This window comes from Argiope bruennichi, chromosome 8 (assembly GCF_947563725.1).
Source record: "Argiope bruennichi chromosome 8, qqArgBrue1.1, whole genome shotgun sequence".
Classification (NCBI taxonomy): Eukaryota; Metazoa; Arthropoda; class Arachnida; order Araneae; family Araneidae; genus Argiope; species Argiope bruennichi.
Window position 1 is genome coordinate 17,853,952 of NC_079158.1, and position 288,358 is coordinate 18,142,309.

General features: G+C 28.6%; 1 protein-coding gene across 1 annotated transcript; it reads right to left on the reverse strand.

Moving 5' to 3' along the window:
* Positions 1 to 87,527: 87,527 nt before the first annotated feature.
* On the reverse strand, positions 87,528 to 208,641 carry LOC129981979 (uncharacterized). The gene is made up of 8 exons (XM_056093055.1): positions 208,535 to 208,641; positions 133,634 to 133,931; positions 127,685 to 127,870; positions 101,354 to 101,591; positions 99,359 to 99,564; positions 94,722 to 94,990; positions 93,282 to 93,516; positions 87,528 to 88,109 (listed from the first exon to the last, which is right to left on the reverse strand). The coding sequence occupies exons 1-8, from the start codon at positions 208,538 to 208,540 to the stop codon at positions 88,084 to 88,086; spliced, it is 1,464 nt and encodes a 487-aa protein (XP_055949030.1). The 5' UTR covers positions 208,541 to 208,641; the 3' UTR covers positions 87,528 to 88,083.
* Positions 208,642 to 288,358: the final 79,717 nt, after the last annotated feature.

Sequence of the window (288,358 nt, forward strand, 5' to 3'; positions counted from 1 at the left end):
GAATATTTAAGACATATTTACTGAATGTATAAAAAAGATGTAACATTATATGGCTCTCAAGCTAAAAGATATGATAAAAATGTTCTTTACTATATATACTTAATATTGGAAAAGTATTAAATATTGTGAAATGTAAATATGTGTATAGAAGGCTTCAGCGGGTGACATGAGCCTATGTATTCAAGAGCCCACGCATTTAATTTTATTTGTTTGAATTTCAGTTTAAGCTGGATAGGAATTTTCATTTCAAAAAAATATTTTTCTTTGTGTTCAGTCTTAATGCATCTTTCAGAAGAGTTTATTACTTTACTTTAAATATTTTTGGGCTAAATTAAATTTAGAAAATCTCAAATAACTATTAAAATTCAAGTTGGCATGAGACATATTCATAAAGCTTTTTAATGCATCATTTTTCAGAAAAAAAAGTTGTCACTTAGCAATTTAGTTAAATTTGTCGATTCTGTTTGGTGATATGCGTAAATTCAGCATTTTGATAAAATTATTCATTATTCAAATTAACTTTTCATTTGTCCCTGTAAATTATATGTAAGCGAGACAGATTAACTTGCTTTTTGTTTTTCTTTTCCAAGCAGTTAGATGCAATAAGAAACAATTTACTTTCGTACATTTTGAATCATAAAGCTTGTTACATTTTTGAAATAATTAGGATGGATTTCTTTCCTTGGTTTCTATTAGATGACTTTAACACTTTTAGAGATAAATTACTTATACATTGTATACTTCTGTTGAAATATGAAAAGCAAGTTAATACTAGAAAAATTATTCGAAACATGTAAAAATAAATTCGAGTGTTTGCATTTAATTTAGGAAACAGTCTTAAACAAGGATTTAAAAAAAACAGGTTTTGGGTGAATTACAATAGTCACTGCGTTTAGCTTCAGGAATCGACTATGTTTTAATGATATTTGTTATTAAACCACAGACTTTTAAGGCTTGAAAAAGTACAAACTTTTGACTGGACTATACCTAATTAAAAAGCAATCCTTGTTAATATCTCCTTAGAGCTCAATAATTTTTCGTTTCAGAAGAATTAGTTCAGTGCTGTTTGATTATGTCTGCAACATAATACAATTTTCCATTCTCGAAAAAGAGCATGAAAATTTACGATCGTTTTTGTTACTTAACGTTCTTTATTTTGCATTCATTTTACAGCTTAACGCTTAGAGATTCAAGCTTTAAATTTCCATTTCCATTTTTAATATTCACTAACTGGATATCTATAAATTACTTATATTTAGAACAATACATTAATATGAAAAAATACTTAGATTAATTCATAGCTTTGCTACTCAAAAGTATTTTTATTTTCATAGCTCTGCTATTCAACAGTATTTTTATTTAAAGATTCCATATATAATATAATCACTAGTCTTGAAAATATTAAATTCCTAAATGCATAAAGGCTTTGAAAAATTCTGGAAAACTTTTTCCTGCATTCATTATCTAAGTATAAAATATATATATATATATATATATATAATGGTTTCTGATCTATTGTGCCTGCCGGATAAATAGTCTTACAAAAAAAAATCCTTGGCATTTGTAGATGACTGATTTGCTTCTATTTTCGAACAGATTTGGCTTGAAATCAAGATTCTTCTTTCGAAAAGTCTACCTTGATAGTGTTTACAAAGATCAAGTAACCGCGAATGCAGAAATGTTTTGCTTTTAAATTTGCTTCAATTTCTTTGTTTAAATTGACCCTTTCTAACATAGATGTTATAATCGAATCCGTGCATACATCTAGTTACAAAACAAATAGCGCACGAAGGTTTTATAAATATTCTCTAATTAAATAAAATAATTAAAATTTATTAAATTGTGATATTAAATATTGATAGTGGTGTTAAAACTTAATCATGTAAATCAATAACTTAGATAAGTTTTTAACAGTATATGTAACGTGTATACTTTTTATTTGCATTCTTAATTAAAATGCATCGTACAACCATCTTTATATTATTAAACAAATCATTTTAAATATAATTTTATGCATAACAAAAAGTATACACACTCTAGGAACCGCAATTAATATAAAACTTGTCTGCTGCTTTGGTTTGTCTAGTTGTGTTCTAAATACGTGATGCAGTCAAATACTTTTCAGTTAACAGAACAATTGCCACCAAGCTGAAATTTTTAGCAGCAGAAACGAAAACATTTGTAAAAGAAAAAAAAGTAGAGTACTAGTTTAAAATTCTCAGTATTATTTCAAAATTATAAATCGGTCAAAATTCCCATTGTTTCAATACTTGAATTCTAAGTAAAAAAAAAAAATAATAATAATAATAACTTAGAATTATTTTCACGATGTCATATCATGCTCATAGATTAAAAATATCTTTTTTTCCATTTTTAATAATTAAATTCTGTCTCTAATCTCTGACAGTTTCGGAGATAAATGGTTTTTCAGATCATACTGAATTAAGGACTGTGCGATGAAGATTCTCCAAAGTTAAAGGGAGGTCCATATGATAATCAAAAAAATGAATTTATTTGATTATATAATTTCATAATCTTATTTTTAAGCAAAAAACTTGGATTTAATCATGCATTCCAACAACAGGGAGTATTAGTAAAAAGAAAAGAAAAAAAAACCCTTCAAATCTGCTTATTCAATTACCAATCTCTCTGTTAATAACACTAAAAAATATTAGAGAAAAATTCTTATTTTCTTAATAAATGTAGTAGATTAGTTTGCCGGCGACCAGGCCAAGGGACAGCGCGTCTTCCTCGTAATCTGGGTGTTCCGGGTTTGAGTCCTGGTTCGGGCATGGTTGTTCTCTACCCTGTGTTCTGTCTGCGAGGTGTGTGAATGAGTTCCCCTGTAAAAAGGGGTTGTGCAAGCGAATGTGTGTGTTACGATCTGTGGATGAATGAATGAAATGTATGAATGAAGGGTTGTGACGCATGAGTAGTTAAGACGTACTCTTGGCTCTAGATGGCGCTACTGAAAACAAGAGACGCTCTCTCGGCTTAAAATCGCTGACTTCGGAAACGGGCTTGTCTATGACAAGTGCCATAAGAAACAACAACAACAAGAGTAGATTAGTTTGACAATGGCTAACAAACACATATGTTTTAGAATCTCTCGTATGTAAGGTCAGATTACATAGGCTTATGTTCAAAACGAAATATGTTTAATTTGCCTAGTTTTTATTGCAGATGTAATATTCCTTGTACGTGTGTATTTTTTTATCAACGGTTCAATTGATTGTATTGATGTACTGAGCTATATAGATTTCGATGTGTATATCAAATTTATAAAGAACTATAATACTTCTCCAAATATATATTCTAAATTTTATAATTTACATTGTATACATTTTATGACTTTTAACAGGATTTCTAGTGAGCTTGACATTCATCCTGTGGCTCCTAGCATTTTTATAAGTGTGTTGTTCTCCAATTTTAACTTCATGACTTTCTTTATTTATTGATTTAACTACATTATTCTTTTATGCTTGATTACGCGTTATCTTTGTAAAAACATATTAAAAAGTTTATGCCAGTTCATGTTTCTGTTGATATTAATGTGTGTTTTAATTTTCGACCCTTGATTTTTTTTAATGGTTTTTTAATTTGATTTAGTATTTTGTATTTAGATATTTGAATAATACAAAGGATATCTATCTACGTTTCATTTATTTTTAAGGAAATATTAGAAATTTAATTTTTTTTAAGTTTTGAATCTCATGATTACTGGAGATGCTTCTAAAGTAATAAATTTATGATTTAGAAAAAGAAATACATGAATAAAAATTATATCCAAGTAGAAATATGAAAATTTTATTAGGGAAATATTCCACAATTTCATATTTAGATATTTAAATTCATTTTCTAAAGTTATCATTTTAAAGATTGTTCCTGATGTTTTTCTTCTGTCTAGGATTTCATCATAAATAGATATTTTTGGCTTTGCATAGTATATATTGCATACAATTTTAATAGAATTAATTTCTATATACTTGATAAAAGATTAAAAGGGAATAAAAATAATGGTATAAATTGCTATAAAGCAGCAAGTTTCGCAAGGAATGAATATACAGTCTAGTACAGTATCTTTGTTTAAATAAGCCGGCTTTCAAAAATAACAAATTCATTTTATAGAGTTTTTGAGAAAATTTTGAATAAATTCACGAAAACATTTAAAATATATTAGTTGTAAGGATAAGTAGTATGTATAATCCAATACGATTTTTTTATATATTTCTGTTTGTATTTTTATCACAATATCTATAAGTATGTATGACGTCGTGTAATAACTGCATAACTTCATATTACAACTCTCCATATACATTGAGTCGTATTCCGAAAGAAGAATTATAAATATGGCACCGAGGCAGATAGCAAATAGAATAGCGAAGAATTATTATTGTCGCCTCTAATGAAATGTACAAGATTTCTTTCTTCATCATATTATAATATAAAAATAAGAATTGAGATTTTGAAGAAATTCTGTGTTTCAATCTGAGAAATACTTTAGAAATTATATAACACACGAATGCCATGAGAAATTTTAGATAGGAAATGAAACCACGTATGGTTTGGTAGAAAAATGGTAGAAATATATTAAATTTTGGATGTTTGAATTGGGATCTTAAACATAAGACGAAGCTAAACAGGAAGGTTCCATAGTTTAGAAGTATAAAACAAAAACAGATAATCTTCCTCGTATTTTTCTTATAAAATTCTTTCATCATATTAATTAAATTAACGAATTTTTTATAATAAAACAATGCAAAAAAGATAATTGAATTTTACCAAAATTTTGCTGGTTATATTAAATTTAACATAAAAGTTTGGGCACAGTTATATTTGAATCGATCTGCTTGGCAGTTATGTTCTTTTTAAAATATATTTTGGATTTCTAAAACTTTTTTCCAGAAATTCACTTCTTGAAAACATTGGCCATTTTCGTTTCAACGAAAGACTTTTTTTTTTACTTATCCATTTCCATTCTCGCCAGTAGTCGTTTGAGATACATGAAGTAGTATTTTGAGTTATTATAATATGTTTGGAGCCATTCAGGCGTAAGTAGATTACATAAAAATGAAAATTATTGATGGGAAAATTGAATCATTATCCATGTAAGTTTGGTTTACCATCTTAACTGCGTGGTTGTCTGTTTCAAACAAGATTGCTTTCAAATAAATAATAATTATAATTATGTCCTATGTGAAAATTCATTTTTTTCTTAATGAGCACTAAATCCTATAAAATGAATTTCTTTATCTGAATATTGGTTTTAGAAATTATTTGCTTTCTTCGTAAACATAGTTTAATATTTTAACTTTTATCTCTGTTATAATGCATACTTGTTATTTATTTTTTTGAGAAAGGTTGCAAATTAACTTCAAAAATATATAAGCAATAATTGAATGCAAAAATGCACGCAAGGATTCAAATACAAATAATATTTTGTTATACAATTTGGAAAAATATTATAAAAATATTGCATTTGTTTCAAAATTGAATATTGCATTACATCAGTAATCTGCTATGCATTATAATGAGGTTTGTTTTATTTCGATGACAGAATTAGCCAATTATAAGCTTCGATTGAGTAACCCCTACACCGATGATGATTCTGTCTCTCGAGTGAAGGATAGGCGTATGGGATGTGCCGTATAAAAGGGCATTTTTCTGTTTAATGTTTGCCTTCTCAATATATATGAATTTTTTATAAACAAGTATCCTTAGATCGAATAAAAGATCCAAATTTTAAAGAACATTATTACTTCATCTGAAGCGTCCCCGGTAGGATAGAAGTAAGAAAAGTAGTAAGTGAGAAGTAATTGTTTAAATAGGCCGACTCTCGCTTGTCTGGTGAGTACAATAATGATATAAGATTAAGTGACCCCTACTCCAATGATGATACCATGTCTCGAGTGAAGAATGGGCGTACGGGATGTGACGTATTGATGGCCATTTTGCGCTTACCTTAGTATTCGTTTTAATTGTCGTGGTAGTCCAGACATTGAAATCACAAATCAGAGTTAACTAGCTGTTTTGTGGTTTATACCATATGTTGAAGAAGTTTGAACAGTGGGCTATCGATTTAAATGGTGTTCTAGATATATAAAAAAAGTTTCATTGCTATTAAAAAGGAATGACTGAATTATAATGACTACTTCGAAGGGGAATGTAGAGCTTCAGGATCACGCTGACCCGGTATTGGGATTATTGGATCGCGCATTCCACCAATGATTCAAAGAATATGTAAATCTTTTACTGTTTAAATTCGGCGGTGTTGGATGCCTTTCCAGTGATGTATTGCAGAAGCCTTGAAATATATATGGACCGCGATGGCCTGGTGATAAGATCTCAGGTTTGAGGACGAAGATTTCTTTGTTTGAGGTCTGTTTCCATCAAAGGTAAAAGTCTAGTGCACACTATATCCGCTGGGGCCAAATGTTCTGCCACTGATGTGGCCAAGAAGTATGAAGAGAAGGTGACAGCTCAGGTGTCGTCCTTGTCATCTGACATCGAGTTAAAATTGCAAGGTCCTTCCCGAAATAGCCCTAGGGCTCTTTTAAAACGGAAAATTAATATAACTGAATTAAATTAAAATAAACTAATTGGAAATATATGTGCCATCTCAAGTATCATTGTCATCATCTGCTTATGATTGTGAATCTTAAGATTGATTTTAGTATTGCCCTGATATAGCTTAAAACAAATACTGAATTTAATTAACTAGAAATTTTATATATTCAAAATGATTTGGTAAACTGGAAGATCAGACTTTTTAGATCTGAATAAAATCTCTGAACTTGGATGTCTCTTTAAAGATGCCGCTATAGACAGTGCCGTAAATCGAATTTTTCCTGATTTCGATAATAAGTGATAAAAATCGTTAGCATAACATTATTCATATTTCACATAAAAATATTTTGTATTAAAACGTTCGCTTTTTATTTAATAATTATAATTCAAAAGCCTTCAGTTTTGAAGGTTAAAGAGAAAGTATATTTTCTTTAGTACATTTTCCCCATGTCTCTCGATATTGGAAGCAATTAAGCGTTTCAGTCATAAAAATTGTTAGCAAAAATCGAAACGTCTGGAAGAGTAGCGAAGATGAGACATATTTTAATAGTTTGTTGAACTTCCCTGGCACAAGCATGTTCAATTTTGCAGCAAATTACTCCCTTTCAGTGACTGAATTATTCATGAATCGATGCAGCCAACTTTTTATTTTATAAAAAAATACCTCATTAATAAAGTTGAAGGTTTTTATCAAAGTGTGAGTAAGAAAGTAAGAAAATTTTAATATTCATTTCTTCAAGTAATCAATAAAATTTCACGAGATTTCAGTACAAGAGATCATTAAAAATCATTCTTATTATAGTTATAATTTTCTGCTAAAATTAAATAAAAAGGCATTATCTAGGATACTGCAAGAATTGCTTTGCAATATTTTGCTGTTTTATTCAGAAAAAAAAATATGTTGCTATTTTCTGTCCAACTGTCTGCCTACATTTGACAAAAATGGTAATTCTTTTTTTCCATTTTTTTCCCTCGAGAATTCTGATTTTAGAATGATGTATATATTCTTGCGTCGTCTTCATGGAATTATTATTTAATAATAATTATGTACGTATAGATCTTCAAATACAGTAAAACACCGTTCAAATGACTTTCAAGGAACTAGATGATGTAAAAATAAGCGGTAAAAAGAGGTAAAAATATAATAAGTTATAATAGAAGTTTAATTAATACTGTTCATTCCCAGAAATGGAAAACCTTGACTGAAACTTTTATATAACGCATTATTGTACAATTAGTCTTTCAAGTTTATTATTTATGTTGAACAGAATAGAAATAGAAATGAGGAATTTTTTTAATTGATTAAAATAACTTGATTTAATTAATAATTAAAGATTTCTAACTATAACCTTCATTTGAAATATATGCTTACTATCAGAACTACGCTCTTTTTTGAATACCGTCAGAAAAAATAAATCCGTCATATTACCAGATATGACCCTGATTTAAATGGTACATTTAACCTTCTGTAAATAAAGGATTAAACAACGTAGAGGTAAATGAAAAATTTATTTCCTATCAAGCAATACATTGCGGCATAACAGAAGTACCGGAGAAATGGAAGTTGCAGAAAATTAAACAGCGGGAATTATCTCTTCAAAACTTTCTTGCTACTCTGTAATAAAAAAATTATCATCCCAGATAAAACGTTGTATAGCATTGGAGTATGTAGATAGGAAATATTAATCTTTACCTTGAATTTGGCTATTTTACTGAATATATCATATGATCCTTGACGAGCTTTCTTATCGATTAATTCGCGGTATGTAGTTAATAGTGTCCGAAAATCCAATTTGTGTTTTAGACGCAATTTTCCTATCCGATTGAAACAAAAATTCGACATACAATTATACTAGTAGTTTCAAAACCACATATCCTTTTGTTATAATAAGTCACTGCTTTATAAATTATCGCGTTTACATGCTTCTGAGGGTACAGACAGACAGAGATCAACTCTAGATGAATTTCATTCAACATTTTATAGATATCTAGACTGTGGATATTTTGTCTTTTAAAATTAATTGCAGCTATTATATAGATATTTAATTGATTTTACTTTTATTAAAGATAGTTTAAATTCCAATATAAAAAAATTCTTAAAATTAGCAAAAGAATTTGAAATTATATAAAGTCTAATCATTTTTTTTTGTTGTTGTAGTTTTAAATTCATTTGCTCAGTTATAATAATTTAAATAGTTCATTAAGCTTTCGAGCATGTTTTTTAAAAATATATTTCCATATTTGCTAATAATTTATAAAATTTTAATTTTTTTTTAAATTTTAAATTCTTAAGTTTGGACATGTACTGCCAATGAGTACTCAATAATACAATAAACAGTTTTACAATAAATTTTTATTCAATGAGTATAAAAACATCGTATTGCTTTTTAATATTTATTAAAATTAATTCTTTTTATATTCTAATTTGCAATGTATATTTAAAAACAAAACCTTATCTACAAGCCCATGTCTTGCAACTTATTATTAATGCTGTTTTATTCTGTAAAAATTATAAAAAATATAATCTCTCACTGAAGCTGGATATAAAAAATAGAGCATTTAAAAGAAACTAAAAAAAATTATAATTTTTTTAAAATTGGTTACTTTTCTATTTGTACTCTAAATATAAACCCCAGTTCTTTAAATGCAAACTAAACTAAATAAAAATAAAATTAAATATAAACTAAATATAAACCCAAATTCTTTAGGGGAGGGAACATAGATATTAGAATATCTTTCCTCGTTATTGATAAGGAAATAGGAATAAAAAAATTTCTAAACTCTTTCTTGAATAAATTGCTTCTTCGTTTGTGCTCTAAGAGTACTTACAGACAACGAAAGAGAATGGGGGGGGGGGTAACTAGAACTAGGAATGAGTATTTACAGAAACGAGAACCAAAGACAACGAAAAATATCTCAACACGAAGAGACGGCGATTTTCCCAGAGAAAGTGTATTTCTTTTAGTCTACAACCTTTTGATACTTTGTTTCGTTTATGCGTTTCTTTGAAACATTTTGAAAGATCGAGAAATACATAGTATTTTTGTCTTCAAATGAAATTTTATTAAGTACTTATATTTTTCTCAAAGAAGTAAAATAATTTTTAAAAAATGAACTCTGGATTTTTTTAATGATGGCAACTGAAAAAAGAACCGAATATGTATTTTATTCATTAAAGTTAAATATTATGCAAAGCGTTGTAACTATGAAAGTATATGTTATTGACATGATTAAAAACATGACATATACAAGGTGATTATAATTAAAGTTACGATTTGAAAAATCGATAATTTTAAAATTACTGGTCAGAATGATTTGATATTTTAGCAGAACAATTGTGAGGCAAAGGAATTTTGTTTGGCGGAGGAAAAAATAAAAATAGTTCATAAATAAAATGAGGTTATAGATGGCGCTGTAAGGTTTACAATGTCTGAAGATATGCGAATTACTTATACGTAGCACCGCAGACATAGCTGCCATAAAAATGCAGAGTACTAGTTCTTTGCCTGAATGACTCTGACTATGAAGGATCGCCCTCTCCACTTGAAGCTTTTTTATAAGAACGATATATGTGCCCTTACAGTTATCAGGAAGTTTCGGACATTAAAATACATAAAATCGGGTCCAATAACCACAAATGGTATTCGAAAAACGATGGCTAAATTCGAAGAGACTGGTTCATTTGACGTGAAACGGAGTAGAGAAAGGAAACCAGTTTCGGCTGAGGCAGTGGAAGATGTGGCTGCGGCATTACAAGAATAGACTAATAGCGATGCTGGAATCAGCAATGCAAGGGGAGTTGGCGGAATGCTGAATATGACGACCAGCACGGATGGCCATGGAATATTCTGTGGTTTGACGAAACCCACTTCCATTTGTGGGCGACCGAGAATTCATTCCAGCTCTTCAGTCTGAAAAGGTCACTGCGTGGTGCGAAAAAACGGCACCGTATATCGTCGATCTGTTTTCTTCTGCTGGTCGCGTTACTTGCACCGTTACTGACAAGCGATACGAAGCACTTTTGCGTAACCATGTCCTTCCGGCACTTCAGCAGCGTCAGTGTGTGGATCGCACAATATTCATGCAAGATGGCGCTCCTCCGCACATTGCTACTCCTATGAAGCAGCTGCTGAGTGCTCATTTTGGAGATGATAGGATCATAAGCCAACAACTTGGCCACTACGTTCCCCAGACTTAAACCAGTGTGATTTCTGGCTTTGTGGGTGCCTGAAGAATTGTTGATACAGTGGTAGGATTGAGATATGTTGTTTACAGTGGTCGGATTAAGAATCTAGCAGACTTGCAGGCAAACATCATACACCATATCCATTGTATTTGCACATACTCTCCGATCTGTTGTGGAGCATGCCGTTTTGCGCTTCCTATTCGAAGCGGAACAAGGCGGACGGTATATCGAACAACTTATGCCTTAACCACCCATCAGGTGTTTGTTAAATGAAGCCTTTTTGTCATTATCACTACTGTCGCTATAAACATGTATTCTTGTCTTATCGCTAATAAATGTTTAGTAAAACCCTGAACTCTATTATTTCCTTTTGGCTAACAATATTCCTATATTCAACGAATCTATTTTTGATCTTACCCCTAACGACGCTATCCTAATATTTTGGAACTATTTTCCCCCCTTCACCAAACAAAATTCTATTGCCTCACGATTGTTCTACTAAAATTTTTCTGATCAGTTATTTTACAATTATCGATTTTAAAAATGGTATATTTGATTATAATCATGATTCGTATTTTTTGACGATTACAGTACTTCGAATACGAGAAAATAAACCCATTCTGGATCGTTTTTTGATCTTGATTATTAGGTGGTTGTTTATGGTGCGAGTAAGCTGTTATATATATCAGGAATGTAACAGACACCAGAGGGAACCAAAATAATCAACTAAAAAAGGGAGAAAGGGGAGTTTATCTTTATTTTTTCAGCCATATGTGCTTTGTGCTTCATTTGTTGATATCTGTAAAAAGAAAGAATTCATCAAGGAGTATTTCATAAAAAAATAAAATCAGTGAATCATTTTTTAGGTCATAGTTGAATTCTTCCTCCAATGATATGCAAGACATTATTCTTCTTGTTGCCGCCGTGTGACCAGTGAAATAAAAAATAAGTGTGGGGGGGGGGAGAGAGAGGGCCAATTAGATTGGGCCGAAAGCATGCAGAACAACCCTGGTCACATCTTCAGCTTTCTCGGAATAAAGAATATCCCTGGTGCACTGAATGTTTGTTTAGAAGAGGGCTGAAATAATAGAACGGCAGCTAAAAATATGCTACGAATCCAGCTGCACGTCTTGATAGAGTCTGCATTCTCCTTAAGTCTGGAGCCTTCGGACATGCTCCTCATGCCCCTCAGGTGTCCTGTTTTGAGTCTTGCAATTGCGGTTGTCATGTCTCTTTTATAATTTAGATTTGTCAGGGAGAATTTCTTGCGAGTGGTACCGAGCCTCTGTCTTGCCATGGCATGATCACGGTACATTGCACTTGCAATAGGAATTGCCATTACCTCTAAGAGGTTGGACTTCTACCTGTTGGTACGCGAGAGGTATTTTATTTCCCTCCTACCACCCAATGGAAGAACCAAAGGAGGCATTCCCCGATCCGCCACCTGGAGACGCGCTCTCTAGGAGGGTACAGGTTCCCCCGAGGGAAGACATTCTTCTTGCATGGGGTAACATCTTTGTTAGAGAGTGTGCGAGAAAGTTTTGGGAGATCGCTCCCTCTGGTTTCTTGGTATAATCACCGATTTTATTGGTTCCAAACAAACATTAAATACCAATGATGAGCTGATAACTATTTGTTACATTTTGTTTTGACCAACTGCTAAATTAAATCTTAACTTAATATTCGAATGGCAAGAAATTAGCCATAGTTTGTCTTGGTGATAGCAAATTTCATTTAAATTTGATTATTTCATTTGCTATATCGAATTCGCACGGTATAAACTGTGCAAAATATTCGAAACATCAGTACTGAAATTACTATATGCTTTGATGTACTTGATACTCTATTCTAAAAGGTTTACATTCAAATGTGATCAATTTCAGTTTACTTATTATTTCAAACAACGATGTACAATTTACGCATTAAAAATTCTGATTTTATGCATAATGCCATATGATGTTGAATATGAAATTGAGCCAGCAAAATTTCACAAAATTTCATTTTGACTTCGGAAATACTGCGATTCATTGAGCTTAAACGATATCACAAATTTTCCAAGAATTACATGTCTTTATTTACATGTTTCCCCGTAACAATTCCTTTTGATTTTTCTCCCTTACAGGGATTTACGATTCATCAAGGTGGGTAAAATATTTATTTCCTTTTTATCAAATACACTTTTCTAATGATTCCACACTCTCACACACATGCGATACAGATACATTGAATGTTAATCAGTAATCACAGTGGAAAACTACACTGTGAATGATTAATTTCTCATTTGTTTATAAAATATTATGAAAGAACTTGATAAACACTTCATGCTATGTGAGGTTAAATACTTTTTATGAATAAAGCAGCACTTATTTCGTCAATTTAGAAACAACCGAATTTAGAAGTGTTCGATATTTCTTCGCAGTGGGATCAACTTCCTGATTAATTTGTAGATGTAGTGATGCCAACTTTTGAATAATAACTTTTCAAAATTGCCCAAGAAAAGCTCGTTAATCTTGGGAGTTTGGCAGTGCAAACTCATTGATCTACATCCACGATGAGAAAATAAATTTTAGTGGTAACTGTGACTTTTGTAGATTGTTCACTAACTTTCTACGTGTACAGTGCTATATTTCAATTAACAGAGAGAAACGGAGTTATTTTTTTAAATTTTAAAATCTGAAATCATAATTGGAATAATATGTAGACCGAGTCCTGATACATTTGATAGATTTTTTTTATATAATCTAGTTCAAAACAACACAGATTATTTCATTATTCACTTGTATTTATAATTTAGGAATCGGGAGATTGTTATTTCAGTACAAGGGTCATGTTTGTATTTCTTTAATTAAAATTAAAAATGTTTTATTAAATAAAAAAAACTAATTAAAATATAAATTGCAAAAGAAGCGCTATAATGTAACTTCATTTTCCTTAATTGTTAGTTTTGTCAGTAACAGCCAGTTAATTTTGTTATCTTATTAACACATTTTGATATCGGTCCAACTTAATTAAAACCTTTTCTAAGTCTTTTGACTCAAGTTTCCTGTGTTGAGATGATCTGACCTTGAAAGGAAAGAAGTCTCTTGTTATTCATAAGTCTGAAGAGTATATTGGAAATAGTTTATGCCTTTGTAAGGCATTTGTAGCTACATAGTATCTTATGGCATTTTCGCATAATAAATTAACTAATGACAAGTGTAATGAGAAGACAACCCAACCAGGTAATATTTAAGGCAAGAAAACAATGAACCATATTTTATGTTGCTATTAACACTGATAAGATACTCACATCTGCAGATAGTAAGAAAAGAGCTACCTATATTGCCCCAATCTCATAAAAGGAAACTATTTCCTTTTACAGTGTAGCTAGCAGTGTCATGTACATTCCTATAAATGAATTAATTAGACAAACATCCATTGAGTTGAGAGTGGATAGCTATCATTGTAAATTATAAGCATTTTGTCGAGCATTCCTTTAGCAATTGTCAAAACGTAGTAAACAACCAATATAATCGGTAACAATTATTGTAGTGTCGAACTACTTCAAGTAGCGGAACAATGAGTTAAATGCAAACAAAATGCGTTGAAATGCATTCTTAGAATGAATCTTTTATGATCGAAAGAACTTCATTCGACTACCAAATTTTTGATGAATCAATGAAATGTTCTATATAGGAAATTCTTTTAAGCAATACATTGTTGATTTATTCTGTGAGAATAAATTGTACAGGATAATAAAGAAAAATGTGTATTCAACCTGTACTACCTTCACTATTCTATTCTTCATGTAAATCGCATAATACATAACATTCTTCTTTCTTAGCTTTCAACAAAGAATTACAATAAATATTTCCAATGAGAACAATAAAAATCGTTCCAGGGTATACACCCCAAAGTATTGGATTTCTAAATTTGGTAACTCTGGTATATAAAACGCCAACATGAACACAAAAACATCTTAATTATTATTAGAGTTAATAAGCTTTAAAAATTTTAATAAATTAATTAAAAATAAGCAAAAAATGTGCAATAAATTAATTTAATAGAAAAGATACTTTTCTTTGAGATTTACGATGATGTAAAAATTATTTTTGTTTTTTTAACATTTCTAGAAATTATCGCAGAAAAACACTCAAATTCTGCTTGATTTATAATTAATTGTAACTACACATTTCGGTAGCTGTAGGCAGAACGACACATGCACACACATTTTTATTATTGGTAGAGATGAGCATGTTGAGCTTTAACAAAAAAAAGTTATTGTATTAGTTGAAATTTATAATTTCTGTTTCAAATAATAATTCAAATTTTAGGGGAATGGAATGACAATAAAAAAAATGCTTAGGATATTAAACAAGACAATGTATAAAGTTTTTAAAAAAATTACGAATTAATTTGAAGAGAACATTGTTCAGGAAGTCATTAACTGTCAGAATTAACTGCATAAAAATATTTGAATTTTAGTAATCGCGGCGCACCAGCTTGTCGCTAAAAGTGGCTAGTTATAAAACTATCTCCAGATATTAAATCTTATATTTCAATGATATTAAAATGACGAAAAATCATTGGGAGTGAAATCCTCTCGAATAATCTCCAGTAATTTTTTTAATTCCCCTCCCTCCAAATAAAATTGCGGACTATAGGTAAGACCATGAATAAATTGCATGACATTGGTGAATGGCAGTTACAATATATAGATCTTTGGCGTGAATCTAGCATTTTTACTAAATCTGTCATGAGATTATGTATTTTGGACGGCTTTTTCTTGATGGAATAATACCAAAATTTGGCACGAAGATGCAGTTATAGCTATAAGATAACGTACTGAATTTCTTTGATACAAAATATTGCATTCACATACATATGAAATTACCGATAAATAGATGATGTTGTGTCCACGTGACAACGGAAAGAGGAGTGCAGTAGCTTCTGAGGGTGAAAAACCCCTGAGGACACGAGGGCAGAAGTCTGACTTTATCTCATATTGCCGCATTGAAAAGCAGTCGACTCTCCATGGCCGAATGGTCATAGCACTGGTCTCTTAATCAAGAGACCGTAAGTTCGAATCCCGCTAGAGACGATGCGATTCACAATCTGTGTAAAGGTTTAATTCCTTGATTTTATGTTTCCCTTTATTTCATGTTCCAGAAAATTCTGGACCTTTCTTTAGTTTACCAGACAAGTGTTCTGGACTTTTCTTACTGTCTCCAGAAAAGTATTTTGGTACTTTCCCTGCTAGTATAAAAGCAGAAGATCTGTCAGTCACTGTGTTCTCAGTTCAGAGTTGAGTTCATAAATTGGTTTAGTTCTACTTCTTGTGTGTGTCATTGAGTTCCACACTAAAGTACCTACATGACAATATGAAGATGGCACTCACGCACTCGCTTGCTCAACCCCTTTTTACAGGGAGGGAGAGGGGCTCTTTCACACCCCTTACAGATAGAACACAGGGTAAAGAAAAACCATGACAGAACCAGGACTCGAACCCAAGACGCCCAGAACACGGGGAAGACGCGGACCCCTAGGCCAGGACGCCGGCCAACAAACAAATGGTACTATGATTTAAAACATTGCATCCATGAATTATTGTACTCACATGTAAACAGATGGGTAGGCGTTTGCAGATTCGATACTACATTTGATGGTAGTCTATATTTTCGGTGTTAAATATTTACACCAAATTTTATCTACTTAGCTGTTTTTGTTTCATAATTATAGAGTTCATTTGTACTCGAGTAGCTCGATGGACATTTTCTAAATGTTTTTCGTTCAAAAATTGTTATAAATCCACAAATTTGGTTCTTAATTTCATATATCGAGTTTCACTCTTCTATTTCAAAGCGTTTTTCAATTACCGTGTCCATAATCAGACAAACGGAGAAGAAAAGAGATTTAAGCCCCAAAATATGATTTTTGGATTCAAGGAGATATGAAACATGGAGATTCTTCTATATCTAGCTTTCGAATTGTTTGACTATTACGATGATACTTCTATTCTTTCTATACAAGAAACTAAAAATAAATTTAAACTTTTTAATAAACAAGTTAACTTAACTAAAAATTGACAAGTTCAGATTTGTTTAAAAAATTATATATGTCTCCTCTTTTCTTTTCAACCCTGAAATATTAAAACAAATTTTTTATTCTCATGAAATCTTAAGATTCGTAGTTTGATTTATTGTTAAAGATAATAAACGGAGGTAATTGCATTAGAAGAATAGTTTTTAATAAAAAATGGCATGTATTTCAAGAAAATATTTGTTCCCTTTTACCATCCTTCTTCGTTGTTACTCTTCTATAAATAGTTTTATATCTGATTTAATCTTCCACTATCATCTTTGCTAAATTGCTTTTACTTTCAAAGAAAAGATCATATATTTACAGTCTTTATACAAACAATTTTAGTTTCATTAAATAAAGAGAATCGCACTCTGGGAAAATCCTTTTATGTTTGCTTGAATAAACAAAGCTTTTCCAAATGAAAGACAATCAAGAAACTTATATAAAATGTCACAGATTGATACGAAACTACTGGAGTCAAGTTTTTTCTTTTTTTTATTTCTTGAAAAAGAAATAATAAATTATCAGTATTATAAAAGAAAAAAACGTTACTTGTCTGCCTTTTCACCAGTTGTCCAGAAGCACTTTAAAAGAAGGCGATGGAATTTCCTTTATGTATTCTAAATGAAATCGAAACGATGTAAGAGCGTTTAATAAATGCTTTTATCTAATATTTTTGACATGTCAAAATCAGTTCATTTCGAAAATTAAATTATTTTTCAGATACTTATATTAACTATTAATATTTAAGATTAAGAGCATGTCCTCCATTTAAAACACTCTTCTGAAAAGTATTTGGCACTTTTCAAACAGAATTAAGAAATTAACTAATCTTTAACAAGCATCTTATTATTATTAAAAGGCATCTTATTATCTTATTATTAACAAGCATCTTTCAAGTAATAAGCATCTTATTGATTTAACAGTGATTTCAAAAGAAGAATTGTTTTGATCTAATATTAAAAGAATTTTTTTTGATCATTATATTGTCACTTGAAAGCATTTAGGATAACTTGAAAGAACAACTGAATATTTAATTTATATATATATACAGCGTTAAAAAATATTTTTATTCAATTTCATAGTGTTCTATCTAATTATTCTCATACTAATTTGATAAAATTAGTGTCGAAGTATAGTAAAATTTTAATTCCATTAATACTGAAAAGTCCAAAATGTCCGTTTAATGAAACTACGACTAGAGCCCGATTCGCCTGTTTGCGAAATTCCTGCCCTTTTCATTAAGTGTGATGGTATAAGTACTCGATAGGCTTGCTTTGTGTATTAGAGAGACACTTCCAGTTAGGTTATGGGTGATAGGGAAATTTTCTGAAAGTTCTCAAAAATTAATCGAATATGCATTTATTGAATAGCCGTCTGCTAAATGAAGTGCACTTTGATGTATTAATTCTTTAAGAAGACGGGCTAACATTGGAGTTTTTTTTTTTTTTTTATGAGGATAGGCTTATATTGAAACTTGAACTTTTCAGTGCTCTGAGGTACCTGAATTCAAATTATCGTAGGAATGAAAGGTTAAATTATAATTTCTCTTAAACTGCAATATTTTATGCAAATATATTATTTTCCTTCTGCATTTAACTAAAACTGGAATTTGTTAGAATAATCATTGTCTCATTGTTTGACAATGCATTTGATGCTATGTTATCCATAGCGAATATTGGAAGAGACTAATGGTTACAATACTTCATTTGGCATACTTAATAATGATTGTCATATATTTCAGCTTGAATTAAAATATTTTAAGTGTTTCAAACATCTGTTTTAAAATACTTTCAAAGTATCTCTATATTTATTCAGCATTTAGAATCTTGTATTGAAATGTATGTTTTAATTTGCAGAATAATATGCATAGCATCGGTCATTGTATAATAGAAGTATGTACAATAAACATATATGAATAGATGTATCATTATTTCTCCTGAGATATTTTAATCAATTCCATCAAAATGAAGAAAACAGTTTGCAAATATGATTACTTCCTATTCAAAGAAGTATTGACATTTTAAGTACGAATATTGTAAATGAAGACTTGAGAATCACTTAAAGTATCCTAAGGCATCAAGCAAAACTTTGTGCTAAAACTGGGTAAGACAAAAGATGAACAATGGGATTCACAGTTTTTGTATACGAAGAATAAAACCTGAACAATGAGAAAAAGTACATTTTAGAAAGTTCAGAAGTGCGTCTAGTTTTCTTATACTTTTCTTCTATCTTTTTCTTTTTTTTATGTGCAACACTTTTCGCATTTGCAATTCAATAATGAAGAAAGTCTGAATATTTCTAAATGGTATAGTCTTTTTATTTTTTTTCCACTCGTTCTGGAAAGAAAGCAATGATATGTTATGAAGAAAAGAATGAGAACATCTATTTAAAAGATTTCTAGTCATATTAAGTAGGGGAGCTTGATGTTAATAGTTACAAGTTTTGGAAAAAAATGTTTTACTTTTCTATGTGTTCATGATTTTTTGAATATAATTTCTTTTTACTTTCTCGTATACGAAATATAAAGTCAAAAACTTTGATCACGAAATATAGAAATTTTACCTTTTGAATCTCCCTTAGTTCGATTTATACATTTTTAGCCTTATATCTCATCGTCTGTCTCTCTGTGATAAAAAAATAACTCAAATATTTAGATGATATTTGTGGTATGGTGTTTACATTTAATTTATAGATTTCCATGAAATTTTGAACAAAATCTATTCAGAGTTAGTCTGTCTATCCGGCTGTTCAAATATATGTCAACACAACTACAAAACGAAGAGAACTAAATACATGATATTTGTTGCGCAAATTTAACATTTATACTGTCATCGTTTGAGCCAAATCTAATAAAGACCTCAATGTTTGAAGATTTGTACTTTCAGAAACATGCAAGCGCGATAACTAGTAAATTTGAATTGTGATTTATTTGTCTGCCGTTGTAGTTCTATGTTAAATTTTAGTTTCAATCATCTGGGAAACATCATGTCTAAAACACAAATTCTCATTTATTAAAGAATAAGAAATAAAGTTTTGCTGAAACCACTTTCACTGGTTTTAATATTATAACTATTCACTCATTACACGCACTATAGAAATACCTAATTTAATTATGGTCCCATTAATATTTTTTTTCAAATCTAGTCGTCCGTAATAATTTACAGTGGATATGGGGTTAAGTTGTAATAAACGATTACGTTTATAACAAATAAAATTTTTTATTACATTAAAAATAGTATTATTTACGCAAATAGTAATAAAAATGACAATTTTTAAAAATACTCTTTATTAATAAAAGAACAAAAGGCATTTAATAATTATTATTACTTGGCAAAATTCTAATTAATTGTATCAAATACCATGCAGTAAAATAAAGATAAAATTATTTATTCTGTCAATATAAAACTCAATCTTCCTCTGAATAGGAGTTCAAACAAATAAATGATAATTTTTCTTGAACGTGCCTCTTAACGTTTTTTTTTTTCCCCTTTTTCTTTTATAATAATTCTTGTTCTTACTAATTACGTTTTTCCTATTTTGAGGTGTACCAATTAAAATTGCTTAATGTAGTTTTATTTGCATCCATTTTCGAATTAATACTTGGTTTATTTCGGGATGAATCACGTAATTATGAGCTATCATCAGATAACACGCCTAAGCTAGCACCTATTCTCTAAACTTCTAATCTGCGCTGTCGGAAGGAAAATTTGGTTCTCACTGAGTTAGCATAAGCTTGACCCTCTGAAAAAGCAAATCTTCGGTGTAAACGGATTTCGAACTGACGGCTGTATTAACAGAGCATTGGAAGTCCAGTTAAAACGGTCAATTTTGTGTTGACCTCTGTAAAAGTCTTCCTTGAAATTTTTGGCAGTGATCCAATATTTGAAAGTGTATGTTAATATTTAAAGCAGAAAGTTTAAGAATACGCGAGTAACAAGTTGCAATTACTTGCCCCTTTCATAGTTTCAGGCATTTAAAAATATTGCCTTTAGTAAGAACCTTGAAGCAATGTTTTAGAACTTAGTGCATAAACAAAAAAATGTCTTTTAAAATGTGTTAATGTTCTACATGAAATAAAAATGTGATAAATATTTTCTTTCGTCAGAATGACGTATTATCCATTTCGATTGTGCACTCCCTGTACTGATATAAATAAGTCTGGGTAATAAGGGTAAAAGCGTACATTTGGCGAAAACTCCGATTAAAAGTTTTTAAAACATTATAAAACACGACGCATAGCATTCGAAAATGTCTAGATATTCATTCAAAATATTTTTTGATTTATATAATTTAAGACATATCCCGTATTTATTTATTAATATAAAATAATTTTACATGTTTAGTAAATTATCTTTAAAAGTTTTAGATTATTGTGTAAAATCGACTTATTATTGTGTAAAATATTGTGTTAATAATTTTTTTCTTTCGCCATGATAGCCTCCAAAAAAAAAAAACTCATCATAATATTAAAAATTTGGAAGAAATCTATACGGACTTTTGAAACACTTTAGAGAACAAATAATAAATAAAAGTATATTTATGACGTACAATCAAAGATTAGAATAGAGAAGATATATAGAAGAAAGTAGCAAAACAAAAATTGTAGAAAAACAGTGTATGTAAAATGAGCATATTATTTGAGTAATCGACCAACCTAACAAAAGGTGAATCAGCCAGAAAAATATTTAGTTTTCAAAATATAATGAAACGAGATTTGTTATACTGTAACTGCAAACTTTGTAATAATAATGAATTAATATGAGAAAAAATGTAGACTATACCCGGTATTAAATATTTGGTTCAGAATAAAATTTATTCTAATCACCCAAAAACAAATTAATATAGCTTTCTCTTGCTTTCAATATCTTTTGAAATATAACGAATGATACAACGAATGTATGTGTATGTAATGTTCACAACGAATGATATTTCATAAACATTAATGAGTTTAAAATTTTCTCATTTTCACGTTAACACTGTCCCAGGCCATTGTCTGAAAAAAAACAAGTGAAACATTTTAATTTTATTTATTTTAAATTATATTAATATTTAAATAAAATTTTAAAATTGGCAAATGATCTATATTTTCCCCATTAATAACTTGCAGAATATATATACAAATCTTTCTTTAAATGAATAATTTTTAACTAGAAAACTTATTAATGGTACAAATAGAATTGAAAATTTCCTCTATTATTGCATCTCAAATTAGAAACAGTAAAATATATTTTCAGTATCATATATGCGTTCCTGATGGATGATAGTTGGAGGAAGGGAAAAAAAAACGATCCCATTCCCGTGCAGAAATATTTAAACATTTATTTATTTCTAATTAAATTTTTGTTTCCATTGCATGCAAAATGATTTTTTCAAAAATCAGTTTGCATATCTTTATTTTGAATGCATTGAATAAATTCTGTAGACATTGCTATGTAATCATTTGTTGCACTGTTGTGTTTGAGAAGATGTCCTAACAACATTTTATCTTTCAGAATAAAGTTGTTAGAACATCTTTTAATAAATAAATACATCACTAAAGGACTAATCTAGAATTAATTGGGTGATTTTCGAATGGAAAAATGCTTATTTGGAAAGACTGAGAAATCACCAGAAATGGAACAATGGCACGCGAAAAATGTAAAGATACATCATATATGCACACCACTCGATGAGAGATATTAGGAAAATGAATATGGTACAGTTTGTCCCATCACCTCCATAATTGATCAACCATTGATAATAAAACTGGTACAATATTGTGGAGCTTTGATTAGAAGATAATTAACTTATATAACAAGTTGGTAACACGTATGAACAGTGTTTGTCATTCAATCTAGGATCATAATTCCTTCTTAGAGCCAGAAACTCAAAACGAAAAGAAAAACTGCTGCTTAAAAAGATCTAGCTATTATGATGATGGCTCCTTCATTCACCATACTGAGTGAATGAAAGCGCCTTTACTATCATAATGAAATCAAATTTCTAAATGTGGAATATTAAAGTCGTCATTTGAACGTTATTGAAGGAGATTGAGATTCAAAGAGTTTGAGTACATTTAATCTCAACTATCTCTTCTGTAAGTGAAACGACGACAGCACACTCTTTTCAAATCTTTACTGTTTATAAGAGTCGGAAGCTGCTAGTTCGTAACTTCCGTAGAATGGGAAATTTCATAGATGGAAAATGCCTTCTTTCAGCATGTTTAACCAGGACTTTTGTTTCCGACTAGCACATTGTCCACTACACGTATGCTGCATGAGTTATTGCATATGTTTTCTTGACTTGAGACTTTTTATGTCCTTCAATCAAGAACATGCATAGCAATGAATACATATGACATCTGTGCTTGATTTTTAATTATTTACTCCTTTTAAAATTTATCAACCCACAGGAGTGGCATTTCCTTCTTTCTGTTAATTTTGGTTGATTTCAACGTTTTTTATTATGCACCCATTTTCTGCATGTTTTCTTATTACTTTTCTTTATCTTATGTATGAAAATACCCCAATTCAAGGGAACACTATCAGACACATCGGCGAGGGGGGGGCGAAATCAATGGAAGTAAATAAATATTCAAATGGTTAATAAGAAAATTTTTGAAATCAGGCACAAAGAATGCCACAAATAAAATAATTATAAAATATTGGATTCTCAATATTAAAAACTATAAAGAACCAATATGTTAAGCTAAAAACTGTTAAAGCATACACTATTCAGGTTCCAGCTAATTTATACTAAATTCTGTAATACTTTCTCTCTTGCACATAATGTTAAAAAGTGACAGCCGAAAAAGATATGATAGCCCCGAATTTTTTTATAATTTTTTGATATACATTATTTAGTCTATTACAACGTGGATATTTCTCTCTTAACTGATAAAAGTAATTGAAAGTGGTTTTTGTATCAAATTTCAAATCGTATGATCGTATTTCAACGTGCATTTTGTAATACTATAAATGTAATTTGATCAAATCAAAATATTGAATTGTTTTCATTAATATTTTTGCTTTTAATTTCAAGTGTTATGAAATATATTTATCAAAATTTATTCATTAGAGAGTTTGAAACAAAAGAAATAAATATTGTGTATCAATGACATTTGAGTTTGTATAAGAAAATACAAAGTTCTAAGTACAGATATGATGTGTGATTTTTTTTTAGTTAAAATTTATTATGAGATATTATTTGTGAAAAGAAATTTAAGAATTGAATGTAGTTTATTTTTAAGCAAAGGGGCACACTTTTACCCTGGCATTTTAAACAGTTGTCTTATAAAAAGAATATATTAATTCCCTATTTCTTTTTGCTCATAAATAACTTATTTCAGAAATCTTTATCGTGCACTTTAAATAATTCCTTGAAAAACTCGAAAACAATTTAATTTAAATGAATATCTTTATGAAATAACTCCAATACAAAGACTGTAATATAGGAAATAATGCCTGCAATTTATTCGCAGAAATTTGGGACGGAAAACATAAAATTTGAATAAAAGTTTAACTAAATAATATAAATTACAAAGATTTTTTTATATGAACTTGAGCTGCATTGGTTACTGAATCGTTGCCTTCTAGGAAATAGAAACTCTTTTTCACATTTTATATATATATATATATGATCCAAGAAAATGCATCGGTATATTCTCCCACCCCTATCAAACATTATTCTTGAAAGACTTGAATTTTAACTAGTTTCATAATTGGGCTTTTATATAGCATTGTAGGTGCTTTAACAGTTGCCACTCGTACAACACTTCCTTTTCCTAGTTTAAACCTTTCCTAAGAGCTAGGGAATACATAACCCTTCTGCAATAGAACCAAGTGTCCAACACTCAAGTTAATCTGAGTGGTTCGCTTCTTCGTCCCTAGGCTCTTGAATATGGAACATTATGACTGGAATTTTGCTAATGACCTTCCATCCGTAGAGTACCCCATTAATCAATTAATGGATTTTAAGGGAGCGGTAGACTTTAAGAATTCGTCCTTCCTTTATTCGAAAAGGCTTTAAGTTTATTTATAAAAGCTTTTTAGAACAATCTTAACTATTTTTTCTGATAGAAATTCTGTTTTTTCGAATATATAAGAAACGGACTCTTGACATTTGATTTGGTTTGAATTATCGATAATTTAACTAACTGTAGCTTATAACTTAGCTAACTTTAAGTTACAATAAGTTAAGTTATCTTTTTTAGATTTCTTACAATTACTTATAAATCAAAGTTGATGAGTTACAGTGTTTACTGTCTGAGAAAAGAATGAAGACTTAACATATAAATCACTAATAAAGTTAACACTTTGAGCAAAATTTTATTTTGAATTTTATCATGAAAACTCTCGAAGATATGTTAAAGCAAAGTTGGTGAAGGGTCAATCATAAATTAAAATGCAAATGCTTACAGCTTCAGTGCAGATGACGCGACGCAGGAATGCATCCTAAGGGAGAAAAATTAAGCTTCATATCTTTAGTTTTAAATAAAAATTTTAAAATCTATGCTTCTGGAAAAATACTTTGAAATTGTATATCATGAATTGCAGAATATAATTTAAAAATAGCGCAGTCAATGAACTTGTGAAAAAAACTTGTTATCTTTCCTTTAAGTAATCTTTCGTTTAAGTTATTATTTCTACACATTTTTAATACTTTTGAACCAATAAATATCAAGATTATTATTTATTTATTCAATCATTACTTTCTTTGTTAATTTGTGTACGATCCCTAAAACACGAACATCCGACATTATTTTTTCTCTTTGGGAACTTATATCAAGGCATCGAAAAGTGGTTTAAATCGGTATTTATGTAGTTTCATATCTTTGAAACTTGTTGCGCCAAAAACCCAACCAACCAACCAATTATTCGAATTTGCAATAATACCTGTAAAAATATTTTATTTCCTTTTTTTTAAGCATGAAGAATAAAGGAAAAATCGTATTTAGCTGTGGGAAGTACTGAAATACAATTATTCTTAAAATATTTATCACTATTATATGACGAATATATTGTAAGAAAGTGCGTAGACATGAAAAATATATATTATCTAAAAAATAGCTAAAATTTATTTCAATCTAACAATCCTATTATGTGATATTATTAAAAAACTATTTACATACTTTTTCTATGACAAATTATATTTGAAATAAGAATTTTATTTCAAAATTTATATTCTATAAAGAATGTACATTCACTAACTCAATTATGCTTTCTTTAGCTCAAATATTTAGTGAATCTAATTGTGTTATATTTTATACGAGGAATAAAAGCTGATTGGATTGTATGACTCAGTTTATTATTGCATATAAAAGGTCGTTATTTATATTTATGCTTTCATGCAACATTAGAATATCATTAAATTATTTGGGAGATTTTTATTATACTTGAATATAAAAATACGAAAAACATTAAAATAATATTTTAATTGAAAAAGCATCCCTATTAACTTTTCTATTTAGTTTAAAAATAGTACTTGAAATATATTTTACTTTAAAATGTAGCTTAAAACTTCTTTGTTAATGTCAGTTTCACTTTAAGATATGTGGAAATTTAAATTTCAAAAGAATTTATGAATTTTCCATTACTAAAATATAAAAATTTGCAAAAAAAAAAAAAAAAGTTATATCTAAAAATTTATTCTGTAATAAATTGCATTTTGCCGAATTAGGATACAGACAAATTAGTAAAGGTAATTTATTTAATTACTTTATTAATTATAAATTTAAATGAAAGTAGTAATTTTTATTAAAAAAACTTTAACTTATTATTAGTATTCAAATTAAGATTCAGTATCCTGTAAAAACTCGTTCTAAACAACAAGATTTTTTTAATTATCTCAAGATTTTTGAAACATATAGAAATCATCTGAAACTTTGTTCATACAGTTTTTATCAGTAGATTTAAATTAAACAATTAATTATATTGCCATTAATAGTCATTGATATACGTAAATGGTAGTTTTTCTTATATATTCATAGGCTTTCAGGACTGCAATTTCTGGAAATCATTTCTCATGCCAATAATTCTGTGTTGCTAATGGTTGAATGAACTCTTAAGGATGTATTTTGCATAAGGAAAACGTAAGTACACTTTTATATAAACATATGTAGATTACAATAACTGTTGAAACTCTAAACTTCCAGATCTTCTGTTCCTTGAAGGAATAAATCTGTGTGCTCTGATTATCCTATCAAATGTTTTATCCCTCTGTTTCACCCAACGGGTTCTTGCAGATGCATTAAAATAAGAAACTAGTATAAGTATCTAGATACTAGTTTCAAAATAAAATACAGAATGTGTACTTAAATGACCTGAAATAAGGTTAAATATTTTTCTGTTTCTCCCACAGAATTTACTCATTTACTGGGTCCTGCTGGCAGAGAATTCTGTTAAATACCTGATATAGACATGTTTTACACAAAAAAAGTTTTTTTTAAAGATATAAGTCAGTAGATAATTAAAATTTTGTGAGACTGAAAATACTAAAATAGAAACCCTTTTGTTTTGAATATTAAGACACAAATCAATTTCACAATTGAAATGAAATTAGTATAGTATTTTTGAATCTATCTCCATTCAAAGTATGCACAATTCTTTAGTAGCAAAAGAAAATTAACAAGACAGAAAAAACAATTTCGGAAATAGAAAGAAAGATTTTACAATGCTTTCATTTTTTGACTACGTATATATATATTTTTTTATCTGATTTGAGATTACAGTCCAATAAGATATATTTTATAGAGAACTAAATTTTTAAAAATTGAATTTTTTTTTCTAACTTCAAATTGAAAAAAAAAATGGAACGAAAAGAATGCTGAAAATAAATGCCTTATTTCAGCTAATATTAATAACCAATAATGCTTCCAACCTCCATATTAATTTTAGAACAATATATCGAAGTAATGTAATAATCCTTTCCTAGATGAATTCGTGTTACAGTTTTAATAATTAATACCATATATCTGGAAAGTGTGTAATAGCTGTAGAACTTTAGTGCAATGTAGTATCATTTATTATGAATATTTTCTTTTGATAATGATAACTTCAAAATTTTTATTCATTATTTCAATTTTTTTTTCTCACAATGTCTATAAATAAAACCATTTTTCATAAATAATTCAACCACATTGTAGATGCAGTCTGTTTCCATGAATAAGATAGGTCATTTTATTTAACATGGCATAAAATGTATTTTAGAAAACTAATGCCGATTTGAGTCACGAAATACTTGACTGCAAACTCCTGATCTCCGGGAATAACATGGTGTGATTTTAAAATTAAATTTACTTAAGAGATCAATGGTAAAAAAGCAGAGAGTAATTTCGATGGAATAGAAGGATTGATTGCGTTTTTTTTTTTTTTGGATGTAATTTTTAATCGTTTTGCACAAAAGATTGTAAGATTTTGAACCAACGTAATAGAAAAGAGGTGAATAAGTTTCCTGCATTAAGAGTACATTACTTTATCCCTATTCTCTTACAATATATATTCAAACTTTATCTCATGCGTTCCCCTCTTTCAGCATATTCGTTATAATGATATCATTGAAATTATTTGTATTTATTTTTTCAGTAATCACAATTGGAATTTTAATATAACTGGAACTATTTTTTTCTAATTATTTGGTTCGAAAATTAATTTTAGAGCTTCAACTTTTATTTTCTGGTGAACGTATGTCCCGCTATATTTACTAATGAATAAACTTTTTTTAAATAAGAAGTAAGAAGATACTAAAAGTGAATGAATAAAATAAGTTGAGCAATATTTCATGCAGAATTGTCGGAATCCTCAAAATTCACAATTAAAAAAAAAGAAAAAGGAATCGATGTTTGAGAGCATTCAACGCTTGTTACAATTTAAATCATAAATTTTCTTCAGATTTAAAACAATCAAACATCACGCAAAATTATTTCACTTACTAAAAAAAATTATTTACAAATTTATTATCTTTTATGTTTCATTACATAATCTGTTGTTTTTTCTTCTTCTGATAAAAGGATTGGCAATCTTTTAGTAATTAGTTTCTCATGATTGTTTTATTCGCTCTTTTTTTCTTGATCTATCTTAATCCTTTACATTGAAATGATTTATAACTTTGTATTCATTCCAAAAATCTCCCCTCTCTCCTCCTTTCTGCTTAGGGTCCATATGTTTCTCGTTTTTGTTTTTAAACAAAACTGAAATATTCTCAAAAATCTGTCTGTGAACTCTTGCAGTAAATGGAGAATAAAGCAAAACGAATGAAAGATTTTTATACCCACAATGCACTAAAAATCATATAAAATAGTATATGGTACTTTTCCTTACTAACTTTTTTAAAGAACACCAATTCTATAGATGGGTCCGTCCCATTTTTTAAAATCCTTATTATAAATGCAATAAAATGCATTTTGCTTTGAGCTATGTGAAGGACTCTCTTTTCAAGAATCCATCTACTATATTTTGTATCTCGCACTTTAGCGCAATCTATTTTTATCTTTCTTATTTTCGATTCATCATACATCAGGGCACATTTACCATCACAGGGTAAATTTGCTGAAACCGGGCAATTAACATTTTTGGATAATTATAGATTATTGATATGTATTATAATTCATTGGAGATTAGAGTTTAAATAAATATTTATTTTGAATTTTTATAGAAAGCAAATAATAAAATTTTATTGAATTAAAGTTTTATTATTTCTTATTTAAAATTAAATTTCATATTTTAGATAAAATAACCGAAAATCAAAGAGATATGTAGTATACAATGAAGATTTGTAATAGTACGAGTAGTTCGAATGCACAATTATCAAAAATGGTATGAATTTCATGATTAACAGAATTCGAAGTTTCAAAATACTTCATTCGGAAAGTCATTAAGACTAGGTTATGTATAAGAGATTCAGATGAAAGTCTCAGTAATCAATAGCTCTTGCAAATCAGTTGGTCATCAAAACCTGCTTGTAATTTATCAAATAACACTAAAGAGCTTATACAGTTTTTTTTAATTTATTTTTGATAAGTGTAGAAGAAACAGATAGTCTATTCTATAACAATACATTTCAATTAGCTCAAACATTATGAATATTTCTTCTTCTGAAGTTTATTTTTTTTTTTAAAAAATTTAGCTGAATTTTCATGAGTGATGGGTTTTTATATCATAAAATATGCAGGATATTTAGCATGCTTTTTAAAAATCAACAATAGTTAAAAGAAAATATATTTGTACTAACGTAATATTTTATTTCACAATAACTTTGAACATTTCTTATTTTATAAAAAAATAAATGAATAACAGTATAATGAAAATTCTAACATTTACAACATAAAACAAGTCATTATTTAAGTATGTAAATTTCATTTGCCCACCAATATCACATTATAAATAGAAAAAGTAATTTTAAAAATATGATGAATTGAAAATTGAATATGATGAATTGAAATTTAAAAATATATATGAATCTGAAAATATTTAAATAGCAAGATAAATTCTTTTTTATTTATCCATGTCTAACAATTGTTTTATTTTAAATAAGAATAGGTAAAACATCCCCTCAATTTAGATAAAATTTGATGTCATTCCTAATTATATAATAAAACTTTTGTGCAATGCAAAACGTGCAAACATCTTTTTTCTGTTGAAATTATAAACATTTTTTTAAAACTTCGATTAGTTTTAACACAATTAACAAAGTTGCCCCTTTTATAGCATAATTTTGTCAAACTCTGTTTATTATTTACTATATAAATTTTTACAAAAATCACCAGGTATCGATAAAATGCAATTCTAGACTAAAAGTTTACGATTGTTTTGAAGCGTTTTCATTTTTTGCATTGATAGTTAACAAGGAAGTTGAAAGAAGTGAAGAAAGTGGTAAATTAATTCCAATGTACGATATTCAAAGATATAAATAATATTTATATATTCTAAATGTTTAATTTATAATGACTGAACATGTAAGTAAAAATATCAAATATCAAAACTCGATTGCAGAAAATATCAGAAAACACAACAGCATTGCTGTGAATGCAGATGATTTGCATCTTTAGAATTAAACATTTTTTTTTCAATTATCACATTGAATGACATCTTTCAACTACGACATTAATTGGGTACAAGAAATTTAAACTTATGTTCAGGTATTCCTACAAACAGAAAGAAGTAATCATCATTTTCTTAAGTTATAACTAAAAATATGCATAATTGAAAAGAATTTAGTGTACATTGTACTCTGTGATGCCAATTCAAAGGCAAATCGTGCTCTTGTAAATGCCACGGTTGATGTATTCACATCTTTTTTTTATTGCTGTCCAGCCTCGTCATTTTAGCATTAAAAATACTTTCAGTCCCCATTTATTTCTGCAGTAATCATTTTTATTTTGAGAAAAGTAAGTGCTACTCTATGAAAATTTCGTAATTATATCACTTTAATCGGACAATATGCTATTCATAGATCATATATAGGTAAATAATTTTTTTGCAGCTACAATCACCTTGTATTTATTCATATGCAAATTGATATCAGATAAAGTTGTCGCATATTTATTTAATTTTTTTTATCTAGAAGGAATTTAAGATAATCTTGAATTCATTTATATTTTAAAATATTATATTTTAAAATTGCTCTTAGCCTGATAATATGAGTGAAATATTTTCTTTTTGAATAGCAATGTCATTAAAAGCTTAGCTACGATATATACATGGATATTAAAATATGCAGATACATTTTTCCAGTCTTGAGAAATAATCTGCATAGAACTTTTTGCTTTCTAAGAAGAATTACTTCAGATGAAGTAACAGGAAGAGAGTTTTAAAAACTTAAAAACCTTGAAATATACTCTATTATATCTTGATTATCAATTAAATCGGCTTTCTTTAAAAGAATTTTAAGTGAAAATTTAGAATTCTTCTTTGAATATCATTCGTGGATTCTGTAAGTTATTAAGAATTATTTTCTAGAAGATATTAAATATGGTTCTACTCTGTAATAATTAAAAGCTTACTTTAAAACTTGTATTCAAAAGGACATATTTTTTTTTCCATCTTATGGAAAATGCAAATTTAATGTATCGATTCTTGATGCCAGAACGAATAAATGAATTTGCTTACCTATTACAAATTTTCGAAACAGCAAGATTTCATTAATTTTGTAACACATACCTTGCATTATATTGCGATTCTTTTTCTTTGTTTTGGTTTGCAGAGAAGTGTTATCTCAATGCATAGCCTTTCTCGTGTTAATCTACGCGTGATTATAAAAAATCATTTGCCTCTTCACTTCTTCTAATGAGCGAATGCCGTACTAGTGAGAATAATTCACTATTAACATGTATAATAAATAAAATAATCAACAATGCTTTCTTCTAATTCGTCCTATGTTTCCGTCCTATGTTTTTCTGATTTGATCAATTTCGTCTACTCGAAGAAGACAATTTTTTAAATAACAGCTACTACTACTAACTACTATGAAGTTTACTTAAGCAATTAAGCTTTGCATACAAGGAAGCGATCAAATAAAGCAATTAAATAGAAGTAATAAGAAATTAAACGACAGCTAATTATTCCTCACATTCTTATTTAAAAGTCGAATTCCCAGTGAAAAAGCATTTTGACCTCGCTTCTAAATAATAAAAAAATATATATTCTTCCTCTTACTATCAGTATTTTTCAGGAGGAAGTTTTGCAAAAACTGAGGAAATTCCCGACATTATTCTAGTTTTATTCAATTTCATTTTATTGATTATAGTTCGGTGGGACAAAATTTTACTACAGGGCGTTGCACGTTATATATTTTAAATCGGTACGCAAGCGAAATAGATTGGCGAGTATATCTCGGAAATATTTTTCTGGTAGAGCTTTTTGGATTTTTAAAGCTCTAAAGGAGGACAGTGACCCATTAGTGCATATGAAGAAAACATCGTTCTTTTGCAGTATTTTTCAGAAAACTATATTTCTTATTTTGTGTAAACTCAGTTTGATGTTTGTGAATATGTTAATTATAGAAATTTCAATTTTGTATTATACAATCATCTAAATTAAAATTAAGTATTTAAATTGAAAATTAAAAACTTGTGTTATTTTTTTCTATTTGCATTAAATAGAAATCTTGTTTAATAGTCGTTTGAAAAATATAATTGGGCAAGAGATATATTTACTTCTTTATTCAAATCAAAAATTCAGTATGTAAAACTTACATTGTATGTTTAATTTACATATGTATTTTGCTACATGTTATATTATTAGCTTGGCTTCATAATATAACTTATACACATAAATTTCGTAAAGACTATTAAAAAAATCTATGTTTACGATTTCGGTATTGTTTACAAATAATAATTTCAAATGTTAGAATTTATCAACTTAAAAGTTTAATACAAAACAAAATATTGAAATAGCAATTAAATAGTTTAAATTCAGAAAATAATGATACCAACACATATAAATAAATTACATAATAATACTTTTTAACTAACATTCGAGTTATGCCTTTCATAAATTGAATGATGAGGATGTATAAAAAGATTTCTTTAACTATATTTAAGAGTGATTAAACATTGATATAAAATACATCAATTACAAAAATTCTTCAATACTCTAATTTCAAAAATTGTTATTTAAATTATTTATCTCAAATAATCAATTAAGAGAGTTACAATAAAAATATAAAATAATAATATAAACCTATAAAAGTCAGTAATAATTGTTGTTGTTTTGAAATATATGAAATACGTAATCAAACTCAGTTATTCGGAAATTTCCTGGAATTGGATTTGCAAGTTTTCTAAACTAGAAAAGTTTGTATATTTTGAAATAAAAAGTAAAAATTGATGTTTGTCCGATTCTAGAATATTCCATCTAACTACATTTCCATCTGAAAATTGTTGCAATTTTCGATATACTGTAGAAAAATGTCTTTCTGCGATAGATTGAGAGAACAGTTTCTGCCATTTATTTAGAAAGGAAGTGTTACTCGTTTTAAAGTTTTGGAATTAGCAAAACTTTTTTGAAAACAGTTAACAATGTAGCAAAAAGAAATGGTTTAGCATACCCGTAATATTAAGTTGTCCGACTTACTTTTGCAAATAAATATTTCTACACTCAAAATTTATGTAAGAAAATTAAACTTGACTAGATAGATAATTAACACCTTCAATTATATATATTTACTGCGTCTTTTGGGAAAACTAAAAGTACCCATAAAACTATTTGATAAATAACTAAGTGTCCCTCTTGCATAAAGCTTATTTTCATTCTTATTATACCCTCCCGGCTATTAATTCTCACATACGTTTATTCACTTATATAATATTTAGTTTAATAAGTGGGACAAAATACGACAGAATGATAATTAAAAACTATCATTTATAGAATATTTCTCAAGCTCATAAAGCAGGTCATAAATTATTCCTTGATGACATACTGTCAGCAAGGTTAAATATTATTCAGATAAGAATAGCATTAGCATTGCAAGAAACAAACATTACTTTTCTTGAAATGGCATCGTAAATTTTGTTGCTCCACTCTCTATTATATTGGCAACACCAGCGAGGCAGGAGAGCATTACTAATCACGGTGAAATGAAAAATGAAGCGACGTCTTCCCGGAGTTGAAGACAAATGTTCTAGGGAAAAACAGAACAAGAGAAGAATAATTTTTGGGAGGAAAAAGATGTCATGTTTCGATCACATTCATTATCTAAAACCTTTCAAACATCAGTAAAATACTCTGATACTCATCAGTAAAATACTGTATAACTTCAGAGTTTTTTTCTTGCTGACAACCTCTCGAAGTTGAAGATGAAAGCACTCGTGTTTGTTTGGATTTTTCTGGCACAAGAGCCATGGTTTTGACTAAAAAAAGCACTCATGAAGTTTATTTGCGAACTCGCGGAGGCCCCCCGCAGCGACCTCAAGCTCTTAAGTCACTTTCTACAACTGGACTATCACTTTCATTAAACCTGTTGGAGTGGTCTTCCTAAAATTTTCTCGTATACTGTTTAATAAAGGTATTATTCTCGAGGAAACCTTGCATGGCATTGGCGTACAATAGTCAAGAAATATTAACCTCTGAAGTGAAATTAAAATTATTACTGAATCTGTCGTGTGATCCTTGGCGAGTTTTTTGGCATAGTATCCGAAAATCGAATTGTGTTTTAGACACATTTTCCATAACTGATTGAAACAAAAATTAGACACATAAATATATTTGTAGTCGCTAAATTATATAACAAATATGATATATTTCATTCATCACGTTTTGAGCTATCGCGATTGCATGTTTCTCTAAGTACAGACTGGCAGATGATCAATTTCGTGTTGGATTTGGCTCAAACATTGGCAGGTTTCTATACTTCACATGTTAATTATGTGTACTGAATTTAATCAATCTAGCTCTTTTCATTTTGTATTTATCATGTTAACTTACATCCGAACTGTCAGATAAACCGATTTTCTCTGAACGTTTTATGATCAAAATTTGATCGATATCGACAATTTTTGTGTAAAAATCGCATCCAAAATTTATGTACTATCTGGCTTGAAGGTTTTTTGAGTTATCTTTGTCACAGACGAACGGACTGAGAGAGACATACAGGTATAATGTCAAAAATCTGCTTTTTGAATTTGAGAAGTTCTAAAACGTGGAGTTTTGCCAAAATCTCAACTTTCTTCATATTTTGTATACGAGAAAACAAAAATAATTCTAAAAAAATCATTTGATCCCTTTACTAGAAACTCAGTAATAATTTCTGTGACTATCTCATTTACGAAAGACTATATAATTTTTTTTATAGATTTAGTTAATATTTTCAACAATGACGACATTTTGTATTTCCGTTTACATATTTGAAATTTCCATATAGAATCTTTCTAGGTCGCTTTATTATCACTTACTAACGATATTACTCCGCAAATGGATAATACATAAAAAGTGCCATGTTATCGGAATTTTTGCTAGGCCTTGACATTGAATTCCGTTCCATTAGACGCATTTTCTTTCATTTCAACCCTATTTTGGTGAAATAAACAGCTACTGCTCAGGCGCAAAAGCGGGAAGGATTTTTGTATCTGAGCTCTGACAGTATTTCAGTTATTTTATTTTTATATTTTCTTTTGCTCTTTGTTTTGTCCGTTCTTAGCTTCTGTTTTTTTATCTATATTTGTGATTATAATCTTAACATTTATTTTATTGGGTTCTTTCTGTAACGTTTGATCTTTCGTCTTGTACATTTTTATTTGTTGCAAACCCATAATGCAATCACGATTTTGTGTCTTTATTTTCCTACAATGCATCTTTCTCTAATACTATATCAAAAAAGCACGATTCACTTTTCCCTTCTATCTATCCATTATTGATTCAGAATTTCCACGATTTTAGGTGCAGAGGCGTAAAATGGTGCTAAAGACATTAAAAAAATTACTATAACTTTCATGATAGTTTAAAGTAATCATGAATTTACAATGAATAACATTAATTAATTAATCATATTTAAGCATTGGTTTGTGAACACCCTTCAATAAGCATGCATATGCTATTTCTTAATGAATATTGGCTTTGCAATGATATTTCGAATACTTAATTTTTCGGGAAGTTTCATCATTCTTAACTGATTTTCTTGAGCTTACTTAGTGTAGTAATATGTTAATATCTTGTGTCACACGATTTGAATTTATCGCTAAAAAAGAGCAGTGAATGGAAATTGCGAACACATTCCTTCCTTCTAATGTCTTTAAAACTGCTCATAAAGTTGATTTTAGTTCTTTTCTTACATTAATCTTTACATGTCATTTAAATAAAAAAGTTTATTCAACTTGACCAGAATCTGACTCGCAAGATTTGTTCTTCAACCATTTTAATTCGCAGAAGATATACCGTACATCCAGACTTATTGCAAGATATGTTGGTCCTCATCAGAGACTCAGGTTAGAGATTAAGTAATACATAGAATTATATTGTTGTCACATAAATAAAATAAAAACATCTGCAAAACAAAAAAAGTGTACAGTCAGGAAATAAAATCACGGCTTAAATTATATATTTGAGGTATGTAAGGGATAAAACAAGATAGTTAAAAATAAAATCTATCAAATTATTAAGGATTATTTTTTAAATATTTCATTCCAAAATTAGAATTCAGTCTTAATCAAGTGTGAAACCTTTTTATTCAGACAAAAATGACCAATTTATTTGTTTTCAAAATCTTTGAATATTGAAATCATTAATTAACTATCAAAAATGGGAAGGGAGAATAAAAATGGCGGATGCACAAATTAATTATCCAAATACGTATCTAGCTATTTCATGATAGTCCATTTTCAGTTGCATCCACAAAAATTTTGCGATCTGTTTATCTTTTACAGATTTAAATCATGGCATATCACCATGGCGTAGTATATAATAATAAATTCGCTTTGTTTTTAAAAATATTATTTAAACGTGTTAATAAAGGTTGCATCTAAACAGTTTTTTTAAAGTTCAAAAAGAGGATCAAGGCATTCTTTTACCCAAGAGTGAGACATTTTTTGAGATAATAATATTAGCTTATATCTTAATCTTAATATCTAAATAAATATTAGCTTTTAAATCTTAGCTTAGAAGGACATTGACTTCTTCAGACTGACTGTGAATCACCTTGCCTCACCAACAGAAGTTAAAGTTATAAAGAGTAGCAGCAACGAATCATTTCATTTCTAAGTATTGAACCACTTTACGCAGGTTGATAGCATTTCATTCATTTTCCAAGCTTAATAAAACCGACGTTATTGGATTTTCTCAGCTGTAAAATGCGTAGAGATTTCAGACGAACTTGGTACAAAAATAAAAGTGACATTCTTAATTTACACTCGAGTTTCATTGCATCAAATATTTGCTTAGCAGCAAAATTAGAAATTTAATGCTATATATAGCGAGCAAATAGAATTCTTAGGCCAAAATAATCTTTTGTCTTAAAACTGAGTCTTAGAAATAACTTCTGATTTGACAGTGCATAAAATTTAAAGATGAAAAGTTGAACATTAAAATTTAAAGTTGAGAAACATAAGACATTTATGTCGTTGTGTATGGGATTGTAAGTGTGACTTATGCCACTTTACAATCCCGCTGACAGTTATATGTTAGCGATTTAAACCGAGTGAGCGTCTCTTGTTTTTTTAGTAGCGCCAACTAGGGCCAAAAGTACGATTTAGCTACTTCATGCATCACATTCGCTTGCACAACCCCTTTTTACATTATATTATGTGGGAACAGCAATGCTTTCTTGATGTTAGTAAATATTTGATTCAGTTAAAAATAATACGAAATAAACAAATAATAATTGTTACTAGATGAATATATCATCATGTTTAATTCATTACGCGAAATTTTGGTTGTTACATTCAACCCCTTCCGGTAAAATGACGAGTATAGCTATCTCGTCATTGGTTTTTCATACCGTATAGCACAATGACTAGCTATACTCATCATGCGACTAAGGTTACTGTTAAGTATAATACTAAATTTGATTTAAAATTTCTAGTGTACTGAATCCGGCAGCACTTATATTACTTATGCTAATATTATAGATCACTATCCCTTATTGTTTACCTTTAGACTGTTTTGGTACAAGTTATAAACAAATTGTTGTTAGTCAGTGGATTTCATTCTTCCAAACATTTTGCGTGAACATCTGTCTTATTAAAATAAAAACAGGTAGTGAAATATACAACGTAATGAATAAGAGCAGTGAAGACTATGAAGTTCAAGGTGCTTGGAGTGATTCAGAAAAATCAGAAGAAATAAACATACATTTACCTGATATTGATAATGAATTTAATGATAGTGAAATATTAACAAGAATACTAAAACGTGCTAAGCGACTAATAAGTGATTTTAGTGAATACTCTAGAAGTCGTAGACATATCATCAATATGGATTTGATAATGTACCTCAAATAAGATAAAGAAATTATGTGAGTGCCTGGCGTAAATGCGAAAACTAGGGGCCAATCCGAAGTCATTAGAACATTTTGAAGACGTATTGAATATGAACATACAAATTACAATTATATCCATGCCAATAATATAATTTTAATTAACAACATGCAAGAATTATAAAATAAACTAAGTTTTCTTTAATAAAAATTAAATGATTTCATGAACAATGTTTCATTATTAAATCTTACTGGAAGGGGTTAAACTTAACAACCAAGATAAAAAAGCTGCTTATATAAAGATGCATATCATCATAAATGTATAGTTGTACGAAACATTAATAGAATTACAAATCCGATATACTTTACATGAATAAAATACAGAACTTTCACATTAGATATCCCTTTAAGCAAGTAATTGCTACATGATACGATTATTCTATAATCCTCTGCGTTACTTTAACATATTTCGATATTTCTCATAAAGCTTCTGTTCAGTATCGCATTCTAAACGACGTTTTCACTCTTAGATTATTCGCAAATTAGATTATACATCCCATTCTAGCATGATTTTACTCCAGTGCGGTTCCAAAATTAGAACAGATTTTCGTACAGTGCATAAACCGTATAAAATAATTTCATGCATGACTTAGAAAATGAGTTCATCCGTTCGAAGAACTAGGAAGGCAAGATTTTAATAATAAAATATATTTCGTTAGAATTAAGTCTACATGAAGGACAGATTCAAAGTAAGAAAATTCAAATGTAACATCAATAAAATATTAATATCTGAAAAGTATAAAGAACTAAATAGACAAAAATAAATAATTGGATCTGCATTTATTAATTTCATTCTTTTTCACTGAAATTAGAGCAAAAGTAAATTTGCGTGTAAGTAAGTAAGCAAAGTATTCATTTGCGTGTGAGTAAGTAAGTTCGCGGCATTAGTTTATGAAAAGGTTATATTCTATTATAACACTGAAGAAAATTTAGAGAATGCGGATATATTAAAAGAAAGAATTTTCTCATTTATGATGCTTGAAAAGGATCACAGGAGAATGAATAACAATTTGAATTGAGAAATTTTTATCCATTTTAATTGTTTAGGTTACAGTAATTGAAAATGAACACATCTGATATCAATGGCACATTCCTGTTGAAAATTACTTTTAATTTATTATTTTTTATTATTTAATTTTTGATCGAGCACTTTTTTAAAACATTTTTATCCAACTTTTCGTATTTCATATTTGTATGAATATAATTTTATAATCGATTTTTTAGTCACTTTCTCGTAGATCTGAAATTATGTATAACTTTTGGTTCCCAATGAATATAAAATATTTAAAACCTTTTCGGACGTTAATTATCAAAACAATTTATTAATTTGGCAAAAATACTTTTTTTGGAAATTACAGTATAATTTTTAGATTCTATAATTACATTTAAAATAAAATTTAATAGTAGTTTTTTCAATTCCATATTATTTTTAAAAATGAGTTATGAAATATATTAAATATGTAAAAGTAAACAAAAAATATTTAAAATGCTTTAAGCACCGTTTTATTAGCATATTAGAAAAAGGGAAATAATATTATATACTGAAAACTATGTAATAATATACAGATATTACAAAATGCAGTCATAAGAAATAGAATCTTGAAAATTCATTATAATTTAAAATTTACTGTAAATATTTTTTAAAATTTTAAATTACCTAGAGTATTTCTATCAATTGTTTGACATCCATTATTTGATAAAGACTGAAGTAAGAAGATTGAAAATTTAGTCTCAGAATAGAAAATTACTATTACGAATTAAAATATTTATGTTCTGGTGCAATATTAAATGTACTATGGGCAAATGCATTTTGTTCCACTTAATATATTATGTATTAAATGTACTATTCATTAAAAAAAACAGGTAAATTATAGAAAATTTTCTTCATGATGAAATTGTCTGACTACTTAAAATATGGACGTAGAGTTTAAAAAATTCGTGCAATTTAGTATAAATGTTCGACTTTGAAGCTTATTCCCAGATAAGTCGCAAGCTGCTTTAAAAAACCACAGTAGTTATCAGCAACAAAAAAAAAATAGAAATTAATAAAAATAAATCAATTTGAACGAAAACTTTCGTTAATGCATTCAATAGGAATTATTTTATTAAGTTCGGAAGGTGAAAAATAAAATCGTAAAAGTGTATCTCGCAGGAATCGATAGAAGAATGTAAAGTTACAGAGGGTAACATTAGAAAAAAATAACGAATATTCAATATATAAAATTTATAATATACTCTATATGTGATTGCAATTTTAATTTACTGAAAAACTTTTCTATCTGCATCCTAAGATATTACAGTTTTTCTATTTATCATTAGATTTTTGATGATAAAAATATTTTTCATTTTTAAAACGCTAACAGAGAAAGATTTTATATTCATTATTCTTGTACTTTTCCTTTATGAGTCCCGCAACCGTATTATAATGAAAATATCTATAAATATTGTAATTTGAATATTTAAAATTTCGATCTTATTGTAAGTTAGAAAAAGTTTGATGACATGAATACTAAACCAAGTTTTTATTTTGAATATCGTAATTGAATTTTTCTAAATTCTAAATATAATTCTTGATTGAAATTTCTTTATTTTGTTTCCTTCAGTTAGGTCATCGCTTTTTGGTTCTGTTAGATTTTTTGTGAGTAATGAAATCATGGAGTATAGTCTCCTGAAACTTTCTTATATACTTATTAACCTCTAAAAAACAGAAAAAAATAACAAATGTTGTTACGAAAGAGTATTAGTAAGTGATCTTTTACAATTTTCTTTTTGATACTTCATTCACTGCTTATTTTAGTTGTCGTATTTATATACTAGTGAAATTACAAATCGCCAGACGTCAATCCTTTTAGGAATTTAGTTCTAAGCTTGACACTTGTCAATATTTTAAATGTTCAATCTGTGTACCAAAGTTTATCCATCTAGATCTCTTCGTTTTTTTTCATGGTGGCTTATATTCGGACTGCCGAGCAGATTGACTTTTCTAAATGGATTAATTAAAAAATTTAATGAAATTTGCAAATTTCATATAAAGACTATGTACTGAATTTCATCTATCTAGCTCAAAATGTTTTTAAGCTATTGAGTTCACAGTGGCAAATAGAGCTATGGGCAGGAATTATTCCAATAAGGTTTTTTTTCCTATTGGGGGGGGGGGCTGTCTAAAACGTAGTGTTTCATCAAAATCAAAAGTTGAAATTCAAACAGGTCAGGAAAAGAATTTTTAAAGCGTGACTTATAATCAGAGCAGGTTAAAACTTCAGATTTAGTTCGTCGATTTTATTTCTCAAACTGGCTACCTTTGGAGAATTCTAGTTTTCGCCTGTAGTATTGTTTGTTTTTAATTTCAATTGTATCTGTAAAGCATTATATCTGCTGTCAATTGTATTTGCTCAAGTTTCCCTCTACAATTAATTTTAATAACCTGCACAATTGTATGATAAAGTTGCATTACTTTATTAGCCTTTCATCTATTTTGTTTATTTTATGCATGGACCTAAAAATGAAGTAAAATCTCCTGGCATTATAAGATTAATAAAATTGTGATTGTTCTACCTGCTAGATGCATATAATCTTTTGCTTTCTGTAACTTCACTTTCTAACTCTTTATATTAATTACTCTGTAATAAATATAATATTTTTCAGCTTTTGAAAGCACATTTTACGATTATTATTTAATGATAATTGGTTTGAACAGCAATGTTACAATATAAGCTATTACTGAAAATTATACAAAAATTAGTTTTATAAAAAAATGTCAACATTAAGATAAATTCTGCAAACAAACCAAATTCTTATAATTAAAAATATAATTTTTTGAATTTATATATTTCTGTAAACAAAATTTTATTCCAATATCATTTTTAAAAGTAATTATGGGTAAAAAACAAAATTGTAATTAATTTGTAATTTGGACTCCAATTTAATAGAATCATGCCAAGACTCACATTCCCATTCTCCGAAGAATGTTTGAGCCAAATTTGCTGGCTCCACGTTAAGTGATCTAACCTGTAAAATGCTAAGACACGCGCACATGTACCTTTATTATTCGTAGACATTTACTCTGAATTACATATCAACGATAGCAACACACACACACAAAAAAAAAAAAAATGCTTTCAATATTTTCACAAAATACAAATTTAGAGAATGAAAAAACTCTTAAGTATTCTTATAGAATATGCTTAAAATATTGTAAAATTTATTAAAATTACAATTTTATTTTTTAAAAAAAGCAAAAGTGGTATCGAGAGAGTTAGAAAAAGAGTGAAATGTCTAATTTTTTCTTATAAAGGACTATGATAGATGTTTTTGGGCAGTTAAATACATTAGAGTTACTGAGGGAAAATATTAACATTTTAATTAATTTTTAATTAAACATTTCATAAAAATTTTGTAACTCCTTTTTATAGTGACCCAAGAAGAAACTATCAGATTTGGAAATCTGGGTCTAATGATATACCCTATAGAGCGTTTTAGGTGATTTTTAACTTCTATTACGTGTGTCCCATTGTTCTTTTCAGATATAAACGTCAACGTATTAACAATTCCTATCAATAAGTATACTTTAAATGAGAAATTTCGTGTTTAAAAATCAATTTAAATAAGAAATATTATTCATTTTTTTTCAATTTAAAAATTATCTTCTATTTCTTTTCTGAACGAATATCTTGTTATAGAAATTTGATACTTCATGAGTAAATGAGAAAATCTGAAATGAAAAATTTAATTTTATCAATTTAATGTGCATGATTGTGTGGGATAAAATATTTCATTTATTCTTTTCAGTTTACCTTCTGTGGAAGTATAGCATTCTAAAATAATTTAATTTAAAGCAATTGTTCTTTAACTGTTCCCTTTTGCGCAAGCATGTGTGATTAAAGTGTGGAATTTTTTTATAATTAATTTATACAATAATTTAATGGAATAAGTCATGCATAAATTGCAGAAGCGAAATTCAATTTTTTTCGGTACATATGTAAATATTTCTTTTAAAAAATAACGCTCTCATTATACAAAATAAATGACAAAAATATCTCTCTTTTTCAAACATTTATATCAAAGCTAAGATTAGCATTCCTCGAAATGTAAAGAGGAATTAAATGCAATAAGTAAAAACAAAATTACTTTCTAAAAATGTGACCAGAATGCAATTTTTAATTCTAAATTCTTCATTAAAAAACAGCATTGTTAGAAAGAATTACGAAAGCTTCAACAAATGATTCATTTTTTTCATTTTTATTTATTCGATTTTCTTATTTATATGGAGTTATTTAAATATTTCTAATAAAAAATATTCTTTTTTAAAGTGGCATTATTAAAAAGAAAATTTCACACATGCATAACTCGTTTAAAACAAACACATAAATTATTTTTAATCAAATATTTGTTTCTGAAATTAAAATGAGAAACTAAATATTTTTGTAATTTTCACTCTGGCCCTTTGCACACGATGAAAATATTTTAAATTACATTCAGAATGTAATTGCAGAAGATAAAAAAATTTTTCACCACTCTGTTTTAATTTTTCCCTCCATGCTTGCTGATATCAAGATTATATACGAAGTATAATCTTTCTTTCTATGTTTTCATTTCATTAACATTTTAATTATATTTGTTAGAAAGGGGGAAAAAGCATAACAGAAAATCCAAATGCCTTTAAAACGTATATATATGTACACGAAGAAAAGTCAAAGTAAAGGGGCATTTGAGAAATGTTGCATTCTTTCTAATGATAGAAAACTGAAATATGCATTTTTCCTACATTACCACCCTGGATTTCAACGAACTTTACCCAACGTTTGACAGGGTTTTTTTTTTGTTCCATCGAAAAAAAAGGTTTTAGGTTGTATTTCTAATCAATTATCGCATAGCATCTATGTTTCTTCATCGGCTGCAAATCTTCTTTTCCTTAGCGCTTTCTTCAATGATCCATGAAACATATGAAAATAGCTTGGAGCCAGGCCAGGCCTGGGCTGTATGGCGGGTGTTCCAGCATTTCAAATCCCAACTTCATCACATAAAGAAGTTCTTCACTGTTTGAAGCGCTTTATCTATTCGAAGATCTTGCTTCGCGATAAACAACTGTCACTATACTGCGTTTGTATTAGATGAATAATTTCCGCAGGTTCAACATCTTCCGCAAACAAAAAGCGAATCAATGCCTTCTTCCCCTCCTTGTGGCAGATCGACAATGGAGTTTCCATATTTAACGGTCTGCTACACACCAACGACTAACACGTTAGTAAGAATAACACGTTGCTTAGAGGTATTATTGACTATACTAATTCAGCGATGGATACTATCATTGTTACCAAACATTGCAAAGAGAAATTGCAAAAATCCCTTTACTTTTTTAACTTTCCCTCGAAATTTATCTTTACCTTCTCTTATAAGAAGCATGCAAAGTTTGGTTATTCTAATTTTTAAAAAAATGATTCACATTTTACTAATGAAAGGACACTAAACACTAACTTTTTGATTTAGGATTTGGGGCAGGGTTTTTTTCCTATTTGCTACAGAGACTAATTATTGAGAGTATTAAATTTTCCAGAACAAGAACAAGCTTCATGTAACTATAGAAAGTAAATTTTAAAGGATGTAAAGCTAGTATTCTTAAAAAATTGAAAGGTTTGCTGCAAAAAGAATGTAGCTCCAACCTAGAGGAATTTGGAGTTACGTATACTATCTATCTTGTGGTAAAATAAAAACTTGTTCGTTTGGTGCCAGAAATCATTAGTTCTCGCATTACTCAAGCGATGGAGCTGTTTGTCACATTAGTTTGTTGCAATATACAGGCAGCTCCTGGTGCTACCGCCATTTTCCCCCACCGATCGTCCTTCGGAAACTCTGAAAAACGTACGAGGGAAATAGAGTTTTTCTACCATATGAGTATACTGGAATCAGAGAGAAGAGAAGAAAAGAGAAGAGAAAAGTTTGATGTTACCAAAGTTACCTAAGGAATGATTTTCAACTTCCTTGACCTATTAAAAGGTTTCTTCCTGAAAACACCTTACATCATTCCTAATGGTAACAAAAGTATTTTATAAAGAAATATAGAGTTTTTACTTATTGAAAATCCCAAATTGATACAGGAAACATATTATGAAAGAGTGTTGGACTACTCTGTAACAACACAGTAAGAATATTCAACATCCAAAACATGACTCCATTAATGTTAAACAAGATTCAGCCATCTTATTCCCACTCCCTTCCACTTAAGAGCCCAAAATATAAAGATGTAATGGAACCAGCTCGCAAATAATTCCCACAATATGATATGTAGTTCTACGATGGCATACAATCCGACGACGCAGCAAATGAGTCCAACGTTATGGGGGAGGGGGAGTGAGATGATTAATAGGAATACAATTTTTGGTTTTTAAAGACAGTTGTATATATATTTTGTTAGTTTACTTAAAATAAAATAGTATTATAGTAAACTGTATTTTTATTGTAAAATATTTTGCATAGAGATAGACAAACTATCTATTTGATTGCAAGAAAGAGGTAACTCCAGCTCTCCAACATGTGACACGTCATCTGAAAAATATATTTTTGAGTGAAAATATCGTCATAATATGTAGGAACAATTAAGAAGATTGATCAAAAGGAAAACTCTTCGCACAATTTAGAATTCCGAATATTCAACCGTGTTTTGCAGCTTTCTGCAAACTTGAATAACTGAAGCTACCTCCTTTAAACGGCAAATCCTTCAATTGATTTACAGAACTCTGCTTGGCTGATAGCAATTAGAAGGATTTCTGAAAGGAAATAGATTTAACTCTGCTGATCTTCAAGGTGAGGACTTTAACGAATAATGAATGTAACTCGGATATTCAATGGATTGCGCTCAATGAAGGGGGTAGGGATAAAAAGGTATAAGACTATTTGGGCGGTTTTTGTACTTTGCTTGAAAGGGCTTTTAGATCTCCTCAGTATTGAAAATGTTAACAGTTCAACAACAGCGTACTGAATTATTAACGCTGTTTTTTTACAAGTGTTAAATTGACAAGAACCATTCTGTACCCAGAAATGGTTCTTCTCTTCAAAAAATCCAATTTTACTGCTGTCTGTTTCAGTATAAACGTTAACTTACGATCCAGTTTAGAGATAAGAGGATCCTAACTATACAAGCATTTAATTTCTTAAAATATATCGCGAAATTTCCGAGTCAATTGGAGGTACTGCTAAGTTGAGACTATATAGAGTAAGCAATATATAGCGTACTAGAAGCAAGAAGTGCAGATGAATCGAATTTTATAAGAAACCCGCATCGAGACTGATTCCAGTACATTATCAGTGTTTCAGTGTTTTCGTCCGAAATGAGAAATAAAAATAAAACTAAATAGATGATCAAAAAATTTATTGAAATCTTCAGCTGTCTTACAAAAGTATTTTTAAATTAAATAATAGGGCGATTTATATTTTAAAGAAAATTGGATTCTTATCAATTTATAAAGAGTGATTTAATGTAAACTATTATTCATTTGTTGGAAATGCCATATACACTAAATGAAACTGTTTATAATTGTATATAGATTGATGAAAGAACATCACTTTTTGATGTTTTAAATCAATGAGAAAAAGTACAAAATTCCTATATGTTGTTGTTGCTTATCCTCAAAAGATGTGACATATGTCAGATCAGCTCCAGCAGGTTGTTGACCGTCAAAAAATGTATAATAATAAGAGGATCGGATGTTAAGGCTCCGTTAGGAAGTCCGATGCAACCCAGAATGTGATTCGGGGAAGCTGGATGGTCATTGCATTATTTACAAGTGGGATGCATTTTTCCAACACTTTAAAAGGGATGATAATCAAGGTGGCCACTTTTTAGTCTAGCCAGAACAGTCTGGGAGTCACGGTCACATTTGATATCCAGCTGAGTGCCAGGTGATGTTGCTGTGTACCATTGGTGCATAGGCTGAATGCGCCATATTAAATTGAGTTTAGATCTTTCATTTGAGTATAGTTCATGATAAGTAAGCGAAAAACCAGTGGCCATTTCATTCTCACTACCCTCTTTGGCCAATCTATCAGCGATCTCATACGACTGATGTTTAAATGTGATGGGATCCATTGGAGGTGGACGTCGTGGTTCTGAGAGATCTTCCTCAATTTGAGCAGAATAGATACTCTGGTTTCCTCGTTTACATATATTATATATATAAACATAATTTTGAAACTGATTGAAATTTATTTTATTATATTGTATACAAGGGAGAAGCAATAAGACAATGCATTAATTTCCGTTGTGGCACAAACACAAAATCGAGTATAATTTGTTTCTTCACTGATTTTGCTATGAGACTCTGATAGGGATTTCTTTGTTACGTATCGATTTAAGTAACGAAACCTTTAATATCATTGAAAGAAATTTTTTATACATTCTCTCTTGGAGCGGGAGAAAAGGCAATAGTCATCAGTTTTCTAGAGAGCGTGTCAGAAATAATTAAATAATGTAATACTAGATCAGGAAGTAAGGGAAATTTTTAAAATAAAATTGGCATGGGCTGATTTTTGATTAAAATTAGGAAATTAACTAGGATTTAAATGAATGGCTCAATGAATTTGTAACATATTGTGATACAACATAACTTTTTACATATACTGCTCAATTTCTATAAGTCTTTAATAATTTCAGTGGTGTAATCGCCTTTTTCCTTAATTTTTGGAAACGAGAGTTGCATAAATAAAACAAATTATTTCATTATTAAAATAAATGGCAAGAATTTATCTTCCATTTTTATAAAGTTCTTTCTACATTCAAATTTGCTACATTCAAAGTGCTTCATTTTATATCTATAAATTCCAGACTGGCTGTAGAGTCCCTTAAGACTGAAAGAACTTATCTTCATTAATTACTTCTCATTCATATTCAGAATCTAATTCTTTAATGATGTAGTTACTTAATAAGGATATCATTTCTCATGTTCAGGTATAAAAAGAATTATAACTATTACAAGATCTCATTAAGTATATTATTAACTAAAGGTATCTTTAAATTTTCCAAGATTAGGGGCTTAGGGAGCAAGAATAAAAACATTGAGTAATTACAAGACAATTTTATCCGACAGGAATTTCAGATGAATGCATTTAATTTGTCACTTAGGGATTTTAGAAAAGTTTTTAAAACTATACCAATTAAAAGATGACGAAAAAAAATAGAAATCGTGTTGATTCATTCTTATAGAACAAAATAATTTTTCTCAAAATGGCAAGAATTTTAAGAAATTGAAATATTGTTTATCCTTCGTTTCAAATAAATTAAAATATATTAATAGAAAAACAAATATAATAATAAAAATGAAACTGTGCTCATAGCATTTCTAATCATGAATTAATTATTAGACTAAACTTGCAAACAAATAAAATATAAAGAACGAATAATATTAAAAGAGAAATAATATAATTGAGTAAAAGAATAATATTAGAACCATAAAATAAATAAACAAGAATAGAATTGATTTTTTTTTGTTATAAAAGTATAAATTGTATTTTTATCTTCAAATGTTGGTTACAAAGTATTTTTTTTTCCTTGAAAAGTGAAAGTATTCAAATAATAAAATGACGGATACAGTAAAAAAAAAAAAATCCTTATTTTCGACAATCATGATTTTACACCACATTTTATATATTTAATATTTAAAAAAGAATGAATAAAAATAATTAAAAAATATTGATTTATTAAATAAAATTAAATACATTATCTTTTTTTTCGCCCGTTACAGATCTCAAGCGTACATTATCACCAATAATAAATGTGTAATGATATTCTGAAAAAGTCTTAATTAACAAAAGTTATAATTTTATTGTACATAATTAGCTTAAGCATTAATCTTATTGTTTAATCTTCATCAGATAACTTCAAAGAATCTTAACCAATTATTCCAAAGAATTTCTCAGTAAAATACAAGCTTATATTGTATTATTTATGTATAAAGAATTCTTTATATTTAATTCTTTCTCTTTATGTATAAAGAGAAAGAATTATATATAAGGAATTATTTATATATAATTCTTTCTCGTTATGTATAAAAAAATAATTATGTATAAAGAATTCTTCAGTGAAATACAAGCTTATATTGTATTATTTATGTATAAAGAGAAAATATTGATATATCTAATTGCAGCAATATTTTTAAAAGAACATTTTTCATTTCAATATGCTTTTAATTCCTGAAGCTCGATCAATAATGTTGATATAAATAACTTCATAAAATTAGGGGGTTTTTTTTGTTGGAAATTTTTTGCATATTTCAACATTATTTAAAATGTAATGTTGCAGTTTTTCATTTTTTTATTATTATTATTTGGAATAGTTAAAAAAACATCTTAATAAAAAACTTTTTTTTAAATAAAATTTTTAATTTGGTCTCTAAAAATGATATTCTTTTGTTAGTATTGATTTCTTTGATGTTTAATTAAATCATTGAAATATTAATTTATGTTTCTGAAAATTTCATATGTTTTTCAACTTTTCAATTACATTTTTTTATATTATTAATATTTTATGTAGCATAGATGTATTTTATTTATTGGTCGTTGAATTGCTGAGTTCACTTTAATCATAACCTTAGAGTTAAAAAACAAGCTATATCTCCGATATATGGTTTAATTTATATATTTTCTCAATATATTTACCGTCTAGAAATTTTTTAAATTTAACGTTTTGCTTGTTATTGACTGAACGTTGCACAATAAACTAAATAAAAAACATTTTTCAAACACACACTTTTTGCCATTTTATAGAAAGAAAAGTTGCAATAGCTTTTTTTACTGTTTAGTTGCCATTAAATATTTTTTTAATTGTAAGTATTATGATATCTTGAAATTATCTTTTTCCACATTTTCATGATAGTAGGTAAGCTTCATAGTTATTCTTGTTTGATAATTAAGCTATGAAATTTTAAAATGGTGTAGTGTATTTCAGAAAGAAAAATGTAAAAAGTGCTAAGCTCTAATATGTAAAGATCATCTAATTAAAATATATATGTCGGTAACTGGTGTTTTTTTCCTCATTCAATCAAATTTAAAAGAACTAAAAGATTTAGTAGCAAACTTTTCTATCTATAATGTTTATAACAAATTAAGAATTGTCATTTTAAAATAATTTACAGTTTTATCTACATACGTTTTTCTTTTATGTTCTTTAACTGCTATTAATAATAATCTGATACTGAATGAAATCTGGTATAGAAGAAAGCAAGAAAATTGACATCAAAAAAAAAGAAAAGAAAATGATGCTGTTAGAGGAATCTGAAAATGTGGATTTTGATTCTTTTTAATAAGAAACGGAAATTGTACTGATATAAGAAGTGATATCTCGAATAATTTATATTTGAAATTTCAACAAATATGTATATAACGATGTTGAAAGTACTAGAATGAAGGCCCCTTCTTTGTAAGCCTGAAATATCAATGAAGTTCACGATCGTCATCTGAATTTGACAGGATTGAAGAGCTTCAGTTTGATTAAATTAAAGTTTACTTTAGTGATTAATACTTGTTTGTAATTTCCAAAAATGAGATAAAAATTATTTTATAGATTTTATCGCTAAAGTAAATTTCAAATAGCTTAAATATCAGAGTCTAATGAGTTGAATAGAATACTGAATATTCCATATTTGAAGTGAGATCTATATTTTGTACCCTTAAATTGAATTAATATTTCTTACAAATTTTAGAGCGTGTTTCTGAGTTTTTGTCTCTATATACCTTTCTCGTAAAATTTAGTCATTACTGTTTTTATAAAGTTCTAACTGAATTGGGATTAGAATGATAATAAACTATTCCAAAATGAGAATATGTAATATTTATAATAGTTTATATGCGGTATTATATGAGCTAAAATATTTTTATTAAAAAAAACAATAAAAAAAGCACAAGGATTTGTATCTAAAGCAAAAAAAAAAAAAAAAAAAAAAAAGGTTAATTATTTCAAATACATTTCTCTTCAAATCAGTCTGCCATCGGGGTCAGAAGCCAAAATAGGTATTCCTTATGGCTTAGAACATACAGGGGTAGTTATAAACGTCGCTGTAAATGAGATTATTAATAAATTAATGTAAAAACTCTCTTTTAAATTAGCCCTCTTAAACATTATAACCCTGTTACCAAAATATATTGTACGTAATCTCCACGAAATAATTCAGTATTCTGAATCCTGGCCAAAATTGTGAAAGATATCGTTCTGGACATTTTGTGGTAATAGGGAATGCACTCATATAAATCATAGAGCTGTTTTATTTCACAAATGATAACTTCGAGAATCATACGAAAGTCTGAAAAACCTGTTCCAAATTTCTCTAACAGATCTAATATTCGTTATTTTTGAAAAAAATGAGTATAAGTATAGCACATATCAAATTTAAGCCATTGATAGAAGTTGCAAATTATTATTCTCTTACTTACTCTTTACTTTACTTTTACTTGTTAAGTCGAAGCACTGTTCTTCTAAATACTCTCGTAACCAAATATTAGAAGTAAAATGTCAGTACCTATATATAAAGTATATTCTTTATATCATTAAAGAGTATTTCTTCTTATCTTTACAGAGAATTTCGAAAAAATCTGTAATTTCGTAAGTGTATGATTATAGAGTCTATCAATTGTTCAGTGGAAACAATATCGCTTTCGTTTAATCTGTATTCATAACATTCAAACGGCATTATTCTCATTTAATGTTATGTATTCCTTTAACCTATTAATATATGTATATTACTCGCTTCTACCTCTATGATTCCGTCAAATTTATTCATTGTCTGATATGTAAATATTAGCCCAAATTAAAAGAAAGATTAAGTTTGGTTGTTTTCTTTCTTATGCGTTTCTTATTTTCTTTGTATTATGTATGCTTAAATTTCATGACTGCAATGTAAGTGTTATAATAGTTGTTGTTTGAAATATGTTTACACTTTTCGCTCAATATATTAACAAAGTTATGCTAGTAATTGTTATTTCATTTTTATATGAAATGAAACCGAAGTAATTACTAAGGTGACTTTAGAAGGGAGTAATTTTATCTACATGAAAATAACAGCTTGGGCATCAGTCTCCTCCCACCCCATTTGCACCTCTTAGTTTATTTTTTTTCAACTTTTGATGTTAATTGTTTAATTTTTGTTTTCATTTTTGATTTAGTTTTTTAGCTGTATACTTTGTTGCATTTTGAACATATGTTCTTTTAGAATTGGGTGAAGATTGCTATTCACCACTACCTTTACTTTTTTTCACTACTTGCAATGTTTCCTTACAATTTTCAAATATGAACTTTCTATCCCAATATTCGGATATATTCATTTAATTTTCATCTTCCTATATAAAAATTCCTCTTTTTATGAAGTCAATTTAATTGAATTTTCTTTTATTGAAAAATAGAAAATGTAATACATGATAAAATTAAGCACTCATTCTTGTTATTATTTCATTAGGGTATGTTTCGAATTTCAAAGATAATTGTATACTAAAGTAAAACTATTTATTAGAGAAATGGCTTAACTTTGTGAGATATTGAATAGATTCAATGGTTAAAAGAATATTTCTTTTTCTTCACCAATAATTTTCTTTTGGCGAATTCGCATAGTAGCACCAATAATATATAAATTTGTATTAACCAATGAATCGTATATATTTTATTTAATGTTATATTTTAAATCCATTTATTCATCTATAAAATATTTTATGTGTTTAAGTCTTTCTCGTAATGAAATCAAGATTTCTAGAATTACATCTATATATCGATTGACAACAATTTCTCATTAATAGCGCTAACAATTCAAGTACATTTAAATCTGGCAACTTATTGTTACAAACTATTTTAGAAATCTACCGAATTGATTCGTTTAGTATCATTTTACTGTAGAAACCAAACTCATTTACCCGAACACCACAATCAGCTGTTTAAATGGCGTATCCCTTGCTAACCAAACGTTCAAATCAATTCGAAGTGTTCTGCATCCAATTTCCTCGTTTCAAAAAGGAAGTAAATACCAATCTCCTTCGATTCGCCTTCAATTTACAGGATTCGATATTTTCAATTGCACCACACTTTTCGACTGTATATCTAGTCGAGATAAGTAGAGTAATATGTTTGGAGTAAAAGTTTCGATAGATTGCTTGCTTTACATCGGATATTAGAGAATGTTTACTACATCGACCTGATGCAGTTTAATTTGAACAGCCTTCCTAATGACTACCTTCGTTACCTTTAATATTATGTTACAAATATCAACCAGCGGAAGTGGTCTTCCTAAAACTTTCTTGCTTACTCTCTGATAAAGGTGAATTTGTGATTTAGTTGTGTTTTTCCCCAACAGGTTGAAACCAAAATTGGACACAGAACTACAATTGCAATCACTATATTTAGGGGCAATCCGTTTTTGAATTATTGTTTTTACATATTTCGGAAAGTACAGATCGATAGACGGCAACCCCTTTTTGGATTTTGCTCAAAATTGGATGAGAGTCTGTCTACCTATAGAAGTTAAACCAAATTTTAACTATGGCTATATTCGCTTTGTTATCATTCTAACTTACACACGAAAGGACATATAGACAGGTTTAATTTAAATAGAGTTTGCTCGAAATATGATAGAAATCTGCAAATTTGGTATGAAATTTTTATACCAAATTTCATCCATCTGGCGCAAAGCATTTTTAAGTTATCTTTGTTGCAGACAGACAGACTTTTCCCAAAAATGTATTTTTCGAACTCTGGGAGATCTGAAACGTAAAAATTCATCAAAATCTGAAATTCGATTTTTTTTTGGCAATTGCATTACTTTCTTTATAGTTTGTATGAGTGAAAGTAAAAAGTGTAAGCAGCTGGAGTTTCTAAGGAAATTCGAAAAATGAAAATTTTCCTTCGTTATAAATAAATAATACAATTAAAAGAGAAATTTACCAAAATAATCATCGATAAGGGGCTTACATCCTTCTGAAGGTTGTAATCAGGCAACTGTTGTGTGGTGTCAAATTTTGGCTTTCCTATTTTCTGTGCCAATCAAGTCAGTTAGTTTACCATAAATCTTCGGACTGGATAAGGATTTTTTTATGGTTACGTTAAAACAACAAAACATGTTTGAAAGCTTAGATAGAGTACTTGCTGTACATATTTGGACAATTGTAATTTAGCATTCCGTCCACTGCATGCTCATTTTGGCTCTACGCTTCCGGAAATCATTATCATTCAATCTTTGTTGTTATTGTCGGAGGCAGTTTTGTGAGATTATTTTTAGAAATGCTTTGATGCTGTTAATGAGAAACTTATTTTTTCAGTTTATGCCTAGTTCTAATTTTTGCGCCTCGACGAGTTACTTGTTTGCAATAATTTTATACAAAAATGAAATTGTAGGTTGATTTGTACGTTTGTAATACTTTGATTCAGAACTCCTGGACTGCGTTGTTCTTTCAATTATAGTAATTCATTTAAAATTTATTGGTGAAACCCCATTCTATTAACAGAAAGATCCGCGCACTTGTGATTTAAAATACAGTGAGTTACTGCTCCCTGTATATAGTAAAAATAAAAATTAATATAATAACGATAATATATACTTATATAAAGCTCAATGTGTGTGTGTGTGTTGGCGCTCTACAGGCCAGACCATTTGGCCTACAGCTACCAAATTTGGTACATCTATACCTTGGAGGTCCGGAATGTGCACCTGAGGTCCCTTTTTTTAAATTTTTAATTAGTTTTTAATTAATAATTAAAATTCTAACTTTCCCGCCAAAAAAATCTCTTCATTTTCCCCACCTCCAAATGAGTAAAGCTTCAGTTTTTTTTTCCAACTCTGAGGCTAGGGTTAGCATTTTTCGGCCGATTATTTCAAACGATTCTGTTTATTTTCTTCATGTTGGATGTATTTAAAATTAAAAATTATTAATTAATCGATCTTTCAGATTCATTCTGAAGTACTTTTGAATTAAAATAAAACAGAATAAAGGAAATTAAAAATGTCTAATCTGCATAGCGATAACCCAACTGGCGTAGAAAAATTCATTACCATTACCATTTGCGTTACCATAACTGGCGTTGAAAATTTACGCATGCGCGTTCTGTTCTGATTGTTTACATCTACTTTCAACGGAAGCGGAATTATTTTTAGTTTAGTTGCATGCTTTTGTAATTAAATTGTATTTATGTTCGTTTAAGTTCATCGTTTTTTAAGTAATTTTTTTTCCTGTTTTCGACCGATAATTTTAAACGACTCTGTTTAATTTCTTAGTGTTTGATACATTTAAAATTAAATATTGTTAATTAATAGACCTGAGCATGATGAATCCGAAAAAAAAAAATGTTGACAAATTCTTGAGATATTACATAAATTAAGAAAGATATTCTTTAGTGCCCATAAGGTTTAAATGCTATTGATTCTGTTTTCAGTAAACGTATTACAAAAAAAAAAAATGCTTTGTTTCAGTAAAAAATATTATTACATTAATTGCAGATTAATCCTTTCCACTTTAATTTAAAGCATAAATTCTACAGGAGCTAACAGAAAATTAGAGAGATACAGATTACGTTATGACTGAAGGCATTTATAATATTATAAGGGAATTGAAATTTGAAGTTTTAAAATATTTTAATGAAGAAGCTATTAAAGCAGGAATTACATAAAATATTTAATTATTAAAATTTATCGAGCATTAAGTTTGGCGAACCGGCTGGTCGCCAAAGGCGGCTAGTTTCTAATACAACAAGAAAAAGTAATATCTGAAGAATAAGGGAAGCAAACATATTTCCGGAAAATCTCGATTATTTACCAAAATTATTAATCCTGTAGTTAATTATAAGATTAAAATCCCGTTGCTGCGGTTTAGACAGAAATTGTCGTTGCCAGTTTCTAAGAAATATAAAATTGTACAGTACATTTCTCAGAACTTTTCGAGTTACTGGCAAAGGAATTAAGAATAAAACTGAAGCCGAAATGGAAAGATAACAGCATTTTAGAACTTACCACACATACACATAAGGTATTTAGCGAGGATGTGTAATAATGCTATTCCAGAAAAGGTAATTATAGACCGATTATGTATTTTTAGGAGGGAAAGTACAACGCTGAATATATATATATATATATTCAGCGTTGTACTTTCTCTCTTTCAATCTTCCTGAATTAATATAATATCTATTCCTTGTTCCGAAATTCTACTGTTTATCGTTAAATTCAACTGTTTACGGAATGCTCTAATATTAAAGTATTGAATTTCTCGCTTGTCTATAAATATTAATTTTGGGTTTCTGAATTTCGAATTTATAGAACTAAATTTAATGCAATGCTTTACAGGATGCATTTGAAAAATTGAAATAAATATTTTAATTTTTGCTACTTTTTTGTATAAAGGTATTATAAATGATTCACATCAATTTCGAAATTACTGTTATTTTACAATTCATAACCTGAAAAAGATTATTGGAAAAAATATCAAAATAAATAAAATATAGTGAATCCTTTAAATCTTTACTGCAATATTTTTTTTTTTTTTTTTTTTTTCATAAGCACACCCATAAAACTTTAATAATGATTCTAATCAAACAGAAGTATAAGCTAATCTGCTTTAAACAAAATCCAAACATTTTAATATTAATTTATTTCTAATAGTTTAAGCTATCAAAATAATTTGATTTACATTGGCCATAAAATGCTTTAATCACCAAGAAGCTAAAATTGCATTCAAAATACTAATTAAGAGCTCCACTTTGACTATAATTCATTTAAATTATATTAAGTATCGCTATGTCGGAAGACTATAGCAATGAGTGCATCAGATGAATAAAATTGTCTTTATGATTTCCTCTTACTATTTACTTGACATTTAATAACTCCCAATTTTGCATGAATTAAATCTTTTGAAGGCACAATTTTCACTTAATTTCCTTTATCTTCGATGCTCTTTCTAAAATGAATCTTATTTTCACTGTAAATAATTGTTAAATTATTAAAGAAACAAATGCGTACTTACTGAATTCTCAAACATGTATTTCAAATAAAAATGCACTTTTTTCAAAGGTTGTTTCACACATTCAAATATATTTTGTTATTATTTTGTAGCTTTAACCCATTGAGCGCCGGCTGTCTAGCTTAAGAATGTTCTTAAAACGGCGGCAGTCAAAATAATGGATGAACACAATTTACTAGAAAAGAAATTGGCAGAACGTTCGTAAACCGGCCTGGTATGTTTTTACTTTCCCCCGACCATTAACAGCAGGGTGTAAACTTTCCCGCTTCTCGACTATCACGTCCCCCTAAACATCGGGGATTTTGAATAGTACTGACCGATTAATCAAGTAATAAATCTGTCAACGCAGGGCAATTGCCATGCGGTTTTTCAACTCAGAATTTGGTTTTCGCTCTGAAGACTAAGAACTTCTCTTTTAATCTGCAATATTTGCAAAAAATAGAATTTGTTCAAAAATAAATTCCGCATAAATTCACAAATAAATAAAAAATTCCGCAATATGATTTTATAATTTTTTTTAAGTAATAGAAAAATTTATTTAATAAATGATTTAGAGGAATTACCATTTATCAAATTGCATTACGAATATAATATATTCTTTTTACTGACATTCAGAGAATTTTACTTAAGTTTCATCTAATTTTTAGTTTTAAGCATTTTACTCGTATATTTGGTATACGAAAAGAAAATAGCATTGCATATATATATATATATATATATATATATATATATATATATATATATATATATATATATATATATATATAATATTGTTTTCTGATTAAAACAGATTGTAAAAAATTTATTTTTAATGATTTAATAATACGTAATAGTAAAAATACTACGTTCATTTCGGAAAATATAATCTGTTATTGAAAATTTTTAAATAAAAATTTGCATGATTTTTTTTTGTTTTAGATTTTTGTTTCCTATTCCATTGTTTTATTATTTTCAGAACTTAAAAAAATCTTTGGTCAATATATAGTAGGTGAATATTTTATTGATAATATGTTTATGAAAATATTATTAACTTGAATATTTTTGACATATTATCTTATTTTGAAATAATTAAAGCAATAAGGTAAGATGATACGTTTTTAAAGATAATTTTAATGCTGAAATATGAAAACTTATTAATGCATCCATTTACTCACGAGGTTTATATCTGATAAAAATTATCATTTCATTCATATTTTTAGTAGGTGAATATTTTGAATGGCAATTTCTTATATCATTCCTAATCTTGTCACAAATCTTGATAAAAAGGACTCAAAGTCAGCGCAAAAATAATTTCCTAAATCCATGCATTTCTCTGCCGCCAAATATTGGAAAGAAACCTTTCCTTCATTTAACTCCATCAATGAACTCAAAATTTAAATTGTACCCATTTTATTAAGTTACAACATCATGATTTTTTGTGAAAATTCGTAAATTATGAAATCTCGCAGATAAAAATGAGACTTAGCTGCATATATCGAATAATTAAGAATTACCCCTTTCAGACCGGTACTTCCATGCTCTTCATGTCTGAACAATTCAAACGAATTTCATTGGCAACATTTATAATATATTTCACTTCATGTGAATTTCAAAAAACGGATGCACAATAAAATAAAAGAAAAACAATCTAGAGTAGGTAATCATAACTTCAGCGAAGTTTAAAAACCCGTGAGTGAAAAATAAGGTTTTTATTTCATTTCAACAATAAAAGTACTTGCTATAAATTTTGGCACATTAATTAAAATAAAACAAATTATAGATATTAATGAATCTGTAATAGTTTTGCCAGTTTGTGGAGGAAGGACAGAGTTCTTCATTTAAAGGATCTTATCCTCCGGTCACAAAAATTGGATGGAAGAAAAGTGGCTTAACAATGACATTACATATTAAGAAGATTGCGCTAAATCAGAAATAGTATATATAAGTTATTTTATATATATAAGAAAAATAGAGAGAAGCGTGAATTTTAACGTCATAGAATTAATTAGCAAAGACTGGGTCGGAGAATCATGTTGGTGTGGTAAAGCAACAAGTTATTGGTGGTCTAGTCACAGATGACTCATTGGGGTCACATGATGTTAAAATCTTATTATCTGTAACTATTTTTTATCAAAGCAAAAGGTAAGATTCACACATAGCTTTTAAAAAATTCAAAAGCTAATATTTTCGTAAATTATTAATTTTTAAAGCATGACAAAAATTTTAATTAGAATTTTCCCGGGGTAATTCAAAGAAAAAAAATTAATTATTTTGAAATTTGTATATCAATTTATCGAATTTATGTATATTTTACATCAGTATATTTCATTATGAAAGGAAAGAAATTATGGAAGTGAAATTAAATTGTCTTTATTGTTGCTTCTATTGTTGATATCAAGATATGATTCAACTTATTCTTTAATGTTGAGTATGTTTCAGTGGTATGCTTTTGTTAAAAAAATTGTTATACTTTAGATAAAGTTCAAATGCAAAATCAAGCATTGGTGAAAAAATTTTAGCTCATTTTTAAAAATTGCTATTAGGACCGGCCTTAGGAGGTGCATTAGAAATAAATTTCCTAAAGGAAGCAATTTTTCTATTGAAAACAATCTTTACTAGTGTCTGATCAATAGCCGAATTTCAACCAAAATATAAACCAATTTAGTAATAAAATCCATTTGCATTATATTAGTGAACAGAGAAATCGATTTTTTTTATTTTACTTGTTAGTTATTAATTATTATTAAATATATTAAGAAGTACGTCTTTAAATGTTCTATGAAAAAAACTTTAATAAATATGAAAATCAAAAATGATAGAGCACACAATTTTTTGAACCAAAATTTGAACTTGAATAAAGAGCAAAACTTTAAAACTTTTTTCATAGATTATTGCCATAATACCGACGTTAATTTTATAAAAAGAACAGTGCTTTCAAGAGTGATGAATAAATCTTTTGAATCCAAGACTCATAAATTTCAAGAATGGTAAAGATTAAAAGAAATACTCGTAACATCCTTCAAGAATTCTTTCGTGTCTTGCTGAATGCCTAGCAAGGGAAAATATCCTCCCTTTCAATGCAAAATTAGTACTTCTATTGTACAATTTGCCTGGAGCATGTTTTATATAACCCTGTTTTGAGACACAAATGTTTCTTCAATAGGCTATTGTCGCCAGATATAACGCTTCTCTTTGTAACGTAACTCGGGTAACTGTTAGCACTAAACCTACTGACATTTTACTGCTTGATTTGATCGTAAAACTTCTATTAACAATACGGACAAGCCGAAAAACTACTTTCACATAGAGAAACACTTGCACTTTCTTACGGAATACTAACAATTGAACAGAACCGAAATCCATAGAAATAATAATAATAAAAAAAATATTCTTGAGATAATCTGTGAGAAGTTTCTCTTAAAACACATTGCACAGTAAAACGATAAATGAACCATGGTGGTAATAAAACAGAATATTATGCATTTACACCACATCGGTCCAACTCTTCGACATTGTTCCAAGCAAATAGGAATGGTTCCATTATGTCTTCATTGAGAGTAGACAGTAGATAGTAAAAATGTTGCTGACTGTTATCAATTGACGGGTTGCATATTCTCTACAAAATGTCATCCAAGAAATCTGAAAAATCGAAGCAGCATTAAAAAAAAAAAAAAATCCTTTTAGATGAGGGGAAGGGGCTCTCTAAATAAATCCTTTATCACTTTTTATTGCCTCTGCTTTCTTATTGGCCACATGTTCAAATTCTAATTTCTTATTGGTATTTTCTTCATAACAGCTTGACTTATATAGGCATTCACCAGGATTCTTATTCTTAGATTTTAAATCCAAAGGCTCTTAAGTTTTGCTGGCTATAGTTTTCTGTTTGAAAGGTCTAGCAACTCGAGGGAAGTGCACTGCGCAGGGAACTTGAGTAGACCTTATTAATATTTATTTAATTAAATAAATGTTGATTGCTTTAATGAAAGATTTTATCATCCAGTTTCTTTAATATGTTATTGAAATTTGCAATTGAATTCCTGCAGTCAAAGTAATTAATATAATATTTATGAGAAAATTGATGAGCTTAATATGGATTCAAATTCTGACTGTGATGAATTAATGTTATCGTCTGAAGATGAATACTCTGAAAGTGAGTCTGACGATGATACTTTAAATGCGGCTCGCTGTTGGTGTCCTATTGACTTGCAAGCACTTTCACCTGCTCCTCCAAATTTTCAATTTACTTCGACTCCTGGTATCAGTTCAGCGGCAAAAAATTTCCTTGGGGACTCAGATGATCCGATGATGTTTTTCAGCATATTTTTTGATAATGCAGTGATGAGTTTCATTATGGAAGAAACAAATAGATACGCCGAAGACTTTTTCAACAAAACCGATTTGACACCATCATCAAGAGCATTAAATTGGAAAAATACGGATATAAAAGAGTTACATCTATTTTTTGGTTTACTTTTACTTCAAGGAATAATGCCAAAATCTGTGGAAGCAACGTACTGGAGCATAAGACCCATTTTAAACACTCCTTTCTTTGGACAAATCATGAGTGAGAAAAGATTCAGTTTGCTAATGAAATTTCTTCATTTTGAGAATTCAGATGAATTCAATAAAAATACGCATCCAAATGCAAAGTTAAGAAAAATTTTTGATATCCATAACATGCTGGTTGAGAGATTTAAATCTGCTTATACACCCAATCAATCTGTAACAATAGACGAGTCTTTGCTTGCTTTCAAGGGTTTACTTGCATGGAAGCAATACATTCCAACTAAAAGAGCTAGATTCGGAATTAAATTTTTCCAACTCTGTGAATCAGAAAGCGGTTACATTTGGAATTCTATTATCTATACCGGTAAAGGAATCCTTTTCATGGAAGAATACGAACAATTTGGATTATCTACAAAATGTGTACTGACTTTAATCCATGAACTTAAAAATAAAGGATATCAGCTAACAACAGACAATTTTTATACTTCTCCGGAAGTGGCCGAAATTCTTCTTCAATATAAAACTGATTTGATAGGAACTGTTAGAGGAAACAGAAAAGGGTTACCGGTGGAATTTAAGAACACAAAATTGAAAAAGCATGAATTGAGAGCATTTCAAAAGGGAAAAATTATGGTACTACAGTGGAAAGACAAGAAGGTTCTAACAATGCTAAGTACCATTCATAATGCTGCATTAGTTAGTGTTGAATCAAAAATATCCACTACAATCAAACAAAAGCCTAAGGTGGTAGTCGATTATAATAGATCTATGGGAGGAGTTGATAAGTCGGATCAGTGCTTAGCATACTATTCTTCACCCAGAAGCCGACAAAGGAAATATTACAAAAAAATATTTCGACATCTACTTGACCAGGCTGTGTGGAATGCTTTTCTGCTTTATAAAAAAATGGAGGAAGTGTAAATCATCTGGAATTTAGAATGCGATTGATAGAGAGATTATGTGAGGAAGGAAGAGGATTACCATCGTCTAAAGTCCCAAAGAGTATTGAAAATGTGGGAAGATTGACGGGCAGACATTTTCCGTCTTTAGTTGCTCCAACAGAAAACAAAAAATACTCTGCTAGGAGATGTGTCGTGTGTTGCTCAAAAACAAATGCAAATGGTAAAAGAGTGAGAAGAGAAACACGTTTTGAATGTGTAATCTGCAAAGTGGGTTTATGCGCTGCTCCATGTTTTGAGATATATCACACTCAATCTGTTTTTTAAATTTCCTTACATGTAATTGCAGTGGATGAAATATTGTAAAACTTGCTCATGATCACATTTATCTTTCAAATATTGAATTATGCCTTTTTATAAATTTCATCTAAAAATTTTGCTGTATTTTAAGTTCGTATTTTTTTTTTTTTTTCAGTATTTATAGCTTCATGTTAATATTCTCACTTTTAAGAATTCTGTAATGATACGTGGAATTTGGCAGTTATTTTCTAATTTTGTCACTTTTCAAAGAAAGTATACAAACTATTTCTGATGAAAAACTTTTAATAATCGCTTAATTATTTTTTAAAAAATATTTCTAGTAAAAAATAAACAGATTTTATGCAGCACTGTTTGTGTTATATTTATTAATCTTAGAAATTTTATTATATTTAAAATTTCTTCTAGAAGACATTTTAAAATATTTATATTCTACAGATTATCAGCAGCTTTGTTGCAGATATATATAAAAAAATGTATCATCTGTTAGGTAGTAACTTTTATTTATAATTGCATTCATTTACTTTTATTTTTAAGTTTGCATGTAAATCAGTATTCATTATTAAGTTCTGAATCCACAGCCTTGGGATACGTTCAAACAGCTAGAAATCGTATCAGCCTTTAATGCATTTGTTTAATTTCATTAAATAGCTAATACTGTTTTAATGCAAAGCAATAATTATAATCACACAGATACAATTTATTCTTTCCATTTTTCAAAGCAATATCTATTAAATTCACTCATCATCGAATTTTGTTGAATATAAATAAATATTTCTATAATAGTTCCCCATTTATTAAATATATTTTCTTTCTTTCATATAATAAACTTTTTTTAATAGTCCTTATTATTTCTATGTTATTATTTTTTTTTCATTTATACTTTTCGCAGCCCGTCACAAGACACAAAACTTCTTCCCATTTCAATGTGGTTTTTTTATAGAGATTTTAAATATATATTTATAATATAATTATATATTTTAAAAATATAATTTCTAATTGTTTTTTTTTTAAATATTTATAAAAGAAACGTTTTTTCCCTTCCCGAGCCCCTTTCCCGAAAAAAAGACAAATATGATTTGCAAAAAGCAGTAAACAGCGCTTGTATTAAAATAGTGAACTAAAAAATAATATTAAGCAGTAAAAAGAATAATAGTAACAACATTTATTAAGATAATTTAAATAAAAACGTTTATAAAAATAATTAAAAACACTTTTACTATAGTTCACTCTAAACTATAAAAAATAAATATATAATTAGATCCAAAAGTTTTCAAATGTGCCTTTCATTACGTATTAAATACTTCGCCAAAATCTATATACAAAGCCTAAGCAATAATTAAAATTACATTTATAAATAAATATTTGTCTCGATTAATAAGTGAAATGAAAATAAATTTTAAAAAATTATATAAGGATTTTTTTTATATTTTACTGCGTTTTAAAAAATGTATTATTAAAAGTTCAAACGTATTTTTTTAATATTTCATCAACCAAGTACTGAAAATTCAAATCTGTTTTTGCGAGCTAATCACAGTCATTAACTGTTATACATGATTATGACATGTAAATATGAGGGATTCCCTACCTTTAATAAGTATGATAGTTTTCACCTGTATATTAAATTTGCTGTGAAATAATGAAATATTCAAATCAATAATGAAGTATACAGCTCATATCACCAATCGATCCTGCAATCGTGAATTCTTGCGAAGAACGTTATTTCCACTTCTCGTGAGTTCATTCCCCTAATTGGAGGGACCACCCAAATTCTAACTGTCAGCGAAAACCACAAAATGACCTTAACAAGCAGATGACCCACCTCGTTTATTGCCTTTAAGGGGGAAAGCATTGACGACTTTCTACGTTGGAGCCAGGATTCAAACAGTTTGCGGAAAGCAACTTCCTACGTTCCAGCCGGGATTCGAACGACACGTTGGAGCGACTTCCTACGTTCCAGCCGGGATTCGAAAGATACGTTGGAGCGACTTTCTACGTTCCAGCCGGTTGAAGAGTTAAGGGGATCAGAAACGCAATTAAAACTACTTTTCGTTTCTGGTGTCTAAAACTAATAAGAACATGTAGTGAATAGCTTATAAGCCAGTTAACAACTACGCTGTACGAGCAATTGCTTTTGTATCATGACCATGTTACTGGACTGCGAACCACAAGGTCCTAGGCTCTATCCTCGCGCATTCCAATCCGCCACAAACATTTCATTTCTAGCTAAAAATACTCTTTTTTTCATTTGAACTGTCAGCAAATGAAAAAAAAAAAAAAACCATAATCTGTTCCAGCTGTGTGTCCTTAATCGGTTGAAGGAATAAAGTAACTTGCAGACTAAGAGAATTTTCTATGCAATTACTATCCAATTCGTGGGATGATGAGATTTTGCTTATTCACATTTATGGACACTTTCCTAAAGATAAATATAAGCAAGAAAGTACAAATACTTTTTCATGAGAGTATATTAATGTTAACTTATTAGTGCTTTTTGTGAAAAGAGTATTATTGCCAATAAATTTAATAATCCAAATATCGTTTGATATTTTAAAATGAGATTTTTCTGAAAAAAAATGTGTTATTTGCAATAAAATATTTCTCATATACCACGAAGAAAAGAATATGTATACCATTTTTTATAAAACTACTATTCCTGGAAAAAATGAAATGAAATGCAAATTGACGAAATCTTCCAATCTCAGTTTTGTTGTTATATGAATTAGATTGCATGAAGAAGTATGCGAATATCTTGTGTATCTCCTAGAATATATTTTAGAGAAGAGGAAAATCCTTAACTGTATCAATGAATTTATAAAATGGAATATACTTGGAAGGTTTTCATCTATAAAAATTGATATTTTGCTGAATTATTTTCTTCCATAAAATATAAATGAGTTGCATTATTGATTTCAGAATTCTAAGCTGTGCGACTAAGAAATCTTGATTAACCAACCTACAAGAATTTCGAAAACTAAAGTATCAATTGGCAATGTCTAGATAAATTTGCAACTATATTGCCATTCAGAGAATTACCTAAAAAAGTGTATAGACATTTTAAGTTTTTAATAATTAAATGATATTTGTCATCTTTCTGAAAAAAATAGCATTAGACTTTTGACCAATACTCTTGTGTGTAAACTATGAGAATAGGGTTTCTTAGTTTAAAACATAATTTTAATCTTAGTGCATCAAAGCTTTAAATAAAAATAAATATTTTCTATAATAAATTTTATCTAACCATTTAATTAATTAAAAAATGCAACAATAATTCTATAAATTTGCAGTTCATGAATTAAAAACTAGAAATGGGAAAAATCAAATGAAAACATGAGCATAAGTTATTTTGTTCAATTCCGAAAGCTTTGGAAGAGATATATTTGATTTTTATAAGATCCTAAGCTATTGTTACCTAAGGGAGTTGTAATCTGGAAGCGTCGCTTGCCTGTTGTAAATAAGAATTCTATATGTAAGTGTATAAAATGGCAGAATCGGCATCCGAAAAAACTAAAAAAGGTGCGAATTTGGAATTGAAAACTTGTAATATGGTTACAACGAATACATACCTCTATTCTTTTCTTTCCTCTATTCATTCTATTCTATTTACTCTTAGAAATCAGATATTCACATTACTGTGAGCACTTCCGCTATATATTCTTTTAATCCAATCATGGAGTGTTAATATTGTTACGAAATTTCCGGGGGTTCGTTTGGATAATGGGTGTTATATGGTGTGGAGAACGCTCAATCAGCAGGCGGCAGTAAAACAAAAAACAATGACGTTTATTTACACGAAGACACTCAGGACAGCACAAAGACGACAACTATATACAGCACAGAAGACGATTATCTTCAGCCGAGAGGTGCAGCATGCAACAACATACACAGCAACATACAACAGCAGCTCGACTCCTCCGCTCCGATCTGGTTCGCGACGAAACGATGGAGTAGTTTAAGGAGAGCCCGCTTCCGTAGAAGCTATCTCCTGTAGATGGCAGGAAGTTGGTGAAAATTAGCTTGGCGTTACTTGAATGCCATGGACTTTCAGTGACATCAGCGTGAGGTGACTGGGCTGGGAATGGCGCTACTCTGCGAAGCAGAGTAGTCCCCTGATGGAGAGGGAGAGGAAGGTGGAACGCCGTCCAATAGGAAGTCAGCAGCGGTGGGGAAGGTGCGTTGGGTTGCAGTGCGGATCGGAGTGTGTAGCCGGGAGAGAAAGTTGTTTACAGATTGAGTTAAGCTATTGTTCGTTCAGAGCCAATCAGCATGCGTTTACATAGGTTGGAGTTAAGTTTGGTTTGACATGGTGGTTGATATTGTTATGAAACAGTATTTTTAAATGAGTAGAACATTCCTAGGTCTATTGATATTAGGTAGGGGAATTGCGGCAACTTCCTTTTATAGGTCTCAGAGGGCGGGGCTAGGAGTCTCTCAACCAATCAGGAACGTTCGAGGCGTATCTCGGCTCCTACTGGACGGTTCGGGAAAATTCTCGATGTTTCGGGTATAATCTATTTTGGCGCCAAAGTCGCCAAATTCGTCGCCAAGTCGCCAAAAAGTCGCCAAGTTTTTCGCCTAGCTCCCGGACCTCCTATGGAACCAACTATGCTGGGAAGCCGCATCACAGATTCGTAACAATATTATTTTATTCAAGAATATTAGCTTAATAGCGGTTAAAAGTATCCCATATTTTCACTTTAAAGAGAAATACATTAAAAGCATATTAAAAAAATAAAAAAAAATAATTATCAAGGTACCATTTTAAAATAACTTTTGCTTTTTTTAAAGAAATAATTATCAAAGGATAGCAAGTTACCTCCCTTCTTTGATGGCGGGTTGAATTTTTAATAAATATTAGAGTAATACATATATTGTAAAAGACCATAAAAAAGTCATCACTTTTCAGTGGAATTCATTTCTATAAGGAAACAAATTCGAAAAGTGAAAGTCAGGTTGAATGATTTTGATAAACGTTAGTTTTGAAGAATATTTTGAAATAATTTTTCGTAGAAGAGGAAGTGACTAGAAATGGAAATCTTGTTGAGTGATGCTTCCTCGAATCAAACGTGCGTTTATTTAATGAAAACCTAAATTCCTATTTATTATGATATATTAGAAATATTTTTTTTTCGTTTTTAATTGAAAAAATGAAGCAATCTTTAAAAAAATTCTAAAACTAAGAAGTTGTGACGAGAAAAATAACTAAAATATTTACCATTCTAGGAAATACATAATAAGCAGAGAAATAAATGTGAAATGTGTACTTCAATCCAATAAACAAATGTAAAGATTTTTCCGCCGGCGTCCTGGCATAGGGGTAGCGCGTCTGCTCCGTGATCTGGGCGTCCTAGATTCCAGGTTTGGGCATGGTTGTTCTTCATCTGTTCTATCTGTGAGATGTGTGAATGTGCTCTTCCCCCCCCCCCTATAAAATGGAGTTGAGCAAGCGAATGTGATGCGTGAGTAGCTAAGACGTACTCTTGTCCCTAGTTGGCGCTACTAAAACACGAGACGTTCCCTTGGCTTAAAATCGCTGACATCGTCAGAGAGCTTGTCCATGGAAAGTGCCATTATAAACAATAACAAAGATTTTTCCACTATTATAGCATTCTGAATGCATAAGTATACCTTGACTCATTATTTTTAACGCAGAAAAGAACATTTCAGAAATAATAACATAACAGAAACATAGAAATAAATAATTGCAATTTGAAGAAAATGAGCATTATTTTCTCTTTTTTGTTGGTATATATTGGATTCAATGAAATTTTCCTGCTTTTCGATGCCACTATGATTTTTTATGACATTTCTATTTTCATGAAATATAGTTTATGTTCATTCATGAAGACAACTCCTTAATTGTAGAGGACAAGATTTTAAATTTATTTTTAAGGTAACAGGAACTCTTATTTCATCAGATCAATTTGATATCTGTTTTATTATAAATTTATACCATTAACTCAATTTTATACTTACATAAATATTTGTGTATATAAAATTTCACATAGAATTCAGAACCAACGGAAAGAAAATTAAACAAAATATTTGAATTGCTTCAAAGAAAGATGATAAATAATGCACTAAAAATTTAAATTCCAGCTTCCAGAAAACATTATATAGCTGTAAAAATTTTCGAAAAAAGCCACGCAATAATTTTAATTCATATTTTATAAACGCAGAATGCACCGTATGTATGTATGCATGCATGTACTGAGATTAACCTTCTTTATTCATTCATTATTTATTTCACACAGAATTCAGGTTGGCTAAAAGAAAAAGAAAAAGAGACAAAGTATTTCAATTGCTAAAAAGAAAAGTGATGAATAGTTTGCTAAAAGAAAATTTTACATTTCATGAAAACCAATTTCGACATCTAAACTTGGAGTAGATTTCAGCGTTAAATAATGTGAGAGAGAATAATTACATTTAAGTACGTTTTCTATCCTACATTTTGATTAATTTACTTTGCAATTTCTCTTTCCAATGTAATAAATTTTTAATTTGGAAAGCATTAAAAATCTAAATGTATTATCATTAATATATATAAAGCACTTAATAGTATTTTTATATTACAAAACTCACTAGTTGTGACTGTTAACTTTTATCTTTTGTGAATATTTCAAAGGTCTCTCCTGAAAAAATGTCCGTTCCTTTCAATTTTATTTTTATTATATGAGCGCATTTTTATTCATTTTCTTTAGTTAGAAAGAAATATTTTTGTGTTTCAAATAGGTTTTGATTAGGCATATTTCTTACACAACGAAACAACTGTCTTTTTCAATTAAACTTGATTCAAATAAATCTTCATTAAGAGTTTTAGTGAGTTTGGCATCATAAGAAGGAAAAAATAACAAACCGAATAGAGAATATAAAGATTGTGGGTATATTTCCTGGAGAGGTGCTGGCTTTTTCTGGAATTGGGAAATGTGATTTTTTTTAATAAAAATTATATTTAAAACTTCGGGACAGTTGCTAATTTTAATATGATCGTATGAGGGCATTTTCTTAATCTAAAGTAGCTAATTGACTTGATTTATTTAGAAAAAATATTTCCATTTAGAGAAATTAAACATTGTTTTAAGAAATACTGTTGCCGGTAGATACCGCTGGTGCATGTATAAATCTGTCGTGAAAACAAAGATTGGAGGTAATAATCAGAGGTGATCGTTCTCTAATTCAGACCTAAATTTTGGTCTGTGGATGAGTGAATGAAATGCATGATGTCCGTCCCGTGAGAAACTCTGTGACGTATGAGTAACTAAGATGTATCCTTGGCCCTAGATGGCGCTACTGAAACAAGAAACGCTAAAACTCGGCTGAAAATTGCTGACTTCGTCAGCGAGCGTGTTTCTGATAAGTGCCATAAGCAACAACAACAACAAGAATTAATGTAAAAAAAAATATTCACATAATTACCTCTGCCCTTTGGACACTTTTATTTTTCTATGAAATTAGCATTAGTTATATCAACAACTTGCCATCAATATTGCCCTTGACATCTCTTTATTTCATTTAATTCATATAATCTGGAAAGTCTTGCAAAATGAACTGAAATTTTTCTACGTAAAATGAAGAAAAAATGTACAAGTCTAAAATTTTCTTACCAGCTATATAAATGTATGGTATTCAATTATTTGGTAATTGTATTTCATCCCTGATTCCATTTTAATCAAATATTAATAATTACTTATATAACTAAATTAATAAATATTAATAATTTGAAGAAAGATTGATGGTAATTTAAGTACAGTGGAACTTTGCTTAACAAGCATAATCCATTCCCAAATCTTATTCATAACGCAAGACACTTGTTAATCGAAACAAACTTTTCTATTGGAATTAATGTAAAATAAGACAATGTGGTCCTTTCCGAAAAAAAAAAATACACACAGAAATTTATAATATTTTAATTTATTGATTGCAGTACATCTTTTTTTAGCAAGTAATTTTCTAAAAACATTTAATCAGTAGCTAAATATGGCGTAAATGAAACACAGCCAAGTTAGTAAATTAATTTTAGAACGCTTAGATATTGCCTGATTAAGATGGCATTTCCGAAAGTACGATGCCATAATTACCTATGCTTTCAGTATCTCCCTCATTTCATTGGAATGTTGTTGCTCTGCTAAAGTGATTATTTCCTCCTCTCTTAACCGTAACTCATTTGCAATTTGTTTGTTTTGATAGGGAATGCAGGTCCGTAAGCTTTTCAGCTGGATAGGTTTTTCCGCCAGTTCATTTATCCCGTTGTTATCATAAGACTCAGCCTTGTCGATTTAGGTTTTATAGGCACTTGCTCACATCTCTATGAGCCGCGTTCGACAAAGCTGTCCCCCAAAGGCTTCTACTATTTAGAAATATGGATAATCTTCTAAACACTGAATAATACTCAGGAGACAGATCAATCTTGCATATGACATTTCGATGTCTTCTCGCCACTCGTTCTGCGAAACGTCGCTCACTAAGCGAGTCACTTTTTTTTACATTTTGTTTCACTAATTATGTAAATCATTAATGATACAAGGTGCTGGGTAAGTGAGTTTTAACTGCAATAATATTTAGCGAATCTACAAACCAAAGAACAAGAAATTCCCAAAAATGACAATGAGACATTTCTTTTTCAAATCAAAACTACATAAAAATTTTAATCTGAAATTGTATTTCAGTACAGCTAATTTTTTTTACCCGTATCAGAAGACATTCGTTATTTTTCGACACTTCGTAAAACCTTAATGAGTCCTTGTTAATATTGCTTTTGCATGAAATGAAAGGACATTCCTCCATGCTCTTTCGTAATACAATTATTTTTATTTCTTAATTATCAGATTTTAGATCCGCATATATATATATATATATATATATATATATATATATATATAATTTGTCGTAATTAGGGTTGCGTGTAATTTGTTGTGACTCCAATTATTGCATTGTTTTAGAAAAATAATTTTATTTACAATTTAACTAAGGAAATTAAGCTTTTGATTTTTACTACGAACTTCACTAAGGCAGTGTGCGCGAGACAGTTCCGAAGTGAAGGAGAGAGAATAGCTTTTTTAGAAGCATACCCGGATGATGAGCGGCACAGCAATTACGTCACATACAGCCTCGATGGAGCGTATAGTTTACAGATATCTGATATGATTTATGATATTCATTGACTACAATTTATAGATAGATTTTCGGTAATGTTTCGTTCCAATTAACAATAAAATGAGGGAATTGTTAGAAACGGTACATTAATATTTGCAGAAAATAATAGAATTATCAATGTAATATCTTCTTTAATAATCAGAACTATCCATTTATTCAGAATTAATTGTTTATTGTATTAACATTTTCTTAAACAAATATCTTTCTTTACAATAAACCAATTTTGGAAGAACTGTCCTTGCTAAAAGGTTTTCAATGCATAAGGATTAGCGGTAAAAAAAAAAAGAAAGGAATTGGCTATTTCGGCAATTTAGAAAAGCTACTTCCAATCACACTCCAAGTGTTCCTCTGAGCCACGGTTTTCGATCTGGTAAAGTCTCTGCGCCATTTTTCTGATTGCAATCAATATATATTTTTTTCTTTTTTCTATCGGTAAGTACAAATAAAAGAATCTTTCGAAAATGAGAATTGCTTAGGAAATGGAAATTTGGTTTTTAATTAGTGGCATTCATATTTTTTTAAATCATTGTATTTAAAATGCTTTAGAGATAATACATTTTTCTATGTTTGTATTAAGTTTGAATTTCAGGGTAAATTTCTTCAGAATAAATATGCCGTTTTTAAAACTAATTACCTTATCTAAATTTAGATTATATGCCGGATGATAAATCATCACACCCCCAGAAAAAAACGATAGTTTCTCTACGAAATTTATACCTTGGAACGCTGATTATAGTTTAGATGTCGGAAAATGGTAATAAAAGAGCCACAAATTACAGCACATTTTCCCTTAAAATAAACCAGCAATAAATGATTGCTTATTTTAAGGTAAATTAGTCCTTATTTGGGGCTGGAGAAAAGAAAACAGAATAAATCTTGAAGACAATTAACAAAAATTAAAATTCCCAGTCTAATTGTTCATTGCGTTTTAGAATAAACAAAAAAAAAAAAAGGGGGAAGACTACCGTTTGCGTCTTGAACTGCGATAATCCTTCTTTTTCTTCATTTGTCTAAAAAGCAAATTCATTATTAAAAAAATAGCCATTAATTTGTTTTAAAAAATTAAAGATATTCTCTTGAATGTTCAGCATCCCTTAGGTTTTTATTGAAGTAATATACTACAAATACTTTTTTATACGGACATGCTATTAGAAATAAATTCTAATATCTTCATTTTAAATGAAAATGAACTGATTTTTATTGTTCTTATTGGAAGTAAAACCATCAGTTTTTAATCTTTCTTTCCGTAATTTAAATAAATTTCAGCTGATAATAGGATTGCATTATTTTCTAATATTTATGACACTTAAAAATACTGTGTCTTCAATCAAAGATTTATTTTCCAAAATGTAATTTCTCCAAATGAAATTGTGGCATAAATTGTGCACTAAATTATTACTGTAATAATCGTTTCTATAATATTAGAAAGTGATTGTACATCTATATAATGCAGAAACAATATTTAGTCAAATTTCACAAATACCGAAAACAAAAAACACAATTATGAAATTTTAAAAAAAATTATAATTTTATTCTTTTTTTATTTCCTACTATGTGATAACTATATATATTTTTTCAGTGAAAATTTATAACTTGTCATCTTTTATATATAACAAACTGTTGTAAGGAAAAACTTATCATATGCCATGTAACTGATATTTTTCACTTCTGGGAAATTCACATGATAATATCGATTGTGAATTATAAAATAAGAGCATTTGAATGACTTGTGGAAATGCTTGGAAGTTGTAACTTTAAGCAGCTGTAGGAATGAGAATTTGATGATGTATTGTACAGTAAAATGTTTACACAGAAAACGGTCTTAATCAGTATTTTCTAACATTTTATTTTTTAAATATAAATCTGTAGAATAAATTTTCATCTATATTTCATTGTTTCATGTAATCTTTATTATTTTTCTGTATCCATAATTCCAAATCTTGTATAAAGAAAACGAGCTTTCAAATTCTTTAAAAAATATTTGAAATATTGAATTAAAATTATGGGGATAAATTAAAGAAAAAGATAGTGATAAAATAAAATCGATTTTCAATTTCAGAGAATTTTTCCATAAATCTATGAGATTCTGCTAGTTCAAATCGTAAGTTGTATCGCTCTGAACCAGAAAGAAAGTTGAACATAGGACTGTTCTGTAAGATGGACGAAAACCAGATGGTTATTGAATGACTTTAAAACCACATCATAAAAGATGAAATATCAAAAAACCCATTTTGTTGATTGCAGGAAAATATTTCTCATTGACTCGGGTTCAATCTAGTAGATTCAAAGAATATCTAAAAAAGATTCTTATCCATGTAGCTCGTTGATATTTTTTTATTAAATATCTTGTTTTTATCTGTTAACAAGACAACAAATAATTCTTATTACCATATCGATTGTCTGACATGGAAAGTTTCTTTCACATAATTCTGACATCTATTTATAATTTCTCATGGAATATTAAGAGCATATTTATATAGAAAAAATATGGTCTCGCAAAAAATGATACAAGGATTAACTGGTTGTGTTTTTTTATAAAGTATCATATAAGTACACAAAAGAAATGTATGCACTTTAAAAAATATTTTCATAGATAAAGTTTTCTCAAAGAATTAAATGGAAAAAGATAGAGATTAGCATAAAAGCGATCATATTTTTTTTCCGTGTTCTCATGACATTGTCAAACATGAATCATTTATTTAATCCTTCATCATAAAAAAATGAATAGCAAGCATTGACAAACATTTAGCTTATTTAAATAATACAAGCTATGCCATTATCTATTATTTTGGTATATTTTTCCGATAGTTTTCACGTAGGGTATTCAGAAACAGTTTTGTAAATGGAGGTTCTCACTACTTATATTACAAAGTTACACTTATCAATGCTTTAGGAGTTTAAATTTTTTCAAAACTGTTTACAAATTTATGAAAAAAAATCGATACAGAATTATTTTCCTATTAACAAGAATTAAATAATTTAAACGTAGAAAGATTATTTTATTTTTTGATGATAATAATGACCCAAACTAGATATGCACTATAAAAATAAGTAATTTAATCAATATAATAGTATTTTAGTCTTATTACTTTTTATAGGGCATTTTAATACTAGCAGGAAAATGAATGTAGGAAATTCTTCTCACAAAAGTAAAATCATAGTCAGTTTTTTTTTTGATTTAAAAGAATATAATTAAATATGTTATGTCTCTGTAAGTCATAAAATATACGTACGCTTCTTTACCAAATTTCTTTACTATAGGATTCCTAAATTATACTACATCATATATTTTTAAAATTGTAATTTTTAGTACACTATTTTGATCTTTCCATTGTTCGAACTGAGTGTTCAATTTCCTGCAGTCAAATTTTTGCATTTCGTTTTTCAGAGAATACTAATACACAAATTTAAAATGGAAATGTAAAAAGAGCAAATAGCAAATTTTTGGAAGGATTTTTTTTTAATTTTAAAGAAATGTCTTTTTTCTATTTTTTTTTTTTTTTTTTTTTTGTTTAGACATAAAATCTTTCTTGGATCATGTATATTAGAGCACTGATTGGATCCTTCCATGGTTAACATTGAAGAATTTTAGAACACTGAATCCTTCTTACTTAAATTCTTATGGGTAAATTCTTACTAAGTTAAGATATTTATATTACTCATATTTCTATCAGAGTAATGGAAAGCATATACTTAGGAAACGAAGCATAATAAATTAAAATCTCAAGAGAAATGTATCTGAGAGATATCAACTGAGGTTTCGAAGTTAATGCGTGAATTATTACTGATGGATTGCTGGGTTGAATTGAGGATATCAGGTGCTGACAAGATATATGATTTAACTGCTGTGATAACTCCAAATTAATCATAATTATCAAAGGCTGTTGTAACCTCACAGTCACGCAAGTTTGCCCTTCTGGTGAGGTCAGAATATTAAACAGAAATAGCATTCAATATGAAACGATTTTCATCTAGGGCAAGATTTCAAAAGAAAAAACATATTTATAAAGTACAATTTGATAAAAAAAAAGTATAACTGGTATGTAAATGTATATTTAATGTCTCATTCATTTCAAAACTAATCCCCTTCAAACATTGATTATAATGGGTTTCAATTCATTTAATTGCATATTAAAAACTAAAATCTTAGTGTAAAATCAAAAATTTCCTCGATTTAGCGGGCTATATTTTTTATGAATTAATATTTAAGATAAATAATTTTTGGCTTTGTATCTGAACCGGATTATAGACCATTTCCTCTAATTAGTATTCAAGGTCCACTTTCTTTTTTTTTTAATTTCATCGCGTCCCTGCTCTGTAATTGTCGAAGTTTGAGTCTTCAAATGCAAATTGAAGTAAAATATATTTTAATACCAAGCACTAGGAATGAATTTTTAAATACAAATGAGATTATCCTTCAATTTTTTATAAAATAATGGTGTATTTTTATTACACCAAAATGAAAGATTTCCATTTTAAAGAAAGGAAGATTGTTCATGTCATGCTTTTTCAAGTATTGTCCCACTTTGAGATCTAGAAAGTAATATATTATGAATGCCAGATATTTTTGTTTAGTTCTTTTGTTGTTCTGGGGAATGAATTGTAGACGGTGCCAATCGTCCACCCATTCTTTTCACATGTTATTACTTATGTTTTGAACTCAATCTTTTAAAACACTTTATTGCTGATTTTTCTTAAAGTAGCGTTTTCCTGAACATATGCGTTATAGAGCCGTCGATCGACTGGAAGTAAAGTAATGCTATTCTGCCTTTGAAAGATGTTGACCAATTGACTTCATTGTTGACCCATTCATATAATTCGTATTCCCTTTGAATCCAATTGTAGGGAGACGCGTTCGAATTCAGTAGATAAACATCAAAACTAAATTGAAAATCAATGGAGGTCCCTTCTGCTCACTGATAAGAAAAATGGTATTTAAATATGGATAGAATTAAACATTCGCTGTCTTCTGTCTAATATATAGATTAGGGCGTATAATATTAATATTCTTATATGAGAAGAAATGTCTTTAGGTGGACGCATAGACCTATATTTTTTCCGCTAGGAACTTTCAAAGTATAAAGATGCAGAACGATTTTCCCATTAATCATATCCCACCATGGAGCACCTCAGACAAGGGGATGAGAAGTTTCCAGAATAGTGCTTGGTTCTCGCTTCTCTAAGGATCATAAAAATGATGTGCTGTCAATTACTTCCTACCAATCACGGGACATACTTCCAATGAGAAGAGTTGTAAATTGATCCCTGGTGTCTCTTAGGACTTCAACTTTAGTTCCTGACAATACTGTTGTGCTGTTTCTTTCATTCAAATTTTTCCTTGTACTTTCAGGTTGATATGATTTCGGCATTTGTACTCGGGTACAATTGGCAATGCCTTTTTTTAAAAAGTAAATGATGACCTCTCATTACCGCCTCATTCGCCAATTTCTCAAAGAAATAATTAGGTTGAAGTAGAGTTGTTTTTCCGACTTCAATGGAGCATATTTGATAAATGACAGTTAGTATTATACAACTATTCGTGAATATTATAAGTAGTATGAGACACTGGTGTGAGGCTTTTTTTATTTATCTGGATGATTATAATAATTATTTAAACAGTTTTCACTCTATTAAATTTGTATTCTCGAAATTGAGACATTTTAGTTCCTGTGGATATCGCAAAATGTATAATACTATGAATAACATTTTCTTCTACTTTAATGGTTTATATTATTAATATTAAATTAGATCAAATTTTCTTGCCTTATGTTATCATCAGTTTTTAGTTTGTCGCTTACCTGCAACTACTGTTAATTTTTGGTTCTCAGTTTCGCATCAATTGCTATGATAACTAACCAATTGATAAAATAATTAGTAGAAAACTGAGAAACGATCAAAATATTTTCTTCAAATGAGCAAAAAAAAAAAAAAGCTTTAGCGTTTTGTCAAATGATAATAAGGTTATAACGTATCATTATTGTGCAATCCAAGGGATTCGAAATTTCCTGCACTGACTTTAATGTAATGAATTGCAGAAAACTTATTATATCCTCTTGTCAGGCTGTATACAATGACATTTTCAGGTTTATTTATGTATATGTGTGTTTGCAAATATAATGAACAGCAATTCTTTCAAAAATATTTTACAAAAAAATCTTCGTACAGAGAATTTTAAACAAAAGAAATCTCACACAGAACTTTAATCCTTGAACGACCCTATCAGTTAATATCTGTGTAAAAACGCATTAGAATTAAGAGTACAAAACATTCTAGAAATTGAAAAACATACAACTACAGCAACCATTAAAAATAACTCAAACATGATCTTAAAATATCGATCCTTTTATGTATTAGAAATTAAATGTATAATTGCTTTTTCCAGAAAGTATAATATTAATATGAACAGCGCAAGTTCAAATCTCAGGAAAAAAAACCAATTTTGTTCAACCATTCAGATCATCTTTATCTATAAATTTATAATTTCAGTTTAAATAGAATAAATCTCCTGCAATGCGAATTCATTGGTAAAAGCTGAGGGGTTGAAATAAATGTAATTTTCACTTTAATATAATCATCACTTTGATTGAAAAACTTTGTGCAACTTTGGGAAAATGATTATAAGTACATAAAAGGTATCATGTACCAAAATAAAGCTCTTTGCATTATACTGTTGATGTTCAACTTTAAAATAATGTATTAGAAATAAAAGCATCAGAACATGCCGACTATTACCTTGTAACTAATTTAAATACATTGTATAATATTAACTTTTAAAATATACTTAGTTTCCAGCGGTAATTATAAAACAAAATATTTGAAACTTTACTAAAAGAAATTTCTTTGCTTTATATAGATTTGTGCTTACTTCAACATTGCGTAATGTTGAATCTGTCTAGAAAATGTTACGTCAAAGTAATTTTCATTTTTATGCACCCTATATGTAATTAGCTAAGTATTTTTAGCCATAATTGGCTCGGTTATTAAATTTTAAAACTCATGTTTTAATTATAATGAGTGCTTAATTACAAAGGCAGATTCATAATGTAGGAAAGGCATTAATTCCATTAATGACTTTTACATTTTCCTTAATTACTCATAAATAAAATTTTCAAATACAAAGAAAAAGCATAATGTAAGAAATAAATTAATGCCATTTTACATCTTTCGTAATTACTCGTAAATGCAATTAAAATAAAAACTTTTTAAATAAACTTTACACCACATTATAATAAAACAGAGATGAAAAAACGTTTTATTAAATTGCGAGTTACATTTTCTACATAATTAAGTCAAATTCGCTAAAAAAATATTTAAGTGAAAGAAAGTATCAACATAAAATGTACCATGATATTTACACTCATAAGTATCAACATCAATATTCCTATTGGATATGAATGATTTTAAATAGCATTTAAATTTATATTGTAAAATATAATTTGATAAATATACGTACATAATTACATATTTTGTATTCGATATTATTTAATTTTTCGAATTTGTGATCAAATCGGCCAATTTGGAAGAATTTACTGATCAGAGACATCCAAAAACTACAGTTTTAATTCAATATTACCCTTTCTTTTTTTTTTAATTATTCTATCTCGTCAATTTGAAATTGCTTATTCTCCTTACAGCTAGTGAAAATAAAGGTTTAATTAAGAAAATGGCATGCGAGTTAATTTCAAAATGTCTAAGGCTTAGTTTAGAGCAGAATAAGCAATTAGGAAAATTTATTTAATTAAGAGATTTTATTTCAATTATGGGTAATAAAGAATAATGGAACCTGAAAAAATGGGTGTTTTTTATGCATTATTTACTTAATTATTTTAAAAGAACAGAAAGAAACTTTTCACTACAACAATTGATTCTTTTATAATTTATTTAATTAATATTTCTTTTTATTTCGTCATCAGAATAAAGTCCATATAGAATTATTATTGAAGGATGCTACAAGATAAATTCGAAAATAAATAAATAATGTGGCAGCATTTAATTGAATTCGCCATGTGATTAAGAAAACTAAAAGTATGTTAATTGCTCAAAAGCACTATTTCAATGAAAATAATTTTCAAGATTTTATTTAATTGATCACAATTAATAATCTATGTTCAGCGTATTCAAGAACTATAAGAATTCTGATTTTCTAAAATTACGACAATATGGAACCTGTATGAAATTTCAGATTACTTAGCATCCGACAAAATATGTATTTAAATGAAATTTTAGAAAACAAAATCTTACTTTTCTCAGAAAGCTTGCGTAGTGGAAATATCCAAATTATAGAAACATTGGTAATAAAAAGAATTAACATATTATACAAAGAGATTCCTTTGATAGAAATAACAGTTTCAAAACCGAATTAATACTAATTAATGTGAATTTTAATATTTATTCGAAAAATGTTGAGATGTTTAAACACTGGAAAGGATAAAAAAATCAATTCCTAATCAGTTTTATATCCAAAGAAAACTGAAAACATCTCAATGTATTTAATTAGTTCTTTTTTCTCTTTTTCTGTTACAAGTTAAAATATTTGCAATTTCTTAGCTATTGAATGAGGAAACATCAAATTCATTTGACTGTGCATTAACATCTGATATATATGCATATTAAATTTATTAAATATTCTTTAATACTGAGTTTGTTGCTATCATTTAAATTGAATAAAAACTATTTCATTGTAAGCTAAAGTTATATTTGGATTAATTCTAATTTCACTGGATTATTTACTGAAGTATTCATAAAGTCATAATAAAGGCATACTTAAACAATGAACTTGTTTTTCGTAAATGTATAAAATAATAGCATTTACGGAGCATTTAACTTTGAAAAACGATATATTTTTTTTAAAATTATAAATTACTTATTTGGAATTTTAAGATCACCTTTTTACGATTTTTTTTTTCTCTTAAGAGTCTATTTCTTAATTAATTATATGTTTTTATTTCTGTCGGAGGTCAAATTATATTTCTGTTTCATTCGTAGAAATTAACAATATATCTGAAAAATTTGTCTTGAATATATACAAACACTTTTCAGCAATAATATATATAACTTATAATTCTTTAATCTACAGTTATAATAATAATTTTTCTGGATTTTCAAAAAAATTTAATTATAGATCAAAAGTACATCGAATAAATATTTAGAAGCATTCATTAAAATCAAATTTGTTTCGATAGGGTATCAATTATCAGTTATATTCATTTTGATACATTTTTTTCCACTTTATATTTTTTTTAAAAAAATATTACATCTCATGACTGGCTGTTGCACTTGTGACTCTGCTCGGCCCGTGTTTATATTTCAAAAGCAAATTTTTATTCTAGATATAAAACCCTTTTAAAAAACATTTGTAAAAAAATGCTTTTGTGTCGTTAAGTTATATTGCCCAGTTTCCAAGTTTTTATTTGAACTCCTTAAGAGCTTTTAGGCCTTCTTTCTTAATAAATAATAACTAATTAATTTTTACTCTAAAATTTTCAGTTAAACAACATTTTTATACCCTCGGTTAGGACTGCATACAAGCGTGAAGATTATTTGGAGTCCCAATCTCAGGAATTCATTTTTGACCGGGGGGGGGGGGGAGTGGATCCTGAAATATTTAAAAGTTTGCCTTTCAGGTTCATTAATCGTTACTGCAAAAAAAAAAAAAAAGAATTGGCGATAGACCTTTTAAAATTCAATGGCGTATTTTTTTGATATAGAGGATACTGAGAATTAAAATGTTCACACTTTTATGCCTGTAAAGACAATTGTCCTTTTACATCAGCTATAAGCTTTTTGCTCGTTCATAAATCGCTTCGTTTCATTTGTTCATTTCCTATCAATTCATAATTTTAGTGGACCTAAAGTCTTAAATAGCATAATAGCAGTACCGATATTTAGGTTCAATATATAGTGTAGCAATCTATGCGCATTCAAAGAATAAAAAATAATCTGTATCATAGTAAGTAACGTGATATTTATCCATTTTAGACGATATTGCTCTAAAGTATTCTGAAGATTGTGAAATTTAATCCTGAAACTTCCTTCAAAATAGTGATATTCAAAGTTCCATACATCAGTCAATTTCTATTGTAGAAACTATATTTTTGGTTTTATTCTTTAGGGCTATTTTGGTTAAAAAATTGTCCCTCTTTTTATGCATGGATAGGTTATATTTTAATCCACATCGAAAAGTTGAAGTTGTCTGTAGTTATACATTTTAATCCATTTAATGTTTTTTCATTCAATTAGCAATACTATGCGCCAACGATAAATGCGTGTATAAGTGAAAAAAATAATAAAAATTAAAATCCATCAGTAAGTTTGTATGCTGCTGCAATTAAAGTTGGTGCATTGTGTGATGTAATACATTTTTGTCCTTCATAACAGTATGTGATGTGTTCTAATGTTATGTGTCGTTTTATTATGAGTGAATAAACTGTTTTACACTAATTTTGAAGCATTATGTAGTCTGATTGTATTTGCTCCATTCTGTAAAAAAATGACTTTTTTTTTCTTAATCTGATTAATGTTTTATTTTAAATAATTAAAACGGATATGCCCTTTTTCTGGAGAACTAGGGTTTATATTTTCTTCAAAATTGAGAGTTCTCAAAGAGTTAAAACGTTTCTATATCAAGAATAATTTATTGCATATGACTAATAGAGCCGCGGAAATAACGTCACATATATTTAAAAATTCTTTACTTTTATTTCAGCATTACATTTTTTTAACTCTGAAATAACTCAAATTAAAACTTTTTTTTCTAATTGGAAGTATATAACTACCTTTAATAGTTAGTTACACGCTCTAAACATTCTATGATGATTATTCAGATGGACAGTTCAAAATTCACTTTTAACAAAGATGACACATTTTCACAGAGTTATCAGATTTTAGCATTTGAGTTGTTGAATTTTGTTTTTTATTGGCTCAAAAGTGCCATATTTGATTCTACTGCGGAGAAAAAGAGCCATATTTGACTATGCTGTGCCAATTCATTGTTTGGAAAATCGAATTTTTATCAATTTTTATGTAATAATTATACAACATTTTTAATATCTCAAGCACATTCTTTGTATAAATTTATTCACTTTATTATTCAGATAATCATATTTATTTCATTTCTCGGTGTTTACGTTCGGCACAACTCATTATTTTATAAAATTCAGCTATTTTTTATTAAAAATCTGTATTATGTTTCTTTAAAGAAATTCTCAAATGCTATTTAATGAATCATTTTCTTATCCTTGCAAAGACTATGTAATAAATTAAATAATTAAATCTTCCTTTTTTTATAGCTTTCTATAACTAATCATTTTCAAATAGTAGAATTTTAAAACATTTTCATTACAAGTAACAGAATATTTTGAAGCTACTATTGTTACAAAACAATAGTATAATATTAGTAATAAAAATATTTTAGAGGAATGTCTCAATTTTCCCTGATTTTTATTATTTCTAAATAAAGAAAACACGAAAATTAAATTTTATTTATATTCTGTAAGATAATTCCTGATTGGGTCATAACTGGCTTTTAACGTCATTTTAAACTCAAATATTTCACTCTGTGCACATGAATTAATAAATTGAAACCAATGAGATGACACTTGTGATGTGATAAACTTTATTCGCATAAACTAAAATCAAGCAAAATCCAAATGTACATGGGAAGTATTTTACAATGCATTTATTTTCTTTTGATTGTATTTATTAAGCAGTGGAGATAATTTATATCACATAAAATTTGTATGATTAATTTATCTTACAGTGAGTTTATATTAATTTACAGAGATATACAGGGTCATGAAAAAAAGAATCAACATTTTCAATACTTTATCTAATAAAATGTACTTTAAAAAATTCATTAAAATAAATAGATTATATAAATTTTTAAGTCATTATTGATTAAAACATGTTAAATATTAACTTATTATTAAAAGATAAGTTTTCTTCTTCTATTTAAATGTTATATTTAATTCATTAAAGGCATATTATTCTTTTGAAAACTATAAAAATTTTAATCTTCGCTTTAAAAATAAATTATATGATCTTTCTTTAAAAACTAAGTAATAAAATGAATTACACATTTCGGAATTATAAATAATTCAAAAAATACAGTAAGAAGTTGCAAGTATGATGTTGAAACTATGCAGCTTCATTTAAACCATTTTGATAAAGTAAGATGAGTATAATAATAAACTAAATCTTTAAGAATAAAAAACTGACATTCATATAAAGAATTAATTTTGTTTTATAGAAGCTAATTTGTTTCTGCAAAAATAATTAAATTATTTTTTTAAAAATTAAATTAGCTTCAACGTTATTTAATAATAAAGTTTAACTTTAATACCGTGATGAAAAAATATGTAATCATGAGAACTTTTAATATTTATTTAAAATTGAAGTCTAAACATTTAATACAATAGTAAAGTTTAAAGATAATGGCATTTTTTACTCTTTGAAACTATTGCAGAAATGAAACAATTCTATACAATTATAGGAAACATAATTTTTTTTCAAAAAGCAATGATATAATGCTTAAGCAATGAATTTTAAAATGAGATTAAAAATAAGTAAAAGTTCTTAGAAATTTAAAATAAGATTTACTTGTTATCTTGATATAAATGAGAAACATGCTAGATTAAAAAAAAATTTGATCTACGTTTTATTTGGGAATAAAATATCTATGCTACATTGCAGGCAAATATTGTTTATATAATTTGAAATCTTAGGTTATAATTTATACAACAAGAGCGAGTTTTGCAATTTTTTCATTATCACCAACTGATGAAAAATGAACGAAAGTATTCGTATCATTAACAGTCATTATTTTTATAATTTTAAAAACATTTTTTCAATGACACATATGTAACAATATAAAATCAATCAATTATGTTCCTTTAATAAGTTAGTTATTTCTATATATTAATTTAAATTATCAGAAACATAGATTTAAGAAACGTTTAGTATTTTATGACACTTATAATAATATTTTAAAGAAATGTTATGTTTTCTAACATAAAACATATTTTGAAGAACCAGTGTTATAAAGATGATTTTAAGAACATTAGTTTTGTAAAAGAAACATAATGTATCATCATGATACGTGATAGCGTGAGTGAAAATCAGAGATATCTTTTTCGAATATGGAATCTTAGATTCCATATAAATATTATTTCCGAAAAGAAAGTGATAATAAAATTAAAAGCAAATAATTTTTAGAATCAGTTATTCACTACTTACGAATTCACGACTTCTTGAAGTTTATCAAATATAAGATTTTATACATATAAATATATATATATATATATTGCAATTACTAAGACAAATTATTTCTCATGCCCCCAAATGAAAACTGATTTTTCTCCTCAAAGGCAACAAATTAATTAAAAAAATAATTTAATAAATTCAGTAAAGAAAATTCAATCTCTGATATTCACCTAATTTAAATATTAATCTTCGGAGATTAGCATTAACTAATAAGATATCAAAGGTAAACCATTGCTTTGTTTTGTATACTTGAGTGAAAGTATATTTGATCAATGAGTAATAAATTTCTATAAAAATATTAAAGAAATTTAAAAAAACAGAACTTTCTTCAAGCTCTTAGATCTTTTTAAGCAGAATCATTTCAAACCTAGATACACCTATACTATTATTAGAAATTTTGCAATATTTTAAATAATTAATGTCAAGGCATTAGCAAAGCACCTCATTATTCTGAAGAAAGTTCTTAAAATAATACAGAAAAAAATTCATGATTTAAACAAAAAAAGAAAAAAGCTTATGCGCAGCATACAAAATATATACGCAATTCATAAATATTCTACATCTAAAAACATAATTCTACTTTCCTTTGTGTCAAATAGTACATGGCAAACTACTACAAATATAGAAATGACATTACAAAAAAAGAAGAGCACCATTTCCTGAAAATAACAATCATTTGTTTCCGGAATACAAACCAGCTGTTCCTGAATTTGTTCTTAGAATAGAAAGAATGTTGTTTTCTTTTTTCTTTTCTTTCAAAATCACTCATTCCTCATCGGAAATAGCGAATTATTCTAATTTAATCTTTTTTTTTTCCTTTCATTTCTTTTATATTTTTCCTTTAGCACATACATTCGATTGTAGGAGAAAACATCGAACATTCACTTTATTTGAAATAGCTTAGAAAGAAAAGTTGCATAAGTTAGTTGGCAAAATTTGAAACTCTTGGTAAATATTTATTCAATCCAGCTTTGAAATATACAATTTAAACTTTTGTCTCTGACATTTGCAGTTCACTTAAAAAATTAATTAAATATATTTTATATTGTGATTGGATTTAAGTACTTTTCATACTGGTCACAGTCACTATAATATATTTTTTTAAATTTTAGATTTTATATTTGTACAATATTTTTCAGTTTTAACCATTGAGATTAAAAAAGTAATTTAGATAGCGTGTTTCAGCTTTCTTTCGTTATAAAATATCCGTTTCGTTACTTTAGAAATACTTTTAAAAATAATCCTATCTTTTGCAAAAAAAAAAAAAAAAAAAAAAAAAAAAATTGTAGCTATCAAGAACGGATTTTGCAAATAAAGCAATATTTTCTTGAGATTTTTTTTTTAAAAACAATCTTTAAAATTCAATACATTTTATATTTTTTTCTCGTAATATCTTAAAATCGGTTAAGTGGAAAAACGGTTTAAATCATATTCTGAATAAAGCAAAATTTACTCTAAATAGTTCCAATATTGTATTTTATAAATCGAAAATAATCAGTTTTTTACTATAACCTGGAGCCTCTATATTTTGAACTTTAAATTTATGGATACAAGTTTAAAAACTGCAGGAAGTAATTAAATAAAAATGATAAGCAGTAAGTGATGTACAAATAATTAGTACATTTTGATGGGAATTTTTTAAATATTTGATGCACAAAAAACGTTTTATTTTAATAGGATTTACAACTATATGCTCTAAAATGTGTTCATTCTTCTCTAAATATTGATACTATCAATATCATTTGAAACCGGCTTTTATTGGAATATAAACGAAACTTTATTGATATCCGACATTGGCAAAAGGCTCGGTCGTACTGAAAAAAGTCAAGAGACTTTACCTAATGGCATAAAATAATAAAATATATTATATCAAAGCAATATTATGAAAAAGGTTTCTAAGCCTGTTATCATCGTCATAACCATGATGAAATGCTTTAGGAGAAAATGTATTTCTGAGAATATTATTCTCAAAATTTCAGCGAATAGATCCAAGTTTTACTACGTATAAACAAGTGAACCATTCTTGACGTCCAATTGCCGACCAGCAAATCTTCGTAGAGAATCCGGTAGACATAAAATTTATTGATGAATAAATAAAACAAAGTAGTGAGAAAAAAAGTTTTCCACAGAAGAGTTCATCAACGATGCAGACACATTGCTGCTGAAAGTCTTAGACTCTGACTGTTAAAATTCTTCTTCTTCAACAAATCCAGAGTCATATTTTTTTTTCAAGAAGTAGTTCAATTATGTCGGCAAAACTTCAAGGTAACCTGAAAAGAATTTTAAAATGATATATTTCAGGAAATAGAAACAATAAGATCTCTTTATTTTGTAATTTGAAATTCGAATGAAAAAGAAAAATTCGATATATATATATATATATATATATATATATATATATATATATATAATTCATCATTTTCATACTGAAAGTTTAATTGTGAAGTTAATTTTTAATGGTAAAGGGATTTTATGCTGTATATCTTTGATAGTTTGGTAAATTAATAAATTTACTAAAGATACAAATATCTATATAATGAAAAAAATTACTTAAAAAGTACTAATACACTTTTATCCGTATAAAAAAATGGAACCAACATTTTAAACAGTACATAAGGCATTAAATTTCCTTCTACTAATGTCCAGGCAACTGGCAACATAAAGAAGACTGTTCGTTTTATCAGAAAGTTTTGAGAAGTGGGCAACTGTTATACATGATTTTTTGTTGAAATAGTAAACTTCAAATAATTTCATATCTTCAAACAATTCTTTAGTTTTTACAATTTTTTTTATTAATAACATGAAGTCGATTCTTATTACGTTTTCTTCCAAAACATTTATTTTTTAAAGTTGGAATTTTACTGAACAAACATAAGGCATCAATATGTTCTATCATAATAATAATAATAAAAACCTCATGATCTCAAATTATTTTTAAATAGTTTTCAGAAACTTTTTTTCTATTGAAACGCACAAGAAATTCAGTCAATTTTAAATTTCTTGAATTTGCATAGTATTTAGAATTTATCAAGCCATCCAAGCCATGGGAGGTTTCGGAAATGCTATTGATGTTATTTATTTTTGCTGAACTTGTTCTGTTGGTCTCCTCTGGGGCTTTACTTTCACTCCCCTTAAGTATCGAATGAATCTAAATAAAGACCTTAGAGATCTCTTAAAAGTATTCAGAAGTATAAATGGAGTGTGCAAGAAATATCATTGATACCAAAATACGCCATTACTCAATGGTGTATTTTGGTATTGACTTGTTTAGATTGATATTTTAAGTTGGAAAAATTTTGTATATTTCATGTGATAAATAAATATTAGTTCAATGAATTATTTTAACTTTTTCCTTTGTTTACAATATATTTTCTAAACAAATAAATAAATGAAAACAGAAAAATCTGTAAAATGTAAGGAAATAATCATACTTCCGTAATAAGTAAAACGATTTTAATTCACTCTTGGAATAACATGAAAGTATCCGAATGAAGCATAAAATTCGGGTTTTTTATATATTGATATAAGCAAAGCTGTATTTTTAAATTGTCTCTCTTCCACTGAAATCTCTTTCTAAATAAGGTGAAAATTAGAAAAGATTACCAAAATAAGTGATTTATTAGTATTGAGAAGACAGCAGTTCTTGAATCAGAGTATAAATCTATTTTTTACATTTGAAATGTCATTCTTCAATGCAAAAAATGTATGATTCTATAAAATCTCGTCTTGATTTTTCGTCTTGGATACTTTTCGATATTTGCTATTTATTGAAATGAATAGAATATGAAGAAATTTTTACTTCTTCATAAAAATCTCTTAAAATGAAATAGAATAATATCTTATCCAAAGTATTGAAGAATGAGTTAAGATTGAAGATTATTGCGCATTAAGAAATAGAAACAAAATAGGGATAAAAATGCAAAAATAGAAAATAAATTATTAGTCTAAAGATTTTATCATGGATCACCTCCAAACAGGAATTCAAACCAAGGATATTTTTTTTCTATGAAAAAAATCTGATTTTCATTCAAAAATTAACTCCTCGTGATTCGAAAATCTCAAAGTTTTGGACGGAAGGGAAATCCCTCAAAGAAAAAAATCCTTTGTTTGAATCCCTGCTTGGAGGTAACCCTTCATAAAGTCTTCAGACTGCATTCATTGATTTTATATTTTTCTGTTATTTTTGCAATTGTATTTATATTTCTTAATGCGCAATGATCCTCAATCTTAATTAATATTTTGCAACGATGGATAATTTCATTTCAGATTAACAAATTTACTTCAGCATTAGCGCATTCAAAATGGATTGTTTATCCTCAAACATTATTTAATAATTTTAATTTTCTGAATATGTTATTTTCATAACTATTCGAAGTTAAATTGTTTTTACATATTCTTTTCCAAAATCTACTGGTACAGGAAAGAAATATTTGTTTAAGAAAAGTTTCAAATCAATAATTTAAATAAATATTGGGAAATCTGAAAATGGTTATCCTTGCTAAACATTGAAGTAATTGAATTTCATAAGTAAATAAGGGATGATTGAAAAAAATTAACATTAAATAATAAACATCACATTAAAGAGGGAAAAAATCCAAATATTTTGTTATTTGGATAAATTTCAAATGCCTGAAGAAATAATACAACCTCAAAACTAAAAAAAAAAAAAAATCTTGATCATAGTAGTAGGAACTTAGTTCATTTTATGAACTCATTTGGAACATGAATTATTTGCAGATGGGTGCATTAGTTTGTAGTTATCATGCTGTTTTTATTTTACTTTTCTTTCATCAAGTATTGATGAGAAATAATTCATGTAGAACTGGGACCAACATATTTTCTATTTCAATGAAGCTTATATGGAAATATACATATTGAATGGGACAAAAAGAACAGCTTAGTACGAATTCTGTAACTGATTCATTTAGTCGAAATAATTTTTTTTCTGAAATTACAATTATATGTTCATTATTGCTAAACTAAAACTTATTTCTTGATGGAAGTTTGAAGTTACCTTTGCTTGGTAGCCGCAAAGTTTTCAGTATCGTCTTTGAAGCTCGGATTAAAAAATTTACCCTAAAATAAGTTCATTTATTTTCTCTATAATTGCAATAGTTTACATTTATTCAATTCAAATATTGATTTAAAAATTCAATCGCATCTCATTTTTTTTAAAAAAATATACTTTATGTAAAGCAAATTTAAAAAATTAAATACCTAAAGTGGAGAGAATCGTAATTCACCATATTCTATGTTTTTTTAATAAAATATCTGCCACAATTTTACTTATTATTTTCATATTAATGAATCCTTGATTTTTAGCTATAAATAAATAGAGTATGGAATATTTTCGAAAGTCATAAAGAAAAAAATCCAACTCAATTAGTTTTTATTTACATATTCGATCTGAGATTATATAAGAAGTACTTAAGAACTTTTTTCCGGGTTTCTTCCGAAAAGATAGAACAATATTCATCTTTATATAAAAATATACTTGATTTTAATTTAAAGATTCAGTGGCAGACCTGATAGATTTTGGTCCACTTATTTCAGAGAAAGAAGGTAATAATTTGAAATATGAAAGGAGGGCTTTATTTGCTTTTAAAAATACTTCTTTACTTATATTATAATAATAGAAATCACATTCGTAAAAATATAAATGATATTTCTTTAAAAAATCCTAACATTTTCCACAAGTTGGAAGACTTATGAAATGCAGAGTTTTTAATTGAATTATACCAAACTTTCGTAATAAATGGCGTTTTCGGCAATCAGCTTGCTCGCCTAGATTTTTGGCATTTTATGCTGTTAAATATTAATATGGAATGCATATGTTTTTTAGAAAAATTCCATCTTGTTATTTGAGAAGACTGAAGCACGAAAAGTACGAATTTAATTGAATAAGTCAAAACAAATTGTACAGTGTGCAACTTAAGAAACGTATGTACTGCATTACTTCGTAAATAATGTCGAAAGAAAGCATTTTTTAATCTTAATTTTAACATAAGAAAAAGCACGCGATTGAATGTTTTGATGGACAAGCTTAAATTTCGTAACACGAAAAATTATTTCTAATTGTGTATTATATTTCAAAAAATGTATTGAAAGTAAAGAAAATATTATATTGACGTGACATTGATGTAATTAAAAAGATGATTTGAATTTTAAGGTAATGCAAAAATCATTTTTTGGAGATAAGAATTTTGGAAGAAATGGTCATCAATTTCTGTTAAGTCATGGCGATGATCCATATGACAATGCTTAAAGTGTACGACACACTTGAAGATTTTTTTTTTTAATTTTAACTTTAATAGTCCAGTTTTTTTACAGTAGGTCATTAATATATGTTTAAACTCATTTCAGTGAGAAAAAAAACCATATTATACAAATTATTAATTAAATAAATAATATTTAATGAGCTAATTAGCCTATTTTTTGAAATATGATATCTTATATTATAATTTGCTCAGACACATAATTCTAGTTGGAAATTATGAATAATATTAGTCTTCATGTTGTTTGCCTCAATCAAGTTATAAAAATAGATAGTTTTTTCAAAGCAATTTTTTCATCAACAATGAATAGAAAAGGCGAGATTTTTTCTGTAATTTTAAGTTTTAAATAGCTATAAAAAATTTATTTCTATAAATATAACTTTGATTGAAGCACTAAACATCCGCTATTTCATACAGATTATTTTGATATATAAATAATCATATTTGGTTCATTTCTTGTTGAGTTATGATTGTTTGAATGAAGCAACATAGTGGAAAAATGCCATTCTTCATAAAATGAGTTTTCAAAACACAATAACTAGAGTTTTTAATGAAAGCTCCTCAAGAAAAATAATTATAACTCAAGAAATATTTTGAATATTGTCAACATTGTGGTATCGTTTGAAAGCTAAAGGATCAGACAACATTATTAATCAATAAAAAAATATTCGATATTTTGAACGATTTTCGAAGTTTCAAGTGTGTACATACACCCTATTTTCGTATTCGATTAAACTTTATTTGATGTCGTTTTTGTATTTCTTTTGCATTTCATTTACTCTGAGAGAACAATTTTTGGTGAGCCCTATTCAGAGCACTGCTAATAATAGTTTGCAGCTTCATTAATTGACGAAGCATTGGACTAAACGTAAATGTAAAAAAGTTATATGAAGCTGTCTGAAATATTCGTATAATGACTTGCTTACATTTGCCTGTTGCCATTTGACAAAAAAAAATAACAGTGATTTCTGAGTCATGTACGTAAATCCGAATATGTCAGGATACTTTTGATCTCAAAGTGCACTTTTTTTGTTTTTGAAATATCAAGATGGAAAAGAATAGGAGGGAGGGATGGGGGGTAGGCTGAGCACAGATCACGTGTACCGACTCACTGTGTGCGTCCTTGTCAAACGACGACACACGTCGGCCGTTTTCGGGGGGCTTTACCTTCGGGCTCAGATGTCGAGGTCGTTCTACTCTTGGCCGGACTTGGGACAGGTGTGGCGGATGCCTCGATGACCTTGGACTCGCTTGGGTCCACTTCCACATAGCAGCATTCATCACTGCTATCACCAGAGCAAGCCTCCACCCGCACACTGCGCACTTCAGGGATGGAACACGCACCCATAATGCGCGTGTGTTTCGTTCGGACGCATCCATCTTTGCCCACGTCCGCCGTTACCTACAGAATAATAAAATAAAATAAATGTTTTATTTATTTTAATTATTATTTTTTGGTATTTTGGAAAGAAGTCATTATTATAAATATGAAGTCTTACACATCACAATTTCTCTCAAATTCACTACCAGGAGATAAAACTAGTACCGATAAAAAATTTAATCAAATAATCAGTTAAACAACAATTAAAATCTGAAGATATTAAAATAGAGTATTGCCATAAAAAATATTTAAATTTACAACATTAGCAGAAAACGAATGTAAAATTGGTTTCGTCAATAAATATAGAGAACTATTCAAATAACATTAAAAGAAAATATCAGATTACACCAAAAAAATGAATATCATTATAGAATTCATTTTTTTCATTCTACCTTTAACTATAAAATCACGTGAAAAGTGAACAGTATTCAGACAAATCCATCGTATTAACATCGCAAATAACCGCACATAAGTGCTTAAATACCACCAGTGTTTTGGATGATTTTTAGAAAATATTTACTACTGATAATATTATTTTTAATGATTACAGGAAAAAAGATTATGTGTTTTACGTCAGACAGAGCAAACAAATTTTTAAGTTATTCTAATTTAGTAAATTTGGTACAATTTGAGAAATTTTTAAAAAATATATCATTTTTTTTAAATTTGTAAAAACTGAAATCAAATCTGACATTATTTATTTATTTATTTATTATTTTTTTTTTTTGAAATTGAGATAATTTCTCGAATACTTAAAACAAGGATTTTCAAATATAATTTAATAATATTCAAAACAAGGATGATCAAAATTCATCAATTCATTGATTTTTAATTATATTTTTCCTTATAAACTCAAAATTTTTCTTCGCGATTGGCAGATAATCTGCTGGGAGAAATTTTACTTTTTCACTGCTTTGGCAAAAAGCCAAGATTATCTCCGAATACACTGGAGAGCTTACATCGACATTGGGAAAAGCTTAATTTCATTGATACAAATGTTTTTTTTTTGTTATCAAAGGGCCACATTTGAAAAGTAAGAATCGTGAAAAATGTTATTCAATTTAAAGACCATTTATTAATTCAATAGCTATTTGCTTTTTCCTTCAGCGCGTTTTTATTCTCAATTATATGTTTATTATTAATATTTGTACATTATTTACATTATTTTTGTACATTATTTGATTTCAATTTTGTTAATATTCATCCTTTCAAAGTTTAATGCTTACCGTTTTTTTCGAGATTATACTAGGACTCTTCCCTGCGTTCACTTTTTCCGACTGCGGGGAAGAATCTTCGAAGCAGGGCACGATGTAGTTTATTTGAGGTTCATCGTCTTCTTTATCATTAGGATCCTTCTTAGGTGATCGACCGACTTCCGAAACACTGAACGGTCGGTTTAAGTCCGACAGGGCCTTTTTGCTGGGTCCCGGGCTTGTATAGCGCTGCTGCCAACAATGGGGAAAGGCCAGGCTAGGAGTGCATGGTGCCGATCGACCTGAAAAATGTCGAAATTTGGTTATTATAAGATGAAATTAACGTTTTAATCCTACATTGCATCGTGAACCATTTGGGTACATATATTTATTCCCATTTATAAAATTCACATGACCGTTTCAATGGGCAACATTGAGTGAATGGAAATCCTTCATCAAATGCGTTTTGATAAACATTTGCAGAAAAGACAGGTATAACGCAAGAGCGGAGCTAGAATTATATTTGAACCTGGAACATAGAAGAATTTAAAAAAAATGGCTGTTTCATGAACAATTCTACCATTGAAAATAGCTATCAATATATTTTATTCCCATTTTAAAAAATGTGTTGTTAGAAAGGGACTTTTATATTGCAGAATTTTTATAACGTGATTTATCTCTGGAATATTGTTTAATTCAATATGTAGCCAATTGGTATATTTTAATTGTTTTGTTAAAATTGCATCAGAAAAAATGCGCTAAGATTTTTAAAAAATAATTTTCTTAAATTATATGTAGGGATTCAAAACACATGTATTTCATATGTAAAAAATAAAAATAAAAAGTCATGTATTTAGGGTTAAAAAGAAAATTGATCCTCAAGTACGTGATCCTTATTATTTATATTCAAAAATTAACTCCGAAATTGCCTTAAATTATATTTTAAATATTTGTTAGATTGTTGGATTCCTTGTTTCTTATGACTAAAATAATATATTTGATTTCACAATAAAAATTAACGTATTAAATACGAAAAAATTTTGGAACATCATTTTTTTGTCCAAAAATTGAAAGATCCAGTTTCTATTTAATATATAAAATCGATAAAACGTTTGTAGTTTCAATTTTTTTTTAAAGTCTTCAAAGAGAAATTAAAACCAACTAAATTTTAATGCCCATCGCACTTTTATTATCTCACATCTTTTATCAGTATATTTTAATAATATTATACTATCTTTCAATAGTTAAAATTTATTCATTTAATAGTAAAAACTCTTCAAACAAACAATGTAGTATTTTAAAGAAGGCATGAGGCATTTTATTTCGTTTAGAATTAGACTAATTTTAATTTTGAAATCACACGAGCATTTTAAACCCAGTATTATAAAATGTTATATCGAGACTTTTATCAATAAAATATAATTTGAATATATATCAATGTTCTGTAATTCACTTAGAGCGAATTAGCAATTAAATATAAAGGAATAACATGCTTTGACCGAAACAAAAATCACCCAAAAATACATTTTTTGAGATAATAAATAATTCATATTTTCAAAAGAGTAATTAGAACGCAATCAGAGAAATGTAACTATTTGTCCTCATTTATCAGATTGTTGAAATTTTGCTTAGGTAATAACTATATTAATATCATTTAATCTATTTTAGATTTCCAAATGAAAAGCTTTATTGTACTTTAGAACAGCACAAATTCTATTCTTAATTCATTGTTTAGTTTAGTTATATTAACTCCCCGCTTTAAAGAAACACTAGGACTATTTACGGGTGGACCTCAAAATTTTGAACCGCGAGGATGACGAGGGATCAGATGTCGAGAACGACACTTGAGCTTCCACACCACACCAGCGGGAGGACGTTTGGCCCCGATGGATGTAGCGTGCTCCATACCCGCTTACATGACGGTTCTTCGGTGAAATCGGGTCTCAAACCTGGAGCCTTTCGTTCCGAAGCCGAGACCCTACCACCAGGCCACCGCGATCCCAATTCTTTATTCCTAAGAATTATCTTTGGAAAATCACTTGTATACCGTCCACGGTGGGATGAAATTTTAAAACAATATTAATTTAAGTGATCAACTGCCAGGTTAATAAAATGTAAAATCGGTATTATTTAATTCGAGGAAAAAAACCATTTTATTTCATTAAGTATTCCAGAGTTTAACCAAATTTTTACTGTCTTATAAAACTGAAATTCAGAATATGCTGCAACTTTTTATCTCCGGAATTATTTTATCACATCTTCTAAAACTTATTTTATTCCATTCTGCATTTATGGGGAATAATACACTGTTGCATGAGATATTATAATGTAATCAACATATATTTCTATTAATGCTAAACATTTTTGTCAGATAAAATATTTAAAAAAAAAGGGAATAAATTAAACCATTATTAATTTAATGCCATTTTTTGCAGAAATATTTTAATCGAAATACTTTTATATAAAATTCTTTACAGAAATATGTCATTTTTATCGATTGTTTCCCTGAAAAAAATGATACAATTTCACAAATATTCATTCATTTTTAATGTTCCTTTTGTGAAATTTTTCCAACAGAAGTAACCCAAACTTTTCCAAATATATTGACAATAAACATTTTTAGTTTCCAGGGTGTTCTTTGCAATCATAAAAAAACTCATAAAATGCGTTTTTCGAAATAAATACTTTTGGTAAAGATATTTCTAATAATTTATGTAGCATAAAATGAAAACTTTTTAAAATATATGTGACATGAGAGTAAAAATATAAATTTTTGTAACAACCCATATACTAGTTTTTATACATTTCTTTTTGCAAATATTTAGCTTCTGAAATAAATTCTTTCGTTTACAAATGTTTTAATGTTAATTTTAATAGCATGCCATTCCGTAACTATTCAAAAACCGAGTGTGTTATCTCGGAGACAATAATTCATGTTTTTTTATATCCTGATCAATGATTTTATTTAATATTGTTCTGTACACTCTTTTTTTAAAAAAATTATTCAGATTTTCACTTGCATATTTCAATTTTAAATATGGAGAAATGTTTTGAAATTTTGATTTGTTTTTTTATTGCATGCATATTTACATCTAGATTATGGATATAATAATTTCTTCTTAAAAAGTGAAGTATCAAAAATAATTTGAAAAGTATTGGCTTTAGAATTTTAAGATGTTAAAGCAAGTTTGTGAAATAAAAAAAATGTGAAAATGAACTTCAAATACAAATTAAGAATTTCCAATTCACGAATTATACTTTGCTTAATATTAATTTCTATAGGAATATCGAATCTTTCTTAAATTTTCTAATTCTAGAGTTACATTTCAATTTAACTAAAGCATTCAAACACCATACTAAGCTCATAATTTTTTTTTAAGATTTCAAGATTTATTGTCTTTATTTTTAGTGTCTTTCCAGTTTGATGGTGCAAGATGGTGCACCTCAGAACGGTATAGATAAAATGTTTTCGCATACTTTATCTTATTTCCCATTTTCAAGCTAACGTATAATTTTGTAATATAATTTTCGCTCACTTCATTATGTATCAGAGTTTTATAACTTCGAATATCGCACAAGTTTTATAGGGCTTGCTCATGAATACGCGATAAGTTTATCTTTTTAACTATCCAGCACATATAATGTTAAAACATTATCTACAACATATGTGTTACTGTGTAAAATGATATTTTAATGACTTTACATATAATTATTATAATTAAATCCTCACAGCAATTATTGTGGAATCGGGTGTTCACGAATGCGATAATTCACAATCTATTTTAATATTTTTGGAATTTAATTATTAGAAATATGTTTAAGGTAGGTGAAAACGTTAAAAAAAATCAATTTTTTGCGAAATTATGATTTTTTTATTTAATATTCTCAATGTTTGAACAGGTTTCTTTATAAAACTGGTAGAATTTTATTTCTAAGTCTATTATTTTGAAGAAGTTACATTGATTTTTATAATTATATTTACAAACGTTTTAATGCTATTTTACAAATTTAGATTCCATTTTCTCAAATAACAATCTTTAATAAAATTTTCTTACGAAAAATCTCATAAATAATGCACATTTTTTACTCAAATTTGGTATAATGATTTTTCAATATATTATTCAGTTCTTGAATTAGAAAATAAGTATTCCATTCATTTAGATACAATTTATAATGGTTTTATTGCTTCACAATGTGAAAAAAGTTAAAAATTTCGTATTATTTATCAATCGTACCTCAATACTTAAAGAAGGAATAAAAACGCAGTTTATCTTTTAATTCAGGAACTAGATAATATATTTCTTAAGCTATCTTCAAAATTTTAACTAAATCATTACATAAACCTGTAAATTAAAAGTATTTGGCTTTATGTCACTTTTTAGTAAAAAAAAACTTTTATTTTTAAAACGCTTTCGCCATTTAACTAATATATTTTGGTTTCATAAATGTTTTTTTTTTCAATCTTTTTAAAGCAAATTTTCAAAAATATAACTATTTTCGAAACATTTTTCAAAAAATTAATTCTGAATGTAATTACATACCTAAATTTTGAACCTGAACCGTGGTACCATACATTAGTGAAAATGAGAAAAATTTTCAGTAGGGTTCTTTAAGAAAAGTGTCATTTAAATAAATGTGTTTAACTGCTTTAAAAAGTATGCCTTACTGACCAGTGAAATGATTCCACGACCTTCCTCTCGATTGGCATCCTTTAGAGGGTGAATTTCGGAAGATGTCGTGCTTTGCAGACGACTGCTGGATGGAGAGGACGGCTTTTCTTGCAGACCACAACTCTACGATCCCCTTCAGTTCTCGGATAATCTCTGCTCCTTTCTGCGTCCGGAATTGGAAGATTCCTTCTCCCGTCGCAGAACGTCTTTGGAAAAAAAAATTGCAAAAGAATTAGAATGAATTACTGTTTTTATAAAAAAAATAAATTTTCCAACCCTCTGGCTATTGATACGTCTCAACCGGCCTCGCAAATTCTATATGGTTTCTGTTTCAAACGAGGGCTGAAAGATTTGAAATGAGCTATCACCAAAGATGCACTCTCCTTGCATTCTGAATCTATCGATTGAAACAGAAACTGGCAAACCAGTATAGAATTTGCAAGGCTTGTTGGGACGGGTTAGTAATGAAAAGGTTAAAAAGCAGCTGAAAAGCCCATCAGATATATTAATGCTAGCAGCTTTATACAGCGAAATATGACATGTACCCTACTTTTTTACTATTTCGATTCAACCTATATATTTTAGCAACATATATGTTTTGTGTCATTTTTGTTTTACTTATATATAGCTATATTCTTTATGATATTTTGCCGTAATGGCGATGTAGTTTTTATCAAATTCGATTTGTATTTGATGCGTCTGTAATTAATTATTTGGTTACAGAAGTTCAATACTTGACTATTTTTTAATTATTTCATGTTTAAAAGAAGTAATAATAATAAAGTTATAATTTAAACGAATAAAAATAATCATATCATAAAATGCTATCAATGCCATCATACTAAATCGTAAATATGATATATTTAAACAAATTTAAAATGATATTAATGAAAGGTTACATTAATACAAGCGTACTTACGCAAGTAATTGTAAACCATAAATGCATAATACAAATAAACCTATGCATCTTAAATTTTAAATTATTTCCTTAGTCTAAACGTAACTCACCCAGTTGATTCTCCTTAAAGTGCAATTACAAATGCATCTAACTTAAATCACACGGGTTTTAATCTAATAGATCTCTTTTATATTTCAATGCACGGATAGCACTTTACAATTGGAAAAATATAATTCCTTTTCTTATCCCAAAGCAGCAGATAAAGAATTTTATTAATAATAGTTTTTAGAGACAATGCATTTATGTATATTTTAAACTTGTCAATAATTTTGAAGCAGCTAAATTAAAAACTGTCTATTTTGTAAGCGGGTGCTAAAACTTATTTTTTCACATACAATTTATTGAGCATAAAATTTATCTATAGCACAATAGTTACTTCCAACTTCACTTTGTATTTCATCATATAAGAAAAACAATGAATTTAGCGATGATTTTAAGCAACATTATTTGTATCTCGTAGTATAGTAGACATAATTTTCTACATGAGCATAGCTTCCTCTAAGCTTATGAGATCTATCTTAGCTATAGGATGATTACAGTTATCGTCAATAAAGTGATGTAAAGGTATAATAAGACTCTGTCCTACGCTGTGTTATTAATTTGCATCAGAAAAGAAAATTGTCATACGCCCACACTACGCATAAAAATAGGGAGTGCTGCAATTTGAACTTAATAACTATTTATTTATCAGTTAGAGTTTCGTTTCAATTGCAGTTTTAATGATCTAAATCGTTAGATTCTCCTTGTGAAGGTATTTTTATTCTTTTGATATTATTAGGAATAAAATTATATCGTGATTTCTTTCAAGTGAAGCCGCGATGTGTACCACTTTCCAGATTCCTTCTTATTAAGACAATAGTTTAGCTTTTTTTGTATTCACAGACATTCTTCACTAAAAACAATTATAATTAACGCCGAATGTCTAATGCAGCATTCCATTATATTCCCATATATTATTCGAGAAAATGTCGGATAAGTGTACAAACCACGGAATAACCGAGAAAAAGAATATTTTGATTCATCATTGATGCACTTACCTCCCCACTTCAAGGGAAACGATAGTTGTTTTGGTCCTTCCCGTCGAGCTGGTAGACTCGTGAAGGTATTGACGTATGTACGCAACTGGCCATACCACGAAACAAGAAGCCATTCCCGGCTTGGCCAAGCCCACTCCATGGCTGAAGATAGCCAACTGCAGATCACCACTCATGCCCAACCTCTGGGAATCTTCGGTGGGATTGACAGAAACTTGGAAGATTTCACGAGCGAACGACACTATAAAGGGTGTGACAATTGAAATTAATAGTTCTTTAATGTGGCAAACATCTCTTGCAGTGCACCAAAATGCATGACAATATAGGAAATCGTAAAATATAATTATTAAAAATATAAAAGCGCATTCAATAAAATTCGAAAATAAAATATCTCCTAAAAATTTGTAATTACAATAAATCTAAAGTTGATATGAAGTGATTAATATCGTTTGATTGTTTAATTTTGAAAACGATAGCATTTCAATACAGCAAAAGAATAGATTTTAATTCTGCGAAATCAAAAATTTAATCTACATATAACTCAATTCTAAAATCTTTAAGAACTAATTGATATCTATTTTGAACTACTTTTAAATGGTTGGAAACAGAGCACAGCCTACATAAAGATTGTTAATATCTTCATTTAAATTTTACTTCAAGTAATTGGATTTATCATCTAAAAACACATCATTTTAGGGATTTTTAAATAAAAAGATATCATGTGTAATTGCATTTTAGTACATATTTTAAAGAAAATGAAAATAAAAAATGAATGCTTCAGAACATTTATACCTGAAACTAAAATTAAATTTTTGAATATTATTTTGGTTAAATGTCACATTTAGTTAATATGTTTGTTATGATTTACATTTTTATATCACAGCAAACATCTTTATAATCATATCAATAAAATTCATCCTCAAAATCTGAAAAGAAAAAAGGCAAGCATGAAATGTGTGACGATGTATTTTTCCTATTTCATCTGCTTTTTCATGCAATGACTTAAATTTAATTGTATGTTTCTTATATGTATGCTCGCGAATATTTACGCTTTAAGATTCTAATAACTTGCAGATATATATCACAACACTCAAATTACAGAGTACTTATTTCATTAGATGTCTCATGGGAAGATCTCAAATCGATTGTTTTTATGTATGCTTTTGAATATTACTGTCTTAACTTCTCAGTATGATTCCAAGAGTTTGAAAATGAGAATCACAGCACGGAGATCACAAAGCCTTACTCAATGTCTTCGATTGTTAACATATATGTGTTCAGAACTTTGATTTTTGTCATTTTTTAAAAAAAAAATATACGAAAGCCGAGTTCACAAACCCTAACTACAGGTTTTTCGTTATTTCATTTGAAAACTCTTGACATCTAAATATGTTATCGATAATCGCCTATCTTCCTCTCACAGTTTCAAGAGAAATCTCAAAAACTTCACTCTTTATTCTCTACGACAAAAATTTTGGCGGAAACCGCTATCCAAAACTAATGTACTGATTTCGCCAGTATTTTATATGAAAACCCCATAATTTTTAGATCCATCATCAATATTCCACTACCAAAAACAACTCTCCATTTTCGAAAGATGTGGCAAAACAGCTTTGACATGCATTTCATTCTTGTAAGATTTAAAATGCAAAAAAATACTTTACTTCTATTTTAATGTTATTACAAATATTGATTTTAATTAAAAGCAAAAAGATTACTGAAAATTCCTCTTCGAAATACGTATGCTTTAAACTGAATAAAATAAGCTATTTTCGAAAATTAAAAAAGAAATTTTCAGTATAATTCAAATCTTAACAGCAATGGTTTTGCTCAGCGCACAACTTGGGAAGGCAAATTTTTGTCAAAAGATAGTTTTAAGACTATCTCATATCCCTCCGCTTATGCCTCGTAACATTTTTAAAAATTCCAAAACATCCATTCCTCATCCTCTTTCCATAATAAACTTTCCATAAAAACTCTGTCAAACATTCTCCGAGTTGAAGAAAAGTCGATAGATAATCAGCGTAATTAAATTTATTTGCATTGCTTATTCCGAAATTTTTTTCCTACATTTAAATACCTTGATTTATATGCATAACATATTCAATCATTTTTTACTTTATAAAAACCCCATCATACAATCTGTTCTCCCCTAACAAGAGGCATGAGGAAAACAAGACCTTGAAATCTGCATATGCAATTACCAACTTTTAGTAGTTTCAAACATAGAATTTTTCTTAATGCATATACCTAATTTTTTCTCTAAAAAACTTATAGATAAATTAATATATAATTAAAATATTAATTATAATGTCTTAAAAATTATAACTCTCATATTATGATACATCACACAAAATATCAGTTTTAATTTTTTAATTAAAATTTTATTCTTATATTTTATGAAATTGATATGAAGATTAATATTCATCTAAAAATACGACTTCTTAATCCTCATAAGGCACATCTGCTCTATGCTTTATATTAATCATGGTGATTTCTCAGATAAAATTTCTCTTGGATACCATCAGTGAATTATTTGATACAAAAGTCGTTAAATATATACTATACTGGACATGACATTGGGCCTAGATCTACCAAATTTGACTCTTTGTCACTTATATATCTGATTTCTTTAATATGAAAGTATACTTTGAGTCTCCAATGACTAACGCAGTTCGAAAGTGAAACTAAGTGTCGATCACTGGTGACTGACATGGCGCTTAACGTGTTAACATTGTGATTGCATAGATTTTAGATAGCGTAGATAGAAAATTAGTATAATCTGAAGTGAAACCTGTTCAAAATATTGTAGCGTGATACTGTTTTAAGTTTAATTCATCTTCCTTTATAATAGCATTTTTGAATATTAATCTTTACTTATTTAGCCAGAATAATGTGACAGAAAAAAATGTATTTAGTATCGTTAGCATACTCGAATAAATAAACTCAATTACTGAAACAATGAAAATTACTGTTGCACACTGTATTTAAACTATTTTTAACATTTACTTAAAATTATGAAATAACTATGAAAAAATAAAATTAGTATCACTGAAAAGAAGTGCAACATAAAATAAGTAAAGGAGGGTGTTATGGAATTGTAAGATGCAAATTAATATTTTTCTAGTTAATTTTTATCAAAAATGAATCTGACTTGAATGAAGTTAGAATTTTCAACATTTTTATGCAATGAATTTTTGCATCACCTCAACCGCTCATGTTACAATATGAAAATACAAAATACATAGAGTAACCTTTGGCAAAATGTTGCGATATAAAATCATGGATTTTCAGCTTCTTTGTTTGATAATTTCTATTACTGAATAATTGAAATTAATTATTGTTGGATTACAAGAAACCATTTTCTCCTCATAAGGAGAACAATTACACCCATTCTGTTTTGCCCCATTTCGAAATGAAAACCTCGTATTAAATTCGAAATCAAAATAAATGGCAAGATGGTTTTTTTAATTACGAATATTCTCTTTTTGTCTTTTCAGCATATGTATGTACATAATGCCGCACATTTTTACTAAGCCAGCGTTACACAAAGCTATGAACAATTTTGAGCATAGGATAGTGTATAGTTTATTGCGACGTGTTGCAAGAAATCGATCTACAAGCTTCTAATGTCAAGAATCGAACATTCGTAATGGAAAATCTTCTGAAAATTATCGGTTTTTTTACACCGGAGTCGAGTATAGAACTTTCTAACCGATCCATTCATTTACATAAGGACACAGCAATAAGGCGCTAGACATTTTGCCTGCGGTAGTGAAAGAAATATGCGTTATTTTGTACGTTTTCTGTTTCTGAACAGGACAATACCATCATTGAAATAATAAGAGCTTCTTCCCCAACAACTGGCTTACCCAAACACTGGATCAAGTTTAATGGGATCACATGTTCATCAGACCATATAACATAATTGGTTACTTGACTCTAAAGTTGGTGTTTTCTCAAAACGCTTGAGTTAAAGTTTGAAGCATCATGTAGCGCCAATTTAAGATTCGTCCTGAGATGTGGGGAACTTCTGACTTGCCCGGCGATAAATTCGTTTTGGGTTTGATGAAATCCGGAAAAATAATTCTCTCACGTAAAAATATATTGTCTTTTTAGAGAAAATAACAGTCTCATTCTACAAAACCCATAACATACATAAAAGTGAGCTTTATTTCAAAGAATAGTATGTACCGAATAAGAAAAAAATTGAAGCACTTCCAGAGTACTAGTTTTCAAATTAATTCGATTTCGAAACAGCAACTTTAACATTTTTTTCCTTAAGTTATGCTTTCTATTTTTTTTGGCAGTAATTTATTCGTATTGAGTTTTCAGTAAGTCCAATTTAGAGACAAATTTCTAAAGCTTGTGAAAAAGAAGATCCAATATTTTGATCTGGTAACATATCTGGTGTAAAATCCGATCTAATCTAATGTAACATAACAAAATCTGATATAACATGTAATTTCCTCATACCATTTCTAGCAATACTTGAGAGGTTATTTCAATAGTTTGGAGAGAAGAAAGAGGTATTCGTAAGAGATTCGTTTATGGATAGTGATGTATACAAAAATAACTTTTGTAGTAAAGGTTTGAATAGAAAGCATACGATTAGAGATTTTGCTTTCAAAGGTAATTTGGTTTATTAAACTGAAAATGTAAACATGAATAACTTGAAAGGAAATTACCCTCTCAAAACTCTGATATGCTCAATTAACCCTTTCTAGGGCCGTGGGAAGTATGCTTCCCACTAAATTTATCAATCTTTGTATGAAATTATGTAGGTTGGCATAAGTTCTGACAAATTTTTTTTAGTAAATCAGGACTTAGATGCTTCAATTCTTTATCTCAGATAAAATGATGTGTCTTGATTTGTTACTTAATTATTAATTAACCTAATTAATTAATTAATTAATCAAAATTAAATTTATATAATAAGCTAAATGAATCCCTTTTCTTATTCTAACTTCAAGCCTAAAAATATTTTAACATAATATGAGTAGACAAAACTGGCCATTTAAAGAGTTAAACGGGAAATATCATATATGAAACGGGCTCATTTTAAACAGAAATGGTTCATATGAATCATAATATAATGGAAAAAAGTCAGTTACATTTTTAAAAGTTTCCCATTAAGAAATTTTATGCAAAATTAAACACGGATTTAAAATTTTAACGTATTAATAACATGCTTACATAGTTTGGCAATCAGCAAAGACTCATAAGAGTACGGAACCGGATTTGTGGATGTATATTACACATTTTATGTATATTTAACCTACACGGGAATAAACACTTGTTTTATAAAATATCTCTTTAATTTAAGCTAGTCAGTATTTTCGAATTAATTAAAAAAATAAAGATAACAAAGAAATTATTTTCTTGCAAGTTAATTATAATGTTCTTGAGAATGCTGATTTATAAATTAGTATGTAATTCCAAAATTATTTATTTTTAGATATTTGATTAATTTCAGTAGTTGTTTCATTTGAAATATTTAAAATGAGACAAACAATGGTAAATAAAAAATATTTTTTTATTTCTACCTGACAAATAATCATGCATATCGAACACATGCAAATCAAATAGTCTTGCATGGCATTTAAAAAGTCAAAAATTGATAATATATATTTACTGAAATTTAATGATTATTAACAGAAATTTTTTTCAGACATTGTTTTTAAAATTTATTGTATGTAATATGGAGAATTTTGCTTTTTTCATTTGTCAGTCGGTATTAATTCTCACAGTTTCATTTAATCTGATTTGTTTAATATGTTTAAAGATGAGTTTTACAATCAATTTTTCACTCACTTTCTGGTGGGCTAGATTTTCTCAATTATAGCACGTTTTATTTTTTCTATTGCTTAATCTTCAGTTAACTGATTAAAATAAATTTTTATTCTTTATGAGCTAGAGATTCTTCTGGACTATAAATTACATTTTCTTTTTTCATTTTTGCATTGCTTAATCTTTAATTAAACGTACAGATTAAATTTTAATTTTATGTTGGAAGCAGGGCAAACTGTTAATGAATATTAATAAATTGGTTTCAAAATTCAATGATATTTATAATGATGTATAATAAATTAAAAATTAAAAGCAGAAAATAATTAAATTCTACATTAATTTTTTGTTACATAATAAAAACTTATATTTAAAAGCAGTATTAAATTTATTTTTTACTGACATTATAATCCCTGTTAAATAGTAAGGAAAATCCATTGATCCATTCTTAATGATAAAAGAATTTTTCAATAAAGTAAGTGTCAAAAGAGTTACTATTACATAACAGAAAACTCGTATTGTTTGCTTTAGTGGAGAAAATATTTCATTCATCTTCAGAAATTAGAAAAAAAATCCCGCTTAAAACTTTTTCTTCTGAAATATTTAAGGCGAGTACAATTTTATTTTCGTCATTTTCGCACAACCAAACAAAAAGAATCGAAATAATGAACTAAAAGGGATAAGAGTTCCGCTGCCTCTATTCGGGGGATTGCTGTCTTTTGATTCCGGATATTACTTTCCATAACACAGAAAAAGCTCCCGAGAGATTTGTGAGGAAATAGAATTACTGAATGAAAAAATTATTATTTGTGCTACTATATGAGTTTCTTTCCTTAAATTGATTTTTTGTGATACATTGGCCTTTCACGAGGGAACTATTCCGAAGACAATCTGTGTTCCAATGATTTGTAAGAAAATTTTTCTAAAGTTAATTAGTCTTGAGATGTTAAGTAATTAAACGTGAGATGTAGTTGTTCTATTCGTAATTTTACTATTGATGATCTCTTTGCCTTTAATATTTAAATCTTTCATTTATATAATTAAATATAATAATACGTATGTACAATATATAATAAATATGTGAAAAAAATATACAGGGTGATTCCAAGTTAACGGTACAGTCTTGAAGAGGAAATAGAGAACAAGGCTACGAATAACATTCATATAAGAAACCCGGGCAGAAATTCATTTCTTTAGATATAAAAACAGTGTGTCTCGATTCAATTGAAGCAAGATGTTTTATTTCTAATTTCTATACCATTGAAGATATTTTAATGAATATTTCAACAATGGTGCATTTATTTAAAACAATCATTTATTGTGCAGGAATGTATGGGGGAAATTGATGCAAATAAAAACAAAATTTTTGTCGGTGTCATTGACAAATACTATGCCTACAAGATCTGTTCAAAATTGCGAGCACCAACATCGATATATGCTTGACTGCGTCGTTAGGGTGATTGGAGTAAATTGCCAAAAATATCAGAGTGCAGCAGTTCATGATATGCGTGCAACGAGATCATCAACTGGAAATCCATAAACAAGATTTGAGATGCCCTAAAAAATGTAATCAGTGCTCGATAAATCGGGAGATCAAGCTGTTTAAGGGACCAATTACTCATATACTCGCATTACAATAAATGATTGTTTTAAATAAATATACCTCTGTTATAAATATATTTAAAATGTCTTCACTAGTATGGAAGTTCAAAACTATACCTCTAATTTCAGTTGAATTGCAACACCCTGTACTAATGATTAAAGAAATGCATTAGACTTGGGTATCCTATGTGAATATTATTCATATTCTTGTTCTCTATCCACCCTCCACGTTTATATCATGAATTTGGAATTATACTTATTTTATTACATTTTATTTCCACAATACTGCAAGCATTCCAGCAATTTTTATAAATCGTTGTTCAATCCAGGAAAATTTATATTTTAGACGTCGTCATAAAATTAGGAAGACAAAAAAATGTAATTATTTGTTTCTTTTATTTTCGATACCAATATACAGTTTTTAAATGTTGTATTAAAAAATTACATTAGGTATACATTAAGGTATTACATTAGGTATACAACAAAAAAATATAAAGAAAGTAAACTAAAATATACAATTTTGAATGAAATGTTCCGAGAGATCAGAATGAGTTTTGGGTTTTTAGCAATGGGTACGTGAAACCAAAACTTTATTACTCTTCGAACCTCGAAGGTTTATGCAGATATTTAAATGAACCGAAACTATTTTTAACTCATTTCACGGAGAAAAACAAACTATACCAAAGCAATCTGAAATAGACCAAGCCAGACGGAGGTTATTTGACTCAACCTAACATTTATTTCTTCGAATTTCGGAAATAAATTTATTCAAGAAAATAAACGATGCAAGTTTCAAGAAATTTTCTTAAATTTGTAGGATAGTATTTTAAACGAAATAGGTAGCATTACTATGAACAGTTTCTGTTCCTCAAAGTTTCGAATATTATTTTACCTGACTTCACAATCTTTGTATAAAATGAAGTTTGAAATTTCGTTATGCCTCCTATAAATGAAACACTCTAATTTCTTCAATTTATCTCATCTATATATACTTATTGTCGAATACTTTTTCTATACATATGCTTTGATTCCTAAATATTTATTCAACTATAATATTTTTTATCTTTGATTTCAAATATCAGAAATGCCTTAACATAGTTTAGCACATTTTATAATATATGGTTTTTTTCTTCGATAATTTATGTATAATATTGTGTAAATGGGATTAATTAATCATTATATTTTAGAGTAACTATTTTGGTACATAAATATTTATTTTTGAAGTTTTTTAAAAAATAATTTTAATTTAGCTTCATGTTTTTAATATTTATAAAAAGTAATGAGGTTGGCTGATAATTAAGTTGCTTTTTTTTCAAATTATATCATAAGAACTTTTTATAAATTAAAATAAGAAAAGTTTTAAAGTTTAGACGCTTACAAGAAGAATTGATTTATTACCAAGGAAATCTTCTATAAAAATTTTTTTTTAAATCTTTAATATGAAAATATAGAAATTTTTATTATGTAAACATCTTTTTAATTAAAATTTCAATTAATTGAAAAATAGAATACATTTTGTGGCTTTCTTACAATAACTTCCAAAATTAATAATACACAAATATAAATTTTAAAATAAAAAGATAAAAAATTTGCAATTAATTGATATCAATTTAATAAGCATGTGGAGTTTTGCTGAATTTTGACGATTTTTTAAAAAAAAACTTAACTTCTGACAATAGATTCAATTGTTGTTCTGAAATTCAAACCGTTGTCATTGTGTCATCAAATAATTAATCATGTGATTTTCTGCAGTTGTTTAAAGTAAAAAAAATTATAATTCTTTTTAATATATGTTTAATTTACAAGAGGAATAAAAAAAATACAGTTATAATGTTGCGAAATATAGTCGATAGATTTATCTGACATTTTCTTTTTAATAATGCTATGATAACAGGAGACTAGTCTGAATTAGAAGAATATGTACGCAATAAGCAGATCATGTGTAAGACAATTAAAATATATATCTTAAATTTGTTTAAATAATGGATATTAAATTTCTCTACGAAATCTATGTTTATACAATCAACATGTCCGAAGAGCCAGCTAGTCACAAAAAGTGACTTATTAATATATTTATTATAAGAATAGTAATTATTCTAATTTTATTAGTAATTTTCTTATTCTAAGAATGAATATTTTAATTAATTTCCTAATAACATTTTTTTTTTAATTTTTACTTTAGTACTTTTTATCAAAAAATATGGATGAAAGTGAGAAATCCTGAGATTCCGATATAGATATACTCTGAGTAAACAGGAATTTCAATCACATTTATGACATATTTAAATTTTAAATAAATAACTCGATTGTTTTATGTTTTCAAAGTGCGCAAATTTCTTTATAATATAATGAGATAATATTATTAGATATTTCAATAAAAAGCTCTTATTTGTCATTTTTATTATTGATATAAGTTTGTTTAAACTTTCATTATTTTTTAATATCTCTTACCTTTTAATTTTTATTAAATTTCATAATACCTGATTATATATATTTTGGAGTATAAAATTTAATATTTTTTTTCTTAAATTCTATATGATGTCACATTTTAATAACCCAGTAATGCTATGGGACTCTCTCCATTAAGAAAATCCATGCACACAACAAATAGGACTAAAATAAGGCAATTAAAGTAACCTGGTTTTAATGTCAGGCAGTTTGTTGGAATCATGGTGAAGTTAAATTGTTTAAATATATCTGAAAACAAATGCGACCCATTGAGGAACTAGTTGGCCGCCTGAGGCGGCTAGATTTACTAAATATTTATTTTATAGTCTCATAAAGATTAATATTAAATGAATTTAATTTTAAAGAAAGATAAATTAAGCAGATATTTACGTATTTAGTAGAGCTATCATGTCATCGGAAAAGAATCCAATAAAACGTTCAAGTATTCAGTGACAAAGCATATATAGGATAATTAAAATAACATGTTTTAATATCTGACAATTTCGGGGAATCAAAGACGTGAAAATATATCTAAACGATGTAACTGGAATTAAGTAAAACCAATAATATCCCCTGCGAATTTGCTGATCGCCAAAGGCAACCACTGTTTTAACAAAATTAACTTCTTTCTATGAATTGCAACTTCCAGCTTCGTCTCAAAAGATTTTAAATGCTAAAGTGTTTTAAATCTGATTAAAATTTTTTTTATATAAATTCAATAGAAAATAACAGTTTCTATTCTAATAGAAAAGTTCTCTGTTTAATACATTTTTTGTTAACTTTAAAAGAAAATCTGCTGTTCAATTTCTGACGTCATTTTTTTTTATTTGCCTTCAATAAAAAAAGCAATTGCATTTTTGTTTTTCAGTTCTGAAAATACTAACATCTGGAATGCTTGCAAAAATTAATGTCTATTGCGCATACTTATTTAAGTCAGCAACAAATTATTTCTTTCAAAAGTGTATAACTAAGTTATTCGTAAAAATTATCCGATTTAATTTCACTTCAGAAACGAGCAGACTCATTAGCAAATGTGGAAGTTTTCCCCATTAATTTAAACTCAATGTATTTAAATTAATATATCGATCTGAAGCAGCACTAAAATTAATGTGAATGCTCACGTGACTTTCCATAGTTTCTAAATTGTTTGGTTTAGGATTAAGCATTCGTGCAATAAGTTCATGCTTCTATTTCTTTGAGAAGGACTTAGTCTAAACTGCCTTTAACATTTCGAAACATTAACCAATGATAATTTTATAAATTGACAATGGAATTACCCTAAAATTATAAAGAGCAATTCCAGTGATATATAAAAATAATATTTCGAAATATGTTACTATATATATATGGAACACATATTTTTATCATTTTAATAAATGTTAAAAAATAGAATTCAGAGAATTTCACTATACTTGACATTCACATTTTATGAAGCATTTCAAAAATAAGTTGTATATTTTAGTATTTTTATACAAAGTTGCGACTTCTATTTCTGAAAGAAATACTTAATTTTTTTTTTCTAATTTCTTAACAACATTTTCACGGAATCTATTAAACTGAAGCATTTAGTCTGTTAAACTGTTAAATTACATTTGAATATATTTTTTCTTTAGTGATTAAAAAAGTAATTTACAACCCTTTTTTTCCAAAAAAAAAAAAAAAAAACTGTTAACAACTTGACGTGTAGAGGAAAGTAAAAATAAATATATAAATCTATGCATATTTTATTAGCCGGCGGCTGTTTTTCAGCATAATTATCACTATCACCCTTGCAACAAATTTCTCTTTTCATCAGAGGAGGAATATATTATTCATGAATCGATATGCAATCATGTTTTTATTAAAAGAACTCCGATCATTAATATAACTATTCGTATATTCTTTTTGGAAGTATATTCTTTCGTATATTCGTATATTCTTTTTATAACTTGTTATGAATAAAATTCTGTATGTAAATCTATAAATTTGTCCCAAAACTAACATGGCTAGGTCGTTATATACATACTTGTTATGTCAATGAAAAACATAATCTACAGAGAATCAATTATGGATGAATTAGATACTAAAATGCAATCTTGTAATCATTATATTATATACTAAATTATTTATTAAAAAGAATACTGAACATTAAAAGTTTGCCTTTTTTTTACTTCTTTCAGTTAGTAAAAAAAGGCTTTGCTTACTATATAAACAATGTTACGCATAAATTTGCCCCTCTTATCTTAGAATTCATTTATACAATGTGACTTCTTTCATGTTTATGAAATATAAATTTGTAATCGACTTTTAACCACTGCAGTATGTGTTATATTTCTGATTTTTTTCAGTACTTGTGCACCCTCAATGATAGTTTTAATATTTTTGAAACTCAATTATCAATTAGTAAACTTAGTTTATCAAATTAATTATTAATGACTCACCAAAATAGTGAATTTTATTTAAAAGAATTAGTTTCAAGTTTCCGTAATATTTTAATAAAAATTAAAAAAATAATTGAACCTAAAATTGCATTGATAAAAGTGTGATTTTAAGAATTATTCCTATTTTAATTATTCATATTAATCCATTACTGCTGAGGCCCTATTTAGAAGACAGTTAAATGTAAACTTCTGTCATTAAATCAATCTCATTTTCTTGTTCATTTTCTGCTTTGTCTCGAAATTCAAAACGTTTGTACAAGATCTCAAATGATCTTTATCTTTATCTCTTATCAATTTGAATTTTCCCTCGAAATCAAAATGTATTCATGTTGAAGCAAATCTCTTCTCTTTTTTTTTGAATTAATGAAAGGAAATTAAAAGTAAACATTATTAATATTTATTAAATTAAAAAAAAATATTTTTAAATATAACTATAAATAAAGCTTTTAAATGAATAAGTTTTATTCCGAAGAAACCATTAAAAAAAGCCAATCCTATTTATAATCCATTCTTGGGCTGTAATACTAGGAATAAAATATCGGACGATGGTAATCACTATCGTTACTTTCAATGTGATTTAAAATATATTTACTGAAGCGAAGTTTTCAATTAAATAGATTAAATATTTATTTTTGTTTGCTAACATAAAAAAAGCCCGTCAAATAAAAAAAAATATCTTGTGTTCTGTTTAGAAATTCATTTTTCCTTTATATATCTTTGCAGTCATTTATTTCGTTCTTCGCATATTTTCTGAAACTCACGAAAATGTATATCTGGTCATTTCTGCTTTATGATAAAAATAATTCTTTAATTGAGGTCTCCGAGTATGGTTTGTATAGTGAATATATACTTTCGGTTTGACAAGAATTTTGGAATCAAGAAATTCCAAAACAAACTCCATCTTATTAAGAAGACATTTGGGAATGTGGTCTGTTGCGTCGGTTCGATGCCCTGATGTAAAATGAACTAGACTACTAATTGGTCACAACCGATGTGCTCGGACTGTAAAGTTAACCTTACAGTTTTACATATTTAAACTGAATATCCGAAATTTAATTTTTATCGTATGCATTTCTTTAATTCATCAACGTTAGATTTGAGTGAACTGGTTGGAGAAAAACTTCACTGAAATATTCTCGAATTTGTAAGTTTTTAACTTTATCCATTTCATATAAATATCATTTTTTTTTTCATAAAAAAAAAACACTTTTTATTTTAGCCATAGATTTTTACGTTACTTAACGCTTCGTACCTTTGCATAAATGCTTCTTTTAACACAAATTTTTTCATCAATCTTTTAGCCTGGAGGAAACATAATTTCATTTATCATTTAATCTTGTGGTAATAAATTCATACCATGCGTCTTGGCGCAGCATAGCCAACTCTGGCTCTTGTGTCATAAAAATCCAACCAACAGATCATGGTTTGTGCGCCGATTAAGGATATTTTTAAATTTAAAATTCGCATTTGTTACAAATTTTATATAGAACAGAAGCACCGTAGATAAATATCCTCTTTCTTAGTTTAATAGATATAGCAGCACATTTCTAAAACGAAAAGTAACCAATTAGAAAGGGACGGGGAATGCCATTGTAAAAGGGTTAAATTCATTATTGGTCTGTTTTAATGTTGGTTTCAATCTCGTGATGATATTAGTAATATTTCATGTCTACATTTACATTTAATGGTAAGAAATATAATGATTTAATGAAATTTTAATGAGTAGTTGCATATTTCTTCATTGTACAAAAAGAATTTATTTAATACATGTGCACATATATAACGAAAGTGGACAAATAATCTGATGTGCAAGGCATATGAAAAGTAGATTTTAATTCTTGAGTTAATTTCAAATGAGAATCGCAATTTTTTTCTTTCATAATTACAGAAGGATGACATTTAAAACAAAATTGGTGTATTATTGGATATTTGTTATATTTAAATTAAATTGTTAACATAAAGCATATCTTATGACATTGAAAAGAAAATTTGGTGTGTTTAACTGTTTTATTGTTTACATTTACCGTAACCTGAACATTACACATTATTAGTAGAGTACCAAGAAATAAACGACTTAAAACATTAGAAGCACTGTTAATAAAAATAATTAAATTCAATTTGCCCCGCATGATTTTTGAAAATTAAAGAGTGTAAAATCATTACAAAAACAAGTTTCAAACAGGACATACAGTTGATATTTTTTATAACCTTATTTGCATGTAGGCTATGGATCGGCCAGAATTCTCTTTTTTCCTGTGAGTGTGTACACGTTTAAAGCCCCTTTTCAACGGCCCGGGAGCATCTTTAGATAGGCACATTTTGACCTCTTTCCCCTCTCTTGTGGTTTTCCAGATTCTGTAATTCTATTCATTAAACCGACAATTTTCAGGAAGCTCCCGACCGACGTCAACAGGCGGGGGGTGGTCTTACAATGGGTAGGTTTGCTGATTTACGAACATATCCGTAAAGACAACAGGCTGTTCGAACGGGGTTTTGAAAATTATGTGAAGTATAAATGTCTATATTTGATCTAATTTATTTTTTCATATATACATTATATTATGAAATTCAAAATATTGCAACTAAAACGCAAAAAAATAAAATGCTTGTTATAATTCACATAAATGCGAAATTTTATATTATACAAATGTATTGAAGAATATTTTACATGTATAATCTCTCGATTCTAAATTTTAGAAATTATTCAAAATTCAATCATCTAAATACAAAATATCTACTATTATGTGAAATCGCACAAAATACTAAAAAATTGTATTATCAGATTGAAATGTAAGTTGACATTTATTTTAGTAAATTCTAATTAAGGTACCAGAAAACTATTCTACAATTTAAGGGAATTAAAAAAGTTTCCGCTAATGAAGTGTGATCATGCAACCTCTGATAAGCCTTAATTAAGTCGGTTTTGTCTTTTATTAACATACTTCGATAACGGCCTCCCTTAATTAAAATCTTTTCCCAGTCCTCTGACTCGCAGTTTCGTGCATTAGGCTTATTTGACCTAGGAAGCCAAGATTAAGCCTCTCGTTACTCACGGGTCTGTAGAGTGTCTTGGAAAGGGATATGCATTTTAAAGCTTTAAATACAATGTCTTCATGTATATCCGTTTCAATACGGCAGTTGATGTACAGTAAGTAATAAATGGAGAACAACGATGGGATAATAATATATATATAGCAAGAAAATGGTAAACCCGCTATAAGTCATCTGTATTATTTATGGGAAACTAGTAACATGAATCTTTTTCTTCAGTTGCAAGAGATTAAAATAATGTGAAGTAGCAATATCTGTTGCCTGAAACTAAATTTTATTTCTGTTAATATTTATGTAAACATTTTCGAAATAATTAAATAAAACTATTTAATTTTAGAATTTCATGATCGAAGTAACATATTTGGGTACATTGCCCCAAGCTTAAAATAAATGCTTAAAAGCAATTCTTAATTACTAAAATGAATGAAACAATTTTCTACTTAAAATGTGTATTTTATTTTCTTTTTAAATAATAAAGAAAATATTTTTCATAAATATATCGTACTCCCACACGATAAAATTTTTTAACAAACTGTAAGCAAAGAATGAATTGAAAATAAGTTAAAAAGTATATTAAAAAGATATTCTTATGTGGAAAGAATAAGAAATTATAGCATATTTCAGTGACCAACAGATATTTTAATGGTCTTTAAAATCTGTAATTAAATATTTTATATAACTTAGTTTTAATGGCTTTGTTAGCAAAATATTTTAAAGCTTTAAATTTTGATAGACATGCAACTCATTATTATTATAGAAATCTAACCCCGTTCTAGTGCATCTCCTTAATTTACTGTCATCTTCCCTAAAATTTGAACTTAAAATCGAAAATAAGTAATTAAACTTCAATTAATACAAAAACTTTTTGCCGTAATTAAACATATTTTTCAAAAATATGAATGTAGAAAAGAGAATCTTGAACCATTGAAGTCTTATATGAACTATAGGACATATATTTTTTTTACATATATATAATTTATACAATTGCTCAAAAGATTGTTCTATGAAAATTTCCCTAATTTTATCATAAAATTAGTTTTAATTTAAAAAGTATAAAATGCCATAAATAATAATAATATTTTATTTTGTTTCAGACAATCAATATATATCTAAAAAAATAAGGAATATAAATTTTCTATAGTTCTTCTTCCTATGAATCATGTATATATTGAATTTTATTTGATTTGAATAACAGGGAATTGAATTAATAATATAAATAATTTGAAAGTATTTTTTTTTACATTTATTTTTCTAAAAAATATACCATTTCACTCTTGCTAAAAATTCAACTTTTTTAGAGAATGAAATGAGAATTAAATTACTCTCTTAATCTCAACTTTTGTCTGCGTGATATTCAGCGCTTTCATAAAAGCAATTTTTCATGCAAGAGTAATTATGTGGGGACTTGAATCACAGTAATCCCTAAAAAGGAGAAATATAACGTGCGTTTTCCTTATCCTATAGAGAATAAGGAATTATTATTCCTTATCCTATGTCTGGATAAAAAAAATAGCCGATTGAGGTTGGAATCGGTAAATAGCCGGTAATAATAATTTAAATGGCTCGGGAATTATTACCTATATATGTTTTTATATGTTGAATGCGTGTCTCTAGTGTTCGTAAAATATATGTGATATAATAAATAATTAAAATGCAAAATAACTGTTTATTTGGAATACACAATAAAAAAAATGTATTTGATACAAAGAGGCTGACAGGTTAAGTTTTAATTTAATTCTGTGTACAATATATATTTTTTTGAAAATATACATAAAATGTTTTTCTAAAAAGTTAGATGTAAAAAAGTAATAGGTATCATTGAAAAGATAATTTTTGGAATTATAAAATGATGTAAAAATGATTTTCATGCTGTAATAAATACTATCGAAAGTTATCGCTAAAATATGCCAAAATTTTGCTTTATTTTTAATTGAAATTTTTGAAAAATAAACCTTTTTGCTCTTGAAAATATATAAGTGACAATTTTTGTTATGTTTGATCAAACGCTTTAATCTGTAAAGAGCTAACACGCACGTACACGCACGCGCACAAATAAAAGTAATATAATTTTTTTAAATTAAAAATAAGGAAGAAAATTGGAAAATAACTAGAATGATAATTCCATTCATTTTCATGTGACAGCGAAATAGATAAAAAATATGTGAATTGATCAATAAACGGTGTCCATATTTATCATCGTCTATTAACAAAACATATTATCATCGTAAGTAAATATTCTGTACAAGATAATGAAAATTACTTCATTAAATGACTTCCAGATACAAAATAATGCTATAATTGAGTTTTTCTTTCGGAAATTATCCTCCAAATAAATCGAATTATTTTTTAATCAAATTTCAGTCAAAGAATAGGTTATTTTTAACATGTTCTCATTACTTTTATAGTTCATTTAAAAAATTTCTAGAAAGCATGGATTGTATGTGAAAATAAAGAAACGCATCACTCCGTTTATCAATACGGCACAAATTTCTTTTCGAATGATATCACATCTAACTTTACGTTGAAATTCTAATGATTTCTTGGTCCATTCATATAAAAAATAGTTTTATAATTTCTTTTACTCTTTTCAAATTGAAATAAGAAAATTTATCATTAACTAAATATAGTGTTAAACTTAGAATATTTATAATGTTAAAATAGAATATTTATATTTAGACCAAGCTATTATTTTCTTTCAATATGAATTTTTTAAAAATCAGTATTTTTAGTTTTGAAAGAACTTCTGTATGTCTGTTATCTAAATTTCTATTAAAATTCTCCGATTTTTCCGTTTCCAAGACTTTAGTTTGAATCGGGAAAACTATTAATGTTTATGATTTTTAATTTAATGTTTGTTATAATTTATTGCTAATTTAATGTTTAAATGAATAATATTGATTTAATTTCAAACAATTAAATGTGAGGAAATTCTTAATTTTCAATCAAGAACCTCTCAATCTATCTTAAATTATTCGGAAGAGATATGACTGGTCGCCTCAACACAAATCTTGGTACATAAAGTCATATAGCATAAATGCACATATACCTATATTTTACGGTAAAAGTAATGAACTGGTGATTTATAATAGTCAATAAGTTTAATGATAATAAAGAATATTCATTGTACTGATAATATTTACCATAACATATATATTCCTCATAAGGTACAATATATATAAAAAATTAATGTACATTGAATATAAGCGAAATAAGAAGTATTATACATAAATATAAACAGAGTAAGAATAACTTGCAAGAAACAGTAATATTATGCAGCGGAAAATAATAAATAATATAACTAACAAAGAAATAATTTAAATTCAATAATAAATAAATTTTGAAAATGTTTTAAAATAAATTTTAAAAAACAAATAAATGAGAGAAAAATGAGTAGAAAACAATAATAACAAAAAACAAGTATAAGCAATATAACTTCTTGTCTAGTCCAAAATGATGCTTAATAAATGAAGAAAAATAGTAATACTGCTTTCAGTAGGTAAAATCAGAGGAGAAATTAATGAGGTTGTTTCGTTTCATCGAGTTCAGTTAATCATGGCTCATTGAAATTTTCTAATTCAAGCTAGCTTAAAAGGATTTTTAATCATAATTTTAATAAAAGAATACAAAAATATTTCATATTACTCTCCCATAAAACTTTATTTTACCGTACCAACACAATCTAAAGTATTATGTCTTTTTAACATTGGTTTCAAAAATATGCATAATCTGTTTAATTTTCTTATTAAATGAAATGAAAAAAAATACTTGCAGATTTTCCGTAATACAGATTATTAATAACGAAAGCTGATCAGTGACGATGAACTTGTCAGCAAAATATGAGTTTCGTTTTGAATTAAGAGAAAAAATTTATATGAATTTATTTCAATTCATTAAATAGGAATAAATAATAAAAATATATATTTCTTAGGACATATAGCAAAAAAATTTTAAAATATGTTTATTGATTCAAAACAAAAATCATAAAAGCTAAGGCATGATGAAAATATTTTAACGAAAGTGGAGTTTTAATAACATCATTTAAATTATTTTAAATTAATATCATTTAATATCAATTTATTTCATCAATTTAATATTATAAATCTCAATAAATCTTTAGGAATCCACGTTCTGACGATATTTCGTGTGCTTAATTTTTGTGTAGCATTAATATTAATACACCTTTTGTATTTTTGTTCTGAAATTTATATTTTTAATTTAAAGCATCCTTTCATTTTTTCATGTATATATAAAAGAATTTTTTTAAAAATATTTTCAACTGCTTAGTTTGAATATACTTCATAACTGTAATTTTAAATTTTAAAGAATTATAATTTTTTTTTCAAATGCACTAAAATATGGTACTATTCATATGTAATTAAATTATTATTAAGTAGTAAATATACAAAGTATTCTAATCAAGACAGTACCTATAGCTGTACAAACTTTTAAAATTGTAATACTCTAAGAAGTTAGTGTGGTGAGAAATCGATTATAAAGCTTAATCTTTATAAAAAAGAAACATTTTGAGTCAAACAAAACTGTATAAAATCCTAAAAAATTATTTATTATTACAAACTAAGAAATCAAATTAATGGTTTGAGAAATTTTTAAATGTTCACCATCCTGCTCTGAATATCAAGTACCTTCTATAACGCCTTAAGCTTCAAAGATTTTCAGATGACTATATTTTAAATTTCCATAGCCTTGTTAATATTGTTATATAATAAAGCTTGCTATTCATCTGTCTGTATTTAACTTATAATTTTATTAAAAATATTAAATAATTTAATATGCATTCGTGTTAAATTGAAATTCGTAAAAAGTGTTTTCTTAGTTATTGAAAATCGTCAACAAAGCTTCTGAATACAATTTTTCACTATTTAAGTCTAATGAAACTTAAACTCTTTGAATTATAAATCGAAGATTGCGAAGAGTTTGTTTGCATTGAAAGAAATTGCAAGATGTATTAAATAAATTTAAATTAGCATTTTAAAATTATAGAGAAGAATATACTTTGCAAATATATTAAAATTTTCAAAAGCATCTCATATGTACAAACTTATTGACAGTATGTAATTTTTTTTTAAATGTATGCAATGAAGGATGATAAAAACACTGCCAAACAAATTATTTTTGGAAATTAAAAATATACGGGGAATTAAATTGCCATCTCGTTTTTTAATTACATATAAAAATTATTTTTTTACCATTGATGGATAGATATGGCATAAAACTTGGAAGTTTCAACTTGCTCTTTGAAAAAAAATATGGCAATGCAAAGAAAATATAAGAATGTAAAGGAAATGTAATATAAAGCAAATTAACTCGACACGTATCTTACCCACATATTAATATATTGTAAAGAACTATTGTCAGTACAATAAACTCTTCCCTCTATCTTAATACCACACGTTTTTCTTATCGCTGTGAAGCATTTTTATTAAATTAAATAAGAGCACAATTTCTTTTTTTTCAGTTTCCATTTTCGAACATGTTTTTGTCAGTTATTTGTGTTAAACATATTCCGAAAAGCATACTAAGCAGATTCATATCCTCCACCGATTCTTCTTTTTTTTAATTGAATTTTAAGATATTACGTTTTCAAAATTCCTGCTTAGTATTTTACTTAACAAATAGGAAACAAAAATAAGTGTTGTAAATTTATTCTTAGGTGATAGCCATATTTCTAAAATTTCTAAATTTAATTGATTATTTTTTTTTTCTATTTCAATTTTTTTCCATTGCTAACAGGGTTAAGAAAAATGTTATTTGCGAAATATTAATTTATATGGAAAATAATACATACATATTTTTTAACTTTATAGACCAGTTAGCAATGGAAAGGAAGATAATTTCAATGTAAATAAGACTAAAGTTTTTGAAAATAATAAATGGATGAATTAACATCATATTATTTGCCTCTTTTCAAATGTTTTTAATACCAATTTATTCCGGCAAGAAAAATAGAATATTCTGTGTACGTACTATGGATCTTTTAATTACCATTTTTTAAACATAATATATTTGTGTAATATTGATGAAAGTATTTCTCTTATAGGAAAATACTAGTATTTTTCTTAAATTTGCATTTATTTAAGGTTATTGTGTCATTAAATGGGTCAGTTATGATATATATAATTAAACTAGATTGTCATTGCTAACAAGTTAACTTTTTTGTACGTGTCCTATAAATATCATATTTGAAATGAAATTGCATACATTTTTATGGTAATTGTTATGCTTGAAATCTCTAATAATTTACTGCAAATAAATTTTATAAATTTAGAAAAATAATCTATTTAATGAAAATGCTATGGACCTAAATTTACAGTATCCTCTAACTGTCGAAGTAATTTTAATTGAAGTGCAATATTTCTTAAAATAATGAAGAACATAATTAAAAATTCATTCTGCAATGGAACTCGTAAGGTGTTGCCTAGAAGTATTTAAATTTTTTATCGAAATAATATTTCCTAAATTGTTTCCATTCATTAAAAATTTGATATTGCAACAGAAATATTTATTTTAGCATGTAATTAAAATTAAAAACAAAATAATGGTTTCAATAGTTTTCCAGAAAACTTAAGCATAATAGTGAAAAAAAAAAATTCTCCTGATTCATTAAAAACGCATAATATGCTAATCCGCTTTACACAGTAAGAAAATAAATATGGAGAGAATAAAAAAATATAGGAAACATTTAAAAATATACTTTTATTAAAATGTTATAAATTTGTTGAAAGTTATAAATTTATAACTTTTAAAAAATTATAAATTTGTATTCAAAAATCTAAGAATGAAAACAAAAATCATAAAAATGTGAAGCGCAGATAGAAAATCTTTAAATAAATTAAAACTTTAATACTATTAATATAACTTTTTAATTTTTATGTAATGAATTCACGGGATTTTATTTTGTTTCTAGTAATAATTGAGATTATATAGCTTTGCTTCTTTTTTCGACTCATGCTTTTATTTTTATGTTTACCTAGACAGTTTTGATAAAAATATTTCTTTTTAATAAACCAAGAAAAGAATTATTCTTTTATTGGTTTATTAAAAAGAAATATTAATTTAAGAATTAATTTTAATTATAAGAATAAACTTTTTTCTTACATTTATGCTTTTCGATTTTAACATCTTGTTACTAATTTCTAGTATTGCTTTCCAGCTCAATAGATCATCTGTTAAAAGAAAACATTTTACATATTCTGTGATGGCTGCTGATTGGATGCCTCCGGCCTTGGTGATTATTTGAATACCAGAGAGCGAATTTCTGGATAACAAAAATGGAGGATCCTAAATATTCCAGAATCCTGGCTATCGCTCTATTAGGACTCGAATTTGACGTTTGTTCAAAAAAAATGCAGTTCCCTGTTAAGAGAGTTGTAAAACACGCAGTCATAAAGACAAGAGGATAGTATAATCGAGAGAAGGAGTAACTGAGTAGTCCCTCTTTAGAATATTGATAGCTAGAGAATTCCGTCTAAGGGCCTTTTGTTGTTCTGGTTGTTTAATAACGATTTGCTGCTTTTTTTAATCGTATATTCTGTGTTTTGTTACCTATGCTTCCTATTTTTGGGTAAAATGAATCATCGTTATCCGTTATTAAATCTGCTCCTTCCACTATACACCCACCAGAGTATTTTGCGTCACACTATCCAAGTAACGGATAAGCAAAAAACTTTAGCACTTATAAAAGCTACGCTCTAGTCTTTGATGTTGGCATTACAATGCAATGCATATACTTGAATACAAATTCTGGCGATTTTAAGATAAAATACTTTTTCTAAACAATTATATAAAAGTTCATTTGAAAAGCAAATCAAATTTTTTAAGATTAATGTTTCTATGAATGAATATTCTAATCTACACATAATCTATTTATAATAAAGAAGAACACGCACGCGCGCGTGTGTGTGTTTGTGTGTGTGTGTGTGTGTGTGTGTGTGTGTGTGTGTGTGTGTGTGTGGATCGTTTGACTTGTTGCTACCAAATTTGGCGCTGATATATTTCAAAGATTGGAATGTGCACCTTGAAGCGATTTTTAAAAAATAATAATTAAAATTTTAATTAAGATAATAACTATATTTTTTCGCGATAACTTTCGCAAATATACCCGCACAAAAAGGAATTTTATACCGTTTTAAAGTCCAAAAAATTATCTTTTTAGTAATGCAAAATTAAATGCTGCAAAAAAAATGGTTTACATTTAATCAATTTTTACCACATTTTTCAGTATATTTCGCAACAATTCTTTCATTTTCTGAATGAAACCGAAATCGTTTCCAATCTTTCAACAAACATTTGATAGCGTGATTTTCTTCCAGTGTTGAAATTTAACGAGGGATTCTATTTAATATCTAAGTAGTTTACAGGACGAATAAAAAAGTAAAATTACTATACGTTTTTAATAATGCTATAATAATTACTTAGATTCAATTAGGAAATTACATGTACATAGTAAACAGATCATGTCTAAGAATTAAAATACACGGATTCAATTTCCGACAATTTATCGGAATAATAGACATGAAATTACGTTAATCAATCTAACTGAAATCAAATATAATCAACATATTTATAAACTAGCTAAAACGAGTGATATTTAATATATTAATAAGAATATTGAATATTTTAATTCCATTAGTAATATTTTTTAAGAAGGAATATTTTAATTCCATTAGTAATATTTTTTAAGAAGGAATATTTTAATTCCATTAGTAATATTTTTTAAGAAGGAATATTTTAGTTCTTATGTCCTTATAATATTTTTCAAATTTTTACTTAAGTACCTTTTATCAAAAAATATGAATTTCAAAACAAAAATGTGAAATCCTGAGATTCTAATAAGAGTTAAAATAAGAGTAATTCAAGAGAAAAATGAGAGATTCTAATAAGAGTTAAGAGTTTCAGTCCCATTTATGACGTATATTTAAACTTTAAATAGTCAACAAGAATTTTTTTCATATTTTCAATGAGTTCGAATTTCTTTATAAGATTAAGAGATATTGTGAAATAATATTACTAGATATTTTAATAAAAAATATTATTCGCTATTTTTATTATACTGATATAAGTTCATCTAATTTTTTAACTATTTCTTACCTTTTAATTTTTATTAAATTTCCTAATTATATTTACGATGGAATCTAAAATGTAACATTTCTCTAGCTAAATTCTATATGACGCCATGTCTGTGAACTCACATTTTAATTAAATTAATGTATTAATTGATGAATATGTGATCTGAAATGGTAAAAATATAATTCTTAAATCATTTTTATCAGTAAAAAATATCAGAATTCTGAGAAATCTGTGAAGAAGGGAATGCTACAAAAATCGATAGCAAAATCCCATCCTTGTAAGCATAAAATATGCTTTAAGTAAAAACGTCAGAAAAGAGGCCCCTTTACATTTCTAAAGTTTTACAAAGTTGAAACAAGCTTGTGAAACTACTGTTTTAATGATGTATTTATTTTGCATTATTATGGTAATAAAGATTTTACATTCCAATAAAATAACAGATAAATGTTGTTCGTAGTTAAAGTAATAAATATATTTGAAATGATAGAAAAAGCACTTGAAGAAGACTATGAAAACGAAGTTTGGACCTGTTTAGATGGAAAATTCTTCGTGGCATAACATGATGTTACTCAGTAAAAATATTTACTAGCAATAAAACGAAAGAAAAATTAGATTTAAATATATTTTCCTATATAATGGGGAAAGGTATATAGGAGATTTAATATACGTTTTAAATTTCAATATTATATGTGAGAATTTAATTTTTAAAAAAATTTTCTGAACATTATTAAAAAATGGAATAAAATGATTTTTGAGACATTAAATTATATGAAAGCATTTTTAAATGGGTTAGATATTGATCTACAAGGTGATTCAATATTTATCGTTCGAATTTCGTCGGGAAATAGGGAATACATTAGAAAACCGATTTCGCATAGGAAAGTATGTCCGCAAACGTCATATGCATAGATAAAATGGACAAATGTAGTGAAAAGGAAACAGTACAGTTACATGATAACGAATGTGACTTTTACTCCAACAAGGAAAAGTGCAAGTTCACAGTAGGTGCTCAAAATTGCGACCACTTACACGAACACCGGATTCACAGCCCCGTTGCATTAACCACCGAAAGTTTTCAAAAACTCCTGGTATATCATAGGCAATGCCTGCGGAGGATACTATTCGTGCAACAAGGTCTATTTCACTATCAACGAGGGTCTCGTACACATGATCTTTCATGGCCCAGCACAAAAAGAAACAGACCTGAACCAGGAAATAGGCACATCTAAAGACCTGGGCGGCCAAGCGATCAGTCTATCTCTGCCGATCCATTGAATTCCAAATGTTCGGTTCAAGCAATCACGCGCAACAATTGTGTTATGTTCTGTAGCTCCGTCGTGTTGATCCCACATATCTCGGTGAATATGTACGCAGGCAGTATCCGTGATATGCCAGACGTTTTTAAAAATGTTCGGTGGTCGATGCAACGGTGCTGTGAATCCCGTGTTCGTGTAAATGATCGCAATTTTGGTCACCTATTCTGCAGCATCTACTGGCAAAGAATGCACTTTATCTTGTTGGAATAAATATCACAACAGTTACCACGTAACTGTACCGTTTCCTTACATTCACTTCATTTGCCCATTTTGTCCATGCAGATGAAGTTTGCAGATACAATTTCCTATGCGAAATCGATTTTCTTAGATATTCCTTACTTCCCCACGGAATTTGAACGATACGTTTTGAATCACCCTGTATATAAAAAATTCTTTATATCGGCCTGTGATAAATATTTTTAATTAAGTTTAAGATATAACATTATACTGAATAAAATTCATAATATGTACAGAACTTGAAATATAGCCGAACCACTGTGTAATGATAAGAAAAATACTTAGTCTTTGGGTTTACAGAACAATATCTCATGAAATCCGAATTTTCGGAAAATCCTCCGTGAATAACTATTTCCAAAAGAAAGAAACATTCTCTTAACACTCACAGTCCATGTCGTTGTCATTGTACTCTTCCGGCAGAAGTGTAGCTGCAGTGCTTTCCACAGACAATGGAGCAGATGACTCTTGAGGAAGGGAACACGTGTCACGGTAGACATTTTTGTTCCGCCTTCGGCCACTCCCCTCCAACAGTAAGGAAGGTGGAGGATTAAAAGAAGTTCGCTGACACTGACCTGCAAAAGAAAAAAAAAGATTTTTATTTAAATTAATAAAAAGAAATTTCTCTTTCCAGAACAAATTCTCTTGATAAACGAAATGGATGCAATGTTTTTCCATGTAAAACCCATGGAATTTAATTCAATTCAATGCACACAACGTCTTGTAACTTGGATCCAGTAAGTTACAAGACGTTGTGTGCATTGAATTAAATTCCTCAACAACTCAGGATAATTTGTTCCTCTCGAGATTTTTTAAAGCATTTCATCTAGCACATATCATGTCTGCTAGCACCGAAAGATTCATTTTTACAATGTTGACGGTGAAAAGGTTTTATATCCAATGATTTGGCAATTAACTGGTTATTTGTAGTTGAATAACATTTGTCCAACTTGCAGGATATCGTTTGAAGCCCCCTACATAAAGGGAGTAATTGAAATTTTCGAATTCCTGTAATGATGCATTCTTTTGAAACCCCATGTGAAAATGATGCTTTATGCCAGTGCAAGGTTATTATTCACTATTTGAATACATATTGTTTGTTCTAGGAACAAAAGAAAAAACATCCCAGGATACATATTCTTTAGGCAAAGAATGATTATTTTGACTCAAAGTATCTCAAAGTATCATTTTGGATAAATATTTTCTGGCCATCCAGTATAATCTCATCATTTTAAGACTAGAACAAACAAACAAAAAAAAATCAGATAAAAAAATTATTTCAAAATAATTTTATATTTACGATATTTTAGGTCATAAACATAATATAACGAAATTATAAATGGATTTAAAAAAATGATTGCAAAATCAATCGGCATAATATACAAATCTGACGACTTTAACAAAAATCTGCTGAAGAATAAGCTTTTAGAAATAAGTTACATCTATGGTCAGAACCTATACAAAATAATAGAGGTTTCAATGTTTTATCCCTTTGGATAAAAGAAAAAAAAATCAACTAAACTTAGTCTATTAAAACATAATTTAAAAGATAATAATGTCCTAAACTATGATTAATTATATCCTTTATTCAAGAAATTACTTCTTTGCAAGGTGTTTTTAACAAAAATTTTCGTAAATAGTTGAATCTATTTCTTCAATTCTGCAAATCTATCTTTCACGTGTGACATAATAAAGTCATTTCATCTTCTGCAAAAACCGTATCAAAGTAAGATATTTATAAGAAATGTGAACAGTTTGAGATAGAGTCACGCAAGAATCCAAAATAAAATAAAAGCTGTTGAAGTATCTTATCGTGACAATGTTTGTCGTGTTAATAAGAAACGTGAAAACTATCTGCCATGAGTTTTCTATCTTAATGCCGTCATGATAAATTAATATAAATTTATTTTGCATGTGAAGCATTATGGAAGAAATGTCGACTTCCTTGGCACATCAGATATTACGATACAGAGCAATTACATTCGATATCATATATATTGTACATTATTATACAAAATAAAGAATTAATACAGAAATTTTTATGATATTTGCAGTTTTTATTAACCTCAAATTAGGTATTATATATACACACAATATATTATAATATTTATTCATCTGTTAAATGCACGTTATTAATATATGTGACATTTATACTTCTTGATACTTTAAGATAATTTAAGTGCCTTTTCAAAATATCATTTTTCCAAATATTAAAATAATTTTTTAAAGTATGTAAATGTAAATAGTTCATGCAAAATAGTTTTTTTTTTATTTTAAAATTTTTTTAGTGCATATAAAATTAATATTCATCTAAAAATACAAAGATTAAAAACAGTATTACTGAGTTTTGTTTAATATGAATTTATTAAGATTATGCACAAACCTGCATTTCCCTCATCACTTTTTTCTACATAAGTGAATAAAATTAAGAAGTTTTAGTATAAACTCATAAATCCTGAAATACTATTTTTTCTTAAGACACAGGCTTGAAGCATTGTTAAGTAAAAAATAAAAAAATATTTCGAAGCATTTTTTTTTAAATTTATTTCAAATACTTAGCTTATTTCAACTTATTTCATTAATATTTCCACTTTCTTATTGTAATTTATGTAAAGATTTTTATTAAAAGATTGATATTTTCTCCTAATGCAGATTTCAATATTAATTTTTACTCAAATTATTTTAATTTAAAACACACACACATGTATTTCAAAAGGTCATATTATACATATAATATACATTTACATTCTTTCTTAACACATTTATTATTTCAACGCCATTAAACGAGAACAGTTTCATTTCAGAAAATTATTTGCTGTCTCCTTGTATAAACAGAGACATTTCGGATAGTCAAAAAAGTTGCAAAAATAATGAACGGTTGACAAGAGACTAAGCAAAGAATGTTTCCTTCTTGCTTTTAAAAGAAGAAATGACAAATGGATGACTTTAGAAAGGGCAGTTATTCTGATTTCTTACTATGTCGTCCTACTGGAAATGTCCTTTCAAGTTAACTCAAACTTTATTCAAAACTATATTGGAAGAGTTTCTGAAGGGTTGAATAAATGTTACATTAATATATAAATTTCAAATATCAGAAATAGCAACATTTGCTTATTCCTTACATATTGAAATTATTATAACTGGTAATATAACTTAACTGGTAATATAACTTAACTGGTAATATAACTTAACTGGTAATATAACTTAACTGGTAATATTAACTGATAACTTAACTGGTAATATTAATAATTATTATAACTTAGTGAATACCATAAAATGTCTATCTTTAAAAAAATAACATTCAGTAATGCATAGACAGATTAGTTGAAAAAAAAATCTTTTTTTAAAAATAGTACAATTAATTTCAATAATTGTATAACAAATGTAAATAGTTGCATATTTTAAATTATTTTATAAATTAGAAAAATAAACTAAAAATTCCAAAAAAATTATTCATTGACCCTACTTCTAAGTTGTATCAAGTACATTTAGATAAATAACAATTCGGAATTTACCTTTTTAAAAAATGACGATTTTATACAAATAGAAGAACGATTACTTCCTCCAAATAATTGAATAATTGATTTTAGGAAGTCAGGAAAACTTAGTACCCAAGACTAGTTAAATTCATAGCATTGATTTTTCCTTTTCGGTACATATTAAGTTAAATGTAATTTTTTAAAATGATAATCGCCATTACTTGATAACATCAAAGTAATTAATCGTGTAGCCACTAACATTATCCTGAACAACTTCAATAAATATTGCAAGGAACTCCTGCGTGTACTTCAAATAATGAGGCTATTTTTGTCATCGGTTTAATGCATTTTGAGTAATTTTAAGCACCATAAAATTGATTAAAACCATTATAAAGCTCCAAACCTTTAAATATGTTCGCATATTTGCTTTTCGTAGAAAAGGATTCATCCTAAAGCATTGCGAAGTCTGTAAATGCCTGAATGATACAATGCAGTTTTTCTTTAAAACCCATTAAGTACAAAGCTACATGAAAAGACTGGAAATAGATTTCTGGAAAAGGTAATTACAACAAAGCCATCCTAAACGATAAATATTGTAAATAACTTTTAAATTTATTCGAGATTCCCACCGGGTTTTGAAAGGATGGGCTGCACTTAAGTTGATAAAGACTTAAAATTTGTGTATGATAAATATATATACTGAAACAAGGGACAAATTCTTTGAACTTCACTAAACTATAGATACAAAAGATTCCAAATACATACATTTGTCCCACTGTGTTTAGTTTTATATTTGTTATTCAATAATAAAGCATAATTTTATAATCATTATAAATATCTATGAAATCAGCGTGGTATTCTTTTTTTGACATTCTCGTGTAAGTACAAAAAAAGTGGCTGTGAGACTGTGAATCAAAGATGGGGAGTCAAAGCTAGCAAATGAGTCAAATGTCACAGTATGTAAATGACATCTATAAGAAAAATAGGATGTTTTTACGTCCACATATACGAATTATCGAAGAACTATTGCAATTATCAAAAATTTGAACTCGAGATTTTGTTAAATCTCCATCTTTTAGACCCCCTCGAGTTCGAAAAACAGATTTTTGGCACCTTGTTTATACACCTGTCTATCTATGACAAAGATAACTGAAAAATGTTTTGAACTAGACAGATGAAATTGGGTACTGGGTCTTTAAACCAAACTTCTAGACTTCTTATTAATGTATTATAGAAGTATACTTATGTATATATCTTCTATATATGTATATAAGTATATATATATAGAAAATATATATAGTCTATATATCTTCTTATATATGTATATAAAAATTTCATAGAAGTCAGTCTGCCCAATATGTTGAAGAACAGATAGATATATTTTTTTTAAAGTTTTACTGGATTGAAAAAGATGAAAATTTTGAAGAATCGCCTATATATCATAATGAATGATAAAAAAAAATGTTCCCTTCAAGCGCAAGAAAGTAAAAAATAGACAATATTTTACTGAGATGAGCTGGAAAAAATTCTTTAAAATATTTTTAACAAAAATGCATTTAGTAATCTTATCAAATCATAATATAAAATAAATTCTAGTCTTTGAAGAAATTTGTGAAAAAATATGAAAATGAATGAGACGTTCAAAATATAAAAATACATATAAATACTGAGAATTTATCAAAAAAAGGTAAAACATTTTAAAAAAGTTCTGCTGAATATATATATATATATACATAGGATGTACTCAATATCAAAGTTATTTCTTTGCATTTTATATTATATATATGTAACATAATTTTGCAGATGAATGGCTAATAAGAAAAATTTAGAATTAACTTCAATTTATTTTTCCACGGAAGGGCATAATTTATACACGGGGAGGGGGGGGTCGAAAAAACATGTGTGCTTACATCGATACAGAAGAGAAGAAGTGTGAGAAATTCTTCCCTAAGTGGGTTTACAAAGAGCTTATTATAAGTATTCCTTTAACACGTGTTATCTTAGATATATTTAGATATCTTTGGAAGTAAGGGATTTTTTCCCCCTTCTTTTATAGCATAAGAGTTTCAGACAAAGAAAGTCTTTAAATCGCGTGTTAGAAATAATTAAAAACAGTGATATTCTTATCAGGAAATAATGGAAAACTTTTAGAATAAAGTAATATAGGCTAAAAACATAGGGAATTAATTAAAGTTTAAATTAAATTAAGAAATTAATATTTCTTTGTGAACTTTCATACGATTGTTTAGGGACCAAAGAGCCTGATTAATTATTGTTAGATATCATATACTAGAATTAACTGAATGGCAGTTTTAAAGGATCAAAATGTGTTATCAACACATTACTTGGAATATAACTTTTTTTTTGTACTTGTGAAAGTATTAAAATCTGGATAAACGTAAAAAAAAACCCAAATTTTTCTAAAGTTAAAAATAAAAATTGCCTGCATCTGTAGTTCAAATATTAAGCAAAAGACAAACTTTGAAAAAAAAAATGTTTATCAGCATAAACAGTTGAAATTTCATTCTTGTAAGAATTTAATATATACATTTTCAAAAATTTATTTTTATACTAAGTGATTGATTACGCAGGTTATTTATTCTTTCTCACAAAATACACCAGCTTCTAAAAATTGTAATAAATAAGATAAAGTTTATAATTCGGCTTCCTGGTTATAACTAATATATATATGAAATCGAATTAACTTCCGTAATGAATACACATTTCTACAAAAGTTTCGGTATTGTAACATAGTTTCTCATTTCGTACCAATTACAATTAGGTATAATTTCAGTGTAACGTTTTTTTCCAGTCAAAACATGCATAAAAACATATATTTTGATAACATAGAATCCTCACCTGCATTTCCTTTGTGCGTAATGAGTCCCAGCGCCAAAAGCCATGAGCGCGCACTTAGTTCGTCTTCAGCCGCCAAGATGAGAGGTGACCTCCCTTGGCAAACAATGACCAAAGCGTAAGGGAAACGACTGGAATCTGAGGTGAACCCGATGTGGACGCACTGGCCGAGATCGAGGATGAGCTTAGGGCCGGCTATCCCCAAGGGCGCCGTGAACAGTTCGTCTTTTTCGTACATCTCCAGGCAGGGACTACGATCCTGAGTCTCGTCTCGAAGCACGAAGTACCGTTTGTGCCAAGCCTATAAAAAAAGAAAAGAAAGTATTTCCTATTATTTACTTTCAAACCATTTATAAATTTTTTAAAAATATGTGCGCATATTTTGCACGTGAATATAAATGTTGTTGAAAGATACTAATCTTTTAGAATATTTCCATCATAGAACGTTAGACATTTTGTTGTCTTTTAAAAAAGACTGAATTCGTCTTCAGTAATTTGCATTGCATATTATTTAGTTAATGGTAATGCTTATTATATATATTTATTTAAAATTCCTATAATTTTTCATCTATTCAAAATTATAACATCTAACTTCAGTATCTGTATAAGATAAATTTTAATACCCGAATTTCAAATTAATCATAGGTTGAAATTTATTTTTCTGGCCCTTGTTGATGGTTTTCCCTCGCTGGCTTCACCACCAATAATAGAAGAGAGGAGTTTGTGATAGCGTTGTTTGTTCGTGTATAAGTAATTTTTCTTTTACATTTTAATACTTTACTTGCGATATATATGTAAGACATCTTTACATGGTATCACATTACATAGGACTTTACATACATATCTATGTAAAGTCCACAAGAAAGCATATATTTAATGAAAAGGGTGCATTTAAAATTCTGCTCAACTATTTTATACGATTCACATCTTTTAAGATAATTTAAAATAAGATGGAACCACTTGCTTCAAACCTGTTGAGGGTTACAGTAAAATAACTAACCCCATGTAAGTTTTAGTTTCATTGAATAAGTTTTCTTTTTAAATTAATATGAGAAACTATAAAAGAAAGACGAGTAAGAGGTGCAATGTCAGAAAAAGCTATTCTTTTTTCAGAACTGTTGAAAAACAGTGAAAAAGTGAGTTAAAAAACAGTGAGGATTGGCTGTTCATTCCGAAACACATCTAGTGAATTTGGAATGAAATACATGATACTCCAAAAATTCAGAATTGCAATAAAAATTACTAGCATTGATGAACCGTAATTCTAATTAGTTTCATATTATTTAATAACTTATAAATTAATTCAAATATAAAATTAAACAATATAAGTGGATCATGATTTTTTAAAAATATATGCCTTCAAGATGTTGCATTTATATAACGTAAATGAGTAATTATTAATTCAAATTCAGCATCAACTGTGTCTAGCTTTGGCTATAAAAAGCCTCGTCCAACTTCACAGATGAAACGAGTACGGAGCTTCAACAACAATAACCCATAGATAATCTGTTGAAACTGAGCCATGGTCCTTCCACTAAGAACCATAAGAAGAATTAGAGAAAATAAAATTCCTTGTGACTCGCATAGAATATGAAAGTGCTTCAACCGAAGATAAAAGGTGATGACAATTTTTTAAAGATCTTAACTGATACTCGCAGATAGCAGATGGACTCTAGGGACGTAAGGCTGTTGAAGATGCTCAAGTAGTGATATAACAAGAGAAGGAGTTCCCTTTATAATAGAAAGATGATTTCTATTTCACAAGAAAATTCTATTATCAGAAATAAATCCACCTAAATAGGAAAAAAGTTCCTTCTGTAACGACACGAGGAGAGGTTCAAGTCGGATGTTATTTTCAGAAGCTTACGATAAGAAAGTGGTTCGTCAGAGGAAACTGATTGCGAATCCATTTTAATAGATTCAGTTCTAAAAAATGTTTTGTAAACATAAGCCGCAAAATAAGAAACGGTGTAGAATAAAGAACGCAGCACCATCTAAGAGAAATAAACGAAAGAAAAAGGCTTCTAAATAAGTACATTCGGACGAAGAGGACGATGGCTGCTTTTATAATGAGTTTTATATGTCCTTAAAATCCAGACCTCCAGCAATATGGCTTCCATCTTGTGATTGTTCGGAATGGACTCATTAGCACTGAGCAATGATTGATTATATAAACGATATTCGGGTAATGCGATGGATATTTATTTAAATAATTCAAAAAATTGCATTTGTGACAAATAAAATCAAATTTATTATATTTTACAGAAATTGCAAACCAATAGCACAGTAAAAATATCAAGCTATTCTATTTCTTTTTAATGCTTAACCTAGTTTATCTAACAAATTATTACCCCCTCCCCATCTTGAGTAACAAAATACTCCTCCCTCCTTAGGCAACACGTTGTTGCAGATATATTTGTATAAATTCTTATAACGTTTGATTACCTGGTCTTTTTTTAAAAACTATGATATAAATCTTCAGTCATTAGAGTACTTAATGTTTTTCTAAAAAGTACTTCAGAAGTATCTTCCAAAAAACATAATAAAAACTCATTTCATTCCCCATTACAGTTTCAGAGAATAGATTAGCAAAAGAAAAACTTCAAATTCTTGAGAATCTGTACCATTCTGTAGGTGTTTTTAACTATCAAAATTAAGAAATAAATAAACAAAACGTCAAAAGGATGCACCGTCTTGTGTGGTGACTGTGAGGTCATCCTAGTGCAAAGGATTAAAAAGTTTGCTTCTGAAATCTGAACAGTTCTTTTTAAGTGTATTGATCTCGTTACAGTTTTAACTAAATTTCTGCCATTACAACAAGTCTACTCATTTCTACTTTTCAGACATCGTAATGAATCAGGTCACTAATAACCTCTATTAATCATTTCCATGGTAGACTGTCAGAGATAAATAAGTACATAGGATTTTTGAAGTTTGATATGAAAATAAACATCAGGCTAGCCATAATAGACATCAACACCTTGTTTTAAAAGTGGTGTTCAGCGTTTCATGAGATAGAGTTAGTACACTCGGCAATGTTGGAACTATTCTGAGATTGGGATAGGGTAGCCCCAACTGTATAGCTTGTTCTGTAACAATTAACCTTAGAAAGAATTCAAATTAGTAAAGTTGCACTGGAGATCAGCCTCATAGAGGACCATATCTTTCTAACAACTGTTATAAATATTGTAAAAAGCACTCACTTGAGCCCTTATGTTTCCAAATGCTAATGACTGATGTGCCATAATAAAGGAAAAGTAGTATTTCAAAAGAGAATTGATTGAGTCAGGATAAGAAATTCTTACCGTGCTTGTGTCTCGCATCATTCTTGTAAAGAAATATATTTGAGAATATTGTTTCTCTCTACCTAACTGAATCTGCTACGTGTCAATGTTGAATTCTGGATCTGAAATGTAACGTAAGTATGTGGAGAATCGTTCAAAGAGTAGATAATTCATTGAGATACTGGCAATTGATAACTATTCGAGTGAATAAAAAAAGCTGACGGTTGATATAAAAATTAAATTTTAATTTGTCAATTGTTTTATTATTTTCTAAGTCCATATGTAGATAAGATCAGTACTATACTGCATTATCTTCACACCTGAATCTAAGTCTCAGATTGTCCAAAGACTGTCTATCAATAAGCCAAATTCACAAATCCTTACGGAATTCTATTATTCTTATTTCAATCGATTTTTATTCAATGTAAATGAAAACTATATCTTTCAGACTAATAAATCAATAAATTCTAGAATATTTACATTTATCTTTAAAATGAAATGTTTTAAAGTTAAATAGGACGTAAATTGGAGAAAATACTAGTTAAATAACAACACTTAGTGCATAATTAGTCAAGATATTTACATATTCTTAATCACAAAAAAAATTTTAAAAAGTCAATTCTCGAAAACGATTAAGCATCTGTTTAAATATAAAACGTCCTACTTTAAAATTAGCAATTAAAATATATTGTGTGAAAGGTACTATTATATTTTATAATTTAAATAACAAAAATCATTCAAAGATCACGAAATTCACCAAAAATCATCAAATATGTGGCTTTCATGTTGAAATAATACTTATTTGAAAATTTGACTGCTACATACTAAATAAGTAAGAATCATTTCTCAAAGTAAAAGTCAGATATTTCTGTTATTAAATTGAATAAACTACTCTAAAGGAAATGGTTTGTAAATAGATTTACAGTTTCATAAGATACAAATACATATTTGCAGTTACTCTCTTACATGAAATGCAAAAAAGGAAATGCAAAGCAAATACCAGCCATAAAATGAAGGATTATAGCTGTGATCTTTGTAGAAAATATTTTATAGTGTGACAAATAATGTATCCTCCTAATGGAAATAGATTGAATTGGTGGCAGAATGTTGAATTACAGCATTCCCGCCTCGTGAAAGGTGGCTTTAGAGTTTGAGATCGTGACAAATAGATTTCCTCGGAAACTTTCTTTCGCTATTAACTTGTTTAAAAGAAAACTTAGAGAACAAATGGGGTTAGATCGCATGAAAACCCTTCAATTATTGGAAGCTTTCCAGAAAAGTAACTTTTATTTAAAGAAATAAAAAAATCCTTGTCGACAGGGCTTTAAGTAAAAGCGGATGAAACATCTGCCATTTGAGGCGTGAAAAATACTTGCACAAGAAATTTATGCAGATTTCAATAGTTTCTCAAATATGTATTATAATTTTATGTAAACTTTTATTTAATTAACAAAATGAAACATCACTTTTTATTAATCCTTTCAGTAAAGAAGAAGTTATTAGGAATTGAAAATTACTAATAGCATCTACAAATAATATATTGGAATTGGAGCTGTTCGAATTCGTTAGTATTTTGATTAAATATCTTTTCCGATCTTATTAAATTCTTTTTAATATAAAATTTAAAAATTATCTATAATTTGAATTTATTTTGGGCTAGATTGAAATCAAAAACAAAAATTACTTTTTCCTCGAATATTATTTGAATATAATTTTATTAATTAAATAAAATGTATTCATAGGTGATCAAAAATGAATACATTTAACCTTCAATTCTCTCTTTTTATTCGAAAAACAATTCTAAAATTCTAACAAACTCTACATATTCAATTTAAAAAGTAATAAATATTTATTATATATTTTAAAAATATATTGAACACTCAGCTGTGAAATGTACACATCACAGCTGTGAATTTTACGACTTACTTTAAAATTTCGTTGCAAAACTGTACAGATCAAAGTTCTATAAACTGTTTATTAAAATTACTTATTTACTTAAAAATATTATTTTAAAATTAAATGCTAATTTTTTAAATAATTATTATAATTTATTTAGCAAAATTACTTACTGTTTTTCTTAAACGAAATCAGTGAATTTTTTTTTAAAACTTTGACTAATATATTCTAAATTAGGTTCAATAATTGATAAATAAATTAACTAAATGGGAAAAATAAATAAAACCTCTAATCCTTTGTCTTTGAATTCTGCAATGAAATAAAAAATACAGCAGTTTAGACATAATTTCCTGCAATTCAAACATATTTTTTTTGTTATAATTGCACTCTTTCTTTATTTTATAAAGATTATATTCAGATTTAACAAAATAATTTTCCTTATATTCTACAAATGTCAGTCTTGTATATGAATACTTATTCAAAAAAATTATAATTTTATAAATAAAATTTTTGTATTTATATTTTTAAAAACTATTCGGAGGCTTTAACCAAGTTTAACATTCGATACATAATATTAATGTTCCCGTAGTATAGACATATTTATGCTCCCTCATATCTAATATTGTCTCTAAACATAAATTAATTTTAATATTAAAATAAATTCATTCAAAAAGCTGCACTTAATGCAGAATTTATTTCTATTACTGATTTCTTTTCTACGTATCCCGAATAAAAATATTATATAAAAAAATAGACTACGATTTCTGGAATCAATAAAAATAAAAGAAAAGAGACACATTAATGTTAAGTGCATATTAAGAATGCATTAACCGAACAAAATAAATTTCCACATTTCCAGCTATTTTTAATCAAGTGCTAAAGCCCATTTTATAAAATTCCATCTTAAAAGTTAATTCTGAGTGAATATAAAGAAAAAATCGCCTTTTTTACAAAGAAAATAATTTCAAAAGTGTAATTTATTAAATTATAATCTAAATAACATTTTTTATACAAAATTTTTGCAATCCAATTTTATCAGAAATATTTGACGTTAATTCCCATTCTGGAAATAAAGTTACTTATTTTATTTCCAGAAGGAGACAAAAGTAGAGGAAATTTGATTATACTTATGAAAAAGAAATATCGAAATTAATTTGTCTCTGCTGAGATATAAATTTTCCAAGACACTTGGAAGATACAATTTTATGAGAAATAAGAAAATATTTAAATGGCTTTCTGATCTGGCTTTTAATTTATTTCAAGATGCATTATCGGAAGTGAACGATTCAAGTGCGAATTTAAAAGGAAAAAATAATCTAAACCATAAAAAAACTAAGGTTTTTCACTTTTTTTATTTTGAAGAATTCTAAAAGTAATTGTCTGCTCATTTTTTTTTATTTTTTTTTGTAAATTCATTTACGGTGAAGGCGAACTTTTCGAAATCTATCCAATTATATTTTTGAAGATATTTAAATCTGAAGTTTAGTTTAGTTATATTAACGTCCCGTTTTTAAAGCAACACTAGGGCTATTTTGGGACGGACCGCGTAAATTTGAACAGCGGGCAGATGATGCGGACGACACCGGAGCTGGCACCCCCTCTCCAAACTTCCACACCAAACCAGAGGGAAGGCATTTTTCCTGACGGATTTAATGTGCACCAGATCCGCTTATACGAGGGTTCTTATGTGGAATCTGGTCTCGAACATAAACTCTCAGGTTTCGAAGCCGAGACCTTACCACCAAGCCACCACGGCCCATTTAAATCTGAAAGGAACGATTAAAAAGTTATTGAGTTCAAAAAATATGGAAAGTTATTTCTATTCAATTACATTTTTTCTGAATAATTGATGTATATTATAATATCTACATATATTTCTGAAAAGTACTTCTTGTCATCGTAGAATTTTCAAATCAGACTCGAATGTGAAATAATTTTTTTTTCACTTTTGTTGTAAATAACAAATTGTTTTATACACAGGTCTTAAAAAACATCCTGATTCAAAAATGCTATAAAGCATAGACACATGCTATATCCATCTTATATTCGTTTCAAATTATAAGAACTTTTCTGGCTGGAAGATAAATTAGTTTTGAAAGAAAGTGATTTAGAAAAAACTGCTACTGCGAATGTTTCTTAAGAAAACCACATTTCAGTCAAACGGATCATAATATATAATGCCAAAGAATTGTTATTTAAAAAAAGCCATTAGAAATTAACACATTTAAAGAATATAAAATTTAGGTAAACTTTTTACAGAACTCCAAGAGAAATTTCTAGAACTCGGGGCCATTTACGGGATTCAGACAACGCGTTGAAAAAACTTTATTGAGACATTTGACAAATGCTTTGGGTCTTATTGTCAAATCATACTTTCTTATTGACATCGGTTTTCCAAAAAATAATGAAAACTCCACAAATGGTCTGGTAGATCAACAGTGGAGATTTCCTTCGGTTAGTGTTTGAAAAGAACTTAAAATGTGTCAAAAAAAAATGTACTAAACTCTTGTGATAACACCAATAACTACAAAGAATGACTACGGCATAGTAGAACGGTCCAAACAATATTACGCAGAAATCAAGCTCAAAATCCCCCTACTAGGTCGGTAAATTGAAAAAATCTTATTGTCTTAATTTAGGTTAAATTTTCTATTTGTACATTTAGAAAATGAGAATTGGAAGGAAATCAAATGAAGAGAGAAATTATATATATATTTTTAAAATGTATCTCATATTCATTTGAAGTTATTAACACAAGGAATAGTAAAATCTAGCATACTATATGTTTATTTAAAACTAAGAAAAAACTTTAAAACTAGTTAACCCTTTAAAGGACCATTTTTTTCTAGTCATATTATGTTAAAATATTTTTAGGCTTGAAATTAGAATAAGAAGGGACTCATTTAGCTTAGTAGATAAATTTAATTTGATTAATTAATTTGGTTAATTAATAATTAAGTAACAAATCAAGACATCATTTTGATTGAGATAAAGAACTGAAGCATCTAAATTTCTGTCTTTCTATAAAAAATTTGTCATAACTTATGCCAACCTACAAAATTTCATACAAAGATTGATAAATTTGGTAGGAAGCATACTTCCCACGGCCCTAGGAAGGGTTAAATAAGTCTGCTTCCAGATTGAATTTTTAGAATATTTAATATTCAAAAACTTGGTTATTTCCAATTTAATTCTATTGCTAACAAAATTCCAGAAATTGATAATGATTTAAAGTTTTTTTTTGTCGTATTAAAGAATAAACTTACATATACTGCTCTAGTTAAAAAAATCATTCAGAAATTTTTTATTAAATTTGTCAAAAATAAATGTTACTCATCTTTGAAATGATTACGGAGAAATATGTTTTTATTTTTATAGCTTTATAATATAATAATAATAAAAGAAATATCAATTTGAGATCTTCCGATTTTAAAACTGCAATTTCCACAAATATTTTATACACTCATTGATTATTTTCAAACAATCGTTTATAGTTAAAAGGAGACACTGAAATTAATTAAATTATCATGCCATTAGCTATACTATGTCATTTCTAAAAAATGTGCACTTCAAGTTACGTGTAAAAGCCCAAAACGCGAAAGATTAAGTAAATTTACTAAAAAAACATGCAATCTCATCTTTTTAATTATATTTCTTGGGTAAAATGGCACTGAAAAGAAAATTCGTTAAAAGTTGAAATAAATTAATTAAATTTCAGGAAATTATGTGAATGGGATTTAAAGCACTTTCTAAATGCACAAGTTTTAAATTTATTATTTGCCTCGATTTTTCTCTCTCCAAAATATAGTTTTAATATGAGAAAGCCAGGTCTTAAAAATATTCTTAACGATGTTAACGAAAATATTTGTATTTAGTTCATAATTTCATTTCTCAAAGTCTCATTTATTTATCTCCTGATATTTATTTATGAACTTGTAAAGACTGTTTAAAAGCAATTCGTCTGACTAATCAACAAAATTCTTTCCATCTTTAGCCGAAAGCTATGCAAAAACATCTGGAAAATTTTTACGGCTTGATGCCTTTTTTTTTTTGCATGATTAGATTTATACTAGTAAACCAGAGATTATTCCAGGAATATATAATTCACTCAAGTATAATTATATTTATCTTTAGAAGAACAAAACATTCAAGGAGTTAATAAAAATCATTAAAGCCGATATAACATGTTATATCCAAGAAAACCGAAATGGTAAAATGAAAGAAAAAACAGTATTTCTAAAACCAAGTTTTATTAAAACACGTTCCAGATATGCTCTCAAATCAAGTTTCTGAAAGCTAGTACATAGTTTTCAAAAATGTTTTTAAAATAGTTATACAATCGAAAGATCTTTAAAAAAATTAAATAATACATATTAAAACTCTGGAAGTCCTTTTCCAGGCAAATTGTTGATCATCAAATACAGCACATCAAAGAAACAATAAGCCATATTATAATTTATTTATTTTGAGCTTATAAATTAATTAAATAATGATATATGATTATTGGAATTGAAAAAACAAATCCGATTTGGAATGGAAACAAATAATAGTTTCGCAATTAAAAAACGTGAAAATATTCGAGTAGAACGAAAACATCATTACCTATACTGGAACAAAGAAAAAAATGCTCTCATCTACCAATTTTCTTGAATAAATAGATCTAGAGTACTTCAACTTTCATCTGGGAATTTTCATAGAATATAAATACAAAAACCTCTGGCATCAAAAATTTTCGGCTGCCTCATTTTACCAGATTTGTTGGGCTTATGTTCTCTTTCAAGAATATATTAACAGTTTTTAGCTATGTTCAGCATTTTTCATCCAAATATGAATTAGAGTTCAATTTTGGTCATGTACAATCTTCCTTCCTTTCTCTACAGAGGGCATCTCAAATATGGGGATGGGGATCTTCCGTATGATCGTTAGTTTTCCACCCTGGTGTGTATATAGAAATGGTGTGGGGGTTGGTTACCTTCTGTCGATGGCTGAGCATGTCTCCAACAGGATGGGTTTTATCGTGGCTGGTGATGGCTTTAAGGCTCAACCATAGCTGTCTTCCCTCTCCCATTATTTAATTGGTCCAAACTAAATTTCGGGTGGGGTGGCGAAGACTATTTTAATTCTGTCTTGACTGCCATGTTCTCCGAATATTAATCCAACAGAGCATTTGTGAAGTTTCAGCTCATTTCCTTCAAATAAAAGATATGCGCAATTTCTCGATTTCGTATTTGGACATTTTGTATTTGATCTAATTTTGGAGCTTGCCGCAAAATCCTGCGTGAACTAAAGATAAAACAATTAGATTTTATAATGATGGTCCTAATTTTTTGTCCCTTTACTAAATATAACACACATTCGCAAAGTTTTCAATGGATTTGAAACTGCATTAAATTTTTTAAGTCAAAATAAGTATAATTATTTAAATTGCATTTTTACGCTAATTCTGTTAAGCATTTTCACTAAAATTAACTATAATAAAAAAGGAAAAGTATAAAACAAAATTTTATATTTTAATGTTTTTTCTTCAAATTTTAAAATCTAAATTGTAATTTATCAATGTAAACAGTTTTATCTCAGAGCATTATTTAGAAATTATGTGATTATTAGTTTAATATTTCATTTTAAATTATTTCACATAACTCATATTTCAAAGTCGTATCTCTAAATTAAAAAAAAAAAAAAAAAAAAAAAAAAAAACGATACAGTTTTAAAAATATAAGCAAGTAACTTAATGATTAAATTAGATGGTTTAATCTCAAAATTATATTCATTCCAATTTGAAATTAAAAGACATAGTATAATGAATTTATTTCATTTATATACATAATGTTATAGCTTCCATTTATAAAGCATTAAATTTTTTGCATATATTATTTTGATAAGTTTATTCTTTGCTTCTCTATCTTCCGGGATTTCTAAATATCTTGCAAGAAGTTCAGAAGCACACATTTTATAGAGACAGGCGTCCGTGATTTCCTTCATTAAAGAAAACTGAAATGCTATTAGCCCACACTGAGAACTCTAATTCTTTTTTAGTACTTTTTCTTCCCTTGAAACAAATAACTGGAAACCTAACTGAGCACGTCTGAGTAATTTCGAGCCGAATTTTAAAATTACTTCTTCCAAAGCAAAGAAAGTACATTTATGATGTTTTTTAGCAAGTTAAAGAAAAGCTTTTCATGTATGGAAGGAGTTCGATGCACGTTTAAATTATCGTTTTAAATTGGTTTATTCAATTACTTCAAACTATGAAGTATTAATTTAACAATAAATAGAGACGACAAAATATTTAAATTTATCTGTTACCAAGAAAATATTAATGTACGAAGATGTTATTAATGCGCATAAAATATTTTCCCATCAATTTGTTTCAAATAACATACAATTGATTCAAATAATATACAAGTAAATATATGATTCATGTTGAATGGGATAGAAAGTCTTTCCTAGGAATGATGTTTAATTTATTTTGATAAATCAATTTTTTTTAATGATTATCCATGTTTGTATTGCTGTTCAATGTGTGCCCCTCTGGTGGTATGGCAAATATGCGGTGTTCCAGTTACTGCCATATTCATGACAGAATACATTATACTAATGAGTCCAAAATGTCAATGAAGACACGACACGTCTCGTTAACACATACACTATTGTATGAAGCACATTTAGTTTTGCTCTCTAACACAGCGCGTTGATTTTTCGGGATTTCCTGAAATTGCTTCAGGATTATTTTTTTTCTTTCCAATCACTTCGGTTTTAACAGGAATTAGTCTTGGGCTATTTTTCTTACATCAGCACACCGGGTCGTGAAACTGATTCACCCACCGTTCGATGTCGTGATGATGCAGTGATTCTTTTTTAAATGCCGCTCGAAATCTCTTTGAAGATAGTATACTCTAAACTTTGAATGCTTCCCTCATGCCTGTATGATAACATTTTGATAACAATGGTGGCGTACGCCTTTAGCTAGCGGCAGTTTCGTTATTGGAAAATTTTCGCTGTTTCCACATGAAACTCCTTTTAGCTGTAATTGCAGAATATCTGTCTCAGCTTAACAAATCAATTAGAGGATTCATACTATGCTATTCTTTTTGTTCCATTCAATATGAATAATCTTTTATTATCTATATAAATGTTTTCGTCTTTTATTAAAATTTATTATAAAATTATATTTATTGTAAAGCTTGTCTCATTGACTTGCCAAGTGATGTTACTTAGAACACGTGTATATATAAAAAGCATATTATGATTTTATAACCAATTCAAAAGGAATGCGATGAATACCTTCTGATAATCTAAATCCTCGACTCATATACTTTCACAATAGGATGCAAGGAAAATAACGGAGTATATATTTTAGAATTCTTCCATTTCATCGATAGAATCTTATATGGACTCCAGGACTACATATCAAATTTCAGTTATTTAGCTTTAAGAATGTTTTTTTTAACTACACCATTAACACAAATATAAATAGTCTGACTGTGAAACAGTTAATAATTTAACAGAGTTAGAAAAAATTGGTATTAACAATTTTATTGATGAAACGATTAGTCAAATTTCGTCTCTCTAACTCATTTGGGGATTTTTTCTTGCAATTCATCGATTGAATCTGAAACTTGAAATAAATTATAGGATCGTACCAAATTTCAATTATGTAGTTTAACGCATTTTTAAGTTTCCCCGTTAAAAATTAATGCGAATAGACTAACCAAACAGGCAGTTAATTTGTTGATATAATTGGTAAAAAAAAATTGATACAAATCTCTAATTCTGTTGATAAAATAATTGGCCAAATTTTAGCCCATTAACTCGTTATTTGAGTTATCGTATTCAAGTACAATCTGATGGATATGTAAACAGATTTCTAACGGACGGATTTCACCCAAAATTTAAAAAAAAGTTAGGTTTAGATATATGCTGATTTCTATCCATCTATTTCATTAAATTGATAAATTATCATGATAATAGACAGATATGAAAGTCAATGTAATTTCAAAAAATTGTTTTCATACTCAAGAAGGTCTAAAATGCAGAAATTCAGCAAAACTTTACAGTATTTACTATGTTTCACGAAAGAATGTTCAGAATTGTTATTTATCCTATTTTCAATTTAATATTCTCATTTTCTACAGCTATGTAACTTAATTTCGAGTTCAATTATAACACTGTACTATATGAAAATAGAATGAGAATAATTACATATAATTTATTTGCCTTAAAAATATCTTATATCTTAAGACTGTTGCAAGGCCAAATTTAATTAAAACAAATAATGCGTCAAAAATAGCTAAAGATAATAAAGCTTGATTTCCTATTGGCTTTATTTAATCAATCATTTACGAGGTATAATTTGTAATATAGAATAGATTACAAAATTTGTATGACATGCATGACACTTCGACAACTTATCGCAGTATCTGAAGCAGATCATCTCCATAGTCTGAATTTACTTCTTGAATGTTCGTATTCTAAGGACAATCCCCATAAGGGCACTTCATTAGTGAAAATAAATTTTATTGTTACAGGAACACTAAACCAAAGGATGGATACTGAATACGAATATTAAATTAACGATTTTCTAACTTTCAAATCGAAATATTTTCGCTAGTTTATAAGCGCTTTGAGAGTATAAAAAATATTCTAAGCGACATGAATCCTCTTCCACAAATCCTTTATTATAACTGAATGTTAAAACAGAATGGATATATCTTACAAATTCAGATAAAATGAGTCATCTAAGGAGATTATAAGTTATTCATTTTCATAAACACCCAGCTAAAACTTTAATCAAAAAGTGAAAATTATATACCCCCTGATGATTTAGTGACATAGAATGTAAAATATGGTTGAAGCATGGTCATTTACTGCTCAAAACTGTTGTTCTCTCCTTTGTTCTTTTTTTAACAGCATTTGTCTTCAGCTCTAAAAATAAGCCGTTTAATTTTTCATAACGCCATGATTATTATCTTTCTCTTAAAATTTGGATACTCTGACCGACTAGGCTAGAAAAACAAAATAAATTACACAGTTCCAAGAACGAAATGTTTATTTCTCGCAACCATAAAACTTTTCATTTCTGAATATTAATAAATGATATCGGACAGCGTGGCAAAAAAAAAGTTTAAAAGTTGGGATATGCTTCAAATTTTTATTGATTTTTTTAAAATCTATTTTGCGACGCTTATTAATTCGTTAGACGTAAAAAAAGAAAGTTTACCCAAGAAGAAAATTGTTCTATTTATTCATCTGAAACTGTTTGTATATGCAATTATTTTCTCCCAAAACAGTATTATGTACGTTAGGGTGGAACGAAAATGGCCTTAAATTTTTCTTTTCTAGACTTTAGTTTGGTTATAGTGCAGAAAAGTTGTCTTTTAGGTTCAAAAACAATATTTAAAAATTTGGTTGCAATATTACATTATCTTGAAGTGCCTTTAAGAGCCTGAAATTTGTAAAAAAGTTTTAAAAAATGGAAATTTTTAAAATGCTTTTTTAAATTGGAAATTTTAAAAAAGGGCCATTAAAAATTTTTCTTACATTTTATTTTGGCAATAGTGGTGAAAATTTAGTTTTAGGCTCAAAAAGAATTTTGAAAAATTCTGGTTGCAATACAACACTAATTCGAGGTGCCGCAAATAGCTGAAAAATAATTGAAAAATTATAAACTTTGATAAAATATTTTTATAAATTTTTCGTTCATATAATGTTACAAAAGATGATTTTAAATATATAACAATTGGAAAAAAAATTAACTACAAAGTATAATAATAATTTAAAAAAACTATTTTTATGTCAAATTTCGCATTTCTTACTTCTGTATCCTTAATGATTAGAAATGTTACAGACTGCAAAATGTTTGTTTCTGCTTCATTGTCTCATTAAACTGTTTTTTTTTTTTTTTTTGGCATATTCACTCGTGAGTCCATATTTTGCTCTTATGTGTCCTTCTCTTGCGATTGAACCACAGACATTTTGAGCCGATTCGGCCACCAGTCTCACAGCTCTTTCCACTGCTTGCATGCGTCTGAGAAAGTCGAAAGCCGAGTCCTCTATACTACTGGTTCAGCTTCAGATGTCTTCTGTATTTAATCGCAATAACTTAATATTAAATCGCATAGGCACTTGATCGTTTTTATCGCTTTTTGTCTATTTCATGGATTTGGTTGCCTTGCCTCTTTTTGTAAAGAACACTGTTGTTCTTCGGCGTTGTCATTAACCGTTTCTGATGCACTTAACTATTCTCTGTAGTTCGTTACTCTTTATTGCTTCTTTATTCCTCAAAACGCTTGTGTTTGCAATATCAATATTACCTATAACCATTTTCCTGTTAGAGTATTCATCGTTTAGAATCTTTTATTCCATAACTGACATTTTTTTTATACAAGCCAGCAATATCAAATAAAAATCTAGCTTTTTCTCTAAATTCTGTGTGGTTGGAATTAAACGTATTTGAGCATTTTCTGCTTTCAGACTTTAATAAATTTGTGTATTTACCATGATAAGCTTTTATCATTTGTGAAATTCTTTTGCTAGAAGCAATGGAAAGAAGCAATTTTCTTTCTTCTCTAATACAACAGTAGCACCAGATTCGTCAATAGTGTGTTCAATTACAAGCAAAACACTAAAATCCCCAAAAATAGAACACTCCGATATTTGTCTTGTCTTCACTCATTTAGACAGCCATTTCTACTCACAGCAAAGCACACAAGCACAAACTAACAAATCAATTACGTTAATCAGTTACACATTAGACGGAGTAAAGATGCCAACTAAACTGAACTCGGCAAAGCTGTTGATTTGAAACCAGCTCTGTCCTTGTCACCGGACGCTGACAAATATCCGCTTAACCTCAATAACAACCACTCCGGCGACGACTCAGCGCCATGCCAGTGCAATAGTAAAACTGTTTTTATACTTTTATTCATATGATAATGCCTAATGAAAGCTTTTTATTTCATACTCAAAGAACGAAAAAATTCTTAAACTGTTGCAAAAAGTGTGTTTTTATGAAACTTTAACGGCCTTGCGACACCTCAAGATATTCTCTAATATTTTTTTTATAATTTTTATTTATCTTATCTATACCAAAAGGTAAATTTTCCGTGCTATTACAAATTAAAAATCAAAAGTTGATTATTTTGTAAAAAAACATTAAAACATAGAAAAAATTTCAATTTTATGAAATCTTAAAGTTTTTGTGGTACCTCAAAACCTATTCTAATATTTTTCATATATATTATTTATCTTATCTACAGCGAAAGGTAACTTTTCCGCGCTGTTACAAATTAAAAATCAAAAATTGATTTTTTTCGTTTCACCTAATGTACATATTTAGAAGTTTACTTATCTCTTTCAACTGTTTTATTTTTCTGACAAATTCTGAGCAAAAATATATTTTAGTTTGCATAAATAAGTTTCAGAACCTAGAATTTATCAAGAGATTAAGTAAATGAATAGTAGCTAAGAGCACGGCCCAGCAGTCTTCTTTGTCCTCGTGCACAAGTTGTTAACTAAAAAGGAATTTTTAATTCCAGCATTTTGTAAAAGGGACCATTTGTTTTAAAATAAATAATAAGAAGATAAATTCACTTAGACTGTGTAAAGAGAACTATTGTTTCAACATATTCAAATACAACTTTCTCCATTTTATATTCCTAAAAAATAGTTTCCATGAATGTTGCTTTCTCTTGTAAGTATGATCCGATTAGATATATGGCAATCATTTTTAAATAAGGTTAGTTTTGAATTTTTAAATTTTTGCACAGAACTCATGTCATTAAATCAAATTTTGTAATACTTGCACATATTTGAAAATTATTTAACATTTTTATGAAAAATAAAATAAAAAATTTTATTTTTTTTTAAAAGCACTAAACATTGATGCAAATAGAGCGATGAAAACATAAATCATTACATTACACTATAATTCATTATAAATTATTAATCCTTACATTATGCAAGTGGCACAGTTTTTTTATTGCTTAGAATTCCAAATTTACTTTGCTTAGAAAGTAGGTGAGATTTTTAATACGTCGTTGGAAATGAAAATATGTTTCGAAAAATCCAATATCTAACATTTCCTGTTTATTGGAATAACAAAATTTAATATTTGTAAAATGGAAATTGCAAATTAAATTTTATGTATCAGATAATCATTAAATAAATCCATATCAAATTTGGTAAAAATGTTTAATATTTCTTATGCTTACTGTACAGATGATGAAGTAATTTAGAATTTGAATAACTTTTTTCTGATTTTATGACTACAGTTCCTGGTGTTATTAATGAGTCATCACGGCGATGCATTAACCATTCCCCCTCATATCAACGCTAACTCACCATCCAATTAACAAATCGGATGACTCCAACTTCAACCAATTACCTTTCTGGGGTAGATCGTGAATTCTTGAGGTAATGGAGCACTGTTAAACCGACGTTCTCCCATTTAGCCAGAGATAGCCACATGTTCCACGTAATGGAAAATGCTCTCACTTATTTCGTGTTAAAGCATCGTTACATCAGGACGAACCTAAATGACTATAGTTATGCGAAAATCGCTTCGATAATTTCAGTATACTGTCTTTTTGTATAGCTAATGAAAAATAGAGGGTAAAAATAAAAAAAAATAATTTTTTAGTTTAATTTTATTTATATAATTATTTTATTTTGAAAACGTTTATAGAGGCAACAGATGGAGATTACAGTAACATCCAAGAGATATTTTCTTACTAAATTTGTGTTTGCAGAAAGTTAGAGTAAAATGATTAAACAACATATGAGGATTTTATAGTTTAGTTTAGTTATACTAACGTCCCGTTGTAAAGCAACACTAGGGTTATTTTGGGACTGACCTCGTCATTTTGAACCGCTGTCAGATGACGAGGACGACACCTGAACTGGCACCCCCCTCTCCACGCCACACCACACCAGTGGGAGGACGTTTGGCATGACGGATTTAACGTGCAATAGACCCCCTTACACGACGGTTCTTCGATGGAATCGGGTCTCGAACCTGAAACCCTATGGCTCACAAGCCGAGACCTTACCACCAGGCTATCGCCGCCCGAGGATTTTATAGAGTTAGAAAACTAAACTTCATTTGATCCTTCATTTTTCTCTAGAAGTATAGAATATAGATTTTCAAATAAGATACAAAGGTGATAAAGGCTCGATAATTTCTTATTTGAAGGCAAAATTTATTAATATTGAGGTGACCAAATATGTGAATGTCAAATATGATTTGTCCATTTTTCAGTATCTAAAAGACTAGTTTTGATACATATACGTGTACATATGTTCTTTTGATATTTTGAGACTTATGGACACTCGCGTTTAACTTCGTTTGCCTTTCTTCCTAGAAAATTGCCCTTCCACGAAAAGTACGTCCCGCCATCAGAGTGAACCCCACTGAAATTACACAATGTATTATATTCTGAGGAAAAGCAAAACCTGCTTGCTTATCCGATAACATATCACGCACCTTCTCACTTTACCTCTCCTCCCTCCCCCCTCAAGAAAAGCAGAATACTACTAGCAACAGAAACATTTGCACAAATTAATCCCATATATAACTTGATTACATCAGCTTTGGAAATCAAGTATGAATATCTTATACCATTTTTAAGTAGTATTTCTTCAGGGATTCTGTATTTAAATTCATTGATTAGCATAATTAATCATTTTTTCTGACTGTTATATTAAAGATCTTTATTAATTATTATAGTAAATAATACTTTAACTTCTATCTAGTTTTAGATATAATTTATTCTGATTACTTTATTTATCTTTAAGTTATTCTGTTTATTTTATAATTAGAAAACCCAAGGCAATTTATATTATGAACTACGACCGAGAGTAGTTATTTATAATGATAACTTTAATTATTCAAAAATACTCTTGTATTTTAATTTAATTCGAATAGACAGCTATTTGTATGAGCTTATTACTTTTTACTATGTAAATTAGTTAACAGTTTTAATTACCTTAATGCCAATTCATATTAGAAACTAATAAACATGTATAAAAATGTAAGTTATTAATACAAAAAAATTTCGTATAATTTTAACTAAATATATGATTTGAAACTTAAGCGAATAATAATTTGTTAATTGATATTAGTCAAAGGATAACTATGGCAAAGAAAATTTTGTTGTGTTGTTTGTTGGTGTTTCTTATGGCACTTGCCATGGACAAGCCCACTCTTACGAAGACAGCGATTTTAAGCCGGTGGGGGAGCGTCTCTTGTTTTTTTTAGTAACGCCAACTAGGGCCAAGAGTACGACTTGGCTATTCACGCATCACTCATTCGCTTGCACAACCCCTTTTTACAGGAGGGCACATTCACACATCTCACAGATAGCACAACGGAAGAACAACCATGCTCAAACCGGTACTCGAACTCAGGACGCCCAGATCACGGGGAAGACGCGCTACCCCAATGTCAGGACGCCGGTAGAAAATTTTGTTTCTATACTGAATGATATTAATTTACAAATGGGATCTTCTTTCTCTTACCGAAATTTTTACATAAGGTTTTCTATTTTTTTTTTTTTTTAATCTGTATATAAGTTGCGATATTATAATCATTTATTAGAAGGCACTACATAATTCTAATTGATTAATTACAGAAAAGATATTTCTTTTTATTATTTCATGAATTACAATTCCTAAAGTATCTATCCGGTTTTTTAGACAATATCTGTAGTTAAATATGATTGAAAATAATAAAATATAAAATTTCAAAAATTTTCCAGCACATTTCATGAAAAGGTTTTTGGATGGGTCGCAAATATTTCTACAATTTTATGATTCTAAATTTTATTTATTGATGATTTTATTTAAGTATCAAAACGCCTTTTTGAAGCTGAAGGTATTAAAAGGTTAATGAAATACAAAAACATAATAAATAACTTTTAAAAAAAAAAGGTTATAAAAGATTTCTCTCATAAGTTTCCAAAATTTTTTCTTTGAAAACTCATTAATGAAAATTAAAAACCTTCTAGGGAAAAAAAATCGTAAAAAAATTATATAAATAAAAGGAAGTTTTCATAGAATATTTATTATAGTGTTTCAATTCATTGATTTTATTTCAGTTCAAAATACAAATCGTATAATGGATTTTAACAATCTCATTTCATACGACAAATATTTTGAAAACTTCGTATAAATGACATTCAGGGGTAAATATTTGATATATTATTTCAATCCATTTCAGAATAAAAAGAAAGGTGAATGAATATCTTAAATTAAATAAATTTAAATTTTTTAAATGTACATAACATTAAGAGGATAGTAATAAATGTTTTATGAATTTTGTACTTTTAACCATTTATTGTCCTTTTTAATAAAATGCATCACGAAGAAGTAAAATAGATTTTGCAGATGGTTGTTTCTGATATGTTCTTTTACCATACAGCATTTTTTTTTATCATATTAGGAAACTCAAATTTTTAGTGAAAAGTTTATATGCAGAAAAATAGTTCTTTGGGATGGGGATTTTCTTTTACTCGTAGAGTAAAAATTTCAAATTTTATTTCAATTTGCTTAAAAAAAACCCAGCAGCATTTAAAGAAATTATTTTCTAACAAATTAAAGTTATAAAATGCCAAGTGGGAAAATAATTTTATTTGATATTGGAAAACTCATTAATTTTTAATTCTTGCGGCCATTATATCAACCGAATAACGGTAAAAATATTTTGAAAATTGTAATCAATATAAATATACACCAAATAAACGAGTGACAGTTTTCTAAAATCATTTGGTTTTTATCGCATAAATAGTATCGTTTCTAATAGAATATTATTAATAGCTTTTAATTAGTTTTATTTAATCTGACAGATTAATTACTAATTTTTAAGTTGCAAAAAGACAATGTTTGGAATGGATTCCTGATTTTAAACCATGGTCAAATATTGAGGATAATATATGATTCAAAATATCTTCTTTCACATAAAGATCAAATCATCAGTTATCTTGTATATAATTAATTACCTATATTACACATGATTACAAAATTATTTCAATTCTTTCATAAATGATAATTTAAATCTACCAACTAAAAAATTAAATCCTTTTTTTTCATGAGAAAATGAAGCAAGGAGTTCTTATCTAAATTATTTTTAATGTATATTTCTTCATAAAAAAAAGAAAATATATACATTTATTTACTAAACTAGATGCTTTGCAATTCAAACCATTTTAGAGAATTATAAATTGATATTATAAATAACTTTTAGAACTCAGATACTAACGATATATTTATTAGTTAGTTATTCAAATATCTTATGCAAATAATAAAATGAATTTGTCGGTTTAATTCACTGATTCCAATCTTCAAGTACTTCCATTTATTGATTGCTGAACTACGAAGTTTGTTTGAAACTTAGTTTCATTTAGAATTATTTTCTTAGAATATTATAGTTGGTTTTACTAATGAAATTAGTTTACGTAATAGAAACATTTCAGCGATTGAAAAATATAACATGAAGCAGTCAATAGACAGTCACAAGTGTTTTATTATATGTTGCGTCTGATAAAATATGGCATTTAAAAATAAGGCACTAGGAGCTTAGTAAAATCCATAATTTAAGTATGACTATGTTAGTATAATTTCAATAAACAATAACCATATGAATCTTTAATTCTGTATTTTATTACACTATTGCCCTTGACTATGCAATATCATACCTAAATTGATATTTAATGAAAAACGAGATGAAATTCGCTTTTACATTTAGTTTTCATTTCCGGTTTTACTATACGTATTAAGATACATAATATACTGTTGATTTTAAAAATTAATAAATTATTTTTTTTAAAATGTTAATTAATAAATATTTTTCCATTGAAAATTTTAAAATTATACTACAAAAATATTTTCAAAAAATAAAATGGAATTTAAATATAATTTGTAAACATTGATCCAAACAGCTGGTAATGGTTTCTTCTTTTGTTTATTTGTTTGAAAATGCAGAATATAAATAATTCAAATGAAGTTTTAAGTGTAAAAAAAAATTATAAAAATGTTAAATATATAGCGTTTCTATTATTTTCATGACATATTAACATGTTCAATTATACTACACTTTTAAATTCGCACAAGTAATTATAATTTCTTAAAATTTATAAAAAAACATTTTTATAAATTGTCTTAATTTCATGCATTTTCATTAAAATTATATTTTCCTTTTTAAAGACAATGTAACAAGTTTTATTAAAAGATAACGCAAGATTAAATATCAATATTAATAAAAATTGCAGAAAAACACATTTTTTTTCGATTTATCATTGCTAATACCTTTAAATAACTAAATCGGTACACTTAAAGTAAAAATGGCAAGGTCTCAAGAGATTAAATAACTTTTAATAAAAATTAATCGTGTTTTAAGTAGCTTTTTTTCTAGATATTACGAAAATAAAATGTTTTGAAACTTTTTTATTGGCTATTTTTTGTTTGTTTTGAAGCCAATAAGAAGTGTTAATTAGAGGACGACGTAATTAGAAAAAGCATTTTTTTCTACTCACATTCCGTTTGAAATGAATTCAATACATAAAAAGTAACCAAAGGAAAAAAAAATCTTTAGTCAAGCGATTTAAGAAGCTAATTATTTTCTACGAAATACTACTGGAAAAAAATATGTAAGACTCTTGATTCTTCAAGAGATTTTCTGATATTTCAAATTTAACTGAGAAAAGTTTTCAATTAAATTTGTCATTATGGTTCTTCCGAAAGAGAAAAGTCTATAAGAATGCACTTTAAAAAAGGCTTTGTAATATAGAATTCCTTTGTTTGCTTTAATATTTCTTTCTTAATCTCTAAGTAAAATTTAAATATTATGAATATTACGGAATTACCTAATTCGAGTTCAAATAAACTAAACAATTAATGATAATCCTGTTTCGAAAATAATAAATTAATGAACTATCATCGAAAACCCATAAGTATGTAAAATTTTAAAATTGTAGCACTGGTTTAAGATAAATCAAACAAAATTCCATTCTTCACAAATATAGAACAAATCAAGTGAGATAAAAGTTTATAAACCTTAAATCATTTCAGAAAGTACCGAATTCAAAATTATTATATCCTTCATTAATACTCTATTAAAACTCCATGCAAGCGAATAAAAGTATTTCACGAATTGTGATATTTGCTGAAATATGTTTTAAAATTAGTTTTAATTAATTAATATCGAGAGTTTAAAAATAGTAAACCTGAAATAAACATGAATATCCTTTTTCGATTTCGGAAATCCTTCTTAAAGGCTCATATTTTCGGAAAAATAAAGTGTCAGATTTTAAGTATAATTAAACTAAATTCAAGTTAATACTTTCATTTTTCTTATCGCATAATTATAATACTTCTTCTCCTCAGTAGCTGGCATTAATATTTGTTAGAGGTACATACTTTTGTAAATGTTATTTGCAACGAGGTAGCTAGCGTTTTTAAAAGACATATTTAGAGCATATCTCTGGAATCGAACAAACTTAATCCTGTTATCTTTTTAATTTTCTAAGGTTAAAGAGATACAGTTATAGCCTACGATTATACTGTTACGAATACTTAAGAAATTTTTCTAAGAATATTCCAGAATAGATCTTTTTCATAGGATTTAAATTTTAAAAGTTATTTGCATTTTAATATAACAATATGCACTTTTGCTCTAGTCTTTTTCAACTTTATCGTATACTTAATATAGAGAAAGTATTGTAATCGTCAAAAAATTCGAACTCGAGATTTTGATAAATTCCCACGTATCCGACCACCCTGAGTTCGAAAACACATTTTTGTTTGGAAAATGTCCGTTGATCTGACTGTGACAAACATAACTCAAAACCGCTTTTAAGACGGATGAAATTTGGTATACGGTCTTTACACCAAATTTTCTTATTTCTATCAAATTTAAGTGAAATCTGTTCAGAGAATGTCAGTCTGTCCGACTGTTCGAAAATATGTTAACACGATAACTATGAAACGAAGAGAATTAGATAGATAAAATTCGGTACACACAATCAACATTTATAGTGTAGACATATATTAAATTTTGATCCAAATACAACAAAAGGCTGAACTTATTGTCCTGTCCTTTAGAAACATACAAACGCGATTACTCAAAGCTGCAATGAAAGATAATATGAAATTTTGTGAATACCAGTGTAGTTTTCTGTGAAATTTTTGTTTCAATAGATTGAGATAAAATTCGATTTCCAGATTCTATTTACCCTATGCCAGTGTTAAAATTGCCAAATGAAAGGCCCCAAGGATGACACAATAGATTCATCAAAAATGCTACATTTACGCCAAAATTTAGTATTTTATAACTATTGTAGACCAATACTATGCAAGGCCTTCTTCGGGATAACACCTTGATTAGAAAGTATGCGAGAAAGTTTTGGAAAGACAATATCCTGTTGTTCTGGAGTAGGATAATAAATTTAATGCCCCTTTAATTGGGACACCAAATATAATCTTGATGACATAATGTACCGAGATTTAACTTCCACGTAAATACAGTGGTATGTCCAACTTAGCCATAAATATTTCGGCCATTAATGGGCAAAAGGTTGTTTGGAAAATTCAGTCTCAATTTTTTTTAGTACTACATTACCATTTTACTGAATTATTTATTATGATTCCAGTAAATGTTGAAGCTTTCTATGCTTTTATTGGAGTATGAATCCGAGATTTTGCGTCGTCAAAGAAGATTAATTATATAACATAAAAAAGTTACTAAAATGCTTATTGAAAGATTGAATAACGTTTTTAAAAACAACATTGCAAATTCATAGTGGTGACAAAAGCTAGAGCAAGTAACAGATTAAGATCTGGTTTTCATTTTGGGTTATTTTACTACAACTTTTATCACATATCAGTATACTGACCACGAATGAAGCCTGCTTGCAGTTTGATTATAACAAAGAGCAAATGAGGAGTCACGGAAGTTCATTTAATGAACTTCCCCAACTTCCTAAGATACGCAGAAGCAAATCGATGGTTTCTACCGATAACTCAAACTTTTGCGCAAACTCATTGCAAGTTTGAAGCGCATTGCATTCAATATCCTTTTTGAGCACAGTTCTGTCGATACTGAATAGATGCCCGTTTTGGAAGTTCGCATTTTCGCATCGGTTAAACAGTTTTCATCTTCATGCTCGTTCAACAATGCCTCTCTTAATATGAAACGTAATTTTAATAGCAGCATTATTCCAAGTTAGAAGCAATAAAGGAGATACGGATGTAAAATACCCGTTGATTCAGCTCATTCCTGACATGTCTCTTCTTCCAGGAAAACTGCTTTCGTATTGTACAACAGCCCACAAAATTTTGTATAAACTGATGGTTGGGAGGAATGCCAAGTTGTGGCATTTCACCAGAGATACCAATATTTACCATTTAAATTTCCCTTTTACGAACATCGATATAAAATTTTGTTGATATCTAACAGGCTCGTGAATTTCTTCCATGGGTAAAAGCCAAGTAATGAAAATTTCGTTTATTTTTACTATTAATAAGGGAAAATGTGTGACTTAGATTCTCTACAAACTAGGTCGTGTAATCTAGAACTACTAAATTTGGAAAAAAAATTAATTTGGAGAGTGGAAATAGGCATCTGAGATAGATTTTATAAGAAATTGATTAGAATTTTAATTAAAAATTAATCGATATTTTGTTTTAATTCTTAAAACAATTATAGCACAAAAATGAATTCTTCGCCATTTTGAAAATAAAACAAGCAGTCCTTTCAATGACGCGAATTTCCTTATTTTAGAATATTTTTATGAATGTGCCATTTTTTAAATAAATGCTTCTTTGCATAAATATCTATAGAAACTTGAAATTTATGATATTTCGTTCAGGTGCTCATCATATTAAGTCTATGCATAAAGCATATTGTTACGAACCTGTGATGCGGCTTCCCAGCATAGTGGGTTCCATAGGGGATCCCAGAGCTTGGCGACAAACTTGGCGACTATTTGGCGACTTGGCGACGAATTTAGCTACTTTGGCGCCAAAATAGATTATGCCCGAAACATCGAGAATTTTCCCGATCCGTTCAGTAGGAACGGAGATACGCCTCGAACAATCCTGATTGGTTGAGAGGCTTCTAGCCCCGCCTCCTGAGACCTATAAAAGGAGCAGCCTGTAGCTGCCGGGGCAGTGGTGAGTCGAGTAGTGAACCAGCGGTGAATTGAGGAGAAGTCGGAAGCGACAGAGCAGAGTAGAGTGAACCAGAGTCGTAGCGGTGAATTGAGTCGTGGACCAGTGCAGTCGAAGAGGAGTCGGAAGCGACGATGAAGAACTCGTCTTCCAGGGACTAGCGGAGCAGCGACGGAGTAGAGCTGCTGTGTATACTGTTGTATGCTGCTGTGTATACTTTTGAATGCTGCTGTTTATGCTGCACGTCTCGGCTGAAGATAATCGTCTTCTGTGTTGTATATAGTTGTCGTCTTTGTGCTGTCTAGGGATTGCAATACCGGTATACCGGCATACCGAATACCGGTATTTTGAGCCATTTGAACAATTTTGTAATACCGGTATTCACAAGTTTAAATACCGGTTTTTCGGTATTTACTAGAAATGTTTTAAATTGTCTCCATTTTATGTTCAGTATCGCGAACATAGCAAAATAGTATACGTTTTTGTTTTTATGTCTCCCTAACGGCTGAAATTAATTAGCTAATTAATTGCTTAAATCTAAATGAGCGAAACATGGATTATCCCTGAAAGAAAATATTGTATCCATAACGACTGATGGAGCAACAATTATGAAAAAAGTTGGAAAGTTGATTGGTGCACATCAGCAGTTGTGCTATGCACATGGAATTCAATTAGGAGTAATAGATGTATTATACCAAAAAAATAAAGAACAGAAAAATCCAAATACTGGGGATATAGAAACTTCGGATTCCGACATTGAAGAGAGTGAGAGTGATATTGACAATGAAGATAATGACAATGCAATTGTTGAAGAAGATATTGCTAATGAGGATGAAATATTAACCTAACAAGAATTGCTTCCTATAATTTATAAATTTGGAAAAATTGTTAAGATATTTAAACGTTCCCCTATAAAAAGGATATATTACTTAAATATATACTAACTGAAAATAAAGCAGAATATATATTAATATTAGATTCTAAATCACGTTGGAATAGTTTACTCCTAATGATGGAATGATTTTTGAAACTGAGCAATTCAATCCAAAAAGCAATAATCGACTTAAACCTGTAAATTAATTTTTCAGATAGTGAATTCGACTTAATATCCAGAACTATATCAGCTCTACTTCCAATAAAACTGACTATTGAGGCATTATGTCGGACAGATTGATTTATTCACCGCTAATGCAACTATAAATTTCATGTTTCAGTCACTGAAAGAACAGCCCGCATCACTATCTGAAGAATTATATATTACATTGAAAAACCGCACAGAAGAAAGGCATACCAAAATAGAAAATGTCTTATGGTATTTACATAATTATAGTGATTTTAAAAATGAAAATGAAAAAGAAAAAAAGAAAAGAACCAATTCAAATCTGATTAAGTTTCAAGTAAATTTTCTTAAAATTTTTTACCCACAAACCTATCCACATTCAGAAGAATTCGGAACAGTTATCGGAGATTTTGATAGCACTAATGTGAAAGGAATTGTCTCTTGAACAAAAATTAAAATTAGCGATAAAAAAATCAACAAACCAAAATACAATACAGAAATCAGCTATATCCAAAACCATCCGATGAGAAATCGATTTATTTGAAGATCAGAGATATAGAGGTAAATACTTGGAAAAAGTATATTGCGCATTGTTAACAGTAAGACCAACTAGCGTAGATGCCGAAAGAGCGTTTTCGATAGCTGGTCATTTTTACACAAAATTACTTTTCAGGCTTAATGACAGTACAATTGATGCATTATGTTTTTTAAGATCACATTTCAAAAATTTGCAATAGTACCACAGACTGAATAGTGATACACTTTTTTTTGTGATTTAAATAAATAAGATGTTTCTTTACTTTTTTGTGATTATATACTGTTATAATTTATAAGTTACAAATTATTTTTTGTGATATTTGCACTCTCTAACAAAACTGGCAAATAAAACAAAGAAACACTTGTGTTTTCTTTCCTTTTCTAAAATTTCTTATACCGGTATTAAAACCGGTATCCCGGTTTTAAATAAGATTTAAAAAATACTGAATACCGGTATTGAAATTTTGGTCCGGTATTGCAATCCCTAGTGCTGTCATGTGTGTCTTCGTGTAAATAAACATCGTTGTTTCCTTTTCTACTGCCCCCTGCTGATTGAGTGTTCTCCACACCATATAACTCCCACTATCCAAACGAACCCCGGGAAATTTCATAACAATATAATTGAATATAAACACCGGGAAGCACTAAATTCAATTTATTTTCATACTCTTTGGCAATATCATAATGTATTTTAAGTATTAAATTTTATTTCGTTTACTTTTCTATAGAAAATTTAAACGTAACCAATTAAGGCATTAAATTTACAAGCCTGGCATTAAAACAAGCCTGATATGTATATTAAATGTTCTTGTTTATATTCTTGTATGGATATTTTATTTTCAAAAATGTATCGCATTTCATTTATTTTAAAAATATAAATAGTAAATTTAATAAATTTCCAATTTTAAAGAATCATTCATTAAAAAGTATATTTTAAAATTTTAAACAAATGTATTGTGCCAGAAGTTAAATGTTCATTACAAGTTATACATGCTAACTATTTTTAGCGATTGATTCATTGCAAAATTCAATATAAAATAACATCAACAACATTTACGTGTTCTTTTCAATTAAATAATTCCTGACTTACACCAAAAATTCTAATAAAAAAGCCTATGGTAAAAAATCGAAAATAACGTTTCCATAAAAATCATAAGTATTTATTGATAAAGAATATTTCCGCATTGATTTTCAATAATATTTCTTTGCCCCATGAAATTGTAAAAATGAAGCAATATATAATTTTAAGATAGTAATAGTTAGATCTTATGCTATCAATTTTATATTTTATGTAATTATAATTATATCGTTATATACAATATAATAGTATGCATGATAGTTAGATTTATTTTCTCAAACAGTTGTATGTGATATATTATTGTCATATTTTATCTAAAACTAACAGGTATATGAAAATTTCATATATTTTGTTGGTGTGATTTTTGACTTTTTACATCTTGATATAGCAAGGTTATGTTGTGTTTCAAAAACACAACATAACCTTTGATTATATTTTCGATGCTAAATAATAAGTAGTATGCATATAATTCAAACGCAACATAGTGAGGTTATGTTGTGTTTGAATTATATGCAAGCAACTCATTTATATGGCATCGAGAATATAATCGAAGAATTTAAAAAAATAGAATGTTTGCAAGTTTTATTTAATTATGATAAAATTCAGTGATACGAAAACGACTGATTATTAATATTTATATTTTTTCGGATAAGTACTAGGACATTATATACTAGGAAGAAATAGTCAAAGGTTTTTTTTTTCGTTAAAAACAAATAAAAATTTAATAGAAAATTGATGTATTAAGTCAGTGACAGTAAGATGTAAATATTTATTTAAACAAGTTTGTGATATTAAATTTAGGATTTTGATTAGTTTTATAACAGATTAAAAATATATTAATTTATTTTGCATCTGAAAGATAATTAGCCTCGACAAGAATTTAATTGAATTAATATTTTGAAAATGTAATTTAAATGAAGAGATAATTCCTAGAAAAGAAGGAAAATTATTAAAGTGCAAGTAATTTTAACTTAAAATTTAAATATTCCCCTTACTAATTATAAGGAATCCCGCTAAATTATAATTTGGATTCCTTATTGAAATATGTTTCATTAAATATTATTTTGAATATAAATAATTTAAATTTTTCATGGATACAAATAAACGATTTATTTTTGAAATTAATAAATCAATTTTAAATTTTTATTAAAACTTTTAATAAACTTTAATTAATTCTTAAATCAATTAAACATTTTAATAAATTTTCTAATTTGTTATAAATTTAACATATCCTGTAAGCATATTAATCGTTTCAATGTCCTTCAGATGTTGCAAAATATAAATAATTCCAAATTTTAATTAAAATTTTTAACTAAAAATCTAATAATATACTGGATACCTAAACATGAAATAAGGCATGTTATAGAAACAAAATATATTATTTATTGTATCATTTTTATTATAGTATACTAAATGAATTGCAATACAGAAAAAACAAATGTTTAATTTGAAAAAAAAATAGAGTTTTATAATAGCGATCATTAAAAGTATTTTGAGATCCACATATTAAACTCATCTAATCATCATGAGTTTCAAACTTATAAACTAATAGTTTGATGCCCTAAAACATTTTAATTCAACAAGAAAAATTTTCTCGCGATCCTTTAATACCCCTCTTTTTATTGATTTTCTCTTGCATTTGATAATAAATTAACAAAACGACGATGCAATCTAATTAGAAGGTTTGGAAACTAGAATGTTTTGTTTTAATCCTTCAGTTTTCAGCATTCTTGTTCCGAAGTTAAAATGGCATCGGTTGTATGATCTTTATATAATACTTATTTGTATAGTTTAATATATAGAATATTTTTAAATAGAATTCATATAATGTAAAAATAAAGCAATTATGAACAATTTTATTGACGAGAATTTTATCTGATTAACAGATCGCCGAATTTGCGCTCTTGAAATGAAATGTGTCAAACCAATTTAGGGAATTGCAGAATCGATTTTGCCATTATCATTTCTGATGGAATCCAAACTAAATCGCCCATTACAGTTGAGTACTAATTAAATTATTGTATTTGTCACTATCTAAATGATAAACTTTGAAGAGCAATGATTTCAGTTTTATCTGCTAAAAATGGAAGCTAATTCTTGTTGATAATTTTTTTTTTGAAATTTCGCTGTTTAAATTACACTGAACATTCGATTGAGGGATAAATTGCATATTTGCTCATGGCAAAATCGAAATATTAAGGTTTAAACTAAGAATGTATTAGTTTATATCGAATATTAGAAAACGGTTACTGCAAAGATAAAGCGACGTTTATTTGAAAGAGTTTGCAAGGAAATATACGGTCTTTATGCATTAGGTATCAAAAATTCCATAATCTTTGTAAGTCGGTAAAACAACGTCTGTTCTGCCATTTTTAAAAATATTTTTCATCAAATTGTTCTTGTTATTTTGACCTAAATATTATTTTAAAAGACATTCGAATAGTTCTTACATTTAAAATAAAAACAGAAGTATTGAAAATTTAATTACAGTATCTCAAATTAATTTTAAATTTATGATTTTTTAGAATGCGATATTCATTTTTTTTTTTATTTATACTGCACGAAAATGATTTTCCGTGCAAATGTTTGGTGAAAAAGTATCTTTAAGATTCAATGAATATAATCAAAATAAACTCACTCATTAAAAATGCAATTTCTTTGTTAATTATTAAAATTTGAAGACAAAAATGTCTCTTCTCCTCCTCAAATCGAATGCGTTGAATTATTTATGAAAATTTACTAATTTGAGATGTGATTAGTAGCGCATTTATAATAGTATCTATTCATTCACAATGTTAATGCAAAAATTTCAGCTTTAAATTCATAACTAATTGATTCACTTAAAAAGCTATTTAAATGCAATTTAATATACTAAATGGAAAAAAAGAATTTAATTTCTTATGTAACTTGTATAATTAAAGCAATCTAATTAATATTTACATACCAACTATTTTACTTTTAGTATTTTTTTTTCCTCTAAACAGTTTTCTTTAAATTACTTTCAATCCAGGTATTAGATCACTCCATTACATTTTGAATCGTTGTTCCCTCCATCAAAAGTGACCATAATTGAGTTGCTTTTTCACGTATTGTTTTCAAAATTTTACATTCGGTAAGAATTTTCACAGTGTTTTTGACGCTGTCATTTCAAACTGATCTTCCAGTAAGTAAAAATGATCGAAAATGTAAGAGCCCGGAAAGATTCATAGTTTGAGCCCTTGTATATAGAGATTAAGTTCATGATTGCAACAATATAAACCATCAAATAATTTATTATTCACCAATAATTTATTATCCATTTGATGATGATGATTTATTATCCATCTGAAGATAATTCAACAATCATGAATTCTAATGGAGCCCTTTTTACCTTTAAAAAAACTGAATGCATAAACTGAAATGATGCATAAAACAAAACATTTAGAGTCAAATATCGCAATCTTTGAACAAACCTTCAGAATCCTTAGCATCACGGATACTTAAAAATTACTGAAAAGTGGGAAATTGCGATTGTAAATTACACTTGAGGTGGAAAATATAGCATTGAAGGTACTTGAAAAATTTCCAATCAGTTTCTAGTCGAAAGGAAAGTTTAATTATATTTTCATCTCGTGATAAAGCAATATCAGATTCTTTTGGAGATAGGCCTCTTAATTTTCAATCAAAGTCAGACAACGAGGACGACACTTGAATTGGAAGACTCTTCTCCAAAATCCACAGGGAGAAATTTAACTCCCCGTGGATTTTGGAGAAGGTACACTAAACTTGGATTCAAGGTACACTAAAGCTTGCTTGCAAGGTGGTTCTTTGGTGGAATTGGATTGTAACCCATCAGGAAAGTAAAAGAAGATTAAACGGTTGGTCAAGTGGTAACTAAAAGTGAAAGCAGCTGAAGATTTAAAGTATTATAAGTTAATGTAATCTAGCAAAAAAATGAAAAAAAAATTATTATTTTTTATTTTTTAAAAATAAAAGAGTATAATTTATGAGTATCAAAAATTGTTAAAAATGATATGTTTGGGGGTTACTTTTGGAAACTAATTTCAAACTTTGTCAAGATTGAAAGAATTTATTAATATACAGAGAATAATTAAATAATACTGCAATGAAAATTTTAAAATGTATAAATAGTTCCCCTAGTAACACAAAACAGATTATATATATAATGGCAATGAAATCCACCTCCTTTAATCATATGACTTCATTTTTATGGCCATTGGTTCGTTATCAAATCAGAACTCAATGAAAAATAAAAAGAATTAAAAATAATATAGGTTTAAAAATGATCATCGCGTAAATTCCTTTGTCTTTCAACATTTTAATAAATATTAATTGATATCAAATGTAAGCATTAGTAGAGAAAGTGGATGTTTCAAATTAACTGTAATATTATTAACGTGTAGGAAAAGTTGTTGTTAAATACGCTTTCGAGCTGATATCAGACCCGTTATTCAAGAAATGCTGGATCAGTCGTAACAAACTTAATCATATTCTAAACGACAAAATATTCTGAAAACGCCAGTCAGTATTTAGTGACTTAGGCACCACATAAGTTTTAATAAAGTTACCATTCTTCAGAGCAAATCGTTCAACGTCAATCGCTGCTTTGAAACAGCGCTAATGAATATTTATTGTTATGCCTTGTTTCCTGTTATTTGATAAGTAGCTTTGGGAAGCAGAAATTGATGTCTATCGGAAGTTACGGCGGAGCGCTTTATGACCAAGATGAGCTCATTTAGAAGCTGCGAAGCCAACAATGTTGAAATAGAAAAATCAATGAACATGTTAAAATTAACATTTCTAAAAAAATTAATAATATTTTTCTGAAATAGTTTGCCATGTTTCACAATGATTATGATTAAGTTGAGACATAGTGCTTTCTGAAAATTTTTATAGGCTATAAGTAGATAATTGTAGCTTATTCAAATCAGCAGAATATCTTAAATACTGAGAAATGATTGCTTTAAGTGCAAATTTCTTTTATCTATAATAGTAATGAAGATGAATGTGTGCATGCGTGTGTGTCTCGTACATGAATGTGTGCTGGCGCTCTACAGACCAAACTTTTTAACTTACAGCTCCAAATTTAGAATATATATATAATTAGGATGGAAATGTGCACCTTAGAAGGATGTTTTTTAAATTTTAATTCAATGAAATATAAGCAAATCTTTGGCATTCCATCCATTATTCCATCAGCTCTACTTTTTGAGATCTAGCATAGATAAACTATGAATTTTTTCGAAGAATAAAAGATTAATTTTTCCCTGATCATCTCGGAGGCTAAACGAAGTATCCTTGTGGCTATGTAGAACCACTGAATGAAGAACGAGGAGACATCATTTCAAGAGGAAGGAATATCAAGACAAAATCATCTTTCTTCAGCTGCATATAAAATTAGAGCTTATGAAAGAGCTCATAAAAGCTCTTAATCAAGATAAACTTTACTTTGCATAAAAAGGGCAATAAATGCCTAAAATAAGCACAGAAAAACTTAAGTTGAAATTTTTTATGATCCGCAAATCAGACAACTCATAAATGTTCCTCATTTCGTAGATTACATGAATGAAACAGGGTGAAAAGCGTAGATCTCACTTATCCGTGCTGTCGAGAATTTATAAAGACAGATGAGATCCAAGCTTTTCAATCAACTTCAAGGCTGAAATGTATGCAGATTTAGACAGTAGCATGCCTAACATTTGTAAAGTCCCTTGTAATAGAAGCATAAATATTCATTTTTTGCTCAAATATTTAGAATATTTTGCTGAAATTCTAGTTTAACGAATACTGAACTCTTTGAGCATATTTCAATGCCACTTTGAATAAATCTAATCCATCATTTTAATATTTTTATAAAATTATAGATAAAGTTTTTTTTTTAAATTTTTTTTTGTTGGGATTGAACGCAGAAATTAATTATTTGAAATTCAGAAAAAAATATAAACAAAATATTCAACAGCATTTCAGATTGTATAGTTATTTTGAAAAATTATTTCCTATGTTTCTTATTTATAAAAGGTCGTTTTCCATCAATATGCATGGCACCGAAAACACTGCAAAACATCATAGCTTTGATGATAAAGATAGAAAAATGTGATTAGATCGCAATTTAAACACGGTAGAATATCATTGTCTTGTTTAGAGGGGTATATAAAAAATATCCTCAGATATGATATTTGATTTTTGATCTAAATATGAAAAATGCTTCAACATACATGGATATGCAAATAAAAATAGTAAATAATTATATTTTATTAAAATCCTTATTAACAGCTTCAGGTAAAACGACGAATACAGCTCATCATGGATTTTTCATATCATATAACACAATGACGAACTACACTCGTCATGCGACTAAAGTTACTGTTGAATATGATAATTAATTTGGTTCGAAATTCTGGTGTACTGAATTTGGCAATATTTTTTTTTTACTTCTAATGATATACATCACTGTCACATATTGTTTACTGTTAGATTGTCTTGGTATAAGTCACGGCCAAATTATTGTTAGTCAGTGGATTTCACTCTTATAAACATTTAGTGTGAACATCGGTCTTACTAAAGGAAAAAAAATTAGGAATAAACACCATAAACAAGAGCAGTGCAGACTAAGAAGATCAAGGTGACTGGAGAGATTCGAAAAAATCAGAAGAAATAAGCATATATTTTCATGATACTGATAAAGAAACTAATGATAGTGAAATATTAGCAAGAAGACGATAACGCGCTTAGCAATTAATAAGTTATTTTAATGAATCCTCTGGTGTCTTAGGCACATCATCAGTAGAATGGATTTGGAAGGAAATAGATAATACGCCTGAAATAAAAATCAATGGAGTGTCTGGCGTAAATGCAAACACTAGGTATTAATCCGAAGTCATTAGAGGTTTTTGAAAAAATGTTGAATGTGATCTTACTAATTACAATTATATCCATATCAATAATATAACTTTAACTATATGTAAGAACTATAAAATAAATTAAGCTTTACTTAATAAAAAAATTAAAGGGTTATTTTATGCACGATATTTTATTACTAAATCTTACTAGAAGGGGTTAAAACAAGTCATTACAGTATGAATATATAAAATAATATTTCACTGACAAACGAGAGGTACTAAAGATTTATACACATATTATTTCAAGTAGAACGCAAATGATGAAATTGAAACATAGAAAACGCAAGAATATACCAAACTTAATCAAATTTATATAAAATTAATTTATAATTTATTAGCTGAAAAGAAATATATTTTCTTATTGAAATTAAATAGCATATTTAATCGAGCCATTTGTAGTTACTGAATATTCGTAGCTGTAATTATTCTACAGAAATAACATTCGAATCACTACCTGCAAGACATTTCTCCTTCTAATGAGTCAGTCGTATACGATTTGAATAAGAATGCATATTAAATAAAATAGAAACAAAATACTAGAGATATTTTCGTGTCATGCTCACAACGTACTCTAGAAATGAGAGTAATTCTATTAGTAACTAATCGCAGAACATATTTCTGTAGTATTACAAATTTAACTCGGATTAGCATATGCATTCTCCTGACAGTAAATTACTAATGGGTAATGACTCCAGTCGGAAAATCTTTCAAGGGATTTAATATCCGAAGAATGTAAGAATCGAATTGAAACTCTATAAACATTGACCGAAATGATTCATTTTGGAGCCAATTAATGATTTCTAAACACTTAGCATCTGTATGCTACGGTTGAAAGGAAAGAATATTTGTGGATGCTAGATGAGAGCTGTAAATCAGATTTTCCGATATTCCATTTTCGAGTTATTGCTAAAGCAATTAGTATAACGATAAAATCGAAATGGCATAGCTGATTGCATTATGCATTCCGCATCGGTGAATTTAATAAATGCTCTTCCGAGAGAAAAGGATTAAAACTTAACGAGCAGCTGAAGGAGAGTTATGTTATACATATTGTTACAGCTTATTTCTTTCAGAATTCAAACATCATGATAATTAATTTGCTAGCCTAAATTTACACTATTGAAGATCAGTCCATTTATTATAAATTTGGGGCATAACATTTTATAAGAAATTAGCTGGTGCCCTGCAGGTTGCTGCTACAGAAGAAATAATTTTGGAAATATTGTTTGAAATTTAAAATTTCTGTCGTTAAATTAGGAATGATAGAAAGAATGATATTTATTTTTTTAATGACAATGAATCATTCATTGAAATTTAAAGATTTACGTATGAGTAGTACAAGTAATATTTATTCTATTATTTTGGCTTCATTATTATCGTACTTTAGAGTAGGCAATATTTTTTGTTGTTCCGTCTTCAGCAAAAAAAAAAAAAAAAAAAAAAAAAAAAAAAAAAAAAAAATTCTTGGCAGTACGCATACAATTGGCCATGTGAAAAACATGGATTTTCTAGATTCAATCCGCGAACTTGAAGCGATTGACCTGACGCCTTGTTGACGGTCATCGAAAATGCAAGTCGAAGGGAAACTGCAGTCATTTGAAATCAAAAGGCATGTCGGTGGGAATAATGGGAATGCGTGGAATGAGCACATCCTCTCCAATCGACTTTTCGTTAAGAATAGTAACATCGCTTCTTGCCGCATCACTCACATTGATTGGCATTAACCCTAATAATTTTATTTTGTTTGATATGTGTGCGATTAACTTCGAATGGCATGCGCCGTTTACTGTTTGTCTTTTGTCAATTTTAAAATATAACCGTCACGCATGTGCAAGCAATAGGTTGGCAAAGTTTCATCGCAATCGATTGAACGGTATGGCAACGCAACCATTCGAACAAACAAAAATTCATTTTTATATATTATATTATCTAAAAGAGATTAAATAATTATTAATAACTGAAGTTCGATTTTATTTTTCTTTAATGTACTACTAACTTAATCGAACATACTTAACAATTTAATTATTATACTTAATTCATTATTATACTACTTACTTAATGAACTACTTAAGAGCAAGAGAATTTACATGAATAGGTGTATTCTGTAAATAAGTTATTTTTACATCTCTACTTACAATTCAATTAGTATACACATATTGTGAATTCAAAGAAAAATATCTCTTTGGTCAAATCTTTCCCAAAACATATCTTTCAAATCTTTGGTATAGATCGAATTTTGATGTGAATTTAATTAAATTTCATCTTCTAATATTTACAATTAATGTAAAGTTTTATAACTGTGTATTTATTATTTTTATCCATTGAATAATTATGACTAGTGATAATGTTCAGATTTATTTTGATTTTATACGGTGATATTCGTTGTATTGTGTTTGTTAAAGTCTAAAATTGATACAACTCCTATGACATTCTTGTCTAATTTTTTTTAACTGTGTTTACTTCATATTGGTAAAATGGAATATTGTAATCGATTTTTCACTTGCTCCCTGTTGTACTGAATCTTTAAAATTTTGAAGAAGCGTGTCTTTTCCTTTACTATTTTACAATTTGTCGAAATAATTATCTGTTAACTGATAATTTAATTAAATATCAATTAAATATAACTGGCAGTAAATATGAAACGCAGTTTGATGTTTCTCATTGGTTTATTACCGTTATAATTATGTAACATACATAAATTTAAAAAAAATTAAATAATAAAGTAATTTATGTACATTAATAAAATGATTTTAAAACTTTTTACGTAATTTATTTCCATTAGTTATACTCCCCCCATTTATCGTCATTCACTATAAGAATTAACCCTTCAAAAGGCCATTTTTTTAAAAGGCTTTAAAAGGCCATGGGCACGGTATATTAAAATATTTTTAGATTGGCTTAAGAAAAGAGATTCATTTAGCTCATTAGATAAATTTGATTTTATTAATTAATTTGGTTAATTAATAACCAAATGACAAATCAAGACACACAATTTTACATGAGATAAAAAGACTGAAGCTTCTAGGATTCTTTCTTATTGAAACATTTGTGAAAATCTTTGTCAATTTATACAATTTTATTGAAATATTGATGAATTCGCAGATAAGCGTACTTCCGGTGGCCCTAAAACGGGTTAAGAAAATTATTTTTCTTTCTTTCTTTTCAAAACCTTTCTCATTTATAAAGGAGTTACTAAGTTCATTTCAATCATAAATGTATTTCTTCCATACATTTAGCAGCCTGACTGAACAAATTTAAAAAAAAAGGGATTCTGGTAGAGGTGGATTTCATCTTGTTTCTTGTATTTTCTATATGTTACCATAAATATGTTAGGTTTGTTTGATATTATATCCATTATATCAATGTATAATTACAATAAATTATCATTTATTAATTAATTGACATCAGTATATTATATAAGAATTTATATATGCATGTGCACTTTATATTCATACGTTTTCTATTGTAATAAAATATATAACAATAAAATTTGATTGCACACAAAAATGTTTTATCATCGTATATCGATTCAAACTTTTCAACTTCTAAATTGAATTATAAACTAGATATTTTTTGTCACACATTAAGAATGTCACTGTTCTTTTTAAAGCCATTAAATGTCTCACTTCATAAAAACATAGTAACCAAAAATTAAAAGGCCTAAAATCGTAAAAAAATTAAAATTCCATCCAGTTACTCGTAATACGCATATCGATTAATCGATACATAAAGCTTTTAGATTCTGGGATCCAAGTTCAATTAAGATAAAGGCAATCGAAATCCTGTAATCGAAAAGATAAAAAAAAAAAATCTGTATTGGAGAGCAAATTGCAAACGTGGGAATCTACGTATTTATTCGGGTTAACAGTCATTAATAGGGAGATAGTCTCGAGAAAAGATTAATACTGATCGAAAGATTTATAATTTTGTAAGGAAACTATCATTACTTAGGAAAGATAACTGATCGAACAGGAAAAGCTTTTAAATAATATTTTCATTAACAGACTTCGAAATAAATACTTTAATGGAAGTGCAATTTAAAGGCTATCTCTAGGTTTCTTAAATATTTAAGTCAAACATTCTCCTTCATAATTTCTGGAAATAACAATAACATGTTTTGCCTTAATTCTAAACTAGCAAACCTACATGTCTCAGTGTGAAATATGATGAATGTTAAAAATTAAAAACCAAAACAATTTAAAATTACGAAATCGAAGAAAATAATGAATGTTTAATTTGAGCACTTTTTTTCCGTTACGCGAATGCTATCACACATAAATAAAAATGGGGAACACTATTTGTTGGGTGTTTTTACCTAAAATTTTTACGCTACAATTTAGATTTCATGTAATAAAAGTGAATCTGCATTTTAGACGTTATTTCTCCTAGCTCATTGAAACCAAAATTGGAAACATAACTATAATTATACCAAATTTGATATATTAAGTCATTGCATATGTTGGGTTATCGTGCTTAAATGCTTATGAAAGCATAGGCCATCAGACGTTTATCCCCTTGTCGGATTTCGCAAAATATTTTATTGGTATCTCCATTATAGATGTTAAATCTATGTACCGAATTTTATTCAGTTAACGGTCTTCGTTTTGTAGCTATCGTTTTGACTCTTATTCGAAAAACCGGGCATATAAAACGGATCGTCTTCAACATTCAATGGAAATCAACAAATTGTGTATAAAGACCAAATTTCATCCCTCTAGTTCAAAGCGTATTTGAGTTGTCTTTGTCACAGACACACAAACATAGTGAACACAATGACAGCAAAGGAACAGCAAACAGACATAATGTCAAAAATGCGTTTTTCGAACTCGGAGAGGGTTAAAATGTGAGGATTCGTCAAAATCTCAAGTTCGAATTTGTTCAGGAGTTTTAACACTTTCTCTATACTTCGTAAACGATAAAGAATAAACTGTAAACTACGAAACTGAAAAGAAAAAAAAATGAATCTGAAACATTTAACGAAGAAATGAAATTGAAACAGTAACAAATAAAAAGGAAGAAAAAATGAAGAAATTGAAACATTAAACAAAGAGCAGTTGAAATCATTTTAAAAAATCATTCAAACTTCTTTTGGTAACATTTTGTTTCGTTTATAAACTTAAGTTTCTTATTTATTTTTTTTCAAAAACAATAATTTGTTGAATAGAAATACCGTTTTGAAACCATTTTGTTGGATGATTTGAATTCAAAATTATTCCTTCATCTAGATTATTAGGTATACTGACTAATATATGAAGAACATACTTCATAATTTCAAAATAGATTATGACTCCATTATAGAAAGCAAACTACTAGTCGTTCTAAATATCATGGAAAATTGTAACTTTTTTCATTTCCAATTGCATCATTTTCAGCAAATACTTTCATTTCATTGTTTCTTTTCTATAAAGCTTCTTCGTCTCCAGTTTATACTTTCTCATATATGAAGTATAGAAAAATTATTGTAACTCTTCAAAAATTTCGAATTTTTGATTCTGATGAATCTCCGCGATTTAGCGCTATTTAATTCGAAACACACATTTTTGGCATTATGTCTGTCTGCCCGTCTGTCTTTGACAAAGATAATTCAAAAACGCTTTGAGCTAGGTAGGAAAAATTTCGGTATTTGGTCTTTACACGAAATTCGTAGATTTCTGTCAAATGGTGAGCAAAATCTAGCCTAAGGTAATATATTCGAACAGCCGGACAAATAGAAGTTAGCATGTTAAATGTAAAACGAAGAGAGCTAGATGGATAAAATTAGAGTTAAACTTTATTCCAAATCCAACTAGGAGTTGAATCTTTGTCGGTCTGCTCTTTCAGAAGCATATAAACACGATTAATTCGAAACTATAATGGCTTAAATATATCAAATTTAGTATGATACTTTTTTTTACTACACTTGTATTTCCTAATAAAATTTTAGTTTCAATATGTTCTAAAAAAAGAATCTAATACACAAATTCGATTCTCGGAATCTATCATTCTGCATGCAAGAGATTACTCGCCAACAAACTCGCCAATGATGACACGATAGTTTCAGTAAAAATATTAAAATCACTTTAAAAGTTAATATTTCTTAACTATTGCAAGAAAATATCATGCGCGGTGTTCTCTATCTTATTCAAAGTACACAATTTTTTGGCAGGTCTTGGGGTGTAACATCTTTATTAGATAGTATGCGAGCAATTTTAAAAAAACCACTACCACTGGTATGCGATTAAGGGAAAGGGCAGTCAAGAAGCTTTTCAATAAAAAGCAAATACTCCGATCTCTTATGTTTCATAAAGTCACATGTTGACTTATTGGTTAAGGGTATATGAATTCCCAAACTAACATTTTTAAATGAAAATTCCGATACAGAAATAGGGAATTACTTTTCCCTTTACAAAACATCGATAGAAATATTCCAGGTTTTTCAGTTGTCCTTCTGATTACTAATTTCCATTTCGCCTGATCAAGAATAGGGAAAGCCGTCTTATTTATAATGATACATTGGATAGTAGAAAAGATGTAGAAAGAAATTATTTAAAAAGAAAGTCTGGCAAATCCATCAACTTTTGAAAAAAGCTTAAGATTTCATGCTCATGTTGTCTTCTATGCTATAGCCATGCATAATGCTCTTTTTCAGCGGTACAATGTTTGCAAATCAAAATCTATAATAAAAAATGTGAATGATTTGTTTCTCATTTTATAGATTTTAACACTTAAGAGATGAAAATAATATATTATATATTTGTATTATAGCTTCATATCCCATTCGCTTGAATATTAAATACGACAAGACATTATTTTAGATTTATTAAATGTTAATAAATTCCACAAGAAATTATTTCAAAAGTTAAACAAAAAACATCTTTTAAGGTTTAAATAAAAATTATACATATTGAAATATTTTAAACTACTATTTTATATAAGAAAAAGATGCCAACTAAAATAAGAATTTAAATTTTATAAAAAATATCTTTAACTTGCAGAATAAAACCCAAATTCTATTTTCTGATTCTCAAATAAGGTGGGAATGCAGTCTAGATTTGTATGGCCTTAACAATTTCTAAAAAACGTTCATCTATCTCTGCAGAAACTGAAATACAAGTACAAATTCTAAAAAGTAAAACCACAGTAATTTCAACTTGATTCCAATATCGTAAATGGAAGAGGTTTTCTGTGCTCAAATCACCGTTGCCATTGCATTGGAGATAAATATCATTCCTTATTTTGAAAGCTTCGAAAACAGCCTATTTAGACGTAATGCTAGAGAAATAAAATAACTTGAGTTTTGTATGAAATGAATGTTATTTTTTTTTTTACTTCTTGTTGACAAATACTGAGTACGGTTCTATTCATTTTTTCTTTGTACTTTAATATTTTTCTTGTCATTTCCTTCAACAGAACTTACTTATTTAAGAAGACGTCTCATAAAATGCCTAAACTGTCTCAGGAATGTTTTACTGCTTTTCGATGCCAATTTCTTGTTTTGCAGATGTTTCATGTTCCTTTTTGCTGCATCATTTCAGAAATAGACTTCCCCACCATTTTATCTAATGCTTTATTTCTAAGCATTTCAATAAATAGATATTATTTATGACTAAAATATCAATACTACTTCCAGTTACCCCTTAATACTAATTAAAAAATTTTACTGGTATGATATTGTTTTGTCAAATTGGTTCTGAATAGGTTTATCTCATTATTTAATAATTATTGTTGGATAATTATTAATATCCAACAAATGAATTTAAATATTCAGCAGTTGTTGGCTTCATTTCTTAGATCTAGAGGGGCTTATTTTATTTGGAGAGTCGTCCATATATAATTTATCGTATTATGCTGTATTTACTAGTAATATAATATTTCACTACAACAGCCCGGACAAATAGCACAAAACTTTAATAAAATGAGAAAAAAAAAGAACTTGAAACACAAAAAAAAAAATATAGCTAATAAACCTCAAGAAGATAAGAAAAATATTATTTTTGTAGATCGTCAATCGTTCTCATCTTCAATTCCTGAATGTTTTATTTAGGACAAATCGCTTGAATAAATTGCTTCTTTGAAACAGATAACCTATCAAATTACCGCCATTCCGAATAAATTTGCAAAAAATATTTACAATATATGCCAGTTTAAAGCATATTAAATCGAATATTTGACAGGAATTGCTTTTCAGTTTTGATTATGTTGGTATAGAAAAGGAACGTACATAAAAAAAGTTAAATGGAAGCATATAAAACTTGAAAATCTTTTTCCTCTTTAAGTTATAGAACTTAAAAAGGATAGCATATGAAGCCTTGAAATCAGGATATTTGTTATGATTCACCTTATGCTCACAATGAAAACCTTGAATCAACATAGTTCTATATTTCTTTCATATTGTTCATTTGCTTTGAAACACTTCTACAAATTATTTAAGAATAATTTAAATGCTAATTTCGCCATTGCCAAAGATTGCCAATATGTATATATATATTACTTTATAACAATATACATTTTACAAATCATTACTAGAAATTTTTGCAAGGAATTAATCGTTTCAAAGGGCAGTTGAAAATCTCAATTGTGTCATAGAATTTCTTTTCCCTTTGTTAGCAATTCATAAAAAGTGAATTAGTTAATTCAGGAAAAATAATTTTAACTCTACTTTATAGGCAAGTTTTAAAAAAAGAAAAGATAAACATACTGAATACATTACAAAGCAATTAACTCTCTTAATTAATTTTTTTGTCATTATAAATTTCACATATAAATTTATTACATAAGCTTTGATTTGATTCCAATATGAGAAAAAATATATAAAATTTCATTACAACAAAGGAATCTTTCTACAAATAGTTTTCATTTTTAATAGAATTGGCTATTTATTATTTAATTTTAAACGTCCTTTTTTTAAAAAGAAATATTTCACTTTCAGTAAAAAGAAGATTAAAATAACGTTTTTCGCCTTTAATTTTATGTCTCCTTGGAAACAAATTTTTTTCATTATTTTCTCCCTAATTATTTTCCCTTTTTGTAAACCGCCTGAAGGATGCAATATTCAAAAATACAAACGCTTTATTTAGATTTTTTTTTCATTAATTTCAGAAAAGTTCGAGTCATTGATTACATTTCATATTGGAAATTTTCAATAAAACTGAGGGACATTGTAGTAAATAATAATTGATTAATAATTATTTACTACAAAGTGATTATATGCATTTTATATTGAAACATAATGAAACGTATTTCATATTGTTGAAACCAGAGTTTTAATTTGTAAGTTGCAGTAACTTTTAGAGTATATGAAATTTGAAATAATTTTTTCGATAACAGAAATAAATGAAATTCCGAGTTTAATTTTGTTTTTTCCCTTCCCGATATTTGTTTATTTCTCTTAACAAATTATAATTTCTTTTTTATCTATCTTGATTAATAAGAATTATAACAATTTTTAATTATAATGTATCCGTTAATTGTAATTATTACAATTGTTATATTATAATTAAAATTAACAATTAATAATTAATAATATAACCATTAATTATAATAATTTTAATTTTAAATATAATATAAAAATTCATTGTTATAACAAAATATGACAATTAAAATTGCTATATTTTGTAATAATATAACAAATTTAAGGCAAGCAATTAGTGCTACCTTAAAAAAATAAGTATACGCTTGCGGTGTTTTTTTCACTCAGTGTTTTGCATAAAACTGGAATAGTTCCTTTTGTATCAATTTTGGAAGGGGTGTGTAAAAAACGAGGGATGATAGGAAATATATTTACATGCAGAACAGGGTTATATACAGGAAAAACTGGGCGAAGATTTTTTTATAGGGGCTTTGGAATCACATTAACATAGTTCAATTCTCATTATAGATACGACAAAATTTTATACATGTTAAATATTGTTTTTTGTAATAATTTAAATATTTTATTTATTTTAGAAATTATCAATATTAAAGGAATATAATGAACAACAAATTATTGATACAATAGTGCATAAGTAAAATTTGAGACAAGTCAAATTTTCTTTATTATTATTGAAAACTCTATCATTTAATTTGCTAATAATTTAAGAATCTCTACGTAAGTATGCTTTTAGAACTTATTGGAGTTAATAGCCCAGTACATATTGAAAGGCACAGTAATGTTTGTAACAATGCTTATACGATAAAATTTCTATCGATATTTTTTCATAGGATTGGAATCGATATGTAATCAACTCATCTTAATGCTTAGTTCTAAATAAAAGTACTCTACATAGAAAACAAACTCTAGAACCAAACGGATCATTAATTCCCGACTTATTGACAAGTGATTAACGGTTAGCCACGAAATTGGCAATCAGCACAGGCCAGAAAATCTTCTCCAAATCACTGAACAAATGTCCCACAGAGACAGGATTTTCAATGACGGGGAGAATCGCCAAACCACTTTTCCGGCTTCCAATACAGGATTTGTTTATCCTTTTCCAAACTACGAAGGAAATTTTTAGAAGCAGGGAAATCTCCAGGAAATGGAATTTTGAATAACAATTTAAATGCAAAATTGTTATTTTCTAGAAGTTTGTTGTTTACTGTTTTCATGCTGTTAATTAAATTTAAATTAGGAATTTTGTAAACAATTAACACAAATATTTCATTTTAAAAACAACTGAATTTTAATTTTACACCAGATTTTAAGTTACATAAATTTTTATTTAGATAATGAATATTTATTCTACTTTTCATTTAAAATGGATAAAATTTTTCAGCTAATCATTGTAAGAGATTAATCATTTTCTTGGTCATTCGATGATCTAAATAATGAAACCTTTTCGAGTTGTTTGAAAGATTATGACTGATGTAAAAATGAGTCAGATCAACAATAGAATGCAAGGTGTTTCATTTTTTACGAGAAAAATACATGCATTTTCAATAGTTACATATAATTTAGGAAAATTATTTTTACAAACAATTTAGTTTATTTTTTCTGATGAAATTTTTACAAAACAGTTGAAATGTGTCAAATGGCTACATTGTGAATTAAACAATATCCCAAGAATATATATCACGTTATAACAATTTTGAAATAAGAATAAAAGTCAATTTTTACCAACATATTTTTTACAATGGAAATGAAATATTTTGATAGTATTTTAATGGTAGAATTATTCATACATCAGGCCCCTTAGTATTTTTCTAAGTTTCCAGTTTAATTCTAGTTCCGCTCTTGTCACATTTCGGTGTTTTCTGCAAATATTTATCAAAACGCATTTAAAAAATGATTTCGAATCACTCATTGTTGCCCTTTGAAACAGTCATATGAAACTTATAAATGGAAATAAAAATGTGTAGCCAAAAGGCTACATGATTCATTGAAGGGTTAATCATTGTTCAGAAAATATGTTAAAAGAACATAGCATTTCGTATTTTTTCTGGATCAAAATATTTGCAAAATACCACTTTTTTTATGCTTTTCATGAGAATCTTAATCATGATGATAATTTTATTACTAAAGTGAAAATGAAATAAATCATTGCCAAGACAGCTAGAAATGATTGAGGAACAAACTAGCTGAGAAATGCATGTATTTAAATTTCTTTCTGTAAATTGTAATTAAAAGCTACTATTATATTAAAAATATTTTTATAAATTTAATAGAGATAGAAACGAACAATTTTTCTTATATTTGATAACTAAAATGGAAACTTTATTTCCATTTTAAAATGATAATATTTCGTTAGTTTCATCGAAACTGCAAGTATCGTATGCAAGTTGAGATAGAAAGAAGGAAATGTATTGATCTAAATTTAAGTATTCAATTTCTATTGGAAAGTATAATTGAATAATGACATGCGTTTTTGTTTATAGAAACGTATATAGCGAAATATTTTTTTTTTCCGAATATAGGAAATTTTGATTAGGAAAATGTTTAAACAAAAGGGAGCGCTATTTAAGCCTATTAATAACATAGAAATATATTCATATGGCTTCTATAAGATTGAAAGAAAGCCATTCCCTTAGCGGACACTCTTTTAAAATTCATTTAAATTCCTAAATAGTTCTTCTGCATCTTAACCCTCCCTTTGACTGCACACTTATTTGAAACGACTTTTGTATTTGAACCGCATTTCATTTTTTTGAACATGTGAAGGCAGTAGCTTTTTAGTAAGAATTCATTTATTTTTTATTATTCTGAATATATACTGCTACATGATATTGAGATAACTTAAGCTAATTAAAATTACAAAAAAAATGGAAATATAAATTCATACAAACACAAAACGTTTTGCTATGTCGAATGAACCCAAAGTGTTAAGTAGAATTGTCATAAAATGTATAACACTTCATTACCATTCTTTAATCTCATCGGCAATGCCTATTTTGAATAACGAATGTCGACGACACAATGAATGGATGATCGAATATTAAATCATGTCTTAAACCATTTCGTCGCCAGGTGACATCTGGTGACGGGTCTAAATGATAGATTTTGTCCGATGGTACTTCAAATCCTCAAAATATTTTAAATGAAATATAAATAACTAAATAATGATTACAGAAAAAAAAAAGTTGCAAATATTTTAAGCTTAAATTAATTAACTAATTAAGCCTCAATTCTATACATATTAATTGATTAAAATAATGCGTTCATCATTTATTTGTATTCAAAATGTATTTTCAAGTACTCTCCATTTAACTGTCTTCAGATCAAATTTAAAGAATATAGACCTACAAAGTTATTTCAGTGGTAGCACAAAGCCTCAATACATAAATAACGACACATATGCGATTCAAAAGTAGGCAATATTTTTGTGGCAAAAAAAAAAAAAATGAGATTTCAAGATATACTTTCTGAATCAGCCTAAGAAGACTAAAGAAAAAGTTTCAAGGAAAATTGGTTACCTTCTTTGTTTTGAGAAAGTAAAATTACGTTTATTTTCATAAAGAACGCCTGAAATACCTCAAAACAGAATCTCGGATTTAGTAAATAACGATAGTTAAAAGTTCAGAAATATACAATGTAATGGCACTATTCACCTAACTAAGTCGGTATTCCAGGTTCTTCTATTATCAGACAAATAAATAAGTTGATTGAAGCGTTACTTAAAAATAATAACGACGATGTTTGAACTTAAATAATAACATTATGTGCTTTTATTTCATCTGAGAGCAGTGATATTTGTAAAGATATCATTTTTAATTTGTCCACAATTTTCTTAATCGACTAAAGCCTTGTAATTTTGAACACTTCTATGTTTCCTACAAAAGAATAATAATTTCATATTTTTGAAATTTAAGTAACTGCTTATGGAGTAATTTTAATTAGATTTAAATTCCAGATGGGTGGATGAATATGTTAGCGAATTCAGGTTAAATTGGTTTCACTTAAATTCAATTTAATCTTTATAATAATTAACGCTAAAACATAATTAATATTAAAATTAAGGAAGTAATTAAAGTTTTTTTAAAGACCAGTCGATTAATTTTAGAAATATAATTAAAAGTAAATGCTTCATTCTTGAAAATGTGAAAAACTATGAAAACGTGAGGCAAACGAAGGAGAATAAAACTATAAAAAGGAGCTATAAAAAATGAAGCTTTTAAGAATTACATGAAAAAGAAAATTCATAACAATTTTTAAGGAATATATATTAAACATGTGATTAAATTATCAATTTGCATTATGAATTTCTTTCATGGATGTACTTTTTACGATTTTATTTTGGAATCTAAACTTTTTATAAGATCAATAAATCCTACGTTTATAAACAATATTTTATAATTTTTCATTTTGAGTGATTTTAATTTCTATACATGGTAATGGATTTTAATTTTAAAAATGGCAATTCAGTATTTTATTCTTATATTTCTGATTTAAAAAAAGCATAATTTTTTAATAATAATATTGGCTGTAATTATTTTTCATCTCGAATGACACATGACCTAAATTACTTTAATGATTTCGGAGTTCTTTTAGGGTAAAATATAATTAAAAGAAATATTTTTAATAAAAGAAACATACTTCTATTTATCGGTATTTAGAAATAAAAAAACTCAAATTAAAAATTTAATAAATAGACAATAAGAACCTTTTTTTTAAAAAAAAGATGTACAAATATAGGGGAAAAAACCCTTTAGAATCTTTTAAATCCCTTCAATTCAAAAATTCACCCACGGAAGTTCTTAAAGACTTAAGTAAATGAAAAAAGGGTTTTGAATATAGTAAATTTTTTTTCGTTTTTTTTTTTTTAACTTTATAACAATAACAAAAAAAAACCCCACTGAATGAAAAAATAAATAAACTGTAGCTTTTTACCGCAGCTTTCTACTAAATTGTAGCTTTTTAATCTTTTAGATGTGTTGGTTATTTTTAAATATTTCTTTCTCTGTAAAAAATGCATTTCGTGTTGTTTTTAAAAAAATATAAGCAAACAGACATTTAATTCATATTTCCATTACAGTACTTATATTATCTCTTCCTTTAAAAAAATAAATCAAAGATTAGTTTTACAGAAAGTTTAATAATTACTTTTTTTGGATATGAATTTTTTTTTTTTATTTCGATATGAAAAAAAAATAACAAAGGAAAAAAGCTAATCAATTAAGAAGTTTTTTTAACCATTTTTTTTTTTTTGTTATAACTGCACTTGTTATTTATTTTTTACTTTTTCAGCGTTTAGTTCACATAAAATTTATTACTCTAATACAAACTAGAAAAAGAGAGTTAAACAAGAAACCAATGCTTTTAAATATATTTTACTGATGAGTATTTTTTATTAAAGAAATATTTAAATGAAACTTAAAGGTAAATAGTATAACTGAAACTTGATAGATTTTATGTTTATTACTGCATCGATTCGTAAACTGAAGTATTCGCCTGCTTTAGAAAACCAGTTCTGATCGAAAATCACAATTTCTTTTATATGAAAGCATATTCTTTTATTTTCTCAAAACTGTTTTTGTTTTGTGTCTGATAATTAGAAAAGAAATTAAAGATCTTTCAGTAGAGTTTACCAACTCAGAATGGTAAACAATTCTGTAGATAAGATTTTGTCATTATTTTTATTTAAATTAGTTCAAATTATTGTCTTTTCCTAATTCATTTCTTTTACCATATACTAGATATTATTTTAGAATATTTTCAGCTTGAATTTCTTTGTTTTTGAAGGCATTGTTGCAAATTCAGGAAATTGTTAACTACTAAAATACAGTATAATGAAGGTGGAAATTTGTTTGAACAAAATTTCGCCACTAAAGGACGTTTTTCTTTAATAAATTGCATATCTACGATTGTTCTTTATTTAGAACTCATCCCAATTTTATCTATAGATTATTCTAACACAATAACTGAGGCTCATTAAATTACACAATCTCTCAAATGAGCTATACCATTATACTATTAATATAAATAAATAGTTAATATAATTAAAATATACCATTTTATACTAAATCTCCAATGTAATTTACAAGGATTTAAAGTTATTTCTAAACATTTATATCATTTCCTAGCAAATGCATAGATGATTAAATACGAAAAACATACCGTTCTGACCATTTGTTTAATATTTGGTGTGTTTAAAGAACGTCAAATTTTGAGCAAAAAATTTTTTTGAAATATTTAAAAATTGATATGATTATAAAGTGTCTTTTGTAGAATATATTAATTTTTATCATAACTGCCATTTAAAAACAGTGAAATGTTTCCAATATTATTTTCCAGTTTTTTCCGTAGTCGGATCCTTAATATATAGTTTCCATTGAGAACTGAAGAGCCACAGTTTTTTTTTTTTTTTACAATCACATTTAAGAGTCTAATATTTATTTTCCTGAATACATATTCTCTTATTTCTTTCTACAGGAAACTAACTCAAAGTGAAGTTTAAAATCAAATTGGTAAGAATGAACACAATTTAAATGGCATGAAATGAATTGAATATTAAGTATTTGTTATGCCTTGTTAACATATTCTTCTTACTAATTGTCAGGCATTCATTCTCTTAGATCCTAAAATACCTTTTTATATGCAATATTGCCATCTTTAATATATTATTTACATGTCTGAAACACCTTAAGTTTTGCGTATCATTTCATTCCTACTATGACGTTGAAGTATCTCTCAGTTTTTTTTTTTTTTTTTTTTTTTTTTTTTTTTTTTACAAACCGTGTTTATAACAAAGACAATATGCTTTAGGTACTAACATGAAATAAAATACTAGCACTTTTTTTGTTATCCACAATTCTTTTTGATAATTATTTGCAAATCGGAAAAGAAAGTTTCTTATGATGTTAAATGCATTTTGTATTAAATAATTATAGCAGCATAAAATGGAAATGTGTATAAACAAAAAATAAAAGAGAAGAGACAAACTTGCGACTTTGAAATGGACAATCTGAGTGACCGAAAATAGTACATCCGGACTTAAGGAGATGTTTGATCGAAGATAAAACTTTGTTAACTCCGGTTCTTTAAAAGTTCTATGAAGACAGCAAAAAGGAAACAAAATTAGCGGAAGGAGGAAAGTAAAATAAAACCAAACGATCTGTAAAATAGTTCTAGTCAAATAAAGGATTAATGGAAAAATATTCTAAATAATACCAGAAAAAAAATATTCATTAAATTATCAGTTCATTTGATCGAATCTGGATAGATTATCTGTAAAAGAATTTTGTTAGAAATCTTAATTGAAGTATTGGGACTACATTCAATGGTTTCTATCCGATTTATTACATGAAATAAATTACAATTACGATACTAATTTGCTCATATTTCTGAATAAATAAATAGGAATCGAATATCCAACAATTAAGTTCAATAAATTTTCATCCTTTAAAGAAATAGATCACAACCGTATCGCGTGAGTTTTAGACATTTTCGATGGAATACCTCTGATCGATTGTTGAGCCGAACCCCTGATATCAGATACCGCAAAGATCAATCATTTGACGGTTGTAATTCCTCTAAATTAATCACAATTTAGGTGTTCGTTTGGGGACACGTATTTATTGCCTTTGAAATTCTGAGGATTCAAATTTGAAAATGGTGAAATACAATTTAATCTATTAGAAGTGCACTTGAATGCGTCAAAAAAAATTATTACGCATTAAAGTTTATTTTTTGCCGATTTTCAAGAAAAATATAGATTTAGCAAAAATCATTTTTGAGGAAAAAAATGCATTAATATTTTGTACACATTCTTTAATATATTTCATTTCAATTATTTTCTACTTTCTAGACTTTAATCTATAACTACTTCTTAAAATATTATGGAATCTTGAAATTAATTAGTTCTCAACTTCACGATCATATGGTGCCACTCATAAAAATCAAAATTTCATTAATAGATTAATTTATATTTTAATTTTGAAAATATTGAGAAAATATATTTTTATGAGAGAAAACACGATTATACACAATTTCAGAAATTTGGCATATCGGGAAAGGAATAAAAAATGATTTGGATATTAACACGTGAATAAATAAATAGGAAGTAAAATATTTTTGAAAATTCCCTAAATGCAATTAAAATATTTACTTTTAAATGACTGATATTTTAAACATTAATAAACATTTCTTCCTTCTGCCACTTTACGTACAAATTTGACTACATAATTAAAAATTTCATATTTAAAATATTTATTGTTGTGTCATATTAAATTGTCATTACTTAGATATTATTAAGTATTTAATGTAATGAAAATACCTTTCTAAAAGTTTTCAAATGATTTCTTGCATTTTAAATGAATTGCCACTTTTACTTCATTTCTAACCTGTAACATCGAAAACGCATGCGAAGGGGCAAATATCACTTTTATTCTATCAATATGACTTATTCTCAAGTATAAATATTTTTGCATTAGATTCAATATACGTACCTTTTTCCTGAAGCAAAAGTTACGTAATGGCAAATCAAATTTCATGAAGGGCAAAACTAGTTATACTTTTTATATTTAACTATCAATAAATAAGATTATCAAGCTTTGTTAAAAAAATGTAAATTTTTTTTTTTTATAAAACAATGTAACGTAAAAACTCGTGCAATGCAGACATAGAGAGTATTATCTGTTTTTTTGCATATTTTAATATTTAATTAATATCTTTTCAAATCAATTTTGAATAATTTAATTATTAGTAATTGAATAATATTTTGAGTAAGCGTAGTAATATTGCATAGAAATGTTCAATATATTTTTATGAATACTAAAAATGAAAATAATAAGCATTATTCAGCACTTTTTCAAAAAAAAATTGAATAATACAATGGCATTCATCATGTGAACAATAAAATTATCGAAATTATAAAGTGAATCTAAAATTATGAGAAAAACTTTAAGGGTACACGCCAGACATACAAGAAAAGATTATTTTTATCATTGAATATGATGTCGCAAACGCCAAGGATGATTACACAAGGAGTATAAAACAAAATAACATACACCAGATAAAGTATGCTAGACCAATCGAATGGAATACAAAATCCCTATAGCACAACATCACAGCTGCATGAATCCGATCTTTACAAGTCATGCGCAGTATAAAATACAAAATGAAAAAAAAAAGAAAGAAAGAAAAAGAAAACGAAGAGGAATAAGAAACCCTCATAAAACTTTCAACAAACCTTCGAATGACTAATCATCAGAAGTGGTATTGGCAATTTGTATTGGTACTGTGATATTGTAAATATGTATTCCATTACGCCATTGTTGCACAATTTCTCAGGTATATCCTTTCTAGTTTGTTTAGTACACATGCAAGCCACCTTTGCATTTATAATCGCATGTTTTTTTTCAAAAATGGCCTATTTTGGTACATCTTACTTACTTGGGTTTTAGGACTTAAAGTATGACTTTTTTAGCATCCGGTGTTAAGATTTTGAATATTCCAGACAGCAACTGAGATAGACTGCCCTTTATTCATATTTCATTAATAAGTAACTGGTAGTAAAAATGAGAATGTCGGAAAAAGCATTGATATTCATACATATAAATATATAAAAGATTTTTTTGTGTGATGTTTAATTCGGGGTTGAAAAATGAAGCTGATTTCATTAAATTATAATTGATATACAAGATGTTTCTGCAGAATCGTTAATAAAGAAAATCACAATAAGCGTAGTAAAATATCTTTCAACTACATATTGTTGAATAAGACTGTTAATCAAAATATTCACACCATAAAATGGATTATTATAATTAAAATGGATTATTCATCAATGGAATATTATTTATCTTTCATAAAACGTTAAATACAATTTAATGCATAATGAAAAGACTCGGGATAGTTTTTCAAAATCTCAGAATTATTAGCTAGATTTAAAATGTTGAAAGTGATTAAAGAAGATAATTTTACATAATTATTTTTCCTGTTAAAAATAATTATAATAATAGAGCAATATTATTTTGGTTTCCTTATATAATCATTTCATTTTTTTTTCAACGAAGGTCTAGTTACTTTTATTTATTCTTTTTAGAGGATGTAGGGAATTATCATAATTAGCATGGCAGAAATTTTTTTCACACACCAGACTGTTTTATCTTTATGCTAACAATGAAAAAAGTGACAAATGAATGCAATGAAATCCAGTTATTTAAATCCGGAAAGATATAATCTGGTTTTTAAACACCATTTCTTCGTAATATAATAAATTAATTTAAGAAAAAATATAGACTAGGCAATAATTAAGCGACCAAACTCTTCTTGCCTCTGCATCGTAAGCACGAACCTAGTAAGTTTGCAAAATGAACAACCATAATATACGATAAAATAAGCTAAAGCAATACAGTATTCAAACAAATCAATAGAATATCGAAATTTGTTATTGGTTCATATAATTAATTGAATCCTTCTAAATATGCCTGTAAAATTGTAGAACTGTATCTGTAATTTTTATTAAGTTTTTGAAGAATTTTTTAGGCATGGCAGGAGAATAAACAGAGATTCCACGTCCACTTTTCATGTCGTCTGCTAGAATAGCAACCGATAAAAAAAATGAATTAATATTTTTGTACCTCATGCAAATGTGTAGTTAAAATGAAACTAAGTAACTCTTTAAGTTTTGCTTACATACGATTTCCCTTATAAAAATAAAAGTTTTAAATTCGAAGGGTTTTTTATTTTTATTTTTCTAAAATATAGATCATTAGTATATATTTTTTTTATATATTCATTACACAGGCATAATGTTTATCTCAATAAGCTTCTGAATTTTTTTATTTTAAACAAATTAAAATTAGAATTTTATTTTAGACAATTAGAATTTAATTAAAAAGAATTAATCAATTAGAATTTTATTTTAGACAATTAGAATTTAATTAAAAAGAATTAATCAATTAGAATTAAAATTTTATTTTAGACAATTAGAATTGAATTAAAAAGAATTAGAATTAGAATTTTATTTTAGACAATTAGAATTTAATTAAAAAGAATTAATTAATTAGAATTAAAATTTTATTTTAGACAATTAGAATTGAATTAAAAAGAATTAGAATTAGAATTTTATTTTAGACAATTAGAATTTAATTAAAAAGAATTAATTAATTAGAATTAGAATTTTATTTTAAACAAATTTTGTAAAAGATATATGCAAATTAGATTGATTTTATATAGTGATATTGATGAAAGGAAACTAATTTTTCTGCATGTGTTTGCTTATATGCTATTTTTGGAAAGCCTAAGCATTTTTTAAAAATTGAAGTAGAGGTGTGAAGATTTTTGTAAATGTTTCTGAATATGTTTTATGAAACTTGCTATGGAATTAGCTCTAAAATGACTAGTAATGTTTTTAAATCTTTACTGGCAAATTTAATGTATCTTTGAGAATATTTTCCATCTCATAACAAATTAAATATCATTAGTAAAAAAAAATCCATGGCAAGCGTTATTCATATATTAACAGATACGTAGAAAAATTTTGTAAAAAACTGTATATTGAAACCCTCAGAAATATTTAAAAACCTCAACATTATTTTAAAAATTAAATTTTATCAAAACTTTAGAAATAATTCAAAATTTTTTGCAGGGGACAATTAATTATTACTATTCTGCATATAATACAATTAAAGTATAATCCTAAACATTAAAATTTAAAAGAAATGTTTAGACGGTACCGAGTCTAGTACCAAATGATTAAAATAAAATTATCTTCAGGAAACAGCATATTTTTCAAAAATTGTTTGAAACATCTTATTTATAGATTTTTATCTCATGCGCACATCAACAAAATTTGCATTGAGATATGCGTCAAAAGCTTTAAGAAAGAAAGTTCGTGTACGTATTACAGATGCGTTTGACACTCCTAGGTTAAGAAACTGCTATATGTCAGCCAAAGAAACATCTAAGACCATAATCTAAATGAGCTCTTCAGGCACCAGCTTTGGAAGTCTTATAAGCTGACATAAAGGAACGTTATTAGAATAAATGTGTCTCCAAACATTAACGATCGGACTTGGAAGGATTATATTGAAAATGAAAACAACAACCAAAATCATGCAAAAGGAAAAACATGTTTCCACTACGCCATTTAGTTTCTGAAAAGTTGCAAGAAAAAAAAAGAAGTTCTTAACGAGTTCGGCCATTTGTCGCCAATTCTGTATGCGACAGTTTGAAACATTTAGTGAATAAAAAGGATAAAATTTCATAGTTGTGTCACTATGTATTATCCTCATCATATTGGAGAATGTAGCAGACTGAAGTGATATTTTACTTGCTAAATTTGAAAGATTTTTCTAGTCCAATGATTATCATTCTTTTTTTTTTCCTTTGCGTTAAAAAAATTCTGTTCTTTTCTTTGAACATTTTATCAAGTTGAGACGGATGATTTGTTGGAAAAAAAATTTTACAATTATTTTCTATTTTTTTTTTTTAGTGAGACTTTGAAGCTATTTTAACTTTTCAGCATTAAACAGATAAATATACAAATTAATAAAAATATTTTTTTTCAAATTAAAATGCCACAATTGTATACTGTGCTCTGCATGTTAGTATTTATTGAAATAAAAAAAGTCTAGACAGTTTTTTCCTGAAGAAACGTTGCTCTAGTGGAAAGCAATTTTTCAGAGAAATTATGTACTAATAAAAATAAACATTTAGCAATTTCCAAAAGTTGTAGCATAATGAAGTCATTACTGCTTTCAGAATTTCATTGTTTAACTTTTTATTGCAGTTTGAAATCAAAATATAAAAATTAATGAATCACTTAATCCGCAATTCGAAAGAAATGGACTCTTCGATCTTTTCGAAAGCTCAAACATAGATTTAAAATTTTTTTCCCATCAGATTATAATTTGTTGAAATTCTAAACATTATGCTTTTCATTGAGTAAATAGATAGTAAACCGAAATATAATATTTTTTTCTTCAGAAAATTGCTTTGTTATGATTGTTTGGTGTAAATAATTAAGAAAATTAACTCACATTTTCTCATTGTGATTGCTAATAATTTCACTTTCACAAAAAATATTTTCTGTATGGTCTATCATACTTGAAGTCTTTGCACTCGGATAGTGCCTCTCATTCATCATTCAAGACGGTGCATCATTCTGAAGTTTTATTTATTTATTTTCTAATTTTGATTGTTAAAAACACCTACAGAAGGGCAAAAAGCTGTAGATTCATTTTTCAAGGAAATTCAACATTTGTATATATTTATGTTTTGGTGTAATAAACAAGTACATGTATTAGGTGAATAATTATGCATCGAATTACTTTTCCGACTGCAAAGGGTTAAATTTTTCATCTATTGAAATCCATCCTTTTTTATAATTCCTGATTCTCTATTTTCACCGTCATCTTTAGATAAATTTCTGCATCAAAGAAAAGGCGCTTTCACTGTTATGAAGTTAAAAGCATAACCCTAAGAAGAAAACTTCAGATCCGAGATCCATTAAAAGCTATTAATAGTAAGTATTACATTGGCATGTAAGATAGTCTATGCCTGATATTTTAATGTAACATGCGTTTGAAAGCTTTAATAAAACATAAGATCATTTTCGCCTTTTTTTATAATTTCAATAGTTTATCTAAGAATATTTCTCATTAAAGTATGTGAAACATAACTTATCAAATAGAGTAAAATCAAAACTGAAAATAGATCCATTAGATATTTTCAGGAGAATTAATAAACATTAGTCAGTGCAAACAAATGTGAATAGTACTTCACGAACAAAGAATTTCTTCATATTAAATACTAGAATATGAAAGAAAGCAGTCATAATTGCATTCTCAAATAATAAAAGTAATGTATTCTCTAATAATAATCTAATGAGCTTTGTTAGAATTCCTTTCTAATTGTAATTACTTGTTACGATGTATTTGAAAGTACTTTTCGACATATATATTTTTTAGCAAACATAAGAATATTTTCAAAAATATATATTTGGAATTGATCCTAATCACATAAGTATGGTTTGATATAGATATGTATTTAATGGCTATATGGATTCACTCGTAGAATATTCCTAGAAAATTTCCAGTATTCTGCAATTTCTAATTAAATTTTAATAATCAGATGTAAATTATATTGAGCCCTTCCATTAAAATTCAAATCGAACTCCAGGCACATTTAGACATTCAGTCGAATATGTCACAGTTTCCATTTGCATAAGAAGCGCTAAATTCTCAAGAGAAGTGATTTAATATTGTAATCACACATATAAATCTGTTCAAATGCTATTTACATATTTATAAGGTTAACAACTTGAAATGATAAATTTTAAGCCATGTATTTATTATATATGGAAGATTTGTTAGGAAAAAACTTTTCCTAGATATATTTACAGAATGGAGAAGATATAGTAAAGTATTTTAACGAAGTACTTCTATTTTGCATGACGTTTTGATGTGTCGATGATATAATTTCTGAACATATAACTGCAAAATAATGGAGGAAACATTTAAATAATGGATGAAATAGATAAGGATATATGGTTTACTGAATGCTTCTTTTCAGATTTAATATTCAGGTAAAGGAGAAAAAAGGGACTGAATACGTTAATAATTCACTAGTAAATTTTCCAATGATATAAAATTCGATTTCTATGCATCTAGGCATTTTTGAAGGAGAAATCATGGTTTAACAAATATTAGTGAGAATATTATATAAGTTTTAATATATTAAATATTTTTAATAACCAAATGCTATTACTAAAAGATATAAATATAATTTCCAAAATGTTATTACTAAAAGAACAGCAATTATAATGCTGCTTTGAAAGAATATTTCCGTCTCAAAATTTTGAGAAAAGGTCTGTGTATGGCTTAAAGAAAATGATTAATAAATTTGAAGCTACAGGAGAACTCGGAGTGCTACCTGTAACTGGAGGAAGAAGATCTGTGAATCAGGAAGTTGCGAAAGAGATAAGGGAAGCAATTGATTCAAGGTCAGTGGCAAGGTTCAGCGACCTGTAAGCGTTAGAAGTATAGCAAAGATTTTATCAAAACCATGAGCGACCGTACGCAAGGTCTTGCGATACATTTTATGACACTATCCGTATAAAAATAAAATTAAAATTTTGCAATGAGGCAAAGAATAACAAAGAATTGGTTTTGACAACTTCATTCTTGCCAAAATTGATGAAAACGAATCATGGATTCGAAAGATTTTGTGGATTGATGAAGCACATTTTACTTTATCTGGACAAATCAATACCCATGACTGAAGGATATGGGGCTTATCAAATCCGCATATTGTTTGTGGGAAACCCTTGTTAACCCAACGTTTGTTACGGTTTGGTTCTGTATGACTGCTGACTTCATTATTGGTCCATTATTTTTTCGAAAATCTTTCATCAACAGGGCTAGTTCGCTGCACCATTACAGGCACAAGTTACACTCAAATTTGTGTAAATTGTGTGATCCCTGCTGGTGCTGCCTCGATTCAACAATATTCATGCAAGATAGAGCACCACCTCACATAGTTCATTGTGTTACACAACTGCTTCACAGAACTTTTAGTGAGGATCGTATAGTTAACAAATGTTTCCAAAATGCGTGGCCACCTCGCTCACCAGATTTGAATCCTTGCTGGGCTGGGCGGGATATTTAAAAGATCGCGTCTACAACAAGGGCAAACCTAACTCTATTTTTGCTTTAAAAAGCAGCATTACTAGACATGTCCTAGAAATTCAACAGGAAACATTAGGTGGTACTGTGGATCACGCTGCCTTGCGTCAACAGCATTTTATAGGACATGAAGGATCACATATTGAATAAATATTGTAATACGTTACGCATTTCATATTTTAACAAAGAAAAATTTTACAATTACAATGTATATAATATTGTCATTAAAAAACGCCACCTATGACAAAAAGTTGAACTACTTTTTTTTATTGCTTAATTCATTTCCCCATGTTGTAAATATAACATATATAAAAAATTTTCAACATACTCCAAGTAGTTTTTCTTTTACAGTCCCCTTCAAAAACTTGCAGTTTAATTATAACCATTCTATATTTTATGAGCATATTTGCTGATTTATCAACTTTGCAATTGGAAACTGCGTTTTTGCTAATCATTTTTAACTAAAGGAGTTGTATTTTATATCGTAATTAAATTTCTTTTTTTTAGTTATATAAACAAGTATCTTTTTGAAGGGATTAGAGCAACTAGACCGCTTTCGTTTAATTTGCAGAGGATTACACTATCGTATAACCAGTTTAAAAGAATTGTAGTGCATTTTCCATGCCTCGTTTTATAATTCTTCTTAATTAAGCAATGATTTTTTAATAACAAAATTCTCGAATTCGTAATTTACTTTAAAGAAACCGCGGATTATGCTGAATATTGTAGGTGATATATCAAAACGATGGGTGTTAAAACCACATACAGAAAAACGTAGTAAATTTTGATGAAGCAGCTAGATCTACCATTGATATATGGCCTTTTAAATTAACATAGAAAAGCCATATATTTAACAATTTTAGAGCTGGTGCAGCTAACATATAAGTATTTTTAATCAAAAAAAATCTCTGGAAATTTGTCATATGATCATTTGGATGTGATAGTGCCGATATTTTTATTCCCCAGTTCCCTAACTTGTGACATATATTCGATAAAATCGCTATTTTTCGTAGGTTGATTACAGAAATTAGTATTAATATCACATATAAACACGATGCTTTTTTATAAGAAAGCAACAATTTTTGAAAAATTAAAAATCAACCTTCCAAGTTTATTACTTTTTTTCAATATAATTTATCTGAAAAATGTTTAAAATATGTAATGAAATGTTTTGCAAATATTTTCAAAGTTATAATTTACATCATTTATTTTTATCAGTTGTAAACAAGAAATGGAAAATGCAGAAAGTGCAAAATTACAAGTTTTACAAAGATAAATAAAAGAAATGGAAAAAAAAAAACTATTTCAGGTGAATATATTTTTTTTTACCCTGTTGAGTCTTATTACCTTCAAGTCATCTACATCCGTTAATCCAGTAATCCAGTAATCGGCGACACATTTTTCAACTATTAACATTTTATTAGACATTTCACATTTTTCTACATTGTAAATCAGGATATTTAGGGTTAAGAAAGATAATTAAAAGCTAGGAGTAATTGGGAACAACGAATGCAATATGAAATAATGACGCACTGACGAGCGGGAAACGCGTGTTTCTTTAGTGTTCTAAATGCAAGATAAAAATGTTTTCCCGCTTTTCTAAATATCATTTTCTAAGGTTTGTTTATTTATTTTTGCTTCAAATGTAATCAAATACTATGGAACCAATTGCAGGGCAAGTTGAAAAGTTACATAAGTATTGGATCTGTAGGACATAACAGGTATTCAGCTTCCATTTTTTAATTGTTAACGGTATAATGTTTTCAGTTATAACTGACTGTTTTCATTGTAGGGTAAATTCTAACCGGTATTTTATGTTGTAATAAAAAGCAATAACTTTATATACAATAACTCTGGAATAAGGGATAACTTTATATACAATAACCTTGAAATGTGGGATTACTTTATATACAATAACTTTGAAATGTGGGGTTACTTTATATACAATAACTTTGAAATGTGGGATTACTTTATATACAATAACTTTGAAATGTGGGATTACTTTATATACAATAACTTTGAAATGTGGGATTACTTTATATACAATAACTTTGAAATGTGGGATTACTTTATATACAATAACTTTGGAATTTGGAAATCATTAAATCTAGGAACGTGGTAGCATCCGGAACTATCTATAATGTTCATTATTTTATATAAAATCAACAACTGATACTTTTTTCAAGAATTTATCATGTGATTAGATACCGAAAAATTGGCATCGATAAAGAAAACGAAATGCGATACTGTGGGAAAAATCTTTAGATGACGATTTTGACTCTCTAACAGAAGAAACAAAGTTTGTAGAAATGTAGAAAGTAATTTGCGATAGTCTGTGGTTGATTTTTCAGCAAATATATGTAGTGTTATCAATTATGTTGAAAGAACCATAATGAATACCCCTCATTCACATTTCTGAGAGGATATTTTTTTTAATTTTTTGTTTAGTGATTTAACGACAGTTTGCCATTTCTTAGCAACAGATAAAAGCTATGCAGCAAAATCCACTCGTTGATTTAGATTATTTCAGGTAGCAAATATGGCAGAAAAAATGAATACTTTTAACATGCTATTTGTCGCAGAAATTACTTTCTACTACTAAACCGCACTTCATAGGATTCAAGTTAGCAGAGGATAAGGGAGATTAGTTTAGTTATACTAATGTCCCGTTTTAAAGTAACAAGGGCTATTTTGGAACGAACCACGTAATTTTGAATAGCGGTCAGAATGACGAGGACGACACCTGAACTGGCCCACCCTCTCCAAGCTTCCACGGCATGCCACACCACATCAGCTGGAAAATGTTTGGCTCCAACGGATTTAACGTGTCCAGACCCTCTTACACGATGGTTCTTCAGTGGAATCGGGTCCCGAACCTGAAACACTCCGGTTTCGAAGTCGAGACCTTACAACCAGACCACCGCGGCCCAAAGATAGCGGAGAATTTCCAAATCAGTTCTAAAGTATTTTTTATCAATATACTCTAATTAAAACCCTATTCCAAAGATTTAATTACATTTCTCTACCCAAATATTCTCAACTTTCAAAATAATTGCCTCATTCCTATTTTTAAACTCAATTTCAACTTGAAAGTGAGAGACATTATTAAGTTGTGAAATCGTCTCAATCTGAGTTTGAATCGGAAGTGACGTATTTCCACTCTGCCAGGAAAAGCGTAATGAAGTTGAAAAGTGAAGCCTTTTCGATGGAACATCCCCTCCCAGAATAAAAAAAAGAAACCTGCAAAAGTAAAAAATAAAATTGATTGTGAGGCTTCGGCGCCGACTGAAGCTAACAGAAAGGAGCGTATTTTCGGATCGTTTCACAAGGAATGGAGATTTCCATCATTGTTTTCTACCTCTGATGCCATCGGAGAGTGGGCAATCAGTTTTGAAAATTTTGCAGACGAATTTCATAAAAGATCACTACATCAATACTGTTTGAAAAGTTTTACTTCATTTTTACCTTCTCGTATACGAAATATGCGGGATGTTTGAAAGTTCTTGCCTACATTGCAAAATTAAATTAAGAAATTAATTAGAAGTAATGACGTTCCTTTGTTTCTACATCGTACAAATACGACTTATTCAGTTTTATTTCGCAACATTATTATTTCTCAGAATCCAATAGATGGCGTTATGTATGCCTCATGATGATTTGATGAGAAAATTTCTTTTAATAGTGGGGATAATTGGAAACGAATTTAAGAATTTCGTTTCCAATTAAGTTGTTGGTTTTTAACAACATCAATTTAAAACGAAGGTAGGAGAAAGAAAATAGATTTGTAATTTATGTAAATATATAATCATATCCTGTAAACTCATTAAACAATAGTTACTCCTAAATTATCGGCTTATACTTATTCCTAATTATTAAATAAATTAATCAGTCTCAGATACACCAACGCTCAAAATTATCCCTGTATGTTTCTAGTGACACAAGAAACAAGGGGGTAATTGGGAATGCATGTTTTAATTTACGATCACAATAACTAACCGTTTTGAAGGAAATATATGCTTATTGACAATTTATTTTACCTTCCAAGTACCCAAAATTGTTTTCATTAAAAATTGATTGTATTTCATAGAATATTGCATTTCAATTATCATTAATTAATACTCTGAATTTCGAGTAATAAATTATTATTCTATCCCCCAATTATCCCTGGAAAAATCGAAAATGAATCTTTAAAAAACAGGAATTGCTGAATATTATGAGACAAGAAAAGAAAATTTCTAAGTATTAGAAACAATGTTTACTCCATCTTTATTTTAAATTATATTCGCAAGCAAGTCTTTTTTGTATTATAAAGCGTTATATTTTTTTAAGTCTAAATTAAATCTGAATTTCCCAATATTATGTTTCCTTATTTCTTGATTTTATTTAATTCATTTTAATACGTGCTCTAGAAAACTGATTACTTAAGCATTTTCTTGCGTTCCGAGCGAAGGGATATAAGTCCATAATGCTTACAACATTCTTTTAAAAATACCCACGGTTCCGTTTGCTAATACACCTAAATCCCTATCAAATGCTCACAGTAAAATTACTGAAGAGAAAAATGTGTCTCCTTTGCCTTTGTGTCCCGTTGTAGACTGACGCATCACTTATCGCTTCTTGTCTGTACAAATTATGCTTCCCTGATGAAATAAATCGAAAGGAAAATGTCCAAAGTTCCATCTTTTCATCCACGTACAGTTAAAATATGTTTACATATATTTCAAAAAAATCAATTAGTCATGATAATATTTCTTCTTTACTTAAAGAAAGTTTTGAAATTAGAGAGAAGTCAAATATAAGTAAATGCTTTAAATTATAATTTTTTCGACATTTTATTTTTCATTTTCGTTAAGACTGATAATAATCAGTAGAAACAGCGTAAGTAATCAACAAAAATAAGTGCAAAATAAAAGTAACCAGTAAGAAATAAGTGCACTTAATGTAATTTACTCGCATTAACTTTTAACATTCATTACAAAAATCACTCGTGAACTTTTGTTGTAATTTCAGATGAAAGGAGATCCCACTTTATGATCTTTACACCAAATTTGTAATAATAATTTGTCTTGTATACTGAATAATTAGTCTCCGCAGGGTAATAGAAGCTTATTAAAATTTGGCAATAAAATTAAAATTGATACTATCTAATATTCATTCTTGATTTTATTTTCTGTTGAAAACAAACCAAGAAGAAAATCCTCTAATCATTCATGATTAAATCAGAAGCGTGAAATCTCTTTTTACTTTTTCATATACGAAGTATTCAAAGAAAAAGTATCGTAATCATTAGAACGTTCGAACTCGAGATTTCGACGAGTCTTCTCGTTTCCGTCCTAAAACACACTTTTGGAATTAAATTTGTCTATCTTTAAATTCTGTTACTCAAACACTTTAAGACAGAGGGATGAAAATTGGTTATTTTCTCAAATTTGTAGGATTCCGTCAAATTTTAAAGGAAATCCATTTGGAGGGAATCGTTCTGTCTGATTGTCCAAATATAAGTTCACTCGATCTGTCGACAAAGCGACGACAGATAAACAACTAAAAATTTGCCACATAGATTAAACAGCTAATGTATTGCTAAGCATCAAACGTTAAAGCACAATCCTACAAAGGGGTGACCGTATGTACTTTTTTTCATGGATTTGAATGCGATGAATCAAAATCGCAATGATTTAAATGAATGAAATTGGATATGTAGTCTTGTAATTACAATTTTAGGTGCGAATCCAATTTTTTTATTTATTCGGACTGGAAAAATGAGTCCACTTTGCACATTCGACAGTCTGGTAATTGTTAGCACTATGCCATTTGCACATCTAATCAGAATTCTTTTGTTTGGTGCAATATTGTTTGTTCAGATAATTTTAATTATTATAACAGATATTTTCCACTGGACACCAATGTGTTGATACTAGACGGTACTGTATTAAACACGTCACAGCGATTAATCGCCGAACGTACATTTATTAGTGTTTAAACAAGACAATTTTGATCAGACATTTTGTTTTACATTTCCATTTTGTGAAATAATCCTTTGTTAGTAAAACGTAAATTAAACTTTACTTAAAACAAAGTTAAATCTATATTCTCGTTTTTGCTACTTAAAATTTTATAGTATGTGTTGTTTCTGGTGTATCATTTACAAGAACAAAAATTCTTACAATATACATACTTGATATATTTTTAATTTATATTATTCTAATATCTAGCAAAAATGTTGACAGAAGTAGTATGAAGATTTCAAATTTGAGTTTGCATTTTATGGCAAAAAAAAAAAAAAAACGTTTTTGGATAAGATGCGACACATTCATGGATTTAAAATATTTGTATTAATTTATAATAAAATCCAAATATGTAATGTCTACCAAATCCAAACGTCTAAAAGCGTAAAAATGTGAGTTACGAGAAAATGCAACAATGATGTAAATTATGGAACAGTATTAAAAAGCGTAGCTAATGTCTATACCTAATTATAAAACTCAATATTAAAATAAAAAAAAAAAGGTTAACATGAGGTGTTTTGGAAAGCAATTCGCCTAAAACAAGATGATATTTCTGAATAAAGGTAAAATGTTGTAAAGAAAATCGTGGATATTCCACAAGAATGTGTAAAACAGACAGAGAGGTTACAAATTGAATAAAATGGTGTTGGTTCCCCCATCAACAAATATCGAGGGTTGAATCGATGAAGAATTCGAAGTGATATCAAAACTGGAACGTGTGACGTTTGAAATCCCTATAATGAACTTCTTTTTTACATGCCTCAAGAACTCCTGTCACTTAATGGAATCCACTGGAAATTCAGTCTGAATAAATTACATCCGAAAAGAAAATAAACGAAAAAAAGAATTCTGAAGTTGTTGTTTCGAAATGAAATTGATTTGAAGGCTAGTACCCGGAAAGTCCTCCGATTCTTCAGGTCAAAGGATTTCTATTCTCAAAAAGATTTTTTTTCCAAACTATAGGCCAGAGAAATGATATCCTATTATTTCTTCTGAAAAAAGGCTATATATTTTGACTGATAGAAGTCTACTTTTTTCGAAATCCAATTGATAGATTCGAAAAGTATGGTAATTGAATTCAATTAAAAATTGACATTTACAGCTGCACTTCTATATGATTTATTTATTATTCGAATGAACTTAGAATTTATCCTCGTTCAAAAATACTTCACGATTTTCAAAAAAATATTCCTCACTTAAGTACTTTATACTATCGCCCGTCTAAAAAAACAGCACGATACGAACATTGCTAATATAATTACTACTGTCAATTTTTATTTTTTAAGAAACAGAAAGTGTAGTTTTAAGTCTGCATTAAAAATTGTCGAATGTATTTTTAGTATTAAAGTTCCAAATTATTATTAAAATATACGATTTATGCTTTCATCATTTTATTGGCATTTAAATGTTTTAGAGAAAATGTTAGGCAAAACATTAAAGATTAATGTCAATATAGCAATTTTTTTTTCTGCAAAGTAAAATCTTGATCTATAGGCGTCGGTAAATAAGTTCAGAATAAATTTGAGAAAAAATTTTAAAGATGTATGAAAATATAATAGTTTTTATAATTAATATTATTAGCACTTTTTAGTTTTAATTTTATAATGTATTGTTATTAATGTAACGTAATCTTAAAATGATATTTCTTAAATTTACTAAATCGTAGCGTCAATTATATGGAATCAAATTTTAATTCTTGAACTGATAATTAAATTCTAAAAATTTTTAAATAGTTGAGGATATTGTATCTTGTGCATGGCATATTTTGCAACAGTAATCCGTATTTTTATATGAGCTGGCATCTTTTCATAAATGTTTGAGCTATTTTAAATAAATCCAACTTGTTTATCCTTTGCAAAAAATAGAATTTAATAATTATAAAAATTTGTATTAAGAAATTGTAAATAATCTTGTTGGATTTCAGCATATTTTCTCACTTTTTTTTACCACATAAATCCGAAAGCATACTTTTGAAACATAATAATCAACCGTAACTTCAATTTATGCAATTCAGTCTCTTCCCATCAGACAAAGTGGCGTATTGGATTTCCGGATTATAGAATCCGTTGCTTTTTTTAATGGGACTTTGAAGAAAGCTATAGCTGTTTACCGCACAGGCATGTTTATGAAAGCATTTATGAAAATATTTATTTTATGTAAAAAGCAAAATTCTTAAAAGAATTATACATATATATATTTTTTAATTTACAGATTTGAAGAATTATTTGAGGATTTTCACTACAAGGTCTTCTGAATTCCACGAAAAATCTGGAGGAGAGATATAAAACTTTATTAAGAATAAAATTCCAAATCAATAAGTGTCGCTGTAACAGAGCTCCCGAAATCAGGGCACGCTTATTCCTCATTATATTGTAGCCGGTGACTCAATGAGGCAAATATGGATGGCGAGTTCTCGGATATTCATTTTTAGAAAATGTTCATCAATCCATGCAGAGTAAGTATCAATCGTGCATGAATACCGTTGGAAGGGATTACTCATACATTCTATATACTTTTATTCTTTTATGTAATAAAGTTCATAACCTTTAACTGGGGAGGTATGGTATCTCAGACCACTAAGGATGGACTTTCGGTCACCCCAATTCTATTTTTAACTCAATCGAATGGATTGACCTTGTAGTTTCTTGTGTCGTGCCCTTCACTATACATTCACTTTTTCAACCGGTTTCAGCGGATGCTTTTTTAAAAAAAATATTTCAGCTATTTCTCTGCACAATGGCTGTGACACCGCACACCTTAGTGTTCTAGTTTTATACAAGACTTAGCAGAGGGCTCTAAAACTTGGTCCTCGAAATATCATCAAATCTACTGATTCTCATTATGAAGCAGAGTTTCAGAGCCTTTTAAATGAAGCAGAAAGCGATTTTAATGATGAAGATAATTATACAGAACTTTTTTTCCGATGAAAGTTCGCATTATACTAATTTTGATATGTATTTCAAAATATAATTAATTTTAGCGATAATGTATTTTGAAAAATTTCTGTATGCCAAGAATTTTGCCTGTATGCAATTTTAATATACCAAGAGAAATAGTTACAAAATTTACAGGATGCTTTTTATATTAGTTCCTAACCAATATGTTTAAAATGCCCTCGAAAACCATGTTTCGAATGTTCACAAGTTTCTGTGTAGAAATAATATCGATAAAAAAAAAATAGGGTCAATTAAGGGTCGATAAAAAAAAGGGAAAATGCGGTCTCGTAAACCCCTTCTCCCCTAAGTTTTCACCTCCCAAGTTAAGGGTTAATACTGCTTTTTGTATTGTGCCCTTGCTTTGTTTTCATGTCTCTATCACTTGAGAGTGGCATTTAGGATCCTGCTTTTCTATGCGATTCTTATTCATATTGATGTTTTCTACCTTTCCCCCAGTTTTATCTGGAGTTCAGAAATGCCCTGTATATTCCAGTTTGTGCACTATAATTTGATAAGTAATTTCGAAGGTTGTTTATAAATATGAACATAATCTGCAAAGATAACTTTTCTAATTCTGACTTTCGCTTCTTGTACATTAGGTCACGAACAAAACACTGCACCATGAATAACTGATCCTGTGCCATGCATCATCGCCGGTATTTTAAGGATCAAGGTGAGAGAAAATATTAAAATATTAATCATGAGCAAATAAGGCGATATACGCAGAAGGAGAAAAGAAAATTTTAATTAGAAATCCGTGTAAAGTATTTAATGCCACAATTATACTATGAATTCATCATTTGACGGCTTTTTAACAACTTTGGAAAAGAGAAATTCAAATATGACTCTTGATAGGACAATAGAAGTGTCTTCTGAAAACGGAGCTCTATTTAGGAGGACATGCAAGCAAAGTTGCAAAGATGAATTATGGATTGTTGAAAAAACACTTCACTCTATAATTTTCAGTGGAGAGTAAGTAAAGCTGTCATTTCAATAAGTATAAAAGAACAACAAACAGCTGTCGAAGAATACCGACAGCATTTACGGTAAAGTACACAGCAGAATTATCCAATAGAAGACTAAAAGAGACAAGTTATTCAACAATTTTTACCTTTACGAATCCAAATTGCTCTAAAATGCACAATATGATCACGATATTACCCGACTTTCAAAATACTGAGCAATAACGTGGAAATATAAAATTTTATGCTAATATGGATGTAAACTTTCAAAGATGTACCATTGAGATTAGTTATATTCCCTCCTTAGTAAATCCAGATTCGGAACAAGGTAAAATAGCACCTTTAAAAAAGATAAAATTGCATACAATTATAATTTTTCTTTTTCTTAATTTGCCATCCTTATCTTACTGTTTATAAATAGTACAAAACTAAAAATAAATAGATATAACTTAATAAAGATAAATACAACTAATAATAAAAAATAGTAAAATAAGATACAACTTAAAAAAAGTGCAAATTCTGATTTTAATAGCATAATAAATGTACAACACTCTTCCCATCAATATAAGAATTTACAAAACCATAGCGTGTAAAGAAAAAAAATGAAATATAAATTATAAAATTTAATTTTTACAATCATCTAAAAATATTAAATATATAAAAAAATCTTAGTTAAACTTTCTAAGAGCTTGATCTTTATTACCAATTTAAAAAAGTAATAGAAAGTTCAAAGAAAAATGAGTATGCTTATCATTTACTTAATCGATACATAGAATCATTTGTCAGTTTCTTTTACAAGGAAACTACAGGACGTATTTTAATTTTAATCTGAAAATAACTATATTCTCTCTTTCATGTTATTCTTTTGCGTACTTTTTTTCTTCAATGCAGGAAAATCCTCAAAATGCTTGTTTTGAATATAAGTAATTCAAAAAAGATCATTACTCAATCATCTTTAAAAATACTCGTTACTTTAAACAAGTTTATAAACTATTCGAATGCCCATTTGGGAAGTGTTGCCTAGAAATGGAATGAAAAATTGGAAGCGGTTTCTAAACTGGAACTATTCATGTTTAAAAGACCCTTTAATGGTTATGGAATCCTTTCTACCAAACATTTAAAGCGATATCTGGCTCTAAATAGGGAGACTTAAAAAACCGAATCGAATAAAATACTTCCGTAAAAAGAAATAAACAGTACCTGAGAAGAAAAGGAGTTCCAAAGCTGGTGTTTCAGAATCAAATCGATTTGAAAGCTGGTGGGCAAAAAAGGCTTTGCTTCTTTTGGCTGGTCAGACATTATTTTCGGAAAGAAAACTCTGCTTTTATGTAAGTTATAGTACCGTGAAAAATGGACACCTATTATTTCTCCTGAAAGGATCATACATTTTGACTTGCAAAAGTTTATACTTATATTATATATTTAACGGTTGAAAAATTCCAAAATGTTGGGATATCTGGATCTGGTATTCACTTAGTCTGAATAAATTTAGGTCTATTGTTGTTCAACTACTTCAAGAATTTTCGCAAGAAATATTATCGATTTAAATCTTGAACAAGTATAAATTTAAACATATTTATATTCCTTAACACTATTTCTTAACATTCTTGTACGTCACTATATTTTACAAATATAAAATGTTATTAAAAATATTTTTTTTAAATGTAGCACATAATTTGTTTAGTTTAGTTACGTCAACGACCTGTTTTATAAAGCAGTAGGGCTACTTAGGGATGCTCTTAATTTTGAACCGCGGTCAGATGACGAGGACGACACCTGATATGGCAGACTCTCTCCTACCTTCTACACTACACCAGCGAGAGGACGTTTGGCCTCTACGGATTTAACGGATTAACCAGACCCGCTTACACGACGTTATTCGGTGGAATCGGGTCTCGAATCTCAGATTCCGTAACCTTACAACCAAATCACCATGGCCCCGGACATATTTCGGATGTTGGAAATAGTTCCTACTGAAACGCTTCAATGCGAGAAAACTGAAATTTTTTTTTAATACCACAACAATCCTTATTCAAATAGCAAATTATAAAGTAAAGTAAAGAAACGACTTTATAAAGTATATACTTTAAAAACTCATTACTATAGATTTTGTATTAATTAAAGCCAGTGGGCGTGATTTCGCCAAATCTTTCTCATATACTGCCAAATAAAGATGGATTTGCTGTTTAGGTGCGATTTTCCCCAATCGACTGAAACCAAAATTTGATACATAATTATAATTGCAAACACAAAACAATACACCGAATATGATATATTAAAGTCATTATGCGTTTGAGTAAAAACGATTGCATGATTCTCACTTTTGACAACTGTCTCCCTTTTTAGATTTGGTTCAAAATTTAAGATATTTACATAATAAATGTGTAATATATGTACCGAATTTTTATGATGTAGTTCTCTTCATTTTGTAATTAATCCTGTTAACTAAAAAAAGTTTTGCCCAAAATTTGTTAGAAATCTTCTAATTTGGTGTAAAGACCAGGCATTCCAAATTTCATCCATCCAGCTTAAAGTGTTTTTTAATTATATTTATCTCAGAAAAACAGACAGTTTCCAAAAATGTGATTTTCGAACTCAGAAAGGACTTGAACTGGAAGATTCTTCAAAATTCTGAGTTCAAATTTTTTAAAAATTACAATATTTTTCTTATATTTCTTGTACGAAAATGTAAGCAACGAGTGTTGATAATAGAAATAATACATAGGATGTTTCTTTTATTGATATTAAAGGCTAGCAGAAAATGAACTCTTACTTCTAAAACTTGTTTTCCAAAGAGAAGGATCTGGAAATGAAAAGTGAATTTAAAAATGTATATAAATGATTTTATGAACTCATTTATGATTTTTTTTATCATTTTATGAAATCCATAAAAAAGCAAAAAATGTAGACGTTATCTTTTTATAATGGTTTGAATCTTTATCAGAAGCTTTTGTCATTTAATGAAACAGGGGGTATTGTTTATTATTTATTAAAAATTTTGTATAAAATGTCTATTATGTTTTCTTGCATATTAATTCGTCTTATACATAGTAGAACTGACATAATTTTGACTTTCATAAGAAAAGTCAAAGATCACAATGGTCAATAAATGCGAATGGAACTTGAGATGCAAGAATTTCGAAAGAAGAAAAAAATCCCGAGTGTACATGATTAAAAAAAAAATCCCTTTTCTGTCTCTCATATATGAAGTATGCAATGATAAAGTATAGTAATCATAAAAAATTGGCAAAAAAATCTCGATATTTCGATGAATTTCCACTTTTGAGACTTCCAAAATCAATTGGAATTTTGCCTGTTACTTTAATTGCATATGAAGAATATAATTCCAAATCCTGTTGAGCTAGACAAATGATACTTGGTATGTGGTCTTTGAAGCTTACTTGTAGAATCTGTCAAATTTTGAAGAAAATCTATTTACAGAATTTTTTTGTCTGAGAACAAGCGAACAAGATAAAAACCGAATACAACGGACTAGACCTTCCACATTGCATGTACATCTTTAGCATCCAAAGTATGGATCCGAATCAAATTTTAAATCACATCTTCAAATATTTCATTATTTATCGATCTGCTCATTAACATGCATATACACCTGATAACTCAAAAACGCAACAATTTAGATGAATGAAATTTGATATAAGATCTTGTTGCAAAGTAGTAATTTTGCATCAAAGTTTGTTTCCAATCGATCGAAAATGATTTTAAAAATAAAAACAACTGAATTTTCCTCAGGATATACAAATTAGAAATCGCTCTTGTGCCAAAGGATTTCGAAGATAAATCTGAACATTTGTGACGTTCAGATCTGTCTAATCATTTTTATTTGGGGGAGGGGGAGAAAGATAGCATCTCAATATTTCGAGATCACTCCATTTGGTTTACATAGTTAAGCGACTGACAGCGAACTGATATGAACTATACCGAAACAGAAACTGCAACATCAGAAAGTTAGCAATGTCCGAAATACAACACAAAACAAAACATCTTGACTCATTTCTCAAACGATTTACATATATACAATCATTCTATAATGTATGTACATACCTGCATTATAGCAGTTTGTATTTGGAGACTGGCAGCAAGCAATGGGTTTTTTATTAAAGAACGGGCATTGAATATGCAGTATGTGTCCAAAATAAATGAATGGAAAATCTATGACTTCTCTTTTTATCCAGAGAGGCATTAAGCTGAAAAAAAAATCCTAAAATTATGCAAGCAGAATAAGCACTAAAATTGTAACTCGTGCGTTATCACCTACCAAACAATAAACACCATTCAAATCTCTTATACGAAGCGAATAACAATTGTTGCCAAAGTCATATAAGAAACTTTTGCTGAGAGCAGCATCAAGATCGCAATCGGGTTCAAACATCAAGAGTTATAAGCAGTGCAACAGAGACAGAGAGTCGTAGTGGGCTCGAATAGCAAGATAGGATCCCACGACAGCATCTGAATTTAAATGTGCCATCAGACATGAGGTCCAATAGATTCTTTTGGCCATGGTTTGTTCTTCGGGCACGTTTTGTTTCCATCGATCTTCTGGCCCATGCAAGTTGCTAGCGTGCATGAAGGCAGACAAGTGGTATAGTATTGAATGAATTAATGTGTTTTAATTTGTCTTTTCCCTGCCCTTATTTATTATTTCAGTTTTTTCCCAGCTTCTTAAATTAGCACTTCAATCAGGTTTTGAAATTATTCTAAGTAATTTTCAAAATCCAACAGAAAATTTTTACTTACAATAAAGATGAATATATGAGTGTGTGTTGGCGCTCTGCAGGCCATACCATTTGACTTATAGTTATCAAAGTGTATTGGTCCATATTATACTATAGAGAATGGGAATACAAACATTGTAGCGATTTTTTTTTTGAAATTTGAAATTTTAATTAATTTCGGAATAACTTCCAAAAATATTCAACATTAAAATGATTCTTATACCGTTTCAAAGTCCAAAAATTTATTTTTTCATTTTTTTTCTGTAAAATTCTTTAGTATAGATTTCATTAACTTCTAAAAATTGTTTTTATATTTCAAAATAATATTTTTATTATTGTGAATGAAACCAATCGTTTTCATTGTTTCATCAAATATTTGATCGCATGATTTTCTTCCATCGATGAAAACTAAGATTCTATTGATTATCTGGATAATTTACAGGACAAATATAAAAGTGAAATTACAATACCGATAAGTTTAGAAGATAGATGAAAGGGGCAAAAATATATTCATGTTGTTATGGAATTGATGTCCAATACCACATCATCTATACTCAATGAGCAGCGCATAAATTTAACATCTAGCCATTTAACAGAACCATACATTTTATTTAAATGAAATGAATTTTATTTATTGAATGAGTTATAACCAATATTTTTGTCAATGCATCTGGTCTCAAACTCCACGCGAATTTAAGATTTTTAGTATAATTTTAATTTAATTGTAAAGTAATGCAAATGAAATCATTTAGTGGGATTTAAAATTTAAACTTTATAATGAATAATTTTGGAATAAACTATAATTAGAATTATAATGTCAAATAACGATTGATCTTACGTTCTAATAAGCCATTAATTGTATACAGAAATAAGCAGAAATGCAATTATAGAAGCAAAAGTTCTTAGGTACCATGAAAAATGAAGTGAGTGTAGGTAGTCAAGTTGGGCAATAAAAAAATTACAGCGTACGACAGAATTTATTTAGAAAGTGCGAGGCAGATGAATGGCTACTTAGAGAAAAACAAAGAGATCGTTTATAGCTACTATTTGGAGACCCTTGTAAACTTGCTTTTGTAGGAAAGCTATAAAAACGCTGATTAGAAATAAGAATTCCACCATTGCCCTTAGTTTTGAAATGATATATATATAAATTTATATATATTAAATACTAATTTATTTATTTTATCTATTTTTAACCACTTCTTTCAAAACTTAAATTAGCCCATATTACTTCATTTTCTCTTATTTATCGAACGAAATACTACATTTTTTTTATTTATTTCCAACAAGCTCTCTCAAAGAAAGAAGACTAATACAAGTCTAAAGTTTCAAGACCAAGAATAAAATTCTCTAACACCAGCGGTATTCCTTCCAAAGATAGTCAAGATGAGATCCCTATGAGAATCTTTCAGTAAAAAACATTGAGGGAAAACATTCTTAACACTTTTCGCTTCCATCTCAGTGTGAACAGAGGCGTTTCTACCCTCATCGCGTGTACATTAATTAATTAATTAATAATTAGTGTAATATGGGTTTTACTCACTGAAATGAGTTTAAACATATATTAATGACCTACTGTGAAAAAACTGGATTTTTAAAGTTAAAATTGAAAAAAAATCTTCTATTGTGTACGTACATCTTAAATAGATATATAATATTTTTACGTTCTCATATACGTAGTATAAAAAAAAGTATTGTAATCGCCAAAAAAAAAAAAAAAAAATATTCGCGATTTCAACAAATTTTCACATTTTTAGATCTCCCTGTGTACGAAAAACACATTTTGATAATATATCTATCCGTCCGTCTGTCAGTCTGTGATAAAAAAATAACTCAAAAATGCTTTGAACTAAATGGATGAAATTGGGTATAAAATCTTCATCCAAAATGTGTACAATTCTGTCATATTTTGAGCGAAATTCATTCCTTGGGAGTTTATCCGTCCGGATGTCCGATTGTAAGTAAGCACGATGACTGCAAAACGAAGAGAACTATATGATTAAAATTCAGTACACGTATTTGACATCCATAATGTAGACACCTATAATATGTTGAACCAAATCCAACAAGGTGTTGATCGTCTGCCGGTCTGTACTTTCAGAAGCATGTAAACGTGAGAACTTAAATATATCAAATTTAGTATGTAATTTTTTATACAATTGGGATTCTGCGTTACATTTTAGTTTCTATCGGCCGGGAAAAGCTCGAATAAAGTAAAAATTTGAATCCGGAATTCATCGCCAAAACACTCTCAGAGTATCATACGATAGCTTGAATAAAAATTCTAGATTCGTGGCAAATGTTAATATTTCGCAGCTATTGTAAGTTCAATGATATGCTGGGTATTTTTTGGTATAACATATATTAGAGAGTATGCGAGTAGGTTTTGGGGAACCTATTCTTGCTGGAAGTTTGTGGAAATAAATTATTATTAAAAATACCAGCATACTTTAGTTATTTAACAATTGAAAGTGTAAGATACTGCAAATTAAAAAATATGCCATTATAGATGGGAGAAAAGAGGAATTATGGAAGAGGTTACCTTGGCAAATATAAGGCATATAATTCCCGAATTTAACGAAGGGTAAACACTCTTTTCAATTACGACATGTACTATGAAATTAATAACACGATTTTAAACACCGCTAATTAGATCTAACGTTCGATACAACAAAAGGGATGTTTCACAGATGAGAATGTGTTAACGCCGCACATATGAAAAATATCGGCCACTTTTAGGTGCTGTTGATAATTACGATGATGAACGTTGCAATGATATCGCATAGGGACCCTCTTCACTTTATAGAACATATTTATCATATGTATTCTACATGATCGAAATCTCAATCATCTGGAGCTATCGCAGGACATAGGTTATACCTGTCGTGTCATTATTATACTCGATAAGCTTGCAAATGCTCTTGCGATCCAACTAGTCCACATTTCGGAATGCAATACCACTTGCTTAAATGGAAATCCATCGTGAAATGCCCTAATCACTAGCAGTTTCCGTCATTATGCGGTGTGCCACAGCTAATGTTCGCGACTATATTACCGTGATTTGGGTGTGTGTGTGATCACATATGATAGAGTAACTCACAGCGATTGAATCGACTACATTATACAATGAGAAATATATGCATTATAATATCCGCTCAAGAGTATAAAATGTGTTTTAAAGATAATCAACTTATTAGGATTATTATGTTTAAAAGAGAGGCTCAACATCGTAAATTTGACTACTGAATACTTTTAATCTTGTAATACAGAAGGAATGCAAATTTATAAACATTTGTTTTGTTATTATATTAAGTTTTGCTACTATATATTATACATTGTTACATTTACATTTGTTTGCTACTATATGTTATATTTTGCATGCCGGCGTCCTGGCCTAGCGATAGCGCGTCTTTCCCGTGATCTGGACTCCCCTGGTTCGGATATGGTTGTTCTTTATCCTGTGTTCTATCTGTGAGGCGTGTGAAATAATCCCCTCCCCTCTGTAAAAAGGGGTTGTGCAAGCAATTATATGAATGTCATTTTCATATGAGCAAGAAGTCAGATTTCTGCCCTCCGGTACTCAGGGGTCCTTACCCTTAGAAGCTACTGCACCCTCTTTCCTCTTCCTTACCTCCCTCTTTCCCAGATCTCTTGAACTTGTTTTGAATTGGTATTCAGTCCAAGAGAGATAAGCAACAACAACATAATTTACATATTTCTATTAAGAAATACACTGTATGTTTCATTGACCATTTATTTTTGATATCTGAGGTTAAAAATGTTTATGGGTTTTCAAAACATATGTAAAGGATTTTAATAACATTCATAAATTTTATTCATCACTTTTTTGGACAAATTTATAAAAGAAATAACAAGTTATTTTAACATGTCACAAAATTTAAAATACTGATGTAGAATACCACATTAAATAAAATTCATGCAAGAAATGCAAGGAAAAAACCATTATTTTGAAAATACATTAACATTTTCGTAATTATTTGCAAATTGAAGCTTTTAATCGAAATATAAAATCAAAACATAAAAATCATTCAATGCGTTTTCACTTTTTGTAAAATGTATTATTATGATTCATAGTATATAACCGTTCAGAATGAATTACTTAACCCTTTAAAGGGCCATTTTTTTCTAGTCATATTATTTTAAAATATTTTTAGGCTTGAAATTAGAATAAGAAAAGGGATTCATTTAGCTTATTAGATAAATTTAATTTGATTAATTTATTTGGTTAATTAATAATTAAGTAACAAATCAAGACACATCATTTTGTGTGAGATAAAGAACTAAAGTATCTTAATTTTTGTTTTACTAAAAAAAATTGTCAGAACTTATGCCAACCTACATAATTGCATACAAAGATTGATAATTTGGTGGGAAGCATACTTCCCACGGCCCTAGAAAGGGTAAACTGCAGCAAAATTCCTTTAAAAAATTACATCAGTTTTTCTTTTTGAAAGGAAATTATTTATTTCAATAATGTGTTTATATTAACTTAATGCAATATATATTATCTTCTGAAATTCAATATATTTATTTTATTTTGTGTGCTATTATATTCTGTAGAGTTTCTCTATTTATTACATTTATAAATGGATCACAAACAGCTTCCCCGAATAACCAGTGAAATAAAAATTCCAGAATTCATTAATAGGTAAAAATATTTCGAAACGCCCAACATGAATGAATGCTGATTTCCACCGATTTACTCGATTTTGAGAAATATTTATAATACAAGAGAGTTTAATTGCGATAGTCTGTTCTGTCATTTGCTTCATAAATGATCATCACCTTGCACTCTAACACTGTCACCGAGGAGCATCCACTGGTCCTTTGTTAATGCATCTGGTCTAGACAGGTTTGTCACGTGTGACAGCACAGATAGATGCTCACTTTATCATCACATAATAAGCATCACTGTTTTAAACTCATCTCATAGAACTCGTAGAAAACCCTTAAGTCATCTTATCAAAATTAGTGACATGCTTTATCGGTAATAACCGAGACACAAATTGCTATCTCAGAACAAAACCTGAGGCACAAATTCCCCTCTTCGATATAAGATTTTCGTTTGAGTTTAATAACAAGAAGTCCATAATATGCATAATATAATATCTGTAACATACAAATAATAAATGTAAAACATATTTTACTTAAAATGCTATTTTCAGAAGCCCCAGGAAACATTCAAAAAATTGACAAGCAAAAATATTGACAGTATATAAACCTTTCTTTGAATGTGACTTTTCAAATAAATTTGTAAGCTTAATATAAAAATTGTCCAGGAAATGTGTTCGTTCCAGATGGATTGTTATTCTGTTAACAGAATTTCGGATATGATTGTCCAGGAAAGCTTTAGCAGAAAATCTAAAACATATTAGAAGAGTATTTTAAAGTAAAGAAAGTTTTTATTAATTTTAGTACTTAGTATAAAATTTTGATGTTACAATATATTTAAATTTGAAAATATATTGTAACATCAAAATTTTATATCCTTGCATGGAATCGTTTCTATCCATAATATTCACGAATATTTAAATGAAAACTAAACTGAAATCAATATTTTACCTTTGCTATGATCCAGCATAGAAAAATGTAAATAATATTTGAAATTTACAATCCCATAATTAATTTTTATTTATGCCGAACTTTATTCACACATCAATAAATCAGGCCATTTAATCATAAAAAAAAAGAAACTTTCTCGCATATTAAACGGCAGGACAGAATTTGCAATTTTACATCCTGTAATGACGCAACTAAAAAGGCTGAGGTATTTTGAATTCCTCCCCCCTCCCAGCATTAGAATAATAAATGAATGATATATATATATATATATACATAAAGTGAGATAGAGAGATCTTTATCGCGAAATTTTTAGATTATGCGACTAAAACACAATAATGTTGAATTTGCTGAATTTGTTGTTGTTTGAATTTGCAGCCAGCTTATGATCTTGGCAAAATCATCAAAACCATATCGTCCAAAATTACTATAACTCCAGGTATTCATAATTAACATTAATCTAATAGAGGTGCTTACAATCTTAATCATTCTACAAAAAACATTGTAAATGACTTTAAAAAAATGGGAACAAAAAATCTGCCAATAAACAAAATTTTGTTCAAACTACTGCCAGTAGACAGTGGTGACTCAGAGAACCCGTAGTGCACATGTAAATTATTTTATATGATGTTGTATTTTATAAAAACGGGGAAAATTCATAGTGAACGAATTTTCAGGTTACTGACTATTAAAAAGACCTCGCTTTCCTAAAAAATACCAAGCGAATTAAATTATTTTACCTCACAAAGCTAATTGCCCTTTGGAATTTTGAATTGCTTTTTAATGGGCTTATTCACCGGTAAAAGATTCCGGAAAACCATAAAGAGATTTGAAGAAATAATATCTCTGCCTGTTTATTCTGGATAAGAAGGAAAAGTTTTTGCAGAAATAATTGAGCACATTTTTTATTCTAGTAATAGATAAAGGTATCAAACTTGCAGATTTCTGTCAGTATCCGCAACGAACTTAGAAAGAATATTTTTAGATTTTATAACCAGTATCTAAAGAATCCTAAGCAAAAATATTTGCATTGGTACTATTACTTTTCATGATAATAAGAACTCTAATTATCATATTTGGAACAATTTTTTTCGCCAAATCTCTTTTTTTTCCTACTTTATATTAAAATAATCTATAGTATTTCTTAGATTACTTTTCAATTATTATGGCTGCGAGCAACTCTAAATAAGAAATTAGATTATGGACATAATATTTAATTATCTGCATTATAAATTTAAAGGAAGACAAGCAAATAATCGCAAAAACAATATATTTCACTCTGTATATCAAAAAGTCATTGTGTGCGTAATGTACTCGTATAATGATATTGAAATTAAAAATTATGTAGATGCATCAAAATTTTTAATAAAAATATATGAATTGATGTTTCTATATGTATGATTTTATGTAGTAAATCAAAGATCGAAAATAATCTAAAATGAAAAATAATAATAATAATAATAAAGAATGAAGCCTTTTTCCTTTAAAAATTATCCTTCACAAAGATCTATCTTCTTCAAACTATATATATATATATATATATATATATATATATATATATATATATATATATATATATATATATATATATATATTCATTTTTACAATCGATATATAATTCTTTCTTGCTATCAGCCATGCAGAAAATACTTTAGAATCACCGAAACAAAGGAACATAACTCTGTAAAAGAACAGAAAGATAAGTCCTTTAGAAATTACATTAAGTCGTCATAAAAGTTGGTTTTCTGCTTCGTTTCTAAGGGTCTTTATTGCTGAGAAGAATGAGGGACATAAATTTCTTATTTTCCACCTGATGGCCCTGCCTTTCCCCCTTTCAAAAAAATGGAGACATTTGTCGGAGACCCAAAAGACAAGATTCCCCGATCCGTGAAAGGTGGTTGGAATTCGTCTCAGTCTTTCCGCCCTCACCCCTCCCACGTCCATAATCTCTCTCATTTTTCCAATCCCCTCCCAGGATTACTTTTTAAATCGGAGAATAAAAGTTTTCTCTTACTTTTTTGGGTCGGAATTAGGTTTCTGAAAGTATATTCTTTTGTTATCTGTCTGTTCTGTTCAGTTACAGTTTCCTTTATCTAACTGGCTAGATTTTTTTCTTTTTCCAGTCGAATATGATGTTAGACACCACTTTCGCTGTTATTAAGTTTAAGAACTCATTTCGAAGGAAGATATTTTTTTTTGGATTTGAAATAAGTAGTGTCAGAAAGTAAACAAATGTATCAAAAAAAAGTTAGGAGTAGATTTTAATCCTAACAGTCATTTCAAATGTAAATTTTCCTTTCAGCAATCCTTGTAAAAATTGCTTTCCTGTTACTCACCATATTTTTTGTGATATTCAACCTCTCTATATTTAATAATATGTACAAATTTACTATATGCTTTTATTAACTAAATTTTTGAAAATTTTTGTTCTTAAGATATATAAAGTAATTATATATATATCTTTTTCTTGTTTCTCATGTTTTATTAAAAATAGAAAATTCATATTTTTAAATAGATTTTTAGATTTTTATATGTTTTCAGTAACTAAACATTAAGAATTTGTATTCTCAATATATATAAAATGATTGAATCATCTATCTAACCTAGCAAGATTTTTCTGTTTTTCATGTTCTATTAAAAAAGAAAATTCTTATTTATAAAAATATTTTGAGATTTTTATATGCTTTTAGAAACTAATGATTAAAATACTTTGCTCTTAAGATATATAATGTAATTTAACAATCTACACTACTGAGCAAGATATTTCAGTTTTTCATGTTCTATTAAAAGTAGAGAATTCGTATTCATAAACATATTTTCAAAAAATGTTATAGATAAAAACCTTTATAAGAATTTCTAAATATGTGCAAATATCAAAAAATTTCGTGTTTTTATATTAAAAAAATCATATTTTTCAAACCGTATAACAATTAGAAGGAAATAATGGAAACGTTTCACGAGGAGACATTGAAAACTTCAATAGGCAAGATTCCAGAAATAAAGCATTTATTTTTAAATATACATGCATTTAGTAAGACGTTAATTTTTTTAAAGACATAAAATAATACATTGGTTTTTTAAAGACATTTAGTAATACATTTTAGAAAGACATTGTTTTTTTAACCCTTTATTTACTGACGGCACTTAAAAGTACCATTTAAATCTGGCTTATATATTCGTAATATGACAATTTTTGCTGATGGTATTCTAAACAATACAGAATACCTTGTAGAACAACAAATCTCCAAAATCGGTTAAGCCAGAGAAAGACCTTAAAAGCACGGGACAAAGATATGCAAGTATCCTTAAAGAGGTAAACATGCAACTCTTCTTTAAATTGTTGCTGACTTCATAGTTAAAACACCAATCAATGTCAGTTTGCGAATTGTTCAACGGATCATCATTCATATGAGCTTTCGGAGTCTACAAGTGTATCATTATCACTGCACGGTAGAAAGCTTTACGCCTTATATAGGATCGCCAACACCACTATTGAATTGTTGATAATTAGAAACATATTGTTTTTTTTTTCTGGCGAATCTCCTTTCCAATTGCACAGACGGATGGACGTAATTGGGTGTGCAGATTGTTTCATGAATCCATGGACTTTCTATGTCAACAGGGGACTGTTCAGTTTGGTGCAGCCTCTGGGAAGTATTTAACGTGATATGGAATCCCTGATACATCAAGTTATGACTCTGACAAGTGACAGGTACATAAACATATTGTCCAGTCATCTATGTCCATTCAAGTCCATTATGCATTCCGACGGATTTCGACATCTCCAAAAAGAAAATACGACATCCCACACTAGAAAATTGCTACCGAGTGGATCCAAGAACACTTTTGGCTTTAGACACTCCTATAAGTAATCTAAATCCTCAGAAATGAACATTATTGGAAATATCTATGATTCCTTACAACGTGCTGTTCAGAAGAGACCTATTCACAGCACACTCCTACAAATTTGTGGATTTCCCTGAGAAATTCGGGATGTGAATTTCCTCCAGTATACTTCATGCAATATTCGAGACCATGATTGAGACCATTTTGAGAGCTGTTGTAGATACAATAGGAAATGCAACAATATTTTTAAACAAAGATATTTGTTTAAAAATATCCAATGAAGAATTAACGGAAGTGGTCTCTCCGAAATTTTTTGGCATATTCTCTAATAAAATTATCTTCTTTCCCCTAATCTAGAATTTTTGACAAGATCGTAAATGCCACGAATGCTCAATTTTATTTTTTATTTTTATTTTCACATATTACAGCAGTGTGGTTCGTAGTATAGCAAAGCCCCAATTGTGTATTATTAACTGTATGCCATTGATGAAAAATGATTACGAAAGACCATATTAGCTTGTGATCTTTAGCGATTAATCACTGAGAAGTGGTTGATTATGGCATGAAATGAAATTGCAGACCAAACAGACAGTCAGCGGATTTGGTTTCTGTAGATATACATTTTTGAGTATGTGTTTACTTTATTTATCTAACTTTTTTGTAAAATTGTTTTTACTTGTATTTGGACAACTGGGTTGAATGATTTATTCAGAATGGATTTCGTTTAAGGTTCGATAAAAATCTATAAATTAGGTGTAAAGAACCATATATAAAATTTCATACATCTGACTCAAAATGATTTAGAATTATCGTGCTCACAAACGGATAGACATAATTAAAAAAAAATGTGTTTTTCGAACTCAAGAAGTCTGAAATCTGGAAATTCTTCAGATTCTTATTTTTTTGACGATTACAATAATTGTCTTTGTATTCTTCGTACGCGATAAACTGAATGAAGAGTATAAAATATTCACTTTATGTTATGTTAATATCTCTTCCAATTCTGTGGATTCTAAAGCTTATCATAAGTTTTATAGTTTATTTATAAGTTAATTTTGATAAAAAAAGGTTTGATATAAATTAATTTTGATAATAAGATTTTGATATTAGTTAATTTTTATTATAAGATTTTTGACATTTAACAAATATTTCAATTTATTTGGCACTGAAATAATCAGATTTGTTCAATCTTTCAGTACACAAACTTAAAATTATTTCAAGAATCTTTCTTGGGCACGTTAAAAATTAACTTACAAAAATAATTTTTTATTCAGAAATATTAAACTTTGGTTTAAATTGAACTGTCATATACGTGGCTTCAAATACAATTAAATGTAATTTTTACATAAATTACTTCCTGCTTATTTCAGTTGTTAAAAAAAGTGACTACTAGCGTTGCATAACTTTTACTTTTTGAAAAAAAAATATTATCTAAACTCCTTTTTTATCTCTTTAGCCGTCCTCTCCTGTCAGAGAACATTTCTGTTTTTCCTCTGTTTTTCGCAGCATTAGAACAAAAAAAAGAAAAAAAAAATCTGAAGCAAGTAAACATTTACAAAGTGTTTTAAGTTCTTTAAAGTTTTAAAATGTAGAATAACGCTTGAAGCGCGTTACGGCCGCCCTGCAGAAGTTTCACTTGAACACGCCAAATTCGTTATGGGCGACGAAGTGATCTATAAAAACTTTATAACCCGCGCAAAACTCCCTACCAACACAAATATATTGTAAGATTTTATGATATTAAAGCATATTCGTAATGTTGTATAATGTAGTTTAATATTAAATAATATAATATTGGATAATAATGTGCAAAATGCTGGGCTACTTAAGCCTTAAATCATTGAGTTAAAAGCTTACATAAAAAAAGCTACCTAGGCATTCTCTATTTCGAAAGCTTATATAAAAAAGAAAAATATTTATGAAGAGATATTTGAGAAGTTTCAAAAGGAAAAGGCCTTTTATGACATTAAAATGAATTGCATTTGATAAAATATTTTCACAAATACATTAAATTTTTATTAATTTTCATTTAACTAACATTCATTACTTATCTTCAACTAAAAATATATGGCGAAACAGTCCTGAGTTCATCGACATTTCTATCCTCATATAGAGTTCATATACCTTCCAATTCCTTCCGATATAGAGTTAATTAAATATAGATCACCCATGTTTGCCTTTTTGAGAAATAAATTGAGCACACATAATTTATTTCTTACATTTTTACAAAACTAAACAAGTTCTTGATTATTTCTGTGGTAAAATAAGTAGCTGCTATAATTTTAGTAATTGTAAGAATTTTAGCACAATAATAAGTAAATATTATTTTTAAATTTATGCACGTTAATTATTTCAAAGTTTCTCATATATCGAAATGTTAATTTAAAGCAACACATTTTGCTGTTTCAAAGCACAAAGAACAAACATTTATTTTCAACTTCTAAGATTCTCTCTCTCTCTCTAACAGTTTTTAAGATAGTAGAACTCTTCAAATTTAATTAATTTTTCTTTCCATTAACAGACTTTTTTTCAATTTCCCGTTCTGTTGATTTAATAATTAACTTGAAAAGTAGCAGAACAGCAGTGAAAGTTTCCCAATAAAAGTATTTTAAGTGACGACTAATCAATAAAATTCTTATTAAAAGAATTTTTTTTAAAAACAAACACATTATGATGGATCTTTGTAGAAGTACACATTATAATAGTGAAGTTAGAACACTGCAATTTATTTATGAGAGGAAACTAGTTTTTAGATTTAAAAAAAAACTGATTGTTCATTCCATTTTTTTAAAAAAATGATGAAATTTTTAAGATAAAGACCTGTTACTGAGATGAATATTTACTAAAAGCCAGGGATTTTTTTTTAACCTCATTTATTTTATGTTAGTAAAGTTACAAATTCTGCCCCTTAAACTTATTTTAAAACTTTGTACACTTATCTGTTGTTAATGATAATATATTATTTTGTCATTTTCAGAGCATAATTATAAGTCAATCGGTTCATTTTATTGAATTCTAATTCTATACATGTCGAATTACATATTATAAAGCTGAGAGGAAAAAAATTGATTTTTAGATTTCAGAAAATTAATTTTACTAATTATAAATAAATAATTAAAAAGCTGAAGAGATGAAATAAAATAATTGAATTGTACATTAAAATAGTTTCTTATTTTTTGTTACATTTATCTTTTAAAACACTTACTATATAAAATAATATAACATTAACTAAAATAATTCAGAAAAACATAAATTTTGATTGAATTAATAAGGGATAATAAAATTTAGAAAACCCAGTTCATAATGAATAATAACACTTTAGTAGTAATTACATGCCAAATTTGATACTAGCACTAGATCCAACGCTCTGCTTTTTAGAATGTTTTGAATGGGGAATTTTTTTTTTTCAATAAGCACATCGCATGGCAAAATTTACAAATAGTATCCAGGCAATAAATACAATCATGTTAAAGCGCGATATGAAAATTATCATTTTTTGAATATCTGATAACTAAATATATTGAGGGATATAAGAATCGCTGAATTTGTGAAATGATTTCCAGATAAGTTTTTTTAACTAGTTCGATAAATGAAAACTTTATCGACTTAAAAAGATGCCAATCTAATTCCATAATTTGCGTTCAATCCATTGTTAAATTAATTAGAAATATGATTTGTGAAAGCATATTTTAAAGAAACAAGTAGTACGAATCGATGATGTTTAATATGTAGAACTTCAAAAAATTCAAATTCATTTTTAAATATATTATGATAACTAGTGAAATGTGATGCTACATTAGTCAGAAACATAGTGTGTCTCAAATTTTCAAGAGTTTTTGAGTCATATTTGTCACCAGATAAACAGACGTACAGAAATAATACCAAAAATCTGTTTTTAGAACTCGAACTTCGGTCTGAAACGAGGAAATATAGCAAAATCTGGAGTTTGAATTTTTGACTTTTATTAATACAGTATCTATACTTTGCATGCGAGAGGATAAAAAAAGATATAATTCTATTAATCGAAATTTACAAAATGAAAATTGTAACTAATTTCATTATATATTCCGATGCAATGTAGGAAGAGACATATAATTATTTGGTTGAAGAAATAATTTTACTATTACACTTTATTTTGAGATTGAATAATTATGAATTGTAATAATTAAGGAAAGATGGGAGAATAATATTTTTCTTGTTTTACAAATATAAGAATAGTAGCGAAAACATATATAAAATTCTATACGCAGTCAGCATTCCAGGTATTCTTAGAATGCAGTAAGATAGGCCAGAATGGAGAACTACCCTTCTTAAAAGAATTTTATACTTTATTTTTAAAATGCTTCTCTAGTATCTGTAATGACAAGAAGAGGAAATTTCTGTATCCGTATTCTCGTATCAATAATGATAAGAAGAAGATTTCAAAAACAGAGGAAAGCAGTAAGTACTATTCCAAATGTTTCTATGAAAATTTATTCTGCAAGGGAAGCTAAAAAAGCTCGTAGCTAGTTGAAATCCGGAGAATTTTCAAAAGATTATTTTCTTCGTAAAATATATATGTATTCTATTTTCTCTTAGTTATTTGGGGAATAAAGAAGAAAAAATATTGAAAATATGGATATATGTTATAAAAGCTTTTTCAAAACAAAAGTACAGCAAATTCTAACAAGTGAATGATATTTTTTTCTTTTTCTTAAACATTTTTCTTTATATTATCAAACGTATTTGGACTGATTCATATGCATGCATTAGCATTAAAATTTAGAAGGGAAGTAAATTCAAAATAACTGCCCTGATTACAAATGTCCATAATTATTGAACAACTAGCCATATTTGACAATCAGTTGACTAACTGTTATTACTGTTTTTACTGTAGCTTTTATGTGTAGCTTGTTCTCTCAATATTTCCATCGTCAAAGTGTTTTTAATGGCACATTTTTTGAAGCATGTAATTTGTATTATTTTAGAAGCATTGCATCTATACTTTTAATTGCACTATTCACTTCCAAAATAATTCTATCATCTTATCCCAAATTTTTGCTTTAATTTGAAACTATTAAGATTATTGTAACTACTGAGAATAAATTTCTATTAACTCAATATTTTTCTTTTCAATCGAAACAATTCCCCCACGGATGCACCTCAAATATGAGAAGTTTATGGAATGGTGGTTGATTCTCGCTGCTCTGGTAAGTACAGAAATGGAATGGGTTCAGTTGACCTTTACCTACCAATGACGGGACATAGTTGCTATGGAAATGGCTGTACCATGATCGGACTTTGAGATTTAACAGTAGTTCCAGCCATTGCTGTCACTATGTGCAGTCATTCAGATATTTCCTTGTATCTTTGAGCATGCTGAAGTAATTGTTTGTTGTTTTCAACCGAATATGGCTTGTTAAATATGCAAGAATAATAAGTGAAATCATTCTGTTTCATATTTTAGTATATAAAGCAAAATATGTTTCATACTATTTATAACATCTAAAAGATTTCGTACTTACGATTCGATCAAAGTTTAGAACACTACAATAAGAAAAAAAAAGGCTGATGTTAAATTTGCATGCTTCCAATTATACAACAAAACTGTACTGTTTAGAATATGAAAGCTATAAAAAACTCTATTTAAATTTATTTAATCCTCATAAACTCTTTTTAAAACATTAAATGTAACAGAGTTCCCTGACCGTAAAATCGTCGTTTAAAACTCATTCAGCTGTAAGATTTTCTACAACACTGTTCCATATATTTATATAAAAAAATTTGATCCATAGATGCTGTTGTAAATTAACAATTAACATTACAAACAATAAATATTTTACAATATTCTTCAGACATTATATTAATTAAAATGCATCAGGCCAATTTTTTTTTTTTTAATTTACACTTTGGAGTGTTCTGATTGATTAGCTATCATTGTAAAGTGGCGAAATTTTTCCAGTTGTTGAAGCTGAGAGACTCTGTCAAAACCTCTTTTGTGATATCTTTCGAAAATAAAGGACGGTGGGAGGTACGGAAAGGCTGACATTTTAGATTTTAGGCATCGAATGCTTTTAAAATAAAAATTACCAAATTGGAAGATTGGTTCCAGAAAAGATTGGTGTAGATTGGGTAGAATATCCAGATTGTTTTTCCCGAGAAAAATGTATTGTACAATAAATTTTTTGAGATTTCTCTCTGAAATAAAGAATGGTGCAGACTACATAGCCACTGTGGACGCATCTATTAACTATGAGCTTTCTTATAAATTTAATTAAAGAAATTGGACTACTAAGTGATGAAACTGGACTATTTATTAATTTGTTGATTTTGTAGATAAGTAATTATAGAATTCACCACACGAATTTATTCAGAAGTTATGAACTGAATAGAAAATTCACAATATAATTATATTGGAATATGAATATGATTACGAAGGATTAAAAATCTACAATATCATAAATTCATTACTACATAAAAAACCTATAATAATAAAGATAATAAACTATTCACATGTTCTCCATGTTTTATTAAAAGCAAATAATCAATGAAATTCCCTCTTTTAACACTGTTGAAACATCGACATCTTATTTACTAATATTCCATTCCTGTTTGTCAGTTGTCGTCTGAAAAAAGTACACCTGCGCAACATTTTTACTGGAAAATGAATGTTTATATCTTTCGCAAATATCATTAAATCCTTCTACAAGTTTTTGCAAAGTCATTTTCCTGAAGAGACAGGGAAAATGTGTTATGAAAATCGATGTAGAACCGAATAAAAGAAACATTTTCAAGTTTTGCATGTTGTTGTTGTTTATAATGGCACTTGCCATGGACAAGCTCGCTGATGAAGTCAGCAATTTTTAGCCAAGGGAACGTCTCTTGTTTTCAGTAGCGCCAACTAGGGTCAAGAGTACGTCTTAGCTACTCACACATCTCATTCGATTGCACAACCCCTTTTTACAGGGAGGGGAGACACATTAACACATCTCAGAGATAGAACAGATGAAGAACAAGCATGTCCGAACCGGGACTCGAACCCAGGACGCCCAGATCACGGGGAAGACACGCTACCCCTATGCGAGACGCAGCATGTTTTTCATGTTAATAGTCCCTGTTAATTCTTTAAGAGTGATAGACCTCATTAAAATTCGTCCAAGAATACAAGAATATTTGAACAAGGAGATAAGATGTAAAATGTAAGGAATCATGCAGTTGGAAATATAGATTTTTCACAAGTATTTAAAGGAAGATATATCAAGGGGTTGGATTTTATAAACCTATTAAAAATAGAATCATCTTTTCAAAATATAAAAATGTAAGGTAAAAAAAAAAATTAAAACTGACACTTTATTAAAACTACATGGGCAAATTGAAACCAAGAGACTATTTTTGCTCTTTGGAAGGTTTTGGCAACGCAATATTTAGTTTCTTCATGATATTAATTATGGATATTTTGAGGTTTATTTCAATAATTTTAACCCCTGCAGCGCCATTTTTACATTTAAATTACGAGTTTGACAACTTTGAGATTGAAACTCAAAATTACAAATCCTTATTTCCGAAATCACTAAAATTCTTGTTTCAATAATACATAATTATTATTTCACTGAAATATATTGATAAAAAGTGACTCGTTGCCTTATCGTTTTGGAGTTTTAAAATTGAATCCACTACTTACTTATAAGCATCCCATGGCTGTTTATAGAACATCGCCTATGAAATGCAGGCTGGGGAAAAACATTTCCCAAAAGATAGGTATCCTAAACCACTCCATCGCCTCCGCAGCATAAATATGTTGCTATGCATGATAAGAGGCTTTTACGGAGGAGTTTTTCAAGATAGGAAAAGCGTGTCAAGAAATGGCAATGAAGAATAGAGTTCTCTTTCTGAATTTCGGTCTCGGGATGAAAGTCACGTGAATAGTCCTGTCATCCTATGCTTATCACTGACCCTTTGTGACTGTGAGAAGAATAAAAAAAAAAAAAAAGGGAAAAGCATTTTCATGTTGATTGGTGATAGTCAGGGGACGACGCATCCTCAGAGAGAACTCATCAGGATTCGACTCGAGTTGTACAATATTTTGTAAACAAGCGAAAACCCTTGACAGAAAAGAGCAGGGAATATTGAGTTATAGATTTTCCAGGAGCAGTTAATTGAAGACTTATCTTGGGATATCGTTTCGATTTTCTAGATGTAAAATAAATAGAATTCTAGTTATAAAATGTTATTTCATTTTAAAGCAAGTACAAACAATTAATCTCATTAATATATACTAGTAATAGGATATCTTTTACATATATCTATATCGTTTTAAACTTTTAAATGAACTAAATATTGTTTAAAAGAAGTGAAGTTTTATATGTTAAAGTACTTCAACAGAATTAATACCGGACGAAACAGTTTTTAAATAAAGTGAATAAATACAGTCTCATCTCATTTAGGAAGCATCTCCCTTAATGAGTAATTCGTGTAAAGGGCAAAAAAATTCCAATAAATGACTCACTTAACGAGCGATGTTTCGCAGAAAGTGAGACGAAGAAACAGTGTGAAGTCGCATGTTGGGCTGACCTATATTAGTCGACTAATTGAATGTTTGAAGAGAAGATTATCCCTTATCGAAGAAGTTTTGTCCAGATAATTTTTGAATTTTAATCGACTAGACTTAACTATGGCCAGGTTTAAAGGGCTAGGGGTGATTAGCAACGATATCGATAATCTGATGATCCGCACAACCGAAACACTTATGGAGCTATGCTACAATAAAAATCTGCTGAGGTGATTTGGTCAAAAAGTAATAAATAAAGTAACAACTTCCAGTGAAATAAGGAACATATTGCAAACAAGGGAAATTTTTGTTATGGTACGTTGAACGGCATCACCTAATAAAGCAGTCCTATATGCGATATAAATTCATTTAATGGTTTTCTATATCTCATTTTCACTAAATTTGAAACGTGGTCAAGAGAAATATCTTTCGACAATCTTCGTATAAAACATTACGCATTATAAATAATAAATTACATTATTATAGACTTGTGTGAGTTTTTTTTTCCAAAATAGAACGCAGTGCCCGATTTTACATGAATTCCCATGAGAAAAATTATTCAGCTTAATAAATACACTCACATTAAGTGTAAGATGCACGAATGAATTATGTTTACTAAGCGCGGTTCCACTAAATAGTTTTCAAAATCATTTATAAAAGTGTACAAAAAATAGAATTTTTTGTTTTAATTATTTTTAAGAATTTAATTATTGATTTTAATTTATTATTATAAACACTATAGGATGCGAATTAAAATATTAAACGAATCAATTAATAGAAAACATTAAAATAGATAATATTTTAAGAACATACAAATATACAAGATTTCAAAGCTCTTGTTCCTGGAAAGGAGATTGAAAACCCGATAAAAAAATTCCATTTTTACAGACTTGAAAAAACGCGATTCGAATTTATTTATTCACAAATTTTGATTCTTAATTATAAAGTATTAAAATAATTGTTAGAGTTTAATAACGTCATTAATTTTCAAACTTATACTTTGACGATGAGGAAAGACGATTAACTGAAGGATAAATATACTATATTTTGATTATTTTTATTAGATATTTTGAAATTATAATGTGATTTCTATAGTGAATTGGAGATAAGTGACAAGACACTTTACAACGTGTAATGAAAATTCAGTGTTTCAATAGCCACTTCATAAGACTTGCGTTTTTAATTCTTCATTCAAGATATATTTTTCACCGAAATGTTTGTAGCTAGCACCAATGTGATTATTTTCTCTTAATCATTTTTCCTTTTTAATGTTCTCTTTTTATTGCAATTGAGCTTCAAGTAAAAATATATTCTTTTATTTTCATGGAACTAATAAATTAAACTTTTCTATAAATTCATGTGTCGTGTTGGTTTCAAAAACTTTTCATTTTCTCTTAAACATGCACATAAACATCATTATTATTATAAACCTCTTTCTTTCAGAAAAAAAAAATGTAATTTAATTTTCTATTTTTGGAAAAATGCAATCTTTTTTTACCTAATTATGTGTGATAAAGAATAAATTATTTATGCAGGAGCGTTTTAGAATCATAAAAGAAAGAAAAAACCCAAAAATAAAAATAAAAATATTTCTTTTTTAAATTGTTATGGGTTGCTTTTCTTTTAGAATTGAGTTATTGAGACATAAAAATCTTTTCATTAATTCTTTCATTTATTTCTAATAGGATTTCTAATAGGACAATGTTTCCTTTCAGCAAAATTTCGAACAATCTGAAAAACACATACAAAACATAAAAAGAAAAGAAATCCATGTTATTCTTTCATTATTTACACTCATGATGAAATATCCGTCTTTATTAACTCACAAAACACATCTGATCACTTGCCATTGATCGGTAAATTAAGGTTCCTTTTCATAATCTATTTTATAGCGTGTTCATTTCTCTGAGCTGTTAAGATTAATGGATTTATGACACGACTCGACTACATATAATTGTTATTTATTCTACGGAAAGACTGTGTAACGGCATGAGGCTTTTACTTTGTCCCAGAGAACTCAGAAAATACGGAGTATAGAAAAAGCATATAAAAGCAGTTCAAATTTCCATGCGTTACATTAAATTCTTTGCGAACAAAAAAAGTGATATTACGTTTTATTTCATTACGAAATGTAGGTAGGTACATATCGTCATATATATATACAGCTTATAATGTAGTTCTTCTTATTCCTTGCATATTGAGATTATTTATGATTTAAAGGTTCTGAAATATTAATATATATCTATAATATTAAAAAATAGTTTTATCTCTTCTAATTCAAAAATTAGAGATATTTGTTTTTTACTCCATGTTAGTTAAAAGAGATTATTAAATTTAAAAATAAAGAAGAGCAATCATCAATCAAGATAATATATTACCACCTATTAAGATGGTGAGTTTAAATTTGTAAAGTAAGTATATTTAAAAATAAATTTTAATATATCATCTTACTATTTAAAATTCATTAAATAATGTATCATTTCGGATTATTTCCATTTCTTCTAATTAAAAAAAATTGGAGATATTTTTTATTACCCTGGTTTAATTAAAAGTGGTTATTAGATTAAAAAATTCAGTAATCATCTATTAAGATGATCGCTTAGATGGCTAGAACCAATTTGTAAGGCATGTATACTTAAAAATTAATGTTAATATATAATCTTACTCTTTAAAATTCATTTAATAATATATCATATTTTCTTTGAAGAAGATTGCTCTTTAATACCAAATTGTTCTTTAAATTTCTGTCGGAAATTCTTGGGTATGTTTAAAATACTATAAAATAAGCGTTTTATGAATCAGAGGAGAGAAAAAAAAATAATAATTTACGAGCATTGTATTTCTATATAAGCCAAAATATCAAAATAAGTTATTTCTTTTTTTAATTTACTTTGATGGATTATAGAAATATTTTCTGTAGTTTTTGGTATAACAGACCATACTGCCCCAATTTTAAAAATATTGTAACGAAAATTGCTCCTTCCGACCAAGCGCCGATGGCTTAGTCGGCTGAGCGACGCACTTCATAGCGGAGCGGAAGGTCGCGGATTCAAATACAAGCGAGGCGAACAGTTAAAGATTGATTTTTAATTTCAATTTGCTTTATGTCAAACTTATGTTAAATATGCAAATTTATGTTAATTATTCTAATATGTTATTTATGTAAATTCCTAATTTTCTGTGGGACTTCTTTTCTGCGGGCCTTCAAATTCTAGAAGGTTCTTGAATAATCTTCTGTATATAAATAGTTTCCCAATCGGTTAGATTGGTATTAAAACTCTTCAGTTGATCTTGAGTGTGTTCATTTCTCTTGGACTTGTTACATTCACTTCATCTACGTGACAGTTTGGTGGAGGCGCCGGGTACGACAACGGAAGAGTTACGCCAAAGCCGACGTATTCAAGGACTCGATCCTGAATTTGGTCTTCTACCGGATCCGATTAGCCAATTAAGGAAAATGGTTGAAGGAGGAGAAGCCGATCAGAAATTCTCAGCTGTGGCCAGTTTTGCTCCAAGCAACATTGCACCAGTTCCAGTTTTGACCTACCAGCTCCCCAGAAGCCCTTGTATTTTCTCTGGAGACAACCAGGAAGACGCTAACCGGTGGCTCAAGGATTTTGATAGAATAGCGAACTACAATCGCTGGGATGACTAAATGTGCTTGGCGAACGTCATCTTTTACCTCGCCGGAACAGCCAGACAATGGTTCGATAACAACGAAGACACTTTCACTGATTGGACTGTTTTTCGGAATTCGTTGAAAAACACATTTTGTCGTGCGGCTGATATAAAGCGCCAGGCTGAAAGCCAGCTACTCACCCGTGCGCAGCGAATTGGTGAGTCATCCGAAGCTTACATTCAAGATGTCCTTTCTCTTTGCCGGAAAGTTAACCCCTCTATGGCTGAAGACGAGAAAGTGGCCCATCTCATGAAGGGCATTGCAGAGGACTTGTACCAGATTTTATCGTCTCAAGAATATGAGACTACGGACGCTTTCGTAAAACGATGCCGTCACATAGAGAGCCTTCGCCGAAGACGCATCGTTCGACCACGATTTCAGAGACTACCTAATGTCTCTGCGGTGTCGACGGAAACGGATGCCGATTATCTCCGATCATTGGTACGCACCATCGTCAGGGAGGAGCTTCAAAAGATCATGCCGGAAGTACAGGACTACACAGACAATGAAACTGAGAAACCACGTGATATTGCATCTGTGATCCAGGAAGAGGTTATGTAGGTTCTAGCACCAATTACGGGTGCAAGGAGAGACAAGACGACTCCCCAACGTTCGGTTCCAACCAGGCCACAGGCAAGACGTGAAACCACCAACAGACCCACTCCTCAACGTAGAACAGACTTATGGAGAACTGATAATAATGTGCCCCTTTGCTATCATTGCGGACGCCCAGGGCATGTGCTAAGGTACTGCCGGGAGAGGCGTCGAATATTTCAAAATGCACGAGCCACTAGAACCATTAACCCCCGACGAGATGTGTATGCTGACTCCCTTGCTAGCTACGACGACGACTACGCACAGCCTACTTCTTCCAGAATAAGAAGCAGTTCACCTTATCCACGACGTTCCCTCAACCGCCGAGAGTCGCAATCACCAGCACGCCGTTCAGTCTTTCTAAGCGCCGGCTCGCTGAGGAAAACTAACTCGGGCGACCTGTACAGGAGGTAAGGCCGCAGTGGAAGAAAATCCTCCGACGTACACCACAGCGAAGTTAAAAGAGAACACCACCTATATCGTCGCAAATGGACAATGCGTAAAAGCCCTCGTTGATTCTGGTGCCGATTATGCCATCATATCTGAAGAATTACGCCGACGATTGAATGCCCCTATGTTTATTGAGAATGGACCTATACTGAAAACTGCTTGTGGTAAAACTGTAGCCGCCTCTGGACGCTGTGTATTAAAAATGGACTTGAACGGGACCGTGAAGCCGTTTGAATTTCTCGTGTTTCCTCAGTGTAGCCATCAAATGATACTTGGCTGGAACTTTTTCCGTGCAACCGATGCCGTTATCGATTGTGGAAACCAAGAGCTCCAACTTGCCGAAATCATTCCGTACAACTCGGGTTCAAAGGAATCGGATTGCTCTTTGATTGCCTCATCTGATTACTTAATTGAATCTAACTCAACAAGACAAATATGTGCTTTGAATTCGCAAGTGCAGGAAGCAGATGGAGCTATGATTGTTGGTGGTGCAATTCTGAGGTACGAAAAGGAGTTATCTATACCAGCCTCGATTGTCGACATTGAGAATGGCTATTGTAAGGTGTGGATAACAAACTGTTCCCGACGAACTCAATTGATTCCGAAAGGAATGAATATAGGGTGCTTAACGACAATAGCTAATGACGCAATATGCTCCTTGAGTGATAAAGAGCGAGAAAGTTCACAGGGACACAAATCCAGAAAAAGAGCAACACGAGAAAAGTTAAGAGAAATTCTCGATTCTGATCTAACAACTACTGAAAAAGAAGAGCTGTTGAGTCTACTAGAAGAATTTAGTGACTTTTTGATTTTAAGGGGACATTGAGAAAATCTGGATGCAGTTCCGTGAAACATAAGATCGATACAGGTGACAACTCACCAATCAAGCAAAGACCGTACCGTGTATCAGCCATTGAAAGACGCGCGATTGCCGAGGAGGTCCAGCGGATGCTGAAAGAAGACGTGATACAGCCGTCAGACAGCCCATGGTCATCTCCAGTCGTCCTTGTGAAGAAGAAAAATGGTGAATGGCGATTTTGTGTCGATTATAGAAGATTGAACAAGATAACCAAAAAGGATGTATATCCATTACCTCGCATCGATGACGCCTTGGACTGTCTAGCCGGTGCAAAGATTTTCTCCATGATGGATCTGAAGTCAGGCTATTGGCAAATAGAGGTTGACGACAAAGATAGAGAAAAGACAGCCTTCGTGACATCAGATGGTCTTTATGAATTTAAAGTCATGCCATTTGGGCTATGCAACGCCCCTGCTACTTTCGAACGGATGATGGACACGGTGCTAAGGGGCCTAAAGTGGAATATTTGTCTTTGCTATCTAGACGATATCATCGTGTACGCACCGAATTTCAAAGAACATCAAATACGCTTGAGGAAAGTTCTGAAGTGTATCCAGGGAGCGGGACTGACGCTAAATTCGAAGAAATGTTCATTTGGCAAAAAGAAACTAACGATACTGGGACACCTAGTTGAGCAAGATGGAATCTATCCGGATCCACAGAAAATTGTAGCCGTAGAAAAGTTCCCGACCCCAGAAAATATCGCTGATGTCCGAAGTTTTCTAGGCCTATGCTCATACTATCGAAGATTCATCAAAAATTTCGCTGATATCGCAAAACCCCTGCATGACTTATTAAAGAAAGATGCAAAATTTTTCTGGAATTCGTCACAGAGGGAATCTTTTTCAACACTCAAAAAAATTACTGACCAGTGGCCCCGTTCTGGGACATTTTCTTCCGGACGCGGAAACAAGGATTCACTCGGACGCTAGTGGGTATGGAATCGGCGCAGTGCTGGTGCAGATACAGGGTGGCACAGAGAGACCCATAGCCTATGCATCTAGGTCACTTACTGCAGCTGAAAGAAATTATTCTACAACCGAAAAGGAATGCCTTGCCGTGATCTGGGCTATCAGTAAATTGAGGCCTTATTTGTATGGAAAACCTTTCACAGTAGTTACGGATCACCACTCTTTGTGTTGGTTGGCCAAAGTTAAGGATCCTTCAGGAAGACTGGCTCGGTGGGCTCTTAGGTTACAAGAATACGACATCAATATTACGTACAGGAGTGACCGCAAACATTCTGATGCGGATTCTCTGTCAAGGAAGCCCCTCGTTGAACCAACAGCTGAGAGCAATGACGAAATCCCCTTCCTTGCAGCTATCGCAGATTACGCAAAAGAGCAACGAAAGGATAAACAATTGAAGACCATCATAGCAATCCTCAAGAGAGGTGAAGCGTACCAAAATTATCAAATGAGAAGTGGTATACTGTATAAAAGAAACTATGATCCGATGGGACAGCAATGGCTTTTGGTGGTACCAAAGCAGCTTCGTAGCGATGTACTAAGAAGCCTTCACGATGCTCCTACCGCCGGTCATCTCGGTTTTGCCAAAACATATGACAGAATAAAGAGGAAATACTTTTGGCCAGGGTTGTATGGGAGCATACGTAGATATGTATCACACTGTCGAGAATGCCAAAGACGAAAATCACCACCACAATTACCACCGGGGCAGCTCCATCCAATAAAACCTCCTGACATACCGTTTGTCAAAATTGGAATAGATCTACTTGGACGCTTTCCAGTTACCCGAAATGGGAATAGGTGGATTATTGTTTGCACGGATTACCTAACCAGATTCACAGTCACAAAAGCAGTACCAACCGCTGAGGCCGCCGAAATTGCGAAATTCATAGTTGAAGAAATTGTACTGAAGCACGGGGCTCCCAAGGAAATGATAAGTGATCGAGGACGTAACTTTTTGGCCAACATTGTTAAAGACATCAATCAGTTATGCCAGACGTCACATCTTCTGACAACCGCCTACCATCCACAGACCAATGGGTTGACAGAAAGATTCAACAGGACATTGGCAGACATGCTATCTATGTACGTAGACGTTGAACAAAGAAATTGGGATACCATTTTGCCCTTTGTGACTTTTGCCTACAATTCAGCAAAACAAGACACCACGGGATTTAGTCCATTCTTTCTTGTTCACGGTAGGGAAATCCAGACGCCTCTTGACGCAATTTTCCCTTCTAATGCCGAAACTTCCGACGATAGTTATGTGCATCATCTGATTACCAAGGCTGAAGAAGCTAGGCAGCTTGCAAAACTTCACATCCGCGAAGCACAAGCTACAGATAAGCGCCGATATGATGAGAGACATCGACCTGTCAGCTACAATATCGGGGATTTAGTCTGGGTGTTCACCCCAGTTCGAAAGGTGGGATTATCCGAAAAGCTCTTAAGGCGCTACTTCGGACCTTATCAAGTAACACGACGACTATCTGACGTGACGTATGAAGTAGAAAGTTTGGAACGAAATAGAGGGCGTCGAAGTTCAAAAGACGTTGTCCATGTACTACGACTAAAACCCTATCTTGATCCAAGAAGACAATTTGTTGATGGAGGGATGCCTGATATTCCCAGGAGACCTGTTACAAGGAGCCACATCAGATTGCAGCGCGACGCTGCTTCCTCCTAAGGAGGGGGAAATGTAACGAAAATTGCTCCTTCCGACCAAGCGCCGATGGCTTAGTCGGCTGAGCGACGCACTTCATAGCGGAGCGGAAGGTCGCGGGTTCAAATACAAGCGAGGCGAACAGTTAAAGATTGATTTTTAATTTCAATTTGCTTTATGTCAGACTTATGTTAAATATGCAAATTTATGTTAATTATTCTAATATGTTATTTATGTAAATTCCTAATTTTCTGCGGGACTTCTTTTCTGCGGGCCTTCAAATTCTAGAAGGTTCTTGAATAATCTTCTGTATATAAATAGTTTCCCAATCGGTTAGATTGGTATTAAAACTCTTCAGTTGATCTTGAGTGTGTTCATTTCTCTTGGACTTGTTACATTCCCTTCATCTACGTGACAATATTCTGATACTTTTCGTTACTACGACTAAAATCGTTTTAAAGCAATGAATTATTTATAACGAACTGATAACCATAAAAACTTTTTAAACATGATTATAGGATGAAATGTTGCTTGTTTTACGAAGCGAATTTAGCAACTATTTTTGAAACTTTTTCATTCAGACCAGCATAGATGATTAACCATAAAATAATCCAACAAGAAATTGAACGTTTCGATTCGTACTTTCAGAAACATACAAACATGATAACTCAAAAACACAACGACTTACTTAACACAGTTACTTAATGTCGAGTATAAATATATGAAATTTGGTATTTGATTGCGATTTTAAGTGTAATTTATGTAAAATTGTATTTCAATCGGTTGGGACGAATGCGTTTGAAACCCAAATTCGAATTTTATACGCTTTTAATCGCATGCCAGTTATTTATCGCCAAAACATTCATCAAGGATCACACGATAGAATCACTAAATATGCTAAATTCAAGCCAAAAGTCAATATTTCGTAACTATTGTACACCAATGCCATGCAAGGTGTTCACTGTGATAGCATCTCTATTATAGAGTATAAGAGAAATAAAAATGCTTCCGCAGGGAAACATTTTTCATACTTTTGCTTCAGTAAACATCATCCATTTCGTGCCCTAAAATGAATTCACGAAATTGTCTTTTAAATATAAGGATGAAAAAAATGTAGTCATTGATTGTTTTAATAAAAGAAGTATAATCGCGTATTTCTACTTTCACTGCATCCGCACTCAAATTTTCTCCTAACTAAAGCTGCAGATTATCTTTAAAAAGAATTATTATAAATATCGTCTCCTGAATAAAATTGCAATTCTGTCGAGTTTTAAAATCATTTGTTCCATATACAACTCTGTTTCAAGTACTGACATACTTAAAATATTTAATAAATATAATGTTCCGATTTCTTTTAATATGTGCATGGATTTATTTCAGTGTAGTTTTTATTATCCTGTAATCCTAATGGATGGGTTTTACAGTTTATCATTGATATATATATTAATTATCATATTATTATTCGTGTCGTTCTTCACTTTCCATTCAAGAAGGGCATAGTATGTAATTCTGACATTTTTCTCAGTCTGCCTGGGAAATAATTATGGCAGACTACTCTGACCCGTCCGTAGGTACAGAGAAAAATTTATGAACCCGGTCGCACGATACCATAGTCTGAAACTATGGTTCCATACTAAAGGTCACGATATAACCCATCCAGTAGGAGTCACGCCCCTACTGGATGAGATAGTTACCCCATAGAGATAGTTACCGTAAGAGATAGTTACCCCATATCATTTTTGTGCCGACCAGGATGGCGAGAACCAACCACTATATCGAAAGATTCTTATCCCATTCTTGAAGAGTCCCTTGAGGATTACCTTCGTAAATCATAAACTAACAACTCCGCCCCACCCGAAGGCACAAAGAAAAATTTAAATGACCAGAACGCCGCAACAGCAACTCTGGCGGGAGCTGTGGTTGAGTCCTAAGGCCCATTATCGGCCACGGTACAACCCTTCCCTAAGGAAGGACGCCCCGTCATCGATAGGAGGAGCCAGATTCCCACCTTTTCGTGTGTACACAAGGGTGGCGAGAACCAACCACCATGCCGGAAGCTTCTCAACTTCAATTGCGTGATGCCCCCCGTGGGACGATTATCTTGGCAAATAAAAAAAAATCGCAGTACTTTCTTAAAAATAACCAATTCTAGTGGGAAAATCTTAATCGAATAAAGCCGTCCGTAGCATCACAATTAAAATGTTTTATCAAATATATTCTTGGAAACTGATATAATATCCCAACTAACATAAATTTGTCTGACAAAAATAGACTTCATGGAATAACGTTTCAAAATAGAAACGAGGAACCGCATCCTCTCAACCGGAAGTGGCGATTCAGTCCGCCATGACAGGTGGTCCAAAAATATCCCAAACAATTTCATCCATCACAAACTTCTTCTGACAGAAATCTTCGTCTCAACAGGAGTGAAGACAGTAGACGACCATTAAGAGCGGTCATTTGTGTCACTTCAATCTGAAATATAAAGGTGTATTTCGGGAAACAGGTCCGATTTATGGCCCCTGAGACGGAGGACACGAGCCCTGCCTTTTCTCAGGTACAGTACTTTCTGCTGATAGGTTGTTGTTGTTTGTTCTCTTAATTACTTTGGAGATATATGACAAAAGAGATTTTTTTTAAAAAATACAGATAAATAAATCCATTTTTTTTCTCTTTACTTGTATTTCTAGAATCGAGATATGGAGAAATGTTGGTTGTTTTTCTTCCTGAGAGATTCTACATATATCTTTACAATATTTGTAAAGCATGTATTAAAGTATCCTTTCTTCTTACCATTAATTTCAACAAAATTTTGTATTATAACCCTATAATTTATTTATGTAAGTAAGAAAATATAGAATTAAGATTTTATATATTACATAATTCAGAATTGATTGGGGATTAGTCTGATTATTAAAATCAAATTTTTAGTATGCATTGAAATCTTTATAACATTTTATAAAAGTGTTAAGTATTTTACGTGCGGCCATGAGTGCTACATTTCAAAAGGCGAAAATTCAACATTACATATACACATTCTTCCAGTGAATTTTAATTTTCAAAACTATATATTCGTTGAAGTTTATAGAAATTTATTAATTTCGAATCAGCAGATAAAATATACATAAATATTTATTTATTATCTCATTCTTCTACTCAAGAATTAATTTTACATTTCTGGTAAAGTCTTTTACACTATTTGTGAAGAGAAAGTTCACATTTTCGTATAAAATTTTACTTTAATTAGACAAAAATGGGATTCTTATTACTACATAAGATTTTTACTTACTAAAGAGACATTTTATATAATTTATAATAAATAATTACATGAAACTTACTCAGCTTTTTTCTTCAGCGATTAATTTGGAAAAGTTAAACAATTAAAAGCTTACTCTTACAAAAAATTTCTAGTTTTTGAAAGAATCATACGCATTATATTTTTCCTCTATCCATATCATTAGAACTCTGTGAAAGATAAATTTTATTTTTGATAGAAATTCCTATGTGTTTAAGATTCCAAAACTGTAAAGCGAACCATTGATTCCAAATGACTAATTCTCTGTTTACTTTCTTTAATACGAAGTATAAAGATAATATTGTAATCACCCAAAATCTCGATTTTGACGATTCTTACATTTTAGAACCTCTCTGAATCCAAAAAACACATTTTTGACATTATGTCTATCCATCTATCTGTCTCTGACAAAGATAATCTAAATGCGCTTTGAGTTAAATGGATGAAATTTGGCATGTGTTTTTTTTTACTCTACATTGTAAATTTCTATCAAATTTTGAGAAAAATTCATCCAGAGGAAGTCTGTCTGTCTTCCTAGCTTTTCAAACATAAGTTAACACGATAACTAAATTATAAACGAATAAAACTACAAACCGAAGAGAGACAAATAACATTCAGTTCACAGATTGATTAATGTAATCATCTATCAAATTTTCAGCCAAACCCAAGAAGGGGTTAAATATGTCAGTCTATACTTCCAGAAGCTTGTAAAGGCGATAATCAAAAACGTAATGATTTAAATACATCAAATTTGGTACATGATTTTATTACTACAATTATAATTTTGTGTCAAAACAAAATCAAACAAATCGGGAACACGCGTCTAAATACAGATTCCGTTTTCAGATACTATTAACCGCATGTCAGAGAGATTAATTATCAAAATCCTCGCCAGAGATCACACGGTAGGTTCAGAATAAAATGCTAAATTCAAGTGAAAGGTTAATATTTCATAACTGTTACAAGCCAATGCTATACGAGGCCTTCTTTGGGATAATACCTTTATTCGAGAATATACGGGAAAGTGTGGGAGAGACCATTTCTGCTGTTTAAAAATAGACGCAATAATAAAACTTCTCTTCAAGATCCCAACCACTTTCCTTTCATTGAAATACGAATAATTTCAGAATACATTTAAACATTGTTTTTCCACTCCGCAATTTCCCCTTTACATTGGGAATCTTTAATTAATTATGCAGCCATCTGCACCTGTGTACATAATAGCAACGTAGAAATCGCCAATCCAATTAGCTATAAACTTTTGCAAGATGTGTGTATAATTAATTTGGTATTTCAGGCGTGCATTTTCTTTCTCAAACACTGTGTTCCATAAAATAAGCAACAACACCGCAAGGAATGCGTTAATAATGTATTCGATACTGATAATCTTACTAAGAATCTTTTATTATATAAACAATAGTTGGGTTATATCGCGAATGGTTGAGTTCTATACGAAATGGCATTAAGATATTAGTTTAAATATTGATCAAAACGTGTATAGATAATTATAATTATATAATAAGTGTAATTATATATAACATATTCATTTCCTATAAGCAAATTAAAAGGTTTCCAAGTAATAAACTAAATGCAGTGAATAAAAAAAATTGAAAAAGATAGGCAAATCTTTCATTAATGAAAAGAAAATAATGAGGTTTTTTCAGAGATTGGATATTCTGATGTATGCTGGAAGTTCTTAAAATTTTATTTGTTAAAATGTTTTTAATTTTTTTATGGATGTTAGCAAGTTCAAATAAGGACTGTTTGATTCCAGTATTGAATTTTGATTAACTTATTTGGTTATGCCCAATTATTTTGTTGCAATCCCGTTTACTTTTAATAATTATGATATCAAACATTTGACCAGCCATTCAAACAAACAAAAAACATAATAAAATCTTGAAATAAAGGATACAAAAAAAAAAAAATCTTTTCAATAGCATTCTTTTCATCATTCGTAATTTAATTTACAGACATAATTAATGTTTTAGACCCAAATATTATTTATAGAGTTTAAAGTTGGAAAACTCAAAGAGGAATTTACGTTTTGATAATTAGCTTTATTTTGTTGGATTCTTTGCTTTGTTTACGTTATATACAGATAATTTTAGGATAATATTAATGCTTTTTTAAAGTATAATCAGTCAGATGCTTAATACTTTACACTCCCGAGTATCTGGCCTAATGTGACGGAAGGACTAGCCGGATAAGCCGGACTGAATTCATGAATTCATTTGCTTTCTTACCAATTTTGTTTAGTTTTTTAGTTTAGTTATATTAACGTCCCGTTTGAAGCAACACTAGGGCTATTTAGGGACGGACCTCGTCATTTTGAACCGCGGTCAGATGACGAGGACGACACCTGAGCTGGCACCCCCCTCTCCACACCACACCAGGGGGAGGACGTTTGGTCAGGATGGATTTAACGCGCAACAGACCCCCTTACACGACGGTTCTTCGATAGAATCGGGTCCCGAACTTGAAACCCTCCGGTTCCGAAGACGAGACCTTACCACCAGACCACCGCGACCTGCTTGCTTACCAATATCAGAGGACAAAGTTTTTATATAAAAACTCACTATTATAATTATTATTATATTTTCTCACTTTTTACTGAGTTCCGTGCTCTCCATGTATCTTAAGTTACGTAAAATATGAACGCGGCCGCTGTCCGGTGAATCATAGAAGCAGTTGCCGGCAACGTTTCGATTTAAAACAAAAGGATCTGTACTGGTAGTTTATATATGTTTATGTACTGGACTGCACGCTTCAAGAATTAGGAAAAAAGTTAATTAAAGGATATAAACTGTTCACATTTTAACATGAATTCTGTAGTGCCTAACTTAAATGTAGAAAATATAAACAAAACAATAATGTAAATCGTAGCCCTAATTCTTAAGAAAATTTGCTTAAACTGATTTTATTTTTCACTGATAAATGACTATACAGATATGAAACGTAACCCTATGGTAAAAGTCAAAACTTACACTTTTTAGATTTTGAAAAAGTCTGTTGTTGTTGTTACTTATGGCACTTTACAAGCCCGCTGACAGATCTGTCAGCGATTTAAGGAGAGTGAGCGTCTCTTGTTTTTTTTCAATAGCGGCAATTAGGGCCAAGAGTACGACTTAGCTACTTCATGAGTCACATTCGCTTGCACAACCCTTTTTTGCAGGGGGTCATTATGTTTACTTTGTTAATAGAATATTTAAAACCAACGAACATCTGCTCCAATAATATTGCGGAAACATGGAAACTAAGGAGTCAAGTGTTACAACAGACAAATAAAAACAATTATATTTTCACAAAGTTAATAAGTCTGAAATAAATCGTTGACACGTTAGAAAAGTGTTAAAATGTGAAACTAAATTTTGCAGTTTATTACAAGAAGAGCATCATATTGCACAATATGGGGCCTTTCAGTGGGTTGAAAGCAATGCTCTCAAATCCACCGTGTAAATATATTTATTGCGCAATTTATTGAAAGCATATTTATTTCAAAAAAAATATTGCTTAAGTAAATGCTCTAAAAATAAAAATATTCATATTTAATATAGATGTCTAGATATAGATTAATTAATATTTAATATAGATGTCTTATAAATAACAGCTAAAATATAATACGGTCTTATATTAAACATTCAAATTATTTTATTCATTTTCTACGACTTCTAATCTAATAAATATTCATATAATTTTCACTTAAGGTTCATTATATAAATCAGTTTCTTTCACGAAAAGTTTCGATACTTAAAAAAGTTATTTCCCTTTCAAATAAAAGTGAAATATTTTTTCTTTCCTCTGCTGCTGCAAAAAGAGAGAGAGAGAGAAAAAAAACACGTTTATTCAATACCTTTTTTTCATAAGAAAAAAAATGTAGTAGTCGAACTGAATCTTTGACACTGTAACAAAAACACTTCATGTTTTATTCAGTATTTCTTCTTTCTGCTGCCTAACTGCCAAGAACACAGCCTTCATGTTTTTAATATTTGTCAGTTTATCATCTCAAAAGTAGTTTAATATTTGTCAGTTTATAAACACAACAATAGTAACAGTTACTCAGTTTGAGGACGAGCCGTTTTCACTTCACATTTTTAGAGGCATATTAAATGGCAGCTCGTACCATTTCATTATTCGAGATTACTTAGACAGTATTACAAGATTTATCTTCCGATTATTCGGCATGACTGTCGCTATGGTTACGGACGCTATCTTTCACCAGTAAGACAACGCGATTGGATCATTGATGTGATTGACCCTAAATTCAGTCTTCTCCGTTATTTATGGCACCGTTTGCTTTGGAATGATTCGCTGATGTCAGCACCAATCACTCCAAAGATCTTAGAGCAACAATTGTATTTCAGAGCGACGTTTCTATTTTTGTTTTGTTTAAAAGAAAACTGTTGTTAAAATAAGTAAATATCTACTTATTATAAAATATAAAATAGTCTTTTACAAAAATATTTTCTTTATATAATTTTAATTGCATCTTTCGCATTTTTTTTGTTCAAAATTAATTTTCAGATTCTTAAATAATCCCAATCAATCGCTTCTTTTTCCACTATTTTTTGACATTAGAAACAAACGTATTCTCTTTTTTTTTATTTATTTATCTTGACTTTTTTCATTATTTTTATCACTAAACCACTGCAGGTGGGAACCGGCATGATGAGGTTTACGGTTAAGGAACCCTTTTCTATGTAAAGAAGAATCGCAAAGTGAAGTGAAAAAAATTGGGAAATTAATAAACAAAACATATTGAAAAAGTCCACAGCGCACGCACGTATCGATAAATGCTAATAAGTGCAATTAAAATCCTTTAAATTAACCTTTAAACAATGATGAGTGCAATTAAAATCCTTTAAATTAACCTTTAAACAATGATGAGTGCAATTAAAATCCTTTAAATTAACCTTTAAACAATGATGAGTGCAATTAAAATTATCTTTAATAAATATGAGTGTTAACAATTAAAATCACATTCAATCAATGATGAGTGCTAATGAGTGCAACTAAAATCATTTTAAAAATGACGAGTTCTAATGAGTTCAACTAAAATCATGTTAAAAATAACGAGTGCTAATGAGTGCTACTAGATACATTTTGAAAATGATGAGTGCTAATGAGTGCAACTAAAATCCTGTTTAAAAATGATGAGTGCTAATAAGTGTAATTAAAACAATTTTTAATCAATGATGAAATTCTGCTTCTTCCATGTGAATTTTTTTTAAATTCAAAATTCACCATGTCATTTAAATTTCTTAACTGGGTTTGGGCTTCTTTATAATGCAATTTGTAATGTCTCTCCTCAGACATAATGATGGTATGAACATAAGTCTTAACTGTGATGGACACCACGGGCTTATGTACCGAGATGCAAGGCTAATTTTTGAATTGTAAGAAGTTCGGCTAATAGTAAAATGTGGTATGAATAGAAAATTTCTACATCTCTTTTGCGAAATGTTCCATATATCTTGCCAAATTTCCAAAGACTCAATTGAGAAATTTCTAAAGGCAACATTTATGAAAATTGATTTTTATCATAGTAATCTACTCAGTTAATTGACCCGCAATCTCTTTCTCTAATACACCCGAGTGTACTTTAATGCAGAAGATGCCAACTTCAGTTATTCAGGATATTTAGAGGTTTTAGATTTTCCGAGAAATGGATGTCAACAGCGGAAGAATCAATAAACCTGACAGGGGATTAGTGAAATGACAAACTCTTATGATAACCGCCACATGGACAGTCTCAATACAACTATTTCTGCTCGGAAACACAGTTATTATCGTTCATGTTGGCCCATTTGTGAGAAATTAATCTCTGGTGAAAAATATAGCAGGCAGAGATTATTCCATTGCCGATTGGAGCCGTATGTTAACTTCAGGAATTTGATTAAATCTGTGCTTCATTTTTCTTCCAGACATATCAGAATAGTAAAGTTTATTAAAACCTTGACGAGCCGCATGGTAGAGTTTCAAAAAGAGATTCCGGGGATCTTCTAAGGTACTGAATCCAAAACATAAGAAAAAAATAGCTTCTTTTGCAATAAGAAGAACAATACGTAAGAGGTTCAAGACTTGAGAGGACATGCAAAAAATCATTAAAAGTGGCACGGTAGGCCTTGAAAGTCGAGCTAGTAAGCATTTGAAGAGACAAAAAACATTTCTTAAGATGGAATTTAATACCCCGAGCTGAATACACGAAAATATATGTTTTGAAACATGTTATACCACATCTAAAGGACGGAGTACTAACAGGTTTTGTCAAATCTGGAAATAACAGCAAGATATTATTTACACAAAAAGATTATGATATTTTTCTTATCTGTAAATATTTTTTTCCATCTGCAATAATAGAATTGAGAAAAGATAAATCAGTATCATGATTTGATACTCATTTCAGAATGCATATGCAATATCATTATTTTATATTTTATATTAAGAAACATGAAAACATACGAAATTTTATTTTGGAAATAATAATTAAATACTCTTACATGCATTAAAAGATATACAAATAATTTCACAAACAGAGTTTATAAAATAAGAATTTGTGTTTTTTCTGTTTTTATTTTAAGGAAAATCAGAAATCGAGCTACTAAATTTAAGTCAAAAGACAACAAGTTCAGAATAAGATACCAAAAACCATCATGACTCTGTCATGAAAATGCATAACGAACGACATAGGTATTTGATTCTGAATGCTTCTTATAAAATGGAGTATTAATATTTTTTAATTGATTCTTCGAATAATTATTATTGTTTATAATTAGAGAAAAAATTAATTTAAAAGTAAATCTGTGATAAAGAAATTTCTCTAAGAAGCAATACTTCTTATTGTAATTTTTGGCAGAGATTCTTTTAGTACAAATGCTCGCGAAATTTCCTATTTACAACGCAACGGAATTATTTTGTAAAAATAACTAATAAAATAGTAAATAATAATATTTTGTAAAAATAATTGCATGTGAAAACAATCTTCAATTTTGTTAAAAAAGAAATGTTAAATACTAATAATACTAAATATTAATCTAAAGTATAAAGGCTATTCAAAACATAATGTTTCTTTCATAATATTAAAATGCTATGCATTAAATGCATATTATTTTCTTGTGAGTAGGTTAATGCCTAATTATAATTAATTTTATGAGCAGCAAAATTAGTTCGGAATTATTTCCAGAAATGTAATATTCGTTTCAGAATAATTGAAGAAACAAATTGCTTATTAAAAGTAAAGAAAACAAGCGACCAACTCCTTCATTATCCTCTTAAAATCCTAATTAAGACCAATCAAATAAGATAATAGCACAAAAAATAATTCTTTTATTTACGGTCCTATAGATTTACAAAAAAAAACTTGTTTTCATCTAGTTTAATATATTTACAAAAATGAAATAACAATTCAATCATTCCTCGATCAAATCGGAGAATAAGTCACCAAGAAAAATCGTTAACAGGCTGTTAGCTCTAAACAGCCACTCTAGGGCCGCTGTTTATCGGGGGAATCCTAACACCGAATTACAAGGAGTTTCTCATAAAGCAGTATTAACTTCTTCGCACACCGACTGTCTCTCCGAATTCCAATTTGAAGCCTTTTTCTCCGCATTTTATTTCCATCTGATATCCGCCTCTGGTTTCTCATTGAGTTCCCTATAATCCAATAATTGTTCAAAAACGCTTCCTCAATGGTCTCAACTCGATCGAGGGAGTGTCTGTTAAAGATCCATTTTTGTGGCCGACCGCCTCTTGTGTACATGTAAATTATAATCAATTCACAGTTAATATCGGCTGAAGTGCACTTGGTTTGACACTTAATGACCACGTTTGCTGGTGATTGATTGTCTCTTGATGACTTGAGGAGGTCTCTTCGTAAGGGATAAAAGTTTAGCATCTTGATGTTTCGACGTTCCTCTCCCGTGAAGAAATGATGGATCTATCTGAATCTACAGGACGCACATATGTATTCCCACACCTGGATAGTAACAAATGACCAGACACAATCACTCTCCTAGTGAAGGATTCGTATCTGGAGGTCTGTATGCACTTTACTATATGTGGGAAAACGGGAGAAGTTACATATGTTATGAATGTCGAATACCATGGGAGGGAAAAAAGAGAATCTTTGCATCCTCGATGGTATTCGAAATTTTATCTAAATAAGAAAACTAACATGTAGTTTAAACCGAAATTCGTCAAATTTGTAAACATATCATGCAGATCTCTGTAAAATTGAATATCTCTGAAGATAATCAACGAGACAAATACAAATGGGTTAACAAAAAAAAACTAATATTCTATTATGAATATCATGAAACTGAGAGCTTATATTGCGCTTTTATAAATTGGATTCTATCTTGAAAATTTCAGTGCAATGCAGCCACATTGGATCAATTAAAATGAATGAAATGATGAATTAAAAGTTTTCTATGAATAAGATAGTCATAAAATAATAAGATTAGAAAAAATTAACTTTTATTTTATTAAAAATGCGATGTCTGCTTTTTCTATTGAGAAATCTTACTATATAATAATTTATAAGGATACAAAAATTTAAAGTCTAGAGATATTTCCTTTTTTTAGGGCGTAGTGATACAAAGGAAATTCAAAAACACTGAAAAAATATTAATTGTTGGAAAAGAATCAAGAAAAATGTATTTAGCTAAGTAAAGTATAAAATATTTTCTAAAATCAGGTACAATATGAGTTTCCAAATGTTTAATTAAAAAATTCCCTTCTCAATATGCAAGAAATTCAATTGGCAATCCTGGAAAGAATATCACAAATGAAACAGAAGGAAAAATAAATCCCAAATATAAAGTTGACGGATGCTGATTGAATTAAACAAAACATGTAAGTTTCGAAAATGTAGCAGAATAAATAATATCCCTAACAGGGATATTTTTTCTATTTCTAGATACATTGCAAAATTTAGGCGGAACTTAGCATCAAATACTTCTCGAAGCCAAACTGACTTACTATAATACAAATATTCAAAATACAAATACAGTACTTTTTAACAAACTATTTTGTCCTCGCGGAACGAATCATTTCGATTCTCAAAACAGCCTGCACAAAATATTTATTACTCATGATACGCATGTTGTTATACGCAAGGGCGTTTTGTCAAACCAAACTATCATTTATATTGAAAAGCCAATGTATTCGATTATTATTTATCTATTTTTATTCCTTTTTGAAAAACAGGACAGAGTTTCGAGAACTCCGCTGTGCCCTTTACAATAGTGGAGGTCATAAATCATGTATGAATGTTTTGATTTACACAACATCATCAAAACAAACAAACCATACTTTCTTTCAAAGATTTACTGACATTTCATTTCTTTGAGAACTGAATAAATCATGTTCATTCCCTGAAGATCTGCAGAATTTTGATGAATGTCTCCGGTAAACAGTTCTTCATATAGACCACATTGCTTAAATAGAATCATTGTTACGTACTAGTGAAAGGCCGGGATCTTTGAAACGAAAGATTTTCTAGCTTTCAGATTCAAAGAATATTTGTTTAAGAAGAATGAGAAGGAAGTTCTTCGAACATAGTTTGCACATGGGAACATTTCTTATTCCTTTGCAGGTTTCAAAATATTCAGAAGAAGTGTAATACATTATCACTAACTTTAATGTACAAACTAAGCATATTAGAAAAAAAAGTAAATAATACTTATTTTTTACTGCAATTAAGTCAGATAATAACATTGAAAAGTCGATTTTTTTCAAAAAAATATATAATTTGTTTCATTTTTTATTCTTACATTTAAACAGCTTTCAATACGAGACGTCATGAATTTTTGTTTCTATACCCAAATGTCGAGAAGTTATACTGATTTTTAAATTTGCATATATAAATGTTGATGCCATTTTAAGTCTTTTAATGTTATTTTTTTCAAATTTTAAACTTTGATAAAATTTTCTTAGGAAACACCTCATAAATTAAAGTCTAATGAATATTTTTAGTTCAAATTTAGTATAATATTTTCTATATATGTTCTGCAGCTCACACTTGAGAATAAGTAATCCATTCAGTTAAAAATATTTTATAGTTGTTTGAATGCTTCACAATGCGAAGAAACCAAAACTTGAAATTATGTTATTCATCAGTTTAACCTCAATTTTTAAAGAATGGATTGATATTTAACATATTTTTTTTTAATTCAGGAACTAGATAATTTATTTTTTAAACTCTTGGTAAAATGTTAAGCAAACCATTTGTTAAACCTCTAAAATAAAATAATCTTACTTTATACCACATTTTAGTCAAAAAATACCTTTTTTTTCCAACTTTAAAAAAAAAAAAAATTTATTTAACAGGTATATTTGGGCTCCACTAAATCTAATCTTTCTTATTTCAAAATTTAAAAATATTACTATTTTAGAGTGCTTTTCAAAAAATTTCATTTCGACTGTTGTCGCACACCTAGACAATAGCCACAGCAGCTAAAATCAATATAAGACGTGACCCAAATCTAAAATGAAAATCTTAATTTTGCTGTCAAATACGCGCACGGGTAAAGTTACTTTTAATTGCAAGGAAGTAGGTCATATATAAAAGCAGGCTTTTGTCCACTTATAATAATTACTTAGTATATGAATCCGCCAAATCAACTGTTAAATTCCTCCTTTCACATTAAAAGCCAAAAGAATTTAAAACTGCCATGAATATGAAATATTTATCTTCCACATTATTTGAATGAAAACTTCGTGAGGAAACGATACCTTTTGAAAGTTCCGAAGATGAATGTTTATAAAATGTTTTGAAGACCTTTTTTCAATTAGATATATAACAAAAGAGAGTGGAGACCTCATTTATTTTTTTTTTAGTTCAGAAATAGTTAATATATTTCTTTAAGAACTTTTTTTAACTGGTATATTTTTTATTTTATAAATTTTTTTCAAAGAATTCTTCCCGAATTTGGTCACATGTCTTACTCCCACAAGTAGTTTCAATCGACCTGAAATATTTTGATTCAACCCATTGCTATAGAACAATGCATCATTTCGATTTGATCCAGTAAATCCGAAGAAAAGATCTAAATCGAGGATGTGAATCTACTATAGGTCATATAAGCTAAACTGTAGCACCTCTTTTCCCCCTTGAGCAGAGATCGTTCCCTTGTGGCGTTTTACAAAAGACACACAGTTGGATGGCAGACCTGCATCCTGAGGTCGACTTTTTCTCTATGCGCAGTCCTTGCGCTAACTCTGAATGCCTTCAGTTGGAAACGGTGGAATCCCTCCACCATACTATTGTCTTTTACCTAATTGTCTATCTGTGTTTGTAAATTTTGTAATGTAGCTGTGTTTGTTAAATTAAAACGAGTGCATTTTAAACCTGGCAGTTCATTAGAAAATCACAACACACCCACTGTAAAACTAGGTTTATTTATTCAGGGAAAAAATCTTTTTTTTTTTTTTTAAATTTTGGAAACGTAGATTCATTTTGAATACATAGTTAAAAAAAGGGGGGGGGGCAACCATAAAATTAATGAGTCATTTGTAAGACTTGGTATACCTTTTTTTTTCTACCAGCTTTCTCATTTCAAAGAATATCTTGTTTGCAGAGAGTACTTTCAACATTGGTTCAGAAGAATACCAAGTAACCATTATTAGAGCAGAAAACTTCTTTTCTTTCATAAGAGAAAATTGCTATTCTCGCTGCTGAAATATTTGGAAATACTTTCATACACTGATTTAAGAATATTTTTAAACCTAGCTCTCATATATTTTTTAAAATTCAGGCATCCCAAATTCGTTGAATTTTACATTCAACTCTGAATAGCATCGGATTTATATAACCTAGATTTGCATATAGTTAGTTATTGCTTTTATATATATATGCAGAAAATCAAAGAAAACACAGATAACATTTCTTTCAAGGATTTAAAACCTTGAAATATTGCTTTAAATGCAGTTCTAAGACTTAAAAATCCTTCCTACGTATTTTTGAGACAATGCAGTTTTTCCTACGTTTTATTTGTTCACGTTGCTTGAAGGAATGTGTATTAAATCTCCAGTTTAAAAGTCTGTTCCCAAAGAATTTTGTTAGAATGCTGTGGTTCGTAATAAATAATAATGTATGATTAAAAAGCCTCAAAATTCAGACACAAAATTGTAATTAAAAATTTTGTCACTTATGTTTTCTGAATCACAAATAAACTCGTCTTGGACCGTGGATTTGTCAGTCTTGGTCTAACCGACTTTGGCTATTCTATATGCTTTTGTAAGAGTAAATAGAAAGAAGAACGCCAATTTGTCAGGGTTTTTTTCCCATTAATTAGCATTAAAGTACTTGTCAAAAGTAAAATGGTCAAAGGTATTAAACAATCGTAAAGAAACGAATTCTCTAATGGAATTTTGAAATGATTTTAGAGGACACCTTGTAAAATTATATACATATCGCAAAAGTACTTCCTTAGGCCCTCTTTAAATTTGAAATCGAACTTTAAAAAAAACTTGGTTAAAGTAGAAGGTTTTTTATGATAAAAATTGAGGTATTTAAAAAAGTGAATGACTTGTTCAAAGATAAGAATTTGAAAAGATAAAAAATAATTTTGTATGGATTTAAATTTTATAAATGAGAGAAAAAATATAATCAGCAATTTAAAAGATTACATAAAGGAAAGAAAGGACGATTTTTAACCAGGATTAGAGCTCATTAAAGGGAGTATGAAAAAAAAAGAGGATATAAATTGGGAAAAAAAAGAGCTAAATAATTTAAATGAAATCGACATTTAATATGATAGATATATTTTGCCGATTGGAAATTAATGTTAAAATAGGTTCTAAACATAACGACAAAAGCATCGGAATACCATCCAAAAAGGGTCTAGGCGATACGATTTTTAAAAAGTTGACATTAGTCGAATAATAGAGGACATTTTTTAGATTAATAAGAGTTGAATCTATAGGATATTGGAATTTTAGTCCTCGGTAAGTGTGACGGTTTTGTAAGAATGACAAACATTATTGTGAAACGATTGTTAGAATGGCTGATCACCCCATTAAAGAATGTGATCATTAAAAGAGCAAAAGTAGTAAATGGTCAGTTAATTAAGAAATAAAGATTTATTAAATACGAATTACTTAAATATGCAATAGTCATCCTTTGGTTGAAGAAATCAATTCTGGACTTATTCCATTGGAATTTGATTAATAAGTGTTCAATATTCTAATATGAAAAAAAAAGAACTATTTTACCTACTAAATTATGGACATTTTTTTTTATTTTTGAAAATAAACGAAATTATACCTCTCACTTTCACCTACCATTGCTGCTCGTACTATATATTTTTAATTATTTACCTAAATGTAGGTATAGCAAAATGAGTAAACGCTTTTACAAATTTTTTGAAACTGTTTTTTACCCTTTCTTTATTCTTTAAGTTTATTATTTTTTTCCTTTTCAATTTTAAATAATAAGAAGGAATATCAGATTATTCTGATTTTCCTTCAGTTAATAAATTTAAGCTCTATTTTATGATAGTTTTATATATTTATAACAAGATCCGTCAAATATCTATTATAGAGAGTAAAGAAAACGAGAATATTTTTCCTAGAGAAATTAAAGCGCCTAATCCCTGCTCTGTTTATCCAAAAGTAAATATATCTAGTAACAAAGCTTTGTAGGATATGGCGATGAAGATCGGTTTAATTTCATTTCTATGATAGAGTGGACAGTTGACATATGAGACAGTAATGAATGTGTGAGATGAAGGATGTGAAATGTTTCCCATCAACGATTTTTATGTAAAGTTATTTTATGAAAAATAGTGATATTTTGAAAGAATTTTAGTTTATTATTATCATTATAATTATTTTTTTACTATTTAAGTTAGATATTTTTGTCATATTATAAATGTTATTTAAAGATTATTTTAAATTTATGACAAGGTGAAATTTATTAAATAACTATTTATTTACCTTAAAGTTTCTAGTGTTTATTTACTGTTTGACTTGATATATTTACAAAATTAATTGCCTTTCGGATGTTGCTATTGGAGTTAAAGTTCTACAATCGGATGAGTGGCACAGAGCATATTTTCCGATGGAGGATGTCATATCGATGTGACGATTCATAATGGCCGTGAGGCGAAGTCTACTGACATCTCCGGTTTATCATTTCTGGATATTTATAGAGTCCTTTGGTGGCTTGATTTGGGTGTGGTGTTGTATTTGGGATGCATTGACTTCCGGATATTTTTGGCATTGCGGAGAAGGATTATTTACACCAAAGGTCTAAATGGCGGGAACCAACCATCGTATCAGACGCTTCTCACTCCATATCTGGGGATATTTCCTATTGCTGGTCAATTATATGTAATAAAACTAACTACGCTGAATCAAGTTATGACATTTTAAATAGAGCATAATTTTTTTCGCGTTCCAATAAATTAACCTTCAATAGCTGTACTTATTTGATATTATATGAGAGTACCATTTCCAGCTGCTCTAGTGTTTACTTCTGCAGCTACCTGATATATTATTGATTTTATTAGTAAATATCATATGATTGTCTTGATTCTTAAGGGGCAAAGTACTATCAATACGTTTAATTAAACGCAACATTCGTGATATTTCTGTATATCTTTTTAGCACGGCGAACTTTATAGAGAAATAATAGTCAAAATGAATTTTATTTTCCTGTATTAGAATTGTCGTACCACCATAAATTATGTTCAGGCTTAACAAATAGCTAAATTATTACTTTTGTACCATTTATAATTCAAATGCTAGTAACGCATAAATTAAATTTATTTAGGAATCAAAAGAAAAAAAAATCAACATTCATTTCATTTATATAATTATTTCTTTTAAAAAATACGTTGCATTGAAGTTAAAATTTCTAATACGCTTTTACTGTTTAGCTTTTCACCGAATTTAAAATTTATCATAATAATCAAGTATAATGTAATACTGAAATCAATGTTTTTAATATATTTTCTATCAGGTGGTATTGGCAGTATTACTTCTATCAGGTGGAGAAATAAATGCAGTAGAAAAAATTTTCTAAATTTATTTACTTAAATGGAAGTGAAATTTGGAAGAACAAGCAATAATGCATTGACATCAAGAATGGAGTTCAAAATCGATTAAAAAATTGTATCGTTATAAACTTGAAACAAGTCAATTTAAATAACGATGAGTGATAAATTTGAAAAAAAAAGTATTTCTTTAAAAACTCATACAGATGGAATAAAAATTAAAAGTTTATAATCTAAATTATTTTTTTACTTTTTATGTCACGAGTACAAAATCAAAAATTAAATTAATTAATTGTTTGAATGATACATAAATGGTGAAATCATTAAAATACATGCAATGTTATTAGAAATAATTAAGTATACAATATTTTAAAACTCTAGTCCATTAGAAAATGAGAGAAGAAATCGATTATAAAATTCCCTGAAACTAAATTAAATGAAAGTTTATAAAATTAATTTTCCCGTCATAAAAACTCAAAAATCTGTTACAGCACTATAATTACTTAATAATAAAAATTCTATCTTTGTAAACTTGAAACAATTCAGTTAAAATTAAGGGGATAATAAATTGTTAAATAAAAAGGCTTTTTAAAAAGAAACTTTCATAAGCGGAATAAAAATTAAAAGTTTTTAATCCAATTTCTTTTTTAAGTTTTTATGTCATTCGTATAGAATAAAAAATTAAATTAATAGTTTCTCTGATAGTTAAATGATGAATATATTAAAATACGTGCTCTGTTATTGAAAATACCTGAATATACAATATTTTATACTTAGGTATTAGAAAATGAAAGATGAAAGAAATTGAATTAAATGAATGTTAAAATAAAAAATAATTTTCCATCACAGAAACTCGAAAATCTGTCATTGCATTATCAAATAATACTTATTGTGTGTGTGTGTGTGTGTGTGTGTGTGTGTGTGTGTGTGTGTGTGTGTGTGTGTGTGTGTGTGTGTGTGTGTGTGTTGGCGCTCTACAGGCCAGCCATTTGACCTAGAGCTACCAAATTTGGTACATGTATACGTGCGTGCGTAGTGGTATTTTTTTTATCCAGATTAAAATTGAGTTAATTTCCAAATTCTTATCTTAATTTATCCCTATTAATTTCATTTTAAAGTGGCAACTTATTTCTTAATCCCATTCTACTGTTTATTTAATTGCTTTTAACACGCGCTCTAGAAAACTGCTGATTTCAGCAGCTTCCCACATTCAGAGAGAAGCGATGGAAATACTTAATACTTGCCACATTCTTTTAAAATACCTAACTATTCCTTTCCAAAAACTACACGTGTCAAAAAAATCCCTATCAAAATCTCATAGCAAAAACCATTCCAGAGGAAAATTTTGATTTTTTTTTTTTTTTGCACTTATATTTGGATGTAAACAGATTTTTTCATCGCTTCTTGTACTTAAAATGCCTCCCGTAATGAAAGAAAACGAAATTTAAAATCTCAAAAGTTTCTTCTAATCGGTCACGCAAAGCTCAAATATGTTTACAAATATATATAATTAATTACTTCTTTGGTTAGATATAGAAGGCATGGTCGCAGTTCACTTAGAATGTTAAACCATCATTTTCTATCAAACACCTTTAATAAAATTAAAATCCAGATCACCCAGATTTGAATTTATTTCTCATGCTTTTACCAAACAGAATCAACAATGTCAAGTCACAAAATCAAAATCAATACACCATTTGTTTCTTTCCGTGCTTCCTTGGTACAATATTAATGAGAAAATGGCACGCCACGAAAGCAATTATTTCTTACCTCCTAAACAACTCGGGTGAAAAATGGAAGATTCTATTGAAAATTGCGAGAGAAGGTCATTTCCTGCGAAACGAAAAATATCGCAGTAAAATGGGGCGACATGAATCAACCTGTCCCAATCTAAAAGCCCAACCTTTCGAAAACCACCAGACAAATGCGATTAAAAACCAAAAGTGTCTCGAGGAGCTTCATTAATATTTCACTTGAAATATTCCGCCAATAGTTAGAGAAATCATCGTATCCACCTCTATTAATAGTCCTGTCTTTCGAACAAGAGCGAACCGGTTCCCTTCAGCCCACAAGAGATTGGTTTCCGCGGATAATCTAATCGAAGGAGGCATATTTTAAGACACCGTCAGCATACATCCCGTCGACTTTTATGATTGCTCGTTGATAGATCTAATGTCTTTTATTCCTGACTGACGACATCTAGTCTCAGCGTGTAAAAATAAAAAAGCGAAATATGATATGATTTTTCTTGCGTTTTTATTTACTCTTTGAGAGTAGAATATGGATGCGTGATAAGGAAAAGAAATGACATAATTGATATAAAGGAAAAGTTTAAATATATATATATATATAATTAAAAATATATCAATATATATTTGCCTTTACGTTTAAAATTTTATTATATTTGAGCAAAATTATGATTTGGGCTTAGTTGCCCCATTTCACTACCAAACAATGACTTTACAATCAAAGGTATTTCAATGACTATAATGTAATTTTATGTTGTTAACTCCGAAATTTGAAATGTATTTGAAAGATTAGATATAGTTAGGGAAGAAGGAAATTAAATTTCCTTTGTAATATGTCCCCGGCACAGATTTGAAATTATTTCAAATGTGATTAAAGAATAAAAACAAATTAATAAAGAAAACCAATTTAATATTGGAGTAATAAATACATAAATCGATATAAAAAAAGAATATCATTTAAAGCAATATCAATAAATTGGTAAAAAAATAAACTTCAACAAATCAAAGTACGCAAAAGCGCATATAAAGTTATTTTAAATCAGTTAAAATAATTAATTAATTGATAATAAAGCATTTTTTAAAATAATTTCCTATTATGTGAATAGCAATGATATGTCAGCATAAGTTTGTACACCCTACCCCGATATCTTGGTTTTATTACTTTGATATCCCGGTGGTACATCTCACCTTATTCCTCATTAAAATGATCAAATTATCTGAAAATTTACCATATAGAAAATGCACCTTTCTATTCATATTGTCATTTAATTTTTCAAAGTTTTTAAGCCTTTTATGCATATGTTATTTTATATTTCTCAGCTTCGATGTTTATCCTTAATAAATCTTCAAATAAAAAAAAAAGTTTCAATTTCAGTCACAGAAGCTGTAAAATTCGATCTTTTACGGAATCCTGCATCCATTCATCAAAAATCCCTTCATGTAGTTTTACATTGCTCATACCAGAAATTATTTTGAAAATCACTCTTTTTATTGAATGACCTGATGAATCGTTTTGTTAGATCAACTTTTATATTAAGTTGTAGAAGATAGAGATGTCTGTAAACCATTGCCTTCCTAATAGTATTTATTCATGGTACTATCTGACGGTCAATATTTCTGTTAAAGGGCACTACGCATTTTTACAGTTATTTATGTTCTTCCTGTTATCCTACTGAAAATGAAGGAGGTTTTTTGATATATTGTGTTAAATTCCCCAGAAAAGTTTGATCATCTTATCTATTCATTCTTATGTGGAAAAGAAGATGAACAAATATGCTCTCTATCTTGACAGAAGTGTGAAAAAATATTTTCCTCACTTTTTGATACATTATTATTATTATTTATTTTATTGAAATTTAGAAATTTTTTTCATTCTTATCTAGAAATTAAGTAGTCTGGTTTGTTTTAATGGCACGAGTCACTCGTTGCGAGTCGTTCATTGAATGTTCTATATTTTGATCTAATAAGCCAAATCATCACATAAAATCATTGACTTCTCATCCAGTAATTCGTTGGTGTTGGAAAGGGTACTCCATAATCACTTTCGCTACTAAGTATAGAATTCACTATTAAGTTTAGAAATTAAATTAGAATATTTCTTAGCCTGACGAAACAAAACTGTTTTATCAACATAAACTTTAGAAAAACATTTCTAATTCATTATGTTAAATAGTCTTATTTGGTTTAATGCCACAAGAATCATTCGTTCCCTGTACTATGCCGGTTACATTTTCTGTACCTTGTTTTGGTAATTCACACATAAAATTATTGACTTCTCATTCAGGGAACTGGCTATACAAACACCGAGATTAAACAGGTACATATTTAATTAGTTTTAAGTTTACCAATGTCATATAATCGATTTATACTGACAGATGGCATCTTACCTATATTTTCTTTTTGTTTAAACATTTTTATGAAATGTAGCATTAACAAGATTACTCCATATTCACTTTAAATACTAAATTCGTAGTTCTGTGCATATTCGTTCGACAAAAGAATATCAGGCAATGATTCAAAACCTGGTGTAAAAAAAGACGTGTCTTCTGTTTCTATATAATAGCAATTCCATCTACTTTTTTAATCGTTATAGACTATCTCATTCATTAGACAAAAATAACAAAATATATTTAAAGCAAACCAAAATTTAAATAATCATATTGCATTTTAATTTAGATTAAAAGATAACTTTTTAGAATTGAAGTTAAAAATGAAAGCACGTTCATAATGATAAAATGAATTAACTTTTTCTTTACTATTTATATAAAGAAATTAGAAAATAAAGTATTATTAGTTGATATGTGATATTCCTTATTATCTTGATAGTCCAGATCGTATATGATAAAAATGTAGCCAACGCATCAAAGTAATTTAGCAGTTAAAGATTGACAATTATTGTTATCAATATAAATGAAAGCGACTGAAAACTATTCAGAAATATCGGACTTAAAAGCTCAGGTATTTAATTAGTATTCAGTATATGGACATTACACTATTGAGTCATGATGATAGATAGCATCGTAGTTATTTGATGACTTACTTTATTATTCCATTTGTGCATTCAAAAAATTAATTTTTCAATTTTAACAAATTAAAATAGGAGACATTTTACTGCCTGCAGAAATACATAATTTGAATGCTAAAAGGTTTTTAATTATCCTTCAACAACGAATCTTACAGGAGTTCTATGACAGAAAAATAGTTTTTTTTTCCCTTTTCTCAAAACGCGTTTTATTTTATTTTTTGATTTTGGTATGTATAGAACACATTCTATTTTTAACAATCTTATGATATTTCATACAATATCTACAAACATTATGCACCTATAAAATATATTTTTATTTTTTCTGCGCAGTACTTTATATCTTTTATCATGCGAAATATGTATTTTATTAAAATTTTCAAATCATCTGACATTCATTTTTTAAAATTTTTATTAGCATATTGAAGTAAAATAAATTCACTGTAATTATTAAACCTATACTTCATATTATGCCAGTTTGCGAGGGTTTACTTAGAATTTTTCTGAACATACAGATTTGTGGTTATGGACATCAAAATTATCCCATCACAGTACATATTCGATTTCTAATAAAAAATACTTTAAGAAAATGTTACGAAACATATTTAACATGAAATATTTAATGTTGTCATTATGTCTTATGCAATGAATAACTTTAACCATCATCGGCGAGCAATTCAATTGTTATATTCATTGAATATTATTTAATTTCTGTTCTCCAAAATTTGCTTTTTAAAAACTGAATGTTTTAAGAAAATCCATCAGAGATTGGCTATATTTTATCATCTATTTTATTTTCATTCTCATCAAAAAACTGAAGTCCCAGCGATTTATGTATATACTCTAACTAAACGACCATACTATTTAAAATTTAGTTATGCTGTACCATGTTCCATGGTAACAGAAAGACAAATCTTTCCTTTTAGTTATTTCTAGTGGATTTTTTGCAGCCGTATCGTCTGGTGGCGCTAGAGCTGGGTGTTAAAAGGAAAATCTTTTCATTCGAAATCTTTTTTCTTCTTAATTTTGTTCTAATCGAGGGGTGGCTGACTGAGGGCATCCGCCCGACGGAAAAAGAGCGCTATCTGTCCCTGGAGAGCACTTAAGACTTCGCTTCAGGACAAAGATGGATTTCCTTTCGCGAGTTAAAAGAGCTCCAAAAAAGTGCTATTAATATCATTTCTTTCTCACACGCTATCGGAAAGATTTGTCCCTCTTCATCCGTGAAGTTTTAAATGTAGGTCACTAAAATTAAACCAAACAATGTACATCAAATATTTTTCTTTTTACTTTCTCGTCTGCGAAGTATAGAGAAAGTATTGTAAACGTCAAAACATTCGAACTCGAGATTTTGGCGAATCTCCACGTTTTAGACCTCCATGAGTTTGAAAAACACATTTTTGACACTAAGTCTGTTTGTCTCCAAGCCTATCCATCTGTTTGTCTGTGACAAAGATAACACAAAAACGTTTTGAGGTAGACATGAAATTTAGTATCTGCTTTATATACGAAATTTGTAGATTTCTTCAAATTTTGAGTAAACTCCATTCACAAGAAATCTCTCTGTCCGGTTGTTTAAATATAAATTGATACTATGGAGTTTAGATACTTATATTCTCCATATTAAATGTAGATACCAGCTTCTTAAAATCGGATTCATAATCAGGAATAATCGTTTTCATCCTTTTAACAATAACAAAATATTTATTGTTATTAATTGCCGGAAAATACGGAGCGTATGAAATTACAAGTGAATCTGGAGAAAGTAAAATCTATCTGTATTACAATCACAATTAGGGCGATGTTTTCTTAGAAACTAGCCGCCTTTGGCGCCCAGCCGGTTCGCCAATCTTAATGTTCCTTAAAATTTTAATAATTAAATATTTTATGCAATTCGTACTTTAATAACTTCTTCATCAAAATATTTTAAAACTTCAAATTTTGATAGTCATATAATTCATATATCTCTCTCTATATGTATCTCTCTAAGTTTCTGTTAGCTCCCATAGAATTTATGCTTTAAATTGAAGTAGAAAGGATGAATCTGCAATTAATATAATAATATTTTTTACTGAAACAAAGCATTTTTTTAATAATATGATTACTGATAATAGAGTCACTGAGCGTTTAAACTTTATGGGCACTAAAGAATATCTTTCTTAATTTATGTAATATCTCAAGAATTAGTCAACAAAATTTTCTCAGATTCATCATGAACGGATCGATTCATTAACAATGTTTCATTTTAAATGCATCAAACACTAAGAAAATAAAATGAATCGTTTAAAATAATCAGTCGAAAACAGGTTAAAATAAACTACATAAATAATAATAATAATAGAGTTAAAAATGTAAAATTAATAAATAAATTAAAAAAAACGTAAATGAACATTTAATGAGTTAAAAAATTTCAATTCCGTTGTTGCCAATTCACTTCAACTATAAAGCGAATAAAACTAGATGGAAAAAATTAGTTACACAAATTTAACAGCTGTGGTGTAGACACTTATATAAGCTTGAGCTATATCCAAGAAAAGATAGACTGTCTGTCAGTCTGTACTTTCAGAAGCATGTAAAGACGGTAGCTCAAAAAACGCAATGACTTAAATATATGAAATTTAGCATGTGATTTTGTGACTACAAGTATAATTCCAGTTCTAATTTTTATTTCAATCACTTGGGAAAAAAGTGTTTAAAATAAAAAGTCATTTTTCAAATTCTAATAAACGCACGTCACAGATTAATTGCCAAAGATCACTACTTGATTAGTAAATTTCTCATTCTTTTTTCTGCCAAAATATGTGCACGTATAGCCTAAAATTTACTGCTAAATAAACAAAAGTTGTAATTCTCTGTTCTTACTATAAAAACTTGTGATTTTTCATTACTAAGCCATTTTATTTTTATTGTCACAACACTATCATTTATAGGAGTTTCATTTATAAATGGTAGGACATATAAATGAATCTTCCTACATCTATAAATGAAGAAATATACCCTTTATTCATTGTGTCGATTGAAAATGAAGTATCTTTCAGAGCTCCAAGGCGAAACTATTATTTGTTATAGTGTTTTGGATTTAATAAAAAGTAAAAAAATATTTATGCTGAATGTATAATTTCATAGTAACTATAGGAAAGAGTGTTAAGTGTCTAACTATTTCGCGTGCTAAACTGTATTATTTCTATTGTTTTTGTTTTTTTGTTATTTTTATAATGAGGAAAAGTTATTTTTTAGTAAAATATATAAATATTATCAATTAGCTTTTCTGTTTGCTGTTGTTATACTTTAATAAATAAAAATTATCGTTAAAATATCCACTTTAATGATTCGTTATCGTCCCCACATTTAAATGACATAGAAATTCCTATAATGGAATGTAATCTCTAGTATTGTCACAATCATTTCATTTAATCTCTACACAAAGTTATGGAATATATCTCTAAGCTACACTAATGTCGTTTCAATACACCATTTTAATCTAATTGAACTAAACAAGATGAGCTATTGACTGGAGTCAATTTAAATGTTAATTCGGCAAACCTACTAATACTCTTAATCTAAGAGATATAATTAAATCCTGTTTACAGCAGAATATTTAGTATATATTATTAACAGTGTCCTATATATGAAAATAAGTCCTTAAACAAACATGTTAGAGCGTTCATTTTTCATTTTTAGTCAACCTAAAACTTGTTCAGTGATACTAAAATAGATTCCGTCACAAACATTAAAAAAAAAAATTATTCCTTTTTAAAAAAGGGATGTGTATAAAAGTTTTAAAAATGAAACAATTCTTACCAAGAAGTCCTCAAAGATTAAAAAAAAATACCATGAATCAAAAGAAAGAGAAGAGGATCTTAATTTAACGCTGAAGTATCATCTTCTGTTTCTAACTAGATTTTAACCACTAAAATTAATTGAGGCTTCGGGTTACATCATTCGCTTCGTCGCAACTCATCTTTATTAATTTTTGAAAAAAAATCATTCTCAATTTCCAGAATATATTGCCCTTAGGTAATTAACCTCAAAAATTCACTTTAACTAGATGAATTTTATTTTTAAAAAAACTCCCTCTTTTTCCGCAGCATATACATACAGGCATTAGATAAGAAACTGAAAAAAAAAATCTTTCAGGTTACCTAGAAACTCTGTTTTTTGTGTGCTTTTTATTTTTTAAATATCTTCTTTAATTTCTTTTTTACATGTACATGAAAACTGATATGTTAAAATTGATCAACTAAAATATTTCCCATCTCAGAATTGTCTTGATACGACTTTTGGGTGATATGATTACTGCAGAGTTTTAAAGCAAATCACTTTTAAATCTTACAGTAAAGTAATTTAGCACTTTCAAGTTTTATTTATTGTTCTCATCTTGATTTTTTATACCCATTTGAAGACCTCTGATATGCATATTTATCTAAGTTAGATATTTTTACGATACTTTGAAAAAGTCTTATAAAACGATAAATATTATAAATAGATGTTTGCTATTTTTATGAGCTAAATGAATCACACAGAAAAAATTAACCCAATCGTTTAGTTATAATTTCATTAAAAATGATTGTTATTCATGTTATTGTACGATTATGGCGTTAATGTTTCGTTATCGAGTTCCAACTTTCATCATTAAACTTCGAACCACGAAGAATTTTTTCACTTGGAATAAAAGTTTATATGGTTTCTAAATAATCTTGCATCTTACTATCAGTATTTTTTAATTGAATGTATTTAATTCTAAATTTTTAACTGATCGAATCTGTCAAATACTTTTGATGCTATGAACTTCTACATCTTCTAAATTTGATACTAACCTACAACTTCTAAATTTGATACTAACCTACAACTTCTAAATTTGATACTAACCTACAACTTCTAAATTTGATACTAACCTACAACTTCTAAATTTGATACTAACCTACAACTTCTAAATTTGATACATCCCTGTTAATAATTTTACGTATACTTCAAGGAACTAATATAGTAATTAATGAATATTTAAATTTTACAGACTTTAATTTCTTAATTTCCTTTTTCTATTAAACAAATGGATAATATATTATTAGAAAATTTAGAAAAAAAAGTTATCTTATTTTCTGTAATGTAACCTCTCCACGTGGTAGTCACAATAAATGAAAAATGAATTTCAAAATTTAGTTTAATTAATTATTTATTTTCGTTTCTTAGAATTCTATTGCTTTGTGTTAAAAATACGAGAAAGCCGATTTGAATTTCTCAAATTAAATGGCACATGTGAGTATTTTAAGATAATTTCACTCTTATTACATAGCGGTGAGCATGCGTATATCTTTTAAATTGATTAAAAGGATACTTGGTATGTACATGTAGTACTCTTAATTTAATATCAAAGTTTGATATATTTTATTAATCTGATCCTTTTATCATGATATAAACGAAATAAATTATTTTTGGTAGGCAGTTAAATCAAGTAAAGAAATAAATTTATAAAATCTCTAAAAATAATAAAAAAAATTATTTTAAATATTATTCTATAAATAACTTTCTTCGCTGATTTTAAAACTAAATGGTGTGCTATCAAGTTTTGATGTATTTTATTAAACTTGATCTTTTTATCATGATATAACTGAAGTACATTATTTGTCGTCCTGGAGCTGAGTGAAATCAATACAAATATTCATTTACAAATTTTGTTTCATTTCTCAATCACAATAAGTCCCAAATTTATTCTGTTTTCTTTAGTGGAAAAAATAGGGATAGTTAAAACTCTTATACAGATACTTTTAGATTTTATTATTTTACGGTAAGGTTTCTGAACGAATGCGAAATGGAGATTTGTCGTTGCATATGCGAATTAAAAAAGGGGGAGGGAGACTCAAAGTTATTTATAGTTTTACATAGCTCATGATCTTATTATTATATTTAAAAATTATACATAAAATTATATTACTCCTGTACATTATGAAAAAATAAATAAACCAGTTAAACACGGTGGCGAAAAATAAAGCTGTAATCTCCTAAAAGCTCAATTTAAAAAAAAAATATTTTACATTAAATAATCTTTCTTTGGCCTACTAAAGGTACTGACTGGGATTTCAATATTACAGAAACGAGACGCGAAGTGGTGGTAGAAACTTTATTCAGTATTTATAATAGCTTAAAAAATTGCGTAACTATTGGCAAAGGTATATATTATATATATATATTTGAAAAAAGAGAAGCTATATTATGTTGAACTTAGTGCTTTTGAATGTAAGACTACTACAAGAAGATTGGATTACTTTTCACTAACTCAAAATTATGTGCGATGATTTCACGAATATTGAGGGGGAAATACAGTGGAACCTCGCTTACCGACACAACTCGTTTCCACATCTTACTTGCAATACGAAACATTCATTAAGAGAAATAATTTTTCCCATAGGAACCCAGAATTTTATCCTTTTAGTTCTCTTAGTTTTGCGGTTATGTAGTTAACTTATATTCAACAGCTAGACAGACAGACTCCTGAATAGATTTTGCTCAAAATTTGAAGGAAATCTACAAATTTAGTGCAATTGCCATATAACAAATTTCATCCATGTAGCTCAAAGCATGTTTTAATTAGCTTTGTCTCCGACAGAAAACATTTTCCAAAAGTACGTTTTTCAATCGCTGCAAGTCTAAAGTATAGAGAATCGTCTAAATCTCGAGTTACAATACTTTCTCTATACTTCATATATCAGAAAGCAAAAAAACACAGGCCAAACACTTGAAAGTTTCCCAGGCCAATTTTTTTTTATTTCTAATTTTCAACATCAGTATCAAATGCATTTTCTTTTCTTCTTCTTTTTCTAAAGACAGACTTTAGTATTCAAGTAAATTCAAACTCTTTCTTATCTTGAAATATCGCGAAGAAAAATATCAGTGCAAACAAAAACAAATACGGAAAGAGAAACATTCCATCTCCAGTCCAACGAAGCAAATAAATTCTCACTGATCTCAGTTTCTTCTGGCTGCGTTTCCACAGTGGAGATATCTTCTCTTGAATATTACATGGGCGAGTCAATCATTCCTCGCTCTGCTCACTAGAGGGGGAGATACGGTTACGGCATAAGCAAACGGTATTTCGGCCCGAATGATATTTGTTCTACCTCCCTTATCAACCACTCTGATATCTTTAAGCAGTTTGCGGTCCTTTCATCAGCAAAGCTCGATTCCATTTTCAAATATGAACCCTAAATCTTAGAGAAAATAAAAAATACGATGTTTTGAATGAATGTGTCTTTTTAAATGTAAATAAAAAAGACAATTTTTGCTTACTTTTAGAAATAAAATACAGAGCAGAGCAACTGAGACAGACACACAGACATAGAAAGAATAAATAATAGAATAAGAAAGCATGGTATTATTTTTATTTCTTCGTATATTTAAAAATATCTAATGTTCCCAAAAATCTAAATGAATATTTTGAAATTTGCAACTAGGATCTTATTAATTTTACAGTAGTGGACGTCAGAAAAACTTTTGATAATGCGTTAGATGTACGAACTAATTGTACTTAATATTCATCGAATATGTAAGTATGGTGCACATCAAACCATCTCGTCATTGTTGACAGTAAGTTTCAGGGAGAAATGATGGTTTAAGTGTCAATTTTGTCATCATAATTACGAAATCCTTCCTGAAAGAGCTTTTCAGTTGCAACTGTGAGAGTGGTGGCCCGAGTGGAGCTCATATTTGGAGTGAAAATGATGACTCATATTTCATCAGAAATACGAGATTTTTCCCAAAAGAACCGTTGAGTTGAAACTGTGAGTGTTATTGCTCAGCTATTTCTCAGATTTGGAGTGAGAAATGATGCCTCAGGTGTCAACTTTTTCATCAAAATTACGAAATTCTTCCTGAAAAAACCTTTGAATTGCAACTATGAGAATGATGGCTCAGGTGTCTCCTTTGTCATTAAAATAACGGATCCTTTCCAAAATAGATTTTAAGTTGTAACTTTAAGAATGATGATTGTGGTGGAGCTCAGGTTTGGAAAGAAAAATAATGTTACATATGTCAACTTTGCCATTAGAATTATGAGAATCTTCCAAAAGGAGTCCTCGAGTTACTTCAAACCAGGATGTTCATTTAACTAAAATAAAGCTACATTAGTTCTGTCCTCATATGTTCACTGATCAAGGATCATAAAAATTTTGAAATCAATAATCGGCCATTACTAGCAAAAGATATTGTATAATATGGCTACTGTGTTCTATCAATAATTTGAGACTTTTAAATATTAAACATCTCAGGTATATTGTAGTAATATTTTGTATCAATAGTGCCAGTATCTACGTTATTTAATTATATAGAATAATACGGCATTTTAACCCTTTCTAGGGCCGTGGGAAGTATGCTTCCCACCAAATTTATCAATCTTTGTATGAAATTATGTAGGTTGGCATAAGTTCTAACAGATCTTTTTAGTAAGTCAGAAACTTAGATTCTTCAGTTCTTTATCTTACACAAAATGATGTGTCTTGATTTTTTACTTAATTATTAATTAACCAAATTAATTAAAGAATCAAATTAACTTTATCTAATAAGTTAAATGAATTCCTTTTTCTTATTCTAATTTCAAGCCTAAAAATATTTTAACATAATATGACCAGAAAAAAATGGCCCATTAAAGAGTTAAGCCGTGTCTGTTGCTTACGTGCTGCTATATAACATTCATACAACGCATGTTATATCCCATTAGTTTGCATTTGGTAATTGATTTTTTTTCTTGCAAAAATTCTTTTAAAATGCTGAGAAACAGAAGATTATTTCTAGCTGTGAAGAAACCATGCGTCTGAATTAGATATGAGAACCTGAATCGTTTAAAATGGGTCTTGTGCTTAAAAAATAAATTGCTCTTGATTTCAGAAGTTTTTTTTAAAAAATGACCTTATATATAAACACATTTGTAAATTGAAACTTTATAATATTCAGAATGCAGTTGTACGAAATCCACGATCTTATCCAAAGGCAGGTTTTCACTCAGAAAAGAACAGAGCTCCGTTTTTGTCTTTTTAAAAACTGGAGATGCATAACGTTGGATATAAGTAAATACCTCGATGATTGTCTGTGGAGTTATTTATTTTTATTTTCCAACCAGAAATAAATTATATTTTTCTAAACTCCTTCAGGAAAAATTCATAAAAAATCATTGTGGTAAGCTATTACATTTTTGATCGAAGTGACGTAGATTCAAAGACTTATACCAAAAAAGATCCGACAAGTGTATATTGACCTGATTCATCATAAATCTGACATCGGGGGTCGAAAATATTCTCACTGGAGAGGTATGGGAGATTCGAGAGGGATGTGTCGGTGAATCTGACCTTAGCTGTTATCAGTCTTTGTCTATGTGTTATTCAGAAAGGGACAACAATTAGCTTAATAAGACTTAATTGAAAATAAATGTAACAAATTGTATATATGAATTATAATTGGGATCATTGATAGAAACTCGGGGAAAAAACTATACCAATCAGTATCATTTAAATAATTGTTATTTATTGTAAAGTCTGCAGCGATTAGGAGTACCAATGTTTTGTAATTTATCTGTTTTTTATTTTATATTTTGAAATTTCAGTTTTCGGAAGGAAAATATTGTTGGTCATACAAAAAACTCTCTTGCCCCTCAGATGAGATGATGAATCATTAGATATGTAGAAAGAACCAGGTCATAAAATTCTGTTTCTGGGAAACATACTGCATATGCAAAGGTAGTCAAAGAATTCTGGATAGGTTTCTATCAAAATAGTCAAAAAGATGAGATTTCCTGGGCTTATACCTTTAATGCGATCTAACTATTGCTTTAGGATGTGCCCTGAAAACGCAGGAATACTCCTGCTTTTCTATCGATTTCAAACTATTCTATACATGAAAATATACGCAATAAAGGAATTATAATATTCATAACCAGTTTTAAGCTTTCTTTAACAGACAGTAAGTCTTACTGTATTATGAAAGAGAGAAGGTCACATAAAACAGAAAACATTGTAAGTTATGGGGAACATCCAAAATCATAGATGTACTTCCCTTATAGAGAAATTATGAATTTGCCTGGAGTTTTCCTTTATGGGCACATTTCAATATAGGAATGGTATTGCCAGCGCAGTTAACAGTGGTACCATAATCAGAAAACTTGGTATACTGATAAGTAGAAGACTGTTATATGGTCAAACGAACCATCTTTCAAACATTTTCCCACCTCAGGACGGGTAGACGTTTGGATGACACCTGGACAAAAGCATTATCCCGATTGTCTCCTTCCAAGTGTCAGGCATGGAGGTGGATCTGTCTTGATATTGACAGCCTTGTAGTAATTTTTCTGTTAACCCCACTCGAAACCCTGAAAGAAAGGATCACAGGGGGAAATATAGAGAAGTTTTAGCTGACCTAGTCCATCCTATGATGCGAAATTTATTTACAGTAAGAGATGAAATTTTTCAAGATGATAATGCTCCAATTCATACAGCGGGACTTGCCCAATCGTGGTTTAATGAACACGAGAATGAAGCGAAAAATAGCCGAAAAACATTCAACACGACATTCATAAAATCTGAGATATCTCTATAGGGAGTTGCGTCTGTTCCTCAATATATATAATTAAAATTAATCAAAGATAATGCCCGATGAAGCAAAGCTTATTAAACTGGCGTTTCAAGGTTCAATGTATAAGAAGAAGGATTTTTATGCATGGGCTTAGCGTTTCATTAATGAGATCTATAATTAATTTGCCTGCATGAAAAGTCCCTGTCATTCACCCATCGAGGAAGTCATCTATCTCATTGAAACTCATATTTACTTTGAAACTATTTAATAAAAAGTGCTCAAATAAAATAATTAATCGAAAAAATAATTAAATTAAAATCATATTTTTAACTTTCACTGAAGAAATTAATATTTTCTTATTATTTAAAAGTTGTTAAGAATTGTAATTAGAAAAATACGTGGAACATTTCTATACATAAATTTTTTAGATATAATTTTAAAAAAAGGAATAGCACAAATAATTCAATCAATATCAGGTTTTTATTCATATATTTTTGTGAATTTAACGCACAAAATAATTTAAATCTTAGTTTTTTTGACCTCATTGTATGCAAGGTATTTGTTCACAAAATTATACATACTCAACATTTTTTTGATGACCATTATGAATGTACCATTTTTTTTCTCATTGACAATTTGCATCTCAGTTATTCTCTGAAATATTTGTGAAAATCATTTTCTCAAATAATGAAAAAATTTTTCAATATTTTTTTCAAGAAACATATTTTATCATTTTCTACGAGTTCCGAACAAGTAATTTTAATCATGAATTTTAAAAATCACCCCCCCCCAAAAAAAAATGTTAAAGTTTAGAAACAAAATTAAACCTGTGTTACAATTTCATGCCTCCGAAATTATACTTTAAATCAAAATATGAACGTACCTTTTTTCCTCATTGACAATTTGCATCTTAGTTATTCTCTGAAATATTTGTGTGAATCATTTTCTCAAATGATTAAAAAAAATAAAATATTTTTTCAAGAAACATATTTTATCATTCTCTGTGAGTTCCGAACAAGTAATTTAATCATAAATTTTAAAATTTCAAAAAGTAAAAAAAAAGCCAAAATTTAGAAACAAAATTAAAGCCTGTGTTACAATTTCATGCCTTCAAAATTATACTTTAATACAGATGAAATTCATAGGTTTATGATAGAAATATTTTTACCCTTCAACAAAGAAATTATCTGCATAGTTTTAAATAAGTTTTTAACGAATTATTTATATTTAAAAACATACGCTCACTATATTTGAACGAAAATTTTTCGTAATATTTCCTCACTGTAATTTACAGCAAAAATGGAGTCATTTATTGGAACTTTAAAATCTCAGTGAGCCTTCATTTTGAGATAGGTGACTACATTAAAAAGTCGAATTGTTGCGAAATTATGATTTTTTTTGTTTAATATTCTTAATGTTTGAACAGTTGTTTTTATAAAACTAATTGAATTTTATTCCCAAGTTAATATTGTGGAAAGTTCCATTGATTTTTATATTTGCATTTATATTTTAATGCTATTTTACAGCTTTAAATTCTATTTTTCCAAATTCTGGTAGAATTTTTCCTTAAGCGAAACTTCATAAATTAAAATCTAATGCATATTTTTTGTTCAAATTTGGTATAGTCATTTTTTAATATATTCTGAAATTTCTGAAGTTCATTTTCAAATTAGTAATCTATTCATTTATAAATATTCTACAGTAGTTTTAATGATTCACAATTAGATAAAAATTTAAAATTTCCAGTTATTTAATCGATTCCCAATTTTTAAAGAATGGATAAAAAATAAAGCTTATTTTTTAGTTCAGAATCAAGATAATATATTTCTTAAACCGTTTGCAAAATTTAAAGCAAATCATTTGTTACGCCTCTAAATTAACCTTAACTTTTTACTTTAAACGATATTTTGATCAAAAAGACATTTCACATTTTTTGAAATGTATTCTTGTCTTTTAACTAGTATTAAAAAATATTACTGTTCAAAGTCCTTTTTCAAAAATTTCATTTCGACTGTTGTCGCACACCTTAACATGACTCAAAGCAACTCAAATCGATACCAGACGTGACTTTAATCTAAAATGAAAATCTTAATTTCGCCGCCAAATTCATGCACGAGTGAAGTTACTTTTAATTGCCAGGGATCACGCCATGTGTAAAACTAGAGACCCATCCGCTCATACTAATTAGTTGGCATACGAATCTGCTAGATCAGCTGTTAAATACATCCATCCACAGCAAAAGCCACAAGAATTTAGAGCTGTCATGAATATCAAGTCATTATTCTCCGCGTTATTTTAATGAAAACTGCGTGAAGAAAGGATATGTTTAGAAAATTCTAAAGCTAATTATTTATAAAATGTTTTAAAGATTACTTTCTTTTTTAATTAGATAGATAACAAAAAAGGGCATCATATGCATATACCAGGTTTAATTGTCAAACATACAATATGCATTTTATAATTGTCTTTAACTGAGCACGTAACATCATATGAATATTTTTTTTAAACCTGCCACAATCAGCATCGTTTCAAATAACTTCTATAGCCTGAAATGTTTTGGAATACTCTTTGGTTTAGTTTATATTAACGTCCCATTTTAAAGCAACAACAAGGCTATTTTGGGACGGACCTCATAATTTTAAACCTCGGTCAGATGACAATGGCGACACCTGAGCTGGCACCTCCTCTCCAAACTTCCACGCCACACCAATGTGGAATACTCTTTAGATTTTATCTTTTGGTGCCTAATCGCTGGGATGCGTTTAGTACGCAAGTTCTAGAAAATCGAATGTATATCTTGGTTGCGTTTTTACAAAGCGATTAAATCCAAAATGTGACAGAAAACTACAATTGTAGTTTCAAAATAACATATTAAATTTCATATATTTAAATTATTGCATATATTTAATAACTGATTTATCGCATTTACGTGCTTGCGAAAACACAGACCGACATGCTAGTCAAACAACTCCCCAAATTTGACACACACTTTAGATGTTGAAAATAGGTACAAACTCATATCCATATTGTTTTCCCCATTTTCTAATTATAGTACTTACTTATATTCGAATAATCTGATGGATACGACCTCCTCTGATAGATTTCGTTCAAAATTCAACAACATTTCTAGTTCAAATTATTTGGCTATTGCAATATTTTCTCATTGCATACGAGAGCATGATAACTGTTACTTAACGCGCTTTGAGGCATTCCTTTAAAATGGCATAAGAAATATTCAGTTTCATAAGAAATATTCAGCATAAGAAAATTCAGACAGCATAAGAAATATTCAGTTTCACAGCATACGAATAGCCATTGACCACGTGATTGTGATGTCACATAAATACATTCCCACTAAATCAGTGTGCATTTAAGAAATGATTAAAAAATAATTAAGTCATGGTTTAAACATTGCAAAAATTGAAAAACAGGAAGTGAATTTTATATAATGGGCAAATAATATTAATATTCAACAAAAACTCATCGCTAAATAGGAATCTACCCGAAAAATACAGCGGCAACAAGGTGGTTGCCCGGCAGTAAAAGATGCAAAGTTATCCTCAGTAAACAGTGTAAACGTTTAAAGAATCAAACGAATTTCATAAAATGGTAAAATAAGGAAAATATTAAATAAAAGCTATTCGCTAAATATGAAGTCACCAGAGAATTACAACAATAAGATGTTGCTTGTCTCCATAATACAATTTAATTGTGGCTTATTTTTGTGATATTGAGGGTTGCAAAAAGTGTGACTAACTAACAACTAATAAATCAATAAGTGCTATCTCATGCACTTCGCCTTTTTTCAAATGAGTTTCCTCGGTGATAGGCATTCATTATAAATAAGTACTGTAAAATATACATAAAAAAGGGTTTTATTTTAGAATTGATACAGATTTCTGAGAAATTAAGTGGATAAAACATTTGCATAACATTATTTCAATCGACTAATAAGCTGAATATTAACTACAAAATTTTCTGCCTAAAACTTATGTAATAATAAGTTGCAAATGTCAACTAATTAAAGAAATTCTGCTAATGATTAAAATTAGAGTTATTTAGTCTGCAGCAGCATTAGATGTGTTTTTGCAATTTAATACCCACAATAAATAATGCACAGAACAAAAAACAATAATTTTATCGAAAGTCATTATTCCAAATTACGGAATAAGACTGAAATAAAGGATAAAATCCACTCAAACAGGAAAATTTTTTTTAACTATACTTACTGTATTTTAAGTATCGCAAAAGTATTTAAAATCATTTATTTGCCCGTATTAAATTTAATTATTTTATGACCATGAATGGATTTTATATTCTAATCACAAATAGTTGCAATACAGAAAAGTTTAATCTCTTAAAATATATTCAAAAATAAAAAAAAAGCGAGCATTTTTATAGTTTTTTAATCTGGTAGGTACTTTTAATTAATTTTATATATTATACCTCGAAACAACACTTTAAGCCTGCTGGAAGAGTGCCTATTTTCCCGACGGAAAGATTTCTTATATCATTATTTTACACCTTCCAAGTATTAACAATCTACTTCATTTTTGTGAGAGTTTTTTGCAATTAATTAGAGTGCTTCAGATTTACTGCAGGAATTTCATTAAAATTCAACCTGATTAGTTTTGCTATCATTTTTTTTTAATTTTATTACTTATACTCTGGGCAGTTAATATGAAATTTGAGTGTTTAAATTCTTTCTCTTTTTTATTCTAATCGTACAGCGTATAGTGTGAGAAAAGTCACAATAGAGGAAATCCAATTATCTTCACCTAGGGAATAACAGAAAATGTATCAATAAAAACAGAGAAAATTACGCGAGGAAACGGGATCGGAAATGGAATTCATTTTATAGGAAATAAAATCTTTATTTAAAACATAAATGCACATTGTTAGAGATATTCCAAATTTTATTTCTTGCAATATTTTGTGGAATAAAAGATATTCGCACATATTTTTGTGCATTAGGAAAAACAGAATTTTTTTGTACGTTATGTATATCTATATCCATTTTTAATGATAAGACCAGCTTTCTACAACCTGAAATTTCGTTTTTTCCGGATACGGGGCGATTATGAAGTCTTTCTCTTAGTACAAATAAATTATTACAAAAGAGCCATTGAATAAACTATCGTACAATCATTACTAAGGAATCATTGTTTTTAAATGATATTTAACCAACAAATAAGCAACTAATGCAGAGATAATGATTTCACATTCGATTGTTATCCGATTTTTAGTTATATTAATGTCTCTATTTAAAGTAACAATACCCACCTTTGGGTATCGTTCCCTCGTTAAATTCTGGTACACACTGGTACACCCTAAACACCATGGTGCTCACCTCTTCAAGCATCCACACTACACCAGCGGGAGGACGTTTAGTTCCGATTGATTTAACGTGCACTAGGCCTGCTTACACGAAGGGTTTTCGGTGGAATCGGGTCTCGAACCTGAAACCGTCCGGTTCCGGAGCCTGGAGCTTACCACCAGGCCACCGCGGCCCACGATTGTTATCAGAAAACCGTCAACGTAGGAAAGAAGTTCAATGTGAACTTTGATTCCATGAATTCAAATCGGCTGTTATTTTTCAATGTCAATTTTAAGACTGCATAGAGTATAAAGTGTTTGCAATGGCAATTGAAGATAATGATGTTCAAAGATAGGATCGCAGATGCTGTTTCTTGTGTGATAGACGAAATGCCGGGTAAATTTGGGGAAAACTGGAATTCTTCTTTGACATTCTTCGAGCTAACAAGGATTCTTGCATTTAAATTTACTGACATAAGTGGTTTTATTAAAAACTTTATAAAACGTCCTTACAAATATTTTGAAACAACTATATAGCCAAACTGTGACAGTTATTTTATCAATAAATTTTTACAATTAAAGAAAAACTTTTTGACTACCACATATTATAACAGATCAAAATTACGTTTCAATATCTCAAAATAATTTATAAATATACTAGATTCTGTTAACTAAATATAGGAGTGATGCCCGCGATAATGGTAATATGATTCAACGATCAAAATTCACTTTTAAAGAGCCTTAACCTACATATTTTTTAAAACATCGCATATTCCAACTTTTAATTTCACTGGTAAGCATGATATTCATAAAACATTATTTGAAATCAAGCGCGCAAATTTGCATTTTGAAATTCGAGTTTAAATATACTCTTATATGCCTTTTGAAAAAACACAGCAAGAAAAATTTCGAAAGAACAAAACTTTTGCAATTGTTGTTTTTTGTAAAAAAGAGATAGAAAGATATAGTTCATACATACAATTTTAATTCGTTAACTTTTAAAAGGATTTCAAAATATCATTAATAAGTTTCGGAATTTTATTCATTACGATTTTATCCGTTACTCAATGTAGCAACTATGTGACAATAATTAAGGATCAATGAAAATTTATAAAAAAAAAAACTATAGTAACTATTAAAAGATGGTTTTAAGAATTAAACATACGATCAGTAAAAGCCCTACGCATGGTCCTTTTTAAGAATTATAAACAATATTCTACAAAAGCCCTGTAACATTCTAAGCTTGAAACTTCAGTTTATTAAGTTTTAAGTTAAATTATTCTATAAGTGCAAGCTGGATATCTAGGCGACAATTAAAATATGCCTCTTGTCAAAAACAATGAAAGCAATCTATTGCTTTCAGTTTTAGAACGAAATTAGAAGTCTTAATTGCATATATAACAATCTTCTAGCGCCAACATATGCACCACAATTCTATTTAAACATGTACTAAAAATCAATGCGTTATCTGTTCTTAAGAATTTGACGTTTAAAGTGAACTTTTAATCTAAACCATTATACAGCGGAAAGTCTAAAATAAAGTTCCTTTAAAAACAAATTGAGCAGAGAAGTTGCTTTATCAAAACAATGAAAAACTTTTTAATAATTAAACTTTGTAAACGAGTGATTTCAAAGTAATTAAGATCCTTTCTAAAGCCCCCTTATGTGTTAATTAAATTTCTGAGCTTGTCATTATAAAGCAATTCCTTGCTTTGCAGTAACTGAGTTGGTTTACTTGCAGCTGAATATTCGAAGAGACAATCCAGCAGAAAAGGACATGGACATTCATCGCTCCTGTAGGGAAGCTGATTTCTCTCCTCTTATCAGATTAAATGGAGGCAAAAGGGAAGAAGGTACACAGATCATTAGGGATAATGGAAGGACAGTTGAACAGCGATTCTCATGTGTTTTTAATTAGAGGTGACCCAGAAATGCAGTTACAGAAGGATCATTTGTTTTTAGAGGTGGTCTGCCCTGATTCAATTAGTTTTCAGAGTGTTTCTTATGGAGTGATTAATTTAAGCAATGCATAATGATGAATTGAATGCATAATGAATCATAATTATGAAATAAACGATGAATGGGTCTGGATTATTATCATAAAATGAGCCATTGAGAGAGTACCTTTAGCAACTGCAATTAGAGTTGCATTAAAATCATTTTTTTAAAATTAGAAATTTCTTCATAAGGTTACAGATCCTAAATATTGTAATTATTGTAATTTTTAAACCATAAACAACTTTTTAAGAAATAAAAAGAGTGAATCAAAATACTCTTTTTTGTATTGATAATTTTTTTTGTTATCTTATAACTTTAAACGAGCAATTCTTATATTATATTATATTATATATATATATATATATTCATCATATATGTATAAAGTATATCTAGGAAAAAACTAACGATTTGAATCAATTTTTATATTTATATAAAGTTTTGGTTTTGAAGTTTATCGATAAAGATGTCTTTCCTGAAAAAAAATCAATTTTTCACAAAACAAACAATTTTTTATAACTATTAAAGCCTTTTTCTATTTGCTCTCATGCTGACAATGTCAACGCCATCCCAGACCTGATTTCGCCATGATAAATTTGAGTGTAAATTTAAAAAAAAAATAAGTAATGATAGATAAACTGTAAATTGAATAATGTAATATAACAGATTGTTTCGATAACATATTTACGTGCATTCATGATTTTTTTTATTTAAATGACCAACTCATAAGTAGGTAAGTTTGAAAACTATTCATATGTAATCAGTATTTTCGCATCGAAATATTTTCTATTGAAAAACACGATTTTAGAAAATAATAATAAAAACGAGCCGATCAGTATTTGAACTTTAATATATTTGTATATAAAATATATTAAAGCAAGTTCCATGGAAAAAAGACCCACTTCTTAATATAAACATCTATCTACTCAAAATTAACAAAACAAGTACTAATTTACAGGGGCACCGAGTGATAAGAAACATCTAATAAATATATTAGAGTAATTAAAAGGAATCACGCAGAAAAGAAACAGACGTGGATATTTATTTGTTGTTTTGCTTGACGCCTTCTTTGAAAGCCATTTTCATTGCAGAAATAATAATTTAATATAAATTCTTTTAGCAAAAATATTTCTATATTCGACTATCTAAGTTTAAAATCATTTACAGAATTTGACATATAACTTTCAATTATATATTATTTAAGTGAAAATAACATTAAAAAAAATTGAGACTTAGGCTAGATTTTCAGATGACACAATTTGGTTCCCTTAGATAAATTTTTCTGGATATTCAGACAGTAAATACAAATTAACACAATTACATTAAAATTCTTTATTTAACAAGCCTTATGATCATAAAATAATCAAGTTTCTGAAAGAAAATTTACACAAATTTCTCCTCGCATTGAAACTTCTTGAATTCACTCAACTATGATGCAAACAATACAGGGGGAGTTGAAGATGACTTCACGAAAATTAATTTCTGTAACTCTTTCTTCCGTGTTTAAAAGGCATAATGTAAGCAATGTGAAAGAGTTTCCGCTGAAAACGATTTGTCAGGTATGACTAAAGGGGAGCACAAGCCTTAGTTACTCGAGTTATTCGATCGTTTGAGACCTCGAGAAAGTAATTAGTAACTCAGAGAACTGTGCTCCCTCAAATGGAAGAGCTGTCCTCTGTACCAGATCTATTTCCCTTAAAAGTGAAAAAGTAAATAATGCAAGGAGCCCAAGACTTTGAATGTTGACTTTTACTTATGCCATTTCAAGAATTAAGGAGATGCACGATGAAGGATTCTTCATTCCTCATGAATGATATAAACAATTTATTTGATGGAAAACCATTAATATGAGCATTCAAATTTTGAATCACAATATGTAATATTGTGTAGTTTATAAAATTTAAAAGCTGTATTGATTTAAGAGTCTTAACTTGAAAGATTCCAATTTACCGATCCAATTACATATTTAATCTTCAAAATTGGATGTACATGTTAGGATCTCGGTGTTTCGTTCCTTTGCAGAAACTGCAAAAAAAATGTTTTTTAACATTAAACTTTTATAAAAGTCATCTTCATATAGAAATTTAAGAAATAAAAGAACAAAAACAGAAGTGAAAATAGTGTTTAACGATGCAGAAATCAAATACGGAAAGACTATTAAACCAATGGCAGAAAAAAAATTTAGTGCAGCTTTTATTTAAAAAAAAAATATTGAAATGAACAAATTTTAGAAAGCAGAAGATCAGAATGAATTTCTTTCAAGACCTGAAAGAGGGAACTTTTAATATGTATATTTCTTTCAATTTAAATAAAGGCACTCAAGAAACAAGCATCGAAACGATGGAACAAAAATGAATAATTTTAATTTAATGTTAAATATTTGAACAAAGCAATACATGTATCCGCAATTATATTAATATAATATTTAAATAATAATTATTACATAAATATTATATTAAATGAACTTCTGTATAATATATTTATCATACAGAAATACTACTAAATCAAACAAGTTTCTGTTCAGGGCAAATTTAGTTTTTGTGTTTTCAAGAAGCACGTTTCAGTATCTAAATACTGAATATCAATTTTTATTTTTGAGTATACACCTTTACCGTAATATCCAATCAATCATCTCTTTGCACGAAGATTTTATTAATTATATTAAATAGAAATTGTGCTCACTTAAAAAGCTTTAATAAATTTAAGAGCATTTGTCAGTTTTATTTTTGAATTTGCAATCTATTCCATTATTTTTAATACTGTTTGTTCTATATCTGTTAAAAAATAGCATAGAAATAATTGCATATTAACTTATGAAGGTAGTTTATATTTATTTAGCGTTATAATCGACTATAAATGTGGAAAATAACTTCAGTTATGTCTCCTTCGTGTGTTTCCTTGACAACTCAAATTAAAAATTTAAGTCCCAATAAAGACCAATGTAATCACTCGTCTAAAGATGCGTCACTCAGTATTTATTATTTATGTAAATAATATAAATATGTCCCTTCCACAAGTTCTTTGCCCGTAAGTTTATTGTTTTTGCATCGAATTCTTGATAATATTCTTACACCATTGCGTCGCTTAGATTTCACTTCTCGCCTTTGCTTTAATCCTTTATATTTTGTGTTTTCTGACATTACTTTTATGCCCTAACTGGTCCACATTTATTACAATTTTCAAACCTCTTCTCTAGATAATGAGTGATAACTATGAGTGAATACGATAATGTAGCTAATCTGATTAACATTTTAGTCGAATATGATGAGTAGCGATTGCATTTTCTTTGAGATAAATTTTTTAGGACTCATAATACGATGGTCTGAACGAAAGAAATCAAGGTTCCAATATATATTAAAAGCAAATATGAAAATTTCATATGCAAACATTAAATTTGATCTAGCTAAATTTTTCAATATTTAATGTTGAACATGAAGAATCAAAAGACAATCTTTAATATAAAATTTTTAAAGTGAAGTAATCACAAATATTTAATATAAAATTTCACTAAAATTAATATAAATTTGCTTAATTCTTCACTCAAATTTTCAAAGTAAAGCTTTTTAAAGACCTAAAATACCTTAGAATCTCGCGACATTTCTGAATTATGGATATATGAGAGAGTTTGAATATTTCAGGCAAAAGTATAGTTTCATTATAAATTTTCAATAGAGGCAAATATTATATTGCAAAGCGGATGTTTTTGAATATCTGCTTTATAACTATTTATAGAGATTTTAAATTGAAAGCCGCCTTCTAGAATCTTATTTTTCTTGCTTCTAAATAAGTGCTTTTCAAAAAATATAAACTAACCTGGTAACTAACTCTATCTATCGTCCTCTCTTAGAATAGTTAATATTGGACATAAAATTCAAGGAATTGCCAATTAAAATTCTTACTTATTTGGTGGCATTTATATGTGAAATTGCTTGAAATGTATAATTGTTGAACGCATTTGGCATGAACGCAATGATTCAAGATTTCCTTCTCCGAAATTTTTAACTTCCATCGAACATCGATGAAAATAGTGTGATTTATTGCTTCCAGATTTGTCTGGCACAACTTTTCTTTTGAGAGAGATTCAGATATTAACTGAAACTGCCTTTGCATTTCTTCAATCGCGTGTGTTTGAAGGAATGGAATGCACGTCAGCTTTACATTTCATTTCAATTTTGAACCTATTCAAGTTATATTCCAAAAGCCTTAAGCCCTTTAAAACGCAGAATTATTTTCCGAAGGGTTTTAAGTAAGAGAACACCAATTCTTAAGAGTTCTTACTTACTTTAAATTCTTAACTTTCTTTGGGCATGGCAGAAAGTTTTATTTCTTAGGTAAAATGCTTGCTTTGAAACATTCAATTTAATAAAGCTAATATCATAGTCATTAAAATTGTAGTTTAAGGAAAAATTGATTACTTTCCTTATTATTCAGCGGAGGAATTTTAAATACTATTTTCCGCAAACCAACTCTGGAATGTTATTTTAATTACCGACCGAAACATGGGCTATTTTTTTTCTTCTGTAATCAAAATCGCATACCGCAAGCACGTGGATAAAAAAAATTGTTTCAGACAGTAGTTTTTGCAAAATTACCTAAGTTATAAATTCAATTCAGATCATCCTGTAGTTCCTCATCCCAAAATGGATATTTTTAATAATAGTTCATTACCAAGTATAATAAAAACACATACTAAAAGCTTTCGAAATCTAACTTATTTTGATTATATATTCACAATCTGTGTATTTCAGAACTAGTTATAATTTGATTTAAACAAGTTACTAGCTGATAAGAAATAAAAAGATGCTTCAAAAGATTTGCACTTGTTAAAATCTAATAGTATTTCATTTGCAGTCTTCATATAATATTTTAAAACGATTAAAAAAAAAAATTTGATACTCTGAGACTAACTTTTTTTAAAAATGTAAATCCAAGCAACGATTTTTACTGAAATTTTGCGAGCAAAGATAATACACAAATGGCAAATAGAAAAAGATGCAACAATTTTTTTTTCAAAATGTGATAAATCACCAAATTTCCGCTACTCCAGCAGTTCTTTTCGTTAATAATTTTTTTAATATCAAACAGTAAACCTTTTAAAAGCAAGAGAAAAGTCAAAATTTCTAGTAATTTAAAGTCGTTTCCATCCATAAATTATTTGCAGATTTTTTCACAAAATAAATGAGGTTAAAATATATTCTACATATAATAACACAAAATTATGAAATCAGGATTAAAATATATAAATCTTAAGTTAAATGCATAATTCAATAATTAAAATGAATATAATGTATTCAGTGCAAATACAAGGGTAACAAGTATATTGAAATAATCTTAATACTTATTTAACCCTTTAAAAGGCCATTTTTTTCTAGTCATATTATGTTAAAATATTTTTAGGCTTGAAATTAGAATAAGAAAAGGGATTCATTTAACTTATTAGATAAATTTAATTTGATAAATAAATTAATTGGGTTAATTAATAATTAAGTAACAAATCAGGACACATCCTTTTGTGTAAGATAAAGAACTGAAGCATCTAAGTTACTGTGTTTCTAAAACAAATTGCCAGAACTTATGCCAACCTAATTAATTTCATACAAAGATTGATAAATTTGGTGGGAAGCATACTTCCCACGGCCCTAGAAAGGGTTAAATAACCATATTCATTGTACTGGATATATTCTAAAAGGCCTTGCATATCTAAGTGCATTTTTCTTTTTATTTGAAAAGACTTACAGATTTGATTCACAATAAAATAAAAACATTATTTTTTCGTAAAGGCCATTGTATAAATTTAACCCGTCTGAAGCATTATATGTTTCAGTTATTAAATTTGTGCGAACTTTGATAGATATAAACCAATATCATCAATTAACCAAGCATTTAGATTTTAAAAATCCATTTCCAAGACTCGTGAAAATATAGACGATCTTATAGAAGTAACTGGAAATAAAATTGAACGTAGGAGAATCTCACAGACGACAGTCAATGATTTCTTTGAATCATATATCTCGTCCACTAATATATCTTTAATATAATCTTCGTAAAGGATAAAATAGAAAAATAATGAAGAACTCAATACTAAGTGTAAAAAAAAAATTTCAGAATTCAAAATTCCTTAGAAAGCAGTTTAGTATTGAAAAATATAAAAACTTAAGTCGCAATGAAACAACAGCATTTACCTTCTTGTCATTTTCCTGTAAGCGGATAAAGTTATGCTTATAAAAGTTTGGGAGATATTAACATTTATGAAATCAATTCCAAACCTAGTATTCAAAAATCAATGGTCTCGCCAATTAACAACTTAAGTCCGCTTAGATACAGAAGAGATTTTGCTATACACAATATTTCATTAATTATTTAATTCATTCATAATTTTTCCTATTTAATGTCAATTTAAAAATAAGCAATATAAAAAAATATGTAACAGAATGTTTTGCAATTTTAATCAATCACTTTTAAAAAAAATGTATGAATTCCCTTTAGATCAAAACAATCCGAAATCGAAAATAAGTACTTTCAATTATAAATAATCACTTTTATTGCAAAGTGCAATTATATTTTATTATTTTATATTTTATGAACCTTTTTATCTTTTAATTCAATTTTCCTATTTTCATTTCTTTATATTTTAATCATTTATTACATTTTTATCAATATCTGTTAACTCTAAAAAGTTTTAAGTAATTTCTTTAAATAAATAAATATTATGTGACAAAACTAGTTAAATAAGATGATTTGAAAAAGATTAAACATTATTATAATTATTTATCTCTGTAATAATCTATCGTTGAAATAAAATTGTCTTCGAAATTATTTGAAATATAAAAATGTACTTGCTTAAAAAACAATAATGTTGAGAATCGTTTTCTATTATATGAAAAAAATTGATAAGCAATTCTATAATTTAATCAATGATGGTTTCTTTTGCTTAATTTAAAGCTAAGCACTTTGTTACATTGTCTTTATTTATTAATCTGAGTTTTTAAATTCAGATTCCTAAAATAAAAGTACAATGGCAAATTTATAGCGTTATATAGATGAAATCTATTACATAAACCACCAGAAATAAAAATAACTGGTCTTTTTTAATAAAACATTTAAAAAAAACTGTAATTTTTTCCTAATTTCAATATTATTTTAATGTCCAATAATAACCATTAATTGTTTATTTTGGAAATAAAGAATAATTATTATTAGAATATTTTCCAGACATATATTTTAAATTCAGTTAATTGAAAAATATTTAGGGTAATATAGTAACTACTTAATGTATCAAAATAAAGAAAGTGGTTACTGTACTCTGATAATGCACTCATTTACTATTTTTTTTTTCATAAATGTATCTTTCGAAGAAGAGTTTTACTTAAATTAATGCAAAAAGAGATTTTATGAAAATTAGCAAAATTAGTTTCATTTTCCGGGAAAAAGCATTCTAATTAAATAAAGTAAGCTTGAAATTATCTTTACAGACCAAAATTCTTTTACAATTTCTAGTTCTGGTAAAATATATTTTGTCTGGAGTTGAAAAATGTAATTATGAAATAATTAAAAACTTCTTTTGCAATTTATAATAATCTTTTCTTAAATCATTCAGATGTTTAAAAAAAGTTGAAGCATTTAATTAATTCAAACATCATAAAACAAACTAATTTGTTAAGTTAATTAGCAATTAGGCAAACAAGCAGTGCAGCAAAATCTCTCTGCAAATTTAAGTTAGAAAGAAATGAAAATCAAGTTTCCAATTTTTAAATATAAATATCTAAGATCAGTAGAGTTGGTTTTAAAGAAAAAATGATCAAATAATAGAAACAATACAATTTTACAATACAACAATTTTAAAGTAAAAAAATATCCATTATTAAAAGACACTACTTCAAATCAGCCTACAGACGAAACTAGTAACCAAAATTCACGAAATTGGGTCAAGGACTACATAAAGGGATGGGAATTTATTTCAACACAAAGAAAAGAAATACATATGTCGGCCCCAAAAGTCATTGCATTAAGATACATAAAATCTGGAACACAGATTGAACATCAAAATTGTAAAATAGTATCAAATTAGTATAGACAGGATGATCGCCAATCTGTATGTAATTTCGCATGAAGATAAATGTAATAAAAAACGCAATGGCTCAAATAAATAAAATTTGCTATTTGATCTTGGGACTGCACTGTAGATCTATGTCAAAAATTCAAATTGGTCGGAAAGAAGGAGTCAAAAATACAAATTCGAGTTTTTGGTACTTGAAAATAAGCTTTTAATCGCCCAAGATTGCTCTTTAAATTCAATAAAAATGCAAGATTCAGCCAAAGATCGCTCTACAAGTTCAGTAAAAATGCTAGATTCAGCCAAAAAGTGACATCTTGTATTATCGTTCACCAGTGTCATACAATTAATACACAAGTCCCAATTTTCTATATTATATTATGAAACACTGAATTCTCATGTGTAACATTAAAAATAAAAATCTGAGCATTCTCAGGAATTATGCCTAAAATCAACAATTTTATGCGGGGGAAGGGGTAAAACACGTTTATTAGAGAGCAAACGAGAAAGATTTGAGTTGACCACTCCTGCTGACCTATCTCTTTAACTCATCAAAATGAAATGCAAAAAGGCTTTGTTCTAATCATTGTATACATGAAAGAAATAGAACTCTGTGGAAACAGGATTATCAATTCTGTGATTTATTTTTCTTCCTACAATAAATACTTCGCTTAAAACTGACACGTTCTTTGAAGTCGCATAAAGCAAAATTTTTTTTCAATATGCAATAGCTTCGTTGTGCAAGCCAGCAGACTAGTCGATCTTTAAAGTTCAACAGCATCCTTATCTGCCCTTCATTTCCCTAAATGAAAATTCGTTGTCAGTGGAATGGTGGAAGCCTTTTGAAAATTATTTATTCTCCGAAAAGAAATAAATGTTGGTTGTCGGTGAATTGTGGGAATTTGTCATGTGTTACATTAAAGTAATGCTTTATTTTATTGGTTTCTCGTTTGAAATTTGCTTGATATAAAATGGCAATAAACTGCAACACAAACAAAGTATTTTAGAAGTTTGCGAATATTAAATAGGGGAATAAAATTTTAGTCGCAGTATTATCTTTAAGAAAGCGTCGAGTACTCTTGAGACATAAAAACAGACATCTAACTCTGGAATATTTTCGACGCAAACATTCAAACTTTAAAACTACAGTTGTAAACTACATTCGGCCGACTAATCTTTTTAATTGAGGCTTTATGACAAAAATCAATTTTGTAATATAATTTCATTTAGGATTTATTTGTAGTGTATTTTTAGAACCTTTAAATCAACACCAGTCACTATGTATCATATATTGAATTTTCAGTCTTAAATTATTGTATCATTTTTGGTAACTTTATGGTAGTATTTTATTATTCATTTGCAATAGCTTTTTTTTAATATGATGGGCTTATAACATTTTTTAAAATTTTTAAGTTTTATTTTTGATTGATAAGCATTTGTTTTTACTCTCACATTTGTTTTTACTCTCACAATGCCATTTCATTGTCATCGGTTGATGGAATAATATTTGATCACCTCAATCGACTTGCAGTCTTTTTCTAAAATCTAAATATATGAACCCTACAAAAAGTGATAAATCTTTAAAGCCATTAAAGAAAAGCCTCATTGTAATCTGAAAATAAAATCACAGAATTATTTTTCAAATATAAAATTATCGAAGTTGGTAAATAACCATTTTCAATTCACTACCCAAAGCAAATTCATTTCATTCTTTAGTTCAGGTGTAAGTCGCTGTCAATAAGTTTACTACTATCGTGGTCTGTATTGTTTTGAATAAATCAAGAATAGCGACAATAGCAAAGCAAAATAGATAAACAAAAAAATGCTTAATACAGTTCATATAACAATTTTTTTTTAATTATAACTAACGGAGACAAATGAAAATTTCGCTAGATAAGAGAACGGTTTTAAAAGGCTCGATAAAATACTGTATCAAAATTATAAGGCCACTCCCATATTTGGGGCAAAAATCAATGATGCCGAGCAATAAATCCAAATCTGGAAATGATGGAATGTCATGATTAAATGCATCTGTCAAATAAAATATAATAAAGTAGCATAATATATAAATCCATTTGTAAAGAGGGATCTAATTAATATAGACGGAAACATAAAATGACAGTTGATAACTCTTCAATGAAATTGCTACATTAACAAGCCTTTGACGAAAGATCTTGCATGTGGGTCAGTACCATCTTACATCCATATAACCTCAAAAAGAAATCTGCATACCGTTTGTCATATCTTCTAGTTCCAAAAGAATTCAGTGGGCAAGATTCACAATAGAAGGCACGATGTAGATTATGTGGATAATGGAAAAGCATTTTGTTTTTTAGTAAATACTACAATTGTTGTTTTCACTTTTTTTTACCTAGCGCTGTTATTCTTCCAGCTAGAAATACCGTGCAAATACCGTTTACCGTTTTTTTAAGGACCCTAAATCGTTAAAATAAAAAACAGTTGTTACCGTTCCAAAATTGCGATTTTTTTTTTTGCTGTAACAGTCACTGAACTGATTATTTTACTTGAGCGTCCACCATATAATATACGCTTTTAAAATGTTATTCATTTTTTTCGAACGTAAATTTACTAGGGTATCATAAATAAACAAAATTCTTTTTTAATCACATAGCAAATATGCACGGAAAAAAATCTTAAAAGAACTTAGTTAAGTACATATTTTTGCTCTTTTCCAGTTTCTCATTAAAAGAATGTTCTCTTATGAATATTTTATGACCATAGAACAGAAACAATTACAGTCCTTTGTGTTATAATCGATTGTAATGGATTATGAACGGGTCCACCCTTTCTAAAGCAATTTAATTTAAAACCCAATTTTATTTTCCTCATTTGACAAATATTGCAAATTTCCTCCACTCTATGCTTAGCAGTTAATATGAAATATGGAAGTATTCCCATAATTCCCCCCCCCGCGTTTCTACTTTTAACATTTTTTTCCCCCTTTCCTTACCTCGTTACAATGAGAGAAAAGTCGCAGTGGATGAAATCCAATTACCGTCGCCTCGGGAAAAACAGAAATACAGCCATAAAAGCGAAAGAAATCTCGCTAGAGGAAGTTCAAACAAATACGACCCGAAACGGAATTCATTTTAGGAAAGAAGCTTTTATTTAAAAAATAAATATATGCAGCAAGATAAAATTTCTGAATTTATTTCATTCAAATAAGCAAAGAAGTAAAATAATTTTTTCCTCACTAGAAGAATTCTTGAGGTTAATTTTGGGAATTATAATTTTTTATGAACATATATCAATTATAGTTTCTACAAATTACTCCAAAAGTTTTATGTACAGAATTCTTTAAGTCAATATGCAGTTATTTCACTTTATCTTGCAACCACAGACATACGTTCTTTTCAAAAGATTATAAATTCTAGTTCTGTTGTAACTACACATAATCTCAATAATTTTTTCCTAATTTTCAAGAAAAAACAAAATGTTGTAAAAACAAAAATTCAATGTGGAAATACCACAGACCAATCGAATATTACTTTTTCCGAATGAATTCGAACAAATTTTATGAAACATTCATATGAAACTCTGTTTGAAATTGCAAGTAGAAGATAATATTTAAATACTTATAAAAAGGTAGTTTATTTAGTGTAAAGGATTTGAATATATTTAGATTTAATTTTCAAATAAAAATTAGATTGAAATTTTGTAAATAAACTTAATAATGCTTGTACATTGGTTAGATTATTTTACTAAATTTCAAAAATATATCTCTATCTTAGCTGGGCTGTAATTACTACACAGGTAGAAATGTTTTGGATATTCTAATAACTTTTATTAAACTTATCCCCATGAAAGGTATCCAATGAATATCGCATATTTAAAAGGAAACATTAAATAAATGAGAAACTATTTTTATTTACACTATCATAATGAAGAAGTAGTAAATAAAATCATATTTTTAAAATTATTATAAATTATACTCTTTTCAAATACACTTGTTGAAAATTATGCTTGCAGTCTTATTCAAAAATT

Excerpts from the sequence above, each read along its gene's own strand:
- LOC129981979 (XM_056093055.1), bottom strand. Across the intron at positions 94,991-99,358 it reads GTCGTGGAATCATTTCACTG|GTCGATCGGCACCATGCACT; the intron begins GTCAGTAAGGCA and ends GACATTTTTCAG. Across the intron at positions 88,110-93,281 it reads CTCGACATCTGAGCCCGAAG|GTTACCTTGAAGTTTTGCCG; the intron begins GTAAAGCCCCCC and ends AATTCTTTTCAG.